General features: G+C 35.1%; 4 protein-coding genes across 21 annotated transcripts; 2 read left to right on the top strand and 2 right to left on the bottom strand.

Annotated features, from left to right (window-relative positions):
* Positions 1-27422: 27422 nt before the first annotated feature.
* Positions 27423-69253, bottom strand: ZC3H11D (zinc finger CCCH-type containing 11D). Of its 11 annotated transcripts, none has more exons than XM_060656835.3 (15): positions 69138-69253; positions 68549-68671; positions 66322-66405; positions 63486-63605; positions 63025-63145; positions 40310-40468; positions 39783-39860; positions 39591-39701; positions 37580-37690; positions 36267-36374; positions 34785-34901; positions 33163-33267; positions 32705-32908; positions 30746-30838; positions 27423-27660 (listed from the first exon to the last, which is right to left on the bottom strand). In XM_060656835.3, the coding sequence occupies exons 4-15, from the start codon at positions 63495-63497 to the stop codon at positions 27635-27637; spliced, it is 1245 nt and encodes a 414-aa protein (XP_060512818.1). In that variant the 5' UTR covers positions 63498-63605; positions 66322-66405; positions 68549-68671; positions 69138-69253; the 3' UTR covers positions 27423-27634. The 11 variants fall into 11 exon arrangements, with proteins under 11 accessions (XP_060512818.1, XP_060512814.1, XP_060512816.1 ...); XM_060656831.3 differs by having other exon boundaries at positions 66322-66430; XM_060656833.3 differs by having other exon boundaries at positions 66322-66430; positions 69078-69249.
* On the top strand, positions 67432-82880 carry RLIG1 (RNA 5'-phosphate and 3'-OH ligase 1). Of its 4 annotated transcripts, none has more exons than XM_078449633.2 (7): positions 67432-67533; positions 72443-72560; positions 75537-75632; positions 76406-76522; positions 77951-78148; positions 79403-79572; positions 80868-82880. In XM_078449633.2, the coding sequence occupies exons 1-7, from the start codon at positions 67480-67482 to the stop codon at positions 81054-81056; spliced, it is 942 nt and encodes a 313-aa protein (XP_078305759.2). In that variant the 5' UTR covers positions 67432-67479; the 3' UTR covers positions 81057-82880. The 4 variants fall into 4 exon arrangements, with proteins under 4 accessions (XP_078305759.2, XP_060512823.3, XP_060512821.3 ...); XM_060656838.3 differs by lacking the exon at positions 67432-67533 and adding an exon at positions 69263-69532; XM_060656839.3 differs by lacking the exon at positions 67432-67533 and adding an exon at positions 69266-69463.
* CEP290 (centrosomal protein 290) lies at positions 81861-172835 on the bottom strand. 3 transcript variants are annotated; one of them, XM_078449630.2, is made up of 54 exons: positions 172573-172833; positions 171881-172010; positions 171647-171724; positions 170608-170677; positions 170298-170344; positions 167712-167855; positions 163134-163187; positions 162524-162544; positions 162242-162394; positions 161638-161820; positions 160868-160957; positions 158007-158129; positions 156817-156940; positions 152801-152973; positions 151955-152117; positions 150396-150496; positions 150237-150324; positions 148888-149000; positions 147257-147341; positions 146566-146705; positions 142353-142517; positions 141839-141988; positions 139680-139795; positions 138326-138428; positions 138005-138235; positions 133735-133908; positions 129043-129154; positions 126989-127194; positions 125932-126083; positions 122862-122973; positions 121781-122236; positions 120843-121007; positions 119422-119529; positions 119080-119214; positions 117630-117896; positions 116886-116993; positions 115625-115824; positions 113233-113446; positions 111948-112085; positions 109706-109927; positions 109260-109382; positions 105317-105462; positions 104797-104952; positions 102044-102167; positions 97674-97808; positions 95962-96048; positions 94132-94296; positions 92993-93115; positions 91360-91532; positions 88854-88995; positions 87616-87689; positions 86769-86863; positions 83110-83189; positions 81861-82091 (listed from the first exon to the last, which is right to left on the bottom strand). In XM_078449630.2, the coding sequence occupies exons 2-54, from the start codon at positions 171980-171982 to the stop codon at positions 81861-81863; spliced, it is 7440 nt and encodes a 2479-aa protein (XP_078305756.2). In that variant the 5' UTR covers positions 171983-172010; positions 172573-172833. The 3 variants fall into 3 exon arrangements, 1 of the variants encoding a protein (XP_078305756.2); XR_013556694.2 differs by lacking the exons at positions 81861-82091; positions 83110-83189 and having other exon boundaries at positions 86824-86863; positions 88850-88995; positions 172573-172835; XR_013556695.2 differs by lacking the exons at positions 81861-82091; positions 83110-83189; positions 162524-162544 and having other exon boundaries at positions 86824-86863; positions 88850-88995; positions 172573-172835.
* Positions 172836-172983: 148 nt separating this feature from the next.
* On the top strand, positions 172984-235316 carry TMTC3 (transmembrane O-mannosyltransferase targeting cadherins 3). Of its 3 annotated transcripts, XR_013556696.2 has the most exons (15): positions 172984-173164; positions 182622-182838; positions 194291-194509; positions 196417-196516; positions 200208-200323; positions 200771-200943; positions 206800-207052; positions 212099-212247; positions 214040-214160; positions 216628-216739; positions 220874-220977; positions 222958-223127; positions 224795-225021; positions 226720-227702; positions 232439-235316. XR_013556696.2 is itself a non-coding variant. In XM_078449631.2 (14 exons), the coding sequence occupies exons 2-14, from the start codon at positions 182650-182652 to the stop codon at positions 227532-227534; spliced, it is 2748 nt and encodes a 915-aa protein (XP_078305757.2). In that variant the 5' UTR covers positions 172984-173164; positions 182622-182649; the 3' UTR covers positions 227535-230901. The 3 variants fall into 3 exon arrangements, 2 of the variants coding, with proteins under 2 accessions (XP_078305757.2, XP_078305758.2); XM_078449631.2 differs by lacking the exon at positions 232439-235316 and having other exon boundaries at positions 226720-230901; XM_078449632.2 differs by lacking the exons at positions 172984-173164; positions 232439-235316 and adding an exon at positions 173195-173416 and having other exon boundaries at positions 226720-230901.
* The last annotated feature ends 53042 nt before the right edge of the window (positions 235317-288358 follow it).

A 288358-nucleotide genomic window follows, 5' to 3' on the forward strand; every position in this document is an offset into this window, starting at 1 on the left:
TCCTCCTCTAGTCCCTGATGGAAGGAAGATTACCACCCCTGACTCAAGCACGCATGACCTACTGGCCTCAACAGCTACCACTGATTTAAGTAGGGCCTAGCCGCAATGTCACCTTTCTTAGGAGGAACATATACCAAAGCTGCAGCCTGGCCCTTGAGAGGAATACCAAATTTGAACTGGGGATACCTGAGCTGCTCTCTTCTCTACCCTAATGCAATTCATCACTGCCAGCATGATTTCAGCAAGGGCATCCAGAAAAAAATATGTCCCAGTGTCCCCTTCTCCCTCTGTTTTCATGCTTATATTTTCAAATACTATAGAAGCCCCCAAGCTACATTACAGTTTTCTGGATCCTTATAAACTGAAATATTCTGTTTTCTTTATATAAAATACCTTTGATGAAAAGGTTATGCATTGTTTATTTTCATTTCTGAAGACATCTACTGCTAGCATCATTGAGTTAGAAATAAAAGTGCCCCAGTGAAATGTCTTACTGTGACTGCTTCCTGGATTCATCTTCTATTTCTGTGATACTGCTGACCTCTGGCGTTCAGAACATTGATATTTTCTTTAACTTCATTTGTAGTAGCTATTTTTTCAAGCTTTCTTCTGAGGTTTGGCTCTTCTATTAATGAAATCTGAAAAAATTCCCAATTCAATAATAAATAATTGCCTTTTAATAAGAGAATGGAATCTGAGAATTAAGGTTTCAGGACTTCTTAAAATACGAATTTTTAGAAAAAAGATAGAAACATTTTCAATTGTCATCAGAGACATTCCCTTTGAAGCATCTCAAACTGAACACAGTCCAAAACCAAACTTCCCATTTCTCTTATAGCCTCCAGCCTTCCATTTTCTCATACTAAAATCCTTGGAGTTAGCCTGACTTCTCTGTTTCTCCCCCATTAAAAATCCATGAAAAATCTTGTGGCTTTCACTGCTGAGCACATTAAAATTCAGCTACTTGTCACACACTTGCCACCACCACTTTGTCCCAAACTACATGCTCTCCCACTGGGATTATGGTGATAGCCTTCTAACTGGTGTCCAGGAGGCTATAGATCCCCTCCTATATGGACTTTGTTCTCTTTAGCAGCCACCATGGTCCTTTAGAAATAGAAAGTAGATTGTGGTATTCTTGTGCTCAAAACCCTCAAATGGCTTCCAGGGCTCTCAGAGAAAAGGCTGAGGTCTGGAAATACCAACATATCCCTATCTAACCTGTCTCCATAGCCCCCCTTCCTAACTTCATTTTTATGCATCAGCCCCTGCCCCCCCCCACACACACCCACACCATCTAGACACACTGACTTCTTTGGCTATTCCCTTTTTTTTTCTTTCTAAAGTGTAGCTATTAGAAAATTTTATTAATTAATGAATTTATGTATTTATTTTTGTTTCAGGTTTTAATTTAAATTATTGTTACTTAACATGTAGTGTAATATTGGTTTTAGGAGTAGAATGTAGTGATTCATCACTTACCTATAACACCCAGGGCTCATCACTACAATTTCCCTCCTTAATACCCATTGCCGATTTAGCCTATCCCCCCACCCACCTCTTCTCCAGCAACCATCAGTTTGTTCTCTATAGTTAAGTGTCTCTTATGGTTTGACTGTCTCTCTTTTTTCTCTTCCCCTATGTTCATCTATTTTGTTTCTCATATTCCACATACGAGTGAAATCATATGGTATTTGTCTTTCTCTGACTGACTTGTTTCATTTAGTGTAATACTCTTGAGTTCCATCCACATCATTGCAAATGGCAAAATTTCATTCTTTTTGATGGCTGAGTAATATTCCATTATATATCTGTATCAATATTGATATTGATATCAATATCGATATAGATAGATAGATATAGATTCCACATCTTCTTTATCCATTCATCAGTCAATGGACATTTAGGATCTCTCCATAATTTGGCTGTAAACATCAGGGTGCATGTGTCCCTTCAATCAGTATTTTTGTATCCTTTGGGTAAATACCTAGTAGTACAATTGCTGGATGGTAGGGTAGTTATATTTTTAACTTTTTGAGGAACCTCCATACTGTTTTCCAGAGTGGCTGCAGTTTTCATTCCTACCAACAGTGTAAGAGGGTTCCCCTTTCTCCCCATCCTCGCCAAAATTTGTTGTTTCCTGAGTGGTTAGTTTAGCCATTCTGACAGGTGTGAGGTGATATCTCATTGTAGTTTTGATTTGTATTTCACTGATGATGAGTGATGTTGAGCATCTTTTCATGTGTCTGTTAGCCCTCTGGATGTCTTCTTTGGAAAAATGTCTATTCTTATCTTCAAAGCCATCTCTTTGAAAATCAACCATCAAGAAAGATAGTGCCCCATCTCCCAGTCTCCCTCTCCCAGGGAGGATAAGAGACTAACTTCCATGTTCTACATTGGAACACCACTTCCTGTCCATGAAGATATGAAAAAGCTTGCTTTCCTTTGGATAAAGCCAATTAATGGACACCGATTGGATATGATCTCAACAACTCAGCTCTTAAAAATCTCCAGTCCTATGTGGAGTTCAATCTCTCTTCCCCTTTACAATAGTCTTAAATAAAATATTCTTTGCCTACTTAACTTTGTAGGGTACAAGTTTTCTTTAATAACACCAAGCACACTAATAACTTAGGCTCTTGGTATTTATTATTCCCTCTGTCTGGCATATGTTGATGGTTATATGTCTGCACGACTTGTGTGCTCACTTCCTTCAGACCTTTGTTCAAAATGTTGCCCTGTGAGCTCCCCTACCCTACATAAAATGGTAAATTCTACCCTTCAAATATTCTACACACTTTAATTTGTTTTATCTTTCCCCATAGAATTTATTTTTATATTAACTTATAATTTATTCATTGTCTGTCTGTCTCTCCCCAATACTATAAAAGCTCCATGAAGGCAGGAATTTTTTTCTCTTTTTTCTGGTTTGTTTACTGCTGCTGTATCACTGACATTTTGATAAAGGTATTGAGGAAGTGCTCAAGTAAATATTTGTTGCACGAAAAAGCAAAAATGAACTGAGAAATCAATGGCTATCAGTGCCTTTTTGTGTCTTTAGAGGCAAAACCTAAGTTCGAACTTTAATAATTCAGTTATCCAAATCTTGGTTAATTTGTAACATAAACAGGCTGAGCACCTTCATTGGTATAGTTTGTGAAATAAATATGTGAATGCATTTCAAATGGAATTTCACCTAGGACACAGACGGATATGAAGTAAAATAAGAAAAGGTGATAATTAAAAATCAGATTCCATTAGAAAAAACACACACTTCGTAGGCTTATCACTTCTCCTTTGCTTTCTCTGAATTTCTGATTCAACAACTATTGAAGAATCTATAAAATGGAATTTTAGAAGACATAGCATTGAATAAAATATAGTTCCTATTCTAAAAACTTATGTGCCTGGGTAGCTCAGTCAGTTAAGCATCTGACTTCAGCTCAGGTCACAATTTCATAGTTGTGAGTTTGAGCCCTGCCTGAGGCTCTGTGCTGACAGCTCAGAGCCTGGAGCCTGCTTTGGACTCTATGTCTCCCCCTCTCTCTGCCTTTCCCCCACTTGTGCTCTCTCTCTCTCTCAAAAATAAACATTAAAAAATGTGAATAAATAAATATGTTCTAATAGGAAATAAAGCAACTTTGCAATGGAAAATACGAAGAAAGTTAAATAATGATAATTGAACACCTAAAGCAAAGTGGGAATATATTTGAAAAAAAAATTTCTGAACTGCCAATTAACTGGAATATTTGATAGAATATATAACAAGAGTAAAGATCTTTACTGTGCCCCAACCAGCACTGCACTCATCACCCATCCCTAGGTCCTATAAAATAACACTATACTTCAGAGCAGAGAATAGTGGTCAGCAATCTGTCACCTAATTTGTGAAATGAAAGTCATTCTCCCTTAGCTTAGATCTCTCCAGTATAATTCAAAATAACAATAATAAGAGCTAATACGCAGCAATTGCATACCATTTACCAGGTACTATTTAAAATACTTTAGGGGCACCTGGGCAGCTCTGTCTGTTAAGCATTCAGGCTTAGGTCATGATCTCCCGTTTTGTGAGTTCAAGCCCCACATGGGGCTCTGTGCTAAAAGCTCGGAGCCTGCTTGGGATTCTCCCTCTCTCTCTGCCCTTCCCCCAGTTGTACTCTCTGTCTGTCTCTCTCTCTCTCTCTCAAAAATAAACATTAAAAAATTTTTTTAAATACTTTACTTGGGTCATCTTATTGACTCCTCTCAACTCTAAGGTTGTATTATTAATGTCTTCATTTACATGCCAAGAGTCATATACCAGTAAGTGACAGGATCAGGACAATTACAAAAATCAGGTGAAGACAGTGGATAAATTATCATATAAAAATTGTATAGCTACTAGATAAGAGAATAAATAGTAGTTAGTATACAAAATGCATAATTACCCTGTTTTCCACCAAAGGCCCTAAAATACCTATCTAAAGGGAAATGGATCATTAATATCCATTCACAGCTTGCCAGTGGATTCCCAAGACCCTTAAGAAGATTATTTATGACTCTCTCCTTTTGTAACCTATAATGAACTCATTCAAATCCTGTGGCCAATTTGAAACATTTTGTAGAGACCCTATTGCCAATGGTAGAGCATCTTTTATTTTAAAAAAATAATCCTAACTGCTGGTCTGCAGCTGCAGATTGCAAAACATAAAAATTAAAATATGAATGCTCCAAGACCATTTTGAAACAACAAAGAGGGAAAGTTGCATTAACCTGAATAGAAGGTAAGAACATAGCATCTAGAATCAAAAAGTCTTAGGTTTAAAATGGAACCTGACACTTAGTGGATGTTGACTTGAGCAACTTACTGAACTATTTGGAACTGAGGTTTTCTCATAAAGTAAGAAGGTAAAATTGGTGCATATCTGAAAGAATATTATGAGAATTAAATTCAATAAGACATGTAATTCACTGAGCATATGCCTATCATGGAATGAGTACCCTGTAAGTTACTGTTATTCCTGGCATTATTGCTGCTATTTTTTGCACAATCAACATACAGCACTTCAATAAAATATAATTTTTAGGAGAGATATAAATTATTATTATTTTTGTTAATGTTTATTTATCTTAGAGAGTGCAAGAGGGGGAAGGCAGAGAGAGAAGGGGACAAAGAATCTGAAGCAGGCTCCAGGCTCTGAGGTGTCAGCACAGAGCTGCATGGGGGACTTGAACTCACTGACCACGAGATCATGACCTGAGCCGAAGTAAGATGCTTAACTGACTGAGCCACCCAGGCGCCCCTATAAATTATTATTAACTATAGTATTATAGAATTTATTAGAAGTTAATTTTCAACTTTAGAAAAATATTAAAACTTATTATAATATGCTCTTATTTGGTTTTATTCTTTTTTTGTTTCCTTTTCTGATAGAATGTAATCTCATTGAAGACAGAGATTGAGTCTCCTTCATTTGATTCAACAAATCTTTATTTATTGCCTGCTGTTTGTCAGCCATCATTCTAGGCTCAGAGAAATCAATAATTAACTAAAAAGAAAAATTTCTTACCTTCATAAGCCTATTTTAGGGTAAAAACTGACAATAAACAAATAAGCGTACTGTATATAATATATAGTTAAAGGGATGTTCCCAATATCTAAATAGGAACTGGTTCATATAGACACTCAATCTGAATTAAATTCAATTTTATTATTTTAAATAATGTCTTCAGAACATGGAAAATATGTAGAGGGATACTGGAGTGAGCTCTTTCCAGCTAGGAGAGCCCATTGTAAACATTTCTTCCGAATTCTGCGTTCAATGACTTAACTTTTGCAGGTTTAAATTAGTCTATTAGGTGTTTTTATGCTACAAATCCCACCAATGCAACAAATTGCAGATAATTTTCCTGAGAACAAGTTGTTAAACATTTATCAGCAGACCACCTGAACAAGGGTGACCAAGTGTGGAATCTGAACTTTATGTACTTCTGAAAATAAGGAACCCTTAGTATATCACATTAATATGTTAATGTATTTCAGATAATAAAATTTACAAATTAGGTAACAATGTTACTCTGAAGATGATTCAAAAAATATATGCTATATATAAATAGAATTATTTTTTCCCAAAAATAGGACCCATGGAAGAAGCAGGTCATGGATAACCCATAAAATCAACAAACTAACAAATGCTTCCTATTTAATTTTAAATATATCTTTCTGATAAATAATTTGTGTTTTCAATAAGAATTTACTTAGTGTGATGTTAAACATTTTATGTACTTAAAAATATAATAACCTGCTATTTATAAAGGGAATAGAGAAGTTCTGGGTGTCAGAAATCAGCATATTTGAAATTATTTTCCTGTGTAAAAATCATTTAGTAAACTTTATGAAGATCTGTGATGTCCTAGCCCAGGGCTAGAAATTTCCCAGGACCATATGCCTGGGGAGCATAAATTATTAAATCATAATTTTAAAAAGAAAAATGAAAGCACTTTAAATTCTTCTACAATCTGTGACTTATTTTTTTTTAATTTTTTAAACATTTATTTATTTTTGGGAGGTAGAGAGAGACAGCATGAACCAGGGAGGGGCAGAGAGAGGGAGACACAGAATCCGAAGCAGGCTCTAGGCTCCAAGCTGTCACTACAGAGCCCAATGCGGGGCCAGAACTCACAGACCGTGAGATCATTACCTGAGCTGAAGTCAGACACTCAACTGACTGAGCCACCCAGGCACCCCAAATCTGTGATTTATTTTTTAAATTTTAGTGGTATAACTTATAAAATGTATCTTGTTTTTATGTTTTAGATATATATTCCTATTAAATATTTGATATAGATTTGTTTCTGAATCAAACATTTAAAAAAGGAAAACATTTGTGTATCCTTAGCCACCAGGAGATCTCATAGAAGAGGAATAAGTGAGTCTGAGAATTATCAATCTGTTCTCAAAAACAACTTCAAACTGTATTTCTAGCCTATGCCCCAGCTGAAACATCCAGACCTTATTATATTTAGCTCAATAGTAATAAGCAGTTACCATTTATGAAAAAACACCCCTATCCCAGGAAAAACTCTTGGCACTTCATATATTATCTCTAATGTGCATAACAATCTGTCAGGAAACCCTAATATTACAAATGAGGAAATTTGTATGCAGAGATTAAGTATTTTCTCTTAGGTCAAACAACTAGCAAATGATAAACCCAGGAGCCTAAAAAATGCCCTTTTGGCTCCAAACCTTATGTGAGTTTATTGAACTTATTGGTAATTACCTACTTTTCCTGCTTAATCACTCTTAATTTGTTCTATGGCAGTCTTTTCTCCTGGGGGTTGGAGGTGGAGAGAAAATAAACATCAATTTGGCAATGGGGCAATTATCTCCATAAACACTACCATCCAAAACCAACTCAAACAGATTGAATTGGAACCAAAAGTTCTCCCAGCTTTACTGTGGATGATCTGTTTTGATTAGCTTACAAATGGTACAAATTGTCCTTTTGAGTTTATGCCAGGAGCAAAGTAGAAGTTGTGGCTTTTTTTATTTTTTATTTTTTATTTTTTATTTTTTATTTTTTATTTTTTATTTTTTATTTTTTATTTATTTATTTTTCTGGCCAAGCAGTTTATACTCCAATTTGTGACAAAATAGTTTTAAGTAAAGAGAAACTCTCTAGCTAGGACTTTCACTTCCAGGTCAAATGACAGCCTCTAGTAAAAGCAGCCAAAAATCATTTTCAAAGGAAAGACTGCCTACAGTAAACTTTTCTTAGAGGTAGCATACATATACCCTAAGATTAGAGTTGAAAACAAGTTATTTGGGTCCCTCAAGTCAACCTAAGAAAAAATAATTTAGGTAAAAATACTCATACTGAGATAAGTTATATGCAATCCAGGAATAATGAATTAAAAAGAGAGATACTATGAAACACACAGCCCCATAAATCATAAATATCAGAGGACTAGTGCCTAATTTCTTATAAATCCAAGCGAGTTAACATATAGTGTAATAATGGTTTCAGGGGTAGAATTTAATGATTCATCACTTACATATAACACCCAGTGCTCATCCCAATGTCTGCCCTCCTTAATGCCCATCACCCATTTAGCCCATCCCCCCACCTAATACCCTGCCAGCAACCCTGAGTTTGTTTTTTGTATTTAAGAGCTTATGGTTTGCCTCCATTTGTGTTTTTATTTCATTTTTCTTCCCTTTCCCCTATGATCATCTGTTTGGCTTCTTAAATTCCATATGAATGAAGTCAATATGATATTTATCTTTCTCTGACTTATTTTGTTTTGCATAATACATTCTAATTCCATTCATGTTGTTGCAAATGGCAAGATAACATTCTTTTAGGTCACCAAGTAATATTTCATTGTATGTGCATATACCACATCTTTATTCATCTGTCAATGGACATTTGGGCTCTTTCAATAATTGGGCTATTGTTAATAATGCATGTGCCCCATATAATCAGCATTATTTTATTCTATGAATAAATACCTAGTAGTGCAATTGCAGAGTCGTAGGGAAGCTCTATTTTTATTTTTGGGGGGATTTCCATGCTGTTTTCCAGAGTGGCTTTACCAGTTTGCATTCAAACCAGCAGTGCAAAAGTATTCCCCTTTCTTTGCATCCTCACCAGCATCTGTTATTTTCCTCCATCGTTAATTTTAGCAGTTCTAACAGGTATAAGTTGATATCTCATTGTGGTTTCAATTTGTAATTCCCTGATGATGAGTGATTTTGAGCATCTTTTCATGTCTATTAGCCATCTGAATGTCTTTTTTTCAAAACTGTCTGTCCATGTCTTTTGCCCATTATTCATTGGATTATTTGGGTTTTGGGGGTATTGAGTTTGATAAGTTCCTTATAGATTTTGGACACTAACCATTTATCTGACATGTCATTTGAAAATATCTTCTCCCATTTCGTTGGCTGTCTTTTCATTTTGTGGATTTGTTTCCCTCATTGTGTAGAAGGTTTTTATCTTGATGAGGTCCCAATAGTTTGTTTTTGCTTTTGTTTCCCGTGACTGAGAGACAGTCTGGTAAGAAGTTGCTGCAGCTGAAGTCAAAGAGGTTGTTGCCTGTTTTCTCCTCTAGGATTTTGATGGCTTCCTGTCTCACATTTAGGTATTTCACCCAATTTGAGTTTACTTTTGTGTGTGGTGTAAGAAAGTGGTCCAGGGTCATTCTTGTGCATGTCACTGTCCAGTTTTCCCAACAGCATTTGCTGAAGAGGCTGTCTTTTTTCCACTGGGTATTCTTTCCTGCTTTGTTGAAGATTAGTTGGCCATATGTTTGTAGGTATGTTTCTGGGTTCTGTATTCTGTTCCACTGATCTAAGTGTGTGTTTTTGTGCTAGTACCATACTGTCTTATGATTACAGCTTTATAATATAGATTGATGTCCAGAATTGTAATGTCTCCAGGTTTTTCTTTTTCAACATTATTTTGGCTATTCTGGATCTTTTCTGGTTCCATACAAATTTTAGAATTGTTTGTTCTAGCTCTGTGAAGAATGCTGGTGTCATTTAATAGGGATTGCATTGAATGTGTGGATTGTTTTGGGTAGTGTAGACATTTTAACAGTTGTTCTTCCAATTCATGCGCATGGAAGGTTTTTTCATTTCTTTGTGACCTCTTCAGTTATTTCCATAAGTTTTCTATAGTTTTCAGCAAACAAATCTTTCACTTCTTTGGTTAAGTTTATTTCTAGGTATTTTATGGTATTTGGTACAATTGTAAATGGTATCAATTCTTTTATTTCTCTTTCTCCTGCTTCATTATTGGTGTATAAAAATGTTACTGACTTCTGTATGTTGCTTTGGTATCCTGTGACTTTGCTGAATTCATGTATCAGTTCTAGAAGTTTTTTGGTGGGGTCTTTCAGGTTTTCCATGTACAGTATCATGTTATCTGTGAAGACTGAAAGTTTGACTGTTTCCTTGCCAATTTGGATTGCTTTTATTTCATTTTGTTGTCTGATTGCTGAGGCTAGGACTTCCGACACTATGTTGAACAACAGTGGGGAGAGTGGACATCCTTATCGTGTTCCTGACCTTAGGGGGAAAGCTCTCAGTTTTTCCCCATTGAAGATGGTATTAGCTGAGGATCTTTCATATATGGCCTTTATGATGTTGAGATATGTTCATTCTACCCTACATTCTTAAGGGTTTGATGCTGTATTTTGTCAAATGCTTTTTCTATTGAAAGGATCATGTGATTCTTATCCTTTCTTTTATTAATGTGATGTATCACATTGATTGATTTGTGGATATTGAACCACCCCTACAGCCCAGTAATAAATCCCTCTTGATCATGGTGAATAATTCTTTTAATGTGTTGTTGGATTGGGTTTCCTAGTATCTTGTTGAGAATTTTTGAAACCATGTTCATCAGGGAAATTGGTCTATAGTTCTCCTTTTTGGTGGGGTCTTTGTCCAGTTTTGGAATCCAGGTGATGCTGGCCTCATGGAATGAGTTTGAAAGTTTTCCTTCCATTTCTATTTTTTGGAACAGCTTCAAAAGAATCTTCTTGGTAGATAGACTCCTTAATTATGATATAATGCCCTTCTTCATCTCTTATTACAGTCTTTGTTTTAAAATATAGTTTGTCTGATATAAATATGGCTTCTCTGGCTTTTTTTGACATTCATTAGCATGATAGATGGTTCTCCATGCTCTTACTTTGAATCTTCAGGTGTCTTTAAGTCTAAAATGAGTCTCTTGTAGGTAGCATATAGATGAGTATTATTTTTTTATCCATTCTGATACCCTATGTCTTTTGATTAGAACATTTAGTCCATTTACATTTAGAGTGAAAGATATGAGTTTAGTGCCATTGTGTTGCCTATGGAGTTGGTGTTTCTGGTGATGTTCTTTGGTCCTTTCTAATCTTTGTTGCTCTTGGTCTTTTTTGTTTTGTTTTGTTTTGTTTCTCCATTCAAAGAGTCCCCCTTAAAATTACTCGCAGGGCTGGTTTAGCAGTCATGAACTCGTTACATTTTATTTGTCTGGGAAACTCTTTATCTCTCCTATTTTGAATGACAGCTTTGGTGGATAAATAATTCTTGGCTGCATATTTTTCTTATTCATCATGTTGAATATATCCTGTCATTCCTTTCTGGCCTGCCAAGTTTCTGTGGTCATATCTACTGCAAATCTGATCTGTCTTCCCTTGTAAAAGTCCTTGTATGTTTCCTTCTTCCCTTGTAAAAGTCCTTGTTAAGGACTTTTTTCTCTTGCTGCTTTCATGATTCTCTCCTTCTCTGTATATTTTGTGAGTTTGACTATGATATTTCTTGGTGATGGTCGTTTTTTGTTGAATGTAATGGGTGTTCTCTGTGCTTCTTGGATTTTGATGTCTGTTCTTTCCTCAGATTAGGAAATTTTTCATCTATAGTTTGCTCACATAAACGGTCTGTCCTTTTTTTCTCTCTCTTCATCTTCTGGGACTCCTATGATTCAAATGCTATTCTTTTTTATTAAGTCACTGAGTTATTAAAGTCTTGTATCATAATCTTTTGCCTTTGTTCCCCTTTTTTTTCTGCTTCATTATTTTCCATAATTTTATCTTCTATATCACTGATTCACTGCTCTGCTTCATCCATCCTTGCCATCATGGCATCCATTGGAGATTGCACCTCAGTTATACCATTTTTACTTTCACCCTGACTAGATTTAATTCTTTTGTCTCCCCCAGAAAGGGATTCTCTGTGGTCATCTGTGCTTTTTTCAACCCCAGCTAGTATTCTCATAGCTATGGTTTTAAATTCTAGGTCATACATCTTACTTATATCTGTGTTGATTAAATCCCTGACCATCATTTTTTCCTGTTCTTTCTTTCCAGGTGTGAGAAAGCTTTTTATTTTGATGTAGTCCCAATACTTTATTTTTGCTTTTGTTTCCCTTGCCCCTGGAGATATGTCTAGAAAAACATCACCACAACTGATGTGTTCTCTTGTAGAATTTTTATGATTTCATGTCTTACATTTAGATCGTTAATCCATTTTGAGTTTATTTTTGTTTATGGTGTAATAAAGTGATCTAGTTTCATTCTTTTGCATGAAGATGTTCAATTTTCCCAACACCATTTACTGAAGAGACTTTTCGTCATGTTCTTGCATCATTTGCCAAAGATTCGTTGATTATGTAAGTGTGCATTTATTTCTGGGGTGTCTATTCTGTTCCATTGATCTATGTGTCTGTTTTTGTGCCAGTACCATGCTGTTTTGATTACTATAGCTTTGTAGTATATCATGAAATCTAGGATTGTGATACTTCCAGTTTTGTTCTTCTTTTACAAGATTGCTTTGGCTACTTATGGTCTTTTGTGGTTCCATACAAATTTTATTTTATTTTATTTTATTTTATTTTATTTTATTTTATTTTATTTTATTTTATGTTATTTATTTTTTTAATGTTTATTTCTTTTAGAGAGAGAGAGAGAGAGAGAGAGAGAGAGAGAGAGAGAGAGAAACAGAGCACAGGCAGAGTAGGGGTAGATAGAGAAGGAGACATAGAATCCAAAGCAGGCTCCAGGCTCCTAGCTGGCAGTATGGAGACAACACGAGGCTAGAACTCACAAACTGCAAGATCTTGACCTGAGCTGAAGTTGATGCTCAACCGACTAAGCCATCCAGGAGCCTCATTCCCTAAAAACTTTTAAATTATTTGTTCTAATTCTGTAAAAAATACTGTTGGCATTTTGATAGGGATTTCATTAGGTTTTTATATTTCTTTGGGTCTTATGGGCATTTTAACAATATTTGTTCTTCCAATCTATGAGCGTGGAATATCTTTTCTATTTCTTTGTGTCATCTTCAATTTCTGTCATCAATATTTTATAGTTTTTCAGAGTACAGGCCTTTAACTTCTTTCGTTAAGTTATTTCTAGGTATTATATTATTTTTGGTGTAATTATAAATGGGATTGTCTTCTCAATTTCTCTTTCTGCTACATAATTATTATATATAGAAATGCAATGGATTTCTGTATATTGATTTTGTATCCTGTGACTTTACTGAATTCATTAATCAGTTTTAGTAGTTTTTTGGTGGTGTCTTTAGGGTTTTCTATATATAGCATCATGTCATCTGATAATAGTGAAAGTTTCACTTATTCCTTACCAATTTAGATGTCTTTTATTTACTTTTCTAGTCTGATTGCTCTAGCTAAGACTTCTAATACTATGTTGAATAAGAATGGTGAGAATGGACATTCTTGTCTTGCTTCTGATCTTTGGGGGAAATCTCTCAATTTTTCACATTGATATAATGTTAGTTGGAGGTTTTTCACATATTCCCTTTATTATGTTGATGTATGTATCCTCTAAACGTACTTTGTTAAGGGTTTTTATCATGAGTGGATATTGTATTTTATCAAATGTTTTTTCTGCATCTATTGAAATGATCATATGGTTTTTCTTTATCTTGTATATGTAATCTATCACATTGATTGATTTGTGAATATTGAACCACAGTTGTATTCCGAGAATAAATCCTATTTGATTGTGGTGAATGATTTTTTTAGTGTATTGTTGGATTCAATCTGTTAATATTTTGTTGAAGATTTTTGCATCTATATTTGTTAGAGATATTGTCCTGTAGTTGTCCTTTTTTTTTTTTTTTTTTTTTTTTGTAGTGTCTTTATCAGAGTAATGCTGGCCTTATAGAATGAATTTGGAACTGTCCCTTCCTCTTTTATTTTTTTAAAATAGTTTGAGAATAGGTATTAACTCTTCTTTAAATGGTAGAGTTTAACTGTGAAGTCATCTGATCTTGGAGTTTTGTTTCTTGGGAGTTTTTTGATTACCAATTCAGTTTCATTGTTGGTAATTGGTTTGTTTAAAATTTTTATTTGTTTCTGATTCAGTTTGGGGAGGTTATATGTTTCTAGAAATTTACCCATTTCTTCTAGGTTGTCCAATTTGTTGGCATATAATTTTTCATAATATTCTGTTATAATTCTTTGTAATTCTGTAGTGTTAATTATTTCTCCTCTTTCATTTCTAACTTTATTTGAGTTCTCTCTCTCTCTCTCTCTCTCTCTCTCCCCTTTGGTGGGTCTCACTAAAGACTTTTTTTTCTTTTCAAAGAACCAGCTCCTGGTTTTATTGATCTGTTATTATTATTATTATTATTATTATTATTATTACTAGTTTCTATTTCATTTATTTCAATTCTAATCTTTATTATGTTCTTCCTTGTACTAGTTTAGGGTTTTGTTTGTTCTTTTTTTCTAGTTCCTTTACTATAAGTTTAGGTTGTTTATTTGATATTTTTCTTACTTCTTGAGGTAGGTCTATATTGCTATAAAACTTATTTTTAGAACAGCTTTTGCTGCATCCCAAAGATTTTGGACTGTTGTGTTTTCATTTTCATTTGTCTCCATTAACTTTTTAATTTTATCTTTAATTTTTCATTATTTTTGTTCTTAGTGTTTATTTATTATTGAGAGACAGAGACAGATTTTGAGCATGGGAGGGGAAGAGAGAGAGGGAGACACAGACTCTGAAGCAGGCTCCAGGCTCCAAGCTGCCAGCACAGAGCCTGACACAGGGCTCGAACCCACCAACTGTGAAATCATGACCTGAGCTGAAGTCTGACACCTATCCGACTGAGCCACCCAGGCGGCCTTATTTTCTCTTCAATTTTTTCGGTTGATTCATTCATTGTTTAGTAACATGTTATTTAGTCTCCATGTATTTGTGTTTTTTCCAGATTTCTTCTTATAGTAAATTTCTAGTTTCATAGCTTTGTGGTCAGAAAAGATGCATGGGATGACTTCAATCTTTTTGAATTTGTTGAGAATTGTTTTGTGGCCTAATATGTGATCTATTCTGAAGAATGTTCCATGTGCACTTGAAAAGAAAGTGTATTCTGCTGGTTTAGGATGAAATGTTCCGAACTTATGTGAGATCCATCTGCTACAATGTGTCATTCAAAGCTTCTGTTTCCTTGTTGATTTTCTGTTTGGATGATTTATCCATTGAAGTAAGTGGGGTGCTAAAATCCCCTGTTATTATTGCATTCCCATTGGTTACTTCCTTTGTGCTCGTTACTAGCTGCTTTGTGTATTTGGGTGCCTCCATGTTGAGTGCATAAATATTTATGAATTTTATATGTTCTTGTCAGATTGTCCCCCTTATTATTAGTGTCCTTCTTTGCCTCTTGTTACAGTCTTTGTTTTAAAGTCTATTTGCTTATATAAGTATTGCTACCCTGACTTTCTTTTCACTTCCATTTGCATGAAAAATGCTTCTCCATCCCTTTCCTTTCAAGCTGCATGTGTCTTTAGGTCTGACATGAGTCCCTTGTAGGCAGCAGATAGATTGGTCTTGCTATTTTATCCATTCTGTCACCCTGTGTCTTTTGATTGGAGCATTTAGTCCATTTGCATTCAAAGTAATTATTGATAGTTATGTACTTGTCATCATTTTGTTACTTACTTTATTATTGTTTTGTACTCTGTTCCTTCTTTCACAGTTTGCTGGCTTACTTTGGTGATACACTTTGATTACTTTCTGTTTTAATTTTTGCGTATCTATTACTCATTTTTGATTTGTGGTTACCATTTTATTTGTATACAGTATATTATGCATATAGCAATCTATATTAAGTTGATTGTCACTTAAGTTTGAAACCGTCCTTTTTTAAAAATTATTTTTAATGTTTTATTTATTTTTGAGAGAGTGAGAGCAAGCGAGCGAGTGAGAGAGAGAGAGAGAGAGAAAGAGAGAATGGGAGCAGGGAAGGGGCAGAAAGATGAGGAGACACAGAATCTGAAGAAGGCTCCAGGCTCCAAGCTTTCAGTACAGAGCCCAACACAGGGTTCGAACCCATGAATTATGAAATCATGACTTGAGCCAAAGTTGGACGCTCAACCGACTGAGCTACCCAGGTGCCCCAGTTTGGACCCATTCTTTACTCCTCCCTGCATCATGTTTTAGGTTTATTATGTCATACTTTACATCCTTTTATTTTGTGAATTTCTTGGCTGATTTTTACAGATATACTTATTTTTGTACCTTTTGTGCTTTGTACTTTTTCTTTCTGCTACTTATATTCTTTCCTTTCCACTCTAAGAGTCATATTTAATATTTTCTGTAGGGATGGCTTAGTGGTCATGAATTCCTTTAACTTTTGTTTGTCTGGGAAACTCTTTGTCTCTCCTTCTTTTCTGAATGGTAATGTTGATGGATAGGGTATTCTTGGCTGCAGGATTTTTTCTTTACCATTTTGAATATATTATGCCATACCTTCTGGCCTGCAAAGTTTCTTCTGAAAAATCTGCTCATAGTTTTATTGTGGTTTCCTTATATGTAACTGTTACCTTTTCTCTTTCTGCTTTTAAAGTTCTCTGTTACTACTTTTTGCCATTTTAGTTACCATTTGTCTTGGTATTTACCTCTTTGTCTTGATTTTGTTGGGGTCTCTCTGTGCCTCTTGGATCTGGATGTCTGTTTCCTTGCCCAGATTTGGTAAGTCTTCAGTTGTTATTTCTTCAAGTAAACTCTCTGCCCCCTTTTCTCTCTCTTATCTTCTGGAATCCCTATAATGTGAATGTTATTATGCTTCATGGTGTAACCGAATTCCCTAAGTCTATTTTTATTTTTTTTCCTCTCTCCTGTTCAGCTTGATTCTGTTCCATTACTCCATCCTCCAGGTCTTTGATCCATTCTTTTGCTTCCTCTAGTCTATTATTTATTCTATTTAGTGTATTTTTAGTTTAACTTATTGAGTTCTTCACCTCTGATTATTTCTTATTTATGTCTTCTGTCCTTTTGTCAGTGGTCTCACTGAGGTTCTCCACTCTTTCAAGTCCAATGAGTATCTTTATGATCATTACTTCAAATTCTCTATCAGTCATATTACTTACCTCTGTTTCATTTAGCTCTCTGGTGATTTTGTCCTGTAATTTCACCTGGGACATATTCCTCTGTTTTCTCATTTAGTCTAACTCTCTGTGTCTGTTTCTGTGTGTTAGGAAATTCAGCTATGTATCCTGCTTTTGAAAGTAGTGACCTTATGAAGAAGAGGTCCTTGTAGTGCCATGCTGCAATGTCCCATGTTCATCAGAAAGTGGCTGAGCCACTTTTGCCTTCAGTCTAATCATCTGCAATGGTTCTCTTTGCCTATTGTAGCCTGGATTTGGTCCCTGTGTTTTTACTGGTCCAGTCTGGGGATGCCTTGGGCTTGAATTGATTCAGACCATCTGTTTGCCAGAAATGTAACAGCACTGAACAGTAGGGCACTTTCCCTGTGTTGTGCAATGAGAAGCTTTCATTGTTAGTTAGGGCCTGCAGTCAGACCAGATGTCTGCCCTCAGACCACTGCAAGGGCCACAGTGAGACTGGTGTATGTAATTATCTTTCTCTCACTCCTGGGCAGGAGTCAGTTGAGAGTGGTGGTCTCCCTGTTGGGGCTGCTTGCACATTGCCATGCTTCTGGCTCCACTTTGGATGGGCTCTGGCCAAGGGCATATTGGAGGGGGCAGGTCCACAACATAATAAGAGGTAAGGGCACACTGTTAGCAAGGTATATGTGGGTCTGCTGTGGGAGAGGACCTGAAGCCACTTTAAGAAACTCCTGCCTTGAATGGTTGGAGGGGGTGGATCTTCAGTAGAATATAGAAGTGGGGCTCACTTTTAGCAACTTAGGTGGAGAATGTTTGCCCCATGCTGGTTCCACAGGTGTCAGTGTGCCTAGGCTTGGAGTAGGGGAGGGGGAGGGAAATAGCACCAGTTCTTTGTTCCTGAAAAACTCTCCCAAAAGATTCCTGCCCCTCCAGCACTTTCTGAGATTAGTAAATAAATCTTCCCATATACGACTGGCATTTTTCAAACTGCTGCTTCCATGCTGTATCTTCACTGAGCTGTTTGTTGTGCTATTTCTCTGAGGGTGGGGATTCAGTTTCCTGTCATCCTCCTGGTTCTCTCAAAGTTGAGGCTACTGATTTTTAAAGTTCCAGGTGTTAAGCCCTGCTGATTGTAAAAACTCATGAAATTATGCCCCTGTGGTTTTCAAAGCCAAATGTTATGAGAATTTATCTTCTCTCTGTAGGTTCCTCGTGCCTGGGATACCTGGTGTGGTGTCCGTTTCTTTCTGTTCTTCATGCCTGTGGTTTCCCTCACTTCCATGGATAGTCCTGGAGATCTGATTAGCTCTGGACTATGTTTCCACCCTTTCTACCTTCTTCCAATGTGGTCTCTTCTCTACATTTAGCTGTAGAGAGTCTGTTCTGCCAGTCTTCAGGTCATTTTCAGGGTTATTTACATTGATGTGGGTGTTTTCTAGTTGTATCTATGGAATGAGGTCAGCTTAGGATCCTCCTACCCTGTCATCTTACCCTTTGTGTTCTGAAGTTTTAAGTGGATATGTTTGAAATATTATACAGCTGGATAATATTTACAGCTTATAAAAATACTAATCAATTAGAATTCTCTGCATTTACATTGTGATTGCTGATATGTTTGAATTTATTTTTGCTGATTTATTTTGTGCTTTTTGTAGAACTTCTCTCTCACGTGCGTGCTTTTCACTTAAAAAAATTTTTCTTATTCCCTTTAATTCTCTCCACCAATTAGTCAATAATATGGTTTCTCTTTTCTTGCAGTTATTCTACAAATTTTTAGCATGCATAGTGTCTAAGATTATACCATTTCTTACTCTTTTATACAAGTACAGTATATTTGTACTTGGATTATGATTTGCATGGTGCCTCCTTCAACGTATAAAGTATATTCCACACAATCTTATATGTTCAACTCAGTTGAACATATAAGATTATGTTCTTATATATAAGTTATATGTTCTTATATGTTCAACTCAGTTTCCCTTAAATCTGGTTATAATCTATTCTTATAACCCATTCTTATAACCTATGTATACTTATTGTCTAAGATTTTAGTTCTATCATGATTTTTTTGAACTTACAAATTAGAAAACTTTGTTATTGCCTATACAGTCATCATTTTATTAAATTAAGCCATAAATTAATGTTCTTTGTTAACAATTCTTTTTGGTCGTCAAGATTATTTTGTAAATCACTTTCCTTCATGAAGAATTTCCTTCAGATGTAAATTTAGTAATTTGGCAAAGATTTCAGTTTTGATTTGTCTAAAAGAGTTTTATTTCTTTCATATTCTTGAAAAGTGGCAGCACATTCTTGTCTAGATTATTATCTTTCAATGCATTGATTTTTTCATTATTGTATGGATCTGCTGATATGTAGAATTCTAATATGGACATAGTATTTCTTTTTTTTGTTGGCAAATTGTCTTTTCTTTCAATTTGATTTAAGATGTTATTTTTGATATACTACAGTCCCAGGCAGAGGGTACAGATATGAGATTCTTTTTGTTCATTCTCTTTTGACCCAGTGGGCTTACTGTATCTAAGGGTGGTGTTTTTTAGCCATTCTGAAAAATCCAACCATTATCTTGTCTTTCTATAATTTTCTGTATTGTCTTCTCTGAACTCCAATTATGCTTTATCTCTTTACCTTTCGTTTTTCTCTGTTTACCTTTCTTTTATATTTTACATTTTTTAGTCTCTCTGTGATCTATTATGAATAACTTACCTCAAATATATCCTTCAGTTTATACTTTTTTCAGCAATTTCTAATCTCTATCCTTTATTTTTTCCACCTTCTTTTCAATATTTCTGGCCAATATTGATAGCTTTTTGTCATTCTTCATATTTTCAATGCATTATTTTATTTTTTAATTATTAAAAACACTTCTCATATTTTTGGCAGGTCTGATTTAATATATTGTTGCTACAGTTGACCAATGGTTGTTTCTATGTGTTTAATTTTTTAATTAAAAATTTGCATTACTTGGGACTTTTTCTTTGGCAATTCCTCAGTATCTGAATTTAGAGACCAGAAACCAGAAATGATTTACTTTTACTTCATCCAAGTGCCTGGGGCACTTACCAATTTGACAACACTTTGTACTATATTTTGCACTTCAAGTGTATTGGGACATTTTGATAATGTTGATTCAAATCCAATATTCACCTGAAAAAAAAGTTAGGTCTTTAGAAATTTTAAGAGAAGAGGTTATGTATTCACACTGTCTCTGTCTACAAGGTAATTGTTCTTTTTCTAGTTTCCTCTCTGAACATTATCATCTTTAATGCGTCCTGGATTTTTGTGAAGTTTTTCATCCTGTCCCCAACTCTGTTCATGCCTTAGACATTGTTTTTCATTCTCCAGTTGTGGACCATTAAAGTTCAAACTCTGTGGCACCAAGATTCTGCAGATACCCCAAGGCAAACACCAGTTCTCATGCTTCCTTATTCTTCTGGACTCCCCTCTTGTCATTCTGGTTTCTGAGGACATTTTTTTCTTTCCTTACTGCAGACATGCACTGAAAGAGATGTTTTTGTTTTACAGTGTGTTATTTCTAAATGTGGCATATTTTGGTATGTTCTTCCAAAAAGGGATGTTATTCTTTGAATAAATATTTTACCATACTGCTAGAAACTGAGTATTCATGTTTCATTGTTTACAATTAATTATGTTTTCATAGAAGTTACAATTTACTGGGTAGTTACTATGTTGCAGGCACTATACTAAGTTCAATTTATTACCTTATTATTACAATTAATAATGTAATACTAGAGCAAAATAGCATGGAAATACTTGAGAAAATATGACCACTTAAGACATTCTAGTACTGTCTTTAATTATGAAGCTATTCTAAATCTTGGGCTTACTTTGCTTTAGATTCTTAATATTAAAGATTAGAAGAAGGACTAAACAAGATCAAATGACTTTCCCTAATCACTCTTTGGTTAATAGCAAAGAACAATGGTATGCATTACTTTTCACAGAATAGTTTACAGAACTTCTGGTTTTGCCTGAGGCTTTCTTAATATCCACAACAGCTCCACACAACAATAAGCCTCTGAATTACCTAGGCAGTGTAGAATCAAGGAATTAGAAACTATTTAGGAATCACATACTTGTCCAATACATTCCCCATCTGAAATATATTTAAAAAATGTAATTAACACTGACCCTTCTGCTCAGCCTAGCTCCTTCACTGTGAGGACAAATCTCTGGAAAAATCTAGATTCCTGTTACAGTTAATACAGACTTTCTCGTTCTGTCCACAGTTTGCATAAAAGAAACAATTAGTGTTCAGATCCCACCTACTACATAATTAATAGGAAAATATGAAAAATAGAAACTGTTTCTCTTTGGCATGTGGGTGCTAAGACTATCCCTAATATTTGCTGAGCCTAGAGGAAGAGTAGACATGAAGATTCACATACCATATATTTAAATATTTAAAAATTATAAATCAAGCTGACAAATAACCCTGCACAGTAACTAGAAGACTTGGGTTTGTATTTAGAATTCTGGGAAAATTCAGAGTTCTGCACTAGAAACTAGAAGCATGAAGAACCTCAATCTCCTGGAACAAGGTGAACCTTCTTTTCTTCCTATTCCCTGCTGTGTTCCATATACACCTTGTATATGTGTATCTGTATGTGTATATGTATATGTATGTGTGTGTGTGTGTGTGTGTGTGTGTGTATATACACACATATACATATGTATATGTATAGACATGACAACCCACACTTTCCACCTCTGTTAACACCTTGAAAATAGGTTTGCTTCTCCAACTCTTTAATAGGTTCATCCTTTGGAGGAATGTCTTAAGGGAGAGACTCATGCAGTCCAAGAAATGGGCTCAAGATGATTTGAACAGTGAAATCTGACTTCTGTGATACTAGAGCATACTCTAGAGGGAGGAGCATGTCTCCATATAGATATGTTTCCATGGCCTGTGGAGTCCTTGCCTAGGATAAGTCTCTCAAAACACAAAAATCTTGGCAATGGTGTTACATTCCTTTGTTAAAATTTGTACTGGTTGAGGCAGGAAAAAGGATTCTCAGAGGTAGGCATTAGAGCATTCATCAAATATTAAGTGACTATTATATTCCAGATGGAAGGGATATAAAGAAGGAAAGAGACTGTTCTTTCCTTACAAACGCTCATTACCTAATAGAAGAAATAAGCTAATCACTATACATAATATAACTGCATAACAGAAAGTAGGTGTGTCCAAGAAAAAAGTTCTCTGTAAAACCTGTATTCTCACCAACACCTCTCTGGAGAGCACAAAGAATGTCTCTCCAACCTAAAGTAGAAGGTAACTGCTCCTGCAAAGTTAACAGTTCATCTTTTATCCCATAGTGGTGTCAGAATGGGGTGCAGGCCAATACCTCATGCCATGCTATAAATTGGCACTCCTGCTCATAAAAAGAAATGCTAGCAGCAAGGAAATTTTTGAGAGATCCTGTGACCAGTCAATGCCAAGCTAGATTTTCACTTGAAATATCTGTGAAGCATGCCTTTTCCATATTCCCATAGTACCTATTCTATACCTCTACTTTGGCACACATATTATATAAATCACTCTTTGCATGACACATTAGAAACATTTAGAGGGAAAGACTTGGCTTATTTTTGTATCCATAGCATCTAGCAGATGGCTTAACCTCAGAGGGTGTTCTTTCAACATTTATTGAATGAATTGCTGCTATAGACAGAATATTTGTGTCCCCCCACTTCTTATGTTGAGATCCTAACCCCACCCCCCATGTAGTGCCTTTGGGAACCAAAAAGGTCATGAGGGTGGAGCCTTCGTAAATGGAATTAGTATCCTTGAAACAGAGACCTCAGAATGTTCCCTCTTCCCTTCCACCATAAGAGGCCATAGCAAGAAGTCATTTATGACTCAGGAAGTGGACCCGCACCAGACACCAAATCTCCAGTACCTGGATCTTGGACTTCCCAGCCTACAAAATTATGATAAATATTTGTTGTTTAATACCACCTAGTCTATGGTATTTTGTTATAGCACCCCAAATGAACTAATACAGTTACAGTATGCTCGCATAAAATGAATTGCATTTAGAATATAGTACTGTGAAAAAATAATTTGAGGGGGCACTAGTATTGTTTTATGATATAGCTGTGTTTTCTTCTTGACTTGATTTTCAGAAAACTCAAATGTAATACAATATACAATATACATGTTCTGATATTTGCTTTTTCCTTATTTTATGAGGAAAAGACATGGTTATGAACAACATATCGACACCACTATTAAGGGAGGACAAAAGGGAAGTAATAGGGAAGAAACCTTGACTATGAGTTTTACTGTCATGACTCCAAAGTTTTTATCACTGGCCCAGAGTGGTCCAGTATGGCTTTAGAGTAAATTGGGCCCTGAGGAAAGGAAGTATAATCAGATATGCAACAGGTCTAGTGGAGTGTAGAGAATAGGCTAGAGTCACAGGCACTCATGGTACCATCCTGCTTCTGCCAATTACAAATGAGCTAACTACTCAGTGTCTAATTTTCTCATTAATGGGGGCAATAATAATCCCTAGCTCATAGTTTATTTTTATGGGATGGAGTACTAATGTTTAAATGAGTTATTTCATGTAGTATAGTGCCTGTGATGTAGTAACAACTATTAGTTTTATTGTGCATAAGAAAGGTAGTTGTGGTAGGCAGAAAAGCTCCCCAAAGATGCCCACACCTGGATCCCTAGAACCTGTGAATATGTTAGAGTATATGGCAAAGGGGAATTAAGGTTGTTAATCATCTGACCTTAAAATAGTGGGATCATCTGGGTTATCCTGGTAGATTGATTTTATGTGTCACTTTGGATAGGCCACATTACCCAGGTATTTAGTCATACATTATTCTAGATGTTTCTGCAAGGATATTTTTAGATGAGATTTACATTTAAATTGGTGGACTTTGAGTATAATAGATTGCTCTCCATAATATGGATGGGCCTCATCCTGAATAGCACAAAAGGCTGACCTTCTCAAGTAAGAAGGAATTCTCTATCAGACTGTCTTTAAACTCCAGTAAGTCTCCAGTCTGCTGGCCTCCCCCATCAGATTTTAGACTTGCAAAGTCTCAAAAATTGTGTAATTCAAGTCTTTAAAATTATTCTCTCTATATAAATTGTAGATTATAAATTATATATAGATCTCCTCTCTTGATTCTGTTTCTCTGGAGAGCCCTAATGCAGATTTTGGTGCTGAGAGTGCCTCTACAGGAACATAATATTAGAGGTGAGTTTTCTGAGTTGGTTCTGGGAATTCTGAAATTGACTCTCTAATATGATTAGATTTAAAGACACTAATGACTCTAATTTTAGTAGTAAAGAGAGCACTGATCATGCACGGTGTGATATGGCAATAGAAATACAGAAAATATCACCATTGTATACTCACAGCCAAACACGTATGAGAAGCAAGGATCTTGAATTCCTAGCTCACACATCACATAAACAATCTGAAAGCTGCCCTGATAGAAAGACCCCTTTCTCTCATAGACACAGGGCTGGGATTTCTGAAAAACAAATCTATAATCTTATCCTGTGAGTGGCTGAATTGAAATGCAAATTAAACTCCCAAACTCACAGGTTATTTACTGTTACAGTGAGGGTATTGATTGGGAAAGAGCATTGTCCTGAAAGTTGGAATGGAGACATGTTGGAAGACCCTCATGAAGCTGAGGACACATTAGCCTCTAAACTCTGATGAGTCTTTGCCAGTAGAATTAGCCTCTGCATTCCTAACAGAAGCAGCCACACCACCCACATCTGAGATTAACTGAGGCAGTTGCCATGTAAACTAATGCTGATTCCCCTCAGGACTGACCCTGACCACTACTCTTTGCTAGTAGACCTATAATTAGACTAAAGTCCCACCAGGCCTCACCAACTATGAGGTAAAAAGTGTGACCCATGGAGACGTTTAATACATTCCAAAAAAACTATTTGAGTTTGCTAATTTATACAAAGAAAAATCCTGGGACTATGTGTGGGAATGGATATTAAAGATGTGGAATAATAGTGAAAGTAGCATGAAGTTGAATTCCAATGAATTTGTTGGTATGGCACACTAAACAGTGGTTCTACTTTTAATGTCACAACTTGGGGAATTATAAAGGGTTCCAACAGTTTGGTTGGTTGGTTGGCTTAAGTATGGGCTAAAAAGGGCCCAGAGTGAGTGAGCTAGAAATGCCATATCTGCCTTGGTTTACTTGTAAAGGAAGGAATTCAAAGGCTTAGAGAGATGGAAATGTTAGAGTTGATTTGTCATTTAAGACCTACCTCCCCATGCTGGGAAGATCCAGGAGACATTGTTATGTGCCCCCCCACAAATTAATATGCTGAAGTGCTTACCACCAGTACCTCAGAAGTTGACCTTCTATGGAAATTGGATCCTTACAGAGGTAATCAAGTTAACATGAGGTCATTAGAGTGGTTTCTAATATGATTCATGTCTTTATAAAAGAGAAAATTTGAATAAATACACACACACACACACACACACACACACACACACGGGAGAGTGGTATGAAGAGACACAAGGAGAAGATAGAATCTACAATGCCAATGAGATGGGCCAGGAACAGATTCTCCCTTACACCCGTCAGAAGGAATCAATGCTGCCAACACCTTGATTTATAGCCCCAGAACTACGAGACAATAAATTTCTATTGTTTGAGCCACCACCCGGTTTATGGTGCTGTGTTGTGACAGCCCTAGAAAACTAATATACTAAACATTGAATAAATGTTATTTTATTATTTTTATTACTGATGCATTTTGAAAAGAATAGAATCATAGTACATCCATCAAATTCATTGAAAGCTATTGTATGTGCCAGAAAAGCAACTGCCTTCTGCTGGCTCCATAAACGTAGGCTTAAATGCATTGCTTTTATGTGTAGGAGTCAGCAGGCATAACTTCTCACTGGCTTAGTACATTTCTGGATGGTCCACTTATCTTTGTTATCCTCTATCCTTATTTGGGGGGCTTGCTGTCTTCTTTCTTGGCTAATAGTTTACTGCATTAAAGTCATGCCTTTTCCCTAAATCACAAATATAAAAACAGGGTTGGTTTATGTCACTATCCACTTGGTCCTCTTAGACAAAGTTTATCGTAACAAAAATGTCCACTTGTTTGGGAATAATGCACATACACATTCAAGAGAATGACATTCAAGTCTTCTTTCAGATTTTTCTCTTTCCTCATCCAGTCTTCAGCATTTTGCATGTAATAAAGGTACACACTGAGAATCTGTATGTTGAGAAAGAACACTTGAACTTCCTTCTTAGAATGCTTCCTTCTTTAGCACTAGATGAAGTTTTAGAAGGACATGAGGATCTGTTAAGTGGAATTATGGATGTTTCCTATCAGCCTCCGTCTAGACAGGCTTTCAACTCTGCTCTCTTGCATCCTGTCTCTCACCAAGATATTTTGCTGGCACAGTTTTCATTTCTGTCCACACTATTTGTGAAAACAAAATGACTATACCCCCATGTTTTTGAAAGTGGGTAGACAGAACACCATTAGAAGCTAGAAACTAGGACTTATTACTCCACATGCTGGAATTGTATCTTATAGAATGTTTTAAAATATTTCGAAGCTTAAACTCTGATGACCTCCACAATAAATATTGAACAAGAGTCTACTAATATCCACAAGATGCATGAAAATATCAATACAGGGTGTCCCAAAGTCTTAGAGAAGTTCTGAGCTTTAATAAAACTCAGAAGTATAAATGCTACAAACTTACAAAAACACCCTTTGAAAGGTTAATTACGTATATTGCTCTCATCCTGATCTTTAAATTTGAAGAATAAATTCTTAATTTTAAGTTCTGGTTTTAGTTACTTTGCAGATGAATTTTTTAAGTTAATTAATAATTTATTCTTCTAAACAAGTGCAAAAGAAATGGAAATAAGTTTTCAAGTGATGTCTTTCATTTGTAAGCATTTATATTTCCAGAGTTATTTAAAGCCTTAAAATCTCACTAATACTTTTGAGACATCGCTTCATTAATTCACTTTTTTTTCCTTTAACAAGTCCTTGTCTTTAATATGATTGTATGATTTTTGTTTTCTCAGTAGAAAAATGTTTATTTTTCATTTCTGAATCTAGCCCATCTTGGCAGATAGATTTTGTAGTTGCCAATTAAAAGACATTGTTCAGCACTGCCCTGCCTAAAAAAACAATCTTCTTTTTTCCTTTCTACAACACATCAAAGTGCATTTCTATTGGAATTCCTCTAACATACTCATCACCAAACTGTAACCCTGGGACTTCACTGAATTTGTTTACATTTTATCTGTTACTGTCACTGAGGGCCCAGCTTAAAATCTAAGTAAAGAAAGAAAATGTGAGGTTTCTTCTGTAAAGAATATTGCAAAACAGAGATCAAAGGCACAATTTCACTTCTCAATGTGTGCAATCTAACTTAGTTTATTTACAATTAAAGAATGATTTTAATTGTCAAACTTTTAAATTTTATTAAATGTTTGTGGCAATACATAGAATGAATTCCAGACCTATATAAATACACAGGCAGCTGTTTGTAATTTGCATTTTTATCAGTTTTGAAAGAGCACAATGTACTTCCTGCATCTTATTTTCAGAATTTGCATTTTATCATCTTTGGCTACCCAGTATATAGTATGGAGTACTTGAATATCTCATTCTTTGAATTTTCACTTTTGATTGTAAATCAGATGATATCTGGCACTTTTCTCTTCTCATTTTTCTCTTCTCTCAACCTCCAGATTTACTTGCTCCCATTTCTTCTTGGCTCTAATAATAAAACACAGAAAATCCTTCAATTATTTTCTTGTTCAGCATTCTTCAGGGCACCATCATTCTGCATTTCTTTGGCTAATTACTTACCATAAATCTTAAGGCAAAACAAAAACTAAGCTCATTGTCTTAATTCATAAATTTTCAAAACACCATACAAACTAATTCCATTTCTTTCCAAAGCTTTTGCATTTGGATGGAGGGATGAAAAGGAATGGAAACAATACTACATATAAGGTTGTACCTTGGTACACCCAGAATGAACAGAATGGATGTTCTATCCTACAGAGACAGGCACCTCCAGTCACACCAGCTCTATCCTGATCAGAAAGGACATGCAGCCTCAAGGGAGGGCTGACATCTCTAATCGCCTTTTGCTCCTCTCCTTGGTTCCCACACATTTTTCTCTCCTACTGCATTATCCTCATAGCATCAGACAGCATTTTCCCAAAAGGCTCCTCTCGCCCATTTACACTTCTGTAGCCTTGGCTCTGAGATATTCCTTAGTGGAATAGACTAGTGGCAGCTTGTGCTTTCTGCCTTCTCTCTCCAGCAGCCCATCTGTCCACTGGGAAATGCTGAAATCGCTCCTCTGTGCCCTAGCAGGAAGTGCAGGGGAAGAAACACAAGCTAGTCTTTCTCTAGTCTGAGAATCACAACAACAATTGGAAAGGATAGGAGTTTAGGGGTTACAAATTTCCCAATCAAAAGCTCAGGTAAATAAGAAAACTTTATTTTTATAATTCTATTTAATTTCTTGACTCTATGTCCCCATTCTGCCCGATGTAGAAAACTTATCTAGTCCTTTTCACATAAACTTAGTCAATTTCAGTGATTTCTTAGTTATTTCACATTTACATTTCAACCACATTTGATTTGAAATTCTTTCTCAGGATTTTTTTCCCTCCCTCCCTCACCTTTCTGCTGCTTATCCTCATTTTTAGGGTTGGAACAGGGGAGAATGTTTGCTTCATTATGACAGCTTGGAAGAGAATATTATTTCAGCAATCTTGGGTCTCCACAAGGCCTGGGTCCTGTGCTGGTGAATGGTGGTCCAGACAACATAGCCTATGGTTTCTCAAACTTTAATGTGCCTCTTAATCACCTGGGGAACTTGTTAATATGCAGATTCTAATCCAGGATGTCTGATATGGAGATACTACATTTCTAACGAATTCCCAGGTGGTATCATTGCTGGTTGCCCTCAGACAATATTTCAATCGCAAGTAACAAGTGGATAATTTGGTTTATAATCCACTCCCTGGCAGAACAATCTTTTGAGATTCTCGTAATAATTTGAGATTGGAGTCCACTCCTCTAATAGGGCCCGACCACAAAGTCATCTTTGATGCTATGCTTCCAGTCCCAGCCAGGAGACTTTGTGTAGCCCTCTGGCCCTCTCCTGGGGAACTCACTTTCACTTGAAACTCACAAGAATACATGATGCCCTCCCAAGCAAACTTGGAGCTTGGGAATCTCTAGAGGCTGTCTCCGGCCCTATCTCATGTTAGACACTCCCACCACCAGATGGCATTGATAAATTCTCTCCAAAGCTTTTCTCCCTGGGTTGCATCTGGGACGTACAATGCAGATCCTGTTTATGTTCAGATTCTTATAAACTTCAAAGGGAAATCCATCACTGACTTTCTGCCCCGGAGCCCTGGCATAGCTGGAGGTGACAGGAGAAGAGCAGAAGGGGACTAGTATGTAATAAGTGGCCCCCCACTGTACCTGGTTCCTTGCTGCCTCTCCATACCCTCCTCCTTGCTCTACAGATTGAATGGGAAAAAGTTTCATAAGCTTACATCCCCTGCACATCCCTTTTCCTGTGCCATACACGGATGGTACATGTTTCTTGCTCTGATGTGATCCCTCCACCCCCCCCAAATCCTTCTGTAATTCATGTTTAACTACCTAGGATGGGAGAGGAGAAGGCTGCCGGGAAACAAGAGCAGTCACTGGGATAGGGACAGGGGATGAGGAGCATGCCCTTTAATACTCCAAATAATATCGCACTCACAAGGAAACCACAGGAGAAAAAGATGTGGCTCAACAATGTGTAGTTTTATCCAGGATTTTTACCAGCTTTTCACGTCCTTTCCCCCAAAAGTAAATGCAATTACATGTGAAAACGCACAGAAATCTAAGAGAAAATATAGCCAATTAAATAGTGCCACAGCAGAGTTCTCTTGGAGTATAATATGATTTGAAAGATCTGGGCCAAAAAAGAAAAACAATTGACTGCACAGTTGAAGTCAAGAGTTCTGAGAGATACTACTTAAGATCTCAGCTGTTTTTTTGTTTTTTTTTTTGGTTTTTTTTTTTTGGAACGTGGACAGTTTCTAACCTGGATATGTTCAGTTTTCATTCTGGGAAGCTCTTGTAAAAGAGTTTATGGATTTCAGATGATTCTGAAAGTTCTAGGCTAATGATTTAGGTAGAAACTCTCTATTTTTTTCTGAAAGATTCAAATTTCTGGAAAGTAACTGCAACTGTTTTATCCTGTGTGGTTTTCCAAATCTGCTGTGCCAGTCCCAGATCAGCTCGGAGAAGCCACTAAGCTTTTTAGAAAAACAATCACCTGAGGTTGGGTCTGCCTCAAACTTCATCCTGGGGAGGTTCCTAGGATCCCCACACTCTTCCAGAGAGCAGAACACAAGGGGGACACCACAGTCACTCAGAGCATCCTGCCCTGGAAACTTCATCTTAGGTGCCCTGTCAGACTGCATCAGCTAATATTTGTGTATGGTGGATAATAGTAGGGCTTTGATATTTTGTGTTAAGATATGGTTTTATATATTCACTTTGCAGTTCAACAAAGAATACATTTTAACACATAACTGCTGCAACTGCTAAGCTTGTATCTAAGGAGAGAGGTTTTTCAGAAGATTTCTGATAACACAAAGGAGAACACAATAAAAAAAGGAAATTAAATTGCTACTACTACATGTGTTTATTTCTACTAAACTCCAATATCATGGAAATTTTCTAAATTTTTCTAAAATATGTTTCCTGACCTTAGAAACTTGTCATTCATTTTTTAGAATTGTATGATACATTAAAATCACTAGTAAATATTTACCTGTATATATCTTTTCAGTTTTTGAATATGTTTTTGAAAAAGGAATCCTTTTTCGCCAGGCTGAACCATTATATGATGTTGACATATATTTATCTGAGAAAAAAAGAAGACCAGAATTAAATATTTTCTTACTTTAAAATCATATTCCAAAAGTGTCTCAAAGTTATAAACATCTCAGAGGTGAAGCTATTCTCTGAGTAATTTATTTTAGCATTTCAAAGCTAAGGCATTAGGAACCCAAGTGAGTTTATTAAGACCATATATGTTATCAATGAACATGGTTATGTCCCTATAATTTGGCTGCCCAATTCTTCAAATGAAGCTCTCCCCATGAGGCTAAGCTAAAGGGGACTGTGATATCTGGATGTGATAAAAATATTTCATTGCCTTGCTTTACCATGATTTTATATACAATTCTGCTAATACTTGTAGAAGAAAGAAAAGATCTAGAAGGCACCGCCAATTCCCTTTACCTTCCATAAAGTGACTCCCATGATGGCAGTGATTTTGCTCTACCGTACTACCAACTCACTGTCCCCAGGAAACCAAAGCCTTTATATACTGACTCGGTCTAGAAATACCTCATTTCCTCTGGCAACTTTATACCTGAATGATTATCTAACAATGTTCTATTTGTGTTTTTAAGTATTACTATGCAGCTATGATTCTAAAAGCATGGTTCATAATAATACCAGGAATTTCTTTGCTTTTTTTCCTGTGTTGACATTTGCACCAATAGCCCAAAAGCAATAGTGAACATAACTGTGACCACCTTAACACAGATCTAGACAGCCATCCACTCACAGTAAAATAATAAATTTAATAATAAAACAATAGTAATAAATAAAATTAAGACTGTTTCACCTAAGAATATTCTTATTTTACATATAAACCCATATATCATTTATTTCTAAGACAAATAGAAGGAAAACAATTTAATAAAGCTAACTTTATTTTAAATTATAAAAGTAAGGACCTAAGAGAGACACTGAATTTTTACTTATGTTTCAGAAAGTACACAACATCCAGAACGCCACTAACTAGACTGTGAACACAGGAAAATACAAACACAAAATTAGAGGGAATTAAGTGGCCTTTTGTTAAGTTGAGAAAGCTGAAACCCATCTTCAAAAGAGCAAAATTCATCTGAGACAGGAAGAAAAGATATGGTTCCTTCCTCCCTTGTGGCCTTGTACTTACTGACATATACTATGACTTTGCCTATTACATGATGAAATGATTTAGAAGCAATCTGTGCATGGTGGGAGAGATGAGAGGTTGTCAAAAATATTGCAGTTAACCCCCAAACTAACCCTTTCAGAAAGCAATCATGAAGGCTTAAAGAAAAGCCAAGGCACTACCTGAAAGTGGTGACTGAACAATGCGGTTAGTGGAACAAGAAAATGTCAACCATTTGAAAACAATCCTCAAGAGTGAAATAAAGCTTATCCAGGGGGAACAAAGTGTGATGGTGTGAGACAAAACACTAGAGAGGTTCAATGTCTAGTCATCTGCACCCAACACATTTTTTAACATATCCTTCTTTTTAATTTTTTTAATGTTTATTTTTGAGAGAGAGAGGGAGAGAGAAACAGAGTGTGAGTGGGGGAGGGGCCGAAAGAGATGGAGACAGAATCTGAAGCAGGCTCCAGACTCCAAGCTCTCAGCAGAGTCTGACATGGGGCTCAAACCCATGAGACATGGGATCATGACCTGAGCTGAAGTTGGAAGCTTAACTGACTGAGACACCCGGGTGCTCCCTAACATATCCTTTAAACCGTGTGCACTCCTGCTTGTGGAAGAAATCTTCCCACTAGTTCTCTAAGACATCATGGTGGTAGTGATGGCCTGGAAACAGAATACCAGTTGGATAGGGATGAAGATTACTTGGACCATCAGGTGATTCCATGGGATTGCAAACCACGTGCATGAGTAAATCATGTAAGGAAAGAGCCTCACCTGGACAAAGGTTGAGTTTGGGTTCCTTGTTAACATCGACTTTATTGTAGGACCTATTTGTGGGCCTGCTGCGGGGAGGTGCACTCAGTGAGACAGTCCTGATAGCATCTCTCTGAACATGGATATAGGATGCATTCTCAGCACTTCTGTTTTTATTATTGCGATGGTAACTCATTTTATTTTTGGGATTTGGGGCCTGTACTGCTGTAAAAGAAAGCAGGAGGGGAGTGAGGGATAAAACAAGCTGGTTTCATACCCATAAATAACATACTGCATGGTAAATGTTTGCACTATGGAAGACAATGTGTGCTAAGAGAATTAAATCTATAGGATGTGGGTTGACATGTAAAATAACGTGTTGCACAACAGTAATTTGTTTTTCAGGTAGAAATTATTATTTTATATTTAATTTTGTTTCAAATTATAATTTAGAAATATCAAATACAAAGATCCTTTACCTCTCTGCATTCCTTGGCCAGGAAAATTCTTTGGTTCATCATAAATCCATTTTCTTTTCTTCACACCTTTAAAGTGAGGCTTCCTCACTGGCTGGACATCATTCACTTGAAGAAGATACAAATTTTTACAGGTTTTTAAGAGATGCTTTCATCTGAAAATTACTATAGGTGATAATTACATATCTGTGCATACACATGTCAAGCAAGAGAAAAAAAAATAAATGCACTACACTAATATTTTACTTTCTAGAACAAAGTGTGACTTATTTTTTAAAGCACCCCACCCTCAAGAGAAAGGCTATCCTGAAAATTGATTGATGAGAAAACTTTTGATACGTAGCATTCCTCAGAGGAAATGTTTCCTCCCAAAAAGAATTTGTGGATTGTTTAAAAGAATACAAAATTATATTCCAAATATAATTATATATCTTATTATAATGTTATTTTTAAGTAGTTTTAGAATTGTTATTTTGAACATAAATCTACTTCTTAAGAAGGTGGATTAATGTAAAATACTTTTAGTGAATATTACTTTATTCTTTTAAGCTTTAAGAATTTGAGTATAAGGTTAGTTTGGTGAAACAAGACTAAGTAGTCAGAATTGTAAGTGCTAATAGTACTAAATTATTCACTTTTTACTGGCATATTTTTACACTGAAAAATTTATATACAAGCTCAATCTTCTAGGAATTTCTAAGGTACATTTCTCCAGAGACTCTTAAAACAATTTAGTATACAGGCCATTCTTTGTTATTTCTCTGTGTGGAGGTCCTAAACATTCACTATTGAACACAGAAAATGAACATCAAGTTCACTATGTAGATTACATTAGCTCTCTGTAGTGGACTACTAAATCTGTCTTTGCCCTAGCTCTCAAATTCAGCTTAAGCATTAAGTTTGAATTCTGATTCACCACCTCCTCTCCAAATATCATGCTCCACCCTTACCCTCAAGCTCCCATTCCTAAGATTTGAAAACCATATTTTTAACAAATGTCACTAAACTGAGCTTCTTAGGAGTAAACCATCATGTTTCTCAAGCTCCCACTCCTAGGATTTGGAAACCATATTTTTAACAAATGTTACTAAGCTTCTTAGGAGTAAAACCATCATGGTTCCCTTCAATGCCTGGCTGGGATCCAAGAACATTATAGTTTCAGTAAATGAAATAAATGAAAGAAGGAAGGAAGGAAGGAAGGAAGGAAGGAAACAGAAAGGAAGATTCATGAGTCTTAATTGTATCAAGAGAAGTAGCTCAGAATACAGAATGGCATGGTAAAGCCAAATCATGAAAAATAATCCAACACATAATAAAAATTTGTCAATGTATCCCACTATGGGTTAAATTTAAAGGGTGTACTAATGAATCTTCCAAGAAGGTAGTATATCATTAATTTTAATACCTAAATTAAACTAGTGGGTATGTATATAATTTACTAGGACCTACATCACAATTCATTGTCCAAGTTAGTAGAAGAATATTGTTTTTAATTCTTAATCCTGAATAATTTTCAAAACATCCTTTTTTCTTTCATTTTAAAAATTCTATTTCAAATAAGCAAAACAAATCCATGATAAGACAAATATATCTAAGGCCAAAAAGTGATAGAGCTAATGTCTCACTTGAAGAGGGGTCCTCTCTGCACTTCATACTGATATTCTCAGTAGCATTTAATACATGCGTTGTAGGTACTAGTCGGGTAGTTAGGGAACGCTTTGGATGAGGGCTGTCCTTGTTATCTTTTAAAGCAAATTAAAAAAATAAAATATCAATATTAGTAAAAGAAGGTTTCAGTTGGTATTTTACTTTTCAAACATTATATGATGGGTATACCTCTTTAAAATATATATATTAATTTTTACAACACTGAAATTCCCTAACCACTACATTGAGTCCCCAAAATTTGTCACTAACAAAACATTAAATATCTGATATACAGACATTATCTTCAATATATAAATAATATATTTGTGGCAATATTTTTAATAATTTCATAAGAAACAATCAGAAGGTTATCAATTTTAAATCAAATGTGCTGATTTAAAAATAGGTTCCAGAAATAATTTAAGTGGAACAACTTTCGTGTGTTCTATGCTTTGGAGCAGGACTGTCTAACAGAGCCTTATACAACGATGGAAATTTTCTCAGTCTGTACTGTACAAAATGATAGCCACTAGTCATATGTAGATACTGAGCACTTGGAATATGGCTAATGCAACTGAAGAGCTGAATTTTTAAAAATTTCATTTTAGTTTAAATTTAAACAGCCACATGTGAAGAGTGGCAACGGTTATTACTGTAGTTAGAATTTTTTTGTTTTTTGTTTTTTTGATCGATTCAGCAAAAGGTTTCCATCTTTGAGTGAGAAGAAAAGATTTACATATCATTTCCCATAAGAATTATTCGATCACAAGTGCCTTAACCTATTCGTGAAAATGTTTATTTAAGGGTGGGCAAAACAGTAGACGAAATTGTTTAACATTTGGATGCAGAATATGTAAAGCCCTCTAATTACAGGACAGCTAAACTTTTAGTCTGTGACTAAGAGAGCTGCCCAGCAGAGAGGTACTAGCTGGGGGCTTCTAACCATGGTAAAGGGAGTAAAAAACTATGAGGTACAAACTATGATTTTATTATATCTCTTGATTATTCACAGACTATAGTTGGTAATAATTACAAAATGAGGAAGTCATAGAAGTCATCATGAAATTAATACTCTTCACAGTGTTCACAAACAAAGCTTTTTAAGAAAATTCAATCACACGGAGTATTTGAAGTTGGAAAAAGAAACTAAAAAGGACTTGGTTTTACCATTTAAAAGAACCAATAACTGTAGATCTAGCAACACTCCTAGAAATTATGTAGTCCAACAGGCCAATATTTCAGATAAGGAGACTGAAGCTAAAAGAGATGAAGTCTCGTGGTCAAACACTTAGGGACAGACCAGGACTGAAACCTTAGGGCTCTTGACTCCGAATCACTGGATTTAGTGTATATTTTAATTTATGACCTTGCCTCTTATATTCGTTTCAAGTGTCAAGCTTTATATTTACATTTCTCAATCCAAATTATGAACGGATTAAAACTATAGGATGGTTCATTACCTTTAGTATTTGAACATTTCGACACGGTAATTTCTTTCTCTTCAGTTACAGCTTCCTTTTCATCTACTCCAAGGAATATGATCCTCTGTGGAACATAACAGTCACCTCCTATGACAATACCTTACTGTCAGTGGCTATGATGGCAGAAAGTTGTAAAACACTATCTTCCAATACAGGATTATCCTCTACAATATACCTTTGCCAGTTTTGTTTAAACACTTCTTAGTGATACGACCCACATCTCTATATATATCATACATGTTTAAATTAATATATGTGCATATATATGTATATGAATATACAGTATATACACTTACATACAGATAATTGTAAAAAAAATTCATATAGTCAACAAAATTAATTTTCCTTTAACATATGGAAATCTTTATTTCTACCCTGTACCACCCTTTAGAGGTACTCAGAATAAATATAATTTATCTTCAATATAACATCTTCAGATATACGAAAGCAATTTTTATGTTCCTTAAAGTTCTTCCATTTTCCAAGATAAACATCCATAATTGTTTTAAATGTTATATACTTAATTTCCAGATTCTTCACCATACAAGTTACACTTTTGTAACATAAAATATTTGTTTCAAGTAGCCTTTTTTAAAAATGACACACAAATGTGGACTACCCTGTACAGAAATCAGTGGAACTGGTATAAATAATAATTGACATTTATGCAGCATTCTTCTATGTATCTGACACTCCACTGGGTACTTTAAATGACTTATCACATTTAATGATCTTCCTATACTACTCCTAATAATTCAATGTGAGTTTACCTGAGCTATTTGGTAGCAATCACCAATTACTGAATAATTTTTAAACCTTGTGGACAACAAAAAACAGTTATTTTTTTCTTCACAATCTGTATCATGTCGAGTCTTTCCCGACTTGAAGAAAATCTACCATTAATGTCTTGAACTTAAATGCAAGACTATGTTTATCACAGCTTGACTTTACCTTGTTTAAACTTGGCTCATTGATCCAGCATATTAACTTCCAGACATCTGTCAATTTTATAAACATGTCTCATTCATCTAGCCATTCAATTGTTTAAACATAAAATCGTTTATTCTACAAATATTCACAGAGTGCACCTCATGTGTCAGACATTCTACTAATAAGGATTCATATATAGCAATTAATTATATACATTTCCAGGCCTCAAGTGTCTTACCCAAAGCCAACAATAGAAATGTCAAAAATATTTTGAAAAAACAAAATTAGCTATGAGAGAGGAAATTTGACTCATTTATTATATGGTGATATATTCAGAATCAACCAGTTATAAATTAACTCACCTCCATTTTCAAAAGCAGCAATGTCAGTCCTTGGTTTCCTATCCGATGATGCTTTTATCTCACCTTGCCTTTCAGATAGGCTAAATTTTGTTGGAACTGTAAGACCATCCCCTAAAAAATTAAGAAAAAATAAGAAAAAAAAAAGAAAAAAAATAGAAAATCACCCCAGGAGCCATTAGGTACTTACATAAAATTCATGATGATAGTAAAAAGCCTAAAAGTTAGTGCAATTATTGTTTGCATAGTGATATGATGAACAATAAATTTATAAATATATGAATTTTAAGCATATTTTATAATTATCAAGAAAATAGCAAGCAAGTTTGTTTTCCTATATGTATTATTTATTAAATGGCAATTTAAAAATTTAAACAATCTAACATTACTATGTATGTATAATATATTTAACTTATTTGCTATGTTCTTCATATAATGAATTTTATAATATTTCTTTTGATTATACCTATTCATCATGAACAAATTGAGTAAAAAGCATTAGAGTCTACCACTGACAAATGGTAATTATACTGTGATAATTAAATAATTCTTAGAATTTTTCTTATACATCTCTAGATAATTTTTTACTAAAATAAGCTATTAAAAGCAGAATAAAGAGAGACATGATAATCTAATGCACCTTGTGATTCTGGATTGGATTCTAAACCAGAAAAAAAAAAAAGTTCATTTTACCATAAAGGACATGGATGGCACAGCGGGTTAAATTTGTTTAAAATTCTGTAAATAATATCAGATCAGTGGTAATATCCTGATTTTGATGGTTATACTAAAGTTATGTAAGAGTTATGCAGGAGCATCATATCTGCAACCTACTCTTACACTAACAGTTTAGAAAAAATAACAATGTATATATTTAGAGAAAGGAAGAGTGAAAATCAAATGTGTAAAACACTGATATTTGGGAAAATCTGGTGAAGGTTATTCATGAATTAACTGAAATTATTTAAATATAAAAGGCTTTTAAAACCATAATTTAAGGCGAAAGTACATGTAATTATCTTTAATCCCTAATGGTAATATACTGTTTTATATTCATTGCTGACTTGTATTATTGGTTTTGCTTTCTTGTCCAGGTAATGCGGGCAATGTGCCCTTCTCTAGATGTGGTTCTCGCCTATCAGTTAAGTCTTTCCTATCATTTTAACATCTAACATCTAATAGTATGTTGCTGCCACCTACTGCCATATGTTTAAATAGTTTACCACATATGTACTTGACTGGCAGGCATTTTACTCTTTATCCTCTACTTGATCCTGGAGATTTTCCCAATTATCATTTTTTACTTTTAGTGAGAGGAGAGGATTCAAATCTCCTACTTCAGCAAAACTTGCCTTTCATCTCATCCTCATGGCAGGAAAACCATATAAACTCGTAACACCCATGGATTTTCTCTGCGTTTCTGGTTTTACATCCAGAAAATAATGTTCTTCTTATCTTGCCTTTGAGGGCAAATTGTTTACCAACACTGAAATCAGATTCACCAAAGCATAAGATCCATGAAAGGTCCAGCCTTGGAATAATCCAGCTGCATTGCCTCTGAAATTGCCTGGTACACATAAGGCACTCATTCAATGCACAAATGTATCCTTGTTCTGCCACTAACGTCATCCTGTGATCTCCCTTTTGTCCTTTTAGGGCTAGGTTGTCCTTTCTATTCACAGAGAAAAATAGCCCCTACTTCACAGGGAGAGTGATTTGCAAAGAAAAAAAAGATGGTAAAAGCAAGATATTTATAGAATTACTGCATCGAGGGTGTAATGCCCCCATGTGTTTATGTAGTCTTTTCATTCTGCACCTCCTCTGGGAAAGCATAATTAATAGCAGCTTTTCATATTAAATTTAGGTCATCTGATAAAAGCATTTCCTTCTCTCTCTCAATTCTGATGTATTATTTATCATTAGCTCTAGTGTACATCTTACTAAATAATTCACAGCCTATCACACCAAGTATCTCTTATACATCACCTTGAAACGCTGCCTTTTCATGCCTTACCTTCTTGCAATTCACTGCCATTTTCCAAAGGCTTTTCTAACTCTTTGTCTGCTGTAGAGGCTATGCTTTTTGATGATGAAATATCTGGAGTATGAAATCTGTAGTATTCACCTAATCTCCCATGAGAAAGCTAGTGGTTAGTATATTTGTCACATCAAACATTAGAAAATCCACAAATGTTTGATTTCTTACCGGATTTATAACACATCTCCTTTATTGCTCTTTTTTCTTCAATTTCTTCAGGAGTCTTTGTCCATAAACTAGATGCATCTATAGGATATATGTACATCTTTTTTAATTAAATTGTCCCAAAGCCAAATGGTATGAAAATATACAAATCAGAATTAAGAATCCCAAATATTGTTCTCACAGGTGGGATTTTTTGGAATTTTTAAAATCAGTAATTTGCATACTAGTAAATGTCTCAAACTGCCGTATTTCACATATTAGAAAAATCAGTGTAAGCAACTGTCCCTATTTAAATGAGGTCTATCTCCCAGACATCATACGACAAAAACTCTCCAATCCAAATGATCATATATAGACGTAGAACAAATTAGAACATAATGAATTTAATATACTTAATAAAATTGAAGCTATTTTCTTACCAAATTCTGCCCTATTTATTACATTATAAACCTCTAACAGTTAAAAAATAAATTAAAAAACATGATAGGGTTTTGAATGTTCATTGTAAATCTGAGAAAAGCCTTACTAACCATTTTGTTCATCTCCTTCCTCCTCTTCTTCCTCAAAGTTAGTTTTTAAAACTAAAGGATGATGAATGGGTCGTGATATATTCTCCTGAGGTTTCAGGGGTTCCTGACTCTGGGTCAGGGGTAGAATTCCTTCCTGAGTTTCTTTCTGTGGTGTGATATCTACAGAGAAAATACAAAATTTCTGTCCTTTTAAGATCTATATTATATACATGTCTAATGATCAACAGTTAACTCCTGATTTATTATGCATTTTGTTAAGAGGTATCTCGTCTTATTTCTGGAAAGGTTATCAAACTAAAAAAGATCAACATTTTGCCTGTAAAGTGCAGAAAATATGCCAATTCATAGATTTTAGATAGGAATTATAACCATGATTTGGTATATCACACTTTTGGTATAAATGCATAGTAATCATAAGTATCACTGTATTCTTACACTATATATGTGAATAAGAATAACTTAACTAATTACAACAAATTAATGAAGGCAGATTCAAATATGGCATAGCTTATAATGGCAGAGTATATACAGCAAAACAAGAATAATCCAATTGTTCTAGTTTTCGGTGGCTGCCTGATTACTTGGAAGTGAGAAAGCGTGAAACTTTCACATTCCTCTATTGGCTACACATTGGCCAGACTGTCCAAAGTTCTAGGTCATATTTAAATGTTCTATAACCTTCAAAACTAACAAGCAATTACTAGAAAAAGCTAGTGAACATATGAATCTTCTTTCATCATCAATTCAACCCCCTTTGTTTTCTAAATGAGTAGTTATCAAATTTGGCTAATTACCAGAATCAACTAAAGAAATTATTCAAAACATCTTTTAAGTCTCTGCTTTCTGAACTTCTGATTTAGCAGGTCTAGATTAAAGCCTGGAAATCTAATTTTATTTTTTAAAAGTCTCAGGTAATTATGAAATCAGCCAAATTTGGAAACCACTGCCCCAAATGAATGATCATCTAACTAGGGTTCTAAATTATAGAAAGTCTTTAAGTGAGTATGCCATATCCCAATTATTTGAAAGCAAGGAATACAATTCCAGATCCTCAACTTCCATATTTGTCTTTCCCCTAAAGTCGGTTTGCCTAAGAACAGGCTTAAGTTTACAATATCCTTTCCTCCACTGTACAAGATAAAGGCCTACCCTTCACTCATGCCAGAATTTACTATAGCACATGCTCAAAAGAGAAATCCTCCGTTAGTGATAAACCAAACTACCGTAAACCCATAGGGCTTTCTCCATTACCTTAATTTATATACATTTCTACTAGGAGAAAATCATGATGTGGTAGGCAAAATAATACCCCCCCCCCAAGATGTCCATGTCCTAATCCCTAGACCTTGTGTATGTATTAAGTTATATGAGAAAGAGGTATTGAGGCTGCAGGTAGAATTAAGACATAATCAGGTGACCTTAAAATTGGCAGATTTTTTGCCCTGAATTATCCAGGTGGGCTCAAAGTAATCAAAAGGATCTTTACAAATGGAAGAGAGATGCAGAGAAAGAGAGCCAGGAAAAGAGATGTGACAATGGAAACTATGTCAAGTGATGCAGTGTCAGAAGGACTTGACTTTCATCGAAGATGGAAGAAGGAGGACATGAACCATGGAATACGGGAGGCCTATAGAAACTGGAAAAGGCAAGGAAAGAGGTTCTCTCCCAGAGTCTTTAGAAGAAATGCTTCCCTGGAGACAGCTTAATTTTAATCAGAAAGTCTTCGTGGAATTTCTAGAGTATAGATCTACAAGATATCAAATGGGTTGTTAAAGCCACTTGGTTGATGGTAATTTGTTACAGCAGTAACAGAAAATGAATACACAAAGTATTAGAAAAAGTGCTACTAGTGTCCGTTTTGGAACATTCTAAATTCAAATGCATGGTAGAGTATGGCAGCAGTTAAGAATTTTTGTTGAAAAATTCTGCCTCTCCCATTTCTGGACTAATGTTATATAATATATAACTCTTGAGGGGAAAGTCTCTTGACATCAATGGAAGGAAAGCACTGGTAAAAACTCTGAAGGAAAAACATGGCTTTAAATAAAGCTTTTTAGCTATTCTCAATATATATTCCCAAGACTTGTCATTAGCTGCATTAGCTGCAAAAGCTTCACTGAACATTCTAAACAGTAAATTTTAGAGCCACATTTTTAGAAGCTTCGTTGAGATGTAATTCATATACCATACAAGTCACCAATATAAATATACAGTTCAATAGTTTTTAGTATATTTACAGAGTTGTGCAACCATTGCCCTAATTTTAGGACATCACTCCAAAGAAGAAACCTATTCCCATTAGCAGTTACTCTTCATGTCTTTCAAACACCCATACCTCTACACAAGCACTGACATACCTTGTTTCTATGAATTTGCCTATTCTACATATTTCATGTGAGTGGAATCATACAATATGTGGTCTTTTGTATATGACGTCTTCCACTTACCATAGTGTTTTCAAGGTTTAGTCATGCTGTCACCTGTAATAATACTGTATTCCCTTTTTATACAAATAATATTCCACTGTAGACATATACCACAATTTATCCATTCATCTGAAGGTGGATACGTGGGTTATTTCCACTGCTTTGACTGTTATAATGTAGGTATGAACATTTGTGTACAAGTTTTCATGTGGACATATGTTTTCAACATCTCTTGGATATATACCTAGAAGTGGAATCACTGGGAAACATGCTGACTCTGTTTAATATTTTGAGGAGCTGCCAGAATGTTTTCCAAAACAATTGTACCATTTTACATGCCTTCCTGCAATGTATGAAGATTCCAAATTCTTCACATCCTTGTTAACACTTACTATATGTTTTTGATTAAACCATCTTGATGGGTATGAAGTGGTAGCTCATTGTGGTTTCAATTTACATTTATCTAATGGTTGATGATACATGATGAACATCTTCATGAATTTATTGGCCATTTGTAAATCTCTGAGAAATGTCTTCAGATTCCTTGCCCATATTTTTCATAGGATTATGTTTATATTATTGGGTTACAAGAATTCTTTATATATTCTGGATACAAGCCCTTTGTCAGATATAGGATTTGCAGATATTTCTCCCATGCTGTGGGTTGTCTGATCATTTTCTTCATGGTATTCTTTGAAACACAAAAGTTTCTAATTTTGATAAAATCTAATCCATTTCTCATTTGGTTTCTTGCCCTTCTGGTGTCTCTCAGAAGGCTTTGCATAACCTAAGGTTCCTTATAAGAGTTTTATAACATTAGCTCTTTAGGTTTTTTATCTATTTTGAGTTAATTTTTTTGTGTAAGGTGTGAGGAAGAAGTACAAAATAACTTTATGTGGCTATCCAGTTGCCCTAACACCCTTTGTTGAAAATACTCTTTCTCCCCATTGAATGATCTATGTATCCTTGTCAAAAACCAATTGACCTTAGGTTGATTGATATAAAGGTTTATTTCTGGTCTCTCAGTTCTATCCCATTGATCTATATCTATATACCTATTTTTATGCCGGTATCAGGTGGTTTTGATTACTATAGCTTTGTAATAATGTCTAGATTTTGAAATTATTAACACTGAGCTCTATAGCTTTGTTCTTCATTTTCAAGATTGTTTTTGCTATCTTGGTCCTTTGAATTTCCATATACATTTTAGAATCAGCTTGTCAATTCTTCAAAGTCATTTGGGATTTTGACAAGGGTGACATTGAAACTATAGATCAATTTGAGGAGAATTACTATGATAACAATATAGCCAATGTATGAACATGAGCTATTCTTTCTATTTTTTTAAAGTTTCTTTAATTTCTTGCAACAATATTTTATAGTTTTGAGTGTAATATTTGTACTTCTTGTGCTAAATTAATTCCTAAATATTTTATTCTTTGTGATGCTATTATGTGTAATTGCTTTTTTCCTTTAATTTTTTCCTTTAATTTTCCTTTTTCATTTAATTATGTGTTCCTTGCTAATAAATAGAAACCTAACCAATTATCATATATTAGTCTTTTACCCTGTAACCTTGGTGAATTTATTAGTTCTAATAGTTTTTTAATGATTTCTAGAATTTTTAAAATAAAAGATAATGCCATATGTATAGAGATAAGTTCATTTCTTTTTTTCCCAAGCTAATTGCCTTTTATTTGTTATCATTGCCCAATTCCTCTGGCTTGAATACAAGTGACAAGGATGAACATCCTTGGCTTAAATGTAAATGCCAAGAATGAACGTGATTGTTCTTGATCTTAGGGGAAATGCTTTCAGTCTTTCACCATTAAGTATCATGTTAGTTGGAGATTTTTCATATATCCTTTAGCAGGTTGAGTAAGTACCCTTCTATTCCTAGTTTGGCTAGTGTTTTATTTCTTTATTTTTTAGTCACAAAAGAGTTTTGGGTTTTGTTAAATGCACTTTCTTCATTATGATCATGTTTTTTCCTCTTTATTCTATCAATGTGGTGTATTACAGTAATTGATTTTTAAAAGTTAAACCAACCTTGAACTTCTGGGATGAATCTCATTTGGTCATGGAATATAATCCTTTTTTAAATGTTGGTGGATTTCATTTTCTATAATTTTATTAAATATTTTTGTGTCTCTATTCACCAAGAATATTGGTCTGTAATTTACCTGTGATGTCTTAGTCTGGTTTTAAAATAAGAGTAAATACCAGCCTCATAAAATGAGTTGGAAAATAGTCCCCCATCTTCTATATTTTTGGAAGAGTGTGAAGAGTTGGTTATTAATTTTTCTTCAAATTTTTGGTATAATTCAATAGTAAAGCCATATGAACCTGAGTTTTTATTTGTAGGAAGATTTTTAAGTGCTTATTCTATCTCCTTATTATAGGTCTGTTCAGATTTTCAATTTTTATTTTCTGGAGTCAGTTTTGGTAGTTTGTATCTTCCTAGAAAGTTGTCCATTTCATTAGTTGTAAAATAATATTTGTTCATAGTATTCCCTTCTAATCTTTATTATTTCTGTAAGATTGGTAGTATGTCCCCTCTTTCATTTCAGTCTTTAGTCATTTCAGTCTTACTTCTTTTTTTCTCGGTTAGTCTAGCTAGAGTTTCAATTTCCTTGATCTTATCACTGCTTTCATTGATGTTCTCTGTCAGTTTTTTACTCTCTATTTCATTATTTCTGCTTTACTCTGTATTATTTTCTTCCTTCTGTTTGCTTTAGGTTTACTTTGCTCCTTTTTCCAGAGTCTTAAAATGTAAAATCAAGTTATTAATTTGAGATCATATTTTCATTTTTTTACTAAAATTTTTATATTTATTTTTGAGAAAGAGAGAGTGCACACACAAGTAGGGGAGTGGCAGAGAGAGAATAGAATGTGAAGCAGGCTCAGGCTCTGCATTATCAGCGCAGGGCCTCGCGCAGGACTCAAACTCACTAACCATGAGATCATGTTCTGAACCAAATAATGTTGGACACTCAACCAACTGAGCCACCCAGGCACCCCTGAGATCATATTGTTAAATGTAGGCATTACAACTGTAACATTTCTTCTACGTACTGCTTTAGGTGCATCTCGTGAGTTTTAGTATGCTGTTTCTTCATTTTCATTCATTTCAAAGCATTGGCTAATTTTCCTTGTAATTCTCTTATAATTTTCCATGTAATTTCTTGGTTGTTTGCAGGTGTGTTGTTTAATTTCTACATATTTGTGAATTTACCATTATTTTTTTCTCCTATTAATTTCTAATTCCATTGTTTGGAGAACAGACATTGTATGATTTCTACAATCTCAAATTTATTGAGCTTTGTTTTATGGCCTAATATATACTTTATCCTGGAGATTGTTCCATTTGCACTTGAGAAATATATGTATTCTGCTATTGTTGCAAAGAATGTTCTACAGATATATTCAGTTGTGTTGTTTTATAGTTGTTCAAGTCTTCTATTTCCTTGTTGTTTATAATTGTTTGCATAGTACATCTTTTTCATCCTCTCACTTTCAACTTGAGTTTTTGAACCTAAAATGTGTCTCCTGTAGATAACATATAGTTGAATATTTATTTTTAATCTGGCAGTGTCTGCTGTTTTTATGTATTTTTAACCAATCATATTCAATGCTATTAATGATATATTGGATATTTATCTGTCATTTTACTTCCTGTTTGCTTTTTTATTCCTCTCTTCCTCCACTGCTTTCTTTTGCAGTGAGTGAATATTTTTTAGTGCAATATTTTGATTATTTTTATGATTTTTCCCTATTTTTAAAGGTATCTTCTTGGGAGTTGCTCTAGAGCTTACCATATACTTCCTAACTTACCATAATCACCTGTGTATAAATCACAGATTTATATTATTTAATTTCAGCTAAAACTAATAAGGTTATTCCTATATAGCTCTATTCCTTTTTCCCCTTCCCAATTTGTGCTATTGTTGTTATATTACATCTATATGTGTTACAAACCCAAAAATACATTGTTATAATTATTTACTTTGCTTAAATGTGTATCTTTTAAAAGGTTTTTTATTATTTATTTTTGAGGAATACAGAGAGTGCAATCAGGAGAGGGACAGAGGGAGAGGGAGAATCCCAGGCTAACAGCACAGAGCCTGATGTCGGGCTTGAACTCATGAAACTGGTGAGATCATGACCTGAGCCAAAATCAAGAATCAGATGCTCAACTGACTGAGCTACCCAGGGACCCCTAACTTGGTATCTTTTAAAGGAGCTTCAAGGAAAAGGAAGAGAAAATATATATCTATAGGGTTTGTCATATTAACTTTTTTATTTCTCATTTCTTTTTTATATAATTTTTTTAATGTTTATTTTTTTGAGGGAGAGTGTGTGCAAGCAGGGGAGGGGCAGAGAGAGGGGGAGAAATACAGAATCCCAAACAGGCTCCATGCTGTCAGCACACAGCCTGATGCAGGGCTCAAACTCATGAATCATGAGCTTAAGAGTTGAACGTTTAACCAATTCAGCCACCCAGGTGCCCCTTATTTATAATTTCTGATTCTCTTCATTTATTTCTATGTATTTGAGTTACCACCTGGTATCATTTCCATACTATTAAATAGATTTTCTCCCACCTGCCTCTGTTATGCTCTTATTGACAAATATATTACATTTCTAAATGTTATGGGCTCAAAAATACATTATATACATATGCATATATATTTTTTCTTCTTTTAGTACTTTGTGTGCTTCTACTGCCTTATGGACTACAGTGTGTCTGAATCTTACTGAGGTTATTTTATATGTGACAAATTATGTTTACTTTGTTGTTTTCAAAAATTTGTTTTTGTTTTTGACATTTAACATTTTAACTGCAATGTGTCTGGATGCAGATATCTTTGGGCTTATTCTACTTAGAATTTGTTGAGCTTCTTGAATATGTAGATTAATATTTCTCATTAAATTTGAGGAGTTTTCAACCATTATTTCTGTTCTCTCTCTCTTTTTCAGACTGTATAATCTCTTTAAGTTTCCTGATTGTTCTGTCAGCTAAAATATGTTGAGCCCTTCTAATATTTTTTTTTCATTTCAATTGTTATACTATGCAACTCTAGAATTTCAATTTCATTTCTATTCATAGTTTGCATCTATTTATTGATATTCTCTATTGAGACATTATCATTATACCTACCTTAATATCTTTAAGCACAATATCTATTTTCTGTAGAATTTTGAAAATATTATAACTGCTTAAATTATATCTACTAACTCTAACATCTTAGCCCTCTCAAGGCATTTTGTTGCCTACATTTTTTTCCTATGTGTGAGTTACACTTTCTTGCATCTTTCCATGTCTTATACATTTTTTATAGTTTTCTTAAAACTGGACAGTTTGGACAATATATTATAGCAACTCTGGATCTTGATTTCTCAACCCTAGCCCAAGGGTTTGTTGTTGTTTGATTTTTAATATTTTAGTGATTTGGTCAAACTATTTTAGCAAAACCTATTTTCTCCCACTCTATATATAGCCCCTGATGTCACTCCTCAGAGGATGTAGCCTTGACATATCCACAGTGATCCGGGAATGACAATGGTTTTATCAGGACTCTCTTTGTCTCTTTCCTTGGTTTCTCTGTTAAGCTATCTACCTCTGTTGGTATCTCTGACAGCTGTCAGACTCCATTCCTTGCTGGTTGATTGCTCTATTATTTTCACTAGTGCACTCAGGCATAATCTGCTTCACCATTCGATTCACTTAAGTTCTGATCCCTTTGCAGAGGTAGTTTTTGAGTCCAGTCTTTCAAGTTTGTTCCAATCCCAGGAGAGCTCTTCTTAACTCTTTCCTTGGTTGTCTTTGGTCAAATCTGGTTTACAGTTTAGCTTGTTGCTCTCATAGAGCTACCAGTCTCTTCATCATTTCTTACCCCCAAACTCGCCATTGTTTTCCAGAGTGTCATAATTATAAACTTTCCCATGCTCTGTTCTGTTCCAGATAAATTCAGATCTCTTTTGGAGAGCCTCAGAGCTCTCTGCTCTTACAGCCTACCTGTCCTGCCTAAGCAAAACCTTAGTGCCACTATTGGGAACAGGGACAGGCACTCACTTCTCTTGGAATGACACCCCTGCTTTATAAGCAGGCACTAGGTAGGGGGATAGCCTCTGATATTTTTGGTTTGTCCCTTCTTGCAATTGGGTAATTTGGGGCTTCTTATTCTAAGCCTGCTACCTCTGTAATAGAACTGCTCCATGAGTGGGGCTGGATAGGAGAAGACCCAGAACTCTCAGCCTGAAAAATAGAGCTCTTTCAACATGAAGCTGTGAGGGAGGGAGTATGAGAAATGGTAGCAGCCTGCTCCTCCTAGGAAGATACCATAGTCCTCAGCAGGGAGCTGGAGGCAGAGTACCCCCTGTGTTCTTGGTTGAATCACCTGGTGTAGAACTTCTGCCACAGTGAACTGAGGAATGGAAAGAGGAGTGGGTGGTGATTTGTTCTTACTGATATTTAACAGATTTCTTGAATAAATAAACTCGCTATATGTCCTTAGGACAATTTCCAGACACTTTACTTTTTGTTTAATATAATTTTCATCAACTATTGTTGCCTTACTAGGGAGTAGATCCATGGAACCCTTTACGATGCATTTTTGAAAGTTACCTTAGAATCACAATTTTTTTTAATTCAGGTGTAATTATTTACAGGGTTGCCAAATTACTCATGATATCTTAGATAAAACCAATGGGTAAGAAATATTTTGAAATGACTTTCTTCTAACTGAGTGTTGTTCCATGAGGTAGTTAAGACCCATTTTATCAAATAATATTATGAATTGTTCTTATTAAAATCAGTCCTCACTTTATTTCAGCTTATAAAATATTAACTATCTCCTAACTCTCTTGGTAGAATTAGAATAACATGCTAGTGCTGGATATTGGCTTTTAGCTATATGCCTTTTTATTTCATAAACAGATGAGAATAATTTTGATCATTATCTCATTAATAGATAATTTTCCAATAAAAGTCTATTTTTATGTGCAAGAATAATTTATCAAAGTGTGCAATGTAATTATGCTGTTTACAAATTATGTATTAATAATAATTGTAATAATAACAACCCTAAAGAAATTTATTTTAAAAATGTGTTAATGATTATGAGGATCCATAGTGTAGAAACTTGCTGTCATAGAAAATAAAACAAAAATTTAGATTTCAATTTATATATACATTTTTATTATACTTAAATTTCATAGGTGCTCAATAAAACTCAAGCATAAAAATATTAGATTTGGATAAAAATGTGAAGGAAGAAAATGAAAATAATAGTTTTAGGAGAAGGAAAGATTTTTTTTTTTAATTTTTGAAGAAATTTTTGAAGTATTTATCACCTTTTGAAAACTGTCAAATATAACACATATCCAGAACAGTGCACAAATCATAAAATGTGTAATGTAACAAACATCACAAAGCCAATGCTTAAGTCAAGAAATAACAGCTCCCTCTGTGTCCTCTCCAGTTCATATCACTTTCCTTCTCCATTACCCACACGAGGTATGTTCATCGTGATTTATAATAATCACTTTGTGATTTTTCTTATAGTTTCACTACTAAGTATGTATTTCTAAAAATAAAGTTTAATTTTATAAATGTTCCATTTTATCAATGGAATTCAAGAGTATGCACTCTTTTTTCTGTCTTCCACCACTCAACATTATAACTGTGAGATGTATCCTTGCTTGCATATTTCTTTTATTAATTTTCATTACTGTATGGTATCCATTGAATGAATGTACCACAATCTCTTTATATATCCCACTATTATTGAACATTTATGTTATTTCTAGCCTTCAGGCATTACAAAAAATACTGCTGTGAACATTCTTTTACATATATCTGGATACACATGGGAATTAATATTTTCAGGATATATGCTCCGAAAGTGGAGTTACTTGGACTAAGTTATGTATAACTTTTCCTCGAGATCATTCTAGACTGTTTCCAAAGTGCTTGTTTCAGTTTATACTGACTACAGTGCCCAAGAATTCCCAGTGCTCTTTGTTTTACCAACAGTTGGTAGATTTAAAATTTTTTGCCAGTACAATGAGTGTAATTTGATATCTCAAAGTGATTTCCTTTTTCATTTCCTTGATTACTAATAAATTGATCACATTTTCATTTGTTGGTTGACATTTGGATTTCCTATTTTTTTCAAAATCTTGTTTATGCTTTCTGCTAATTCTTCTACCACAGTGGTTCTCGGCTGGGGATGATTTTATTCCTTCCCCTAGGGAACATTTGGCAATGGCTGAGTGTACTTTCTGTTGGCATCTCATGGGTATGAGCCAAAAATGCTGCTAATCCCATAATGCATAGCATAGTCCCTACCCCTACACCCCCAACCTCACCTCACCCCCACCACACCAAAGAACCATCTAGGCCAGAATGTCAATAATGCCTACAGAGAAATCTGTTCCATCAGGTTCTCTGTCTTGATTTTTCTTCAAACAATTGAGTTAAAGTCTTTTATTGAAGTCTTGTAACAACATATGCTGCACATATTTTCTCCCATTCTACGGCTTATCTTTTCATTCTTTTACGGTGTTTTTGGTGAATACAGATTTTAATTTTAATGCATCCAAATTTATTCATCATTTCTTTAATAGCTAATACTTTCTGTGTGTTTATTACCTTCTGAAACCTTTAAAGATTGGCCTTTTACATTTTGGTCTATAATTTACCTAGAATTAATTTTTATGTATGGTGTCAGAGTAGTCCACCCTTAACTCATTAACTGAAAAGATCATCCTTTACCCATTGATCAGCCATGCCACCTGTTACAAATCAAGTATCCATCTCTGCAGGGATCTCCAGCTTCTTATTGTATCCCATTTGTCAGTTTGGTTAGCCCTTGGCTAATACAACACTATTCTAATCTGTATCACTTTATAGGCCTTGAAATATGGTTGAACAAGTGCTATCATTTTGTTGTTCTTCAAGCAGTCCTCACTGTTCTTGGTCTCTTTGCAGTTCTACATAAATTTTAGGACTCGTTTGAATTTTGATTGAGATTACTGTTCTTATATTTTTAAAGTATATGATGAGTATCAAATCATACGGCAATTCAAATGTCATCTGATGTATTTACAAGAGTATATCGATTTTCATTTTTAAATGTCAGTGTTGATAAAATGTTGGAACTTTTGCAACTATTTAAATTTATGATGAGTTTAATAAAAATGTTTTAAGGAATAGTTCATCAAAAATAAAGACCAATGTTCATGATAACCTTGCCATTGAGTGTATTAAAATATACATCAGAAGGAGAAAGTTACAATATAGGAAAAACAGCAATTTTGGTGACAAGAAACTACCCAGTTAAATTATGGAATAAAATAATTCAGGCGAATTAGTTGGTAATCAAGTAATGCAAAAACAAAAAAATTCCATTTAGACAGTTAAATTTTCCCTCTTTATAGTGGTTAAAACAATGGTGTACTAACAGTTTTGATACATATTAGTATATCTTTGTTGTTTTACAGTAACTTTCCCATGGGATTTGCATTTTAAAGAAGTACTGTAATGTACTTTCCATGAATTTACACAAATAGATCATTTTCATCACCTTGATTTTTCTACCTATAGCATGGTTTCATACCACTAAAATCAATTTTGGTGTGATCAGATCGATTTCATCTAACTCTTTGGAAAAAGACATACTTTTTTTATATCATGTAGTAACATCACTGTTTTTGTAGTCACTCCTTCCCTCATTTTAGGCAAAAGACATTAGTTTTCCTTCAGGGAATCACCTTTTCCCCATCTTCAATTCCTTTAATTTGAATGACAATGACATCCTAGACCCAAGGATTAGCTATTCCCTTGGCCTGAACAATTACCAGGGATGAATATGTTTCCCACATCATTAGATGAGGCTCAATGTTAAGGCTTTAACTTGAAAAAGATTTCTTCCTTCAGAGTTTACTTTGGAATGACAATGGTAATGATGACAATAATGAGTGTTGCCAGAGATTCTTCTGAACTATTAGGTATTAATTCATTAAATATCTAAACCAACCCCATGATATAGGTATTATTACTATCTCTACTATACAGATGAAGAAACTAGGCCACAGAGATATTAAGCTGCCCAAGGTTATGGTGGGAAGTATGTGGCAAAATGAGATTTTAATCCAGTCTGACTCAGGGTTCTCCATCTTTGGGCTTCTGGGGGCAACTCTAGTATGCGGAGAATGGCAACAAGCCCAGAGCCAAGGGTTGGCAAAGGAAGCCCTAGATACATCTGGGTCTAAGTTCAGCTCTGTCCTTAATCTCTTCAGGTACATGAGCCAATAATTTCCAGTTTTCCCTCAAATCTGATGAAGGTGGGTTTGTCTTTTTAAAATCAGTGGTGTACTGGAGTAGACTCAGATCAGCAAATGAGAACTGATTGTTATTTTGCAAGCTGATAGATGTTACACTGGTAACTTGAAATCATCGATGGTAAGAATATTTGCTCTATGGAAATAAGCAAATTCTGCATTTTGTTTTGTTTTTGTTTTTATTTTTGGCAGAGTGGGGACAGGGAGGAGAATAAGTTTTTAAACATTTAACAGGACATCAGTGCTTTTCAACCAAGAGAATCTCGTTTAGTATATATGATAGACCACTGTGTCATGGCCAGACATTTCAAAAATGAACAACTACTTTCTGTGCTTAATCTATTTTCAAAACAAATTCAATTCCTTTCACTCATATGTCATGCAGGCTGTCATCATAATGCAATATTCCCTGCTATAAATTCCTTCCATAACTAGAACAAAGGCAATACAAAGGCAAAACAGGTAGATTATAAGAATCTTTTGCTTGAATGATTCAGTTATTTTTAGACAAATAAGTTGTTTTTATTCATATTCTTTGGGAATTGGGTACTATCCTTCCCTTTGGTTGAAAGAGTTAAAAAGATGATTATTTTTTTTGTATAACCCCCAGAGTAGAGGCTTTTCAATTTTTTTCTTTACTTTTCATAATTCTTTAGGAAAAACCTCATGGAATGATTTGATTAGGGCATTAGAAATATCTGTATAGTTTTTAAAATATATTGATTCATCTTCTTTGCAGTATTCTTGCCAAAAATGTTTAATCTAAATCTAAGTAGGATAAAACAAACAAACAAATTCCCATTTAAAATATATTCTGGGGGTGTCTGGGTGTCTCAGTCGGTTAAACGTCCGACTTCGGCTCAGGTCATGATCTCATGGTTGGTTCGTGAGTTCAAGCCCCACATGGGACTCTCTGCTCTCAGCACAGAGTCTGCTTTGGATCCTCTGTCTCCCTCTCTCTCTGCCCCTCCTTTGCTCACACTCTCTCTCTCTCTCAAAAAGAAATAAACATTTAAAATTTTTTAAACAAAAATAAATAAATAAAGGATATTCTGCAAAGCAACCAGCCTGAATTCTTTAAAATGTCAAATGAAAGAAAAAAAATCATGTAGATATTAAAAAGACATGACAACTAATTGCAATAAATGGTGCCTAATTGGATCCTGGATTGAAAAAAACAAAAACAACTATAAGGCTACACTATTCAACACATTGTCCTGGGAACCTGACAGCTTGTTAGAAATGCTGACCCAGGTCCCAGCCTAGACACACCGAATCAAACTGCAATTTCATTAGATCTCCAAGTAATTGAATAGTTCTTAAAAAGGGGGATAAATAATTATAGGTACACTATATGCATATAGGTAAATATTATACTTACATATATGTAAGTACAATAGAGGGAAAAGAGTAATTTGACAAAATGTTTATTTGTGTATCTGTTGAAGAGTACATGGATGGCTGTTCATTGAACTATTTTTGCAGCTTCTCTGTTGAAAATGTTTGAAGTGAAATGTTGGAGGAAAAACACACAGTGAAGGCTGGACTCAACACTTATCAGTTTAATTGGTGGTCTAGGCGGTGACTAGGAAATTTTTTGTTGTCATTGTTGGTTATTATTTTTTTAAGCTCCTCCAGTAATTCTAAATTTTTTAAGTGTTTTATTTATTTTTGAGAGAGAGGGAGACACAGAGTGTGAGTGGCGGAGGAGCAGAGAAAGAGGGAGACACAGAATCTGAAGCAGACTCCAGGCTCTGAGCTGTCAGCACAGAGCCCAATGCAGGGTTTGAACCCAGGAACTGTGAGATCATGACCTGAGCTGAAGTCGGACACTTAACCAACTGAGCCACCCAGGCGCCCCTAAACTCCCCCAGTAATTCTAATTGGGAGCTAGAGTTGAGGACCTCTGGATTAGGTGAACACCAGATGGGGTACCTTCACTTCTGGGCTTCAGATGATTTAAAGGGAAGAAATTTCACTGATGTGTTGCCACAAATAAATGGAAAAAATAAACTTAGAGAAAGAGGAAACCTTATTTAATGGAAATATACGTAACTCAGAAATGCTAGATGTAGTTCACTGTTTACTGTAAATTAAAAGAAAAAAAGGGAGTTTTCTATTAAAGTAAAGGATCTTAATAGCTTTAAAAGGAACGCTACGGGGTAGGGAAGTGTAGAGTAGAATTAGCCTCTCAAAAGGATGAAGCCGGATTAGGAAGTCTTGTGGGTGAGTCCACTCAAATGACCAAAAGAACTGGAGCATTCTTGAAATGCCATCTCTGGTTTTCTTGTTGTTGTTTTGTTTTTGTAAGACAGTCTTAGAGTCTAACAGAACCAGGTATCCTGCCTAAGATGTTTAGCTTTCCTAGGCCTCAGTTTCCTCATCTATAATGGGGATGTTGATAGTATCTATTTAGCAGGTTTTTGTGAAGAGGCATGCAAAGTGCCCAACATAGTGCTGCCACAAGAAAATACTTAATTTTAGAAATTATGTGAAAGCACTGAATATGAGATTTTTCTTGTTTCTTGTCACCTGACTTCATTTTTTTTTAAATCATAATTAAAGTTTCAGTTTACATAATCCTAAAGAACAAATCGGTGGAGGTCTCAAATGCAAAGGTAACTAACAAATGTTAGGCCTAGAGAACTCCTATTTGAGTACATGCCTTTATTTTGTTGCACTTTTACAAGGCACTTTGGACCAAAGATGAGAACATAAACAGTGTCCAGTCAGGATGAAGAGTCCCCCATCCAACCACAAATTGTTCCAGGCATCACCACTGTGTGGGTTAGGGCATTTACACTACCCATCCCCCTCTTCCCAAAAGAGGAAAGAATGGAGTTCAACACGTTTCTTTTCTTCTTATAACTATTAACAACTGTTCCTCCCCCCAACCCACACACAAAATTAGTCTGTTTTGCCAAGTCAAATATTCAAGTCAAAGTGTTTATTAAACTATTTAAGAACCATATAAATTACAATCTTTTGCCAATGCTTAGAATAAAAAGGTCATGTACACATATAGAATAGGCTAGACTTTCTAATTTATTTTTACATTTATTCATTTTTGAGAGACAGAGAGAGACAGAGCACAAGTGGGGGAGAGGCAGAGAGAGAGGGAGACACAGAATCCGAAGCAGGCTCCAGGCTCTGAATTGTCAGCACAGAGCCTGACGCTGGGCTTGAACTCACAAATTGCAAGATCATGACCCAAACCAAAGTCAGACGCTTAACCAACTGAGCCACCAGGTGCCCCTAAGCTAGACTTTCTAAAGTGAGCTGATCTAAAGTTCATTTCAACTGGTCAGATAGTCAGCTGTCCAAGGCACCTCTAAGACACTGACTTAGAAAAAATAAGAATCAAATTATTCTATTCAATTATCTATCGTAGAATAATGTAGCAATTAGCCAAGGAGGTGAGCAGGTGCTTCAGTGTTTGAGCCACTGTGTTTTGAGCAAATTATCCCTTAACTAAACTTAGAGATTTTCTTAAGAGGAAGGGTTTGTCTGAATACGCTCACCTCTGATGTATACCATGGAAGAAAGAGCACATACGTACCATGCTTGCAAAGAAAATATAATATGTACTCAGAAATGCCTAGAAAATTCTTATAATTATAGCAAATATCAACTGAATTATGTTTTCTTAGCATTATGATTTAGTTTATTAGCTATTTGCTTTTAAATTTGAGGATGGTAACCAGAGGGATTAGACCTCTTTTTTAAATGTCTGGTTTAGCAACATTTAAATGAAGTCTCTTTCAAAAGAGTCCAAAACCTTTTTTAATTTGCTAGCAGGTTAAATTTTAAATTGCAAAAAGACTAACTGGCAGTTTTATATTCTCAGACAAAATATGTAGAACTTTTGATAATTGCACTTAGTGCTTAAAGATATACAATGGCAAATCACATATTGAAAAATTGCTTTTGGCAAGCAGCTCATTCTGGAAGAGCACAGCTGGTGACTTAGATAGCATGGCTGTGGCTCCAACCCATGATGGGGTCTCAATTTCTCAAGCAGAAGCCCTAGAAAGTTTTACAGGTTGCACATTTAAATATCTAAATTTGGGGGCACCAGGGTGGCTCAGTCGGTTAAGTGCCCAACTCTTGATTTTGGCTCAGGTCATGACCTCACAGTTCCTGAGATCAAGTGCCATGTGTGCTGGGCAAGGAGCCTGCTTAAGATTCTTTCTCTCCCTCCTCTCCCTCTGCCCCTCCCCTGCTTGCGCTAGCTTTCTCTCTCTCTCTCGCTCCTAAAAATAAATATCTAAATTTTCCCTTATTTTAACCTAAGAGACAACACTATACATAAACTCCACAGTGCTATGTGTGAGCCGGTACTTACATTTTACTATAAAAAGTTGTCATAATCCCACCCTGAATTTATTAATCATATGCCCTTACTGAAACATAAAAAGGTGGATTGTAATAAAGGTATAACCTTGTAAATTTGTGTAAGGTGAGAAGATTTATGGTCCTAGTTTGGGTTAATGTGAACCTTGGTAGATCAGTGTTCCTGGAAATACTGTAGGAAAGATTAGGTTTACAGAAAATCAAATTATTCTTATTGAGGAGTTGAAATATTTTTTAAATGAACAGATGATATGGTAGTTCAATACATAACTCAAACAAGTATGTTAATTCCTTAAGTTTGTTAATTCAGTTCTGGAAATTAAATCTTCTTTCCTATAGAACAGAAATGTGTCTGGGCAGAGGGAAAATAGTTGCCTGCTTAACACAAATCCATACTGCTCAGGACATCCTAGGGTGGAATTGGCAACTGTGTGAAGGGTAATATTATGTTCCTTCTTTAAGTGCTTGGGATTCATCCGTGAACAAAATAAAGATTCCTGCTGTTATGGAACTTTCACTCTATAGGGCAGAGTCAGACAAGAAACAATAGATGTAGTAAACAAGGAACTTCTACTGTATCTGAAATGTGTGTGTGTCTGTGTGTGTGTGTGTGTATCTCAAAAAGAATGGAGAGCAAGGCCAGGAATATTGGAAATGTGTAGGGAGGAAGTGATAAGGCTGACTACATTCCAAGAAGAGTGTTTAGATTAGACCTCATTAATAGGTCATTTTTGTGGAAAGCCTTGAAGAGGTAAAGGAATTAGCTATAAAGATATTAACAGAAGAGCATTTCATGCAAAGCCCCTAAAGCAGGGAAAAGCAAGGGAACTAGTGTGGTTGGAGAGAGTGAGCAAGTAAAAGAGTTATGTAAGATAAATTCAGAGTCAACAGGGCATCAAATCAAGTAGGGTCATGTAAGCCTCTGTTAAGGACTCTGCTTTTACTCTGAATTAAATGAAAAGCCACTGGAAGTATGACATCTGAGCGTATCACTCTGGCAACTGTGCTTAGAACAGACATAGAAGGACAAGAGTTGAAGAGTTAAGAGGCTGTTGCGATAATTCAGGCATCAGATGATGGTAGTGGCATGGCCCAGGGTGGGAGTAGCAGGAATGATGAGAAAAGGCAGACTCTGGATATATTAAGAAAGTAATCAGGATTTTTGTATGGATTGGATGTGAGATATGAGATTACCAAGGGAGTAGACAGAAAAGAGAACTAAGGACTATCTCCTAGAACATTCCACATGTAAGAAGTTGAGGAAAAATCAACAAGGGAGAGTGAAAATAGAGCACTATGTACACAAGCGTTAGAAAAAAATTTTTTTAAGTATAGCATCGCATCAAATATTGCTAATGGTTCAAATTATGTAAAGACTGAGAATTGACCACTGGATTTAACAATTTGTGTAACACTGGTGAAAGGGGCTGAAAAGCCTTTTTTTTACACAGGATTAAGAGACAATGGGAGAGGAAGATCTGATAACAGCAGGAATAGACAACCGTTTTGAGGAGAACTGCTACAAAGGGAAAGAAAAATATGGGGTTGTAGCTTGTGAGAGAATGAATCAAGAGAGTGGAGTATTTTTTCTAATAATTAGAGAAATAAATATATACTTGTATGCTGATAGGAATGATCCAATAAAAATGAAAAAAAATGATATAGAAGACAGAGGAAAGACTTGTTACATCAGTGTTCTTGAGTAGACCAGAGTGGATAAGATGTAGTTAATAAATGGAAAGATAGCCTTTGGCTAGGCGCTCATCTTTGGTAAGAGTAGGGAAAAGGCAAGTACACATTCTAATAGATGAGTATAGATGGAAATTTGTGGAGGCTATCCTCATTACTTAAAGTTTCTCAGTTCAGTCAGATGTAAGGTCATCACCTAAGGTGGGTGGGGGGATAGGAAGTTTAAGGAAGGAGGAAGGTATGAAACGAAGGTGTAGGAGAATATAGAAGAACTGGGGAAGTATTGTGTGGTATGATTGGCAGTCAGCATTAAGGTCTCATTTGAGGTCTGTGGTCATGAATTTAATTCAATAAGCACACCTACATATTTTACCAAAGCTATGTTCAGCTGTGATAGATTCAGGAACTGAATAGGTGGCAAGTTGTGTTTATGGTTGCTAAGCAAGTACAGTGAAGGCAGAAAGTAGCAAGAGAGTAGAAGTTGTATGCAAGGGACAGATTACTAGATTGAGGTTCGAGAAGATATCCGGGGGGTAAGGGATTATGAAAAGATGGTACAAACAATGAATTGAAGGTCCCAGTGGACTTGAAGCATTGTTTACCTCAAGATTCTGGAAGGACTGAAATAGAAAACAAGTCATAGGGTGAAATGCATGTAATCGAGATCATGGGGTACGTGGTGGTAATTAGCATTTGGTTATGACTAAGAGAGAGTGACTGAGATGGGGAAGAAAAGATCAGTGGAGGAATTGAGTTCGAGGAACTGAGAGGCTAGGGTGATGTGCATATCATATTTTTATATATTGAAATCACCAAGAATTGACACAGGAGTACAATGTGAGGACAATGAGCCAGGAGTTCAGACTTCTGAAAAACAAGGAGAGACCTGGATGGATGTAAACAGAGGCAAAAAAACAACAACACAAACCAGCAACACTGTTGGCTGTTAATAATCTGTTGGCATGAAATACAAGCTGGATGGCTTTAGGGAGAAGGGACAGAGAGCAGTTTGAAGTTGGCAGTAAGGACCAAGGAAACCTTCTACCTCACCTCCAGGTCAAATGCTACTTGAGAGCTGGGAGAAAAAAAAACAGCCACCATTTGGCAAAGTGCTGCAGGAGAAGTAGGGTCTGGAGAAGAAAATTATGCTTACGTTAGATATGAAGATGAAGGGAAAGTTCAGAGAGGAAGTTGAGGAAGAATCCTGCTGATAATGGAAAGTTGGGGAGGCATGGATGCAAGGGACCAAATAAGGATAGACATGAGTCAATTGAGAGATGGGCTTTCTGGTATTCACTGATATTAAATAATAGAAAACATATATATTGGTCTCTATCACCAGTTCCTGGAACAGAGCTCCTAAAATCCTTGTAATTTCATAAATAACAACAGTATGGGGGAGCATCTTTTGTTCTAATATTTGGCTTTTGACACTGCTTCCTGACATAGAACTCAAATCTCAGAAATTTCCTGGGTGATAGGAGAGTCCTTTGCTCTAAAGAGATGACTTTGGGTGGGCTCCTAATACCTTCAGGAAGGGGAGTTGTCACCAGAAAGATCAAGCCATAATTAGAGGCTTAGAACTTTCAGCCCTCTCCTCCCCATCCTCTAGGAAGGGGAGAGGGGCTGGATATTGAGTTAATAATCATGTCTGCACAATAAAAGCCTCCACAAAAATTCCAAAAATATGGGATTAGAAGAGCTTCCAAATTGGTGAACACATCTGCATATGGACAGCACACCCCAATTCCACAATAGAAGTTCCTGTGCTCTGGATCCTTCCAGACCTCACTCTATGTACTTCTTCATCTGACTGTTCATCTGTATCCTTTATGATTTCCTACAGTATAAAATAAACTGGTCAACACAAGTAATTAGCTCCCTGAGTTCTGTGAACTATTCTAGCAGATGATGGAAGCTGAGGAGGGAGATCATGGAAACCTCCAATTTGTAGCCCAGTTAGGAGTTTGAGTAGCCTGGGGATCTACTACTTTTGATTGACATCTGAAGTAGTTTTTTGGGTGGGGGAGTCTTTTGGGAGCCCTCAACCCATGGGCTCTGTGTTAACTCCTAGTAGTGTTAGAACTGAATTGTAGGACACCAGATGGTGGTGTAGAGTGTTGCTTGGAAAAAAATCATTGATGTGGGAAAAATCCACAACATCTAAAGTGTTGTATGGTAGTGGTATGAGAGCAAATAATAAACACACAGGAGTGTTTTTATTGTTCAAAAATAAACTCAGATAAATGGAAATAAAGGGCAGAATGAAATTGGTCCTGGTGAATTCAAAACAGATAAGGGTTGTGTGTTGAGGGTGTGTGGGAGGGTGTTATGGGTGTATGGGGCTCCCTCTTGTGCCTATAGAGGAAGGAGGTATGAGAAAGCAGGGTATTAGCAGCCTACGAAACTCACTTATCCCTCTTACAATGAAGGTATAATGCCTAGGCTTTGGTCCCAGTGCATGGATCTGGTCTTGATTCTATTGAGAGAGAGGAAAGCTTACTCTAAGAGTCAGACTCAGTCTTGATACCTGTTGAAGAAATTAAGACTTCCAGAAAAGCCAGAAGTTACCTTTAGCCACCAGATTCTATGTCTAAAAATTAGAGTAAAAAACATGTAATCCCTACAGAATTTAGCTCAGGGCATTTCTAACAATGAGGAGCCCAATAATTGTCAGTTGTACCCTTCTTTTGTACAGAGACACAGTCTGTTTTCCTCTAGTTCTGAAAGAACTGGTTTGAAAAATAGTAATTTTATCATAGACCACTAAGAAGCAGAGTATTAACTATGTAGAAGGAATTTAGTACAACATTCCTGGTGAAATAAAATCATACTCTGTGTAAACCAATGAAGCGAAGTTGATCGGTTAGTAGGTACAATAACTTTCACTACAGTAGGTACCCAGTAGTTTCCAGTCATTTGTCCATCCCCCATCCATCTATCTGTACATCCAATTTTACTGAATATCTGTGCTCCAGACACTGCAGAGAGCACTGGTGAGGAAACTAGTTATGATCTCCATCCTTATGATGTTTGCAGTCTAGTGAGGAAGAGAATTGTTGATCAAGGTATTGTATATATGATGACTGCCATGAGGTCAGAGTTTTCAAAAAGAAGGTAGAGGACCTAATTTTTACCATTTGCCAAGGATTATCTGAAGCCAATTTTTCAAATCCTAAAGGACTGATAACCTATAAGCTCATTTCTAAAATGATTCCATTGGCCATAGCAGGAGACTGGTGTAGAGCTATAGCACTAGGGAAACTGACTATCCCAACTCCTTAAGCAAGCTTCTTGCCACTAACTGTTTTGGGGTGTCATGTCCTCTGTATCCCCTTCCCAGAACTTATGTTGACATTCACCACAAAGCAGTCTCAGGATCATCTATGTAGATTGAGTTGTGCCACAGCTTTTGCAGCAATGGGATTGCGTTTTCTCCACAACTGAAGCTTAAGAAGAACCACATGTACAGCTGTTCTTTTAGAAGCTGAAGTGTGCAGCCCAGAGCATGCCACCTTATAAGATAGGTTTCTGTACACTCACAGGGAGCAACAGTGAGGCATGATAGCCAAGCTTGGCTCCAGTTGAAAGATGCTTTGCTGAGACACAATTTCCTTCTGCCTAGTGAGGTCAGTAGTCATTTCACTTTCAGGTGAATCCAGTCCACTTTAGCCGTGCACCGAGAAAGTTTAACTTGCTCTTTGTTCACTTCATCTTGGCAGTTACTTGATGGCTCATTCTAAGCCTTATCTCACGATTCTAGAGTCATCCCAAATTATCCATTGGCTATTAAATCACATTCATTTTGGCATACTTAATTTAATCTGTCATTCTGCACTGCTAATCCAAAACCAGATTATAATATGGTATATGTCCATGTTATTAAAAAAATATACTCACTGCTACTTGGTGGCAAAAATAATCCATTGATATTTCGAGGTTTGCTGTGATAAAAGATACAACTGATCTTCACACAACCAAGAGGTTGAGTTTCCCAGAAGCATGAAATGCTGCAGTTTTGCTAGACAAAGGAGGTGGGGGAAATGTAATGATCAGGTGCCATACTCAAAATAAATACAACGTGCTACATGTGACAAAACTATCACGATTACTGATTTAGGATCATGTGTGTTTTCTGGCTTTCAGTGTTTCTAAACTCTGCTATTTAAAAGAGCAATGGATATTTCTAAAATATAGTCCTCCATTTTTATAAGAATTTAAATTGAGCAACATGCAAAGTGCCTAAAATTAAGTAGTGGAAGAAAGAATCATTTTTTCTCTATTGTGTTGTAAGAGTGTACATTTCAATATTACTGAAGGGAGATTCTTTTAATAAACATGATGATGGTGCGTAATTCTACCTGCATTTCCATGTGTCTAAATCTGCAAAGTGGATCTAAACATTTTCCCTCTCTCCATAATGAGCACACAGTGTCACTGCCAAGGGCCTCTTCACAGTGTCGGAATCGGCACTGGGAACCCTAAAAGAAACAAGTAAACAGTATAGCAAACTCAACATACTGGCGTTAGTGTTCAACAACAGTAGGTTGCTAATTAATTAAAGAAAATATGACTAGATCAAATTAGAATCACAAAAAATACTACAAAACAAAGTCATAGGTCTAAATTTTAGCAAATGTGTTTAATTTTAGTGAGAGACTGATAATATAATGATTAAATAGTACAACATGCCACAAGTCACTGATAAATTGCTACTTTTGTTATCTGTTAGTCCATATGATTCACTAAGAATAGATATATGAGAGCAGTGATAGTTTTAATCACAATCCAATGACAGAACAATTTAATTTCTCTTTCTGGAAAAAGCCAGCTCTTTGTCTTGTTTTTAAGAAACACTAGTCATATTCTAATTGTGAAGATGATCTCCATTAATCAATCCCTTTATTAGATAATGTTTTCTCAGTCTATGGAGATACTGTTAAGTGTGTTTCTACAGGGGAAGTGAATGGAGCTTAAACTTTATATTATTGTGGAATTTTAGGGAATTACCACATTATGCTACAGTAAATCTCTGTGCTTTATGCCCTTGGTCTACAGAGATAAACAATTGTGCCAATACATATATAAACATCTTTATATACCAACAAAAGCAAATGTGGATCATTTTAATGGGATGCTATTGCTTTTTTTTTTTTTTTTTTTTGTCTGCATCTTTTACACATAGGTCCACAGTTGGAAAAACTGCAGGCCATTATCTTCTTGACAGAGAGGTATGTCACATACAACAAAAATATTCCATTGAATTCTCTTTTGGCACATGTTCCATGTTTTTTTCTTATCTTTTATTACCCTCTTACTCCTGTCTTCACTATTTCCCCTTTTTAAAAGTGGATTTGTGGATCTCGTAGTATAGGATAGTGGACAGGGGCTAGATAAACCAGTATTTGAACTCTTGGTTCCATTACTTGTCCATAGTTACAAAGTTAATACATTACTCACCCTTTCTGTGCCTCAGTTTCCTTATCTGTATGAAAGGAATAAAATGCCCTCTTCACAGATTGTAAAAATTATGTGAGGAAGGTATTGTGGTTGCTATTATTATTGTTATTTAATAATTTAATTATTTAGTAAGAATTTACCACCCATAAATTACTGTGCTAAGTACTTGAGGATACAGCAATAAAACAGACAAAACTCTGCACATATGGAATAGAAATTCTATTATTATTTATCATCTCTATGTTTAATTATAAGGGGACAGGCAATTGAAATGGATTTAATTCTTATGGTCAAAGAGGTTGAACCCATTCAGTTTTCCTAGCAGAGATGAAACACTTTAAATCACATTCATTGTGTCTTTCATTTTGGCATGAACATGAAGCTCCAAGTTTCTACATTTATTTGGTTTCAGTGAGATCCATTAATTCTAATCTCTTAAATATTTTTCCCCTTTAGCCTTAAAAACTTGAATTCATATTTAGCTAATTTGTTTATATTACTTCTTTTCCTTTTTCCACGTTATCATATATTTGCTGTTAAATGTCAACAGGGAAAAATTCAGTAATTGGGTTAATAAATTTCAAATAGGAAATCAATTAGATTTATTAAACAAAGTTTGATAGTAAGGTGAATTTAACTTTTTGAATTTATATGATTGGAATCACACTAACCATAACAATATGATGTATCATACAATGTTTCAATATGTTTCAGTATTAAAAATCTGATGTCTCAATGAGCCATTATATAGGCAAAAGTGAGACATGAAGACAAAAAATCCATAGGCATTTAACAATTGTAAATAAATAATAATTTTAATTTCCTTAGAGAAATTCAATATGTCAAAAATACATGATAAGCTTTTACTTCAGATTGAAAATATGTATAATATTTTGCAGGAAAATAATAAATTTTGACTCAGCAATACAAATTATTGCCTTATCTTCCTTCATTCTACTAAAAAGCTTAAGCATGTGAAGTACCATAAATTGTACAATATTTACCTTTATGCATGTTGAATTAAAAAAGAAATAGCAGTCATTCCCAACTTCTGCCATTTTCAACTCTCTTGCTGCTAATCCAATGTTTTTTAATATAAGAATTGCAGGAATGCAAATATGAGAACTATCAGTGTGTAAGGGGGGAAAATTTCTTTTCCACAGTCTTTCAGGCTATCAGTAGTATTCCTTTAAAACTGACCTCCTGTTGACAGTATATTACACCATAGATAATTCTTAAAGAAATTTAAATTAGAAGATACCTTCTCTAGCTTTGCAGAAATGTTGAATGTGGTTGCTAGTAAGCACACAAACTCAAACTTCCAGAATTTTCCTCATTGTTACCTAATCCATTGTTTGCTCATCATAACTGACCTCACACGTAACTGCAGGCCAGCCTATCTTAGTGAATTCTGTATGGTCTTTCTTTCTCAATTCTAGTATATTAACCAAATAGGCTAGTAAAAATAAAATATTTTATCTTTTAATGTTCTGATTGAATATGGGACTTAAACTAGTTCCTAATTTCATAGTCAAAAATATTAAGTATTTCACAAGTAAATAGCTGTTTTCTGAATTCTCATTTCTATATATGGTTTAGAAAAAAAACCACATTTTTAAAATATGTAAATATACTATCTATACTCCAAGATAATAAATACAATTATTTAAATATATACTTACTGCTATCCAATGAATTGGGAAAAAATCATTCAGATTGTGTTATTTTAATAGGTACCTGGAAATAAGCTGGACTATTTATTCATCTTGTAGCTATATTCACTCATTTTTCATCCATCATAAAAGGAGGAATAACTTCTTCCTATAGCAGAAAGGTTCCAGAGTGTCTGTAAATTTTGAGAATTGTTGAAGACAAGGTGAAGTACTCTGATTCCCAGAATGAGACATTTCAATCAGCAGTTAGAGGTCTTTCTTCATCTTAGTTTTTTTACTAAAAGAACTAAAATGTAGCAAAATTTAATAAAATTATTCATAGTAGGTGATGTAGAAGATGCCATAGAGATGACAGTTTAGTAGATCAAAATGTATTTTTAAAATGTAAGGTACTTTGAATTGGAAATTAATAAGATAAAGATATATGGATTCCCATTTTCGTTAAGTAAAACAGACTAATTGGTATGAACTCTCTGAATCTATACTTTAAGGTAAAATCTAAGAAATAAAATAAACTAAAATTTAGAAAAGAGTTGTGTGCCTATAACTATAAATAAGAGAAAAAGTAAAAATAAATGGGTAGTATTTAAGTGAAGAAGTAGAGAATAAAGACTTGGCTAAACCCTTGAAAATATTAGCAAAGATATATGTTTTAAAAAAAAACCTTAGTATCTTGCTTTCTGTTTTGCTCTATTTTCTAACTCTAGAACAACAAAGTATTCATTTTAAGCACCTAAATTACTGAGAGCAGCATCTCTAAGAAATATCTTTCAGTGGTCTTTTCCTCCAGATAAATTCTCTCTCTGCCTATGGGCTTTTAGCTGCATGGATTAATTCCAAATACTGTTACCAAACACCATTATTGCATGATTACATGCAACATCATGGTTAACATAGGGGAAAGGATAAAAAAAAAAAAAGGTTTTTACCTTTTAGGGTTTGTTGGGGACAATTACATTTCCATTAGACACAGCAAAAACAGGTCAAACCATGATGGGAATTTTTGTTTTGTTATTGCAAAGAACAGTAAATAGATCTGTATATTTTGGTAGTCTTTAGCATGGAGCTTTAATTTCTTCTTTTTTTTTTTTTTAACAAAACTCTCTTTTTTTTTTCTTTTTTTTTTTTTTTACCCCTTATTCACTTCTTTCCTGATGTGAAATTCACTCTAGTCTTTCAGGAAAAGCTGTGACCATACTCAAGAGGATTTTTACTCCCTATAATGAAGAGTGATGGGAAATTTGTCTCCACCACTGGGAGTAGGCCTGAAAATTCTGTAAGTATTTTGTGTTGGCCAAGGTAGACTCACATTGAGTGTCTTTCATCTTTGGTGCTTGCTAGAACACTAACACATCAGTCAGAGAAGAAAGTCTTTCTTTCAGTTTGTGATCCAATAAATACCACTCTAAGTACAGGGGCTGGTAGTAACTCCTTGCTGGCTCTTCAGGTTTATGAGAATCAGGCAAAGCTGTTGGCTGCTACGCATTAGAATAGGAGCCCCATTTGTAACTGTGAATTGGAACTGTGTCTCTCCCCTAACCTGGGCTCCTCTGTCTCAGCCAAAGGCTTTGCTCCAAGCACTGATAAAATCAAAGCAGTGGAAATAGAGTGTTTCCTGAGGAATGGTTAGCCTTGCTGCCACTATTCAAACAGCAAGTAGAATGTTTTAGAAGATGATCCCTCTCAGAAATGACATAATGTTGGATCTAGAAGATTCTGTGGCAGTTTGGGAAATGGCAGTTGATAGTTGTGAGGGTTATTTAATTGTTGTTCCCTTGAGACCCATGAAACAAGCTACTTGTTAGGATTCCTCTGGAAGAACAGAAAATCACTGGTGCTTAACTAAGTGTCTGGTCCCAATAGCTCACAGCCAGCATCAGGTGTTCTATTCGCCCCTGTCCCTTATATATATTTGGCCATTTTGTGTTTTCCTAGGAGAAAAAGATAGAAGAGGAAGTAAATACTTTGAAATGGCAAATCTCTTTTCTCTTCCTCTGTGAATCCAGTAATAAAAAAATAGCGCTTTTTTTGGGGGGGGGGTGGATATTTTATTCTTTGGAAACCCTCTTTTATATATAGATATTTTTTCCAAGGGCTAAGTCAGGAAAATGCTGGACTCTACGGTTCTTGCCGATAACACAATTATAGAAATGAGACGTGGGTCTTGTCCAAGCACATAAAAATGGCAGTAGTCAAAACTTCACTGGTAAAGAATACTAGCCTCAACAAGACAGAAAGGCTACTATTACTAAATACTTAATATTTTATTCAATCATTAATTTATCACTTACCCTCCAATATTCTTTTAAGCACTAAGTCAAATAAAGCTGTTTTTAGCTCTGCAGCTGACTGACTCCCAACAACTCAAGCCATTTGGATTCTTTTGGAGCTCATACTGAAGATAAATGAGATTCCTATGAAAAAAATTGAGAATGAAATCGGGTTTTGGATTAGTCTAATGCTAAACTTTGCATTCAGGAAAGAACATCAGAACCAATTTCAACCATACTATGCTGCACAATGAGGCGTAATCCAAACTGTATTACTATGAGGGGTGGGTTCCCAGGTGTTTTAATTGTAGCGTTTTCTAGCACTCCTCTTGGGAAATCTGTTTCCATTAGGACTTGAAATGTCTCTGGATATCTCTAAACTTCTATAATGCTTCAATGAGGAACTTATTAAAGAAAACAAGCATTAGCTTTCACCAGAATGGTGTTAAATCGCCATCTGAAATGATTCTTTACTTATAACTTGATATCATTTAATTTTCATAAATATCATCAGTTATATCAGTTATCATCAGTGTGGTTAAGTACACACAACACAGAAAACGGATCTCGTTCATGGTAACACCGGACCAAGGCTCGCGGGAGTGCATACGGAGGTACTTTGGATTCCGCACTACAAGTCCCAGAAGGCGCCGCGGTCAGGTGGCCGCTTCTACGCGTGCGTCTCCGCCCCACGCTTGGTGTTGGGGGACGTGGGGGCGTTGCCGCCGTGCTTGGGCGCGCAGTGTGCGTGGCTTGAGCACGGCGGCTGTTCGCAGGGGACGCTTTCCTGGCCGGGGTGCTGTTTTGGAAACGAGCTCAGCATTCGCACTGTCTTTTGGGCCTACCATGAGGCGCCTAGGTTCGGTGCAGCGGAAAATGCCATGTGTGTTTGTGACGGAGGTGAAAGAGGAGCCCTCCACCAAAAGGGAGCATCAGGTACCGAGGTGTGCGGCCCCGTGGAGCGGCCGCTCAGGGGCTGCCGGGCGCTATAGAGCCGCCCTGCAGGTCGGGAGCTTTTTTGCAATTTTCGCTGGGGAGGTCTGGGATACGGGTCTCTACTCCCCGAGCTCCAGGTTCTCGTACCTTGTTAGTTGCAAAGGAGGGAATCTACGAGAGAAGTTTTATGATGAGGCGATTCAAACTTGCCGTCTCATGGAAATTGAAATCCCACATCTTAAATAGTGTTCCTTTTCTCAGGTTACCACCTTTTTGGGGAAGACCCTTTAAGATTCGCATAATCACCGCAGTCCAAAGTTTCTACTTTCAAGAATGTGGTGACAAAGTGGAGATTGTAGAAGACTTGCTTTGCCAGTTCTAACCTAGGAACGATGGTGGTGTTGACAACTAGCCTAATTAGGTCACTAAAGATCAGATCTCACGTATTGTTACCAGTAATTACCTGCTTGATTCTAACTAGTGTTCCCAACTCTGGGTGTTTCTCTCAGCACTGGGTTTTACACATCGAGGGACCTTAGTAAGTACTGGTGAATGATTAGTAGCCAGTATCAGGGTAATTCTTTAATATGTAGGAAAGTCCTTGATGGCAGAATCCCCAGATATTGAGTACTTTGAACTCATCATACAAAATTCATCATGTGCGTTTGGCATAGGCTCCCACCCCCCTTTACATCGTTTGCACGTGTTCTTGTTTTGAGACTGCCTTGTTTCTAGTCCCAATTTTTAGGACCTGACGTGTAGTAGGCACTGGGTGAATATTTGTTGAATTAAAGAATGAACCTTGGAACCTTTTTGTGCCAATTTTCCATTCACCTTGACACTTTTTGCCTAATAACATCCTTTTTAGTGCCATTGCTGTTATAGTTCTTAATAGTTTATGCACAGTTTATGGCACTGCCTAATCGTTCTTTATTGCCACCCGGAATGATCATTGTTAGGGTCTTCCCTAGTCAGAACCCTGCAGTTAACTACTAAATGTCTGTAGCAGTAGTTGCCAAACTTGTGTTTTTTTAGTCATAACAAACCAAGTAGTGATTCACTCTAGCTGTGATTCTCAACTTTGTACGTTGGGGGTGGAGGCGTGTAGTTTGTAAAAGGACCCTACACCCGGAAAAATAAGCCCCTGTTCATGTCCCTCTGTAGTTAAGATTAGCTTACGCTATTATTTATAGCATAGTATCCAAATCCTTAACTGTAATTCAAGGCTTCCCATTAATCAGGTCCATTCTACTCTTTTTTTTTTTTTTTTTTTTTTTTTTTAATTTTTTTTTTTTTTAACATTTATTTATTTTTGAGACAGAGAGAGACAGAGCATGAACAGGGGAGGGGCAGAGAGAGAGGGAGACACAGAATCTGAAACAGGCTCCAGGCTCTGAGCTGTCAGCACAGAGCCCGATGCGGGGCTCGAACTCACAGACCGTGAGATCATGACCTGAGCCGAAGTCGGGCGCTTAACCGACCAAGCCACCCAGGCGCCCCAGGTCCATTCTACTCTTGAAGTGCCTGTTGGACCTACCATGAGGTGCCTGGGCTCAGTGCAGCAGAAAATGCCATGTGTGTTTGTGACAGACTTGCCTCCTTAAAGGGAAGTCTCTATTTGAGTAAAGTCTCTTTCATCCTGTGAACACTCCGGGCACAGTCTTGTCTATTTTTGCTCAGGCTGTGCACTTTGCCTGGATTACTTCCGGGATTTTCGAATCAGACCTTCTCTGAAATCTTTGATCATCTTAGTTATCCCAGTGAGTTCTTCCACCCAGAAGTTGTAGAGGATCACTCAGTTGACATTTACTATTACTTTTCAAACATACATGCCTTGTTTTTTCCAGTCACAGTTTAAAGACTTCAATGAGACGGGGAACTTTGTGTACCCTTTGGTATCTTATATTGTCTTTTGGACATGGTGCTAGCAAAGAGTGGTTGAAAATTGATTCTTATGGAAGGAATATTTGGGGACTCATCAAGAGCTCCATCAGAGTAATCTCCTCCGTAGGATCCTTGGTAAATTTGAATACACACAAACACTGCTGTTGGGCCAAACCTCCTCTCTTCTGCTACCACAGGTTAAATTGATATCGTCTGCTACTAATTGCAGAAGTTAGTGATAAATCCCCGATCATTGTTTTATCTTGAAAGTACTGAGTCAGGAACAGAATGGTGCTAATTTCCTAAGTCTACGTGCCTCTGAAATAGTACTTCCACATACTAGTTTTAAACCTGTACACACCAGTATTGTGCAGTATTTTTCACATGAAAGTTGAATGTTAATTTATACTGTAAAATGGTGGCTTAAGTCTTTCTCAGAAATAAAAATAAGTTACAGATAAAAAGTTGGTAGGAATCGCAGAAACTGTCTTTTCCTCCATTCTTGTTGGTCTTGGTGGCTCTTCCTGACAGTAGGAAAACCGTAAGTTTTGCAATTTACTACTGCTAAAGCTGAAAGAGTCCCATTTGTTTTTCTTCTTAGCATCAATTATAAATTATACCTGACATTGTATTACACATTCTGTTACTATTTTCCCACTCATTCAAATGAAAGTTCTACCAAAGGCAGGTATTCTTTTTTTATTAACCTTTATATTTCCTAGTGTGGAGGACAATGCTTACTTGACCCATAGAAGGCATTTAGCAAATAATTGTCAAGTTCTCAAGTGGATGATGGAACAGTCTGTGCTAGGGATACAGTGCTGCATAGGACACGGTTCCTGGTGTCAGCTCATTATGGTGGATAAAGAAACATGAATAATTGCAAATCTGTGTGGGAAAACAGGTATTGCTGTGATAGAAAGGAAGGGGTGATTCATGAGAATTTCACGGGACAAATGTTTTTAAATTGTCTTGCAAGGTAAGCAGGAGATTATACTTCAGAAATAGTGAAATTAAGAACATTTCAGGTGGGAGTATGTGTGAAGGTGTAGAGACTGTTGATCTTAAACCAGTTTTCTTTCTCTCTTTTTTAAGCCATTTAAAGTTTTGGCAACTGAAACTATAAGTCACAAGGCATTAGATGCAGATATATACAGTGCAATTCCAACAGAAAAAGTGGATGGAACATGTTGTTATATTACTAACTATAAAGGTAAAATAAAACTACTACAAATATTATTATTATTATTATTATTATTATTATTATTATTATTGATGTTTGTTTTTGAGAGAGACAGACAGTGCGAGTTGGGGAGGGGCAAAGAGAGAGGGAGACACAGAATCCGAAGCAGGTTCCAGGCTCTAAGCCCGATGAGGGGCTCAAACCCACGAAACGTGAGATTGTGACCTGAGCCAAAGTTGGACGCTTAACTGACCACGCCACCTACGCACCCCTACAAATATCTTTAATCACTTTACAAACTATATATATCTGAAATGGGGCATTTATCCTTCATAAACCCTTCGCACTCTAACTATAATAGCACAATAATAAAGTCACAAATGTTACACTTATCTTTCTCTTGAGGGAGGAAAAGGTAATTAACATTTAATACTCATTAAAGGCAGACAATGTGATAAATGCTTTATACATGTTATCTCTAATTTGCACAGTAGCCTCTCCATTTCACAGATATGGAAACCGATCTTCAGAGAACTTAAATAATTTGTCCAAGACCATATAATTAATGAATGACTGAATAGGTGATGGAACCTATGTTTAATCCTAAAGCTTGTTCTTACGCCACTGATTCTGCTGCCAACTCCTTAGTTTTTATTACTATTGGCAGTATCTAATTTATTTCAATTTAATGCCTTTTGAGAGCTAGAAACTAAAATAGAAATTGTCAGTTAAGGACAAAAAATGCATTGAAAGGAGAAATGATCTTTGTGATTTCCTGCGGATAGTGAAATGACCTCTTAATTCCAGCAAGACAAACAGAGCAGTTAAATGTAAACTAGACACATTCCTGTTATCAGGAAATCTTTTCTGAAATGCATATTTTTCCATTTTTAATTGTGATTAAAATACACAACACAATTTACTATCTTAACCATTTTAAGTGTACAGTTCATCGTTACGCTACTGTCACCACCATCTATCTGCAGAACTCTTCATCTTGCAAAATTGAAACTCAGTACCCATTAAATAATTCACTGTTCCTCCTCATCTAGTCCTTGACAGCCACCATTCTACTTTGTCTCTATGGTTTTGACTGTTCTAGATAACTCATACATCTGGAATCATACAGTATTTGTCTTTTTTTGACAAGCTGATTTCAGTGTTCATCCGCGGTGTAATTCCTGTCAGAATTCCCTTCATTGTTAAGGCTGAGTAACATTTCACTGTGTGTATATACTACATTATGTTTGTATATACCACATAATTTTATGTGTGTGCCACATAGTTTTATGTATATGGCATTCACCCCTCATTGTACACTTGGGCTGCTTTCACATTTTGGCTTTTATAAACAATGCTGCTGTGAACATGGTGGGCAAATGTCTCCTTGAGACCTGCTTTCAATTCTTTTGGGTATATATTCAAAAAAGTGGAATTGCTAGCTCATATAGTAATTCTGTTTTTAATTTTTTGAGGAACTGCCGTACTGTTTTCCATAGTAGCTGCACGATTTATGTTCCTACCCACAGTGCACAAGGGTTGCAGTTTCTCCACATCCTCACCAACACAAATGTTTGTTTGGTAGTAGTAGCCATCTTAATGGGTATGAGTGAAATGAGTTTTTTATATTTAGTAGTAAAAAGAACAAAAGGTCCGTTCAACCAGAAATGACAATATAATTTTAATCTGGTTCTTTATCTTATTTACTGGGATAGTTAATAGGTAATACGTAATGTCTGAAACAAACTATAATCAATAATTTCAAAGTATATTTGAAGAAACTAAAAGATTTTTCAGGCTTTCATATTTACATTAAAAAACTTAAATATGCATCATTATGTATGATGTATAATAGTGGCAGTTAAGCATGAATGGATTATTAAAGAAAACTTACAGGGCAGGACCCCAAATGACAGTGATTGCAAATCCTCAGTTTATTGCAGGTAAAGGGTACACAGCATTATCAAGGGCATGAAAAGTAAGGATGTACATCACAGCAAAGGGTTTGGGAAGACCAGGTGAAAGCACCTATTGGTACCCTCCCCACCGACCCCCCTTTCCATTGCTCCCAGCCCCCAAGGTCCTAATGGGACACACTTTCTCAAATCAGGAACCACTGATGTATGAAGAGAACACACTTCGGTAATGGAATCCAAAATGGAGTCTCAGCTGGGGATTTTTATTGTTTTTAACTTATTTATTTTGAGAGAGAAGGGAGAGAATCCTAAGCAGGCTCCACACTGTCAGTGCAGAGCCTGAAGTGGGGCTTAAACTGAGATCATGACCTGAGCTGAAGTCAAGAGTTGTACGGTTGGTTAACTGACTGAGCCACTCAGGCACCCCTCAGCTGAGGAATTTTATATTCTGCTGGTCACAGAGGCATCTTCCTGCTAAGTAACCAGCCTCAACCGCAGAGCCCTCCAGGAGTCTTACTAAAACCAGGTAGAAGACTCATTCGTCTCACTGCTGTAAGTAAAGAATGCAGGCACACTGCCTGAAACTTCTTAGGTCCATGATTACAAATCACTAATAATCACTATTTCATGCCTTGAACCAGGGATCAGAGCCATGCAAAACAGCTCAGCCTAATTACAGATTTTTGGGAACTAACCCTTACAGCACACAGTTACGTTTCAGGAAAAGTGTGAATATGATAATCTGGATATGTTTCCATTTAGTATAGAGGTAGCTTTCTCACAAATTCTAGTTGCTAATAAAATATGGCAGTGGAATGTCCTTATGACAGGGTTACATATTTACTTTTATCTCAGGTTTACCATTCTTCAACCAAAGACTTCAGTCTTACTACATCAGGTACTGCTGGTAAGAATACATCACATACGGTGTCTGTTAGAATACATATTTACCTTTGTTTTCTAGGATTGCTGCTTTTAGGGAAGGTCACCCTACTGTTTATTGAAAAACTTTATACTGAAATGTCTTCCAAGATAAGTTTTATTGTTTGCCTCTTATACTTTTCCCTTTTATTATTAATATTTTTTTTAGGTCAGCCATACCTTTGGGCTCGACTAGATAGAAAACCTAACAAATTAGCTGAGAAAAGATTTAAAAATTTTCTACATTCAAAACAAAACTCAAAAGGTTAGTGAGCCTTTTTCTTTTCTTTTTTTTTTTTTTTCATTTTTTTCTGACTTAAATCTATAGTTTTGGCTTATTTCTTGCTGTGGTATTCTACACATTATATCCTTCTTAAAATTTAAGCACTTAGGGAAAAGAAGAAAATTGTAATTGAGTATCTTTATATGTAAAAGATTGTTATTGAAAAATATTTTAAATTGTTTTCCTAACATTTTTATGACTCTTCATTAGAGTATGTTGATGTTATTAAAACATACATACATATATATATATATATATATATATATATATATATATATATATATTATAAAGAGTAACACATTTTGGTTTTGTTATCTAAGAGAGAAGTCCATAATTTTATAAATCAGACACAAATCTCAAAGGATTATCAGTATTTTTAATTATTACGTTAAAATGCCTCTAAGTATTTTATAAGTAGATACATACATTAATCATTATATATCCACTCTTTCATGTATATATTTATATATACATACTTATAGTGTATTAAAAATTTATCATAAATCTACACATACTGGAACACTGGCTACTTTAGAGTTTTATGCACTATTTACTTATGGTGGTGGGTTCAAAATTGAAAATTTAAAGTGCTAGTATACTCTAACCCTGAGAAGTGCAGTCACATGGTGTTGATGATGGAGAATAATTATCATACCTGAATGGGGTTTACTACCTGTTCCCACGTTGAATTTATTCAGTCTTTTTAATTTTTTTTTTAAAGCATCACCACATATAAAATTATTGAACTATTTTAGAATTTTTTTGGAATGTTGAGGAGGACTTCAAACCTGTTCCAGAGTGCTGGATACCAGCGAAGGAAATAGAACAATTAAATGGGAATCCGATGCCTGATGAAAATGGACACATTCCTGGTATCATGAAAACTTTTCTAAAATGTGCTTTTGTTTTTATTCGTAAAAAGAACAAAAGATCCAGAAATTGCAGAATTTAATTTTAATCTGGTTCTTTATAGTATTTATCTGTATAACACAAAATTTCTGAATCTAATTTATATTAATAATCTATAAAGATGTTTTATATTAAAAATGTCCTCACAGGTTTAGAATCTTCTCTGAGTTAGTTTGCTACCTATAGTTTCTGGGGATGTGAAAATTTTTGCAAAAGTGTGCTGAATGGAAAGATACCCCAGATAAAGGTTTAGTTCAGCAGCTATGTCTTGAGTACCTATAATGTGCAGAGTACTCAGGTTCTAGTAATACAGAAATGAAGATCAGAACCTTGATCTTTTAGACACCAGAGGAAATGCAATATTGGTCTGATTTAAGAACTAAAAGGAAAGCATCCACAGGGTATAGTCAGAGAAAACAGGAAGAACTCTAGATGAGCCTGTGGTGTTTAGAGGAGGCTTCTAAGGGGAGAGGACATCTGTACTGAAGCTTAGGAACCAGGAAGTTAGCTGGCAGGAAAGAAAGGTCAGCTTAGGCAAACTCCCATGAAGAGCAGAGATTTGGAGTCTTGGAAGTTTTATGTAATGCTTCTCTGTGGCTGGAATGTTTAGGGTGTATGACCCTGGAGGACATTATAAAAGTTGAGGCTGGAGATGTGGAATGGGCTCAGATCTTAAAGGGGTTTATATTTCATTTAAAGGAGTCTGAAGTTCATCCTGACGTTGATTGTTAAGCAGGGGTGCAGCAGAACTAAATTTAAATTTTTAAAGCAGGATTATGATAAAAGTAGGTTGGGTTTCCCTGGAGACAAATGGACCAGTAAAGATTATTATAGTCACCTGAATGACTACTGAAGGCCAAAGATATGACGGTCACAATGGCATATGTAGCCTAGTGATTGTTTGATAAAGAATTGTCCACAATGAAGGATCCTATTCTGGTAACAGGAGTTAGGAATAGCAATAACGTTCAATACATGTGGAATCAATACATTATTCAGTTTATATTGGAACAGTGCAGTGAATTGTGGAACACTTAATACATGGTCTGTTGTCCTTGAAAATGGAGATAAAGTGGAGAGAAAACTTAAAAAAATAAATAAATAAGGTTCAGTTCTTGAAAAGGTAAATTTTCTGGTAAAGGAATGCTGAGTGCTCTGTACTGAATCACCAAACAGGTTAATTCCTCAACAGAATAAAAAAATAACCTTATTATTAAAAAATGATTGTGATTGAGTAGTAAAACTGCTAACATTATCACTGATTAAAAAATGATAATCTGTGTGTGATAAACATCCAAAAAACATTGAGAATGTACAACAAAAGTAAAAATTACCTCACGTCTAAATCCAAAGAACAGCAATGTAGTAATAGTGTTTTCTTTGCCTGATAGGTTGGGTACCAGTGGAGAAAAACAACAAACAGTATTGCTGGCATTCCTCTGTAGTTAATTATGAATTTGAAGTTGCCCTGGTACTGAAGCATCATCCTGATGATCCTGGTCTTTTGGAAATTAGTGCGGTGCCGCTATCAGATCTCCTTGAACAAACACTAGAGCTTATCGGAACAAATATTAATGGAAACCCATATGGTGAGTGAAGCCTTTTCCTATTCAGTTACAGTAACTGTCACTTATAAAGAGAACTTCCTGGGTTCAACTTAAAACACACACACTAAAATGACTAATTAGAGTTAAATAGCTTTTAGAATTATAGCCATTTCTATTTATGTCCACGGAGAAATTTATTCATGACTCTAACCATTAATCCAAAAGGTTGAATTAACTTCTCATTCTTTCCTATGATAACATTATAGAGCTATTTATGAAAGGTAATTATTCAAGTGTAACTTTTTTTTTTTTTTTAATTTATGTGAACTGTGTTGAATGAAAATTATGTGTTTTTCATGGCTAGGTAATTAGTTTAGTATTAATAGCTAAGAATAAATTAAAGAATTGACACTGAATAGCATAATGAGCATTAGAATTGTACTATGACGAATGGAGTCTAAGTCCAGAGGGCACTGGGGAGTACATTGTTGATAGGCAGATGAAGCTGGATTCAAGGACATTAAAGCTGGAATAGGAAAATCCTGTATAGAGATCAGAAGCTGACTGATTGGCAGGTATAAAGAAGTTACGATAGTCTGGGGCGCCTGGGTGGCTCAGTCGGTTAAGCGTCTGACTTCAGCTCAGGTCACAATCTCATGGTCCGTGAGTTCGAGCCCCGCGTCGGGCTCTGGGCTGATGGCTCAGAGCCTGGAGCCTGCTTCTGATTCTGTGTCTCCCTCTCTCTCTCTGCCCCTCCCCCGTTCATGCTCTGTCTCTCTCTGTCTCAAAAAAAAAAAAAAAGTTAAAAAAAAAAGTTACGATAGTAATTATACAAGTTATCAGAGATCCAGTGTGGCTGTTTGGCAGACATTGATAAGTGAACTTGGCTAATGGTATAGAGAAGGGTTTGGCAGACGTCTGTAAAAGTACAGATAATAAATACTTAGGTTCTGTAGGCTATACCTCTGAAACAAGGCCATAAACAGTACTTAAAAGAATGGGTATAACTGTGTTCCACTGAAACTACGAAAACAGGTGTTCGGTTGGATTTGGCCCACAGGTCATAGCTTGCTGACCCCTAGTGTAGAGTATATGAAGGTGAAATTTAGATTTAATGAGGTAAGGTGACACTTGTGAATGAGATCACTTGTGGTATATCTCTCTTCCAGGAAACCAACTAAACTTTTTGGTAAATTTATTCCTAAATGCTTTAAAAGGCTTTTTTATTTGGAGAAGTAAATGTTCTCATTTCTTTTTGAAACCTTTATGTGCCTAATGGAAATTTTTACCATTTAGGGTTAGGAAGCAAGAAGCATCCATTACATCTTCTTATACCACATGGGGCATTTCAAATAAGAAATCTACCAACCTTGAAGCACAATGATCTATTATCCTGGTTTGAAGGTTGCAGAGAGGGTAAAATTGAAGGAATAGTATGGCATTGCAATGATGGCTGTTTAATCAAGGTAATGGCAAAAAATAGCTTGTGGGATTATTTTGTCTTATGTTCCTAAAACAAAGTAGAAGTGGCACGAGAATACTCTGTACAAATTGCAGTTAATTCTAATGTGTTGTAAAGAAATTTAATTTCCTCATCTCACATGCCACCATTCTTTATATGATAAAATAATGTTTCCCAATATGGATTCATTTTCTGGGGCTTTGGTTGTCCTACATGGCCTTCAGAATTTAGCTGATGAAAATGTCTGGAAAAACTGCACATTACATATTCCCTTCTTGTGGATGTTGCACATGAATGCTCTCTGAGATAATCAGCATAGTTTAACTCCGCATTTCCCAAACTTGATTATAGAATTTGAGTTAAAAGTGCCAGGGTGACAGTTAATATTTACAGAATCAATTAGTTTATACTTTGTGCCCTTTCTGTCTCTTGGATTTGTCTACTCGATTTCGGACAGGTTCCTGAAATTAGTAATGTTCAAAACTGGACCTTCGTCATACCAACCCCAACTCCCAGCAATTCAAAACATTAGATAGCATTTTTAACCCCTCTCTCCATTATTTCATACATAAAATTATTTCTTAAAGATTCTGATCTATTGAATATATACTTCTCCCCAACCAGTTGGCATTTAATTTTAAGTTAAGCCAAAATTCATGCTTGATTTACTATATCACCTTCCTAAATGTTATCTTTCAGTCTTCTCCCTTTTCTGTCCATTCTTCACAGTAAGTGAAAATGTTACTTTGCTACATAAAACTGCTTAGTGGCATAAAGATTATTCATGACAGGACCCTGGCTTCACTTTCTGGAACTGCTGTACACCCCCAGCTGCCAAACATACCCATACTGTATATGTCCTAACCATACTTAAGTAACTGCAATCAGAGCAAAAAGCACCATTCTACCCCATGATATTTAGAATGCCTCTCCACCCATATTTTTCAATTGGCTAGCTTCTGCACTCAGCAACAGACTCCATTACATTTTTATGGAGCCCCTGATTATGTTCCTGGCATGTTTCCAGGTGCTGGAAATACAGAGTCAACAAAACAATGTCTGTGCCTTCATGAAGCTCACAGTCTAATGGGGAAGATAGACAGTAACACGTAAATATATAATATGTCAGGAGAAGAACAGCTATGAAAAAAAAAAGGGTAAGAAAGTGGAGCCTTAAATAGTGCCTGGCAGATGGTGGGCACTCAAATATTTGTAAGTGAATGAAGCTAATAAAATCTAAAATCTAAATACCCTTTCTTTCTCTTTTTAGGTTCTAAATACCCTTTTTTCTCTTTTTAGGTTCATCGCCATCATCTTGGTTTATGCTGGCCAATTCCAGATACTTACATGAATTCAAAACCTGTTATTATCAACATGAACCTGAACAAGTATGACCATGCCTTTGATACTAAGAGTTTGTTTAATCTTCTTTCAAAAATAGATAATCAGAAATTTGGCAGACTCAGAGATATCATACTTGATGTATAAACTAGAAATGCAATTAAAAAACAGCTTTATTATATTTAAACCTTGAATATTCTGCCATGTGGAGAAGGTAAAAAATCTCAAGGTTCAGTGTCTAATATAGCAATACATCTTCTAGCATTTCAGGAAATGAATTTCCCAGTTGCAAATGTCTATTCAAGATTTTATTTAGAAGCAGCAAGTGAATTTCAACCACTAAACTTAAAAAAATGTAATAGTAATCTCCCCACCTTGTACAAAGGTTGGATTCTGTCTACCATTACTGGGTAGTAATTTAAAAACATCAGTTAAACAATTCTGGATCATTAATTTTGAGAATTAAAGAATTTAAAAAACAATTTAATCTTACTAGACACTTAACAAAACATATAGCTGTAACCTCATAACGTGTTTATATACATGTACATATATATAAAATTAGTCTTATATAAGTATGTAAGTATATGTAAAAGTCCAATTTTAAATGTTAAAATTATTAAAGTTCACCCTCATACTCTTTAAAAAACTTAAATATTATGAATGTACAGAAATTCATCATAGCTCATTTGATAGACATAATTTAAAAATCTAAAAAAATATACTTTTCTAATGTTTAAAATTTCATATTTTAAATTACTAAATTTAAAATTCACTACATTTTAGTAAATTTCCAATTTAATTTTAAATTGGATATCTAGTAAATTTTACTAAACCTTCCAAGGTACAGGATATGGAGATGGAAATCATGTAGGTCAGAGACTTGATTTCCTGATGGAGTTTTAACTTACAAAGTTAATAAATAAATAAAACTACAGTTATAGGTGGTCCTTAATAAATGGGGAAATTAGCAGGACTTTCCTCTTCATCTTCAGACTGTTCAGAAGCAGCAACGGGACTGCTTAATTCAACTCCAAATTGTTCAGAAAGTTTTTTTAACTTCTCTTCTAAGAGAATATTCTTTTTCACTTCTTCTTTATAATTATACTTCAGATCTTCAATTTCTTCAAAAAATGAAGGATCAAAGTTTTCCAGTTCTTTTTTCAGCTTTTTTATTTCCTCCTAATAGAAACATGATAACTTTAAAAGGTATAGGTAGGAATAAAATACATTTAGGTTTGAACTAAAGAGATGTAATTACAAACATAAAATCCAAAGTAACTTGAATAATCAAATAGAAACTATATAGGCATAAGTATTTTCTTAGGATTCTGTTAATAAGGTATCACTGTACAAGGTTTTAAGTAACAAACTTGTTAACTGGCAAATCAAACTGTTCTGTAAATTATGTCCTAGTCTTTGGAATTTATCAGTTCTTAAATTGTGTGTGTAGGGGGTGGATATTTAATCTTTATCCAAAAGCATATCAGATACTCTCACTGAGATAATCAAAGACTTGGCTATTCACTACACAAGTTATGTTAAGATTCTTTGGTTTAGGCTTCATGTATATTTTTACAAATACCTATTTTTTTTAATAGTCAACTTCATATATATGTGTGTGTGTGTGTGTGTGTATATATATATATATATATTTAGGATTAGGGAAACTCTAGAACTTCTACCTGGATAAGAGGCCTCTGGTAAAGGGACCATTTGAACTTTAGTGACCATTTAGAATAGCCAGTGATTACTAGTTAATTCTCCAATTCATGCTCTCTTGTTCTGTTTATAGATTCTTTAAGAGATAAAGCATAGCAAGTATCTTTCTTTAAAGGAGCTATTCTTGAAAAGAATTTCAAAAGGAAATAAAAGGCACTGTTCCCAGTGTGACCCAAAACTTAAGAAAATATATTAAAATAATGAGCTATATTTGTGAAAATTAAAAAATAAATTTACTCTTTAATACTATTTGTTTTGTCTTTTTTTTTTTTTTTTTTTTTTGTAGCTCTTCAGTATTTTTAACATCGATAAATATAATGAACTCTGAAATGTTAAGGTCAAAATATTAAGTATATTATGTAACCCCAGGAGTTTTTAGGATGCATACTTAAACTCATAGATAGTGTTCATAAAATTTGTTTTTAACAGCTATTTTCACAAAACATTTATAATATTATAATTTGATAAAATTAATTACCTTCAAATACTGCTTTTCTATATCTGAGGTTTTGAGCTGTGTCTCTAAATCTTTGACCTTTTCCGTTAGTTGATCAAGATCTGCCAAAAAAATTATAAAAATTAGACTCCACTTTTCCCCACTCTGACAAAGGATTTATTTTAGAGAACGTAAGTAGAAAACTTATGAAACCAGAACCTGGAAAAATATGGCATTTTATGACTGGAACACTTTTCAGGATGTGAATACTGTAATGCTACCTCTCAGGTAATTCTGTAGCAGACCAAGAGAAAAGGAATATGCTAGGTATTAAATGTGTAGAATCAGCTTAATTTTTATATGGGAGAAATTATTTTCCAGAGAAAAAATATAGAGCCAGGAAAAATTGTTAGGTACTCAAAGTACAGCAAAAGAGTAAGTAGACTGTTTGTTAGGGAAGGGGCTCCAACCCAAGTTGGGTATTGGCCAAGGCTCCCGATACCCAACAGTACTGGCTGTTCTGTATCGGTCAATACACATTTACTGTGTAATTACTACGTGAAAAACTTGGTAGGCAGTGTGGATAATACACCCTAAATACCGTGGTTGGAAAACATTAAGTACACAAATAGAGCACAAAGGCTTTAATTTATTAGATTCTTACCACCCCCCTCACCTGGAGTTAACATATCTCTAATTTTATAATGAGAATCAGTGGACATGTAGGATTTATTTAATTGCCCTCTTTGCTAGAACCATTTTCTTTAAACACTACATAGGTTATATTTTGCAGCCATTGAAGGGTAAAATTTTAAAAGTAATGCTCAAGTTTGAAAATATAATGGGCAGTTGACATTTTCATGAATGAGATAGGAAGCATATTTCTATTAAGGATCATTTGGAATGGTCCCCTAATTATAAGTTGAAGACAGGAAATATTTTCCTCATCCTTTCCGTTGGGAATAGAGTTAGCAGAACCCATATTAATTTGGAAAGCAGAGAAAAATATTTTTCAAAATTTCACTCACCTTTGTAGAAAGTGCTAATGATTTTTTATAGAGTTGGTTCTTAATCACTGGGATGCTATATGTTACAAAGATTAGTAATGAAATAGTGCAGCAAAAATGATTATTATGTATAGCACTTCCTGAAAGTTAGTTTAATGATATTTGATAGCTTGATAGAAATGGTGAATTCTGTTCTAAAGCATTATACCAATTAATAACAATACTTGACTATTTCATACAACTTTTTCAATATTCTCCCATATATTCTTGTTGCTACTTTGTATTTAAATAGTGCTTTAGGATTGCCAAGACAGTTTTGGTTTGATTTTGAACCTTAACAGTCTTTGAAATATAATAGGTATCCTTATCTATCTTCTTTAAATTTTTTTTTTTTTTCAACGTTTTTTATTTATTTTTGGGACAGAGAGAGACAGAGCATGAACGGGGGAGGGGCAGAGAGAGAGGGAGACACAGAATCGGAAACAGGCCCCAGGCTCCGAGCCATCAGCCCAGAGCCTGACGCGGGGCTCGAACTCACAGACCGCGAGATCGTGACCTGGCTGAAGTCGGACGCCCAACCGACTGCGCCACCCAGGCGCCCCTTTTCTTTAAAAAGATGAAGAATATAGGGTTCAGAAATTTCCTCTCAGGAAAGTGAGGTTTAGAGAGAACTAGCCTAACGTCAACAGTATTAACAAGTCTTTGGTACTGTGCTAGTCTAGTACACTAAGCTGGCTGCGATAAGAGATCCTGTTGTGGGGCACCTGGGTGGCTTGTCGGGTAAATGTCCAGCTTCGGCTCAGGTCACGATCCTACAGCTTGTGGGTCTGAGCCCCACACTGGGCTCTGTGCTGACCGCTCAGCCTAGAGCCTGCTTCAGATTCTGTGTCTCCTCTCTCAGCCCTTCTTCCTGCTCATGCTCTTTCTCAAAAATAAATAAACATTAAAAAAAAAATTTAAGAGATCCTGGAGACTGACTTGACTATTTTTAGTTGCTTCTTGGCAGTAATACAGTTTCTGTCATCAATAGCTGAGAACAGTGAGGGGCTTTGGAGTTTCAGATTTAGGTTTCATCCTACTTCTCTCACTTTCTAGCTGTTGTGACCGTGTTAGCCTCTTTAAGGTAAAGATCACAGGTGAAATGAAGACAATGGTACCCACCACACAGGGTTATCAAAGTTATAAAATCCTTGTTAAAGCACTTAGCATAGTGTCTGGTACAACTCCTACATGATAGCTCATACACAGTAGTAACAAGAATATGTGGTGGAATACTGAAAAAGCTGTATGAAATAATCCAAGATTGTTCAGATACAAATTGGTATAATTCTTTGGAACAGAATTTGCCATTTCCATCAGGCTATCAAATATACGTAATGAACAAATGACTCTTGTTTACAGTGATGTTCTAAAAAGTCAACATGAACAATGAATTAGTGAATATTAAACCGTTACTCATAGGGAAAACGTACATACATATACATACTCAGATCTCACATAGATTAAAATTTTAAATCCTGGAAACAACTCATTCTGGTCAATTTTTTTTTTTTAATGTTTATTTTTGAGAGAGAGAGACAGAGTGCTAGTGGGGGAGATGCAGAGAGAGAGGGAGACAAAGAATCCAAAGCAGACACCAGGCTCTTAGCTGTCAAGCACAGAGCCTGATGCGGGGCTCAAACTCACGGACCGCAAGATCATGACCTGAGCTGAAGTCGGATGCTCAACTGAGCCACCCAGTGGCTGACTGAGCGCCCCTGGTCAATTCTGTTGTGTTTTAAAAAAAATTGTTCAGAAAAAATTCAGAAGTATCAAGTGATTCTTCTGAGGCTGCCCCACTAGTAAGTGTCAGAATTGGGATTTAAACCCTGTCCAGCTGGCTCCAGAACCAGTTTATCACCCTATGCTGTACTGTCTCATACTGTCTCCATAACCTCGTACCGTCTCTCATCTATATGAGAGCTGAAATAAGAATGCAGAGCTTCATTTTGTTGCATCTCATCTGAAAAACACGGGTCAAAAGTTAAATTTTTCAGTGCTGTGTATCTGCAAAAGCACCAGGAGTACTGGTTTTGGGGGTTACAAGTAAATTTTAGTGAGTGGCTGAATTCACAAATACAGAATCTGAAAATAATGAGGATCAACCATTAATTGTGTGTGTATGTATACATAATGCACATATGCATATATGCATATATGCATTATGTATACATATGCACACAGCAGTAGAATGATCACTTCTGAACAGAAGCATGTAGAAGGCTAGACTTTGTTTTACTTTGTAAAAGGAGAAAAAATATAGGCAATGTTTACTATATGTAGTTAATTTTAAGTTAATAAGATGACAACATTTAGAAGATAACGTTCAGAGGGTTTAAAAGGGCCTGTACTTAGAAAATGGAATCAAGAGACCTAGTATTCATTGCTTAGCATTGTATCATGATTAAATGTTAACACCATATGGAACACAAAGAGAAAAACACTTGAGCACCTGCTACTCAATATTATAAACAACTTAAAGGACTCAATAGGAACATTATTGTTGGAAGAAGCAAAGAGCTCTAAAAACCTGTTCCAGCGATTTGACTTTATACGAATACAGTCATCAAAAATCTGAATAAATAAAAAAGGCAAACCCTAATTAAAACACTTGGGTTAGCTCACATGCTATAAGTATGTTATAAAATACTTTACCAGATATGGTGCTTTCAGCTCCACTTTGGTCTTTGTTAACTTCTAACTGATGGATTAATTCTGCCTTTTCTTTTTCCAGCTGTCTATTAGCTAATCTAGAACACAATGATTATGTATTACAATAACAAAAACCAGACATTGCTTCATAAAATACAAGTATTATAAACTGTGTGATGTTCATTGCTTATAACTTGCTGATAGTTATAAAGGTAAACATTTATTCATTTACTCTCACTACTGTAATGCTACCATTCTCAAACTGAGGTCAAAATGAAAATTCTTTGTTTTGTAAAGTCTGATCTGATACCATTTTTTTTTTTAATTTTTTTTTTTTTTTTAACGTTTATTTATTTTTGAGACAGAGACAGAGCATGAACGGGGGAGGGTCAGAGAGAGGGAGACACAGAATCTGAAACAGGCTCCAGGCTCTGAGCTGTCAGCACAGAGCCCAACGCGGGGCTCGAACTCACAAACCGCGAGATCATGACCTGAGCTGAGGTCGGCCGCCTAACCCACTGAGCCACCCAGGCACCCCTGATCTGATATCATTTTTAAGAGTTTTCCTGTTGGAGGAACCTCATGGGAGTATTCCACACAGAATCCGGAAAGTAAATAATTTTTTTCATTAATTAATATTTGCCTCTGGGCAAATTAGGATCTGGTTGACCCTGTTTTGTTTTTTTCAGCATCTATTATATAAAAGAGTAATTGGCATTAGAAGGATGAAATAAGACTGATAAGCCTGTTAGGCATCAAGTTTGAAAAATCCTAATCTCTAGATATAGCAAACCTGGTTACATCAAAAGATTTTTTTCTTAAATGGTAGTCATATGAACAGATAATGTACCTTAGAACTTGAAGCGCCTGTTGAAGGCTCTGCTCTGTCTCAGCACCTTCAGGAACATGTTTGAGAATCTCAATCTTTGGGCACAATAAAAAGAGAGCAAAGTTTGATATGGAACTAGAGTTTTAGAACGATACATATTTTCAGTAAAGCATCTTGAATGTGGGGTTTTCCAAAAGCACATATGAGCACTTATCTATGGTGTTCCATTCACTAATCATTCGATAATTACTGAGTACTGCTTGCCCAGGCACTGAGGATATAGTAATGTGCCAGAGGAAGGAAGGACTATCAAGAAGAATAACTCAGGGTAAGAGGATGGAGAGCCATGGAAGGTAGATGAAGGGCTAAGGAAGGTCTGAGGAGCCTCTGTTTTATCAGAGATCTAGGGGGCTATGAAAATATTTCGGTACAGAGGCAAACAAGTGCAAGATCCTAAAGCTTGAGTTTGGCCAATTCAAAGGACTCGAAGGTCAGTGTGAATGAGGGAAAGCAAAGATGAGGCTAGAAAGGAAACCAGATGCCGGACCACATAGGTCCTTATAGGCTATGCAGAGTACTTTAGAATTTTATTCTGGGGTAATGGGGAACCACCAGAAGACTCTGAGGACAGGGTGCTAGGATTTTCTTTATACTTAAACGGCTGACTCTTCAGCCATGTGGAGAAGAGATCAGGAATAGGGACAAAGTGAAACAAGGCAAGAGTGGAAGCAGGGAGGCCAGTTAGGAAATTGTAACAGTTCACATGTGAGAGAATAGCTTAGACTGACAGTGTTGGAGGTGTGGAGACGTCAAATTTGAGATCTATTTTGAAAATAAGAGCTGATGTTATTTAATGAAAAAGATGGGGTGCGAAAGAAGGAATTGATAATCTAAGGTTTTTGGCTTAAACAAATCGTTGAATGGTGGTGCCATTCACTTAAGAGGGGCCTTCTAGGGGAGGAATTGAGTTCCATTAAAAAAAATTTTTTTTAAATGCTTATTTTTGAGAGAGCTTGAGCAGGCGAGGGGCAGGGAGAAGGGGGAACAGAGGATCTGAAGCCGGGCTCTGCGCCGACAGCAGAAGCTCCATGCAGGGCTTGAATTCACGAACTGCAAGACCATGACCTGAGGTGAAGTCAGGCACTTAACCAACTGAGCCACCCAGTTGCCCCAAGAGTTCATTTTTATATACATAAGATAATGCCAAGAAGTGGCTTGAGATGAAATGCATTATTTTCTCGGAAAGAAAAATTACTTGCTTGTTGCTCGAGGTCTTCAGTGTATTTCTTAGCTTTTTGTTCCCTCTCTGTTGCTTGTTTTACAAGCTGTTTAAGATCAGTAAGGTTTTGCGTTTTTTTGGCAATGTCAGTTTCCAGTTCTTTCAGCTTGGTTTCATACATTCTAAAAGTAAAGAAAAAATAGTGTAGACATGGAAATAATTCATTGATTTAAAAGCCAGTTCAAGTCATTGCACTAAAAATAATAGAGTATCTTACACTGCTTCTTCTATTCAAATCTTTTACTGCTGCATATTTACTTAGCATTAGGTGACAACAAGGGATAAGTACCCCTAATTAACAAGCCAATTAAAATAGAGGATTTAGGTGTTTCCCAAGGTTATAAACAAGGATGGAGCCTGTTTGATCACTAGCAAAAAGATTACAATTAGTTTTTTTTTTTTTCAGTGACAAACCAAAAATTAGTGCAATTCATCACATTATCAAATTCGGTATTACAGGGTAGTCTCAGAAATAAAAATCACAAACTAAGCAGTTCATACATACATTATGTATACCTGCATAGAAGCATACAAAAAAAGGTACTCAGGTAGAGCAAAACCAAAAGGACACTATTGGGAGAGGAAAAATATGCAAAAGCATGGGTGAGAAAATGGTATATGACAATCTGAATAGATCTGTAACCTTTAAAGAAATGACCAATAATTTAAAAAAAATCTAGACTCCAAAAGGAAATTTTAAAACATTGAGCCAAAATGATTTAAAAAACATATCATACCACCTTAAAGGGAGACAATGCTTATAACATTCAAAGTTTCCCACAGAAAAGAAAAAGAATGCTTTGGCAACAAAATCAGGTAAGGACATTACAAGGAACAGAAATTATTATTTCAATACATTCAAATGGTTTTGTTTTTGTTTTTTACATTTATTTATTTTTGAGAGACAGAGCACAAGTTGGGAGGGGCAGAGAGAATGAGACACAGAATCCGAAGTAAGCTCCAGGCTCCGAGCTGTCAGCACAGAGCCCGACGCGGGGCTTGAACTCACTAACTGTGAGATCATGACCTGAGCCAAAGTCAGACGCTTAACCGACTGAGCCACCCAGGCGCCCCTCAAATAGTTTTTGATAAATCTGAGAAACCATGATCAGAAAGGAGTGTTCTTAACCTGACAGACTCCACCGAAGGGATGAAATACCAGAAGCTTACTCCTTCACTTCATTCGATTCTCTGCTCAAGTGCCACCCAATCTTCTCTGATCACCCCATACATAATAGCTGCGGCATCACCCGGCCTGTCTTAGCAGTCAGTATAAGGACTGATGACAACAGATGTCATTGGTCTGTTGAGTAAATAGAACATCTATGAAGATTGCAGCATGGGAGAGATCTAATGTGTCAAGGGTCCCAGAAGAGATCTCTAAACACTTCACTGAGGTGGGTGTATAATCCCAGCTGCAGATCTTAACAAGTTTTTTTTTTTTTCTTTTGAATTTAGGGAGGTTCTTGAGGTCAAAGATCAGACAGGATTAGCCTTCACTCTGTCAAGTGGATTCTACATAATTTACATAACTTTTTCAGGAGTTTACTGAAGGCCTTACCCAGTGCTCAGTTACCTGTACAGTGCACAGATTAAAAACACACAAATTATGTATAAGGCAAAGTCCTCTTCAATTATGGTTAAATATCACCCCTTTCAAATGCTTATAAACCCTTTTCACATTAATAATCTTTTCTGTAGCTTCACAGAGCCCTTTTCAGAAAAGGAAAGACAGACGACCATCTCTATAGATCAAAAAAACAACAACAAAACTTGAACTCACAGAAGAGTTGTAATTTATTTAAGGCCACAGTGAGAATTAGGTATTCCAAAGTCATGGAAACCACCTGGTTCCACAGGAACCAGACAAAGTCGGCCTTTTAGAGATACATCTAACGTGAAGCAGAGTGTGTGGCATGTAGTATGTACTGAGTATATTATCTGCTTAAAAAATCTCAAAGTAACTCAAAATCCCTTCTGAGTCTACGTGTGATTGTAGAAGGAAATAAAGGACCAACCAAGAAGTCTACTGGATAGAGTCGGTGGTTGAGCACCTCAGCTGGGGTCCAAGCAGACAAAAGAGACCCCTTTTCCCTGATACCTATCACACATTATTTCCTTTTACCCCCTCGCACTAGCCTTCTCACAGAGTTAAGAGAGAACTGGGAAGCAGGGGAGTGGATTCTGAGCGCTCTCAGTACTGTGTTAGGAACCAAGGACCCAGCTCCAACACCCTCAGCCCAGCCCCAGCCCCGGTGTGTCCATATCCTGCCACCCACGTTCATTAAATGTTTGAAGGAAGAAAAAAACACTTTTTTTTTTTTTCTGTCCTAGCACTGCCAAAAGTATCCTATTAAAGCAAACAACCAAATAGTTCATCAGGAAAGAACTAAATTAATCAGAGTAGTGTCCTATTCTTTTGAAACAATAAAGGCAGCATTGGAACTGATTAAACTTTGTGCAAATGATAAATTATTTGTTCCTACCTTGTAACAACAATTGATTTCCAGCTCTTGCTGTCAGCACCTTCAAGCTGTGGACCTCTACTTTCTGCCAACTGTAATCTCTTGCCAGTCTCTTCTAGTTGAACTGTCATCTTCTCATTTAATATCTCTAAGTTATTCTTAGCTATCCGCAATTTCTCTGCAGCTTCAGTCTCCTATCATTAAAGGCTAATTAGTACATGATGACAAAACAATACTGCTCTCATAGATGCAATATATTCAAAATTACCACCACAAATTAGAAAACAAAAGTAACCTGGAGCTCTAAACGCTGATTAAAATTCTAATAAAAATCCAATGTTTCCTTTACTCTAAAACAGCAGTATGATCATAATAATTAGAACAACAGATGATGTAAACCAGGTTAGAAAAATACATTTGTGGGCACATGGGGTAGCTCAGTCACTTAAGCGTCCAACTCTTGATTTTGGCTCAGGTCACGAGCTCACGATTTGTTAAGATCGAGCCCCACTTTCAGTGCAAAGCCTGCTTGTGATTCTCTCTCCCTCTCTCTCTCTGCCTCTCCTGCACTCATGCACCCGTACTCTTTCTCACAATAAATAAATAAACATTAAAAAAATACATTTGCAAGTATTTTACTCTAGCGGTTGCTTTAAGTTTGTCATTTTTGGTGTGTCTGTGTGGCTCAGTCAGTTAAGCATTGACTTTGGCTCAGGTCATGATCTCGTGTTTTGTGAGTTCAGCCCCAAATCAGGCTCTGGGCTGATGGCTCAGAGCCTGGACCTGCTTCAGATTCTGTGTCTCCCTCGCTCTTGGCTCCTCCCCCACTCGTGCTCTCTCTCTCTCTCTCTCAAAATAAAACAAAAAACATTAAAAAAATTAAAAACAATAAATTTGTCGTTTTGTTTGGTTACATTTGTCATAGTATTTATAGAATAATGGGATAATGTCTTAACACACTTAAAAGAGGTTTTGTTTTGACGAATATTTGAGAGACCTAGCTATGAGCACAAACTATGTGTAAGTACCATAAATTATTTCCACTAGTAAACATCCATGCAAAGCACACTACCACTATGGCCTCACAATATATTCAGATACTATTGTAACCAGTTTAAAAATCTCAATTTCAGTTTATTCACTGAATCATCCATATAAATAATAACACCTAGTTGTCTGGGGCAAGGAATATATTTCACGACTTAAATAGAAATAGAAAGGGATCTTACTATTTAACATAACCGTTTCATATATTCCTTACTCTATACCAATCATTGTTCTAGGCCATGTACACAAATATTAACTCACTTAAGTCCCACAGGAGTTCTGTGAAAGAGATATTTATGATTCCCAACTTCATAGACGAGGAAATTGAGCATTAGAGGGGGGCTGGTAGCTTGTCCTTGTTTCCACAGCCAGTTAGTAATAGAGCTAGGATTTGACTCCCAGACATGTGGCTTCTACATTATACTGCTTCTTAATTTTTGTATTTTCAATGTTCCTCATAGTGAAAGGATGGCAGCCAAAAAGATACAATTCCTAAGTCTCTGAATATCTACTTTGAATAGACATTCTCATCAAATTTTTCATTCACTTTTTCAAAGATATATTACTTAAGATAAAAAAGTAATATAATCAGTAAAGAAAGTCATACTTTTTTAAGTTCTTTACGAAGTCTTTCATTTTCCGCAACAATTTTCTCTGTGCCTTTGGTCTTGGATTCATAGTGCATGCTCAACTGACGTCCAAGATGAACTTTAAGTTTTTCTAATTCTGCCTAGTAAAAGATAAATTATACATTATCGGAACAAGGAAATAAAAGACGATCCTATAAACTCGTAAAACTTAATCCATAACAGTTTTAGAGATTATTTTTGATAGAATTAAAGTTTTCCCTTTCATACTGGTCATCTAGAGCAGAGGTTCCCAACCTTGGCTACACATTAGAACGAGCTGATGACTTAAAATCACAATACCTATGGTAGGACCCACCCCAAAAGAATCTAATCAATGTCAGGCTTGGGGGCTTAGGCACCTGCATATTTGAAAATAGACACTAGTGAGTGAGAATGCCAGAGTGAGAACCATTGGTCTTGAAATAATAAAATGCCCAAGTGGAGCTACTCTAATTTCTCTTGGCCTTGTCTCCGACAGGTTTTTCTGTATATGTAAAACAGTTACTGCATCTCTTAAAACCGTTTTAAATAGCAGGAATATATTTAAAAATTTTCTTTAAAACATGGAAATTATGTTGGGGTGCCTGAGTGGCTCAGTCAGCTGGGCGTCTGACTTCGGCTCAGGTCATGATCTCGGGGTCTGTGAATTCAAGCCCCGCGTCGGGCTCTGTGCTGACAGCTCAGAGCCTGGAGCCTGCTTTGGATTCTGGGTCTTCCTCCCTCTCAGCCCCTCTCCTGCTCTCTCTCCCCCACCCCACCCCCCCGAAGAATGAATAAACATTTAAAAAATTTAAAAGAAAATGGAAATTATAATGGTGAAAACATTCCATGCAAATTATCACATTGAGAAACTTAACAGAAGACCATGGTGGAAGGGAAGTAAAAAAATAGTTACAGAGAGGGAGGGAGGCAAACCATAAGAGACTCTTAAATACAGAGAACAAACGGTTGATGGGAGGGGGAAGAGGGAGAGAGGGGAAAATGGGTGATGAGCACTGAGGAAGGCACTTGTGGGGATAAGCACTGGGTGTTGTGTAAGCGATGAATCATGGGAATCTACCACAAAACAAGAGCACACTGTATACGCTGTATTTTAGCCAACTTGACAATATATTACCTTCAACTTTTCATTTTCCAGCTCAATATTAGCCATTTTTTCACTGGTCAGTACTCCTGATGCTTTTTTCAACTGTTCATTTTCCCTTTGGACTTTTTCAACTACTTTTTTCATTAAACCAATGGTTTTTTCTAGTTCTGGAATTGTCTTTCCACTTCTACCAGCCTACAAAAGAATAAATTAACTTTTTATTCAATCAAATATCTGAAAGAGTATGATATCAAACACCAACAACATAACACACTCATTATTACATTCATTTCTGATTCCTAACATTTGAAGCCAAAACTTGTATTCAATTTATCATTACAATAACTCTATGCAATAGGAATTATAATTCTTACTTTACATACAAGCAAATCAAGACTCAGAGAATATGATATTCCTAGTCATGTAGCTAATGAGTAACAGCTTAAATACTCTAAATTTGATGTCTGTTCCAAATGAATAAAGCTAAGAACCTAAATACTCGATTTAGCTAATGTTCTTTCCAGTATACCAGAATTCTTTTGACATGGGAAAAAAAAAAAAAAACCCACAAAAGAAGAGTTGTGTCATTAAAGAGCTCATGAGTTACCAAATTTGAATTGCAGAAGAGAGGTGATTTTCTAACAATGGCCATGATTAAGAAATTCAGTTTCTGTCCAGTATAAATACAAGAGACATCTGCAATTAAAAAAACCTAGTGTAGAGTTATCAACAGAGATAGGTCACCAATTAGGAAGTTCAACTGCTTATGCTTTAAAATAAAATAGTTTAAGAGTTGAGTAAAATAATCTGCTTATTGTTTTTGCATTTTAGTCAGTATTCACACTATATAATGAATAACCTTATAATACATAATTTTAATACATACTATCATAATTAGAAATCAAATTAACCCATTTAAAAAAATTATTAATGTTTGTTTACTTTTGGGAAGAGAGAGAGAGAGAGAGAGAGAGAGAGAGCGAGCGCATGAGCAGGGGAGGGGCAGATAGAGGGAGACACAGAATCTGAAGCAGGCTCCAGGCTCTGGGCTGTCAGCACAGAGCCCGACAGGGGGCTCAAACTCATAAATTGTGAGATCATGGCCTGAGTGGAAGTCGGATTCTTAACCAACTGAGCCACCCAGGTACCCCCAGGTTTTTATTTATGAAATGAATGTTGCTGTCAAGCTAGATATTTGTTCTGAATACTTTTTTCTAATAACAACTCAGTATTTTCACCAAATCTGTCACATATTTAATGTTATTACTTGAATAAGTTTTTAAATTGATTGCTTCTATCTGTGCCCCTTGCTAACATGAAAACAACAGGGGTTTAAATCTTTGGCCTGGGCCTCAAAAACAGCATTTATTCATTGTAAAAAATGAATACAAAATAACATTAGAAGAAAAACATATGAATAAAAAACCTAGGAAACATTTACAGAGCATTATACTAAGAAGTTGCCATGGAAATCATAGAATAGTCACAAAATGTTAGAATTGGACCAAGGAGCAGTGAGTAGTTACCTTAATGAACAGAAGGAAGATTCCTAGAAGTTAAAGGTTTTCAAGGTGTGAAGGGAAATGCAATGAAAAAAGATGATGTGGTGTCCAGTTGAAATAAAATGCTTGTTATATGTGACATGTTACAGCTTGTTAATGTTAAAATACATTAATTTGAAACACAAAGAAAAGCTTAATGATGTTTTACATTGTAGATCTGCAGAATAAAAACCAAGACTACAGGTAAGTAAAGGTATATCACTACTGTTTTGATGAATCCAAACTTTTTTTGTTTTTCATTTCCAGCTTATCACTGCTGAAATCAACACAAATATATGGCATATTCTCACACACTCACCCCTCTAACATGGCCAAGTTTCCGCTCAACTTCTGCTTTTTCTTTCTTAAGAAATTCACACATTTCCTTCAAATCTCTTACTTGATTCTGAAAGATTAAAGCAAACACATAACAGTTTAACATAGCTATAGCCACTGAAAAGGAAAGGAAAACAATTCATTTGAACTATCAATTTCTTCAACTATATAGCCTAATTGAACAAGGTCTCTACAGCAATAAGGACTTTGAACTAAGACATATATTTAAGGGCAGTGATACAAGAATATTTTATACGTAAATTTCAAGAAATATTTTCCACATTACTGCCTTTATATAAATGTAGTTTATTTTTTGTAAATGTTTATTTATTCTGAGAGAGAGTGTATGTGCATGTGCATGCAAGTGGAGGAGAGGCAGAGAGAAAGGGAGAGAAAGAATCCCAAGCAGGCTCCCCGTGGTCAGTGCAGAACCCACGTGGGGCTCAAACTCACAAACCGTGAGATCATGACCTGAGCCAAAATCAAGAGTAGGACACTTAACTGAGCCACCCAGGCACCCTTCCAGTTTTAGAACTCTGATTTTAACCACCCCATAAATGACATACATAGATCCTTATCCAGATGGTAGAGAGAAACAGCTGATCTAATAGTATGGGTTCTAATAATGTAAAAATAAGTGTTCTAGAAGCAGGACATAACTTAATTATATCATTACCAGTGGAATTAACAGACTGCTAATATTCCAGGTTAGAAAACAGAACTGAAACAATTAGCCAGCAAAAAGAAAAAGAGATTCCCATAAATAGGATGAGATTTGGAAAACCAGATAAACTTCTTATAAACATCAAAATTCCTAAAAGAGATAATTATCCTAATTTTTTAAGATTAAAGACTTACTTAATTTTTTTAAAGAAATATCCTAATTAAGAGTGATAATTGTTTTTGAAATATACCAACCATCCACTTGGCCTCAGGACTTTGAACTTGCTATTTCTGTTGTCTGGAACTCTCTTTCCAGTATTTGTATGACCCACTTCCTAACCTCCTGCCCTAGCTCTCTGATAAAATATTTTATTAGGAAAGCCTTCTCCTTGGGGCGCCTGGGTGGCGCAGTCGGTTAAGCGTCCGACTTCAGCCAGGTCACGATCTCGCGGTCCGTGAGTTCGAGCCCCGCGTCAGGCTCTGGGCTGATGGCTCGGAGCCTGGAGCCTGTTTCCGATTCTGTGTCTCCCTCTCTCTCTGACCCTCCCCTGTTCATGCTCTGTCTCTCTCTGTCCCAAAAAATAAATAAAAAACGTTGAAAAAAAAAATTTATAAAAAAAAAAGAAAGCCTTCTCCTATTACCCTAATTTAAATAGCAATTCCATACAGTCCCAACCAACCCTCCCCCCACCACACACACCTTTCACACCAACCATGCTTTTCTCCTTACCACTTAACATCAACTTAACATCAGCGGACATACTGCATATTACTTATTATCAGCCTTTCCCACTAGAATATAAATTCTATGTGTGCAAGAAATATTTTGATTGCTGTTTCCCAGCACCTAGAAGAGTACCTGACAACAAAGTAGGCTTTCAATAAATAATTGTTACATGAACAAATGTAGAAAACATACCACTACCATAATATTTTATGAATATGAGTTTCTGGCATCTTCATAAACTAATACAAAGAGGGAGAAAAGGTTTTCAGGTATTAGATTTCTTAACTAAAGAACATTAAATTTACCTTTAATCTTGGCAAATCTTTATTTGCTTGTTCAAGCTGAAATTTTAGTTCAATATTTTCAGATGACAGCTTTAAGTTTTCCCTCTGAAGCTCTTGTTCTCTTTGACAGTGTTCATCTGACTCTATTCCTGAAGTCTTCAGGAAAATAAAGTTAGGAATATTTTTAAATTTTAGTAATAAAAGTTATATAGGACATATTGGATAAGAAAACCTAAAATGGTACACTTTCCCTCAAAAAATATGAAAAATTAGAGAACTCTAAAAAAAAATGACCCTAAAGAAGTCAGAATATAAAAATTGCAGGAGAAAAGGTAATACAGTTTAATATAGAAAGCACAGTGAAGTATGTCTTAAAAACATCCACATGTATAATGTCTACATGTATATGCTCTTCTAAGACTAATTTGTGCTAATTTTTCCTGTCCAAAAGTAAAATATGACTATTATTTGTTATGGTTTATATTATGCCCTAAATCCTACCCCACCCCAAAATTCATACGTTGAAGTCCTAATCCCAGTACCTCAGAATGTGACCTTGTTTGGATATAGGGCTTTTCCAGAGGTACTCAAGTTAGGGTCATTAGGGTTGGCCCTAACCCGGTATGAGTAGTGTTCTTATGAAAAAGGGAAATTTTGATACAGAGATATGCATAGAAAGAAGATAATGTAAAGAGGGCACAACTGGCCATCTACAAGCCAAGGAGAATGGCCTGGAATAGATTCTTCCCTCACAGGTTAAAGGAGTCATCAACCCTGCCAATACCTTGATTTTGGACTCATGGCTTCCAGAACTGTGAGAATAAATTTGTCAGGTCACCAAATCTGTGGTGCTTTGTTACAATAGCCCTAGCAAACTAACACACGAGCCTCCAAAAAGAAGTGCCTTAATTCTTTCCTCTTTCGGAAAGCTCTTCTTCGTTCCTTAAGTGCAAGTAATAACTTCCTCCTCTGATATCCAGTAACACTATATTGCATTTCTTTTGGCACGAATCTACCTTGGGCTATTATTTATGTTCATTCTTCCTTCTCATTCTAAACTACAGGTCATTTGAAAGAGAAATATGTGCTTGATTTCCTTTTTTCTATAAAGGGGGTAGAAAACCACCCACCTCCTATGATTGTTATGAGCATCATATGAAACATTTTGTGCAAGTACTCAGCATAGCTTTAGTTTTTCCTCCCCCATCCCATTCTCTCTCTGTGGTTTGATGGGCTATCAAGTCAATAACTCCAAAGACATTATAGTTTAAAAAATGCAATGTTATACAAATATATCCATGGCTCTATAATAGCTTTTAAATTAGCAGTAGGTTAAATACTTCATATTCCGATATATTTACCCTTGGGTAATAAAAGCAAAAGAAATTAAAGACATTAAAACATAGAATATAGAAAAGTAAAGAAATTCTAGGCTATTTGATTCTGACCTGAGGGCGCAGAACCCTGGCAGAAACACTGCCTGTGTCCAACCTGACTTGTCTTTGTTCAAAGGAATGTGTGTGCATCTCTTTGTGTGCAAAAGACAGAAATATTTGTTAATGTCTGTACCACAGGAATATGTCCTTGCTTATGCTCATTCTCTGTCAAATAACCCAAGTATCCATTCTGATTCTGCTACTATTAGGCTAACACTAGGCAAAGCATGCCACCTGCAAGGTCCTCAGTTTCTGCATCTTACAAATGAAGGCACAAGATGGGGTAATTTTTAAGGCCTCTTCAGACATGGAAATCTGTAATGAATGCCCTGTCCCTGAGCTCTTCTGTCACCCTCACTTCATCTCTTCTGTCTGTGGTAGCGATTTAACAAGTGATAAACACTTATGGGTACCACTGATTGACAGACATAATATTTGCTAATTATCAACCACAGAAGAGAGTAATTCTATCTGATGATCTCACATGAGGATTTTTTTTTAACACATTCTCCTAAAACATGGACGCAATTATGTAAGTACATACAGATCGTTTTTTCCCCACAATTCTCAAAAAACAAAAAGTATTAGTTGAAATCGTCCAATTTCTGGAAAACAAATTCTAATGAAACTCTGTATTGTGTAAAAGTAATATAAGTAAAATTCTTGCATAATGAATTTTATGAGATTTCCAATTCTTTTATGGAAGAGGAATCCTGTTGAAAGGAATACAGTGCTAGAAACCAAATTCTTAGTGGATGGGAGTTAAGAAACACACAGTGGGAGCCTCAATTTTACAGTTACTTATTATCAAGGGAAAAAAGAGAAGCATTATGAACTTGGATAAAGGTATGAAATAAGAAGTCACTTTCATCCATGTTTTCCTAACCTTTATTTTTATTTTTTTAAATGTTTATTTATTTTGAGAGAGTGGGGGAGGGGCAGAGAGAGAGGGAGAGAGAGAATCCCAAACAGGCTCCACACTATTAGTGTGGAGCCTGATGCAGGGCTCGATCCCATGAAACATGAGATCATGACCTAAGCAGAAATCAAGAGTCAGATGCTTAACCAACTGAGCCACCCAGGCACCCCCCCTCCCCATTTTCTCTTAAGGTTTAAATGTTTGTTTTTATTGATGTGTTTAGGACTTAGGTGACTGGCATATCTAGGTGGAAAGGATAAGGGGAAAAAAAAAAGATATATTCTATTTGATTTCAAGTGGAGACAAACATGTCTTAGTCTGTACTGCATTGTAAACTGACCAAAAGTAGTGTGTACATGGAGAGATCCTCAACTGTGAAGTTAGACCTGTGTTTAGATCCTGGTTCTGCATCACTAGAGATGATACTCATGCTCCACGCTTCCCATGTAAAACAGAAACAATACTCTGCAAATATGTGAAAATTATACCTCAGCATCGAGCCTAATACAACATAGACAGCAACACATGCAAACTCCCTTTATTCATTATACAAAAGTATGTTATAAAATATGTGGCAAAAAGATGACCAAGTAATGTCACACAGTATCCTAACACATTTTTACTGATATTATTCACTGTAATAAAAGTTTGTGATGAGATTTCAGAGCACCTTGAGTTAGAAATTTCTAAGGCAAAATGCATACCTCTAAAGAGCCTGGTTTTTGTTATCCTGTTACCTAACACTTTTTAAGTGAGTACCAGTGGTAAAACAGTGAGTACTAAAATCAATAAGAAATGCATAACCATTAATTTTTATAGGAACTCGTCAATTAGAGCTTAATACACACTTCATGAATAGTTAATATTTTTTTACAAATCCTACGCAATTGATTTCCGTTTGCACCACATACTGTATACCACTTGCTATAAGAAACAAACACAGGACTGCCATGGACTCAAACCTGGGACACTTCATTTCTTGGCTGGACTGGTACATCGGTTTCAGAATTTGCCTGTGCTTCCTCCTCAGCACTCTCAGTCAGTGCAGCAGCAACTGTGGCACAATCACGGTCTTCTCCGGCAGATCCTTCTGGATCCAGGTGGTGGTCGTGACTCACATCTTCAGCTGTGTGTCCCTTTCCTTTCACATTCTTGCCTAGCTCATTCTCTTCCTTGTTTTCATGTTCCTGTTTATTATTTTCATGATAGTCTTGATTAATTTTCTCAATTTCAGGATCTGGTTCATTTTCAAAATTGGACTTAACATCTGCCATGGTACCATTAGTTGACCTAAACGGACTTGATTTATTTTTTGGTCTTGCCTCAGATTTATTTAACTCCGCAGAATCTACAGTATCTTCTGTTGTGTGTCTTTCTTCATTACTGTAATGCCGTAGAATACTTTTAGGTACCTGATGATGTAAGTTGTTACTGGCATCTATTCCCTTCCCATTTTTAATTCTGAACACCATTATGGGTTTTTTTTTGTTCTTGTGGAAAGTGCTCTTTTTGTGATAAATATTATGCCTATATTTATTAACACTGGTAGCAAGGGTAGAAAGCGTAGTTGTGTCACATAACAGATTCTGCTTGAAGCAGAAGAAAGAGAAGAAACATGAAAAGAAGAAAAAAATAACAAAAATATACACACTATTGCTTTAAGGTAATATACAACAAACAATTTTACATTAATGATTTTTTTATAAAGGAAAACTAGAAATGTATCACACGTTTGAATGGAAACAATGCTGTATTTTTCTAATTTACTTAATTGTATGTTCTTGCCACAGCAAAACTCAAAATAATTAACTTCTTTAAAATCTCTGGAATACAGTTTTATGCAAAGTCTAAGAATCTTAGGTCTACTTATGTAAGAAGGATTAAACAAGTTAATATACATCAGTACCTGGCAAAAATAAAAGTTGGATTTAGTACATTAATATTAATAAGAAGAAGCTTAAGGTTTTGGGCCAGATAAAGGTAAAAGTTTATATCACTTTTACTAAAAACAGAAAAATAAAAAGATGTACACTTACTGAAGGTCTAGAATATGCATCCTTTGAAAACTGTTTTTCTAAAACATGTAGTTTTTCTTGGAGGTATCTATTTTGTAAATGTAAATCTTCTATGACAGAATCTCGAGGAAGAGCTTGACGGGTCCTATGATAAAAAACAAGAGACTCTTTACTATTCAAACACCAACTTTCCACAGCTTTATTGTATTAAAATACAGAAAACAAAATATATAATGTATTTGTTAACATTGTATTTATTTTAATTTCTATAAAACTTATAAATTTTATAAAAATTAGGACATGACTATTTAGATTATAGTCTATATATATATTACATATATATATTATAGAGGATTCACTGTAGGGCTCTTTTGAATTATGAGTTAACAAGTGTATTTAGATTTATAGAAATACATTAACATCTTTAAAGAACATGCATCTATTTATATGGAATTGTGTAAGATGAATCAAAATACTATTTTTAAAACACTATATAATAATATCATGACATACTTCTCAAAAAGCTCAACAATATAAAAAAGGCTCTTAGTGGTGCCAGATAACAATCTGTTAGTCCAAGTCTCACATGTGTCGCCTAAGGCCCTTCATAATCTGGCCCCACTATACCTATTCAACCTAATTGTCCAGGAGTCCACCTTTAGTAAGGCAAAAAAATCTGCCCTTACCCAACATGAAAGTTTCACCCCTGCCACCATGTCTCTGCTAGGGTTCTGCTTTCTTGGAATGTCCTTCCTCCCTTTAATATCTAGATTTGATTCATAAAATTTAGAAATTCACAGTTGAACTGAGACAGAAGGCCAGTTCAATCTCTTCTATCAAATCTTCTCCAATTATTTCAGCCCATACAGGTTCACATTATTAGAAAAAACAAATTAAACCTCTAAAAGTATTAGGTTTCAAAACGAAAATATTTGATCCTGTGAAAACTGCAAAGGAGAAAAAAAGGGTTTAACATTGTTTTGAACACATGTTTAGATCAAGAAAAACAAAGAAGAGAAGGAGCCACTACTGGGATCAGACAGTAACTACAAAATAGATGTTGCAAGAAAGAATTCTTAATCACTTTTTTCTTCTCCATCAAGGAAAATTCTGAAGGATTTAAGAAACAATGACTTAGAAAAAAAGGGAATCGAATGTAGGCTAGAAACTCATGGGTACTTCTTTAAAGAAGTTCATATTACATTAATACAGACATGATCACAGGCATTAATAAAGAAACACTAATGGTAATTTTTGAAGATCAATGGAGAGGAAAAACATATGATAAATTTAAGAACATAGAAACCAATGTGACAAATTTCATATTAAAAAAAAATTAAGAACAGTAAGTATCCCCATGTCCAAATATAACAGGCAGGTACCACACTTAGAAAATAATCATTAATATGATTCTGGGCTGCTTGTAAGTACTTAGAAGAAGAAGTAACAAATTTTGTAAAACTAATCTAAGTTCATCTAAGAAGAAATGAATAAAGCAGAAAATTACAGTTTTGGGTGTTAAGACATGATTTTATCAGAAGACATAGCTTGGAAAGAGATGATGAAACCAATTTCAAAAGCTTTGCTAAAGAAATGACACTGGGGGCAGGGAGGGGGTCTGGTTCTAGGTAGAGTGGAGTAAACACACCCAATCTTGTCTCTCCCAAATGCATGGAACAGCTATTTGAGAACTCTGAAAAGTAAATATTTTACAGAGTGGGACAGTATACCAGAATCTGAAGTCGCAGCAAACAGCAGCAATTTACCTTTCCGTTGCTTCTAGTGTGTCTTGGGCTGAACACAACACTGCTTGAAACCTGAAGGTGAGTGTTAGCACTGAGGGAGGAAGCTCCAGGGAAGCCTTAGAGTTCTAGCTCCAGCAAGGAGAGAGGGCACTTATGATACTCTCCAAGACAAAATCTCACCCCCCCAATATTTTTTTGTTCTCTCTGTTCTCTCGTACTCCAACCCTCAAGCAATCCCATGCTACTGGTGGCATAGGCTGCATGGGAACCCACAGGAGTCAAAATATTTAGGAAATTGGTAGAGTTGTGATTACTAAAGGGGTAGACGGGAAGTAGCCCCCTCCCTCCCCATTCCCCTTTCTGCCCTCCTATTGCTTGGCTCCAGACATACACAAAATTGCTAAAGTAAACAGTAGAACAGGGTAACCAGAGCCCCAGATTTCATCTGAAATACGAAAAGGGGGAGCCCTGGGGAAACAGACAGTGTCAGGGAGATGGCAGAAAGGGAGGAACTCAAGAAAGGGATCCTATAATGTCGTTCATGAACTTCTGGCCTCAACGTTGAGCTGTGTGTGTATGAATCTGATCTTACAGTAGCAACGACTCACAGAACTGAACTAATGGATGGAAGGCAGCCCGTATACCAGACTTCCAACAGGGAGGTGCACAGGCAGGACGGAACCAAAGAGACTATAAAGGCTTTGAAAACAAAACTGATATTAGAACCACAGCCCATAGAAAGCAGGTGGGAACTCGGGGCCTGAACCTATCCAAGACTGCCTGCCTGTGAAAACAAAAATACTACATTTTCCATAGAATTTAACCAAGATCCAAAGTTTCACAACATGATATTCAGAAGTTCAAGAATACAATCCAAATTACGTGGCATACAAAGAACCTATCTTAATTCCCACGGGAAAAGAGAACAGAACCCAAGCCTAAATAATACACATTCATTACATCAGTTTTTTTGGGTCAGCCAGTATTTCTTCATTGTAATAGGTCCCACATTTTCACATAACAGCTTACCTCATATATGATATGTCATTTTCTAAGTCAAGATTTCTCTTTTTCAATTCTTCCAACTCTTTTTCTGACTCCAAAGCTCGCACTCCCATAACCTGATCAACAGTAATGCCAGTTGTTTTTAGTTTCCTCTGCAAAGTAAGTTTCTCTTTGTCAGCCCTGTGGGATTCAATATAGCATCATGAAAATATAAAATTCACTGTTTTACTTGTTCAATTTATTAAACTGAAGCTTACTACTAATTAAACAACATCATAAAAAAAACCCAAAAACTAGATCTTGCTGTATTTGCTATGAGCTAACATTTCAAAATTGTAGGAAACTCCGTTTACAAATTGTTAAAATAATTTTAAACACATTTTAAAGAAAATAAAGTGAATCACAGATAATAAATCATAATTAAAACTATGAAATTTCTCAAATATAACATCAAATATGTACTATCAAATACAATAAAACTATGTAACTTCCAGATCAATTAAAGACTTCACAAATAATTAACTAGGGTTAAATTTACACTCACTTGGCAAAAAGATCCTTCAAAGTATTCAACTGCTTTGTTAGAATATACACTTCCCCCTCTTTCTCTTTTAACTTGTTTCTAATTCCTTCTATTTTGGTTTGCCATTTTTTACCTTCTTCCCACCTAATTAATTCTTCTTTGGCACTCTGTAAACAATAACGAGGGAGAAAATTACCAATATTTTAATTTCAAGATTAATTACAATTTACTGGAACAATGGTAAACCAATACCTCCTAGGGAATATGTGAATACATTCATTTTGCTATATAATGTCTAGAATCTTTAGACATGCCAAGCTACTAACAAAAATGCCCTTCAGTTTAAAGGTTCTGTATTCTATTATTGATGGGTAAAATTCTAGGGAACAGTTTGGACTAATGTCAACAGACTTAAAAGTCTTTAAGTAAAGATTCTAATAAAGATGATCATGACCAATGTAAGCTTCTAACAAAAATATGTATGTACAAATGACCAACCCAATTTTGACCAAAATAGCAATCTCCTAGCATCACAGCCTCTTCAAATCTTATCCAACAGATGGTTATATACTGCTAATCATCTGCCATACCACTCTCGGCATTAAGTGTAGAAGCACTCTCTGATCAGAGAAAAATCAGAGAAAAAGCATTATAGTCTAATTTATGTTGGTTGGGTAGATCAGGGAAGGGGAGCAAAATACAGAAAAAAAGCAAGAAAAAAAATATTTTGTAGTATGTTAGCTGCTGGTAAGTGCTGAGCACGGAAGAGAAATAGTTAATGGCATTAGTAATGCCACTGAATACATTTCCATCAGTTTGCACTTGTAGCTCTGAATTCACCTTAATGCTATAAGTCTATTTCCTTATGTTTTCTAGTGTAGTATGCCAGAGCATCTTCATGTTGAAACATGACAGATGTAGAAACATATTATTTTTGTGAATTATTTTGTTTCTCCTTTATATTTCAATTAGGGCATTTATAATAATATTTAAAGAAAATTTTTTTTGTGCGTTTATTCATTTTTGAAAGACAGAGAGAGACAGAGCACAAGCAGGGGTGGGGCAGAGAGAGAGGGGGACACAGACTCTGAAGCAGCTCCAAGCTCCGAGCTGTCAGCACAGAGCCCGACACAGGGCTCGAACTCACGAACCATGAGATCATGACCTGAGCCGAAGTCAGACGCTTACCCGACTGAGCCACCCAGGCGCCCCTATAATGATATTTTTGAAATTACACATGTAGGTAATTTCTATTAACCATAAATTTCATGTGGATATTATAAAACACTGTTTATTACAAAAGGCAATGTCAGGGCTGAAAGAGTTAAAAGCCATAGTTTAAAGTCAAATGCCCATCTAAGATACATTGCCCTATCAAAACTATCTTCTTTGATACTGGCCAATTTTTTACCTTATTTATTTAATTCAGTTAGCAACTATCCTTTAAAAAAACATAAAAACTTCGGTAAATGTTTAATAATTATTTTTTTTCTGAAATATATACAAGAAATTTTGTGTACTTCCAGGAATGTAAATATTAGCTTGGGCATAATGGTATATAAATAAATAATTCTGCAGCATGGAATTGGGCATTCACCCTCTGATACCAGCCTCTGAAGTAAGACTGAGGGAAACAAGGCTGGAATTATTTAAAAATGAACCACAAGAAAAAAATAACAAAGGCAAACATCACCACAGATCTGTTCTTGACTAGGGGAGAAGAGAAGATGCAGGGAGAAGTTCTTTTGTCATGGTTTGTGTACCAAGAGCCACTTAGGATGGATTTCAGAATAATGTGACTGCATTTAAAATTTTTCATTCATTTAACAAATACTGAGTATCTAATACATGCTAGGGACTAGGGACTGTTGTAGGTGGTGGTTATACAACAATAACCAAATAATGGTAGAATTCTTGCCATTAAAGCTTATAGTCCAAAAGATAAACACATAGGTAAATCTCTAGTATGTCAGATAATAATAAATGCTATGGAGAAAAGTGTAACAGCATAAAAAACACAGGAATGTAAGGCATGGGGGTGTGTTGACAGAGAAAAATGTACAGAAATTTCAGCATGAAATCATTGAGTATAAAAACATCCATAAATTAGAAACGCCCAATACTGTGGAATTTGAAATAATACTCTTGCTAGATTCCTGGATAGAAAATTTAATATTAGTGTTGCTCTATGTGTTGTCCTCTTTTTCTAATTAGTAATAATATAATATCATACAGTGGTATGGACTTGATGGCTTACAAAAGACTTGCATATATTGTCTCATATGACTGCCAAAATAATCTTGGGAAATTGGCAATGCAAATAGTATCATTTCTATTTTAAGGAGAAATAAACTGAAACAGAGATTAGGAGTCTAGGCAAAGTCACAAGGCTTTCTGACAGGAATCAGGTTAGGAACTGGTATCTGAGGATCAGACCTTCGTCCAAGTGGGGAGGCAGCAAAGAAAGCAAACTGTAAGAATAAGGACATTTTTATCTTGCAATTTTTACCAGAAAAGCTTCAGACAGCAAGTATTGTGGTTCAATGTATATAAATGAAAATATTTTAATAAAAATTATACTAACACTGGTGAATTTTCATAGGACAAAAATTTTTTGGAATATACTCTATTAAGACATTTTATTTTTTTTTTTAACGTTTATTTATTTTTTGAGACAGAGAGAGACAGAGCATGAATGGGGGAGGGTCAGAGAGAGGGAGACACAGAATCTGAAACAGGCTCCGGGCTCTGAGCTGTCAGCACAGGGGCCCGATGCGGGGCTCGAACTCACGGACCGCGAGATCGTGACCTGAGCCGAAGTCGGCGCTCAACCGACTGAGCCACCCAGGCGCCCCTCTATTAAGACATTTTAATCCCATTACTATTTTCTATTCAGTGGCATTAAAATTCCTTAATTTTCTTTTTTATGTCCATGTTATTGAAATTATTTTATAGATATTGAATATTGTCTGCACAAATTTTACAATAAAAATTTTTCCTAACCTTAGCTTCTCCAGGCTACTACTAACACCAATATTTCTCAGGTCTCTATTGATATATTTTCAGTGCTACTAAGTCTTCATTTTATTATTTGTAACAAATTTAATTATATACACTTTAGCCAATTGAAGGGATTTGGAGGATTGATAATTTCTATCAGTAATATTTATTACAAAATAGTCGACTAGTTAACCTGTTAGAAAATTTTAAGCAACTTTTCTCACATTACAGAATCAATTTATGAGTGGTTTCGTTATTGATTACTACCAATACTGAATTCCAAATCACTTTGTTTACCCTGAACTAACAGTCTATTCTACTGGATGATAAAAAGGACACATTTGGGTCAAGGTAGTAGACTAAAAACGCCCAACTTTCTTTCCCAAAGGTCAAAAGCACCTACCTGCATAAACAACTATATTGGGGAAAAGCTGGATATGTAAGGTGTGAGGGGATTTTAGAGGTACTTTGTCAGGAAGAGGACATAATGATGTTGTAGTCACTTCTGAGCAGGAATTACATTATAGGGGCACCATCGTGGCTCAGTTGGTTAGTGTCTGAATCTTGATTTTGGTTCAGGTCATGATCTAGGGTCACTAAATTTCTAAAGGACAGAAACTCATCTTAGACTTCTCTATATTATTTATATTACGTGTTAGGTCCTCAAATTAATACAGTATTTTTGAGAGAGAGAGAGAGAGAGAGAGCGTGCGCACGCACAAGCTGGGGAGAGGGGCTGGCGGAGAGACAGAATCTGAAGCAGGCTCCATGCGCATGGAGCCAAATTAGGGCTCAATCCCATGACCCTGGGATCATGACCTGAGCCAAAATCAAGAGTTAGACTCTCAACCAAATGAGCAGCCCAGAAGCCTCTAGCATATATTACCTATTCATAAATTATATAATTTAAGTTAGGCTCTCATTACGTTAAACATATTAATCAGTATGTTTTTTCTTCACATACCTTTTCTTTCATAGGCTTTATTTCTGCCTCATCCACCTTTCTTTCCAGTTGGCTTTCTAGCTTTTTAATTTTCTTTTGGAGTTCTTCAATTAAACTTTGTTTATTATCTAACAGAGATTTTCCCTAAAATATAAGATGTATTTTTACATTTTAGAAGTAAAAAAGTACCAAACAAAATACACAATAAATAGTCCAATTATAGAAACTTTTGAGGCTATAGCTAACCACATTTTCTAAATGCACTACTGACGCACTATGGATGCTTCTGCATTTTAAAGATAGGCTACTCTAAAACAACAAATACAACAGAGGTCACTGAAGGAATTAGCCACATTAATCAAAGTGATCTGAAAGTTGTTTCAGCAAATAGGTGAAATTAAAAAGTGGGAATAAACTACCTACATATTTTAAATAAAAGACATTATCACAATTAAACATAAAATTACCTGTAATCCACTGGTCAGTCTTTTAATTTGCCTTTTCAGTTCATCATTCTCTTGATCAATTCCATCTTTCTCTCTAAGCATTTTATTATAAGCTTTTTGTTTTTTTTGCAGTTCATTGGTTAAGTCATTCAAATTATCAGTTAATGAGTTTTCTCTGTTTTTACTTGTTTTAAGAGCTTCTTTCAACTTTAAAAGATTTTCACTTAAGTCTTCAATTTGTGACTAAAACAAAGAGAGGTTTAATTCATGAATCTTCATCAAGTATCAACAATAAAATAAATACATCTATTACTTATTAAAAAGAAAGTGGATCTAAATTTTTATTGAAACAAATTATTTTTAATAATACTTATTAAAAAAGGTTTAGTTAATGCTTATAAAATTAAAACTTACTAAAAGTAAAGTTTCAATCTGAATTTTTAAGGTCGCAGGGAAAAAAACCCCACTAACTACATATATTTTTCTGTCTTCGTTTCAAATGAACCAAGTCTCTTTTGAGAAAAACAAAACATGAAGAAACAGTCTAAGGCAATTCAGCTTCAGCAAACACCCAGAAACAAAATTTTATCAAATAAGCAAAGGTTTTATTATGGTGGAACTGATTTAAAGGAACAAGGACATATGAATGTACATGGCATTTAAAATGCCAGTATAAAACAAAATCTCTAACTTGTAGTACTAACCCACTTTGTAAAGACAGGACATAAAAGGGTAACTTGCAGTGCTTGACAGTATGTTGAAGCCACCCACTATACAGGAGTTCCCAGCTGTCCCATACAGTAACAGCGATAAAAATACTGGTACTTAGTAGGTTTTGTTGGATAAACTACTACAGGTCAAAATTATTACCAATAACACTAACAAGAAATTTAGCACTATTATAATACAGTTAGAAGAAACATACACTGTCCAGGAGAAGTCAGAAAAGGCTTCAAGAAAAAGGACTTTAAGACTGTTAAGGATTCAGAGAAGATGACATTTCAGGCAAAGAGGTATTGAGGAAGAAATCAACAAAGGGGTATTCCTGTTTATATATTTATTTACTTAATGGGTTTTTACTGTCAACTATACTGATAATCTTGATAGGTACAATGAGAGATTCATTGTACCTGTATGTACCTATATGTACTCATTGTACATATAGGTACAATGAGAGAGAAGGACGCCTGTCTGGCTCAGTCAGAAGAGCATGTGACTCTTGATGGTGATCTTGGTCCTGAGGTTTTTTTAAAAAATTTTTACTGTTTACTTATTTTTGAGAGAGAGCGAATGCAAGCAGGGGAGGGCAGAGAGGGAGGGAGACACAGAATCTGAAGTAGGCTCCAGGCTCTGAGATGTTGCACCGAGCCTGACCTGGGACCTGAACTCATGAACTGTGAGATCGTGACCTGAGCCAAAGTCAGACACTTAACTGACTGAGCCACCCAGGTGCCCCTCAGGGTTGTGAGTTTGAGCCCCATGATAGGTAGAGAGATTACTAAAGAAATAAACTTAAAAACAAAGCAAAACAAAAACACCTAAGTAAAATCCAGTCCCTACACAATTTAATGGTGGTGAAGAGCACACACAAGTAAGTCGAGAGTAAATCAAAATTACAAACAAAATAAAACACAATTTTTATATTTTTCACGTTATGCAGAATATACTCTATGAAACTTTATGTAAAGAAATTTAAAAACCATTATGAAATACATGTGTTTTGTAAAAATAATCTTAAATCACCAAATCTAATGCTCTATCATGTTTGAAAACAATAAAATACATAGCCAAAAAAATACATATTTAACTTCAAAAAAGCCTTCAGAGTTACACAGCTCTATGGATTAAATGTCAAGGACTATATAATCTCCATAAACTATTTCAGGGAGAAAAAAAGGAAAGCTAATTAACTCATATTATGAACTAGTAAAAAATTAGAAAAATTTGATGAAGCAAAAGAAATAAAACAAGGAAATCTACATACATATCTCATCAACACAGAAACAAAAATTCTAAGTAAAATCTTCGTTAATTCTATTAGGAAGAAGTAGCTAATAATGGTCTATTTTTGCTAATTTCCAAGATGACCATCAGTGTGAGAACAATGAAGATTCTTATTACTCAAAAATGTATGTTTATCTATCAGTAATTCATTAGAATAAATTCTCTATTCATTATCAAAATTGCTATATATCAAAGTGGATCCTCTTCTAATAGTAATTATAAGGAATTTTGTTATATTAATGAATGTGTTGACATTCACCTTTAGCTCTTTAGTATGTCGATCAACCATTTGTTGAACATTGAGGTTTGCCTCTTTCTGAGAAGTTGCAGAAATAATACGTTCTTCAGCTGCTGCTGTCATTTCTGTCCGGAGTTCCAAAAGTGCTCGACTAAGTGCCTGAATATTATAACATACACATTTTTTTAGAATATTTTATATGAACAACGCATAATACAAAAAAATTAACATGCATCACTTTTAACTATTTTCCTAAAATGCCATGTCTTTACGCAAACATAATTCACAAAGAGTCCAACTTTTTCAAATGAAATTTCTATAATAATTGCACTCAATTCTTTTCAAACTGCATGTGAGTTCAAAATCTTGACACTAATTTTGAGAACCAATATTAAATCAAGCTATTTGTGCTATAAAAGCCGTATGTTTTGTTTTCAGTATACAAGTTTGGTTGTTTATTTATTTATTTTTTAGTGTTTGTTTATTTTTAAGAGCGAGAGAGACAGAGCAGGAGTTGGGGAAAGGCAGAAAGAGAGGGAGACACAGATTCTGAAGCAAGCTCCAGGCTCTGAGCTATTAGCACAAAGCCCAACATGGGGCTTGAACCCACAAACCATGAGATCATGACCTGAGCTGAAGTTGGATGTTTAACTGACTGAGCCACCCAGGTGCCCCCCTTCAATATCCAAGTTTAGATATTTATCTGAATTACTTAGTACAAGTGAAATTAATGGAATTTATATAGACAAGTAAAATGATAGGATTAGAAGAGACTTGAAATTTGCCAATAAATTTCACAAGCTAGCACAGAAATACAGTGGCACCTTCTAAAACAATTGAGTATCTCAAACCTGAGATAAATTTGAAAAATACCTCAGACAATCCGCTGACCAACTGCTTCTCAAAAATCTATTTCTGTGACTTCCTTCTTTAAACTTTCCTCCTCACTGTCATTATCTCCCTCATACTCCCCAAAATTGTTCAATCATTCAAAATATTATTCAAAATAGCCTCAGTAGCATAAAATCCCAGTTAGAAAAGGAGAGAAAATAATGGGATTAAGACTTCCCCTTATTTCCTACAGATAACCCACAAATCAAACTGATGACAACATACAAAGAAACTGGGCTATATCTGTACTTTAAAACCCCACCAAAAGGCGAATATCCTACTTAATAGCATAAGACAAAGCTCATATTTTTTAGTACAACAGATTTATATATATAATCTTTTACAAGTCTTTTCTAAAAGCAATCTATTACCACATATATTCCCTAAATATTGACAATACTCTGTTGTTACTTACTTTTTGTTGTTTCTCTTTCAAGGCTAACTGGCTCTTTAGCCGTTCTACTAGATTTCTCATTGTAGTTGTTGGAGCTCTTGAATTTGCTTCTTTTTGAGCCTGAAGTTCAGATTTTAAACTCTGTGACTCCTTTTGTGACTGGGCCAGAAGACACCTTAAATCCTCTACTTCTGCTTTCACTTTTTTCACTTCATATGCATGGTTTTCTTGGAGCCTAATATAAGCAAACATATGTATTTAATGGTGAGGTTGCTGCAATTAACACTCTGATGGATAGGAATTTTGTAAAGAGCAAATATTGGGTCCTAAGTATCCCTACAACCTAAGTCTTAATTCAAATCAAAACAAGAACAATTCTTTGTTCCACTTAACCCTTAAACTTAACATAAAATAGACTTTTCCTTGTAGTTATTTACTATTTTTGGCAACAACTGCATCAAGTAATTTTGTACCTCTAGACAATATAAGGAACAAAATAGCACTTTAAATACTATGTCTCCTGCAAGATGTAACAAAAACTGAAGTTACTACAAATAATTATCAAATTATGAAAATATGAGGTCTTACTAAAGTAAACACACAGGTCTATAATTTCTTAAGACACATTAAAATACACATATCCATGTGCACACAGAATAAAAGTACAGTTTTAGTTTAAAATGACAATGGTAAAGTACAAAACAACCACTGAAGGATTTCATGTGGCAAAAATTTATATATATACAAGGTATTTCAAAAGATGATTATTTTCTACACTCAGGAATTAGATTCAAAAGCACAAGCAATTTTATACTCCAAAACATGACAGAAACTTACCAAAAATAACATCTCATGTAGAAAATTTAATACAATGGGGGAAATGAGATTGAAAAGATACCAAATACTATTGCTGGTTCTCTTTTTCTTTCAGAGAGTAATTTCTTAAAAGTGGTAGCTTCTTAATAAAGCAAAAGTAGTGTTAATATTGTCAGAGACATCTTGGATAAGTAGGTTAAGAATATAAAATTGTAAGACTTTCAGAGCTGGAATGGAATTATAAAGTCAAGTAGTTCAACTTTCTCATTTTTTTCAGATGAGAAATTGAGGTCCACAGAGACAGCTGTTAGGTAGAGGCTAGACAAGAGCAGTGCTTAAGGAACACCCTGAGGCAGAGTCCCAAGTCCTTGAAAGGGAATGACAGAGGCCTGAAGTGGAGGCAAGGACCACAATTAAAAGAAAAAAAAAAAAAAAAAAAAAAAAAAAGAACACATTATAAGCCAGAGTTCAACATGGGGGCTTTGTGGCTTCAAGACCCTGGGCCTGATAGATCAAGAGCCACAGGTGCAGAGAACATGCACTCTCCTCTTCCACCTCTGCCCCAGGGTAACCCTTAGACTCACTATAATGCATAGATACCCCTACCTGCCTCTACTCCTCCTCGACCCACCTGCCACATGAAGGTTCTGGTGCAAACGTTACAGGGTCAGACTCCCCCTCCCAAACTGTGGGAGGAGTTTCCCAAATGATGGGGCTTCTCCCAGCCCAGAGAAACCCAATACTATCTAATTCCAAAACAACCTAGGGGCTTATTCCACCTCAGGGAACCTACCCACTCTCCTTTCCCACCTTGGAGTGTACTTTTACTTTAATAAACTGCTTTGTGCTTGCTACTTTCCTTCTGGACGTTTTTATTCTGAGCACTGATCCCCACGTAAATCTTCTCACGGGCAATCCAAGGACCTAGGCTGCCATTCGCACAATGCAGACACTCTCTCATTCCTAACATTCTACAATGATTACAAAATACACTATAAACCTATTTTAGATCTAAAATCTATATTCTGATAAACTGGTTGAACGTTTAAAATCTCTAATAGAGCAAATGAATGCTGTCACTATGATTAATTAAAAAAAATAATTTTTCATTCAACAAATATTGAACCTCTGTTATGTGCTAGAAACTGTTACAGGTGTGTAAACAAAAGTTCCATATTTATATGTTACTTTACAATTTTCAAATTACTTTCACATATAGTATCATTTGGCCTTCATATAGAAGGAGACAAGGTCATTTCTATTTTATAGATGATTAAATGGATGCTTTAATTAAAGAAGTTAAAAATGAGAGTATAGAACAAGAATCATGAGTTGGCTCTTGGGCCAGATTAACTAGATTCAAATCGTGGCTTATCTATCTCCTCCTAAGGCATGTTACTGAGCATTCCTGTGGCCTTGTTCCCTATATGAAAAATGGAGAGAATAATCTATGTCATAATAGTCCTGAGAATAAAATGAGATGAGATAATACACATAAAGGTTTTAGACCATGCATGACACAGCAAATGCTTACATTTATCCTCATTCTATCATTATTACCATTTGCCTGTTTTTATAATACATTCCTAAAACTTACCGCAATTTGGTATTTTCAAATTCTTTGATTTTTAATTCAGTGATTTCTTTTTGTCTCTCTAAATCTTGAGATACTTCTTTTAGTTTGGCTAAAAGTGAGGAGAGAGAATCATCTTGTTCTGCTACTGTCTGTTCCATCTCAGCCAGACGAATAAAATGCTTGTTGGTAGGAACTGGAGTAGGGGACTGTTTTATTAAATCCTAGGAAATATGAATAAATTAGCCATGAGCATGTACAACCCAATGCCATACCTATTCCATAATTTTAATTTGGTTCCTCAAATGATTAAAATATGATTTCTAATTTAAATTTAATGATTTACTAGCCTATGAAGACAAGAAATACAGATCTTATTCTTTGTGGTCCCAATATTGAGCAAAGCATCCACATGTAGTGGACGATCAATAAATGTTGACTGAATTCATTAGCTAAGGCTTAAGAATGCTAAGATATGTTCAGCTCAGGTCGTGACTTCACACGTGTGAGTTTGAGCCCCGCATCAGACACACACTGACAGTGCAGAGCCTGCCTGGGATTTGCTGTCTCTCCCTCTTCACCCCTCCCCTACTCATGTTTGTTTTCTCTCGTTCTCTCTCTCTCTCTCTCTCTCTCTCTCTCTCAAAATAAGTAAACTTAAAAAAAAAAAAAAAAAAAAGAATGGTAGATTTCCATGTTAGGAGATGAAAGTTAGGTCAGTTCACATATATAGAAGACAAAGATCAAAGGAAGCAAGTATTAATTGAATTCAGAACATGAAAAGCAGTTACATATTGGTAAACTTATGGTGAACAGAATTGAAAAGAAAGACTGAAGTCAGATCATGCAAGGCTTTGAGCACATGGCTAATAAATATAAACATGATTTTGTAGGCAGTGGTGAGCTACTAAAGACGTGGATATAGGGGGAAAAATGATCAGAGCTGTGATTATTCCAACACACGTAGGATGGCTTCTACTCAAAAAAAAAAAAAAAAAAAAATCATGAGAGCTAAATTTTCAATTATATGGTCTCAAAAATCAACAAAGAATAGAACAGGGGTGCCTGGGTGGCTCAGTCTGTTAAGCATCTGACTCTTGATTTCAGCTCCAGTCATGATCTCGTGGTTCGTGGGATCAACCCTACATCAGGCTCTGTGCTGACAGTGTGAAGCCTACTTGGGATTCTCTCTCTCCCTCTCTGCCCCTCCGCCTCCACCAAAATAAGTAAAAATTAAAAAAAAGAAAAAAAAAAAAAGGATAGAACAAAGTTCCCAGAATCTTACCCAAGCTGTTTGTTTGAATTTATTGAGTGAACTATCAGCCTGTAGTTCTAATTTACGATGAAGAATATGAAGGTCTTCTTCATGTTTCTTAACAATTTCTCTTTGCTCCTGTTTATAGCAAATCAAAATTGTGTCATAAACTATTAAATAAATTCACATTCTAAAGATCTTAAATATCTTATTACCTTTAATCTTCCAAAATCCCTATGAGATAGGGAAGGAACATTACCTGTATGGCGTACATATAAATATATTTACACCAGTATTTATTCCCCTGGTACATATTCATATTGGCAAATCCAGCCTTAAATCATAATTTATTCTTAATATTAGAATAATATGTATCCATCATCTTTTAACTTGTTTCTAGAAAATTTTTTAAATGTTATAGATTTTCCTATCAACATTCTAGCAAATCAGATTTCCACTGACTGCTAACTAGTGTGATAGATTTCATTCTAACTTATTGCCTCAATCTTTACCTATAAACTCCATTGATATTTTTCAAAATCGTAACGGTTTCACCATGACAGCTAGTCCTGGTTTAGTCAGTCATAAGAGAAAAATACACATTTACAAACTGCCAGGTTTACTGACAGAGCTTTAATCCAATCATGTGAAAGCAAAAATTCCTAAATAGAATCACTTGAAAACAAGAAACTACCACTTCAGGGAAGAATAGTATTTGGCATTTGACTAAAAAACATAATAAAGAAAAGAGCAAAGCATAATGTAATAACATACCTCTCTTGCTTTTTCCAGAAGATGCTGGTACTTCTTTAACACTTCTTCCTTTTGGTTTAACCTTGCCTGCATATTTGCAATGGTCTGCTGAGCAATTTTCAGTGTGTGATGTGATTTTGGTTCTACCTCTTTTCTGCCTAGTTCGGCTATAAGCTTTTCACGTTCTGCAGTGGCAGGCAATCGAAGCCTTAGTTCAGTGATGACTTTGTCCCTTGACAGAATATTTTGCTCTGCTAACCGTAAAGCAGATTCTTTTTCTTTTAGCTTCTGCAATGATCAAATCATAATAAAATTATTAAAGTATATATTTTCATTTTAGAATGCTTCATCTGAATTTTGGTCAGATTAATTATAAGCAAAAAAAAAGGAGTTTCACTTTATTTTTCACATCATACTTATATTAGTGATATACTGATATTAATAAGGTTATATTTCTTATATTTCCATGTGGCAGCACACTTGTCTGCATGCACATTTATTTATAAGATTATAATGTGTTATAAACTTCACTGTTCACTTTATTTAGCTCTTGTAATTTTAGAATGAGAAATGTGTGTGGTGGTAGTAGATTTAGAACGGAAATGTAATAAATCATTTCTTTTAGTTTGGCCCAATAACTATCAGAGCCCCAGAAAAGTAAGCCATAAAAGTCAGCTGAGTATAAAAAAATTGGAACTTTAGTGGCCTAGGTCAATGAATCACCATTATAAAATCTGTAGCTTATTAAAATAAAATAGGAAAAATGTTTACTCTTCTGTAGGATTAAGGCAGATATTTTAAATCAAATAACTCAGTGGCAATTCACATAAGTGACAAATCCTACAATTACTGAAAAAAACTGTTTCAATTGATTAAAAATGTACTATTTACAATTTTTTTTACCATTTACAAAATTTTTAAATGTATTTACCATTACTATGTTTAGATGCAAACCAAAATGAAAATCATCTTCAGTTTATATTTTCTGTATGATGTAATAAAGAGATTTGATCACATATTAATCAAATTTAAGACCCAGATTAAAGAAATAATTTCTAGCTCTCTTGCAAACCTTTTAACCACCCATAAAAGGAATGAACTGAAACTGATTCAGAGCATACAGCATGCACTTCAAAATAAAACATAAAAATAAACAAGTATGAAAACAATTCTTGATCATATAGAGAAAAGGTAATATATTGCTCATAAAACTACAAGATGCTTTTTGTTTCCTTTCATGTTTACTACTACTCATCAGTGAGTGACAAGTAGTGATGAAATGATTCACATTAACCCTATCTGGTGTTCCTTATAATAATGCTCTTTATTAAGAACATTATACTAGAGTAGAAAAGAAGATTAGAGTTAGCAACAGATTCATGATTCTATGCTTCAGCCCTGTTAAAAAATATTTAGAAAATTCTAGAAACATACCCAATAATACACTAATAAAAATGCAAATTCTTATTACCTCTTCTAGTGATTTACAAGTTGCCCGTGTTTCTAGGATTATTCGAACATTTTCCTTAATTTTTCTTAGAGCAATCTCAAGTTGATTTGGAAGGGGCAAACTAGGGTCTGGCAATGATCCTGTCGCCTCTTCAAACTATTAAGAAATAGCATTTTTGAGAAAAAGCAGTTACATCACTAAGAATAATACTGTTACAACTATAGGACAAAACATGGTTAAACCTCACTTATATTTGAAATAAAAGAAGGCAATATCAATAAAATTTGATTGGACTTTAAAACCACTTCTGTGGGTTACTATAGGCCATGCTATAGAGTAGCAAACAGAGTTAATCATTCATACCTTTTGTGCTGCTTTTAGTATTTCATTTTGCTGATGGTCAAACATGTCTAGTTGACGTTCTAGCTCAACTTCTCTTTGATCCCAGGCCATCTGCCTTTCTTCATGAAACTATCAGATACACAGACATTGACCAAGCATATGACAAAAAAGTTTACATACATGTTCTTATTTAATCCTTACAACAACCCTTTGGGGTCACTGTATTCTCATTTTATGGAAAAAGGATGCAAACTCAGAGAGATTAAGTAACTTGCCTTAGATCACAGAGATAGAAAATGTGACGTCAGGATTTCAATCTCTCCATGCATGCATCCATCCATCACATTTAATGACATGAACTATGTGCTAAGCGCTATTCTAGGCAATAAATAAATACGCATGTAACATGTTACAGGATGATGAGTGCTGGAGAAAAATGAACTTAGATAATCCCTAGTTAGGGAATCTTGATGGCAGAATTTACTGTTGTATACTGGGTGGCTAATAAAGGCCTCACTGATGAGGTAAGACACTGGAGCTAAGACCCAGAAGCAATGAAAGCATAAACAATACAAGGATCTGGGCTAAGAACACTTTAAGTGGAGGGAACAACAAATTTTGAGGCAAGCAAGCATGAGCTTAGGGAATTTTGTCTGCCTCTAAAGTATATGTGCTTTATTCTACACCAAGCTGCCTTCTCCTACTCCATCAATGAGAGCCACTAGAGACTCGTAACTGTGAAGAGTCACATAACTAATGTCAAAATAAAAATTAATTACCAAATAAATTTATGTATTATTTCTTTTAAGTTTAAAACTACTATTACAACATAAGTAAATAAATACAAATTTTTGAATGCCTTAGAAAATAAGAAACAGGGGCACCTGGCTGGCTAAGTGGGTTAAGCGTCCAACTCTTGATTTCCATTCAGGTCATGACCTCATGTGAGATCAAACTCTGCGCCAGGCTCTGCGCTGACAGCCCCCTGGAGTCTGCTTGGGATTCTCTCTCTCCCTCTCTCTGCCCCTCCCCCACTCATGCTTGCTCACTTGCTCTCTCAAAATAAATAAATAAGTATTAACAAAAATAAGACAACGAATATGTTATAACAATAATAATGAGAGCTACAATCAATTAAGAGTATAATGCACGGGTGCCTGGGTGGTTCTGTCGGTTAAGCATCTGACCCTTGGTTTCGGCTCAGGTCATGATCTCATGGTTCACAAAATGGAGCCCCATATCAGGCTCTGGGTTAATAGCCCGGAGTCTGCTTGGGATTCTCTCTCTCTCTCCCCTTCCCCAGCTTGCACACATGCATACCGCACACATTCTCTCTCATAATAAATAAACTTAAAAAAAAAGAGAATAATGGAATCACTCATACAATATTCTTATGTTTAGTATCTTAGCAACAAGACCACAAAATAAATATAAAATGAAACCTTGTTTTGCTGCACAATTTCTTCCTCCAGACTGCTGATTGTATGCTCATATTCAGAAATTATATTATTCAAATATTTTATTTCTTCTTTATCCTTGACTAATTCTCTATTTAGTTTAAGCTCTTGAAGACGTAGTTCTTCTATTTTCATATGCCAACTGATTACCTAAACGTTTATAAATTACATGTACAAATGTAAACACTGTCCATATAATTATTTCTCCATTGATCCTAATAATTTTCATTGAAATTAATACATATTCTTTGAGATAAAAATTATTCTTGGTTCAGCCACACAGCAAAGTTTACTTAGAATTTTCATAGACTTTTATAAAAATATGTGCCATCTTAACATAAAACATTCTTCAAATTATGTGAGAATGGATAATACTAACACTTTCATTTATTATTTTCATATATGTCATTGAAACATTGGTTTTACTTTCAAAAATGGAAATCCTAAATACTTCTAACCTAGAGATTAAAATTAAGTAGCAAGGTAATTACTTTTCATTTAATGCATACCAAATGAAGGTAAAAACAAAATTATATTAAAAAGTAAATGTGGGCCTACTACCTGTAAATAATTTTAAACAGATAATAATTATGAAGGGTAGAATTCAACTGATAACCACTATAATGTTTATGAATAACTAAAATTAGTATTTAGCTAATATATATAAACTTTTCTAGAATGTTTAAAGTTCTTTGATAGTATACAATCTAAGCATTTCTACCAAAATCACAGTTTAGAAGAGTCTCATTTTATTTTTACAATTAGACATTCAAATAGCCAAGCCTTAACTTACAAAACCTAAATGAATAACGTAATTGGAATTTTTGTCTTATACAAAACATTTTTCAGATAGCTATTTATTAAAAACTTAAAATTACTTTGTAACTCTTTTGGAAATACTGAACCAAAAACCAATGTTTTACCTTTTGGGCTCCCCTGGCATCCTTTAAAGTGCTTATTAACTCTTCCAGCCCCTTTAACTTTAATTCCATTTCCATTGCTTTGTTCTCCATATTTCTATGCTCTTGTTGAGAAGTTTTCATTTCTTGCATTATCTTAAGTTTGTCGTTTTGTAATTGAATCATCGTTTTAGAGAACTTTTCCTGCTGTGCTAAGGGTAAAGCTCCACTAAACTGTCGTCGGAGAGACTGAATTGTTTGGCGCAGATGTTTTGCTCTGTTTCTCCCCTCCAGACGGGCATAATAGAGAGCCTGTTCCTTTTCATCAAGTTTCTGCTCTAAGCGCAAATTACAGGCCTCCATTTTCTGCAGTTTAGATGTAACTGATTCCAACTTGCCAAGCGCAGTAGCCTCACTGATTTGAAGAGAGACGACGTGTTGATGCAACTTGGCAATTAGTGCCTTTTCATCAGACTGTGCCTGATATAAAGAGTATATATTTATAAGTTTCAAGTTTTTCTAATGACACTTTTCATGGATTTAAAACCATGACCTACTACATAAAATTTAAAAAAGTATGCTATATGAGATCCTATAAAAATCTAGCCTGGCTTTAGATTACCAAAAACTTGTCAAAGAAAAAACCCCAGAATCAAACATACTTAAAATCTAAATCTAGTATCCAACTAAGTAACAGTTGGCATATTACTGTTTTGTTGTTTTTTTTTTTTAAACTTCCATATGTAAATATCAATGCCGGGACAACACTAATGTTGACAATTTTTTTAATCTTAAAAAATTTATAATGGGAGAATATGTAAAAAGCTACATATTAATACAAGAGAAAATACAGTTCTGAAAGACTTTCTCCTCAAACCTTAACTTTAATTAGCGACCAGCACAATGTACCTGTAGATATGTAAATGTTTTTCTGTATCATGAAAGATATTTCAAATTAAAGAGTTTTCTAATCAGGTTACAATGAACAAGTACAGGAGCTTCCATTTGATACAGCCTCTGATTAAAACCATAAAATTATCCAATATCTAATGTGAATTTAGGAAAAAGAAAAAAATCCACTTACAAGAGCCAATACTGTACTTACCTGATAGTCTAACAGTTGCATTCTGACAGATTCTACTTCTTTTTCCCTGGACTGTTGTTGTATATTTAAAATTTCAACTTGTCTTTTGGCAATATCAGAAATCTCTCTCAGTCTAGGAAATGAAAAAATACTTCAGGAACAATTAGGTCCATTTTCTAAGTAAATACTAGTATTTCAGATTTCTAGATTCTTGGAAAAGCCACTAATTTCCAGCATCTCTTCTTGGTGTGACATACTAAAGCAAAATTTCCTAAACCATTTAATGAAATAATTCCATGAGAGTTCTGTCAAAAAAACTCCATTCCCAACATCCCTCCCCGTTGAAAATTCGTAATACATAGTATTGTATGAAATGTTGAAAAGTTCCAAAGTAAAAAATTATCTATCTATACAGCATTTTCCAAATGTATATGGCCATAGGACTAGTCTCCCACACTTTTTTCATAAGATACTTATTACCCTAGTTTCAAAGAGCTAGAATAAGGTTTAAGGTAGGTTTACTTGACATAATTGTACAGTTAAGGATACAGAAATTTAAGATTCCTAGGTTCCCTAGGTGGATTAATATATGCTTTAAATTTACAAACTGTCAGAAATGAAAAAAAGAAAGATTATATGCTTACTACAATTACAAAAAATGGGAGAAGCTTGATGGTAAATTATTAAATTTTCTCCAAGACTACTATTATACGATCACACAGGTAAAGCAAAAATTCATTTTACTTTGGGCTAGAATAATTTTAGTGCACTGTGACATATAAATAAGGTTCCCTTATATTGATTATAAATGCTCATTACCAGTTACATAAGTTTTAAAAATTAAAATAAAATGCATAATTGTAAATTAAATTATCTCAAAAGGTGAGGTCTATGAGGTAAGAGGAAGAATACAAAATGGAGTCCTTCATAGTGAAATGGGCTGAAAATGATGGACATTCTCAAAGGACTATCAATACTCCAAAAAAATGGGTATTACTTTATAATACGCTAATCATAAAACCCTTTTTACAAATTATTTTGTGGTTGACAGATCAACTTATGTTACGGCTCCTATTACGTTTCTACTGAAGTAACACAAAATCACCCATGAGAATGAGTACATAGCATCTATCTCACACACAATATTTACTCCTTAGATATATTTTGTGTTCCAAGTGAATAAACTATTTCCACATGTAAAATAAAAATCACAATGTTACTTTAAGGTTATTAAGTGTAATTATACGAGTTAATATATGTTTAATACTTAGCACAGTATATAGTACTCAAAAAATGTAAACTGAATCAAAATCTGAATTTTTCATTTTATAGCAATCTTATGAAACAAGAAGAGATACTAGTGCTCCCTTAAAAAGGAGAAAAAAACAAGTTTATTTCATTATTTTTTTTAAGTTTATTTATTTTCAGAGAGTGAGAGAGAAATGGGAGGAAGGGGTGAGGGGCAGAGAGAGAGAATCCCAAGCAGGTTCCATGAGGTCAGCACCGAGCTGGATGCAGGGCTCAAACTCATGAACCATGAGATCATGACCTGAGCTGAAACCAAGAGCCAGATGCTTACTGGAATGAGCCACCCAGGCACCCCTTTATTTTTTTTTTTAATTAAAAATTATCTTATTGCTAAAAAATGCTAACCATCATCTATCTGAGCTTTCAGCTATCCATAATCTTTTTGCTGGTGGAGGGTCTTCCCTAATGACACTGACTGATCAGGGTAGTGGTTGCTTAAATTTGGGGTGGCTATAGCAATTTCTTAATATATTTATTTCATTTACATTTATGTTATGTTGTTTTATTTCAGTATAGTTAAAATACAGTGTTATACTAGTTTCAGGTGTACAATATAGTGATTCAACAATTCCATATGTCACCCAGGGCTCTTCCTGACAAATTCGTTCCTTAATCCCCATCACCTAATTAACCCATCCCCCTACCCACCTCTCCTCTGATAACCATCAATTTGTTCCCTATAGTTAAGAGTCTGTTTCTTGGTTTGTGTCTCTTCCTCTTTTTTTTCCCTTTGCTTTGTTTCTTAAATTTCACATATGAGTGAAGTCATATGGTATTTGTCTTTTTCTGACTGATTTATTTCACTTAGCATTGTATTCTCTAGCTCCATCCACGTCGTTGTAAATGGCAAAATTTCATTCTTTTTATGGCAGAATAATATTCCTTTATATATATACATATACCTACATATACACACCACTTCTTTATCCATTCATCTATCATGGACACTTGGGCTGCTTCCATAATTCGGCTATTGTAAATAATGCTGCTACAAACATGGAGGTGCATGTATCCTTTGAATTAGTGTTTTTGTTTTGGGGGGTAAATACCTAGTAGTATTTAGGGTAGTTCTATTTTTAACTTTTTGAGGAACAACCATACTTTTTTCCAGTGGTTGCACCATTTGCATTCCCAACAAACATTTGCAAGAGGGTTCTTTTTTCTCTACATCCTTGCCAATACTTGTTTTTTATGGTTTGATTTTAGTATTCTGACAGGTGTGAGGTGTTTTTTCATTGCAGTTTTGATTTGCATTTCCCTTGATGCTGAGAGGATCTTTTCATGTGTCCATTGGCCATCTAGATATCTTCTTTAGAGAAATGTCTGTTCATTTCTTCTACCCATTTTTAATCAGATTGGTTTTTTTTTGGGTTGAGTTGTATAATTTCTTTATATATTCTGGATACTATCTTTTTATCAGATATAAGAAACTTAAGTTTAAATAAGTTGAATGACCACCCCACTTCCCTCCAAAAAAATATTAGTATGTGGAAGAACTCGACTGCATAGGGTCTTGATTCCAAATTCAGTGCTTTCTGCAATACTATTCCTGGACTCTGAAAAACATGAATCTTGAAAAGTTATTTCCTCTTCAGTATTATTATTCATGCCTGTTAAAAACTAATCTTGTTAGTACTTCACCTTATTCTTACAAAAAAAACAAAAATAAAAACAACCAGTATCAATTCCACTAAGAATATTACCCCGAACCACTGTAATTAGGTTTCTTAAAAATCAACTAGAGTAGATGCACCTAATGACTAAAAAGTTTGCATGCACTTACTTTGACACTTCAACTTTTAGTTCCATTTCGTTCTTCTCTAATTCTAGAATCCGTTGCCTATCAGCATCACTTACTGTCTTGCTCACACTATCAGCTAGTTCATCTCTTAACATCTGTTCCACTTTCTGTGCTTCCAAATTGATTTTGGTAAGCTAAGAAAAGCAACAAAAATGTTCAGATATATTAGTTTTTGGTGAGATTTTCTTCTCAACTTAGATATTACCACAGTTCTCTTTACTTAGCATTAGTCTGGATAATGAATTGAGTGTGAAATATTAAGAATAGATTGAAGAGGGTAAAGAGAGTCAGGAACAGATTATAAGAACTCAGGTTATATGTCAACCCACCAAAAGTCATTTATATTAGACAACTCATAGTCTAATATTTGAATCTGATTTTTTAACATTTGTTTGAAACGTAGTTATACTCATTATGCTTGACTTCAATTATATCATCTATAAATAAACATAAATGAGTTAATAAAATCTTAACATATACTTAGTGACTCAGTTAAAATAAACAAAATGACAAATATGTTTGGAAAAGTATACTAATTCTCAAGGTAAACATTATAAACGTGCTGCTTCATCATTAATTGTTGAATGTTTGCAAACTGTTTTAATTGCCAACCAATTTAATATTTCTGAGCATATCAAAAAGGTCTAAAACTTACTATTAAAATGTAAAGTCCCAAGAGCAGAGATTACTGCCTATTTTATTTCCTGTGATAAAACTAGCCCCCATACAGTGTCTGGCATGTAACAGGCATCAATAAATATTTGTTAAATGAATGGATGGTAGTGGAAGGCAATTATCATAACTAAGCAAATAATATCTTTTTACATTAAATCTAATAATGTAATGCTGATGAAAAATAAGAACTCATTCACAGAAATACCTGTCTTCTTTTTAAATGTTTCAGATTTAAAACACATCTTTTATGAAACACAGCACTATATTAACATTACTTCAGAAATACAAACAAATCTCTTACAATATAAAATGTCTAACATGACTAATCCTTTATGCCAATTACATGATAAAAATTATATCAAACCTCAGCAAATTTGGTTTCCAATTCAAAATTACGTTCTTCCATTTGCTTTAATGAAGTCCTTGCATGTTCATACATTTTTTGAGAATGTTCAGCCCGCTGCCTTTCATTTAATTCTTTCATCTCCAGCATAGTAATTTTTTTTGAAATAGAAACAATTTCACTGTTGGTTATTGATTTCTTTGCCTTATCCATGCTTGATTCATTTCCTATATGCAGCAATACTAAGTCAATCACAAGCTGTTATCAAAATTAGATGCCAAATATTTTAGAAACTTTTTTTTTTTTTTTTTTAACGTTTATTTATTTTTGACAGAGAGGGAGAGAGAGAAACGGAGTGCAAGCAGGGGAGGGGCAGGGAGAGAGGGAGACACAGAATCCAAAGCAGGCTCCGGGTTCTGAGCTGTCAGCACAGAGACTGATGCAGGGCTCAAACTCACAAACTATGAGATTATAACCTGAGCGGAAGTCAGACGCTTAACTGACTGAGCTACCCAGGCACCCCTGGACACTGTATACAAGGATGCAATAATATGGTTCCACAGAAAACACACGAGCCTTATGAATTATGATAGACCTAGATTCCAGTCTTAGCTCTGTTACTTACTGTTTGGAAACTGCCTATCCCATTTAATCTCTCGGGAACTTATATTCTTCATCAGTCAAATGATAATAAAAGTTAGTCCTTATAGAAATTTAGGAATTTCTACAGGGAATCCAGCACTTATTTAAGAGAGACAGAGTAAAATGAACAGAGAACTTACTACAATTGTATGTAATACTCTTTTTTTTATATTTTAGCTTAAATGATACCTTCTTTCAGGTAGCAGTTACATGGAAATCAATTCACTTTTAATTTCTTAAAGAATTAAAAATCACATTTCTAAAAATAGCTTATTTTAGATAATATTAGGCCCAATGTTAGGCTTCAGTAAACTACTACATGTCCCAGTTACCAATTTAATAAAACAGCTCTATTTTGTAACAGAAACCTTGAATAACATTAGAGCTCTAAGATCTAGAAAACAAACATACAAAAACACTTTATCCAAAGGAGCAAATTTATTTGAAAATTATAAAGCACAATGCTAGTAAGATAAAATTATTTAAACATCATAAACTAAGATAATCATTTAAAAATGAATATGGAAAACCATTTGAAAAATGAATAAGGAAAATCCTAGCAGGACCCACAAAGATTTTAATATCTGTCATAATATCTGTTAGATATACATGAAGATGTTCATTGAGCACCATAAACAACAGCAAAAATAAGAAGGCCTCGTGATTTAATCACTCAAACAGTAAGATATTACATGGATATTTGTATGTGTAAGAATGATGAATAAAGCAAATATATTAATATCTACTAAATGAATACAGTATATAATGTTCATTATAATTTAAAGTATATGTATGTTTACTATTAGAGTCATTTACATTTTATTTATTTTATTAAGTTTTTATTTAAATTCCAGTTAGTTAACATACAGTGTAATATTAGTTTTGGGTGTACAGTATAGTGATTCTACACTTTTATACAACACCCAGTACTCATGTAAACATGTATAAGGGAATACAAAAAAATAATAATAGTAAAGCTATAGGCAATATAAACTCTTTTCAAAATTATTTTGATGTTTTATGGTGACCTTTTAATTTAAATGTATTAAATGGTACATTCCTAATATAACTTTACACATATTACATGCAGTGGAAAACTTCTAAATACTACCACTAAAATATAGGTATTTAAGATTATCACCAGTCTTTATGGTTAAATGGTTCAAAATAGTTAATGCTCTGTCATAATTTTTTAACATATATGAACTAATCTCATCTACTAACTAAACTCATCTACTAACTAAAAACCAAATTTTGGTAGAGATTAGCATAAGATACTATTCATCAACTGTCTGCTAAATTAAACTGTTAGGCAGAGTTCATTTTTATCAAAATACTTCCTTTTCATCTGATATAGAAAAGGAACTATAAATGAATAACGTATTCACTATTAGATTTTCATCATTTTACATTATCAGAGTCATCATACTTACCTAATTTAGTTTCTTGTTCCCAGGCTTGTTCAACAGTGTAAAGTTTTTCCTTGGTAATCTCCAGTTCTTTATTTATAGAGTCCACTTGTTCTTTCAGGGATGCATTTTCACACTCAATAAAACAGAAACATCACTGAGAAACTACATTATAATTCAGACTAATATGATATAAGTGATATTGACTTAACTTTATATAATATCTCCTAAAACTCACAATCCGGTTTTTTTAAACAAAATTAGGAGCTTCCCTACACGGAATATATACACACATACATATATAAACACACGTATACACACACACATATATAAAGAAAGTATGTTAAAATAATCAAAATATATCCAATATGTGACTTCCGAATATTAGCTTCTGCTATGTTCACTTTGGCCAAGCTGGAATGCTTAGAGTTTCTCACACAGTTACCGAGCATCACTAGCACACCATCATGTCAGGTGCTGTACTTCATGTCCACGGTGGAAAGAAACAGACAAAATACTGGCCTTCACAGGCCTCACCATTTAGCATCTGTGGGTATCTGTGTGTAGCAGGAGTTGGGGAGGGTATGGAAGGCAGAAGACAGTGAACAGGTAAGCAAACCAAAAACTCTAAGAATGTAAAGATCTAGAAAGAAACAGAGTATGGATCCAGAGCAAAATAAAAGGAACCATATCAAGATAGAAAGGTTAAAGAAGGCTCAAACCCATGTACTGTGAGATCATGACCTGAGCCAAAATCAAGAGCTAGACACTTACCCACCTGAGCCACCCAAGGGCTCAAGGAGCCAGTGTTGACAAGAAGCCAGCCAGAGAGAAGAGCTATGTGTTGATAAACCCTGATGCTCTGATGGAGGACTGAGTTTGGGGCATTAGAGGACTTAAGCACAGACAGCAAAAATAACAGTGATGAGTGGTATAAGATAAACTTAGAGTGATAATAGGGGGTCATACCAGGCAGGGCATGGTATGTCAAGATAAGGAACTAGAATTTAACTTAATATATAATAGGAAATCATTTAAACATCTTAAGGAGGAAGTATTTTTGTTGTTTTTTTTTTTTAATTTAATGTTTATTTATTTTTGAGAAAGAGACTGAGCATGAGGAAGGGAGGGGCAGAGAGGGGGAGAGACAGAATCCAAAGCAGGCTCCAGACTCAGCTGTCAGCAGAGCCCAAAGCAGGGCTTGAACTTTCGAACTGCGAGATAATGACCTGAGCTGAAGTCGGATGCTTAGCTGACTGAGCCACCCAGGAGCTTCTTTAAGGAGGACGTTTTAAACAACCATTCTGAATGCAATGTGGAGAATAAATAAAGGGGTAAGCAGAGAAATCAAAATTAAGAAAATACAAAATCCTGATGAGTAGGGTCACAGCAGTGAAGATGGAGAAAAGAGGACACACATATGAATGAATTACATTTGGGAAATAAAAATGACAGGGGAAAGGAATGACAGAAAGTAACTCTAAGGTATCTGCCTTCATGGAGTAGGTAACAGCAGCACCTATTGAAACGGAAACAACTATGACAGAAACAGACATTCTGGATATGTTAAATTTGAGATCCTCTTGAAACAGGATTTGTAAAATAGATAATCCCATTACAGTACCGAAAAGGCAGACTGGACACAAAAATGTAGGAGTTGGCACATAAATTTAATATGCTCATTTACTCTTTGTTTTAACAAACAGAATACTAACTATATGCCAGGTATTTTAAGCCCTTGAATCATATAAAGAAATTCTGTCCTAGAACTTGTGTTGGGCAGGGGGTAGTTGGAAAAGAAGCCAATACATAATACAATGTTACATAATACATATTACGAAGAATAACAGGATAATGAGGTTTTATTTAGTTTTATTTATTTTTTTTAAGAGGACGTTATGATAAAAAAGAAAGCAAGATAAGGGAATACAATGTGACTTTCTGGTAATGTGCACAATTATAACCCTGTTCTAGATACTGAAAATACATAGGGGGGAAAAAAAGAGGGCTTAGAGGTTTTAACATCTTTCTACCTTTTTTTCCCTCTTACTTCCAGACTTTCAAGAACTCTGGTCTTGCTCCAGATGCCATTCTTATTCCCCTGCCCTCGGTGGGGTGCCCTGCACCCACACTTTTACCACCCACCTCTAGAATCTTCAATTGACCTCTCCCTATTTGCTCTAAATTTTCTTTCCCTCTACCCTCAAACTTCATTGGCCTGTTTAAAAAAAAGAAAAAAAAAAAACAGTTGATAAAATAAATCCTTCTCTTGATCCTACTTCAACCTGTATCTAATTTCTTTTTACTTCTATCATCAGATTTCTAGTTTTTCTGTTGCCTTATCACCCCCACCCATTCAGTTTTTGCATTTTCTTATCATCCACTCTCTTTATATTCTGAAAATTGATTTTTACCACTTTTACTCTCAATAAAGTCTACCCTTGGGGCTCCTGGTTGGCTCAGTCAGTTAAGTGGCCAACTCTTGATTTCAGCTCAGGTCATATCTGACAATTGTGAGACTGAACTCTGCATTGGGCTCTTCGCTGAGCATGAAGTCTGGTTGGGCTTCTCTCTCTCTTGCTCTCTCTCAGCCCCTCCCCTGCTCTCGCTCTCTCAAAATAAATAAATTAAAAAAAAAGAAAAAAGGAACTTTACTCTTGAAAGGCATCAACAATTTCCTAATCACCACATCTGATGACCTTTGCACCATGGCTCTACACCATTAATAACTCTCTCGAGGTCAACATTTATTAGTTCTGTGTGCCAAAGAGGAAGTACTAAACACATAAAAGTGAATTAAATAGAATTCCTGATATCAAGAATATATTCCAGTAGGGGATGGAGACATACAAACACTCTTATTATGATGTGATATAAATAGCAGAAACAGGTACAAGATAGAGAATATAGACAGAGAGACTTTGTTCTATAAAGAAAGATGCTTCAGAAAAAAAGACAGTGTCTGAACAAAGGTTTTTCTTTTTTTAATGTTTATTATTGAGTTTATTATTTTAATGTTTATTATTTATTATTTATTTAATGTTTATTTGTTATATATAACATTTTTAATGTTTATTTATATTATTTATTATGGGAGAGGCAGAGAGAGGAAGAGACACAGAATCCAAAGCAGGCTCCAGGCTCCGAGCTATCAGCACAGAGCCCAATGTGGGGCTCAAACTCACGAACTGAGATATCATGACCTGAGCCGAAGTCAGATGCTTAACTGACTGAGCCACCCAGGTGCCCCTGAACAAAGTTTTAAACATGAATAGAAATTCACTGAGCACATAAGTGGAGAGCCCTGGGAGGGCTTTCGAGACAAGGAAACAGCAGGTACATAAGAATATATATATGAGAAAAAACACTGTGTCCCAGCAAACTGGTAGTTCAATTTCAAAAACAAATTGTAAAAGTACTTAGAGCACCATAGGAGATGACATGAGGTAAGTGGGGGCTAATCACAAAAGGAATTTGGCTTTTATTCTTTAAGTGGCTGACAGTGATTGATAGGTGTGAAGCAAAGGCGTTGTCCCATGGTCAGATTCATGTTTAGAATGACCATAGTGGTGGAAGTAAGGAGGAGGTAACACAGGAGATAGGGATAGAGTAAGGGCTACCACAATACACATAATAAAGAATAAAACTGACACACTGTCAATAGGGATAAAAATATACTCAGAATTATAATCGAGATGCGGGAAAGAATATAACACAAACGCATTTTTTTTTTTTAAATTTTAAGGAAAGATGAAAAATATTCTTTGGAAAAATAGATAAATAAGTTAAAAATTACTCATTGCTGTTATCTACATAATATATTTCTTACATGGATTTTCTTGGTTTTTTTTTTCTTACATGGATTCTAAAATCATACAGAGGAAGCGTGCAAAGGACATGAAAAATGGGGAAAAATAAATTATTACCACACCTAAATATTCAAAATTTTCTACAGAAATTAACATAATCATCTCCCTTTGGCAAAACAGTAAAAAGTAAACTGATCATGATTATTGCTAGTTAGTATTAATAAATCACTCAGATATTTTTATAGGAGTCATTCAAAGCTATTCAAAATAACATTTGGGTGTTTTATTGAATGTGTCCCTCTAAGCAAGTAAAATCTATGAAGCTAACAAAATCAGACCTCATTCCACTCCTAGGAGAAGATCACAAAAGAGAAGATGTCAAAAGACACAAGCCCCTATTTCTGAAGAGGAAGATGAACAAATCAGGAGCTGGTTTTGCTTGCGTTAAAGGTATGGAGGTCAAGTGGCTAGAAGAGGACGACAAGGGTTCTGGGCCATATCCACAGACTGTTTGAATATGTGATACTTCATCCTATTTTCCTTATCTGTACAGTTAGAAAGGATGGGGATTTCCACAGCTCATCCAGGGTCAGGAAGAGCCATTCTCGGCTATATCCATCCCAAGAAACATAAACCAAGGGGTACAAGAAAATAAGTTGCACTGGGATCAGGGAGAAGAGAGAAGGATGGGTACTTAATGATGCCTCCTCTTTCGGTTACAATCATCTGTAACCTGTCTGGTTCATGCTTCTGTTTCTTTTTTAAGTGCCTGGTGTTAAGCGTCTTGATTCAATAAAATTCTGCAAGTGGACTAAGGAGGATGAAAGGATGAAGTCATTCCGCACCTACAGATAGCACCCAAGAGGAACAGCTAATATTACAAGGTTCAAGGACTATATACACTTACCTCTAAGTGTTCCAAGTTATTTGTTCTTTGAACAAGCATATTATCTTTTTGCAAGATGTCCCTGTATTTCGCAGTCAGTTCATTGTACTGTTTATTGGCCAATTCTAGCTCAGACAAAGAAACACTATTATCTATAACTTTTTGCAGAGCTGCAATCTTGAAAATGGCCATTTCCTATGTAAACAAAGACACACTGAATCAAGTTGGTATATTTTTTCCTAGTGAAGTACTAGCCACTTTTCAGAAGGATAAGATAATATAGCTGAAAGCAAAACAGATTTTAGAATCACTAAAGAAAAGATTTCTTATGTATTAAAAATATTACAATAATTATTCATTTCTTTAGTAGAAGAAATAGTACTATTTAGAAATTTTAAATCATAATAAAAATGAAAAAAAAAGGAAATCCTTTCATAACTATCATAGTAAAATGAAATTCAATTTCAGAAAAGCATAATACACAGCAGCAAGAAAATATGTATCACCCAGAATAATACTACTTGGCAATGAGAAAAAATGAAATCCTGCCAGTTGCAGCATCGTGGATGGAACTGGAGGGTATTATGCTAAGTAAAATAAGTCAGGCAGAGAAAGACAGATACCATATGTTTTCACTCATATGTGGAACTTGAAAAACTTAACAGAAGACCATGGGGGAAGGGAAGGGGAAAAAATGGTTACAAACAGAGGGAGGGAGGCAAACTGTAAGAGACTCTTAAATACAGAGAACAAACTAAGGGTTGATGGGGGTGGGGGAGAGGGGAAAATGGGTGATGGGCATTGAGGAAGGCACTTGTTGGGATGAGCACTGGGTGTTGCATGTAAGCGATGAATCAGAGGAATCTACCCTCAAAACCAAGAGCACACTATATACACTGTATGTTAGCCAGTTTGACAATAAATTGTATTAAAAAAAAAAAAAAAAAGAATGTACCTCTGGATGGCTTTTCTAAATTTCATAAGCTTAAAAATAACTTGCCTTTAGTTAGCTGAATGGCAAAATTAGATTTACCACATTACAATTTACCTATTTCTGCTTATTATAGTTACACAGACTAGTTTTGTAATAAAAGAGAAAACCTTTTATTCACATGAAAGAAACAATACTTAGTGAGAAAAATTTTCTCTCAATTAGCTGTCTCTAATAATACCAATGACTTTAGTTACTTGTTTTACATTCTACTCATCAGCTATACAATTATAAAAATTCACTACTTGAAGACTCTGTATTAACACTACGAAGAAACATCTGAACTTTTCTCTCTAAAGTTGACGAAGTAGTGCAAGGAATAACCAAATTTATAAAGTGAGGAAGATAAAGAACTACAGTTATCATTTCTTGTGAAGGATAGCAATGAGGGAGAAATATTTGTGGTAGTGCTTCATATCTCATTTTGATAGCTTCTTTTCATTTAAGTAAGTACACATAATTCTACCTTACTCTTAGAATCTGATTTCACACATTCTTTGTGTGGGGAGGGGTTTCCTATTTCCCATCTCCTAAAAATATCCAATTTTCAGCTTTCCAATTGTTGTGTACTATCTCCCCAAATCCAGGTCGAATAGTCAGGTTGAACAGAAGAACATTCTAGTTCTTTTTTCCCCTTCTATCTCACACACTCACTATATTTGCAATACTTCAGGAAAGCACAAAAGTAAAAAACAAGTACATTTCTTAAGACTCAAAATGTCCTGGAGCACCTGGGTGGCTCAGTTGGTTCAGCGTCTGACTTCTGCTCAGGTTATCATCTCACAGTTCGTGAGTTCGAGCCCTGCATTGGGCTCTGTGCTGACAGCTCAGAACCTGGAGCCTGCTTCGGATTCTGTGTCTCCCCCTCTCTTTGCCCCCCCCCCCCACTCGCGCACGCACTCTCTCTTTCTCCCTCTCTCAAAATAAACACTAAAAAAATTTTTTAAAAAGACTCAAAATGTCCTTATCACATGTCCAAATAAAAACAGCTTTAATTATTCAACAAGTTCCTTTTTGCCTCAGGATTCAGCTTTAAGATCATATTGAAAGTAAGTTTGTTAGCATGACAATTTCACTTATTACTATCCTTAAAAGGAACTCAACTTCATTTTAATTTTACTTTGAACGCTTATGCGTTTATATGATCCTATGTAAATTTGGATATGTAAACTGAACATGTACATGCTTAAAATAAGCTATATAAGACAAGATGTAAAGCAAGGTGTAGAAGAGTACACACAGCATGCAACTTCTTATGTCTGTTAATATCTTCGAAAAGAAACATTAAAAAGATGATCAGTTACCTGTAGCAGTTAGGGCAGAATGGAGTCAAAGGTACAGGGACAGAAGTAAGATTTCTCTGACTACATGTTTAAAAGATGCAAATGTTTCATATATTCAAATCAATTTTAAAAAAGAAACTAAAAGTAACTATGAGTTTGAAGACAAATGCAAAACAAATGAGCCTAATTATACATCAAATTTATAGTATAACCTCAAAAGGAGGAGAATTATTTCAAGTTACTGTAGAATATATTACCTTGACTATACATCCTATTGAAAGATATTCTAAGGAAAATAAGAAGTATAAGGAAATTAAAATTTTTTTTAGGTTTATTTATTTATTTTGAGAAAGAGACAGAGTGAGCAGGGGAGGGGCTGAGAGAGAGGGAGGGAAAGAATCCCAAGCAGGCTCCTCACTGTCAGCACAGAGCCTGATGTGGGGCCTGCACTCACAAAATCGTGAGATCATGCCCTGAGCCAAAACCAAGAGTTGGATGCTTAACAGACTGAGCCACCCAGGCACCCCAAGAACTATAAAGATATTTTAAACTAAATCTGGTAGCACTGCTGTTGTCACTGCTAATACCAATGCAAGATTATCTTCAAATTAATGTGTAAATATTACAGAATAATTATTTTAATATTAATAACAGATTTCCATGTAAGAAAAAAGTAAGGGCTCCCATTGGCGCCTGGGTGGCTCAGTCGGTTGAGCATCCGACTTCGGCTCAGGTCATGATCTCAGTTTGTGGGTTCAAGCCCCGCATCAGGCTCTGTGCTGACTGCTTGCTCAGAGCCTGGAGCCTGCTTCAGATTCTGTCTCCTTCTCTCTCTGCCCCTCCCCCGCTCATGCTTTGTCTCACTCTGTTTCTCAAAAATAAATAAAATGTAAAAAAAAAAAAAATTTAAAGGGCTCCCATTGGCCAAAATGAAGACAAATAATGACTAAGTGTGTTAGTCTGTAATGATACTGAAAGAAGAGAAAGATGGGGAAGTCGGGCAAACAGGTAGAAGAAGCAGAGTCTATCAACTCTGATTTCTGAAGACTAGTCATTAAAAGGAAAGGAGGAAGCTTTTGTCTTGCCTTTCTAGTAGGAACTATACTTCAAAATAACCGAATAGGCTGGGCTAATGAAGAAAAGCTCTATATTTTATAAAAGAATATCTGCTAATAAGTGTAGAAAGTATAATATAACTAGAAAAATAATGTTTGCAACTCTAATGAAATAACTGAGTCAGGTAACAACAATCATCAGTGGATGCTAAACCCATTATGAGCACTAACAAAGAATTGGTTATTTGCATGGACCAAAATATCACCAGTTAACTAAATCACTTTATAATAGAGATATATGGCTGTCTCCCCCTTAAGATAATAATCACTCACTAAACACGGGACTACCAGACATTCCATCTCTTGAAGTGATGCAATATAAATAATTACTTCTAAAGTACAAAGCATTACTGATGGAGTATTCTTGTCAAAAAACGTTTAATCTGACATAAACAAGGCTTCAAAGCTTTTAGTAAATAACAAACAGAGGAACAAACAAAATTACAAAAGAAAATAATCACGAATCTTCAACATTTTTCACAAAGAGAAAAAAAAACAGGGGAGATTCTATGAATATTGAAGACATGAAAAAAAATAAAGGCTTATGAATGTAATACCCAAATACAACACAGGGTCCTTAACTGGATCCTGGGATAACGGAGGAAATGTGAATATGGTCGGGACATTAGATAATGTGAGGCAATTATTGCCAATTTTGTTAGATGTGATAAAGTTTGTGGTTATGTAAACAAAAAAAGGCTTTTTTAGAAATGCACACTAAAATATTTAGGGAAGAAATGTCTACAATTTATTCCTACAAAAAACAGATGAAACAATTATGGCAGAATGTTAATAGATGTTAACTATTAATCCAGGAGATGGCTGTTCATTGTATGATCCTCTCTTCCTCATAACTGAAAGTTTTCATAGAGTAAAAAAAAAAAAAAAAAAATCAGATGTACCTTAAATCGTTGCAAACGTCCAATTTTTTCACCAACTTCAGCTTCCATTGATATCAATTCATTCTTCTGTTTCCCGTTTTCTTTCCTAAGCTGTCGCTCCAATTCTACTAAAGTAGTATATTGTCTTATGAGTGACTTTTCATTCACTTGTAAGACTGTAATTTTTCTACTATATTCTGAAAGTGTTTTTTTCATTTCATCCGAATCCATCTGAAGAGCACTAAGCAAATTCTGCACAAAGACACGTTTACATTACTTAGTGAACGTAGCTATCTTAATTTGTACAATAGTATATATTGATTTTGAAGGGTTTTTACTCACATTATATTCTTTTACTTTTATAGCACCTTGTTGGATTTGATCCTCAAGTTTTTTCTTTTCCTCTTTCATTGTTTCAGATTCTGTTTTCCACGTCTCCTTTTCACTTAAAATAAAAAATGACAATATAATACACCTAATACTTACAGAAAAAGATAACTTTAAATTATGGAAATTTAAAGTTTTCATGAAATAACAGACATCATAGCTACTGGTATCCGATAACAGAATAACTCAAAATTCCATTCCAAAAGGATTTAGCCTGTAAGTTATATTTTTATTAAATAAATGCAGTGTAAAGAAATTATCAAGCTACTTTCATTATTCCATGAATCACAACTCTACAACTGTTACAATATAACAAATGATGATGGATCTTATAAACAATTTATTGAAAACAGAAAATAGGAAAATAATCAACACTCCAAAGTAATTCTGGAAATCAGGTCTCAATTTTCAGACCCTAGTCTTAAGCTTCAGTGTTAATTTAAATACTTGCAAAATATAGAATACAGACATTATTAGAAATCATTTGACTTAAAAGGTAAGATACTGCTGCCCACCCAAGAGACATTCCAGTCACCAGAAATCCAGTCAGCATAAACAAATTACAGTGACATCGTTCATTCTCTGCCACTGAATAGTTTGGACTTGAACATAGGACTCGGACAGCTCATTGGCCCAACTCTGGCTAAAGTGATCTGAGTCAAAATCTGCTCTGCTAGAAGACTTTGGAAAAAATGTTTTATCTAAAAATGAAAAGTCATGTGGAAAAAAAATTGCCTCTTCTTCAGCGGGCATGACTCCATCTTTCTTGAACTCCTGCATCTGTTTTATAAACTATAATAGGAGATAATAACAACCCCTAAACATGACCTACCCTATAATTAGCTTTGGGTTTCTTGTTAGGTCACATAATAATTACCCTTCATGTTTAAATCACCTTTGCTCAGGTATTCTAATGACTAATAAGAAAATTTTTCTGTTGATACAGATGAAATAGCGGAGATACGGAGAAATGTAATAGTCTCAATGGATATATATCAATAATGCTGACAGTGATGATGAAGAATGATGCTAACAGCTGACATTTACAAAATATTCATGTGCCAGGACATTTACCAAATGCTCATATCTGAGCATTTCTATGTAACAATTTAATTAAATTTTATAACAACCCTATGAAAAAGGCATTACTATCTCAGAAATTTATAGATAAGGAAACTAAGACATAAAGTAGGAGGAAAGAGGTATGAGGGAAGGGTAAAACAAAATATCTAAGTATTCCCTTACATTAGTTTCATCATTAATAAGAACATACTGCAACCAAATTATAAAGTTTTGTTAACATTTATACCTTAGATATTCTTTATATAATAAACTCTGTTGATGACGAATTACTGCAAATTTTCTGTTATAGTCCTCAAGAGAATCTTCTAAATTTTTTAATTTATTTTCTTTATATTCTAGTTCCTAAAAATTGGTTTAGAAATAAGGATTAAAAAAGAATAAGAATATATTTTATATTTGAAAGTATAAATTCATAATCTGACAAGATTACAGAAAAATATATAGAAGAGAATAGTTACCAAATCCATTAGCAGCTCAGATAATTTCTATACTATTTTGAATATCTTAGTTTAAGGCATATGGAATGAGGCAATATGTTTAAAAAGAAGTACTATAAAATTGGTAACATTATTTTTATCATATTTGTTAGTTTCCGTAACCATATAAATTATCAGATACAATGGCTACAAACTTACCTCCAGTCCACTCAGCCTCACAGACCCTTTTGTGAACTTAACTGTTCATGCCTCTATTCAAATGTCCTTTCCAATTATTTCATTTTATAAATGAAGAAAGAGACTTGGAAAGATTAGCTTAACATTAAGAAACTCATCACCACTACACTTGGTAATCATTTCTAAGCATATATAATATGGCAAACTTGGTGTCAGATGCTATATTTACATGCAGATCGAACACCTGAAATCAGGTCATGACTCTAAAGGCTTTGGCTATGTCCATCACTCCTAGGTATGGGAGTCCAAGTACCTGTTTTGCCACTATGAACAGGTTTTCAGAGTCCCAATACGTGCTCCCTAATCTACCACAATACCTCTCATATGTTTTTTTTTCTATAAAGATAAAAAAAAAAATGAATTTCATCTCAAGCAACATGACAATACTGTCATTACTTGTTGACAGTGTCCTATACTGCAGGAGAATAAGTTATAAAGTGCTAAGGGGTGCCTGGGTGGCTCAGTTGGTTAAGCATCTGACTCTTGATTTCAGCTCAGATCATGATCTCACAGTTCATGAGTTCCAGCCCCCTGTCGGGCTCCTCACTGACAGCATGGAGCCTGCTTGGGATTCTCTCTCTCCTGCTCTCTCTGCCCCTTCTCTACTCCCCGTCTCTCTCAAAATAAATAAACTTAAAAAAATTTGCTAAAGTTATAAACTTAGAAGTAGTAATATAACATGCACTATAAAGTAATGTTCTAATAAGTGGTAAGGTTGTCCCTCCCTGACTTAGATAACACACAAATTCTAATTTTCAAAAAAAAGATTAATTTCCAAATACAGAAACAAGTATTTGATAATCAGAACTCAAGTACAGTTACAAATGGATCATCTAGGAGATGGAAACAGTAGTGCTTATAATCAAAAATGTATTTTCATTCATTTCAAATACATTTTTGTAATTATATTTCCTTAAAAATTTTTTAACATTTATTTATTTTTGAGAGACAGAGAGTGCAAGTGTGAGCAGGGGAGGGGCAAAGAGGGAGACAGAGGATCTGAAGCAGGCTCTGTGCTGTGTGCATACAGCCTGATGCAGGGCTTGAACTCAAAAACCATGAGATCATGACCTGAGCTGAAACCAAGAGTTGGACGGTCAATCCAGGCACCCCTATAATTATATTTTTAATGAACATAATGTTATGGGTATTTACACTTCAAATGAAATAATGAAAAGCACCTCTCATTAGGCCATTCACAATGACCACAATATAGACAGCAAAAATGACAAACAGGGCAAGCACTTCCCTTCCTAATTCACTAATGGATTAACTAACACTTTACAAGATAAAGGGAAGAAAAACATTAAAGACAATTGGGTTTAAAACCTTTTTCTTGTAGTTAACACAAAAAAGGAACAATTCTAATCATTTCACCAAAAAGCTCTGTCAAGACTTTATTCACTTGAATTGCTTATCCAACCAACACTAAATAAAAGGTCTCCCCTTAATTATACACTACTACTTTGGCTGCTGCATGTTATTCTACTATCATATATTTCATATGACCTGTATGTGCACAAGATATGTCAACATGCTTCTCATGCAGATGAAGAATAAATTTCTTTTATTTACAAATTCCATTTAATATCAAAATCTATAAAAATATACCTCAATGCTAATATTCTAAGAACTCAAAAGAATGTATGAAGACTAAATTAAAAACATATTATCAATTACTTTTGTTATTCACATGCAAAATTTTTACTACCTGTAAGATACGTATTAAATATTCATTTTGAGAATTAATAATATTGGCACTAGATGGTGCTATCTCATCAGGTAAGTCTACTCCTTTAAAAACAACATTTGATCCTTCTGATTGCCTTAAAAGAATGGCTTCTTTTTCGAGATGATCTATCTGGAAAGACAGAGTTCAGAAATGAGAAACACATCTCTTACACCCAAAGACAAATTTAAAAGCAGTAACTTATACTTCGTACAGAATTATTTTTAAAAAGGAACTGTATGAATGCCCTACCAGGCATTAATTAAATTATACTTTCAAATTCTATTTAGAAACCCAGGCAGAGACTTAGAATTTTTGTATTCTTTTTTATTATAAAAGTAGTTATTTCCCACTTAATTAAGAAAACTCCAAAAAGTTTTCTTATTGTTGAATTAATTTAAGAGGCATTTTCTCAGTGATTTTAAAAAAATTAAGTTTCATATTAAGCCTATGTTCATAATGCTTAGCATTTTCTATTATTTAAGAAAAGTTTTACCTTTAAATTTGCTTTTGCCAACTGCTGAGAATAATTTATAGCCTCCTTCCGAGATTCCCTGAGCTCCTGTCTTAATTCTTCATTCCTTCCAGTAAGTTGATCAACTTGGGCTTTCAAATGCAGATTTGCATCAAAGATTCCTTCTGCATTCTTTGATTCTATAGCCTAACATATTTAGATTATATTGAAGAAATGTGAAGCAAAATACTGAAATCATCATTTAAAAAATTACCCGTAAATAAAATTCACATTTAAGCATTTTACTGTTCCCACTGCCAGGTATAACAAAATATGCTAAATCCATTTATTTAGGAATCTAAATTTACAAAACTCTAGATTAACTTACATAAGCTTTACCAAGCATAGTAATTACCTCATTAAAACAATTAACAAACATTTACCTAATTTTAGTAGAGTGGTAGACTGGAAAAACTGGAAGGGAATAAGAGGACTAGGGTTCAAATCCTAACCAATCTCTTACTAGCTCAGCAGTGAATTAAATTCTTTATACCTTACTTTCCTTATCTCTAAAGAGGTAATGTTAGATCTGTCTGCTTCACAAAGTTTTTATACAGTCAAGATGAGATAACTTATATGCAAATACTTTGAAACTATGCAGCACCCGTAAAGAACGAGCAAAAGAATAAAATAGTTACTACATTTAATTAAATGACTTTTTATTGCTTCCTCTCCACACAGTTGAAGCACAGATGATAAAAATGCAAAGTATGGTAACAGAGTATTATCTAAGAGTGTTGGATAAACAAAAATAACATGTCAAATAGTAAAATATTTTCCAAGAGGCTGCACTGGTCCTAATTCTCCAACAATGGCACACATAAATATACATATACCCCATACACATCTATACAGTACATACATATAAATATATTTGCATTTTAAAGAAACTAGGGGCGCCTGGGTGGCTGAGTTGGTTAAGCATCTGACTCTTGATTTCGGCTCAGGTCATGATCTCACGATTCAGGATAAATTTGAGATAAATAAACTTAAAAAAATAAAAATAAAAAAATAAACTATACATAACAAAACTGCTAATTGCAAAGTAAAGCTTCACAAAGGAAGGCAGAAGACAAGGAAGGTTAAGATGAGTAAAACCAAGTGCAATCTCCTGCTCAGGAGGGTGATTCAGAGTTTAACTTGCGGCAGTAGTTTTAAAAAAGCAAGCCTTTATCCCAAGGAGATCAGAGAAGGCCTTACAGAAATAAGTTAATACTAATTCAAAAGTTATACTAGGAAGACAGAAGTAGGTGCAAGGAGGTATTGTGACAGATGACAAGGTAGTCTAGTTAACTGTCTTGCTGACAAATAGCACCATGTTGTACATGGCCTCTTAGTAAAATGAGGCCAAAATAGATGATAATTAGAGGCACTGAAGAATATCCTGTGGCTATAGAAAGTGACATAAAGTACATAATGCAGAGATATCTAACATATCACTGATTCTGAAGATTTCTTACAGCAGGTAAGGTCATGTGAATTGCACAGAGGGCATACCAATCAGAAAAAAGAATGACAACCCAGGATAGAAGCAGATGAAATCTCTGGAAGTAGGGGTCCTGAGAAGACCAGAAGCTGCGAACTGAAATAGACGAAATTAGGATTTCCTGGGCTATTTGTTCTGTTTGTATTTGGTTACTAAGTAGAGCTTCCCTCAGAAAACAGTTTGATCTTAGGGGCGCCTGGGTGGCTCACTCAGTTGAGCGTCCAACTCTTGATTTCAGCTCAGGTCACGATCTGGGGGTTTGTGAATTCAAGGTCTGAAATGGACTCTACACTGGCAGAGGAATTCTGTCCTAATCCCTCTCTCTCTGCCCCTCCCCTGCTCCAACACTTTCATTCTCTCTAAAAATAAGTAAATAAACATTAAAAAGATCATGACCTAAGCTGAAATTAAGAGTTGGACACTTAATCAAATGAAACACCCAGACGCCCCTTAAATATTAAGAATTTAAAATGTGTATTTTATTCAAGTTTATGTAACACTCATTAATACCGTAGAATTCTCCAATCTCTACATAGTAAATATAAATAGTTTATTATTTGATAGCTAACATTCCTGTAGCAATGTGTAAGCACTGGAATATTTAAAATATTCTTACTACATTCTATTATACTTCTAAGTTTGTGGTATAAGGTCCTAAAAGACCCATGCTTAACAAGTTAATACAAAAAACAACTATTTAAAGGTTCTGGAGATAAAACTTGGAAGACAGAACCAATGAAAAGTGAATATTCCTTTTGTGGGGGGGAAGGGGATGGTGTGGGGTGGGCAGGCTTCGTTGTAGTGACCTGTGATCTTTCTGGCTGAGAAAACCAGAGATGGAGCCCAAAGTCATAGGAAAGTGAGATGGGAATTCCAGAAAGAAAATAACCAGCCAAAGGGAACTCCAAATTCTGTTTAAAAAGTCTCACAAGTCTCAGGCTGATGTTTGAAACAAAAATGGAGATGATAGAGGAAAATATCAGTGACCTGTGACCTTGGCCACAGCAACTTCTTACTCAACAGGTCTCTGGAGGCAAGGGAAGCAAAAGCAAAAATGAACTATTGGGCCTCATCAAGGTAAAAAGCTTCTACACAGCGAAGGAAACAATCAGCAAAACTAAACAGCAACCAACGGAATGGGAGAAGATATTTGCAAATGACATGTCATATAAAAGGTTAGTATCCAAAATCCAAAGAGTTAGTTACCAAACTCAACACTCAAAAACAAATTCTTCACCCCAGTAAAGAAATGCGCAAAAGACATAAAGAGACACTTTTCCAAAGAAGACATCCAGATGGCTAACAGACACATGAAAAAATGTTCAATATCACTCATTAGGGAAATACATATTAAAATCACAATGAGATACCACCTCACACCAGTCAGAATGGCTAAAATTAACAACTCAGGCAATAATAGACGCTGGTGAGGATGCGGAGAAAGAGGATCTCTTTGCACTGCTGGTGGGAATGCAAACAGGTGCAGCCACTCTGCACAACAGTATGCAGGTTCCTCAAAAAATTAAAAATAGAACTACCCTACAGCCCAGCACTACTAGATATATATCCAAGGGATACAGGTGTGCTGTTTTGAAGGGGCACATGCACCCCAATGTTTATAGCAGCACTACTGACAATAGCCAAAGTATGGAAAGAGCCCAAATGTCCATCGATGGATGAATGGATAAAGAAGATGTGGTGTGTATATATATGTGTGTACGTATGTATATATATATATATATACATACGCACACACATATATACGTATATATACATACATACGTATACACACAATGGAGTATTACTCAGCAATCAAAAAGAATGGAATCTTGCCATTTGCAAACAATGTAGATGGAACTAAAGGGTATTATGCTAAGTGAAATAAGTCAGAAAAACAAATACCGTATGACTTCACTAGTGCAATTAAAGATATAAAACAGATGAACATAAGGGAAGGAGGACAAAAATAATATAAAAACAGGGAGAGGGACAAAATATATAAGAGACTCTTAAATACAAAGAACAAACTGAGGGTTGCTGAAGGGGCTGCGGGAGAGGGGGATGGGCTAAATGGGTAAGGGGCATTAAAGAAGACACCCGCTGGAATGAGTACTGGGTGTTATACATAGGGAATGAATCACTGGAATCTACTCCTGAAATCATTTTTGCACTATATGCTAATTAACTGGGATGTAAATTAAAAGTAAATAAGTAAATAAATTTTTAAAAAAAGATACGTAGCAATCACTCAATCAGGAGAAGATACATAATTAGAAGAAAAAATGAACAAAGCCTCAAAAACCTATGAGACAATATCAAAAGGTCTAATGTGTCACTGGAGTCCCAGAGACAATGGGGCAGAAAAAATATTGTAGAAATAAAGTGGAAAACTTTCCAATTGTGACAAATGGCATAAGTAAACAGATTCAAGAAGCTCAGCAAACCCCAAACATACACATACATACATAGATGTATGTGCACACTCACATACCTACCCACATACCAAGGCACATTATAGTAAAACTAGTGAAAACCAAATAAAAGAGGAAATTTTCAAAGCAACCTGAGAAAAACCACATGTAACAAACAGGAGAATAATGACTCTAATGACCATAAATATCTCATCATAAACCATGAAGACCGGAGAACAGTGGAACAACATCTTAAAAATACGAAACAACAAAACAAAACTAACATGAAAAAACTTACGTTAACTAGTCTTTCAAGACTAGGAATAATTAGAGATGTTTCCCCTTTAACATCAGGATCTTTCTGCATTTCTTTAATAGCTTGCAATATTTCTTTCATACCTTCTTCCAGTTGCTTATTTTCTTCAACTAATTCTTTTACTAAAAGGACATATTTTTCTCATTCAGTGACTACCTTCTTCACAATTTATGCTATTCTATACAAATAACAAATATTTCATATACAGAAAAAATACCCATTTGGAAATACAAATGTAAATAAATGTAAAAACTTTTTTAACTAAAATCCAATGTGTGAATAGTTGAGTTAAATGATATACCTTATTAAATTACATGCACATATATATATATACATATTTATATTTCATAGTTGAAAGAAAGAAGTCATGAACATACTTTGCCTTCACTTTATTAAAAATCTTTTAAATTTGTTTTTCTCACTTAACTTTTATTGGACAACAAAAAAACTGACTTATTTGTCATTACAAAAAATCCAGATTAATAACTTTCTCTGACAACGAATAGAGCAAGGCAAACCAAACAGATGAATGAGACAGAAGTCTATGTATTATGGAGACAATAAAGGTTAAAAACAGACTAGAAAACAGAGAATGTATTAAAATCCTTTTAGATCCATGGTTTTCAGTATAGAATAAATAAGTACCGAAAAATAAGAGATAATAGTAACTCACGTTTATTCTGAAATTTGGTTATTACTGTTCTACCTCTTTCTAAATCTCTTTCCTTTTCAATTAGTTCTCTTGAAAGAAATTCATTCTGTAAAGAACATAAAGAATAAAATTTATTTATTTATTTTTTTTACAAACTATCCCAATAGTTTATAGTTTCCAAGTTAAGAAAATTTGATCAGCTGAGGTGTAACACACAAGAAACAAGCTATAGAAACCTAGCAGCAGTAATAAAAATAAAATCTGAAAGGTAAAACAGATGGTGATCCCCGCCCCTACAACAAAAGGGAGAAAAATATAATGGAAGTTTTTGTCTTTAGTACCACAATCTACTCTTTTAATGGTCTGTCTTTATACTACCTGTTCTGTCTGGCTTCTATGACGTTCAAGCTCTATTTCTGCATTTCTATTCTGTGCTTCCTTGATCAATAAATCCTGTGCTAGCACTTCATTCTAAAGAAATAATAAATTAGGCAAGTCAATGATTTCATATCAAATTTACTGCATTTTTAGATTTTTTAAAAACGAATGTGTGTGTATAAATTAGTGTTACATGCAAACAAAAAATTCTTATTATAATTATTATTTTATAGAACTTTGTTAGAGAAGCCATTAAAAAGGCATTAATAAAAAAATGATCCCAGGAATGTAATTTGGAGGAAAGCTCACCTGAGATCTAAGAAATACTAGTTCTCTCTGTAGCTGTTCTATAAGATTTTCAAGTGGATCTATCTGAGGTGATTTTGATTGTGCAGTAATAGGCACAGGATCTGGAAGATTAACTTCAAGTTCACTTTTCAAAACCTCTGTCTGTAAAGGTACTTCACTCTTTCTTATACCTTCTTTCAAACTGGTATCAGCATATTTTATCTGGGTATGAACCTGTTCATCTTCTGCTGTTGCTACTTGTGATTTTTCCATGTCAGCCCTATTATCATGAATTTGTTCACAAACTATCACAGATTTTTGCCTAAGTGATAACTTCTCCATCAAGTCGGAAGCTGTTGATAGGGCTTGTAAAGATGAACCGTTTTGTGTGAAACTAGTTTTCTCAAGAACCTGATGGCTTCTAGACACATTCTTCATGGAGTTGTCAGAAAGAGTATAAGTAGTCATCTATTTCTTCATGGCTCTTCCTACTAAAGGTAATGACTAATGATTCTAGATTTCTTAAAGATTGTAGACATGGTGCTTTAAAAATCTCCTTTATTATAATCATTTCTGGAGGTGAATTATTATCTTTTACTTGTACGGATGAAGAATGTTTAAAGAGACCAAAGGATCCACTTCACTTTCTACACTATGTTGAATTTCAGATAACATTCTTGATAATGATCCTATGGTGACATTCTCTTCTGGCCCATTCTGATATAACTGTGGAATACTGAATGAAGGTCTCCTATGCAGCAGCTCTATTTCATCTGAACTCATAATCTATATTCAGAGTAAATAAGGTCTCATTAATCTTTGGATTAACAGGTTATTTAAATTTTAAAAAGTTTCATTTTATTTTTTATTTAACAACTACAAAAAGATGCAATGTCCAAAATAAAATATGGGAGGCAGAAATGAAAGCACTGATAATAACATTTTTCTTCGTTCTCTTTGCCATAACAACACTTTATACTGTTTACCTTTAATTGTGTTTCACTTATATTTTTGAGGCTTGCAAAATCAAATTTCCTTTCTCCTACTCTATTTTCTTGAGAAAAGTTTTCAGTTAGGTTTAGGTCCTCAATGGTTAATCCTACACATAAAAGAATTAACAAATTAGAAACATAAAAGAGTTCTCCATTATTCCAATCCTTTAATTCTTAAAAAGTAAAATCAAGTTCTAACTCAAACAAAAGAATTATTTCCAAAATCCTTGATCCACATGTAGCCTATACCACTTTCTAATCTAGCTTATTTCTTTTAATTCTTCTTTTTAAGTTTATTTATTTTGTGAGAGAGTGTGTGCCAGTGGGGAAGGGGCAGAGAGAGAGGCAGAGAGAATCCCAAGCAGTCCCTAAGCTGTCAGTGCAGAGCTCAAGAACTGTGGGACTCTATCTCAAGAACTGTGTGATCATGACCTGAGCCAAGATCAAGAGTCAGACCCTTAACCAACTCCGCCACCCAGGCACCCCACAGCTCACTTTTAATATTAATAATATGAGAAACTAATATGACTTTTAGCTTCTCTATCATTCTTTACCTATTCTATATTAAAGTGTTTGTTAATAACTACTAAAATAGTTTAATGACATATAAAATAGCTAAGAACCATGAATGAGTAAGCTAGTTAATATGTTAATAAATTATGGAGTTTTTCCTTTTAGAAATTTTTTGATATAGAGACCATGATGCTAAAAAAATTGAAACAAACCAAAACCAAACCAAACCAACCAATGAAAAAACCCTCTGTTATTCAGACACTTGTGGACTTGGGTGAAGTTAAAAAAAAATTCCTTCTCTATGGTCTGAAAAAAAGGCAATGCAATGGCTATTAGAAAACTAAACCAATTATTCTCCTGATACCAAGTAAGATAAAAAAGTTAATTTTTATTCAATAAAACATTACTTAAAAGAATAATCTGCAAAAAGTTTTCACTGCATTGCTCTTAAGGAAAGGAAAAAATATTAACAGCCACATATATTAATGTAGAAATTACTAAATTCTATCATTATTGATCACAATGTATTGGAATTGCCTAGAAATTAACAGACCAACTGTGAAGTTTTCAAAAGTTGATGATTCTAAAGTTTTCTTTTCACTTATTTTTGTTTATTTATTTTTCTGTTTTTACCTGTTTCAGATTTAGGATAGAAACCAATGATACTCAAATACTTCTCATCAGGCCATTATTTCATTTCATTTATTAAACTTGTAGAAGACCCATGTTAATATTTCTAAAATACAGAAGATTTCAGCTCCTGACAATTCATTTTCCAATGATTCTTTTAAAGATTTGGAATATATCTGCAAATATAGATTTGGATATACCTGAAGTTGCAGCTCTTTTTCCTCTTTCTTGAGCCATTTGGCGAATTTTTTTTTTCAGATCAAGTCGTTCTTCCTCTAGACTTTCAATCTACAAAGTACAAATTATTAGTATTTCTTTTTAGTTCAACCAGAAAATAACTAACTGACCATCACACTTGCCTCTTTCAAAAGAATCTGGTTTTCAGCTCTGTACTGCTGTTGCTTTAAGCTTTTGCTATTTCTAAATTCAGTTAAATCAATCATTGTCTTCGGTTCAAGGCCTAAAATAGAAAGCAATACAATTAAAACCTTATCAACAATCAAATGAACTATAAAAACTTCATATAGCAATTGGTTATCATCAAGCAAATGATTATCACTTATTTAGCCAGTATCACTAGAGAATGGGGTACTTTTTGTGCAAGAATTTCCAGATATTTGAACTATAACCTTACAAGTCAATATTTTATCACAATTATTAATGGAAATCCTGACAATATATTTCAGGATCAGTCTTCTTCTCCACGTTAGGTTATCATGAAAGTCCTAGAATGTGTTAATTCAGAACAAAAGCTTTGGAATAAAACAGAGTTGCACTCAATTCTCACTGTCAATTATTAATTAAGTTGTAGGAATAATACTGTATTTATTTTTTCGGATTGTTGTCAAGGGTATAAAAAATTAACCCATATAACATACTTAGTCCAATGCCTGGCACACAGTAGTCATTATTAATATCAATATAAATTACATTATCATTACTAGTCTGATGTCCCCAGCGTGCCTAACTTTCTATTACTGAGTAGACATGAAGATCATCTCAAGCAGTATAAACCAAGATTTGGAGGCTTTCAAATACAGACAATCTGGTGTTTGTGACAGCTGTCCAATTGGCTCAGTCATCTTTAGCGACCTCTAGTTTAAAGTTGGCTGTGATCTGAAGCTGATCAGAAGGCTAACCTGGGGTACTGGCATGATTCTGGGTCGTACTTACATACATTTTACAAATAAATCATCTTTATAAATATTTACTTTTCCTTCCTCTAGAGAATAGTTTTCGCAGATGATCATTTTAACTCTAAGAAAGCATTAACTGGGATTTACCAAGTATAATGAAATCAATATTTCGGTTTTTATTTTCATTTCAAAGTAGCAATTTAGATTGCACTGTCATAATTTAACATTCAAATGAAAAATACTCATTAATGAACTATTTACTGAAATCAATAAACTTCCAAGCCAAATTTACCAATTACTTCTTAGAATCAATAGTAACCTTAAAATACTAGACCAAAGTAAAAATTAAGCAGTATAAATATAAAAGTCAAGTACTTAACCAGTACTTCTAAATGTCCTCATGAATTTACCTGAACAAGAGCACTTTGCAAACTAACATGGGTCATACAGATGGGGGGTGGTTAACTTCTAACGTGTGGTATTAACTTAGTAGACTTTCAGTTTTTAAACAAGCAATTATTAATGAAGAGATCCAGAATGAATAAAACCCTGCTCCAGGTCTGACCACCCACCATCCCAACCCCATTTAATCCTCAACCCCACTTCAATCAGAGCAGCTCCACTTTTGTATTAAATATTTTTAGAGGATTGATTTGGGAAAAGAAAAAAAAAAAAAAAAACACTCACCTATTTTAAAGTAATACTGAATAAACAAGAAGGAAAACAAAAAAATGACTTGACAATTAGGGTTGATCAAACTATGGACTTAAAAGATGACTCACCCACGCGCTCCCTAAGTGCCTCATTTTCATCGAGGAAATCATTGATCTTCAACTCAAGTTTATTGATTTCCTTCGTCAATACTTCAATCTCTCGATCTCTTATTTTAATCTGGTTTTTACAATTCTTTATTTCAATAACAGCATCTTCTAAACCATATATTCCCTGAAAAATATCCAATCTAATTTAAGTATAACATGGTTTATTTGAATAAATTATCAAATTCATGAATTTATTTTCTTATTAAGTCTAAGCGGAAGTACACATATATGTAAGATTTGTGTCATTAAATGCTTTTTATTGTTCTTTCAAAAACCAAATCCAGCAATAATGATGGAAAATGGAACAGCTGAAACTTCCCAGTATAGCATCCTAATAACAAAGTGACTCAGAAAATGACATATAAAACACATAACAAAATGTAGGAAAGGAATAACAAATCAGTGATACTATTAGAATACGTAAGCCATTAGATGCCTGTTTTAGTGGTAATTAGATTTAAAAATACCAAAAGTACAGAGTAAGAACTGTGTGTCGGCACAGTAGGCAGCAAAACTGTCCCTGAAATAACTTTTATCAAATAAACCAATGGTGTCACATCTAGACAAGAAAACTAAACTTGCTGCCTCACCAAAGTTGCTTATCAGGGCAAAATGTTTTGATCAAATGATGAGAAAACAGTTCTCTTGCTGAAAAGTAAATGCTACTCAAAAGTTTGAGTAAGAGAACCTTGAACACAAAGCACTTCTGAAGGCTTTTAAAGGAACACAGTATACAGCATAGAACAGTCTCACTGTAAGTGGCAAGAATATTGTAAGCTCCTTGATGGACAAGATAAAAATACATACCGATTCATAATCTTTTAATCGCTTTAGAGTCTCAACTAGTTCTTTATCCTTTTCCCTAGCATCAGCCTCAGCCAGTTCAGCTGTTCTCTCAGCCTCTTTAGTTTTCTCTTCTAACATTTGAACCTTTGACTGAATTTTCATATAATGAGTCTGTTGGGAAAGAGTTGAAGCACCTACAGGAGGAAAAAAAAATTCATGAATTAATAGAATTGAATTGACTACTTCTTCCTTTAAATCCTTGATTCCAATACGGGAAGCAGGAAAAGAGTTGTGTCACTAAAGAAAATCCCTTTAATATTAATTTATAATTTTATATCTTTAAAATAAAATTTGTTTTTATTTTCATGATAAAACAAGTTAAAAAGTTCAATAAAATCTTAGCTGAAAGGTTATGGATCGTAAAAGACTGTAAAACACTGTTTTCAAAGAATGATCACTGTGGCAAAAACCATGAGCTATCTGTTCCTACTGTTGAACCTTTGTCCACTGCCTTAGAGCTTTGCAATTTTAGTTAGACACACAGCCATTTGAAATACAGACTAAATTTCCCCTTATACCCCAACAGCTAGATGTGGTTGTGTGACTAACGGGATACAAGTAAACAAGCCATATGTGTATTTCAGGAACTGTTTTTAAAGGAGACAACTGAATGCCTCTTTCTTCCTTCCTGCTATCTGGAATATGGTATTAAGTCTGGAACTCAAACACTCAGAACATGAAATGGATACTACACGTTAAGATAGGCAGAACAACAAGTAACACGGCACCTGATACCCAATATTTGAACAGGTATCATACCAACCCCAAACTAGTTGCTTCAACTTTGTTTACATCATGGAAGAATATATTTCTGTCCTGTTTAAAACACTATTACATTTGATTTTTTTCTGCCACTTGCAGCTAAACTTCATAGCTACAAAATCTCCACCTAGATTTCCTTACCAAACTGTTGCTTGAGGTTGCTTGAGGTAAATATCGTATTCCTATGATCAACACAAATCATTCTTATCCATGAGCACCCACTGATTTGGAGCACATACTTAAAAGTAGGTGGTAATGGATTCGTGTGGGAGATCACGTATGTTTATAAGAAACGAGCCCTCCTCTCTGGAGTAAAAAGCCTAGATGGAGAATGTAACAGAGCCTGACTCCTCCCAGTATCTATTCTTCCTTCTTCCACATGGCTCTCCACAACATATTTACCTGACTAACCTTCAGTGTGTGTCATATGCCTCCTGCCCTGCCTCCTCTACCTTGCAGTTTGGGATATGGATAGGAGGGGAAAGGTCCATCTTGGATGAAACAGATGAGGGCAATACCCTGGACTGCCTAATTCTACATCATTACACAAGGAGAAAAATAAACTTCTGTCTTGATTTTGCTACCATTTACCAAATCTCTATTTCTAATAACTAAACCTAATGCTGGCCAATGAAAACCTCGGTCAATTTACAAATTCACTTCAGGTATACAGTATACATTAGTAGACACACCTTCTGTGACTTTAGGGGTCATATGACTGTGGACTGACTGAAATGTCATTAGATAAGACCTGTTTCTTATTTGATAGCAGAGATCAACTGCCTCTTTTTCTCCTGGTGGCTGGAATATGCAAAACCCATGGTATCAATCACCCTTTTAAAGCAGTTTAAACTACTGTCAAAGTATAATTCTGATAAATACATAATACACACACACATAGAAATAAGTGTAACAAATGGGCTTTGTTGTTGGCTCAACAATCATATTACATTTCCCTAGTCTGTTCACTCTTCCAGATAGCCATTATATACCTTCTCTTTTCTTCTCTCCTCAAACTGCTAACACATCTTCCCCAATCCTAACTTGCTTGAGAAAAGAGAAGCAATCAATACAGTTCCACCTGTTCCCACCATCAGGTCATCTACACAGTTACCTGCTTCTGTATCTACACACTCCACCTTCCTTCCTGTTATTATGGATGAGTTCTCTGTGATCCTAAGACCAACTACCCCCACTGGAACGCTAGCTCCCATCCCAATGCCTTCGCAAGGATATTGCTCCAGAAGTTCTCTCTCTGTCCTGCTTCATCAATGCATCAATTTTTTTTTCTTTAGTGGATCTTTCCTTTAACCTAGAAGCATGATTGTTTCTTCCATTTTAAGAAGAAAAAACACTTTTCCTCATGCAAGTTACTACTCCATTTTTCTCCTTCCCTTCATACAAAGTCTTCAAAAGAGTTTCCATACTGTTTTATTTCATCTCTACCTACTTTCTCTTAAACCAAAAATGACCACTGCTAAATCCACTAGTCAATTTTCAGTGCTCCTCATGACTTATCCGCAGCATTGGATATAGCTCTAAACACGGTTGCTTACTCTCTTCCTTGCTGACTTTCCTCATGTGGTTTTCAGGACTCCACACATTCCTGATTTTCCCCTATCTCTAAGCCTCCTTCGGTTGCTCCCTTTCATCTCCCTAGCCTCTAAGTAAAAGCATCCTCGGGCTCAATCTTTGTTATTTTTCTTAACATTTGTTCCTTTGATGATTTCAGCCAGCTTCCTGACTCCAACTACCATTTTTACACATATGGTTCCCAAATTTATATGTTGAGCCTGAGACTGTTGTCCTCCATCTCGACTTCTATAAATACAAGTGCCTATTTAATACTTTCAGTCGGATGTCTGATAAGCATCTCAAACTTAACATGTCCTATTTAACTAAGTACCTGATCATTTCTGAACCTGCTGGAAACCCAGCCCTAAACAGGTTTGCCTACTTCTGTCCTTAACACCCCTATGGTCTATTGCAGATACAGCATGGATCAAATTATATCATTCCCATCTTCAGAAACTTTCTTTGGTGCTTCTTCTCACTTAAAATAAAAGCCAAAGTCCTTATAGTGAACTGTAAGTCCCCATATGACATGGTCCCTGGTTACCTCTGATTTCATCACCTATTACCCCACTTGCCCACTGGTCCAGCCACAAAGGCTTCTTTGTTGTTCTTCAACATGCTAGGTACACTCCTGCTTCAGTGCCTTTACACTCATTCCCATTGTTTAGGGATATCTGCCTGGATTACTACCTCACTTGGTGTGTTTGTTCAAGTATCTCCTCAATGAGGCTTTTGCCTCACTTTCTAAATTACAACATACAGGGGCACCTGGGTGGATCAGTGTGTTGAGCCTCCAACTCCCAGGGTCATGGGATCGAGCCCCATGTAGTTCTTCACACTGAGACCTCTCCCTCTGTCCCTCTCCCCCACTCACACACTCTCTCTCCCAAAAAAAAACAAAAAACAAAAACAAAAAAACAAAAAAAACATGTAAAAAAAATTACAACCACAACTCCAACCACCACCACCACCACCATTATTTCACTTACACACATACACACTCCCTAGCTATTTCCCTTTGTGTTTTATTTTTTTATCTTCAGCAACTATGTTAAATCCGTCATGAATTTATCATGAATAGTTTGCATTAATGTGCCCTGGTATAACTATGGCATGTAGTGCTGTGGCAACAGAAGACCATTGATGTTGCATGTGCTTCTACTTAGATGTATTAGGCAAAGCAGTATGACCCAGGGTAGGGAGAATAAGATGAGACATTAAATTGGGTAAGGTTAATTCAAATGTTGATGAGTCAAAGAACTTCTGAAAACTATCTACAATGCTGCTACATGCATCACAATTTTATTCTCTTCTATTCTTTGTTAATTATAAAAAAAGGGGATAAATAAGTATAATTAATTATATCACCATTTTTCATTTCTTCATGTAACTAATCTGGTAATAAATGTTAATGTAATTTTCATCAGGGAAAAATTACTGAAAATATCTCCATCACTTAAAAATTTAAACACTAGCAATATATGTAAAGTAGTAATAACATACTGTATAATTTTTTGAAATTATGATAAAATTCAAAAAGAAAAATCAATAATACATATAATGACAAGACATAATAAAAATACTTGTAAAATTGGATGGTACATAAAATAACTTTATATACTTATTCAACATTGAATTACCTTTGTTTCTTTGAAGCTCATTTTTCAAATCTTCAATAATGAAAGTATTTTTTTCCATTTCTTTTGTATATTGTTCCACTTGCTCAGTGAGCATCTTAATTTGACTATCTCGTTCTTGTATACCCTATAAAATATTTTTCAATAATGAATGTTATTTCTTCATGAACGTTAACCTACATTTTAAAAGTAAGGAAAAAAGTAGGTCTTGTGTTTTTTTCAACAAGACTATAGAATATATTTTTTATGGATCAAAATTATGTCTTCTACTACTTTGTAGACCCTCAACTGCACTACACAGTGTTAGGTACACTGCTGTCACTCTAACACAGATGGATATAATGGCTAACATCCCGGCAAAGGGAGTTCCAGAACTTTCTAACATTAATGGCTTCATAGGACTTTCAGGCTACCATTCCTCATGACCCATCCATTACCATCTTTCACCTTACAGTGCTTCATTCAAAATACTGTCCCTTGCAATTGTTCTTATCCTCCAAATACTACCCAAATTTCCCTCTTTTGGATTATGACCACAGAGCCCAGATGATGAAAGTATAACTGCTACATGAATATATTTGTACCAAAAGAAAAATCTTTTTATTTTTTATTTTATGTATTTTAAAATGTTTATTTATTTTGAGAGAGAAGAGACAGAGAGAGAAAGAGAGATAACATAAGTGGGGGAGGGGCAGAGAGAGAGGGAGACAGAGTGCCAAGCAGGATCTGCACAGTAAGTGCAGAGCCGGACATGGGGCTTGATCCCATGAACCGTGAGATCATGACCTGAGCCGAAATCAAGAGTCAGATGCTCAACCAACCGAGCCACCCAGCTGTCCCAAAAGTAAAATATGTAGCACAAATTACAACCACACTTTTAGCTTTTTTAACATTATACAGGACATTTCAGCACTAACATACGATATGATAAATGTTAATAGAGTATGAAGCTATTTTTAAGTTTATAAAAGTTTTTAAGTTTCTTATTAAATAACTCTCAATCAAAACAATATGGGTATTATCTGCATCAACACAGAAAAACACACAAAATAATTCTATTCCTAACTCTAAACTTAATTCTAATTGTTTCTTGGGACTGGACTTTAAAAGACTTTATTATATACCCAATAGTGCAAGCCACTAAGTTAGACACGTTGACTACTTTAATAAACCAAATTTTGAAAAGGTTTTACCTGTTGTAGAGCCATCACACTACTTTTATCAGCATCAAGCTGGGCATTTTTCAATTTCTCTCTCAGGTTATGTAACATTTGCTGATATTCAATAATTTCATCATCTTTAGAAGACAAAATTAACTAGATATAAACAACATAGGATCTGTTACATAAGAGGAAAATTGACAAATCATTTTTCACTTATGATAAATACTCTTAATATATACCATTAGCATATTTCAAGAAAATACAGGAAATAAAATTCACTTTGAAGTAACAAAGTATCAGCAACTATTTGCATATCATTGTTCCTTTTGTGTGTATAATCTTAAGTTCAAGTAAGAAATGATTCAAAAATATACATTAAGTTGCTGTTTTAACATTTTAAAAAATTTTTGTTGCTTTAGAAATTCAATCTTTCAACAATCAAAAGCTTCCAAAACCTATCCATGTTATAAATACCTTCATACAACTACAAAAAAGTTTTGCACAATTAATCTTTATGGAGAAAACTTTAAAATGCCACCAAGAGGCATAAAATATTTTGAATTAAGGATGTCTTGTGTTCTTTGCTAGAAGAACCAAATACCAAAATCAACTTATAAATTAGCTTATAAATTTATCACATATCCAATAAAATAAGATTTCTTCTTTTTCTTTTCTTTTCTTTCTTTCTTTTTTTTTTTTTTTTTAAAGAGAGAGAGAAAGAGATAGAGGGCAGGGAAGGGGGAGAGGGAGAGAGAGAATCCCAAGCAGGTCCCATGCCCAGCCCAGAACCCAACACAGGGCTTGATCTCAGGACTGTGAGATCATGACCTGGGCCGAAATCAAAAGTTGGACACTTAACCAACTGAACCAACCTGACGTCTCTAAAATGCAATTTTTAAGAACTATTTCTAAAATTTATATTAAAAAAAATAAGTTCATAGGAAAGCATGTAAAAGCTGAAAAATGAACAGCTTTTACAAATATTTATACATAACAATAACTAAAACAAAGATACATGGTTAGAAAACATATCAATCAATATAAAGGAGAGAGTCCAAAAATAAATTCAAATTCAACAGAAGTTTCGTATATATTAAAAATAAAACTATTTCAGTAGGGGAAAGATAAAATGTTCAATATATAATGTTTGGATGACTGAGTAGGTCTACTGCATCCATACCTCATTCTTCATGCCAAAATTAATTATACATGCTTCAAAGACTTAAATGTAAAAGATGAAATTAGGAGCCACTAGAAGAAAGTACGAGAAAACAATTTTATACTCAGAACCCTTTCTAATTATGATAAAAAGGCACAAAAAAAATAAACTATATAATATAAAAAGAAATACTTCATAGCAAAAAATACAATAAAGCCTAAAGACAAGTGTCAAACTCGAGGTATATATTTGGATATGTATCACAACTTGTAGCAATTTAACCTGCATATTTGCAAAATAACAAATACATAAAGAATTAATTATAACACTGTTTCTTTTTTTTTAATTTATTTATCTTGAGGGAGGGAGAGACACACACACAACATGAATGGGGGAGGGGCAGAGAGAGAAGGAGAGAAAGAATCCCAAGCAGGCTCCTCACTGTCAGTGCAGAGCCTGATGTGGGGCTGGAACTCATGAAACCGTGAGATCATGACCTGAGCTGAAACCAACAGTTGGATTTAACCAACAAAGCCACCCTTGCACCCCTGAAACATTGCTTCTAATATCAAAAACCAGAATCTTGCTAAGTGTCACACAATAGGGAATCAATTAAATAAATAACTTATCTATAAAGAAAAATTACAAAGCAATTAAAAAGAATAAACCAGTACTCTATTTATCATTCTTAAAAGGCATTAAGTGAAAACAAAGTAAACTGCAGTAGAATACTATACTACCATCTCTCCCTCCCAAATTAAAATAATGTAAAAACTTTTTATCCAGGAATGAAAAAACAGAATCAAAGGCCAAATTTGGCCTGCTGCCTGTTTTTATAAAGATTTATTAGGAAACAACCTTGCTCATTCATCTATCTATCTATTGTCTGTGGCTGGTTTCATGTTATAATAGCAGAGTTTAGTTATACCAGAGACCAGATGGTCTAAAATATTTATTCTCTGGACTTTTACAGAAAGTTTACTAATCTCCAATTGACTCTTTGGGCCTCATTTCCACTCCTACTGCTTGTGTTTAAAATATAGGTTATCTGAGCTTCCCAGATAACCAATTCCAAATAGCCAACAAGATTTATATGAACTGTTAAAAACCAATAACTATGGAAATGACAGCTTTTAAAATTAGAATTACTCATTCAGAATAGCTTCAGACTTTTTTCAAAATATATAGTCATCATAACCCTTAGCTTCTGATATGGTAAGGCCAGGGGATCTGGTTGGGGTTGGAGAGTGGGGAGGAGCCTGAAAGGTGTTCTTTGGAAAAAAACTCAGATGATTCTAAAAGATCCCTTTCCTTTCTCCCATTTCCACTGAAAACCAATAGTTTGATTTGACGTGAGAATTAAAAAAACTAAAATTAAACCTGGAACTATAATACATATGCAGAGTAACTATGAGTTATGTTGAAAATTTTTTAATTTTACTTAGAATTATCTATTTTAGAGGACAAATATGTTATGATTTAGACTTAGACTTCTATCAAAAAGTTCAGCTTAAAGTTTAACTCACTGATGGGGAAGAACTCATTTACTAACAAATAAGCTAGAGGATTCCACAAGAGAGAGCACTTAGTGCTCCTGTAACTAGGACATTTGATGTACTTTAAATATTGCCTAATAAAAATGTCATTAACTACCAAAGGCCTTTAAAGAAAACTAAGAAATTGAAATCAAAAATACAAATGCAAAACCCATTATGTCAACTGAAAAAAACACCTTCCATTCTTCTACTTTTGCATTGACAGCAGCCATGACTGGATCATCTTCTTCATTTTTTGCTTTCAGAAGGTCTGTAAGCTCCTGCACCTAAAAGGTAACAATTATTTCAAGAATTGTTGCAAAATAGCACAATATATACATATTTGTTATATATGCATATTTATACATACATTACATATATACATTATACATCCTCATACGTGTATACACGTATACATTACCAATGCACATTCATTATTGGAGCAGTTCTGTAGTTAGAGGCAATATTTAATGGTTTCTGTCTCATTACAAAGGTATAATTATTTGTCATTACTAGAGAACTATATGTTTCAGCATTATTCTATGTTTTACACTAGTTTAATCCATGTAAAAAATGAGCAATGTATTGTTTTTCTAGGATATTTATATTTATTTTAAGGTGTAAAATTTAACTTCATGGCCCACAGGGCTTCTAAGAATCTTTAGTAGAAAATCCCCACATTTATTAGCTTCCCGGATTGCTGTCTACACATTCATTCAGGTATCAACTATATATCCTAAATGGCAAGAATAATGAGGTATACATAAAGGATACCTTGTGTCCCATTAGAGAAACACATATGGACAAATAAATCAGCATGGCAACATATTACAGTATAAGAAAATACATTACAGCATAAGACAAAAATACACATCCTAGAAAGTTAAAGTACTTTTCAGCTTCACACAAATAGTAATGATACAACATGAAGTCTGCACAAATGAGTTAATCTAAGAGCAATTCTTACTTGAAGCCGATAATGATCATTTTCCTTTTTTAATTGGTCCATTATATTATCTGTCTGATGTACAATAGCTTTCATCCTGTTATACTCATCAGTCATCTTTTCCATCTCCTGTACAGACTCTTCTAGATTTTTTCTCATTTCTTGATTCTGAACTTCAATTTTTTCATTAGCTTCTGTTAAAGTCTAATAAAGTTAAAAACGTAATAGTTAACTTAAGAAACTGAAATTTAAACTAAATTAAAGTTAAACAGAGTCTTAACTGTCTGCTGGAGAGCAGAGAATTCTTTCCACTTGATCTACTAGATCCAGAGAATTCTTTCTACTAGGTCTGTAATACCAATTGTTTTTGACCAATTAAATTAAATATAAAGCAAATTCCACCTAAAAAAGTTTAGTTCTTCTTAAGCAATGCCCAAAATAGGCATATAAAATGAATGAATTTGCAACATTTGTAACTTCAAAGATATAATTTATTTCACGTTTACAAATGCATAGTTGAAGATTTCTACTAAAGGATTTAAATGTAGGACCAAACACTAGATTTACATTATAACAAGATTAAAATTTTACAAGAATCATTGCCTTGAAATGACTTCTATTTTACCTGAATTTCATCCAGATATTGGACAAGTTCATAGTTTTTTTTAGACAACTGTGATCGGTAGTCACTGTCTTCTCCTCTTCTTGACAAAAGTGTTTCTTTTTGAGAATCTATTTGTTTCTGATAGTCAACAATATCCTGACGAAGTTGCTCATTCTGGAAGAAGACCAAATACAGTATTTTCTATTAAGAAACTATCCAGAGAAACAAAAATTTCACCCTCTAAATAGGGATCTCAAAACAGATCTTGAAATTCCCAAGGTATCACCACCCTTGAAGTCTCACCTTTTTCTTTAGACGTTTGTTCTCCAGAAAAGAACAGGAAAAATGTAATTAGAAACGAGAAAGGAAATATATAATTAAAAAACAAGCATTAGAAATTAAAACCAAAATGAGAAATTATAGGAGAATGAGATATTATTTTGGATGATCAAAAAAAGCAAGAATACTCATAATCAACCAAAACAAAGAATATTTTGATTATGTTAAAAAGATAAGAACTCCTATAAGGGTAAACAATGCATAAATATTATTTGGCTCAAAAGAGCCAAATAATAAAGAACTTTTAAGATTTCATGAAAAAACAAAACATTTAAAAGAACAGTAGGTAAAAGAAGAGCGGTAAGACAGAAATCCAGTTGTACAGTCAGTTAGCAAACAAAGAATGGCTTATAAAACAAAGCAAAATTTACCCACGTAAAGTAAGAGATGAATACAGTACTTGACGGCTTCAACTCTCATTTTCTATTTCCCTGAGACAAATTCATATCATAAAATCAGCCAGCTTGAAAACATTATTAGAAGAATCCAGTTCTAGTTAGAGTATAAATTTACGAAAACTTTTTTAACAAGTATCTTTGTTGAACTGCCACAACTACTAAAATTTTTTACCAACCTCTCTTCTTAATTTGCTGTTTTCATTCTCTGCCTCCTCATTTCGAAGAGCCAACTAAAATAGCAAAAAAAAAAAAAAAAAGAAGATTAATAATAATAAAATTCAGCAGTGATTCAATATAAAACCAGGCTTTCAGCCGATCAATTTAAATTTGAAATCCTCTCTAATGAAGTAGAGAATGATTAACTGTTAAGGATTTCACGTTGATCCAAGACATGAACAATAATCCAAAATTTGGGAAATCTAAGGACTGGGAAAAGTAAAACAGGTTAAGTTTAAAAGCTTCAATAATCAAACTAAAACCAAAACTCTAACCAAAGTTTTGTAGACAGATTATCCACCCCCACTCCTGCCAAAATCTAATAAACAGTAATTTTCTGTCCAAAATCTTTAGCATTTTGCAGTTCTTCTATGTCAGGTCTAGAATATTCTGTGTTCTGTTGAGCATTAAATTACTTAGAAATATAAGGCAGTACAACATAATGGTTAAAAAGAAGCAATCTGAAATCAGACTGGCCCAAGTTTATATTCTTCGTCCACCAATTTCTAGTACAATATGAACAAATCATTTACCATCTCTTAAATTCAATTTTTCCGTTTCATATGTTGATGTAAAAATTAAGTATATTGTATATAAAGTCATCAGCACAATGCTCAGTGCATGAAATAACAAAAAAAATTATGGAGTGTTCCTTCTCCTTATATAGATGATTTCAGTTATGACTCTTTTTGTTTCCCAAAACAAATATTATAACCATTATCATAGATTTTTTTCATCCGTTGTCCAAACCCCAGCCCTCTTATGACCTTTCACTTTTCTGCTTTTGCCTCTTATTCAAGGAAAAAATAAAATATCAGTGGTTTGCAATTATAATACATTTAAAAGTCTATAATAAATAACCAAATCAGTATGTGAACCTTGATGGAACCTTGGATATTGGGTGGAGGACTGTGAAGGGCATTATTAGGCCAATAGAAAAAAATATGTTTATAGACTAGATAGTAGAGTATTGAATAAATATTAAATTTCCTGCATATGGTAATTATATAGTGGTTATTTTGGGGAATACACTTTTTAGGAGAGACATGCTGAAATATTTCAGTGTGAAGTATCATCTTATCTGCAGTCAACTCTTAACTGACGCAGCAAAGAGAAAGAGAGGGAGATATGTGTTTACAAAGATACTGACAGAAGGGCACCTAGGTGGCTCAGTCCATTGGGAGTCTGACTTTGGCTCAGGTCATGATCTCACAGTTTGTGGGTTTGAGCCCCACATCAGGCTCTGTGTTGAGAGCTCAGAGCCTGGAGCCTGCTTTGGATTCTGTGTCTCCCTCTCTCTCCTCCTCCCCTGCTTGTGTTCTGTCTCTGTCTCTCAAAAATAAACGTTCAAAAAAGATTTTTTCTTAAAACAAAGAAACTGACAGGTAAAATAAATGTGGTAAAATTTTGATAATTGGGGAATCTATATGAAGAGTATATGCATGTTTATTTGATAGTTTTCAAAATAAAAAGGTTAGAGAAAGTTTATAACAAAATGCAAAATGTTACACAAATTTGAGGAGTTTACCTACTACTACTACTACTATCATCATCACCATCATCATCATCCTTATCATCATCATCAGCTAGGAGGTAAGAAACAGTCCCATCGTTTATGAATTGGAAAATTTTAACAAGGACAGAGATGTAAAGAACACTGAAGCATTTAACACTACTCATGCTCCTTTCTCTTAGTTTGTCAAACATCACATTTTTTATTTTTGTCCTTTCTAAAGTGTTGTTCCTTGAAGCACCTCTTCCTATTCATTAGACATTTCTCAGAGATCGCCTTACAGTCATTTCTATGGTTTCAATATCTATGTCGATAACTCACAAATCATCATCCACACTTTCTTTCATGAATTCCAAATCCATAGATCTCTTTTGTGAATATGCCCACTGGGACCTTGGACTCAACATGTATAAAAGTGAAAACTAATTGCACACCTTCTAAACCCCTCCTGCATCCCTCCTTAGTGGGGCCCCTCTCCTTTCCTCCCTCTTGTCTGACAATCAATCATTCACTACATCCAATTACACCTACCTCTCTAAACTAAGTGTCTCCAGCCCTTAATCCCTTGAGTTATGACTTTAATTAGTCCATCATTGGCACCTGCCTGAATTACCACACCTGTCTCCTTACTATTCCTAATCCCCTTCAATCCACTCTCTCTAAAGCTGAATAAATTTCAAAAATACAGATCTCATCATGATATTCTTGGATTCAAAATTCTTCATTGGTTCCTTTTAGGAAAAGGAGCAAATTCCTTAGAAACTGACCTGTGCTGATCTCTCCAGAGGATCACAAATGTTTGAACTAGGAAGGCAGGATAGTATAGTGGTTTAGAACACAGACTCACTGAGTAAGTTTGGATTTAAATCCTGGTCTTACAACTTATTATTTCTGTAATCATGGACAATTACTTAATCTTTCTGTGCCTCAGTTTCCTCATCTATAGCATGGGGAAATGTTACCTATCTTATATGATAAGTCTGAAATGAATAACAAATGAGTGCATATAAGGTAACTGGCAATTAGTAAGGATTCTATACTAGCTATTTTACTTATATTTCAGCCAGAATGAGTAACTGTAGTTCCCTGAATTCACCATGCCATCTCTTCCCTCTAGATCTTAGCAAATGCTGTATCTTCAGCCCAGAATGCCATTTCTTTAACCACCAAGGCCATCCCATTCCCTTGCCAGACTAACTCCTACTTCAGTCTTAGTTTACAAATCACTTCCTGAACCTCAAGATTGATTTAGATATCCCACCCCAGAGTATCATCCATGTTACATTTGTTATTGACAATGAATATCAAGAAGCATAATATTATTGCCCTAACTGTCTCTGGCAAGCTGTGAATACTCAATAATAACTGAATGACTGGTTAAGGGCAAAGAAGAAATTGCCAACAACTCATACTCATATTCCATCTCAAAGAATCTAGCAACTAGAATGGTATACAGCCTATGTATTCAAGCTCTCTGTGTATGTACCTATGAATAAAGATAGTAGTCTAAGAAGAATGGACAAGGTAGTTGTGATTCACTAAGGGTATGTGGTATGAATGGCAAAAAAGTTGACTAATACATGGGCTAGACAGAAGAACAATGGTCTAGAAAACGACAAACATCCCAACAAGCAATTCCATTACTGTAGATCATAGGTTAAATCCCTTATGATTATTTTTTTTAACACTTATTTTTGAGACACAAAGACAGAGACAAAGCATGAGTGGGGGAGGGGCAGAGAGAGAATGGGGAGACACAGAATCTGAAGCAGGCTCCAGGTTCTGAGCTGTCAGCACAGAGCTGGATGCGCGGCTCAAACCCACGAACTGTGAGATCATGACCTGAGCCAAAGTTGGATGCTTAACCGACTGAGTCACCCAGGTGCCCCCAAATCCTTTATGATTATTAAGAAAGCCATAGGTCTATTACGTTTTACTGAGTCAACTAAACAGACAATCCTCTAAGAACTTATTTCTAATCTTTAGGCGCCATTAATCCATACTTTTTCCACTACAACAAGTGTATAAATAGCTCACTCTTATATGAATCTTCTAAATTATATAAGAAAATGGATACAGCAAGAATAGGGATGTTTTTCCTTACAAATAAATTTATAACAGATTCTTTTAAATAGCAACATCACCTTATAATCATTGTTGTTTATTTAAAATTTACCACCTTCGGGGCGCCTGGGTGGCTCAGTCGGTTGAGCGGCCGACTTCGGCTCAGGTCATGATCTCGTGGTCCGTGAGTTCGAGCCCCGTGTCGGGCTCTGTGCTGACAGCTCAGAGCCTGGAGCCTGTTTCAGATTCTGTGTCTCCCTCTCTCTGACCCTCCCCTGTTCATGCTCTGTCTCTCCCTCTCTCAAAAATAAATAAAAAACGTTAAAAAAATTTTTTTTTAATTTACCACCTTCTATTTCTAAGAGAACAATGGACAAAATAAGATTCTCAGGATGTAATACACCATTCACTTAAAGGACACAAAGGTAGAGAAAGCTTCTGAGAATCTGGGATGGGACAGTTACCACACTTGGGCAGCAGATTTTGTATAAGTTGACTGACAGGTGAGGCAAATTAGGAAACATGTTGTTTTCCGACAGGAATTTACAAATTCATCTGCCAAAAATTTTGCCCTCAAACTAAATTTAAGTGTACACTGCATGAATTATCTTATAAATAACAAGGAATAACCTAAAAGGTAATGACTATATTTGTATAAATGATGAAATATTATGATTTAAAATATGCATTGATTTACAAAATGTTGGCATTAACACAACTTAAGAACCTTTACTTTTTTATGGATAGCTATTTATTGCATAAAGTTGAGGTACTCTTGAAGACAAGGAATTTGATTTAAAGATGTGATGACAACATGAACAGTGATGTAAAACCGTAGAGATAAGTATACAGTACATCAATTCTCACATAAAACATACTGATACTTACCACTATAAAATGCATAATCAGGTGTTTTTACGTAACTTAAATGGTTAAGATTCATTGAAAAAATGTTCCTTACTTGTTCATTAACTTTCTTCTCTTTCTCCAACTCCTTTTCCATGTCCTCCAATTCTCTATCTTTTTGTTCCAATTGCTTTTCAAGTTGGCGAATTTCATCACGTAAAAACCGAGTGTCACGACCACCTGCAGATTGCTGAGCCATCTTAAATTAAACCAAAACTATAAATCAATCTCATTATAATTGGAGAATCAACAACAAACTGACTTTAAATTTGTATTATAATCAGCACCAGATGTTTAAAATCATGTTAGCTTAAGAACCTGTTTTTAAAACTGTTAATTTGAGCTTTAGTTTGCAGACTGGCAAGCCCTTAAACTTTTTCTGAGCCACCCACAGCTACAAATGGACTGTCAATCATTCAGGCTCTATTATAACCACTGAGCCACAGACCCCAGACTAAACCACACAGGCAGAGAACACAGGCAATGAGCTATGAAGGCTTCTCCTGAGCATCAGAACTCTGAAACCAGGCTACAACTCACCAGGGCCTCCACCCAGTCGCTGACCTCTGTTGCTCTTAACCTGCCCTTTCCCTAAGACTCTCTTTAGACCATTGCTGTCTAACAGGACTTTCTAGGATAATGGAAATGTTCTCTGCACAGTAGAGTACTACAGCCACTACCTACATGTGGCTTTGAGCACTTGAAATGTGGCTACTGCAACTACAGAACTGAATTTTTAATTTTAATTGTAATGAATTTAAGTTTAAATAGCCATTTGCAAATAACCACAAGTGATTAGTGTTACTGTACTAGATTGGCCTAGACTAAGGTCATCTTTAAAATCTTGTGCCAGATTGGGCACCTGGCTGGCTTAGTAAGTAGGGCATTCAACTCTTGATCTCATGGTCATGAGTTTGAGCCTCACATTAGGGGTAGTTTACTTTAAAAAAAAAAAAAAAATCTTATGGCAAATTAAATCCATTTCACTTCATGTTCCTGTTATTTGGACTCATAGTCCAAAACATCCTTTTGTCATCTACCTGTCTCACATTCATCTCTTTACAATACAGTTGTCTTAATCCTATATAATACTTTTCTCACTTTTTTCCTCCTTCAGAAAACCTTCCATTGTGCTCTCAAAAATCAAGATAAATTTTTTATACCCCCAGCCCTTTTACTGAATCATACTCTCCATCTCCCTGCCTTAGGTCCAATTTGGTTCCTTTAATATACTAATTCCTTTGGAAGTCTTTTAATTGGGAGATGCTCATTCTTTCACATCCCATAGACCTTAGGGTCAAGACATGGTGTTGATTTACCTCAACCTGCAACTTCCAAGCTATCCTTCCTCCACCATTTTGTGAAAATTCCAGCTGCTTTGAATTCCACATGATATCCAGTTATCTAATCCCTACCTACTCAGGGTAGTAGCAAACTACTAACTTCCCAACTGTTCCCTCTCAAAATTCATTGAGAATTTTTGGCACATGGCTCCTAGTCTTCCACAAAAAGCCCCACTAAGCAGTTTCCACATCCATATAACTCTCATTCTGGTCTCTCTCTCACTCTTTTTTTTTTTTTTTTTTACATGCTTCTTGAATTCACTATAGCCTCCCACTTTCATGCCCACACCAGAACATTGTGCCAGCAGAAACATTCTCTCATGATTCCTAGTATGCCTGCCCTCTGACCTCACAGGACCCTCTAATCCCTGGACTCCTCTCTAACCTCTCCCACCAATCAAATCTTGATTTCTTTACCCATCAGCTGAGATTTCATAATCATCACATCAACCACTTTCTTACTAGTATCTCCCACTCCCACAGCCCTATCCTTCCATTCCACAGCAGGTACCTGGCTAAACACCAACAGAATGAATCCAACTTCAGAATTAATTTAGTAAGTATTAACTGAGAGTGGCTGATATTCTTCTAGGAGATGGATATACAGTAGGGGATAAAAAATAACTCCTCCCAGTTCACAGTTAATAAGTAAAAGAATCAGGATTTGAACTCAAATCATCTGACTCTATATCTCCTAATCTCCACTTCATTCTCCATTATTTTTGAAGCTTAATCTTCCTTAAAATTTGACCATATATCTTCCCCTCTTATTTTTAGCAATCCCTCCAATCTCTCCACTTCCAGGTACTAAACCTACAAACATAAAAGCTTCTATACACATCCATTCTTCCTATTAAAAAGGTCTTTTCTCCCTTTTAAAGGCTAATTTTTGTAGCACATTCCTTCCCACATTCTCAGGAATTTCAATGTCTTGGTTCCTTAACACTACATTCATATTTTGGCTCTTAGCTTTCTCAAAAGCTACTTCTTCTGCCATATCCTTCTGTCACTATTCCTCAAATTCCCATATGCCTCCATGCCAGCTCAGTTATTAGTAATCTTCTGTATAACCCTCTAGTCTGTAAACTTCAGGTTATTTAATGTTTTTATTTTGTTCACAACTGAATGCTCAATTCTTAGAATTTAAGGTATGTAATAAATATATAATATATGTTGAACAATTAATTATGAACACAATATCACTCTTGTGATTTTCCAGACAACAGAAAATTGTAAAAGTATTAATTCAAAGTAATGAAATTAACAATTACACCCTAGGGAAATACAAAAGGACATACCTCCAGTTCATTTTCCAGTTTCATTACTTTAGTTTTTAATTGATTTTCTATTAAAAAAAAAGTTTCAATTGGTCAGATTTATCTCAAAACAAACTTTTACATAAATTTCAATAAAGTAATAAAATTATTTTTAAAGACTCCATCATGATTGTAATAAGGTACATAAGAGAAAGTAACTTCTATACCTCATCCATAAAACAGGAGTTCTACACATGTCTTTCAAAGTAAGTTGGGAATACACACATTTTATAGAATATGTTAAATGGAGTCCCCTATTGGACACTATGATAAACTTCTTCCAGGGCATTACCGAATTTTGCTTGTTCTTCTCCAGCTTTTTCAACTTCCTCCAAAGCTAGTTCTACTTCTTGAGCTTTCATCTAAACATTTAAAAAGAAAAGTTATTTCAATATGCCTTTACAAAAGCACTGAAAACAAGGACTTTGTTTCATTTGCTTTCCTAGTATTTAATGCCTTCAGTACCTGGGATATGGAGATTTTCAGTAAATGTCTGTTGAATAGATGACTTTCTTATTTAAGGATATGACAGCTTCAAAATATCTTTGATTCCTCTTTTTCTCCTCAATCTCATACGTGGTAATGTAACTTTTCTAATGTTCTAATTTTTCCGTAATGTTTTCTACTATCTTTTCCTATTCCAATTGTCATTATTCTAGTCCAGAATCTTATGTTTAACCTCCTTCACAACGTTCTGTCTAAACAACTTCAACTCCCTTCATTCTGTCCTTTTAACATACCTAGTTTAGCCTTCCTAAGGAATACTTTTGAATCAATCAATTGTGGCTCAAAAATCCTAACAGCTCCTCATAGGCAATAGCATAAAATACACTTAGACTACTGTAAACTATACCCAACATTTATTTTCGCTACAATTTACTATTAACTTTCTGCACCTGTCTCCTCAAATGTAAAGAATAAGCACATTTTCTAGTCCCAGTTTTTATTTAGGGTGATTTCTACCTGCAGTATACTCATCGGTCTTTGCCCTTTATGAGGCCTCTCACACCAAAATCTCTCCCCCTCCTAACAAATCCCTACAGAAGTCATTCATAGTTTTCATTCTGACTTCAGAATTATGTTAACATAATTAACAAAGGACCTCCGTATGTTATTTTTAAACACCCCCATCCTGTTTCCCTTATACATTCTTCTAGGAACTTTAGAGCAGAAACTAGCAATGTTTTTCACACTAAAATCCTCAATCCACATTTGAAGCAATCTCATTTTCAGTGATCTTGGTGCTTTCATAAAGATTAACTTATTTAAGAACAGTTCCTTAAACGTCCTCTAATAGTCAAAACCATTGTTAAAACCCACAGCATACAAACCTTCATTAGTGATTGAGTAATTCTGAAAAGGTGTATCACATTTTCTTGACTTGCATGTTTTAGCTCACTTATTTCCACCTAAGTAAAGAGAAAGCAACTATTTTATATTTTATAACCCTTAGGCAAAATATGAGAACTCTTCCATTTGTGACATTCATTGATTTCGTGGACAACTTAATCATAGTTGTGCGTGTATGTACACACACAACTATGTATTGTTTATCAGTTAAGCACCTTGGATAAGGAAACCAGTAAATTATCTGCCAATTCTTCTTGACGAGGCAGGTCATCTGGGTCAACTTTTATTATTTCTTTCCAGTTTATATTAGGTGGCATCGTGAAATCTTTCACTGCGCTTTACCTTCTGTAACAAAACAGGTGGGTATTAGCATTTTCAATGTAAACAACATTACTGTTTTTGTAGATTACATCATTATAACTCTAAGATGTTAGCAAAGAGCAATGGCTCCTTAATTGTATGACGGATATACATATATACAGATATATATAGCCTTGATCAAAATTACAGCTGGCACAAACCAGCAGATGCTGCACCAGCTGAATAAACTACAAGTTCCCTTCCTAAGACTCATCTAGATAAGAACTAAGGTTCTGCGTCTCCTCCTCTACGCCCCCCCTTACCACTAGAGGCGCTCGAATATCTAATGGTGCCAAGCGCGGGGCTGCCTGGAAGGCTGAAAATGAATCCTGATCCGGAGAAGCAGGAACTGGGGGTAAAAAGGGTGCGGAAACGGCTGAAATGGGCGCAGGTAGGCCGAGGAAACCAGGGCCGAAGCTAGAAGACAAATGGGTCGCCAACCAAAGACTACGGAGCAGGGAAGCTAGGCTGTTACATACGGGCCCTGAGGCTTAAAGAACCTGCTTGGAAAGAAACTGGCTGCTCCCTCTCACCAAAATCCACCCACCTAACCAAGGATGGCAACCAGCAGCGTCCCCTCATCTGCCGCACGGACCAAGCTTGGTCCCGCCGCTACGCCCGACCGCTCCACAGCGCGCTTCCACCGGGTCTCTGGATCCCGCCAACTGGTCCAGTGCAATCAAGAGCGGCAGCGGCTGCTAGGCGACACCATTCCCCACCCAGCTAAAGACGGAACAAGGCCCCGGATGCGAGGGGAGCCTACATTTCACGACCTTGGGTGATGCTTTGCGTTTAGATTCTCCTGCAAGGTCCCTTGTACTCTCTGTTAAAGACTGGGAGAAGGTGAGGGATGAGGACTCCAAATCCCAGAGTGCAGTTCTGCGTGCAATATTTGTGCATGCTGGGAAATGAAGTCTCTGAGATGTGGAGGTAGGCCGTTCCCGGCGTGCAATGCGGGAGGCTGCGACGGTGCTGGGGTGGTGGGGGAACGACCCGGAGGCGGGAGGCGCAGTGGCTGAGGCGCGTGTGCGCCGGTGACCAGAATTAGATAGACCATGACTGTGCCTTCGGTGGCGTCACTCGCTGGGCCGCTTTTCCTGAGATTTCCCTAAGCCGTCTCCTGGTGGAACTGCTCCCAGGTGAGGTCGGGCTACGGGTCAGCGGCGGGGGAGGAGTTGAGGGGAGCGGTCCCGGCTTAACGAAGCTCGTGCTTTGGGGCGGAAGGACTCGCTCCAGGTCTGAAGAGGTGGGAAGCACCCTTCTCCTTAGGGGTTTGCAAACGTTCCCCGGGTGGTGCCCTCTGTAAGAAGAAAAAGTTTTAGTTTTCTTTGCTCTCAGAATCCATTCAGTATAGTGGAGTGGGGCCGCGCCGCCAAGATCGTGATTTCGGGGTGAGTAAAGAATCGAGAAAAGGACACATTCTTTTCTGTCCGCCTTACCTGTAGCACCGTAGCCTTCGTGGATCGGAGGACCTGAAGGTTGAGGTACTGGCATAGAGTGAAGGCTCCAGAGAGGGGAGTTCAGAATTTGTCCAGGCTACTGCTGGGGTGGAGAGAGAAGGGCCTCAGTATTCACCAGCCCGGAAACTGTCACTTGCTTGGTTACCGAAGATGCCCTTATATGAAAGTGTTCTCAGGTGTTTACAGTTCTTTTGGACAAAGTTTCCCCATCCTGCTGCGCTCAGCCATTCTGAAATATACTAGTAGGTAACTTTCTGAAAAAGCCTTAAACTTGAAATGACATTTTCAACTGTTTGGACCATTGCCTCTTACAGTTATCTTCTTTTTAGGACTTTTTCTTAATTGTAATTGATATATTTTCCTTCTGAAAATATACAGATTTTTTTCCAAACCACGTGTTTGGGTAAAATAGCTCAGTAAAAAATAAAAACATACCGATTTCGTAAGATACAAATCTGATGAATGTCTTTAAAATGTAGGAATGATGATTTTGTTGTATCCTTTACGGAGATTATATGCCACATAAAGTTCATTATCTTTTTCACATGCTTACATTACATCCCCAGAACCTGCGTACCTTGTAACTCTAAGTTTTACCTTTTGACTAGTCTGTTCTTTGTTTCAATGAGTTCGTTTTTGTTTTTTGGTTGTTTTGGTTTTTGTTGTTGTTGTTGTTGCTGTTGTTTTAGATTGCACATGTTAGATCATACGGTATTTGTCTTTTTCCGTCTGACTTATTTCACTTAGCATAATGCTCCCAGGGTCCTTCCATGTTGTCCCAAATTGCAAGATTTCATTCTTTTCATGGCTGAGTAATGTTTCATTGTATGTATATACCACATTTTCTTGATTCATCTGCCAGTGGTCACTTAAGGTATTTCCACGTCTTGGCTATTGTAAATAATTCTGCAATGGATATGGAGGGTATCTGCAATGGATATCTCATCTAGATAGTGGTTTCATTTGCTTCGGATGTATATCCAGAAGTGTAATTGCTTGATAATATGGTAGTTCTGTTTTAAATCGTGAGTGACCTCCTGGCTGTTTTCCATAGAGGCTGCACTGGTTTACATTCCCACCAACAGTGTGCGAGGGTTCTCTCTTCTCCACATCCTTGACCACAGTTGTTATCTTTTGTCTTCATGATGACAGTAAACTGACAGGTGTGCGGTGGTGTCTCAGGGTTTTGATTTGCATTTTCCTGCTGTAGTGATATTGAGCACCTTTTCATGTACCTGTTGGCCATTTGTAAGTCTTTGGAAGAAGTTCTTTTGTTTTTTCGTTTGTTTAAATGTTTATTTTTGATAGAAAGAATGGGAGAGGGGCAAAGAGAAGAAGACAGAGAATCCCAAGCAGGCTCTGCCCTGACAAAAAAAAAAAAAAGAAAAAAAAAAGAAACTCTGGGCTCAAACTCACGCACCTGTGAGGTCAAGACCTGAGCTGGAATCAAGAGTTGGACTCTTAACTGACTGAGCCACCCAGGTGCCTATGCCTGTTTTTAAATCAGATTCTTTTGTTTTTTTTGCTGTTGAGCTGTTTAAGTTCCTTACATATTTCAGATACTAATCCTTTATCAGATGTATGATTTGCAGGTATTTTCTCCCATTCCATAAGTTGCCTTTTCATTTTGTTAATAGTTTGGTGTGCAGAAGCTTTTTAGTTTAATGTTGTCCCACTTGTTTATTTTTCCTTTTTGCTTTTGGTTTCAAATCCAAAAAAAAAAAAAAATCATTGTCAAGGTCAGTGTCGAGGAGCTTACCTTTATGTTTACTTCTAGGAGTTTTATAGTTTCGGGTCTTACATTCAAGTCTTTAATCCATTTTGTATTGATTTTTGTGAGTACTGTAAGATTATGCACTTTCATTCTTTCACATGTGGCTCTCCAGTTTTCCCAACACCAGTTATTAGACTCTTTCTTCCTTACGTATTTTTGGTCCTTTGTTCATTTCTGGGCTGTCTTGTTCCATTAATCTATATATTTTATGGAAATGCCATAACTATACAAATGCCAACACTATAACTTTGTCACACTATCTCACTTACTCTTCATCACAGTCCAGTGGAGTAGGTGCCTATATTGTCCTCATTTTCCAACTAAGTTAAAAAACTTAAGCTTGGAGAAGTTAAGTACTGTGCTTAAATAGTGTGATATTGGGCATGGATCTTTCTGGCTGGAGAACATTCTCTTGACTGCCATACTACCTCCTCAGGCATGCTGGGACCAGTATCTGTGGAGTGCTTCTTCTTCAGTCTTGCTGTCTGTAGTAAATATCACATTCTAATGATGTAACTTTGTTTACTCAAGAATTTGAATTACGTTTTTCATGTTCAGTTTTTAATTCATAATTTAGCAAGGAAGAGATGAGATCTAATCATGTGCTTAAAACTGCATATTTATTTTCGTGGAATCTGATTTTTCTGTAGCACCTTGTTTTTTTTCTTGTTTTTCATTCATTATCACTATTCTGTATATTCATTTACTAGTTTCGTTTGTCTGTTTTCATCTTTACTACCCTTAGTTCCCCTCATCCTCTTGTTCACATTTATATTGCCAGCATCTCAAGGTACCTGGTCTAATGGTAAATTTTATTTTCACTTTTCAGAAGTGAAAATAAATTCAGAGAACCTAAGTAATTTCCTAATAGTTAATGAATCCAAGACTGTTACCCAGATCTCAATTACAGTCCTGACAAAATGCAAAATCTTGCTTAAATTTCATTTTTTTTTACTCTAACAGTATTTTTGAGCTTGTACACTGTCCTAGCATTGACTTATAACCTCCTTAGGAGCTTTCCAGGTGTAATCCGAAACTGGCTTCTGAACATGGAGGGCAGAGAGACAAAGGGGAAGGCCATTCCAGGTTGGAAGGTGGCAGCTTCACTAAGTAAAGGGTACTTACCTATGAGGCTTGTCTTGCATAGTGGAAAGACTAATGAACCCCTGCACTCACCCAATCTGAAAAGTTTATATAGAGAGGCCTTAATTGGGTTCAGTCAAGTATATTGTGCAGGTGTTCTCAACACCATATCATTATCTCAAGGCTATGTCCTTGCAGTAGCCTTTGGGATAGCAAAGCTTGCATGAAAAGCAAACAACCCACATTCCAACTGGAGGGGACAGATCACTTGGGCCCAATTTATAGATCAGCTGGCAGTCACATTTGTTTTTTGTTTTTTTTAAGTTTATTTTGGCGTGCAGGTGGGGAAAAGGCAGAGGGGGAGAAAAAGAGAATCCCGAGCTGACTCTGTGCTGTCAGCACAGAGCCCTATGCGGGGCTCAATCCCACAAACATGACCTGAGCCAAAATCAAAAATCGGAGGTTTAACCAACTGGCCCACTCAGGCCCCCCTGTCAGTCACATCTTTTCAATGACCTTCCCCAACAGCTAGACAAGGGCGATACAACAGGAAACAAGTTTGCTATGGTCTAGGTCCTTATGCATTATAGTATGTACGTAGCTGTGAATCAAATTTAACTCAAGTTCTACTTCAGTCACTCTAATTTTGAGGAAAATCACTAAAACTGTTATTTTTTTTATCATATTTTCTGCATCAGTCAGTTTTTACCAAGAGAAGAGTGATACCAAGAGATGTGATAATTTTATAAATGTCCCTGCTACAGGAATACTTGCCTGGACCTGCCTTCTGTCTTCTCTCTGGTTTTATGAGCAGTTTTATTTAATCAAAATCATTTCACAAAAAAGACTTTCCCTTTTGTAATTGCTACCTCTGTTCCCTGTATCAGTCAACTAATTTTGTTCAGATGTTATTTCCATTCCCTTTTTTGCTGCTTTATCAAGAAAACGAATGGTAGGGGCGCCTGGGTGGCGCAGTCGGTTAAGCGTCCGACTTCAGCCAGGTCACGATCTCACGGTCCGTGAGTTCGAGCCCCGCGTCAGGCTCGGGCTGATGGCTCAGAGCCTGGAGCCTGTTTCCGATTCTGTGTCTCCCTCTCTCTCTGTCCCTCCCCCGTTCATGCTCTGTCTCTCTCTGTCCCAAAAATAAATAAACGTTGAAAAAAAAAAAAAAAAAAATTTAAAAAAAAAAAAAAAAAAAAAAGAAAACGAATGGTAGGTTATTTTCCAGCATCTATAATAAAGCATAACCATGAGAACTTTAGTATCCACTGTGTATAAAATATTTCATTTAGTCTGTTCTAGTAGAGAAGACTCAGTGTGCAGCAAGCTGACGCTTGTCTCTTGACATGAGACTGGAAAGATTAGGAAGAGTCAGAGTAAATACTTCATAAACTTTGCAGGCCAAAGTTTTATACACTTTAAAATAGTCATAAAATATAGATTATTCTTATTGAAGAAGATCATGAAATTATTGAACTGAGAGAACTCTACTTTCCAGGTTAAATAGTCACAAATTCATATAAAATTTTCCTGTAGGTTTATTTTTTCCACAGTTGTACTACTGGATTTTTAGAAAAAGGGGTACATGGTAACAAACACCTATGAGAATCTCATCTTTGATATAATGGTCAAGTAAGCATTTTTGCTTTCCTTTCTTTATGTTTAACAAGCATGTAAGGTACTATTATCTCTAGGTAAAGAAAGAGAAGCATTGAACCCCCTCTCCATGTCACAAGGCTTCTCATTTGCAGTGAGCTTGAGCTTGGAGCAGAAGACAATCCCTAAAGTTAAATCAAGTTGAGGGTTTTGATTATTATGTTGGCATTGAGCACGTCAATTACTGAATGGAACTGTTTGCAACTTAATGTGATTGTATAACTCTTAATTACCTAACTATATTTAGAAATCCTGGGAACTGTCCAAGTTTTTAAAAGTAACATTTTATAACCTTATGTTTTGTAAACCTTTAAATTCAACCTAAAAGTCTTATTATGTTTGTAAACTTACACGCCCCCCCCACCCCCTTTTTTATATAACTCAAATTGAAAGGACTAAATGCATAAGCTACATTTAAAACTTGGTTAAATTGCCTTAATTTAAAATTGCATTTATAATTTTAATGTATTTTTATTATTTTTTTAATGTTTATTTTTGAGAGAGAGCATGAGCATGGGAGGGGCAGAGAGAGAGGGGGAGACAGAATTTGAAGCAGGCTCTGTGCTGAGAGCAGAGAGCCAGATAGGAGGCTCAAACTCAGGAACCCGTGAGATCATGACCTGAGCCAAAGTCGGATGCTTAACCAACTGAGCCTAATTTTTATTCAAGGACTCAAGACACCTGACTTAAAAAGCAAAATTTTCTCAATACTTAAAACAATTTGTATACACCTAATAAATTAAACTTAAAACTATAGCAACTCCCAAGTCCTTACAAAAATTCCAATATATTTGCAAACTTGGCTAAATTAGTATACTTTTCAGCTAAAAAGCCTAAATCCACAAACTGCATGGCCAATAATTTAATATTATGTATATTTTACATATCATTGTGTCATATAAAATTGCATTTTAAATTCTTTTTGAAGCTAATATATCAAGAGTCTACAGTGTATAAGATTCTTCTGAACAATATAAGTACTCTAATAATCAAATACATGTTAATTCCCAAATATAACTGTGAAGTAGTAAAACCACAGGTTTAATTTACTCCTATTTCCTCTATTTATTTTAATTTTTCCTGTGGTGAGAATGTTTAACCAAATAGTTTAACAGCAGTTTGGGGTAAGAACTCCAAGTGTCACCAGGTCAGGAACCTGACATTATTTATGGGAGAGAGGTTTCTGACTGATACACAAGACCTGATTTTCATCTATCCCATGGTGGATGTTCTGAGTTGTTTTGTTTTCCTAAATTTCAATTACACACACACACACACACACACACACACACACACACACTGTAAGAGTAACATGGTTCTCACCCATTCGGTGCTCTGTTTATATCTTCTTGGGAGTGTTGTTCAAGAACTTTCTGACCTATTCTAGTATGAAGTGGTTAGTTGACTTGCTTGCATGGTTGTCATTCTGGGTATTTCTTTTTTTGCTTTGTTTTGTTTAGTTTTTGTTTTCTTCTGGGTATTTCTTTTGTTGCTATCTTGCATTGGATCCCGTCTCCTGATTTCCCTCTCTCTGTTTCTTAGTATACTCCCTAATTTTACTGGTATACATCTTCTATTAGTTTCCTGAAAAGAGGAGACAGAGGTAATGTTTTTAAGACCTTGAATGTCTTAAAATATTTTTATTCTAGTTTCTTAGTTGGGTAATTTGTGTTTATTAACATAGAATTTTAGGTTGGAAATTATTATCCCTCAGAAACTTGAAGCATTACTCCCTTTTTCTTCTGCATCTAGCTTCCAGTATTAGTGAAAGAAAAAAAAAAAGATTTGTTTGGATTCATAATCTTTGGTATGGAACCTGTTTTCTTTGTGGAAACTTTTAGAGTCCTTTTTGTTTGTTTCCAGAGTTGTAATATTTTATAAGATTCTATACCAGTTTGTAAAAAAGAGCTGGAGTGTCTCAAAATGTATATAGACAGACTTCTGGTTAACCCTCATTTTCAGTTTGCTGCCTTTCTTCTGACTTGTGTCTTCTGTGTCAGACACCTTGTATTTCACCTATTTCGGAGAGGAAGTCTCTGATCTTCTCCTCTGCTATAGAAGAGGTCACTTGCCTGTACCCAATGGGAAAGGGGTCTAAATTCTAACAAATCCATATGTTCCAACCTATTTCTTGAGATCTTGTCACCAGTTTTGAGATTGATGCTGGCAGGGATGCAAAAAACTTTTTAAGTTTTCCACCTTAAGCTTTAGATTCACTTTCCTGAGCTCTGTTAGGTCACTTGCTAAATTTTGTTTTTCCAGCTTCCAAAACTTGCTATGATTGCCCCTCCAGTGGTGTTTATCCTTGGGAATTTATACCCCCCTTTCTTTTCTCTTTTAATACTTTGTCATTTTAGTGTGTAGTTGAGAATGAGTGAGGCAAATAATGCCTGGTCAGTCTCCAATCTTTAAACAAGTGCTATCAGCTTTTTCTATGATAATAAGGTATAAGGTCTTACTCTTTAGAGATGATAAATCACTTGTGGACTCAAGATAAACCCTTAGATAATTTTTCTTTTAGTTAAAACTATCCTTCAAAAGGTACAGCTAATTTCTTTTGGTGATTGGTAGCATTGGATTTTGCATTTCTTTAAGTGTAACATATTCTAAGGTTTTCCTATCCAATTCTAAAGGCACTTTAATAGGCTTGTGTGTGTATCTTTATATAAACTTACGTCTGATTTTAAATCTCTCTCTGCCCTCCCTACTGTATTCTTCCTCTCTACATCTAGGCCAGATGTATATCAGGCCTTAGATCTTCCGGCTCTGTGAGTGATGTATTTTTTCTTCTTGCTGCTATAACAAATTATCACAAACATGCTGGCTTAAAGTAACAAAAATTCTATTTATTTATTTTTTTACTGTTTATTTATTCTTGAGAAGAGAGAGCATGAGCAGGGGAGGGTCAGAAAGTGGGAGACACTGAATCCCAAGCAGGCTCCAAGCTGTCAGCACAGAGTACGATGCACTACTCAAACTCATAAACCGGGAGATTATGACCTAAGCTGAAGTCAGACGCATAATGGACTGAGCCACACAGGCGCCCCAACAAATTTATTTTATAACTATGGACATGCAAAATGGGTTTCACTAGACTAAAATTGAAATGTCAATAGGGCTGTGGTCCCTTTAGAATCTAATGAAGAAAGTGGTTTTTTTGCCTTTCCACCTTCTAGAGGCTGCCATCATTCCTTGCCTTATGGCCCTAGCCTGCTGTCACATCACTCTCATCTCTGCTTTTCTTACTCTTCTGCCTGCCTTTTGTAAGGTTTCGTGTCATTGAATTGGCCCACCAGATAATTAAGGATATAATCTCTTCATCGCAAAACCCTCCATGTAATCACAACTTGTAAAGTCTCTTTTGCCATGTAAGGTAACATATTCACAGGATCAGGGGATTTGGATGTGGACAGTTTGGGAGGGGGGCATAGTTCTATCTTCCACAAGTGATGAGCCTAAAATGATCCTAATGATACTACTCAAGCTAAAAAAGTAGATCATCAGCTTGTTTTTCAAGAGTACCCTTATTTTAATTATAGGGCTGATTCTTCAGTATCATCCAGTTATTATAGTGCCTTTTACTCTAAACCATTCTCTCACTGAATCCTTTATTTAAAAAAAAAAAAAAAAATTATTTTGAGAGAGCACCAATGAGAAGGGGCAGAGGGGGTGGGAGAGAATTGCAAGCAAGCTCTGTGCTGTCAGTGCAGAGCCAGACACGGGGCTCCATCCTTTGCATCCATGAGATACGTGACTTGAGCTGAAATCAAGAGCTGGATGCTTAACCGACTGAGCCACCCAGGTACCCCTCACTGAATCCTCTCTAAAACAATGACTTAATTATGAATTTTCATGTGTGAAGCCCATTCCCTATATTAAAACCATTTGTGGTAAAAAGAAAAAGAAACACTATTTAGAACTGGGTTTTAAGCTTATATGGGCCAGATAACATAAATCAATCAAACAAGTCAGGGTTAAAGACAAGACGATACTTAAATGGCTAGTATACAGCTAGCTTAGGCTTAGAATTCCTATAGAGACATTTAAGACAGATATGTTTAAAAGGTTTTAACCAAACCAAGGCTGTGGGCTGCAAGTTTGGACACCTGATTTAGGTAATAGTTGATCTTCTAGTATATTAAGTACTAAAATAGAAGTTTCAAGATACATTTCAGAAAATCCATGTTCAATGTTTTTTCAAATATTTGTTTTCCCACAAAAATTTACTGTTCTTCCCACTAAGATTTATTTACTACTCCTTGAGTAGACCATACTAGTTTTTTTTTTAAGTTTTTTGTATGTATATCTGTTTCCCTGAGTAATCTGACCTGTGACGACTTATAAGGAATTCACTATCTAGTTAGCTAGAGATATAAATCCAGAGATTAAGTAAGTGGTGTGATTGTAGTAGAGGTTTGAAATTCATGAAGCAGCAATTAATTTTAAGTTAGAAATTTGAAGAGTGAGCAGCTAATGCTTTTTAGAGGTGGATGATATTTGAGCTGAGCTTTGAAATATTCTCAAGGAGAATTAGCATTCGCTATTTTACTTATCCTTCTACTAAAATTTTACTTACTTGAAAAAAATGATGCTTATTTTATTTTCATGATTTTTCCCTCCTAGATTTTATCCACAAGTGCTTGTGGAAAAGATGGCTGATATTAACCTCAAAGAAGTAACCTTAATAGTAGGTGTGGTTACTGCCTGCTATTGGAACAGCCTCTTTTGTGGTTTTGTTTTTGATGATGTTTCAGCAATACTGGATAATAAAGACCTGCATCCATCTACACCTTTAAAAACTTTATTTCAGAATGACTTCTGGGGAACCCCTATGTCTGAGGTAAGTAGTTATTTATTGCTTATATGTATCTCAGATTTTAAATAATTCTAGTAGTTTATTACTCGTAATTCTCTATCAACATTGGCATCATAGCATTTATGAATTTGTTTCCCAAAAATTTGTATGTTAGATAGGAAGTTGAAGATGTGGTTATCGTCTTTAAAGCAGTATATGGTTCTTTCCTTAGTTGTATACCTTGGTTTAATCTTTTTAAAAATAATATATGTGTGTGAAAACCAAACATATTAGGATACGAGTAAGTGTAAACAAATCTATTTCTTGCTAATTTTCTCTTTTTCCATGATTCAGGCCAAAGAGGTGACCACTTTGGATATATTTAACCATCTGAAAATATGTGACTTCAGTATAAATAGATTAGACTTTTTTTTTGAGAGTGATAGTGCATGTGTGCACTCACGTGATCATGAGTTTAGGAAGGACAGAGAGAGAGAATCCCAAGCAGGCTTTAAATATGGAAGTCTCTCAAGGGTGGGGGTGAAGTCTGTCATTCCTTTAGTGACAGCACATAAGTATTTTTTTCTTGTTAAAAAGCAGACTTTATTTTCTTAAACCTTCCTGTTCTCACCTAATTCTAGCCTTTAAAAAAAATACATATTTGATAATGAGTAAAAAATAATGGTTCTATAATAAGATACATTATTTTCTAGTCAGTTTATTTCCTTCTACCTTTTATCCCCAGAGACCCTTAGAACTACGTGTCCATTCCTACAACTTAAGCTAGTATCTGTTGTGATATTAATCATGGCATTGAGATTTTAAACTGAAAGGTTAGCTGGCTAGATTAAAGGTCTCATGAAAGTTATCATACCTTCGTGTCAATATGATTTCCTCAGCTTTACAAATACAATATTTGATTTTGTTCAAAGCACCTATAAGTGGGCACACTAAGAAAATACTCATAATAATAAACTCAGACAAAATGAATGAACAAATTAGAATAACAATATATGGTGGAGATTGTTGCTTCCTCCTGTTTTCAGATGGGCATCTTCTTTTCCTGTTGGGAAACATGCCACTAGGGAAAAATTGTTCTGAATAGTATTTAGGTATTATATGTTTTCTTGACAAGCCTGGAATTAGCACAAAGATCTAATGGTTGATGTCATTAAGTACTGATAGGCTAGAGGCCTGTGTGCAGATCACCAAACCTTTATATAAGGATTTTTGTGCCAGTATAGAGCTTAAAGACACATTTTGGGCTTAGAACATTCTCGTGAACTCTATGAATACTGGCACATTAGGGATCTTTAGACTCCTTTTGGCTTCTCAGTGTTTAGATCATCTCTTTTATAAACCCATTCTTTAGATAGTAATACTCTGTTTTTGAATGGTTCGGTGGATTATAAATCCGGCTGCATATTACAGTTGCCTGGGGCACTTAAAATGTTACCAAGGCTCTACTCAAACTTGTTAGTTACAGTTAGCTCAGAATGGGATGTAACCATCAATATTTTTGTCTTGTTCTTTTTGTGTGTGTTCGCTTTTTTATTGTAGGATTTTGGGGGGATAGAGGATTGGGTGTTTCTTAAGTTATCCAAGTGATTCTCTGGTGCAGCCATGGTTGAAAACCACTGAGCTGTAATGAGCCACTCTTGTCTGGCATTTGGCCTACAATATATCTATCTTAAGGTAATGTTTGCAAATAATCCCATTGCACTAGATATTGCCTCAACTATATGGAGATTCACATTAGCAGGGAACTGTCAGCTAATTCACTCATTATATTCATGCCTATGTTTCTATTGCCACCTAATAATATGAGTAATTAAATTTTCTTTTAATATACCTGAATTTAATAATGATCTATATTATTTTGTTTGTAATATAGCTGTTTTACTGTACTTTCGAAGAGTAAACCTGTTATCTACTATGCTAATGATTATTTGTCATAGCAGAGTCTCAGATTACTAATGAATTGTGTAAATACAGTAAAATACTGGTTTGTGAGCATAATTTGTTCTGGAAACATGCTTGTAATCCAAAGCACTTATATGTCAAAGCAAATTTCCCCATAAGAAATAATGGAAACTCAGATGATTTGTTCCACAACCCAAAAATATTCATATAAAAATGATTACAATACTGTAATGTCGTAGACTCTGGGCCTAGAGTTCTTTCTTGTCTAGCAAGAAAGCGAGATGCAGGATTAAAATGCAAAAGATGGCTAATGTCCGGGAGAAGACAAGAGCCCCTGATTAAGGGTCCTTGCTCCTTTCTTATTAGGATCAGAAGGCTTACAAACATGGTGATGAACGTGCAGAAAGAGAGAATGAAACTGTAAACATTAACTCATGGACTCATGGGAAAGGGGATCTTGAAGATATGCAGGGTTAGGGGTTTGGGTTAATACAAAACAAAAAATCCTGGTGCCCAGAGGGAGGTTGTTTACAGCAGACCTCAGGCACCACCTGTTTACCTAAACTTGTCTGGGGACAAGAAAGGTGGAACATGTAACCTCAGAGTCAACTAGGAACCTTTCTTTTGTTAATTAGCTCTGCTCTGGGCAGCTTTGCCCTGCAGTGGTCTATAGCCCTATTTACCTGTTTACCTAATTTGGTCCTTCTGCAAAAGCAGCTTTCTGCTATAATACTAAGTTGGGGAGTTGGGGGGGTGGGGGAGGGGGCGGGTGGTATCTTCCCTGAATACCAACCTTATTTACCTCATATACTTTTATATTGGGGCATTGGCCCACCCTCTCTATACTTACTTACCTAATCTTGTTTACCCAAATTTGGGTGTGAGTATCCTATGGCTTTTTAATTCTTTATGCCTTGTTAACCCATCAGTGCAGGCTCAGGGAATTCCTAAGCTTATTCCATTACCACACTGCGATATAATATAAAATTAAGAAAATACAAAATATAAAGAAAAATTAATCTGCACTTACCTTTGAAAACTTTAGTGGCTGGTGTGAGGGAGACGAGAGAAGAGTGTTATTGTGTAGGACAACTTTCACCATCACTAACGGAATCACTGCTATCTATAGACTCCATGGAATCTTCCTCTTTTTGTGCAACTTAAACAAAGAACCTATCCACTGGCACTTGCTTTTGCCTCCTTTTGAGGATTTTGTGGAAATGTGACATTGCATTGCCATTAAATAGATTCATCACTCACACTGCCACAGCCTTATTTGGGTGGTACATTTCTATAAAATTTTGCACCGTTTCCACATTTTACACTTCTCCCTAATCTCATTTGAAGTGAGGAATTCCTCTACCTTTTTCTCCTCCTCTCCAGATGAGATGCAGATGTAGACTTCCATAAAATCTTGCAATTTCGGCCACTTGCATGCCTTGTTTGTACTGCTCAATGATTTCCTTCTTAACATCCACCATGATCATCTCCTCCTCACTGCCTTTCTTTTCAACCTTTTTCTGCATGGGGGCCATCATATACGCTTGCAGAGATACTACAATACAGTATTGATAAATTCTTGTCATATTTAATGAAACTGGCAGTAAGACAGCAGAGGAAAGAGTCTATATCTGAAGGCAGTCTGACGTAAAATGAAACAAAGCATTCCTTAGCTTACTCTTGTATGGAAAAGTGAAGTACGTACATAGGTAGTTTGAAGTGACAAACAAGACACTAGTGCCAGTTGTGGGCACCCTCCAGAGTTCTGAAACCACCGATTTCTGCCACAGCCTGAGATCAAGCATGTGACCATGGGAGATGGTCACCCACAATTCCACAGCCATAGAGAGAGAGAGAGAGCGCGCGCCATTGTCTCAGTTGTGATCATGTGACTTTGTTTCACATACTACTATTGTAAGATATTACTCATTTATCAAGTTAAAATTTATTAGAAATATTTCCTTGTTTTGTGGAACACTTAGAACGAGTTACTTTTGCAATCCAAGATTTACTATAATTAGTTATGTTAATAATTAATTTTTTAATTGGCCATTACCTATGGCTCTCTAATAGACCTAACAAAAAAAATCATGTATATTGCAATTAAAAATAACCTATTCCCCTTGCATTTTCAGACTTTATCCATTCAGCTGGCAAACATGTCCCATTGGAACTATGGTAACATTTTAGGCTCTCAAAAGGTTTCTAGAACCTTTTTTTTGCTATTGGATACAAATCATGTCAGTTCAGTATAGTGCCTTAAAAATAATTTTGTCTGCCTGAGCTAAAGCCAATGATATACAGAAATTAAGCAGCAAAGAACATTCTAAGTAGACAACACTCATGGTGTGTGTAGTCAGTATAGAGATATTAAAATGTTCCTATTTTCAAAGGAGAAATATTTGTTCCTTGTGGTTCCTAACATTCCCTAGTAGGGATGAAAAGCTTACAAGTATAATACCAGGGTCCCAGCAAGATATGGTAAGAGGTAAGAGAGCAAAGAAGCTGAATTTGAATACCCTTACATACAATTTTTATTTATTTATTTTTTTTCAATAGATGAAATTTATTATCAAATTGGTTTTTATTGTCAAATTGGATTCCGTACAACACTCAGTGCTCATCCCAAAAGGTGCCCTCCTCAATACCCATTACCCACCCTCCCCCCCCCCACCCCCCATCAACCCTGTTTGTTCTCAGATTTTTTTTTTTTTTTAAGGTTTTATTTATTTTTGAGACAGAGAGAGACAGAGCATGAACGGGGGAGGGGCAGAGAGAGAGGGAGACACAGAATCGGAAGCAGGCTCCAGGTTCTGAGCCATCAGCCCAGAGCCCGACGCGGGGCTCGAACTCACGGACCGCGAGATCATGACCTGAGCTGAAGTCGGACGCTTAACTGACTGAGCCACCCAGGCGCCCCAGTTTGTTCTCAGATTTTAGGAGTCTCTTATGCTTTGGCTCTCTCCCACTCTAACCACTTGTTTTTTTTTTTTTTTTCCTTCCCGTCCCCCATGGGTTTCTGTAAAGTTTCTCAGGATCCACATAAGAGTGAAACCATATGGTATCTGTCTTTCTCTGTATGGCTTACTTCACTTAGCATCACACTCTCCAGTTCCATCCACGTTGCTACAAAGGGCCATATTTCGTTCTTTCTCATTGCCACGTAGTACTCCATTGTGTATATAAACCACAATTTCTTTATCCATTCATCAGTTGATGGACATTGAGGCTCTTTCCATAATTTGGCTATTGTTGAGAGTGCTGCTATAAACATTGGGGTACAAGTGCCCCTATGCATCAGTACTCTTGTATCCCTTGGGTAAATTTCTAGCAGTGCTACTGCTGGGCCATAGGGTAGGTCTATTTTTAATTTTTTGAGGAACCTCCACACTGTTTTCCAGAGTGGCTGCACCAATTTGCATTCCCACCAACAGTGCAAGAGGGTTCCCGTTTCTCCACATCCTCTCCAGCATCTATGGTCTCCTGATTTGTTCATTTTGGCCACTCTGACTGGCGTGAGGTGATATCTGAGTGTGGTTTGGATTTGTATTTCCCTAATAAGGAGCGACGTTGAGCATCTTTTCATGTGCCTGTTGGCCATCTGGATGTCTTCTTTAGAGAAGTGTCTATTCATGTTTTCTGCCCATTTCTTCACTGGGTTATTTGTTTTTCAGGTGTGGAGTTTGGTGAGCTCTTTATAGATTTTGGATACTAGCCCTTTGTCTGATATGTCATTTGCAAATATCTTTTCCCATTCTGTTGGTTGCCTTTTAGTTTTGTTGGTTGTTTCCTTTGCTGTGCAGAAGCTTTTTATCTTCATGAGGTCCCAGTAGTTCATTTTTGCTTTTAATTCCCTTGCCTTTGGGGATGTGTCAAGTAAGAAATTGCTACGACTGAGGTCGGAGAGGTCTTTTCCTGCTTTCTCCTCTATGGTTTTGATGGTTTTCTGTCTCACATTCAGGTCCTTTATCCATTTTGAGTTTATTTTTGTGAATGGTGTGAGAAAGTGGTCTAGTTTCAACCTTCTGCATGTTGCTGTCCAGTTCTCCCAGCACCATTTGTTAAAGAGACTGTCTTTTTTCCATTGGGTGTACTTTCCTGCTTTGTCAAAGATGAGTTGGCCATACATTTGTGGGTCTAGTACTGGGGTTTCTATTCTATTCCATTGGTCTATGTGTCTGTTTTTGTGCCAATACCATGCTGTCTTGATGATTACAGCTTTGTAGTAGAGGCTAAAGTCTGGGATTGTGATGCCTCCTCCTTTGGTCTTCTTCAAAATTACTTTGGCTATTCGGGGCCTTTTGTGGTTCCACATGAATTTTAGGATTGCTTGTTCTAGCTTTGAGAAGAATGCTGGTGCAATTTTGATTGGGATTGCATTGAATGTGTAGATAGCTTTGGGTAGTATTGACATTTTGACAATATTTATTCTTCCAATCCATGAGCACGGAATGTTTTTCCATTTCTTTATATTTTCTTCAGTTTCCTTCATAAGCTTTCTATAGTTTTCAGCATACAGATTATGTACATCTTTGGTTAGATTAATTCCTAGGTATTTTATGCTTCTTGGTGCAATTGTGAATGGGATCAGTTGCTTTATTTGTCTTTCTGTTGCTTCATTATTAATGTATAAGAATGCAACTGATTTCTGTACCTTGATTTTGTGTCCTGCAACTTTGCTAAATTCATGTATCAGTTCTAGCAGACTTTTGGTGGAGTCTATCGATCTTCCATGTATAATATCCTGTCATCTGCAAAAAGTGAAAGTTTGACTTCATCTTTGCCAATTTTGATGCCTTTGATTTCCTTTTGTTGTCTGATTGCTGATGCTAGAACTTCCAACACTATGTTAAACAACAGCGGTGAGAGTGGGCATCCCTGTCGTGTTCCTGATCTCAGGGAAAAAGCTCTCAGTTTTTCCCTGTTGAGGATGATGTTAGCTGTGGGCTTTTCATAAATGTCTTTTATGATGTTTAAGTATGTTCCTTCTATCCCGACTTTCTCAAGGGTTTTTATTAAGAAAGTTTGCTGAATTTTGTCAAATGCCTTTTCTGCATCGATTGACAGGATCATATGGTTCTTATCTTTTCTTTTACTAATGTGATGTATCACATTGATTGATTTGCGAATGTTGAACCAGCCCTGCATCCCAGGAATGAATCCCACTTGATCATGGTGAATAATTCTTTTTATATGTTGTTGAATTCGATTTGCTAGTATCTTATTGAGAATTTTTGCATCCATATTCATCAGGGATATTGGCCTGTAGTCTCTTTTTTTACTGGGTCTCTGTCTGGTTTAGGAATCAAAGTAATACTAGCTTCATAGAATGAGTCTGGAAGTTTTCCTTCCCTTTCTATTTTTTAGAATAGCTTGAGAAGGATAGGTATTATCTCTGCTTTAAATGTATGGTAGAACTCCCCTGGGAAGCCATCTGGTCCTGGACTCTTATTGGTTGGGAGATTTTTGATAACCGATTGAATTTCTTCGCTGCTTTCTATTTCCTCCTGATTGAGTTTTGGAAGTGTGTGTGTGTTTAGGAATTTGTCCATTTCTTCCAGGTTGTCCAGTTTGTTGGCATATAATTTTTCATAGTATTCCCTGATAATTGTTTGTATCTCTGAGGGATTGGTTGTAATAATTCCATTTTCATTCATGATTTTATCTATTTGGGCCATCTCCCTTTTCTTTTTGAGAAGCCTGGCTAGAGGTTTATCAATTTTGTTTATTTTTCTAAAAAACCAACTCCTGGTTTCATTGATCTGCTCTACAGCTTTTTTAGGTTCTATATTGTGTATTTCTGCTCTGATCTTTATTAGTTCTCTTCTTCTGCTGGGTTTGGGGTGTCTTTGCTGTTCTGCTTCTATTTCCTTTAGGTGTGCTGTTAGATTTTGTATCTGGGATTTTTCTTCTTTCTTGAGATAGGCCTGGATTGCAATGTATTTTCCTCTCAGGACTGCCTTCCCTGCATCCCAAAACGTTTGGATTGTTGTATTTTCATTTTTGTTTCCATATATTTTTTAATTTCTTCTCTAATTGCTTGGTTGACCCATTCATTCTTTAGTAGGGTGTTCTTTAATCTCCATGCTTTTGGAGGTTTTCCAGACTCTTTCCTGTGGTTGATTTCAAGCTTCATAGCATTGTGGTCTGAAAGTATGAATGGTATGATCTCATTTCTTGTATACTTATGAAGGGCTGTTTTGTGACCCAGTATGTGATCTATCTTGGAGAATGTTCCATGTGCACTCGAGAAGAAAGTATATTCTGTTGCTTTGGGATGCAGAGTTCTAAATATATCTGTCAAGTCCATCTGATCCAATGTATCATTCAGGGCCCTTGTTTCTTTATTGATCGTGTGTCTAGATGATCTATTCATTTCTGTAAGTGGAGTGTTAAAGTCCCCTGCAATTACCACATTCTATCAATAAGGTTGTTTATGTTTGTGAGTAATTGTTTTATATATTTGGGGGCTCCTGTATTCGGTGCATAGACATTTATAATTGTTAGCTCTCCCTGAGGGATAGATCCTGTAATTATTATATAATACCCTCCTTCATCTCTTGTAACAGCCTTTAATTTAAAGTCTAGTTTGTCTAATACAAGTATGGCTACTCCAGCTTTCTTTTGACTTCCAGTAGCATGATTAATAGTTCTCCATCCCCTCTCATATATCTATGTAGAAATAAGATTGGTCTTGTTTTTTTATCCATTCTGATACCCTATGTCTTTTGGTTGGCACATTTAGTCCATTTACATTCAGTGTTATTATAGAAAGATATGGGTTTAGAGTCATTGTGATGTCCGTAGGTTTCATGCTTGTAGCGATGTCTCTGGTACTTTGTCTCACAGGATCCCCCTTAGGATCTCTTGTAGGGCTGGTTTACTGGTTTTGAATTCCTTCAGTTTTTGTTTGTTTGGGAAGACCTTTATCTCTCCTTCTATTCTAAATGACAGACTTGCTGGATAAAGGATTCTCGGCTGCATATTTTTTCTGTTCATCACATCGAAGATCTCCTGCCATTCCTTTCTGGCCTGCCAAGTTTCACTAGAGAGATCTGTCACGAGTCTTATCGGTCTCCCTTTATATGTTAGAGCACGTTTATCCCTCGCTGCTTTCAGAATTTTCTCTTTATCCTTGTATTTTGCCAGTTTCACTGTGATGTGTCGTGCAGAAGATCGATTCAAGTTACGTCTGAAGGGAGTTCTCTGTGCCTCTTGGATTTCAGTGCCTTTTTCCTTCCCCAGATCAGGGAAGTTCTCAGCTATGATTTCTTCAAGTACACCTTCAGTACCTTTCCCTCTTTCTTCCTTCTCTGGAATACCAATTATGCATAGATTATTTCTCTTTAGTGCATCACTTAGTTCTCTAATTTTCCCCTCATACTCCTGGATTTTTTTATCTCTCTGTTTCTCAGCTTCCTCTTTTTCCATAATTTTATCTTCTAGTTCACCTATTCTCTCCTCTGCCTCTTCAGTCCGAGCCGTGGTCATCTCCATTTTATTTTGCAGTTCATTAATAGCATTTTTTAGCTCCTCCTGACTGTTCCTTAGTCCCTTGATCTCTGTAGCAATAGATTCTCTGCTGTCCTGTATACTGTTTTCAAGCCCAGCGATTAATTTTATGACTGTTATTCTAAATTCACTTTCTGTTATATTGTTTAAATCCTTTTTGATCAGTTCATTAGCAGTCGTTATTTCCTGGAGGTTCTTTTGAGGGGAATTCTTCCATTTCGTCATTTTGGATAGTCCCTGGAGTGGTGCGGGACTGCAGGGCACTTCCCCTGTGCTGTTTTATGAATAACTTGTGTTGGTGGGCAGGGCCACAGTCAGACCTGATGTCTGCCCCCAGCCCACTGCTGGGGCCACAGTCAGACTGGTGTGTACCTTCTCTTCCCCTTTCCTAGGGGTGGGATTCACTGTGGGGTGGTGTGGTCCATCTGGGCTACTTGCATACTGTGAGGCTTGTGGTGCTGAGGATCTGGCATATTAGCTGGGGTGAATAGGTTAGGTGCACAGGGGCAGGAGGGGCAGTCTCAGCTCGCTTCTCCTTAGGTGATCCACTTCAGGAGGGGCCCTGTGGCAGGGGGAGGGAGTCAGACCCGCTGCCGGAGGGATGGATCTGCAGAAGCACAGCATTGGGTGTTTCACAGTGCAAGCAAGTTACCTGGCGGGAACTGGTTCCCTTTGGGATTTTGGCTGGGGGATGGGCGAGGGAGATGGCGCTGGCGAGCGCTTTTGTTCCCTGCCAAGCTGAGCTTTGTCGCCAGGGGCTCAACAACTCTCCTTCCTGTTTTCCTCCAGCCTTCCCGCTTTCCAAGCAGAGCTGTTAACTTATAACCTTCCAGATGTCAAGTCCCTCTTGCTGTCAGAACACACTCCGTCTGGCTCCTCCGCTTTTGCCAGCCAGACTTGGGGCCTCTGCTTGGCCGGCGGGCTGCCCCTCTGCCCCAGCTGCCCCCCCGCCAGTCCGTGTAGCACGCACTGCCTCGCCGCCCTTCCTACCCTCTTCCGTGGGCCTCTCGTCTGTGCTTGGCTCCAGAGAATCCGTTCTGCTAGTGTTCTGGCGGTTTTCTGGGTTATTTAGGCAGGTATAGGTGGAATCTATCTAAGTGATCAGCAGGACACGGTGAGCCCAGCGTCCTCCTACACCTCCATCTTCCCAAGCTAAAATTTTTAAAAATAGCTAGGGTAATATTTTATGTGGTTTTGACCTGTGTTTTATTCTTAAATTGGCTTTAATTTTGTCTTACAGTAAAACTTTTCTGGTTAAGTGAACCTTACAGTTTGTAAAGAAATTCAGCAAAAACTAAGAAAGTTTTTGCTTTTGTATTATCCTCTGTGTAGTATTTAGTGAGTTTTTGGCTTAATATATTCAGGTGTATACATTACAAAGGTATTTTTCATAAAACAACTAGACAGTATCATTTTGAGACTTCACCATTTAAACTGTGCTGGTAAACATTTAATTCTTGTATTTACTTTTGAAGAGCTATCCAGCAGTTATATAAATGCTGGTATTGGTATAGATGGGGATATAGGCTTTGGAAGGAATCTTTTGGTCTAATTTGATCAGTGCTATTATTATATTTTTATTTTATTTTATATTTTTATTTTTAGAGAGCACACAAGAGTGGGGGGAGGGACAGAGTGGGGCAGAGAAAGAGAACCTTAGGCGGGCTCCACCCCTCTATGCAGAGCCTGATGCAGGACTTGATCCCACAACTCTGGTATCATGACCTGAGCTGAAATCAGGAGTTGGACACTCAACCAACTGAGCCACCCAGGTGCCCCTATTTTTCTCTTTTTTTAATTTGTGTGTTAAAGAGGAGTTAAAAGTCAAATGTTCTTCCTCTGCTGTTGATTCTTCATTATATTTAGGAGAGGAAATTGCCTTGTTTTGGGACTAAGGAAATAGGAAAACACAGCTTATAAAGCTGTATTTTATGTTTGTGTTATCCTTGGAGCATTCACTTCATTATTTTATTGCTAGTTTCAACAGTAAATGCAGCAATTAGTTTGTGTGCCCTGAAGGACCATGGTACTTTAATGATGATGATTGTTTTTTTCCTTTCAGGAGAGAAGCCACAAGTCTTACCGTCCCTTAACAGTATTGACATTTCGCTTAAATTATCTGTTTAGTGAGCTGAAACCAATGTCATATCATCTCCTAAATATGATTTTTCATGCTGTGGTTAGTGTGATATTTCTTAAAGTCTGCAAACTTTTTCTGGACAACAGGAGTAGTGTCATTGCTTCTTTACTTTTTGCAGTGCACCCAATACACACAGAAGCAGTAAGTAAAACTGTGAATCAATTTTTTTCTTTTTTTTTTTTGTTTAGCAGAGCCTACATAATGATTATAATGGTATATGTTTTTAAGAAAAAAATTAACTGTGGCTTTAAATCAAATATTTGAAGATTTTTAAATTAGTGTAAGTCTTAACTTTCCAGGCTACATAAAATTTTTAAATTTAAAACAAGTTTTGAAACAAGCATTTATTATTTAAGGGTATAAGGTATACTTGCTCAAGATTAGTAATGTAAAATATAAATGAATATAGGTCTTTTTTGCTAATTTTTTTATGAATATAGATTTAAAATATTTGTCAACTTGGCATTGTGTTTCAAAGGATAGGAAATATTTAGGAAGGCAAATTTAAGTAAAGGATGAAAATATATCAAAATGTATGTAAACATAAACACATCCTAACAAATGATGATACCCAGTACTTTCATGTTGTCTCTTGCCATGTGTTTCAAAATTGTTAGCTGTCTCTGCTGTTGCCAATGTGTCTGTCAGCCAGTACCTCCTAAGACATAAACTATAACTTTATTTTTCTTGAAAACCGTGAAACCCCAAAACTGTGCACAACAGAGCAAAGAGGACTCTGTTCAATTGCTTTGTTATGAGCTTTTGGTTGTAAGCAAAAATGTGTATGTTTAAACTCCAAGTGTTTGAATGTGTGTGTGTGTATTAGAAGGGGTGTGTGTCTCTCACTGTCTTGAACCTTTTTATGTCTAATTGAACAGATATTTTTCCATATGTTTATAAAAATGATAGGTTGTTTTAAATTCTACAGTGAATTCAGAGTACTTTTTTTTTCTTTTTTTAATTTTTTATTTATTTAAAAAAATTTTTTTAAGTGTTTGTTTATTTTTGAGACAGAGCATGAGCCAGGGAGGGGCAGAGAGAGAGGGAGACACAGCATCCGAAGCAGGCTCCAGGCTTGGAGCTGTCAGCGCAGAGCCCGATGCGGGTCTTGAACTCATAGACCATGAGATCATGACCTGAGCCAAAGTTGACGCTTAACCAACTGAACCACCCAGGTGTCACAAGAGTACTTTGTTTTTAAGTTTATTTATTTTGAGAGAGAGTATGAGTGGGACAAAGGCAGAGAGAGAATCCCAAGCAGGCTGCACACTGTCAGCAGAGATCATGACCTGAGCCGAAATCAGGGGTCGATGCTTAACTGACTGAGCCCCCTAGGCGCCCCCAAACTTTTTATGTACTGGCCTCTTTTTTTTCTTTTTTTTAAGTTTATTTGTTTTGAGAGGGAGAGAGAGAATCCCACACACGCTCTATGCTGACAGCAGAGATCATGACCTGAGCTGAAATCAGGAGTTAACGCTTAACTGATTCAGGCACTCAGGCATACTTCAGAGGAAGAGGTTTGAGGGTTTTATATTTAATTTTGTAGAATTTAAAAGGACTTTTTAAAGTTCATTGTCTTTAGTTTATAAGTTTATTTTGAGATAGACCTTACTGAATTTATGATGTTTTTATATTTTAAGAACACTTGTATTTTAAGAAAATATGTAAGGTCTTAGGTTTTTTGTCTTTTTTAATTAAGACCTACTCTAGATATTGTACTAATATTATATAAGATGTTACTGTTGATGGAAGCTGGGTAAACCGTACACAGGACTTCTCTGTATCTATTTTTGCAACTCCCTGTGGGTCTGCAATTATTTCAAAATAGTGATGATAACAGAACTATTGTAGAGTCACTGGAAAATTTATTTTTATGGAAGATACACAGATTCACCACACGAGGGCACTCAAAGCATGTCTAAGAAACTGAAATATGCTTGAAAAATTATGGCAATTTAATTTCTAAAGTGCTGTTCCTATTATATATGGTAGTTAAATTTTCAAGAGGCTCTTCATTAATACGAACTCCTCTCCCTTTCCCTTTTTAGGTAACCGGTGTTGTAGGAAGAGCAGAACTTTTGTCATCTATCTTTTTTCTAGCTGCATTTTTGTCATATACCAAATCAAAAGGACCAGATAATTCCATAGGTAAGTGTCTAACATTTAATTTTTTTTCTATAGATATAAAACTTGCTAAGTAATTTTTATTTACTCTATTTATTATAAAATATATGTCACACTTGGGTTTATCTTTATATATTATACTATTTCAGCACGTATGGACATACGAACATGATATGCAACATTGTCAATAGTAAAAATTATTTTTGTATGCAGTTTATATTTTATCATGACTAACAGATTCTGTATTTAATTTAACTTAAAAAATTTACCCTAGAGTATAGGAGTTTTAGAGTCATTCCTAGTTCCATCTGTTGTTACCTATCAAAGATACAAGTACTAATACTTCAGTTGTCTTTCTATAATAACACCTGTGAAGGCCATGCATTGTATTGTTTAGATAAAGTTGAAAGCCTATTAGAATATAACTTTTATTAGGTGTTGATCATAGTTCAGCTATTTATGGAGTCCCTACCATGTGGCCCACCCTGGAAAATGCTTTGTACACATTAGCTCATTAATCCTAGTTATGCCAGGTATTATCAGAAAACAAGTTCCAGGCAATAAAAATGATTTTTTAGTTGTGTGAACAGTAGACCTGAAAGAGGTTTTACATAATAGTAACCTGTATTTGGTTGATCTAAACTTTAATTTTTTTTTCCCTACATCATTGGAGAATTTTCTCACTATAAACCCAAAGTACTGATGATAAGGGGCCTAATTTTACATTAACGGAAACTAAGTTTCAACAAATAAGTGATTTAGCCAAACACCTTTAGTGTTGTCTTAGATTTGCAATATAGGTAGGTTTCTGTCTCCATTTCCTGGAATGGAGTTCCTGGTATACAGTAGGTGTTCAGTATATACTTGTTGAGCAAATGACCAAGTCAGTGATTAAATTATAATTAAAAAAAGTGCTGAACCTGCTTTGGACCTCTCTCTGTCCTCTTAACTCCCATAGTCCTATTCCACATTACATAATTTTATACTTGAGACCATAAACAGATTTGTCATCATCTTTTGTATTCACTATTTAACGTATGTGTCCTTGCAAAGGTTTCCAATTTGTAATTATTTGATCACTTTAAATTCTAGGTTATTCATGACCCACACCCATTTTGAAAGCATGATCCACCTCAGGGCCTTTGCTTCTTTCTGTTACTTTGGGTTTCTGCTCAGATGCCATTAGCAGCACCACTCATCTTCCCATTCCTTTCTATTTCCCTTCACCTTCTGTTTTTCTTTATTAACACTTAGATCATCAGTTAACAAATCTTGTTTATATGACTATTATCTTTCTCCTCCACAAAATGTAGTAGATACTTAAAATAACTATTTGAATATGTGATTGCTAAAGGTTTGTATCTTTATACATGTAAAATTCAGTTTAGAAACCTATATTTTGAAATTGGAATGAATTTTAATGATTGAAATGGATTCTGTATTTATACATGTATATTTTTAAGTGTTGTTAGTGTATCTAGCAGGGGGACTTGTTTTGGACAAAATTACACGTGGTTAACTTTAACCCCAGAGATCTATTTATAAAATCAAAGTATGTGTTCATACAGTAATGTAATCACCAAAAGTTGAAGAACTGAAGCGACTGGTTTCAATAAACCTTTTGCCTTTATTAGAGCTGTTAGTTGCTGAGATTGAATCCAGCATTACAGAATGCAGCTGTTTGCTTTCTGTCTTGGAGTGGAATTACAAACTAGGGAGAAGCTCTGAATTTAATGTCAGAAGAACCAAGTTAAAGTCCTGATTTCTTTATTGTGCATGACTGTTTTTTGGACCTCTAAAATTCTTTCTTCTTAAAAATGCACATGATTACATCTTCCCTTATATCACAGTAGAGTGATTTTGAGACTCAAATAATATATGCTAAACTGGTTATACAAGCCATTTGATATATTGTTTTAAATATCTTTTCAAGGCCGTTATTTCCCACTAATTTTTATTATATTCATACCCTTCCATTCATACTATTCTCTGTATCATTCATTTGCTAAGCTTATTCCCTCCTCCTCTCTATGCATGCATACCTCTTCCCCAGTTTTTCTATGTATATATCTTCAAGGTTCAACTTTAGGTTCAGCTTGTTTTGTAAATAATCATCTATTGATTTCTTTCCTGTATGAATTTCTTACAGAATTTAGCATTATGTTTCATTCCTTGGTATAATGTACTTTTGTATTGATGGTTTTGATCTGACTGGAATATGAGGTTTGTTTTTTTTTTGTTTTTTTTTTTTAGGAAAGGAATACTGTTTTACTGGGTATCTCCAATAGTGTTTGAAGGTTTTTTGAGTTGTTTTTCTTACAGTAATTTTAATCAGTAGAGTATTTTAAAGTTGAAAACAATTTCAAAAATAAATGAATTTCTGTAGTAAGCCCAACAACAAAAGAAGATATATCAAACTCATGAATTATTTTTCTATTTATACTTGGATTTAAGTCAATTATTTGAGATTTTGCTCTGATTAATGTTCTTAATAAATAAACCTGAGGTCACACAATTATACTGCAATATGCTTTTTTAACTTGAAAAGAATCAGAGGTCATATTTTACGGAAATTTTAAGGAAAACTTAAGCTCAGAAAACTTGTTCAAAGTCATAAAGCAAATTAGTAGATATGGAATTATTCTCAAAATTCATTCTTCTTGAATCAAATTATTACTAAACTAGTTGATATTGCTTAAAGTTGATGAAGTAGGTTTTCTGTTTAAGTAGAACTTATGAATATTCTATTGATAGTATTTTTAAGTATATATATATATGTACATATATATGTGTGTGTATATATATCCTGAGAGAGAGTGCAAGAAGGGGAGGGGCAGAGAGAGAGAGGAACACTACCAGCACAGCCCAATGCAGGGCTCGAACCCACAAAGCCGTGAGATCATGACCTGAGCTGAAACCAAGAGTTTGACACTTAACTGACTGAGCCACCCAGGTGCCCTCTAATGCAGATTTTTTAAAAGAATAGTATTAATTTAAATTCTATTTATCTGTTTCAGTTTTTATACTCTTTAAAATAAGAATGTTATTCTACTTTGCTTAGTAGTTTTCAGTTTGAAGTTTTTAATAAATGACAGATATAATAAAACATATAGATGTCTGTGTAATAATTTAAAGAATTTGCCTTCATTTCACATACATGGTTCATTAATCACAACACTCCAGCCTTTAAGCTTCCCTTCTCCAATTTGGCCACCCTACCTTTGTTTTAAAAATTAGTATTTCAGGGCACCTGGGTGGCTAAGTCGGTTAAGTATTTGACTCTTGATTTCAGCTCAGGTCATGATCTCAGGGTTCCTGAGATTGAGCCCAGCTTTGGGCTCTGTGCTGACAGCAGGGAGCCTGCTTGGGATTCTCTACCCGCCCCTCCCTGTGTGCGTGCATGCATGCGTGCATGCTGTCTCTCTCTCTCAAACTAAATAAACTTTTTAAAAACATTTCATTAGATAATTTTCCTCTCTACAAAAATTTTTTAGTTTAAGTTATACATTTCAATGTTTTGTTTTGGGTATATAAAATCACAACATTTAAATACATTTTGAAATATGAAGTATAGGTTAATGGGAAATAGCACAAATGTGAATATAGAATCATGAGTTTTTTAGTAATGTCCAACAGTTGTATAACTTAAAATATTCATTTATGATACTATAAAATTGTTTTGTGTAGTTTATATTTTTCTGTTCTTAAATTGCAGTATGGACTCCAATTGCTTTGACAGTGGTTTTAGTTGCTGTTGCAACATTGTGTAAAGAACAAGGAATAACAGTTGTGGGAATTTGCTGTGTGTATGAAGTATTTATTGCCCAGGGGGTAAGGAGAAATACAATTTTTATTGTTATCTTTTATCCTATTTGAATTTGATGATAATAAACTTGGTTTCTAAATGTGTCATTATAAATTATTCTCTTTACCAATAATGTTACCAAAAATTTGCAAGAAACTGGCATATTTTGTCCTCGTATCCACTGAAAATTACTTAACATTTTATAACTCCTTCAGTTTTTTAAGACTGTTGTTTCAGTTTCAATAATGGAATCATTAGGTAATTTGGAAATGTACACAGTAATACCGTCCAATATGATTCATTATCGGGTAAGATTATTGGATTCAGTTTTATTCCTTATCAGTTCCACACATTGCTCCATACTGATTTTATAATTACAGTCAATTTATATCTAATCTTGCATTTTGAATGTATTGCATTGTTGAAAACGTTGTAGTATATTGTTATTTAAAACTTTTTTTTTCCTATTGCAGTATACTTTGCCATTATTATGTACTACTGCCGGACAGTTTTTCCGTGGGAAGAGTAATATTCCATTTTCTATGCTGCAGACACTAATAAAACTCATTGTTTTGATGTTCAGTACCCTATTACTTGTTGTGATTAGAGTCCAGGTCATTCAGTCCCAACTTCCAGTATTCACCAGGTATGGAAATTCTGATTCTTTTTTTTGTTTTTGTTTTGTTTTGTTTTGTTTTCATTCTTTCTTTAACTCTTGATGTTCAGTGATTATAATAGAAGTGTTTGATTTACATTGAGTTTTTTTTTTTCTTTTTTCATGTTTATTTATTTATTTTGAGAGAGAGTAAAAACAGAGCACAAGCAAGGGAGGAGCAGAGAGAGAGGGTGAGAGAATTCCAAGCAGGCTCCACGCTGTCAGCACAGAGCCCGATGCGGGACTCGATCTCATGAATCGTGAGATCACGACCTGAGCTGAAATTAAGAGTTGGCTGCTAAATGACTAAGCCACCCAGGTGCCCCCCCTACATTGAAGTTTTTTTAAACAGCTTTTTGTATAATTAATATTTTTTTAAAACCTGCATATATTTATAATGTACAAATTAGTAAATTTTGACATATTGAGTATACTCATGAAACCAACGAATGAAAATAATGATTTTAACCTAATGAAACTTTAACCTATTTTAACTTAATTGGTTATTAAGTGATGTCTTATATAGTTTAAGTGATTTTTGTCTACTTGTTCTATTATTAAGTAGAGGATGTTGAAATCTTTGACTATAATTGTAGATTGGTCTATTTCTTGTAGTTTTTACTTCATGTGTTTTAAAGCTCTATTTTCAAGTGGTTAACATCTAGGATTATAATGTCTTGATGAATTAATCCCTTTACCTTTATTAATGAGTTTCTTTATCCTTAGTAATAATCTTTACTCAGAAATTCACTTTATATATCTTTTGTTAGAGTTACATGGTTTATCTTTTTCCATCTTTTTACTTTTTATCAATATCTTTTTTTTTTTTATTTTGAGAGAGCAGGGAGAGAGAGAGAGGGAGAAAGAAAATTCCAAGCAAGCTTTGAACTGTCAGCACAGAGCCCAGGGCAGGTCTCAATCCCACAAACCATGAGATCATGACCTGAGCTGAAATCAAGAGTCGAACACTTAACCAACTGAGCCATCCAGGCACTACTATCAGTATCTTTGAAGTTGGTATCTTACAGGCTGCATATAATTGGGTCTTCCTTTTTTGTTTGATCAGATAATCTGTTTTTTAAATGAGGTGTTTCAGCTATTTACATTTAATGTGATTTTCGTATTGTACCATTTTTGTTTGTGACTAAAGGACTTTATCATTTCTTGACCTGTAGGTCTGTTGATGCCAAATTGTTTTAGCTTTTGTATATAAAAATATCTTTATTTTACCTTTGTTTTTGAAAAATATTTTCCCTGAGTTTAGAATTCCACACTGACTGTTTTGCATTCAGCACTCTAAAAATGTTGCTCTACTATTTTCTAGCTTGCATTGTTTTTACTGGGAGAACCTCTGTCATCTTTATTTTTGTGCTTCTGCATATAGTGTGTCTTTTTCTCTATGCCTGCTTTTATTATTTTCTCCTCACCATTGTTTCTCTTTTTATTTTATTTTTTAAATTGAGACATAACTGATATATAACACTATGAATTTTAGGTATACAGTGTCATGATTTAGTATATGCGTATTGAGAAATTATCACAATAAATTTACTTAACATCCATCACCATACATAATTACAGAAAATGTTTTTCTTGTGATGAAAACTTTTACAATCTACTTTCTTTGCAGCTTTCAAATATGTAATATGGTATTATTAACTGTAGTCCCCATGCTGCATATTACTACTGTAGGACATACTTATCATATAACAAAATTTGGGTGAAGGTGGTCAAATGATACAAACTTCTGGTTACGCTTACTTTTATTTTCATGTGTACTGTGCTTAGGTTAACTGAGTTTAGAATCTATATGTTTTAGTATGTAAATTTTGGAAATGTTTTAGCCATTACTCATTGAAATTTGTTTCTATTCTTCTAGGACCCCAATTACATGTAAATTAGGCCTTTTGAAGTTGTCACACTAATGCTCTGTTTATTCCCCTCCCAGAACTATTTTCTCCGTTTTCATTTTGGTAGTTTCTTCTGCTTTGCATTCAAGTCCACTGGTCTTTTTTATGCAATGTCGAGTCTCCCTTTAATTTTTTCTAGTTCTTTTTCATTTCAGACATTGTTTTCATCTCTAGAAATTCTGTTTAAGCCTTTTTTCTATGTTTCATGTCTTTACATGTTCTAGTACTTTAATGTCTTCATCTACTAATTTTCTTGTGTGTGTCATTTCTTAGTTTAGATTGAATAATTTTTCTCCTCATAGATTATATGTTTCTACTTTTTCACATGCCCAGTAATTTTTTAGTAGATGCCATATGTGAGTTTTACTTTAATATATTCCTATAAATATTTTAGAGCTTTATTTTGGGATGCATTTAAGTTATTTGAGAGATGTTTCATCTTCTAGTCTTGCTCTTAAGCTTTGTTATATGAGACCACAGCAGCATTTATGATAGAGGTAATTTTCTTCCACTACTGATTCTGTCTGATAGACTGCGACTTATGAGGGCTTTTATTCTGGCTGCTGAGGAACTATTCCTAGCTCTGTATGGCATTTGAGAATTTTTATCTAATTCGTTTGAGAGGTAGTTTCCTATTTCTATTATTTTTCCTGCTGCTGTAACAAATTAGCAGAAACTGGGTAGCTTAAAGCAGCAGAAATTTATTCTCTTACAGTGATGGAGGCCACAGTCCAAACTGTGTCAGGCATAGTTGGTTCCTTCTGAAGACTCTCAGGAAGAAGTCTGTTCCATGCCTCTTTCCTAGTAGCTTCTAGTGGTTGCTAGCAGTCTTTGGCATTCCTTGGTGTGTTGCTGTATCACTGCAGTGATTATACATTTGGTTTAAGGCTCACCCTAATCCAGTGTGACCTCATCCTAACTTGACTAATTACATTGGCAAAGAACCTATTTCCAAATAAGGAAAAAAATCTGAGGTTCTGGATAGACATGAATGTTTGAGAGACATGGTTCAACCCACTACACTGACCTTGAGTATTTCCATATATATATGCGGATCGGTTCTGATCAGTACTACAAACTGGAAGGAGACCCTCTACAGATCTGAGTTCTCTTTCTCAGCAGCTTTCTTCTCTCTGGTATTCTCCCCCACTGACTCTATTGACCTGGGCTCCTAGGGATCCCAGTTCCATCTTCACAACTCAGGGATACTCCTAGGCTCCACTGGGTTCTCCCTCAATGCTCCACAGACTAAGAACTGTATCCAAGTATTGAACTTTCCAGGTAGGGTTTCCCTCATTTGTTTTCCTTCTCTTGGGTATCATTGTCTTTCTTTGCCTGATACCCAACTGTGTTATGTCTTGTCCAGTTCTTCTCTCCTTTAAGACTAGAAGCAAAAAGGGGCGCCTGGGCGGCGCAGTCAGTTGGGTGTCTGACTTCAGCTCAGGTCATGATCTCACTGTCCGTGAGTTCGAGCCCCACATCAGGCTTTCTGCTGATAGCTCAGAGCCTGCAGCCTGCTTTGGATTCTGTGTCTTGTTCTCTCCCTGCCCCTCCCCCCACTAGCACTCTGTGTCTCTCTCAAAAATAAAATAAAAACATAAAAAAAAATTAAAAAAAAAAAAGACTAGAAGCAAAAGTTATACTGAATTTAACAGTCTACATATCTTGTTTTCCTGCTCTAACATTTAGCATTTTCCCATTTCACCTTTTTCAGGGTAAAATTTATAATGAAATTTATAGGGGCACCTGGGTGACTCTGTCGGTTAAGCATCTAATTCTCAATTTCAACTCAGGTCATGATCTCATGGTTTGTGAGATTGAATCCTGCATTGGGGCTCTGCCCTAACATTGCAGAACCTGCTTGGGATATTCTCTCTCTCTCTCTCTCTCTCTCTCTCTGCCCCTCCCCAACTCACACTCTCTCTCAAAAAAATAAAAAAGTTAAAAAAAAATAAAATGAAATTTATACTAGTTTCTTATCCAGTTTTATTTAAGTGACTAACGTTACATGCAAGATCTTTTTTAACAGATGGGCCAAAATGTTGTTCAGGTGCTATCCATGATAATGCATTGCTGGCCCAGGCTAGAATAAAATTTTATTCAGATAATTCTCTTACATTAAACACTTTCTTTTTAACATTTCCATGCAATATTCCTTTCAGTAGCATTTTTTTCTTTGAAGAATAATTACTTTCTAATTTCATGAATTTTTACTTCTGAGTCTAGCTGTGCTAAACTGAACCAACTTATTTAAATAGTAAAATATGGAAAAGAGATTAAACTGTAAATAGTATTTTATATTTCCTTCTTTACCCTCATATTCAGTGTTACTATTTTTATTCCTTTTAGAGAATTTGCATCAACTGTTTTTATCTCCATTTCTGTAGTATGATAATGTGGTCTATATGTATTAATGTATTTTGTGTATGTGTGGATTGTTATATGGATTATATTACATATAAATATATATTTTCCAAATATAAGCATTTAAAAGTATGTGTATATATAAATTTCTTGTATTAAATTATCAGCGAAGTTGACTATAATATGGTTTCACATGCTTTGCCACATGTTCTTTTTCTATAGTACAGTTATTAAATCAGCTATTCTAAATAAACTATTAATTATAAAACTGAACTTCGAATAGTGGATTATAGGAAAAAAGACAGCCTTGTGTTCAGTTCTGTTCGTTATTTGATAATTCAAGCCTTGACTCAGGATTTGTTATTTTTCATATATGTAGACATTCAAATATGAAAGTTTTTAAAATGATGTTATTTGTTTAAATAGTATTTACTGTTTCCCAGCCATTTGAATTTTTAAGAAGACCAAGTCAAATAAATGGTAGAGGTTGATTTTTTGTATTAACTCATTCATTATAAAATGAGAAATTGGGTTTTTAAAGACTAATATTAACAAAACCAATAAAATTTTGAATGTAGCCTAAAGAAATGAGTATCTGAAGCCATTCATTTGAAATATACTTAAAAAATGATTTGACTATGGTTTGACTTAGTTTGCAAGAAGCAGACTGAATTAATGAAACATACATGTAATATATCATGGCCTGGACAAATATAAAATAGGATATAAGCAAACTGTAAGAGACTCTTAACTATAGAGAACAAACTGAAGGTTGATGGAGGGAGGTGGGTGGGGGATGGGCTAAATGGGTGATGGGCATTAAGGAGGGCACTTGGGATAGCACTTACATATATAAGTTATATATGTTATATATAAGTTATATATAAGTGATGAATCACTAAATTCTACACAGAAACCACATATGTTTTACCATGTATGTTAACTAGAATTTAAATAAAAACTTGGAAAAAAAAGTATAAGCTTATGTTAGTATATAGTAGGAGAAAAAGTAGAACACAAATAAAATGTTACATAGGGAAATACAGCTACTATTCTATACTGGAAATTTGGTTTCAGCTTCCTAAAAGTCTAAGCAAAGAGGAAAAGCTCATAGGTGATACAGTTTTTTCTGTCCATGACAAAAGAAAACCTTTCTTTCTAGGAAGCATAATTTTTATTAGCATTTAGTGCTGAAAGAAGCATCTCATGCAGAAGAAAATATTGGTTAGTGTTCTCAGAAGCACTCATACAGCACCTACAACGAGTCTATTAAAATGTTCTTTTTACTTTTAATGAGGTTATAATTTAATGAAAGCACTTCTGCAGGGTACACATGTCTGATCTAGTTGCCCTTCCAACCATTCTTCATAGATTCTCAACTAGATATTTCATAAGGGTTGGACATTTTGAACTCCAGTGAGGACTGAGGTATTCATAAAAAATACTTTGTCATTTTAAGTGAGATTACATATGAAATACTGCTTTTTTGGTATTTTATTTATATGTTACATGTTAATTTTGTGTTTGAAACGTGTTTTAGGTTAAAATAACTTTTTTTTTAATCTTTTTACAGATTTGATAACCCAGCTGCTGTAAGCCCAACTCCTACAAGGCAGCTAACTTTTAACTACCTCCTTCCCTTGAATGCTTGGCTTCTATTAAATCCTTCGGAACTGTGCTGTGATTGGACCATGGGAACAATACCACTTATAGAATCATTTCTAGATATTCGAAATCTTGCCACATTTATTTTCTTTTGCTTTTTGGGGGCTTTGGGGGTATTCAGTCTCAGATACCCTGGTGATTCCTCCAAGACTGTTTTAATGGTAAGAAAACTTTCTTAATTTTTCAATTGATACAACATTCAGTTGATTTAAAGACCACCTTTAATTTGTCAAAGCATCTTCTTAGAAACAGTATTTTTGTTTATTCAACATCACCCTAATTTATTAATTTATTTTAGGTTATATATATATATATGTGTGTGTGTGTGTGTGTATATATATATATATATCAGAATTTCATATGCAGGCATATATATTCAGCATGTAAAATAAAAACTGGTTATAAATTTCCCTATTTGGTAGGAACTCTGAAATCATGAAGCATCCCTTTTGGCATCGTTATCTTCCACTTCTTTATCCAAGTAGATTATACACTTTTTTTGAGGAAATGGATCATATTATATACTTTGTTTTCTTGACACAGAGAAGAATGTCATGTAAGGTAGACAACTAGAAACATATTAGCTCTTTAGTTCTCATTAGTAAGACTTCATTATTCTATGAGTTATTTTTTACTATGTTCAGAGGACTCTGATTATGTACAAAGTCTTGTTATTCAGGGATGTATTTCTTTGTAATTTTCTTACTTTGCTGTCACTTCTAACAGTTTTGTTTTCCTTTAAATTATTGAAGACAATAATCTTTAACATTTTCTTGAGCATTTGCTACATGCCAGAAAGTGTTTTTAATACTTTACAAATACATCATACCTGGCTGCAGTCACTAGATTAATTTAGTCATTCACTAAAAGTTTTTTGTTGTGATCTGTGTACCAGGCAGCATTTTAGGCACTGAGGATATGATAAATACAAGGCCCCGATTACCAGGGAATTGGCATTTTGGAAAAATTTGAAGCTAATCTCTGATATATAGAGACAATTGAAAGAATATAGGGTTTGGGAGAAAGATCATATTTACTATTATTTTTTGATCTGTTGAGTTTGATCCTAGTGGGGAATTTGAATAGCACCTGGTGCCTGGAGTTCAGAGGAGACGCCTAAGCTACACATAAAAAATTGATTGCAGTATTGGCATAGAGATAGTAATTGAAACCAGGATATGATTAAGAAAGTCTATGGCGATTTTAGAGGTTTCTCACCTGGGGTTTTGTCACTGTTCTCAAAGATAGTAATCAGCTATTACCATTGTAGATGCATGGAATAGAAGATAATTCATACACATAATTAATGCCTTGGAGTATTTGGTCTTAATTCTTCCTCAGTAGATAGTTGAAGGGGCTAGATAGAGTGAAAAGAAAAGAAACTTACAAGTAGGTCTTTAAAAAACTTCTATATTTGGGGGTGCCTAGGTGCCTTAGTTGGTTAAGCATCTGACTCTGGATCTCAATACAGATTTTGTTCTCAGGATCCTGAGTTCAAGCCCCACGCTGTGCTCCACACTGAGTGCAGAGCCTGCTTAAAATAAGTCAGTCAGAGAAATATCTCCTATGATTTCACTTATATGTAGAATTTGAGGACCTTAACAGATGAACATAGGAGAAGGGAAGGAAAAATAAGATAAAAACAGAGAGGGTGGCAAACCATAAGAGACTCTTAAATACAGAGAACAAACTGAAGGTTGGTGAGGAGTGTGTTAAATGGGTGACAGGCATTAAGGAGGGCACTTTTCGAGATGAGCACAGGGTGTCAGATGTAAGAGATGAATCACCAGGTTCTACTCCTGAAGCCATGACCACACTGTATATTAACTTGAGAAAATAATAAAAATAAAATAAATTAAATTAAAAAAAAGACCTTCTGTATTTAGATACTGTGTAGAAGAGAATGAACCTAAGTAGGAGCTAGACCAAGTGGACAGAAGGTAAGTAAATGTTTTAAGGAAGATAGAATGGTTATCACTAACAGATGCTGTGAAGCAGAAAAGTGAGATCAGTCATATTTTACGTCTTTTGGTGTATTAGTTACTTAAATGAAATTTATTTCTGTGGAAAAATTTGATTAGGAGATGAGGACGTGAAGATTGCTAGTGTAGATAACCAACCCATAGGGTAACTCAACTTTGAATATTTCAAAGGATGAGCAAACTTGAATTTATTACTAGCTAAGTGAGAGAATACTATGCTGACTTCAAGTATCACAGACTGATCTCATGTAGAGCTTGGAGGAAGCATGAAGATCTAGATTTGGTGTACCTTCAGAAGTAGGAGAATCACTTTCATTGGAGTACTCAGTTGGCTGACTTTTAGAAGCAGGGGATGTCAATAATGGGTTGATTTGCAAAAACATACTCATTGATTTGAACTGTTGATTAAGTGGGGTTAAAACGAGCTACTTCATACCCCCACTATAAAAGTGCTTTCATAAGAGTGTGGGAACTTGATTTACACCTGAAGTACATAATGAATGGTAACATAAATATATGTTGTCAAAGGACATGTTTAAGATTGGGGAGACAAGGGCATATTTAAATATGGATAGGAACGATACAGTTGATTAGAAAGTGGCTGAGTAAATGAAGGGATGGCTAATTGTGAGATTTGTGCGGAGCAAGGGCCATGTAGATACAGCTCAGGTTTGGCCTGAGACAGATGGAGATGCCTCTTATATCTCAGAATGGATGGAAATACATGTGAATGTGGATGTTGGTTGGTATAGGAGCAGGGAATTGAAGGAATTCTTGTTTTATGAGTGTAGTTTTCTCTGTATGTTTGGAAGTATAGTCACCTGCTGAAAATGTCATGGATCAGAAGTTTGAGTAAAGTAATCAAGATTTAAAATCTAGGAGAGTGGGAATGAGCCTACCAAAGAAACCTAGAAATTCTGAGCAGTCTTAAGAATCATTTTGAAGTTGACCATGAATTTTTGATGATACTAATCTGTTCTGCTTTGGGACTGTCTCTAGTAGTGCTTTGTTGCTCAGGTAAATACAAAGCAGATATATGGTAGAACACATCCAAAGCTGAGGTTCTGCTAAAAGAAAGGAAAAATAAGGAAGGTTGGGTGAATTTAAAATTCAGGCAAATAAAGTAATGATTTATGTAATGTAAGCTGAATAAAAAATAAAAAGAGGATCGTGCCAGTGAAGTAAGCATAGATTTACATAAATTTTATTTTATGTGTACAAAAGAACAATTGTGACCTTAAGTACTGCCTTAAGAGAGTACTAAACAGGTTATTTTTTATGGTGATATTTTCTGAAGATCTATGGAAGGGACTGAGTAGATCAAAGGAGTACCTGCCAAGTACCAGATAACATGATAAGCACTTACTAAATAAAATGCCATATGTATCAACAATATAAGCAGTTATTAATCCCTTTTTATGAAGAAACACTGATTGGCAAGATGATTGAGTGGTTTACCTTATTATGTTACATAAGAAATAAGAAGTGAAAGAGATTTGTCCAAACTCTGTGAGCTTTCCACTACCGCCTTTTCTTTTTTGTTGTTGTTGTTTTTTTAATGTTATTTTTGACAGAGTGCAAGTGGGGGAGGGGCAGAGAGAGAGACACAGAATCAAAAGCAGACTCCAGGCTCTGGGCTGTCAGCACAGAGCCCGACATGGGGCTCGAACCAACAAACCATGAAATCATCACCTGAGCTGAAGTCAGATACTTAACCATCTGAGCCAGCAAGGCACTCCTAACACCTGTTGTTTTAAAGAGAGTTTTATATTACTGAAGAAGGAACTTATGGTAGCCATAGTTACCTAGGTTAGCATATACCAATAGAGAACATATTAGAACTTTTCATTAAGTTAATTAGAGGCATTCCTTATCTAGGAACCGGTAGGTTTTTTGTGAGATTGTTTTTTGTGTATGCAGCTTATGCATCATAACCAATGCATCTTTGAATGAATTTAACACTTTTAATTCTTTTAAATAAAATTGCTATAAGGAAGCCATGAATTATTAAAAAAAAAATGTTTGCTTGTTTGTTTTTAGAAAAGGACTACATATTTTGGAATGTCTCTTTTGCAGCTAGCTGGTTATTTTTATCAACCACTCTTGGGAAATGGAAAGTGAATTATGTACTCTGAATGTTTTACCTTTTTGATCAAAAAGAAAACACTAAAATTTTAGATCTATAAATTAGCATGATACTGAGCAATTTGGTAGTGCTTTAGAGTTATTTCCTCATTACAAGTCATTAATTTGTGATGGAGAAATACACATTTCTGTATCTATATTTTACTAATAAAATATAATAAAGGAAAAACAATCTTTCCTCTCAAACTGTTAGAAGACTCAAACTTCTGAAGCTGAAGGAACAATTTGCAGTTATTCAGTTAGATACTATAAAACAAATTAGGGTAACAAATTGTGGAAGCAGATATCCATAGAAACAGGTGTCTTAATAACAACCAACTTCTTTTCACAAGTTATTTGTGTGCTAGCTGTTTGTATCCTATCTTTTTAATGGCTTTATAATCTAGCAACCTTATGTTAACTCATTTTCAAAATGGCAAAAACAAATTAAGCATTTTTATGATGTTTTATGTCAATGTACAGTGTTAGAATTTTAGAAATTCTTGTAGAATAAAGGACTACTATTTAATGGGGCAGTTTTATTTTTGTGTATATACTAAGCCACTGTTAAATGTATATGATCCATCAGAATGTTATGCAAGTAATGCTGGGGTACAGAAGTAGTAGTCTACTGTCTTGTCTGAAGTATACCTTATGTCATTTCCTCAATTTCCAATATTTGAATAGTTACAGTAGTAAAATTGTAAAAACTTGTATGATTGGTTTTCTTTTGTTAAAACCTGTTAACATCTTTATCAGTTTATTTTTACCACACGTACTTTAGTTGGATGTATAAAAATTGTCTTATTTATATATATTCCCCCCAAATTTTTTTTATTTAATTGGATGATCTCTGGTTATAAGTTCTAGCTTGATCTCACTTTGGTGACATAATCCTGATGTCTGTTATTACTATCCCTAAATTGCCTTTCTTATGTTTAAACTAGTATTGTTTAGAGTATTATTAAAAATGGTCCACCAGTACAGTGAACCATTCAAATTAATGGTCATTTATCATTCAAGTTAAATGATAAAATATTTGGATTTTGCTATTGAATGTCCACATATTTTTTAAATAAAATGTCTTATTTTTCTTTGTAGGCACTTTGTCTAATGGCATTACCATTTATTCCTGCATCAAACCTTTTCTTCCCAGTGGGATTTGTTGTTGCTGAGCGAGTATTATATGTTCCTAGCATGGGGTTCTGTATTTTGGTAGCCCATGGATGGCAGAAAATATCAAACAAAAGGTGAATTAAAATGTTAGCTCATTTAATGCTTACAAACTATAGAATTAAGTGTGATACATTTAAGTATTTAAAGTGTTTAGTTTTATAAGTCATATTTTTATACCTTTTTATTTTCCATCTTGATCGTTTCCTCATATTTCTGTAATTGAAGTTAAGAAAGCTCCATGGCACCCACCTCACCCTATGTTCTTTCTCTTATTTATATAATTTTGTTGTAAGCCTGAAACCTAACACACTTTGAGTTAGACCCAAATGAAAACAAGGATATTATTGAGACTAAAGTTACAAATTACCATTGCCACTTCCACATGCAGTGAACTAAGATATAGGCTTCTTATTTAAGTGAGTCATGTTGATTTAATATATGTAAAATGCATATAGTAAGCAGTCTGTAATTTGATATCACTATCTTCATCATAACTACCATGTCCTAGAGGCCTCAAACTAACAATTAAGGAACAGAATATTCACATTGTATATATGCAAGAAATGGTCACCGACTCTGCTTTCTCACTTTCTAGTCATCCTTCAACACACAGAATTCTGACTTCTCTCTATTATCATTGCGTTCTAGTAACTAAATCCAGTCAGTGCTTGTGTTTAAAATTTATTTCCTGGGCATCTGTAAAAAGTGTCTCTCCTAATTCTCTTCCATGTCTCTTCATCTCTGTTCAGACTCTTCTCAGATTCTTATTGCTGTAACTGCTCTTTAAATATTTATTTCTCAGAGTTTTATTCACAGCCATTTTTGTCACAATGCATATTCTCTTTGGATGATCTCATCCATGTCTACAATTTTTGCTAACATCTACCAAGCCTTTTCTCTTAACTTCTACCCATTTATCCAGTTATAATTACTACCAGTTTTTGAGTGCTTCCCAGGTGCCAGGAGCCATGATAGACCTTTTAGATTTGTTTTCTCATTTAATCTAACTTTCCTTAACTCTGGTGTGCACATTTGAAAATTGAAGCTCATACAGGTTACTGAACCAGATTACCTCAAGATCACACAGCTAGTAAATAGTAGACTCTTGATTCACATTTACATCTCACTGCCTTCAGTGTCCGTTTTCTTTCTGATCCATGCACTCTTATCCTGATTAAGTGGATCTGTCAAAATGAAAGAAGTTGAACTGTGTTACTGAGACAAAAAAATAGACTCAGAGAACATTAGTAATGAATGTGATCATAGGGATTATTGAAGTGTAACCTTTTTATACATGAGGAATTGTTTCCCAAATAATTAGCCTAAAGCTATATAAGCTATATTGTATCTATTATATAAAGAGTTAGTTTTACTATGACTTGTCATAAATAACTCTAGCTTTAGAATGTAAAAATATTCAAAGAATGTCATGATAATCTGTGGTATAGATGCAGTCTGGGTAAGCCAAAATTTTTTAAAATACAGCCAATGATAAAATTGACCCTTGATAAACACAATTAAGAATGTTCAAGTTGTAAGTAAAAGCCCCAAAAAGAAAGTCATACTTAAAAATTGGTTTATCGGGTTTTTTGTCATTAAACTTAAGCAGACTTTTTGAAATAGAGACCAATAGTGGAATATTTAATATAATTTAAGACTGAAGTAGAAGGCAGTGTGCATAATATTTAATTTTTTGGTGTTGCCTTTGAAGTTGGATGATTGTTAGAAGAATCCTCATTCCTTAAAATAAACTCAAACATGATATTTGGGGATATTTAACATATTTCTTACCTCTATTGTAAAAGGTAAAATGCTTCTGGTGATATAGATAATGTTGTTTTTGTTCTGCTTTTTTCTTTTAAACAGTGTATTAAAAAAGTTATCCTGGGTTTGTCTGTCTATGGTGATATTCACTCATGCCTTAAAAACACTCCACAGAAATTGGGATTGGGAGTCTGAATATACATTGTTTATGTCAGCCTTGAAGGTAAAGTATTACCCAGAATGACAGGAAAGTATGTCATTAATGATTTCTTATAGTCATGTTTAAGATGTTTTTACATTTCATTAGACATTTAACTGTCAATTTTAAGTACTTCACCAAAAGATTAATAAAAATTTGTTCTTTATATAATATATACCATAACCAGGGCTCTGAATAGTACTTAGTTGTATGTCTACAGCATATATGAATAATTTTCTAAATACTATATAGTTGTTAGAAGCTCAAATGATAATAGAATGTTTAAAAATACTGTAGGGGAGCCTGGGTGGCTCAGTTGGTTAAGCATTGGACTTCGGCTCTGGTCATGATCTCACAGCTTATGAGTTCGAGCCCTGCATCAGGCTCTGTGCTGATAGCTCAAAGCCTGGAGCCTGCTTCGGATTCTGTGTCTCCGTCTTTACCTCTCCCCTGCTCAGGCTCTGTCTCTCTTTCTCAAATATAAATAAACATTAAAAAAAAAAAATTTAAGAATACTATATATAGTTCACTAGTTCTAAAGGTGCACTTTTTCTTTTTTCTTTTTTTTTATTTTTACCTTTTAACATCTCTAAAATCAGAATAAATCTTAGAGTGAGAGGCATCTTAACAATTAGTGGCTTATTTTTTTCTTTTTTCTTTTTTTTTTTTTTAATTTTTTTTTTTAAACGTTTATTTATTTTTGAGAGAGACAGAGCAGGAGCAGGGGAGGGGCAGGAAGAGAGGGAGACACAGAATCCAAAGCAGGCTCCAGGCTCTGAGCTGTCAGCACAGAGCCTGACGCAGGGCTTGAACTCACCAGCCGTGAGATCATTACCTGAGCCAAAGTCGGATGCTTAACCCACCGAGCCACCCAGGCACCCTTAGTGGCTTATTTTTTTCTAAATGGTGAGTCTTAGAAATGATGGCATCTTAGATTCAATGAAATAAAATACATAACAAAAATGGCACCTTACTATGTGGAAGATAACCGGTGGTTACAGTACGGTAGTTAAGATACGCACTGGCAGGAAGGAGTGATAAAGCATTTCTGTAGAATGGACAATATCTAGGAATAAGGTCTTTTTAAAAATCATAAAATTTGGTTTCTGTAAAAGTTAAAACCAATGATTTTGTTTTTCAGGTGCTTCTCTTCAAATCTGTAAATTCTTAAATTCTTTTTGGCTATTTCTGTACTCCCCATTGCCTGGCTTTACTAGAATACTGCTTCATTCCAGTAGTCAATGTCATTTCTTGATTTGACATCAGTTTAAGATCACATGACTATCATTTAGTCTCAGTAGCTCCACTCTTTCCTCTAGCTCAGAAGTTTATAAATAGAAGAGACCTCATTACCATTCCTCTTAATCTGCACTCCTAAAATACCAGTGGAGCCCCATAATTTTCAAGATTTTGCTTATCCTTACTCCTAGGACAATCTCAAAACCACAGTCCTAGTCACTGAAGCTAGTTCCTTGGCCAGCTACCATCCTCTTCCTGCAGGAACACCATGCCCATCAGTGAACTCTGAAAGCACAGATAAACTTAGAACTTTAATCCCAGGGCTCCCATTACCATAATAGACCACATAAACAGCTTTATACTAAGCCTAAAAAATAAATAGTGAAGTGTTAAATATATTCTCATGTTCAAATACCTTCTCTTCCAAAAGAATATAAATAGAGCAGCTTTCAAACAACATTGTAGCTTGTTTTTTGGTTTTCTTTTTAGTAAGGTCTGTGTCCAATGTGGGACTTGAATTCACGGCCCTGAGATTAAGAGTCACATTCTCTACTGACTGAGTCAGCCAGCACTCCAAGCTGCTTTGATCAAATAAAAGTTTTAGTAAAATTCTAATATATAAAACAGATGAAATCAGACTGCTATGGTTTTAGTATGTTGATGTTAAAAGGAAGGAGAGTAAATTTGGTGAAGCCGTGTTCATTTTGCTTATTTCTCCTCTCCAGGGACACCTCTGTCAAACACTCCATTTCTAATAATATACCAAACAAATATCTGTGTTGATTGGAGATATATATATTTATATATAGATATAGATATAGATCCACAAGTTTTTCTTTTTTGGGAGAAAGTCTCAATTACTTTTCAAGTTTTATTGAGGTATAATTGACATATAACTTTGTATTAGTTTAAGGTGTACAATGTAATTTATGGATATATTACAAAATACTGCAACAAGTTAACATCTGTCACATATTTACAGTTTTTCTCTTTTGATGAGAATTTTGAAGGTCTACTCTCAGAAACTTTCAAATATACAACATTGTTAACTATAATCACCATGCTATACCTTGCATCCATAGAACTTATTTATCTTGTAACTGAAAGTTTGTATCTTTGACCACCTTCACCCATTCGTGGATATCTCTGTAGAATACTCCATTCCTAATGGTATACCAGATAAATATCTGTGTTAATTGGAGTTGTATTTTCTTAATTGTAACTAATTTCTATCTATGCTTATGTATTTAAGGTAAATAAAAATAATGCCAAATTATGGAATAATGTGGGTCATGCTCTGGAAAATGAAAAGAACTTTGAGAGAGCTTTGAAATACTTCTTACAGGCTACTCATGTTCAGCCAGGTAAGCATTATTAATTAATAAAACTATTTGGATAGCTTGTTTTTAAAACTTGAATTATATTTGGGAAAATAAAAGTAAAAGGTTTGTTCATTCCAGGTGACTTGAAAACTATAGTGCTCGATGCTGTCTTATTTTGAGTTGGATTATATGTTAGAGCTACTTAGACATTTAAGGAATTTATTTTGATATAGTAGAGTTGTTGGGTGGTACTGATAATCAATTTGGTGAAGTATAGCTTTGCCAGGTACAAGTACTCGGTGTTAAAATAATTTTTCCCTTCATTGTCAGTTGTCACTCTTTGCCTTTCTTGAGATAATTGCTGATACTTCCATTAGTATGACTTCTCTACAATATTCTCAAAATTGCTGTTTCTAATTAGCCATGGGCTAAGAAAATAGGTAAACCAGTTTATTTGGGATTCTTTCTCTTCCTCTCTTTGCCCCTCCCCTCTATGTACGTAAAGTACTTGAAAAAGTACATAAAGTTAGAAACATTGAATTTGGTATTTAGAGGCATCCTAGCTTTTTCTTTGTTTTTTAGTTGTGTTCTTCATAGATTTGATAGATGAAATGGCATATATGGAGGGATATCAAGAGTCCTTTTTTGTCAGTGTTACACATACACAGATAGATTCATAAGACTGGAGATAAGGGATATTGGGACTAGAGGTAAAAATTTGGGGTAACAAGTATCTAGATATTTAAAACCTTGGAACAGTTGAGCACATAAATAGGGATTCATAACATTTTTAAATTACTTTAAAAAAATAAATAAAACATTGAGTCTGAAGGCTTTTCTTGCTTAACCAGAGTAAGATTATAAATTATGCAGTGGTCTGAGAAGGTGACACACATGTTGTGTTAAACGAAGAATTGTGGTTTTTTTGTTTTGATGGTTACCAGTGTTTAAAAAAAAAAAATTTCAATTCACAAAGATAAAATTTTTACAAATGGAATTGCAGTTTCCATAAACATCTTTACAAGACAAGGATAGATTTTTGTCAAGGAACACCAGAATTCTGTAAGGTTTGTTTTGATTTCATTTTTATCTAAGTACAAATCTTTGAAATTATTCATGCGAGAAAAAAATCATGGACCTGTAGTTCAACTTTGATGTTGTCAATATGGAAATGTTTAAAGAGTATTTATGAGTTTTCAGGTGTTTTTAAGTTTATCTCTTTAGATGAATTGACAGATAATTTTGTAGATAGGAAATACTGGAAAGCAACATAGATGCCAGGGCCACCACTGTGAGATTGCTTAGCTTCATTGTTGGTGGAAAAGGAATTATTAGGTACAAAGTTGCTTAGTACTTGTCAGTTCTCATTTACATTGAATTAAAGATAGACTGCTAGATTCATGCTATTGTTGGTTTGGATAGCATACTCATAATAGCAAGACTGTTGAAATCCTATAGCTTTTTAAAAGTCATTTAAATGTCATTGCTTTTTATATCTTGTCTTCTTTTCCAACCCTTTTTGTTTTCAAATTTAAATTTACCTTACTCTAGTAATGGTTATTTCCTTCTCTGAAATCTTAAAACTCTGTTAACTTATAAGAAACTGCTTAGAAATTTTGTCTTTCATTTTATTAGCTTTGTTGTAGGATATCTAATTGCTACCTTAGTTCTTTGAGAAAGTAGGGCTGCCTTACTCTAGTGTCTGAAGTCTGCATTGATGACAATATCTCCTTGCCATAATTTTAAGAACCTGATTTCTGTGGGTATTAATTTGCCTTGTCTTTCATCCAAGTAGGTAACCTCTTTCTTTTCTTTTATTAAAAAAAATTTTTTTTTAATGTTTATTTTTGATACAGAAGGTAGAGTGTGAAAGGGGTAAGTGCAGAGAGAGAGAGGGAGACCACAGAATCTGAAGCAGACTCCAGGCTCTGAGCTGTCAGTACAGAACCCAATGTGGGGTTTGAATCCATGAGCCATGAGATTATGACTTGAGCCAAAGTCAGACGCTTAACCGACTGAGCCACCCAGGCGCCCCAACATATTTTCTTTCTACGATTGGAGCTGATGTCAATAACATTGTAAATACTTCACTGAATTTTGTTTATCTAAACTACCAGTTTCTTTGTTCTTTCCTTAAATTCTCACTTTATAATTAATTTTTTTCAGGTTCTTAGTAACTTAGTTTTTCTAAGTAACTTTCCGATCTCTATAATAAATGGTATAGATTTGAGGAGCCTGAGTGGCCCAGTCAGTTAAGCATCCGACTTCGGCTCAGGTCATGATCTCATGGTCCATTAGTTCCAGCCCTGCTTCGGGCTCTGTGCTGATAGCTCAGAGCCTGGGGCCTGCTTTGGATTCTGCGTCTCCCTCTTTCTCTGCCCCTCCCCTGCTCAGGCTCTTTCTCTCTCTCTCTCTCTCAAAAATAAATATTAAAAAAAAAAAAGAATTAAAAAAATAAAAACTTTAAAAAATTAAAAATACATAAAAATAAATGATATAGATTTATTTGAAATTAAAAAAAAATGAGCTATATAAGAGCAAATACTACCTACTCTATTTTTATATGCTCTTGGTAATGCAGTGAATTTCAACCTTGGTTCTACATCAGAACCTCCTTTGAAACCTTATAAAAACATTTTCCCAGATCATGTTTCTATAGATTCTATTTTGATAGAGTGAGGTGGTGCTGAGGTTATGTGACTTTTTGAAAGTACATAGGTATCCTAATTTGCAGCCAGGACTGGGAATGGTTTGCCTAAGCAATTTTTTTTCTTTTTTTTTTATTTCCCTCTTGACCTCTCTCCTGAAACCCCTTAAGACTCATTGGGGCGCCTGGGTGGCTCAGTCAGTTGAGCGCCCGACTTCAGCTCAGGTCATGATCTCACTGTTTGAGAGTTCAAGCCCTGCGTCGGGCTCTGTGCTGACAGCTCAGAGCCCGGAGCCTGCTTGGGATTCTGTGTCTCCCTCTCTCTCTGACCCTCCCCTGTTCATGCTCTGTCTCTCTCTGTCTCAAAAATAAATAAACGTTAAATTTTTTTTTTTTTTTAAAGACTCAGCAGTACATCAAAAAACAAAAAATCAGCCCTTTCCTCCCAATCTTGTCCCTTACTTCTTTAACCAAACCTGTGCTGCATGTGACATTTTCTGTGCAGTGTGCACAATTACCAGCCTGAAACATAATGTACCAAGATTTTAGGACTGTTTACTATCTTCCTAAGAGAATGACTAAGATATATATGCTTGGCCCCTATGTGTCCTAGGAGGTGCAGGCAGAAAACTGTCCAACAGGCAAAATCATTGGTGTCATAGGCAAGTAGAAATCATAATGTGAAACCTTGTCATGTCTGCGAGAGATTCATTCAATAACATTTGTCTGATTTAAGATCTTCTCTCTTCTATCTTTATTCCAAACCTTTGAAATATTTACTGGGAAATGTGTCCTAAAAGTAGTATGCAGTGGGCCCTAATATCTTTCTTATTTAAATAACATATTTTTTGTTTCCCTGAAAAAATTTGCTGTGGGTTTGATTCTCCATACCAGAAAATCAGATAAAAGTTTCTGACATACTGATAGTAACACAGCCTTTTAAAAAGTTATAAATATGTTATGTAGGATGGGCTGCTGCATCTTAAGTGGTACTGGAGAATCCTAATATTTTATTATACTTGCATTCTGACCACATTCAGAAAAATTTTAAAAAACAAAATTGCAGAGTTTTTTCACAGTCTCATTGCCCCATCCCACCATGCATGTATATTTGTTAGTTATAACACTCGAAATAATTCTAGGAATCATGATCTTTTTCACTTGTAGATCTTTTTACTTTTAGAGTTGAGCCATACATTTTGAGTGAATTCCAGAGCTATGCATCAAGGAAATGGAAACAAGCCTTAGTATAGTATAGTAAAATCTGAAGAGAAATGATACAGATTTCTTTATTACCTCTATATCTCCCCTTTCATGTCATATATGCAGTTTCTGTCCTTAGAGTACTTTATGACATAATTTTCTAGTATAGCATCGATCACTCTGTTAGAAGAACTTTAAGGAGGATGCAGGACCTGTTGCTTGCTTTTGTATTTTTTTGCCTAGTGTTTTGTTGCTAGAAACTTTGGGTTTACATTGAATACTATTTAGTATATTTGCCAACAAATGATTTTTTTTTTTAATTTTAGATGATATTGGTGCTCACATGAATGTAGGAAGAACTTATAAAAATTTAAATAGAACCAAAGAAGCTGAAGAATCTTACATGATGGCTAAGTCCCTGATGCCCCAAGTAAGTTGTCATAATTTATTTCTATTGTGTCATATCTACTAGATGTCCATATTGAATAGAATTACCTAGATTATCTTTTCTTCAATTTGTTGATACAAATGTAAAGTGTCCAATAAACCATTTATTACTACAAGTTTTTATTTAAAGTCTAATTAACATATAGTGTGTTAATAGTTTCAGGTGTACAATATAGTGATTCAACACTTTCATACAAGTGCACTCTTTAATCCCCATTCCCTGTTTCACCCATCTCCCCGCCAATCTTCCCTCTGGTAACCATCAGTTCTCTATATTTAGGAGTTTGTTTCTTGTTCTACCTCTCTTTCTCCTTTGCTTGCTTGTTTCTTAAATTCCACATGAGTGAAATCATATAGTATTTGTCTTTCTCTGACTTAACTTATTTTGCTGAGCACAGTACTACAAGTTTTATAAAGGATTATATTTACTTTTCTAGCTCACTTAATTAAAAAAAAATTTCTAGGAGAGCTTGGGTGGCTCAGTTGGTTAAGCATCCAACTCTTGAGTTCGGCTCAGGTCGTGATCTCACAGTTGGTGAGTTCGAGCCCCGCATTGGACTCTGTGCCTGATAGTGTAGAACCTGCTTTCCGCCCCTTCCACATGCTCGTGTGCATACACTTGCTCTCAAAAATAAATAAATAAATTTTAAAAAGGCAAAGATTAAACTTATGTTTGTAAAAAATTTTATAAAGTTATGAATTTTAGATATTCTTGATTACAAGTTATCAATGAGTTAAGTAACTTTAAGTGAAGAGATTTTTATATAGTACATTAAGCACTAAATGCAACGTTATTCCTATCAAAAGATAAATGAATAAGAAACTAATAAAATGAGGGGATATACCTCTGTTGCTGTATTGTGTTCAGTTGTAACAATGACACATGCAGAAAATTCACTGGATATTATAATATAGCATGAAAGTTGGAAAGTCAGATCCTGTCTTTCATCAGAAAAGATGGTTTGCAGGGCACCTGGGTGGCTCAGTTGGTTAAGTGTCGGACTTTGGCTCAGGTCATGATCTTGCGGTTTATGAGTGAGTTCAAGCCCCATGTCAGGCTCTATGCTGACAGTTCAGAGCCTAGAGCCTGCTATGGATGCTGTGTCTCCCTCCGTCACTGCCCTTCCCCCACTGGTGCATGCTCTCTCTCTTTCTGTCTTTCTCTTTCTCTCTCTCTCAAAAATAAACATTACAAAAAAACTGCACTACAGTCTTCTCAATGGTAGTATATATTAATATTACATTAATAATTATAATATTAAAATAACTAGATATAGTTTGATAAATGTTTCAAAAACAGTTGGACCACATGATCTTAAGCATTGTTTCAGTCCTAAGATTCTAAAGTTATATTGTGTTCAATATAGACTTTTTTCAGATATAATTTTTTACTTTCATTGAAAATTTGGGTCTATATATCTTTTATAATCTTTACTTAACCTGAAAAATCAGTTAACAAGGGAATTTTATTTCCTAATTCTACCAAATGAGGCTTTAGTATAACTCTTAACAAATTAACCACCCTGTCACAACCAGGAAGTACTTTGCTGACAACATGGAAGCTGACATGCTGTAACAAATACACTAGACTGAGAGGAAAGAGACCTGAGTTCTTTCTATTCCTTGTCTGATACAAATATGCTAACAGACCTTAGTCTCAAAAGTTTAGATTTAGTTAGGATTTTATAAAATGATGCATGTGAATAAAAAGCTAACAATATTCCATTGAGCTGGCATGAGTGAAAAAATATTATCTCCTTTAATACCACAAAATATTAATTATTTTATTAACATTTTATAAATACTGTAGGTACTTTCACGTTTTTATGACTTATTTCAGTATAGCAATACAAACTGGTACCATAACCTTTTTATGTCATACATATTTGAAGTAAGCTACTAAGAATACTTATTTTTTATTTTTATGTGGTACTGAAACATCCAGTTATGTTTTTCTGAACAGATTATTCCTGGTAAAAAATATGCAGCCAGAATTGCCCCTAACCACCTAAACGTTTATATTAATCTGGCCAATCTGATCAGAACAAATGAGTCCCGGCTGGAAGAAGCAGATCAGCTGTACCGACAAGCAATAAGCATGAGACCCGACTTCAAGCAGGCTTATATTAGCAGGTATTTGTAGTTCACTTTTAAGTTGTATTACAGAGAATTGAAGCTGTATCTGCATGTACATTTTGACTGTCTGAACTAAATTGCCTTTTTTTTTCTTTTAGTAATCTTATTTGTGACTGAGAACATAGAAACATACCCTAGTTTAGACTTACAATCAAATTTAATTGATTTGATTTGAAATTGACTGTCACTTGTAGTAGCAAACTAAGGTTTTATACGGAAGAAAGAGTAGAAGCTTCTTGTTAGTTTCATTTACTTCTTATTGTCACATTCTTTTTTACTTAAAGCACTTGAAACTTGTATTTTCTAATAATTACTTCTAATATCCAACTCTCAAGAGCTTTCTTAAATACTGACAACTGATTGGTTATTATGCCTTTTATTTATCACAAAGAAACTTTTTAGTTGTCAGTACAAAAACTTTTGGCCGCACATGTTAGAGAGAACTTAATATATTTTACCATGTAAGGATTATCATTTGTATTATACTTGAGTAAAATTGTGTATTAAACTCTGCTTCATCCGCTGGCCCAGAAACCTAATCATAATTTTTAACATTGTTCTTATGGGGAAAATGCATTCAGAATTTCATTAGTTTTTGAGATAAAAATCTGTTCATAAGTTGGGAAGCTGTCTTTGTTCAGTTTTATCCAGTAGTTGTTGAAATTAGCTAAGTTTAGTGGGGTTGCATATATAAATAAAATCTGTCATGTGTTAATCTATGAAGAATTATTCAACAATCTGCATTGAAAAATAACATCTTGGACAGATGCTCTTTCCAGAAGTTGCTTTAATTGAGAATATTAGTCATTCATTTGATTTCATTCCTATGCTTATACTGAAAGGACATAATGGTATCATAATAAAAGTATTCTCATATTACTGCCTAAATTTATTTGCACATATGTGCTTAAACAAAATGACTTTTTAAAGCTCTAACAGATAATAGATCCGTATTAGAAGGATTTGTAAAATGGTTTTCAAACTGTGATCTTCTGTTCCACATGTGTTCCTCAAAGGTACCTGCAGGTGGCACTAGTGCCCTCCTACCCTGACTACTAGTCAGCTTTTTTAAAAACTCTTTTTGTTGTTTTGGGGAGTTTTTTCTTTCGTTTTAATGAATGGCCATTTTATAAGAATACATTGTAGAATACTAAATTAATATAAGAAGGGGCAAAATTTTCATTCTGCTCTTTATAAACGAGACTTCTAACATAGATTTGAATACTGGAATTTCCCCATCACTCCCATATTTATTTTCCTTCTTCAAATGCTATTACTTGGTCCCCTGAAAACTTAATCTCCCATTCTTGTCGCTGCCAATTTTATGATGTAGTCTGGTCTGCCTTCTTTCAAGATACAATTAAAGAATATATTTTCTCTGTTCCCCTTTCTTGGATACCTCCCCGCATCTTACCCTTTAAAGTCAGGTATGCTGTTTCTTTCTTTAATTATACTTGAAAACCTAACAAACCAAATTTGCTAAACTAATGAGTTCAGGTTTGAGGACATTTTCAGATATTTTTGGTAGAAAACTTTAAAAGCCTGGGTTAAAAGGAAAAAGGAAAGCTGTGAATACGTGGAAAAAGTTGAAACTTACAAAAAATAGTATCTACACATTGACATGGTAATGTTGTAAGTAAAGCTTGTGTTTGATTTTTCCACAGAGGAGAATTGCTTTTAAAAATGAATAAACCTCTTAAGGCAAAAGAAGCATATCTTAAAGCACTAGAGCTGGACAGAAATAATGCAGATCTTTGGTACAACTTGGCGATTGTTCATATTGAACTTAAAGAACCAAATGAAGCCCTAAAAAATTTTAATCGTGCTTTAGAATTAAATCCAAAGCATAAGCTAGCATTATTCAATTCTGCTATATTAATGCAAGAATCAGGTATGTTTTCTTAAAATAGTTCTATATTTAAACACATTATAGTTTGAAGTATAATGAAATCTGAACTTAAATTACATTATGAGTAGCAGACGTTTTATGAATAGTTTATATCAAAACTGCAGATAAATATAAGAATATTTAAAATACTTAAAGTTTTCAAGTAATATGCCTTAACACAATTATTAGTTCTTTGGGTATGTGTTAAGACTTAATATTCAAGCAGTCTATTAAGCAGTGCCTTTTTAATCTATTTTGTCAATTTTATTCACAGAAATATATAATTTCTTACTCCTAAATATACCATCCAAATAATCAGAACTTGCAAAAATTCTTATATAATTATTTCTAGGGAGACGAGCATTATATTTCTATTTATTTTAGAAAAAAACCAGAACAATGTATTTTACCTTGATTTGTAAGAGCAAGTACTTTTGGTATCATTTTATATCTAGTTTTATTTTGTGATGTATTATTGTAATTTACAATTTTTTGTAATTTAACAAAACTAAATCATTTGTGACAGTAAATTAGGATCTTTGATACATGGGTATTTTAGTACTACAACAAAAGGCAGTATTTATAATTTATAATCTTAATTTTTAATTTGGAAAAAATTTGTACATTTAGATTTTTGTAGTTAAATCTTACTTTTTAAAAACTTTTACAAAAAATGAAAGAATCATAAAATCATAGTATTTGAGTTAAAGAGGGTATTTGAATTTACTTTTGCCATTGTTCTATTTAGTATATTAGAGTAAGGACCAAATAGATCTAATAACTACCCCAAATGTCATATGGCTAGTTTAGTAAAACTAGTTCAAGATAAGAACTTAAGCTGACTGATTTATTTTACAATGTTTTTTATTCATCTTACTGTCAAATAAAAGTATAGAGGGAGATATTTATGCCTGGTATTCAAAACATAAATTTAGAGAAAAGCTAATGTTTTTGTAAAGTTAGCTAACCTTGGCAATCATGAAAAATGCCCAGTATTCAACACAAGATTGCACCCTAAGATTTGTAGTTGTGGAACTTGAAGTTTTTCTATTTATTTGCAATAGAAATTATCTCAAATATTTGCATCCTAATTTATATTTAAATTTATAAGCTTTAGATTTAATGGTATATTTTTACCTTTGAAAATCTTTAAAAAATTGAAGTAATTAAAAATCTGATTTTGTAAGACTGAAACATTCTGTTTATCCAGTAGTAGTTACTATTTGCTGAGCTGTTTTACATATATCCCATGTAATGCCTAGAAAATTCAGCAGGCTAACCCAGAGAAGTTATTTGTTTAATGTATAAAGTCATAGTGTTAATAGAGTCAAGATTAGAATACATGTCATTTTTGGCAAATCCCAGGCCTCTTCCCCCTAATTGCGTTTTCTTCCTCTGCTACTACCAGTTAGATTGTTAACTAAGGAGATATGTCATCCCTTCTGATTTTTGAGGCACTCTTTCTGCTTTAAAGGAAAAGAAGTGGGCTATCATTTCAGTGTTTCAAACACAACTGTCTTTCCTGGGAAAACTTTGGGTTTTTTTCATTCCACTTTTTGATGTAGGTACAGAAATTAGTTGTTTTGATGCTGTCTTTTTGTAATCTTAACTAGATAAATACTGAAAGTGTCTTTTGTTCCTCAGGCTTATTAATTCATTTGTTAACAATATGTATTTTTTCTTTAAAAAAATTATTCTTAGGTGAGGTTAAACTTAGACCTGAAGCTAGAAAACGCCTTCTTAGCTACATAAATGAAGAGCCACAAGATGCTAATGGTTATTTCAATTTGGGAATGCTTGCCATGGATGACAAAAAGGACAGTGAAGCAGAGATGTGGATGAAGAAAGCCATAAAATTACAAGCCGATTTTAGAAGTGCTTTGTTTAATCTGGCTCTCCTGTATTCTCAGACTGCAAAGGAATTAATGGCTTTGCCAATTTTGGAAGAGTTACTCAGATACTATCCTGACCATATCAAGGGTCTCATTTTAAAGGGAGACATTCTGATGAATCAAAAGAAAGATATACTTGGAGCAAAAAAATGTTTTGAAAAAATTTTGGAGATGGATCCAAACAATGTGCAAGGAAAACACAATCTTTGTGTTGTTTATTTTGAAGAGAAGGACTTACTAAAAGCTGAAAGATGCCTGGTTGAAACATTGGCATTAGCACCACATGAAGAATATATTCAACGCCATTTGAATATAGTCAGGGATAAAATATCCTCATCTAGTTTTGCAGAACAGCCAGTATCCCCAGCTGGTAAGACTTCAGGTGTAGAAGGAGACAAAATTCCAACTGAAAATGTAAAAGAAGTAAGAGGTGAACCCAGACCTACACAGATCATAAAACCAAGTGATAATAAAAGTCAGTCTAAGTCCAACAAACTATTGGGAAAAAGTGCAGACAAAGAGACCCCCCATAAAACAACAAAAGAAATCAAAGAAATTGAGAAAAAAAGAGTTGCTGCTTTAAAAAGACTAGAAGAGATTGAACGTATTTTAAATGGTGAATAGCATTATTTATCATGTGACAATGTCTTCAAAGAACTTCAGTCTATCTTATGTGATTGTTTATACTGGGAGCTTTGAAAAAACAACAAGTGTACATGTGACAGTCTATCATGAGCTGCCTCTACATAGGATCAAAATACGATTTTCATTAAATACCTGTGTTACCCCAGGGTATGTATTGTATAAGATATGACAGTAGTTCTGAGTTTTGGCAAATATAGCAGAAATACTAAATTACAGTTGGCAAATTTGTATCTTTTATGTAGAAGAATCTACCTGCAGAGTAATCTTGACTACTCTCAAAAATAATCTAAAGCCTGAATGATAAACCCTTGGGGGCAGATTCAACATATGCTAGTTTATTCTATGAATTTGCATTTATTAGTTGACTTCATTACCTTCTGTTACCTTTGGAATCTGACTATGGATTGAAAACACTTAATGAACACATTCTTTTTTCTTTGGTAACTTCTGTTTAACAAAGGAACTTGGCACCACAAAAGAATACTGGCTTCTTTTAGGTTATGTTCTTTGGTTGATTTTTAGAAGGACTGCCAGGTAAAACTTTTTAAAATAAGTCCTATGACATGTTAGTTTAAGAATGTATTTTTCATAATTGTGTGCTTGTCCTTAACTTTACTCTGAAATGCAATTTTTAATCAGGTAAAGTTTTAAATACGCACACACATTTCTAATGGTGCTCATATATACTGTATTTTTATTTTTTTACATACTGAGAGTTTCACAGCATGAACCCCACATAAATCATAGCTGTCTTTGATTTTTTACTCCCCAAACTGTTCGGGTTTATTAGAGTCTAGTCAGATTGAAAAAGTTCCAATAATTATAACTTCATTTAAACTTTTGAGTTAAAACATAGTAAGATTCTCTTTCATCTTAGTGTTCTCTCTCTAGTGTTATTTGAATTTTAATTGTTCCAAAAACATAATCATTCTTAGATACTTTAAACAACTAAATTGAGTTCTTTATTTAACTGAAGGCAAAACAATGTGACAAAGTTTTATTTTTAAACACTAAGTTCTTGATATCTTCCTATGGTGTATATTTTTATTAAATATTTATTTTGACTACTGAGCTTTCATAAAAAATTTAAAGCTGTTTTAATTCCATCAACTATGGAAAACAAATTGCTGTTGCATTTTCCTATAAATGCATATATTACAGTTTAAACAAAATTTCATCGTCTTTGGCATACTTTCCAGCTATAAAAGGTAGTTAGCCTCATATAGGATTAATAGTTAATTTTAGCAAATTTAAACCTGAAAACTGTTAGGTTGAAGAGTAGATATAAATCAAATTTATTAATTTATATCTGATTTTTTGAGTTAAAATACATTTCAAATGAGTTTTACAGTATCGAGTAAAGTTGGTTTTAATTTAAAATGTTAAAGCTCAAGCTATCATCCTGAGATAGTAACTGATTTCTAATTATGTAGAATTTAAAAAACTGTATTTCTGTTCCTCTGAGATAACTAAATTGTTTCAAAAATCATTACTGTAAGTTTTTATAAAGAAATATTTTCTAAATAGGTCACAAGAAACATAGTCTACATTAAAGACCCACTCTTACTAGCTTCCCTGAGGTTGTGTCATAGATTATTTTTTAGGCAATTTAAATCAAGCACTGACACCAATCATAGTTCATTTTTTGATTTAGGAGATTCTATTCAGGATTTAAAGCAATACCCAGTTTCAGTTTTTAAATTATGGATTTGTGACTCCAGGTATAAGATGGAGAATACCTCATATACTATGACTTGAAAAACAAAATCTATGTTAATCTTATGTTCTCTCCACGTATCTTGAGAAAAAGTTTCTGAGTTTGATCTCTTCTGTTATAGTATCAAACAAAGATAATTCAGAAAAGTAAAGAGAATCTTTCATGACAGCAGATTATAATAAGAGCTTTGAGTAATATTTTAATAAAATTGTATAACTATTGAAAAGATAAAAAATATATTGTTATCCAATGATTTTTATAGAAAAAAAGAATTTCCTCCTTATTTGCACTTAGAACAATGCCTATCATGTAGGAAGTGCTCATGTATTTGAGTTTTAAATAATTTATTTAAGTCAAATCCACCCTGAGTAATTAATGATTTTTCCAAATTAATGTTTCAACCCTCACTTCATATTAGAATCATTTGGAGGGCTCTTAAATATGAATCCCACCCCACAACAATTTAATCTGAATTTCTTAGGGGGCCATGCTTCTATTTTTCTTAAAGTTCTCAGGTTCTAATTTGTAGTCAGGGTTAATGACCACTGCTCAAAATTAGTTCAGGAAATTCTAAATTAGTTCAAGAAAATCCTCTTTATCTCTTCTGTGTTAACTTTTTAATTTAGTAACATAACCCGGTTAAGTTTTGATGTTTTAATAATTATGTTCTTCTGATAACTAGTATTTATTTCATCTTAAGTACCGTCAAGCTTGCTTATGTGTAAGGTGATTATTCTCTTTAAACTCATAGTAGAAATTTTATTGAAGCTGTTCAAGTGAAAAAAGGTAATAGATTTTTTCCCACCTCTTTGGAACTGCCTTTATAGGGATATGGATGGTTAGGGGCATTTTAGTCCAGGTCACTAACCTATGGTTCATAGTTGTAGGCATCTGTATGTTTGGAAAAGAAAGCTTATCATAGGTCTGTGTGCTGGTAAAGCGATGTAGTTTTAGTTCTCACTGTTTTACAAAAGAATATATTCCCCCAGGAGTTCTAGGAAAGCTTTGACAATCCCGAAGGGGCAGTTAGGTTACTTTTTCACTGCTTCTCAGAAGAAAGAATTGCATTTTTCTCCTATTGCTCCTATGGTATTTCCTTGTTAACATTCAGAATTGGGAGGTTTATCTTGTAACTATACCAGTAAGTGATTTCATGAAGCTCATGACTTGGAGGATAAAACAAATATGTTTGCAATTTTGTGTTTACGTTTATGTAAATATTTAGTATGTGAATTACACAATTCTAATAAAACCTCATGCGTTTTCATTGCATCTAATTTGAGCTCTCAACTTCATGTTGCAGAATACTTCTTTGAAGATGCTTTAATGAGAACTATTATGAAAATATATAGATTTGTATGTCAGTTTCTACTTCAGAAATCCATATATTTGTCATATTTATTTTTTTAAAAACTTCCTAATTGTTTGCATGACTAAATGATATTTAAAATGAACCCCCCAAAATATCTGGTACCTTTGTCCAAAATTTTGTCTCTTGGAAGCTATCAGCCATCCATGTTAAGGGTTTATAAGAAAATAGTTTAATATTATATGCATTTTATATTATAGTGGTGTCTGTGTGTACCATATTTCTAAATATTCAGTATAAAATGCTTTTTAAAACCTTCACCTGAATTGCCTTTTAGTGTTCAAATGAGAAGTACAGTAGTGTATCAACAGATTTCTGCCCCACAAAGACAGAAGAGCTGGTGGGTAGTTTTTATTAGCAGTGATATGAGAAAGATGTGTTAAATTGCTTCAAGAACAGTGATACATTTTCAACCCTTAGTGACAGAAACTAAAGAAAATGAGACAAATTCAAATATGGATTTTTATACACATAAGTAGAAGTCAGTGTGGTGAAATAATTAGGAGTCTGAGTTATGGATCTGCCTGGATTCAAATCTTGGTACCACCCTTACTAATATAACTTAAAGGAATGTTTAACCTATATGTCCTTGGTTTACATTTATATAGGTTTAATATGTATATATCCTATTGTATAAACTGGCAGGTATTTTTGTAACTATAAATAATGCATGCTCAGCCATGCACATTGTAAATAGTCTTTACCAAACATGTTTGATAAGGACCATAATTAACATCACGTAGTAAATTGTGTTAAAGAAAAGCCATGATTTATTTGATGTAATTGGCTTAATTTTTTTTCACGTAGTATCAACATGAATCTGTTTACAGCTGTAACCAACCAGTAGTACTGATCTATCCATCCAGTGTTGTCTTTATTTTATTTGATTGTGGCTTGATAATATTTTATTAGATTGGGAAAACTAAAGAAACAATGGTTTTAGTTTTGCTAAAGACTGGCCTTATTAATGAACAGCTTTCCTAACAAGTGATTATTGACTTTTAGCGGGTGTTAACATCTGTTTCATAACATGGCAGTATGTTTATATGTCAGAAGTTTTATGACATTTCTAAGTTGATTTGTTGAAATAAATTCAGCAAGTGGAAAAATCTATATATTTATATTAAAAATATTAATATATTTAAATTGTTTAGGATAGTTCGTGGTATAGTAAATGATAGATGTTAATCATTAATGTAATCATAAGGCTTAGGTATGTAGTAAATAATAGATGTTAATCATTAATGTAATCACAGGCTTAGGCTTGCATTTGATACATATGATTTGCTTTATGTGTTAGCAGAGATAATGTTAATGATGGTTGTGTAGCAAACAGATTATTAGATATTTAATGCTGGTTCCTTAGCTAGCTAAGGAACTTGTTCTTTGCTGTTCACTGCTTTTAGGAAGGTAGCATAAGATAAAATCTTTCCTAAAAGTCTCTGAAGACTTAATCTCAGGCAAATTCATGTTCTTTGGAACCCACTTTATTCAAAGTAACATTTCTGTGACTCTGCCAATGGATAGCATAATTCCCGTCAAGTCGTGTTTTTATTGTATAGGAACCTGATGCCTTCAGTTTTTACCTTAAGCAAAATACTTCTCACCAAACCATTCTAGTTTTCCCTTTCTTAAAGACTTTAGTGGTTAAACTCCATTGTCCTTATTCCTTCCTTCCCCCATGGATTTAGTTTCTGATATTAGGAAAGTCATCTGATTAATCCATGTTAAACTACAAATGATAGGTCTTGTTAGTCATCTTAACAGTAAATCAAATGAACTTCTTTCTTTATAAAGTTGCAGGCAATACAGTGGGAGTTATTTGAGGGATATGGAGTTTCTCCACCATTCCGCCTATCTAAGCAAGGAATTGCGAAAGACCACAGAAAATCTTTGTAACTGCAAGAAGGCCACTTATGACCAGAATCCTGTTTTTGATGGGCACTGGCAGGCCAGGTAACTGCCTTTTGGGAGTGGAATCAGAGTAATCAAACTATCAGCAGAATTGGACTTATGCTCAATAGTGACATCTGTAAAACTAATTCCTGAGTAGTGAATATACAGATCTTACTTGATTTATGATGGGGTTACATACCAATAAACCCGTTGAAGTTGAAAATATTGTAAGTTGAAAATGTTCTTAATACATCTAACTTAGTGAACATCATAGCTTAGCCTATGTTAAATGTTCTCAGAACAATTACATTAGCCTACAATTGGGCAAAATCATTAGACACAAAGCCTGTTTTATAATAAAGTGTTGAATGTCTCATGAAACTATTGAATACTGTACTGAAAGTGAAAAACAATGGTTGTATGGGTATAGAACAGTTGTCAGTGTATTGATTATCTCATGGCTGGCTGATCCTGCCCACCACCATACTAGAGAGTATCATACTGGGTATCACTAGCCCAGGACAGGATCAAAATTCAAACTGAAATACAGTTTCTACTGAATGTATATCTCTTACACCATCATAAAGGCAAAAAATCATAAGTCAAACCATTGTAAATTGGGAACCTTTTGTAGTGTGTACATTTTTAATACATGATCTCTTTATATGACACCGCAATTTCCCTTGGTGATGGATCTGCAGTGTCATTTGCAAGCTTTTTAATTTATTCCTGTACCTTAAGTACCAATGTTCTCTCTTCTACCCTTTTTATTTCCCTGTTTCCTTTGAGCAGTGGTTTCAGCTTTATAGGATTCCAAACCTCCAGCCTAGTTTCTCTAAACTTCAGGACCATGAACCCAGTGATCTATTAAACATCACATCCAGAGGTGTTCATTCCTCCCATCCTCTCTTCCAAACCCCATGCCTATTGGATAAGTTTAAGAAAGAGAAACTAAAAGAAAAAGTATATCCAGTTTAAAGCAGGGAAGGAGGAGGTAGGGGAGAAACCAAAAGAACATGAGAGCTTACTAATGGTTTATTTACTCAAAAACAGTGGCAAAGTTTAAGACATCATTAAACATGATTATGGGGCTTAGGTTAAAAACAAATACTACAAATATACGAACAATTTGTAACTTTTAATCCATCAGAAGAAAACTCACCGTAGCCCAATGGAATTTAGTAATGGGGCCAGGGCAAATGAAAGTGCAGTACAAAAAAAGATGCTAAGATATAAAGGACTAATGTAGCAGTAATTCAAATGAATGTAAAATAAGTTAAACCTAACAAAAAATAAGCTGTTAGAGCTCTCTTTTGTTTTCATTATATTCAACTAAGTTTTATATAATTACATTGAGTTATAGATACAAGGTCCAACAACATGTTGTCCCTGAAAGGCTTTTATATAGAAGCAAAAGTATGAGAAAAAGCCTACCAGTAAATATGAATCAAAGCAAGCCAGGGTAACAATTTTAATACATGACAAAACAAAATTCAAGGCCAGAAGAGAAGATGAATGATGCATACTAGTAAAAGGAACAATGTAACAAGACATGTCCATCATAAACACATACATCAACAATATAATCTAAAAATAACAGCGAGTAATAGTACAGGGAAATAAATCAGAAATTGTAACTAGAGATTTTAAAGAGTAATAGTACAGGGAAATCAGAAATTGTAACTAGAGATTTTAACAAAATCCTCTGAGAAACTAAGGGGTCAAGCAGAGAAAAAAATAACTGGATAAAGATCTAAATAACCTTGACCTATTAAATTTATATAGAATTTCACTTGACACAATGCATTATTTCCTAGCACATAAGGAATCTTTACAAAACCACACTATGTATCAGACCATAAAGGAAACCTCAGTAAATTCCAAGACCGTGCTCTTTAATCATAATGCAAATGTTCACAGTAGCTTTATTCATGGTAACAAAACTGGAGACAGCCCAAATGCTCATCAGATAAATGGATAAACAAAGCGCAATCTATTCAAATGAAACACTCTTCAGCAATTAAAAAAAAAAAAAATTGTATCTCTGAGCAAAAAGAAGCCATATACAAGAGTACATCATATATGATTGCATTTATATGCAATTCCAGAGCGGACTATTTGTAAATTTCTAGTACTAAAGTATGGGTCAGGAGCGAAGGAAGCCAAAGGAATTTTTTAGGGTGATACAAATATTCATGACCCAGCAATTCTACTCTGAGGTGTACTGACAAAAATATACCTACACATGCTCTACAAGATACAAGAATAATCTTAGGATTAACTGTGCAAGCTCCAACCTTGAAATAACCAAAATACTCATGAAAACCAGACAAGATATTTATGATATAGTCATACGATGAAATGCTATGAATATATAATGAATATGCATGAATCACTGCTACATGAAGCAACATGGATGGGTCTCGCAAATATAATACTGGATAAAGCCAAACACAAAAGATACTACTATTACAATTCTATTAATATGAAACTCAAAACTGGCACGATGAATTTGTGCTGTTACAAGTCAGAATAGTGGTTCTGTTAGGAAGGGAAATAGAATGTTTATTGGAAAGGAATGTGAAGTGGGCATTGATGTTCTGGTCTGCTTCTTGGTCTGAGGGATATTTGCACAGATATGTTCAATTTTTGGCAATTCATGATATATGCTTTTTTCCAGATGTATAATAAACCTCAAAAAGAAGTGTAATATTAAAAGATGTGTTAAAAATATGGAAAAATACAATAAAAATTTAGGTGAACCATTTATAAAAGAATTCTACAATCAGTTTAGTAATATCAAATACAGAGAATGACTGGAAGAATGTACCATAGAATATTTTTAAAACAGTTTTGAGATAATTGACATACAGTGAACTGTTCATATCTAAAGTGTACAATTGGTTAAATTTGACACTTATATACACCTGTGAAACCATCACCATAATCATGATAGTGAACATATACACTTCTCAAAGTTTCTCATGCCCTGAGTAGTCCCTCCAGTCCCACTATTCCTTTCCAGCCCTGTCCCTAAAACAATTGATCTGCTTTATGCCTCTGTAGATTAGTTTACCTTTTCTACGGTTATATATAAGGGCATCATACATTATTTGTCTGGCTTTCCACTCTTGCAATGGACTGAATGTTTGTGCCCCACCTACAGATTCATATGTTGAAGTCTGAACCCCTAATATAATCAGAGATGGAGCACTTGGGAGGTAATTAGGTTTAGATAAGTTCATTACAGTGGGGATGGGATGGGATTAGTGTTTTTATAAGAAGAGGAAGAGAGATCAGAGTTCTGTCTTCCCACTTGATGAGAACACAGCAAGACGGCAGCCATCTGCATGGCAAGGAGAGAGTTTTCACTGGGTGTGAGTACCTGCTGGCTCTTTGTTGTCAGCCTCCAGAACTATCAGTAATAAATATCTGTTGTTTAAGCCACCAGGTCTGTGGCATTTTGTTATAGCAACCCAAGCTAAGACACACTCAAAAAAAATTTTAGACGCGTTCATCAATAGTTTATTACCAAGTAATATTCCATTATGTGGATATGCTATAGTCTTTATCCATTCATCAGTTGACTGGTCCAGTGGTTTTTATTTTCTCCTGTAGGCATTATATATTTTTCAAATACAAATTAAAAAAAAAAAGTTTTAATTCTGTTATTTACACATTTTCTGACTGTCGATATTCAATGTCCTCCACTTCTGCAAATGGCCATTTGGGGATTTAGTCCTTCCTCATAATGAGCCCATATGTTTTTGGAGGTGTAGAGGCCGGAGCATATGACTCAGACTTGTCATTAAGCACTTGGTATTAATCCATCTATTATGATTCATTTAGGAATGAGAATGTAACCAGATCAAAGCCAATGAAATGACCCTTGATTTTGCTAACACCAATGACTTGAGAGAAAATGAGAGTTTAAAATTGTGACAACCATCTCACCACATGGAGAGATCTTATGTGAGAATACAGCTAGGACAAAGTAGTTGATTATAGAGACAAAAAGTTAGGTCACAGTGGATATTGTTAGAAACCTGGTCTAACTACATTTGGAAAGGCAATAAAGTAAACCAAAGTGGAAGAATCTTGAGCCATATTTGGTTGTGCCAGCTTTTGAGCAGGAACTATACTGTGTATGTTGTCTGGCCAAGCTCATGAGGTCCCATGGTGGGCAGTGCAGGTCTCTCAATCCCAGACTTGAAAAGAATTTTAATTAAGCATAAGCAAAATAACTGGTTAAATTGTCCACTCTGTGTCTTGTGCTGAACAAGACTACAGGACAAGGGAACTTGTTTTGAAAAATTCAGCAAAATAGAGTCATTAGTAAGGTCAAACCAGAACGAGGAAGTTTTAAGCTGGATCTGTTCCATCTGAAAACAAATCAAAGAATATTGTTTTGTATGATGGTCCTTTACCTGCAGTCTGAAATCTGAGATAGCTGCAAGTATATTGACAGGGTTGGAAAAGCCAAGTTCTCTGCCCCAGGCTACTGTTGACTCAAGCAAAATCAGAGGTGGGACAATTTAGCAAGAATGGTAGTTGAGAAGAGATTCTAGTATCTCCGACTTCTCACACATATTTCCATTTAAGCAGTCATGGCCCAAGAAGGGGATAAATTACTCCCATTGGGAATATGCAGTCCAGGGGCACAGATACAAAACAAAACACATTCAGCCCAGGCCTAATGTCATTAGCAGTGCATTGTGGCTGTATTAGTTTCTTAGGGCTGCTATAACAGAGTACCAACTTGCACCAAAATACAAACTTGGATGGCTTAAAACAGAAATTTATTGTTTCACAGTTCTGGAGGCTAAAGTCTAAAATCAAGGTGTTAGCAGTGTTGGTTCCTTCTGGAGGCATTGAAGGAGAATCTGTTCCATGACTTCTTCATAGCTTCTGACTATTGTCAACAATTCTTACATTCTTTGGTTTGTAGATGTATCACTTGAATCTGCCTCCATTCACATGGCATTCTCTCTGTATCTATGTGTCTTCCTTTAAGGGCACCAGTAATACTGGATTTAGGGCCCACTCTAGTATGATCCCATCTTAACTAATTATATCTGCAATGACCCTGGTTGCAGATAAGGTCACATTCTGAGGTACCAAGAGTTAGGACTTCAACATATTTTTTAGGAGCACATAATTAAAGCCAAATAGTGGTCATAGTCAATTTCTAGAAGACAGGAAATTGAAGGGTGATTTTTCAGATTTAAACACTGATTCTTCATATCTCTGTTTACTACCCCATGCTATAGAGTGAATGAAAATAGATTAAAATTATATCAAGAGTTTAAATAAATTTTACTATTAGAGAAATCTCATTCTTTACAAACAATAGGCTAGGGTTGTCTCAAACCTGAAAATCATCCTCAGGCTCCAGAACTTGAGGTTAAACAAAGAACACTGATAAAGAATTACGTTACTCATCTCAGTTATGGTCATGGAAAACAATTGTGTTAACTCAATCTAGTGTTAACTCACTAGATTGAATTATCAAAACACACCCACTAAAATCATAGATCTCACTTTACATCAAACTTTATTAATATTTCAAAGGTTACAGACACCAGATACAGGCAAAATCTATAAATGTCAGGTTTTTCTACAGTAAGAAAAATAGATGGATCAGAAATATCCTATATTGTAGTTAGGGAATCCCTATGTGCAAGAAGATCTGGTGGACATAATTCTTTCCCCCCATTATCCCCACTAGTAAGTGGTTTATTAACCTGTCATTAATCATTTCCTTCTCAACAATGCAATAAAGATCCTTCTAGAGAGCACAGGACAACTAGATTTGTTGACCAAGGAACCACATTTCACTACTGAGTTGAAGTGTCTTTGCCTTCTCTATGTGCAAGATATGATGAGTTATGTAGCAGCAACTGCTGTATGTTGTATCTCTTCCCCAATGTCAGATTAGCAAGGAACGGTGTATTGGATGTTTTGGTATTCATTAAACATATTATATAGCATTAGTTCTGTGGGCTGACAGGAGTTAGAGATGGGTCTGAAAAGACTGTGCACTGAGAAGATATTTTGTACTTAACAGATATATGCAGTAAGTGAATGAGACTTGTTACTGCTTTGGGAAAGGTGAGGATATTGTGTTTTCTGTGGGACATAGCGTAAGTTTTTTTATGTAGATAGAGATATTTTAAAAGATGATTGGATGAAAAGATGGGGTAGACAAATAAGTGAACATTTATTTCCTCAGTTGTCTATTTGCTGTCAAACATCAAGTCACCCTATTTCTGGTACCACCATTTGGAGATTCATTCAGGGATGTTCTACTGGATAGGAATTGAGAGAAATAAACATATTCCATCCCCTTGGATATGGCCATTTGTAGCCAAGTTCAGGAGTTTGTATGTGACATAATAAAAATTAGTAACATGCTGGAACTTCCCAAAATCTCTCATTCTTTTTCCATTAGATTTGATTGAGGAACAATCCAAGTCTAGAGTTAGAACAGCTAGCTCAAACATAGGTGACACATAGTGTTACATTATTTTCAGGTGTACAACATAGTGATTCAACAACTCTCTACATTATCCTATGTCCACCACAAGTGTAGTTACCATGTGTCACACTATACAATATTAGTACAGTACCATTGACTACATTTCTTATGCTGTACCTGTACATTTATCCCTGTGACTTATTCTTTCCATAATTGGAAGCCTAAATTTCCCATTCCCCTTTACCCATCAAATAATTGATTTTTCAGATACATGAAGCAATTACTTTCCCTTTGTTCTTAAACGCTTCTTAATCCCTTTTAGATTGGGTTTCCTGTCACATGAAACTATAAAAAAATCTGATACATAATTTTTAAGCATTTAAATTTTCAATGCTTCATAATCCAAGAAAAAATTTTTTCAAAGCAACGTTTTTCTCTGGAGTCAGTCTGACATTAATGAAAGACAGATTGGAAATGATAAAATTGCACAACAGTGGGGACTATGAGGACTTTTTTTTCACATTTTCTGGATTTTGTATCCTTTTGAAAAATTTGCAAGAAATAAGTCTAATGTGCTTTTAAAACTCCTACATTATCCTTCTGGCTTAGCTCCTACCTCTCTCGTCCTCAACTGTTTCACTTGCTGTCAGCCAGTCTTCTTACTGAGCTCCCTCTTCAAGGCCCTTGTACTTCTCATTCTTTGTCTAGAACACTTCTTTCTTCTTTCTTCTTCTTTCTTCTTTCTCCTTTCTTCCTTCTTCTTTCTCCTCCTTCTACTCCTCCTCCTCCTTCTTCTTCTTCCTAGTTTATTTTTTTTTTAATTTGTTTAAATTCTAGTTAGTCGACGTACAGTGTAGTCTTGGCTTCAGGAGTAGAACCCAGTGATTCATTTCTTACATATGATACCCAGTTCTCATCCTGAAAAAGTGCCCTCCTTAATGCCCATCACCCATTTAACCCTAACTACCTCTCCTCCAACAACCCTCAGTTTGTTCTCTGTATTTAAGAGTCTCTTATGGTTTGCCTCCTTCTCTGTTTTTATCTTATTTTTCCATCCCTTCCCCTATCTATGTTTATCTGTTGAGTTTTTCAAATTTCCACATATGAATGAAATTGTATGATATCTTTCTCTGACTGACTTATGTCGCTTAGCATAATACTCTCCAGTTCCATCCACATTGTTGCAAATGGCAAGCTTTCATTCTGTTTGGTCACCAATATTCCATTGTATGTATGTATGTATGTATGTATGTACATATGTATATACATACATATATATATATATATATATATATATATATATATATATCTCACATCTTCTTTATTCATCAGTCAATGGACATTTGGGCTCTTTTCATAATTGGGCTATTGTTGATAGTGCTGCTATAAACATCGGGTGCATGTGCCCCTTTGAATCAGCATTTTTGTAGCTTTTGAATAAATTCCTAGTGCAATTGCTGGGTCATAGAACACTCCTCTTTCAGGTAGCCATATAGGTTCCTAAATCCTTTAGATTTCTTCTCAAAATTGAACACCAAATGCAATGAGAAAGAAAGCATAAGGGTAAAGAGCTGAGAAAAAGGTAACAATTGATTATAGCTCAGAACATTGATAATAAATAGAAAAACCAATCCTTGAAAGAGAATTATTAAAAATTTTAAAGAGCAACTGAAGTAATTACCATGGAGGTCTTGTCTTCAAGTCCACTGTTTAGGGCACAGCTTTCCTAGAATGGATGTACCTAATGTCAGCACATACAAGGGTAATTGAAGCAGGTTGTGCAGGTCTCAGGGAGTGGAGTAAAGGGTATGATTCTGTAAAATATGTTTTTTTTAAATAGTTGCCTGTGTTGTGTTTTCTTCTTTTTGATGTGTTTTCTTTTGATATTTATTTTTCCTTAGTTATCTCTCTTCATAGATGGCTCATATATGGGATCATATCTAGGAGCAACTTCTCAGAAGGTCTTTGAAAATCTCGAATAGTCAAGTATGGCCAAGGTGTAGCTCAGAGGATGGAGTCTGTGAGGTAGACATTTTACTCATGACCTTAATGAATGGTTGAAATTATGAGAAATTGAAATGTAGCCTGAATTTCCATGGAGGGGCAAGTGGGAAGGGAGCAGGTAGTCTCTATTCATGTCTTCAAACAGAAAAAGGCAAAGAAGCCCTTGATATTCACACAAAGTTCAGGAGTAAGACATGGGATGGGCAACTGAGAACACTGAACCTTACCAAGGAAGAGCAGATTCAAGTAACCCATTACATACTCATTCTTTCATATGTCTATTGGGTAGAATGACAGGTAGCATGGTATATATTTTTATATTATTTCTTTCTCTCATCAAGCATGCAATTTAATTCAAGTTGTTTCAATGTGACTAGTATGAAATTCCAGTGTACTGCAAACATGCAACAGTAAGTTGAATGTGTCCCCTCTGCACTGAAGACTCACTTTTCAGCACAATGCCACAGCACTCTTGTATGATGCAGTGGGGATTGCTCTTTATCCACTATGTCATTTAATCCTTAGAACATCCCTATTATGGAAGTAGGCCTTAATTCCATTTTATAGGTGAAAGACACAAAGTTTAGAGAACTGGCACTTTCCCAAATGTGCATCTATACAGTAAAAAAATTTTGTAAAAGTAGCAGGTTAGATATAATTAAAGAAGTTCATGAATCAGCTGAGAGTCTTTTCCAGTTAGTTATGAGTTCCCTGGTATAGTGATTGTGGTAAGCTGAATAATGGCCTTCAAAAGATGTCCATATCCTAATCTTGGGACTCTGTAAATATGTTACCTCAAATGGCAAAGTGCTCTTACAGATGTGATTAAATTAAGGATGTTTTGATAAAAATTTATTCTTAGATTATCTGGGCGGACCCAATGTAATCAGAAGGGTCCTTGGAGCACCTGGATGGCTCAGTCAGTTGGGCATCAGACTCCCGGTTTTGGCTTAGGTCATGATCTCACAGTCTGTGGGTTTGAGCCCCACATCAGTCTCTGCAAGGGCAGTGTGGAGCTTGCTTGGGATTCTCACTCTCTGCCCCTCTCTCACTCTCTCTCTCAAAAATAAATAAACTTTAATTTTTTTTTTTTTTAAAAAAGCAGCAGAAGGGAAATTAACAATGGAAGCAGAGGTTGTGATGTGCTTTGGAATTGGGGGGGGGGGGCGCTGGGGAGGGAAGAGCCATGGCCATCTCTGGGCAGATCAACCTCTGAAACACTTCAATAATGGGAATTTAAAAGTTGCAGGACTGTATAAACTTTCCCCTTTTGCCTTTTTATTTCTTGATTCTTGTCTCTTCTTGTAGGGTCTATGTTCTTGGATAACATCCTAAAATTATGTTTTTCCTCATAGGCAAGTTATGTATAAACTCTTGTTGATAAATTAAAACACCTTTAGCCATTAGCTACTTCAGCATAAATAAAAAGATTGGATTATGATGGTTCATTTTAATGAGTCAGTAGGTAAAATCACTTAAAGCAGCTCAGTTTGTTCTAGTGGCTGAATAAGCAATGTTTCTTGGCTATTGCTGTAGTTAGATTACCAGCTTGTACTAATGAGCAGTTTTAAGAATAAGAAATTTGAGAAGTTATTTGGCTGGGGTATGCAAAAACAAGATCATGCTAGGGCTTGTTAAAAGTCCCTCCGTGACAAACTCAAAGATACACAATATTATTAACTGTATCTTGGCAGCTCATTTTCTTCTTTTATAAACAGTCAAAAAAGCAGCTCTGGTTTATTTAATTTCAAGAAAAGAAGAATTGGAACCATTTAGCCTGCTTAATATCAAAACCCTCCTGACCCAGAGAAAAATCAGGAGTAATTTCACAGAATACTTTATTTTACTTAACATCGTCCCATATACAAACTCTGACTACAAATGAAATAGAATTTTTTTTACAACACTAATACAAATTTTATAAGATTCATTTCTTCTATTATTTCTCTCAATGCTCTTTCTCTGATATCCTTTTTTTCTACCACCCTATAGAGATTTCCAGGAATTAATCCCTTGTTCTTTGCTCTTTTCCCTTAAAATTCATCTTCTTCAGAAGGTACCCCATCCTCATGTTATGACTTGCCAATTTTGTATGGATTGATTGCTAAATGTGTAAGTTCCAAACTCCTGGTGATTGTATGTAGACCAATCATGCTCATAGCAAATGCTAACCTGTTATCTTTCTTTCCAGAAAATGATACCTTTTAAAAATATATTCATGCACCCATGCTCCATTATATCATTACCTATATATCTCTCATGTGGGTGTTTTACCAGGACCTCTAGACTTCATAAAAGTGGTCAAGCTCAGGTCATTTCTTGAACTACTCACCGTGTGTGTCTAAACTTTTCATCATTTCACTTCAGCTATTCTTTTAGGGCCCTGGAGAATCGAGCTACTGGACAGGTAAATTTTGAAAGCAATCAATACTATGAGAAAATAATGAGAATTACAATTTTAGAAGATTGCTCTGACAGTAGTGTAGACAATGGGTGTTTGGAACATGAACTAAAAGGTTAGTGTAATTCTTCAGTGAAGTGAGAAAGAGGGAGGAGAGGAAAATGTGGGTCATAATTACATGTTAGGATCTAATAATGATTTTCTATGTTATCTCTTCCACAGAACAATCATATTTAAAATGACCCAAAAATGAAGAAAAAAGGAGAAAGAAAGGAAAATACTTACATTGACATGCATGCAACTTGGTGTGTAGAATTCAATAAATATTTTCTGGATAGATGAATAGCTGACAGGTCAGATAAATGGCAAAAATTTAAGTCATCTTGAAGGACTGGTAGGGGACATATTTTTTCTCTGAAAGTGGCTTTCTCAGCACATCTCCATTTGCACTGTGCACCTGGCAACCCTATTTATTTCTGGATATGGATTCCTATCTATTCTCTTCCCTGACTAATCACATTTTATTCCTGTCATTCTTCTATGTCATTTTAATATTGTGTGCTCCTTGATAATTGTCATGTAGTAATTCCCTGTTGACTCGCAGGGAGTAAACTCTTTAATGTCAGGGACCAGATTTTCTGAAATATCTCACAGTACCTAACAGAATGTTCTGCACAGCAGAGATCTAAACATGCTTGGTGCCTTATTCTGAGTACTGATTACATACGTTAACAAATAGCATGTTATTATAGAAAATATCCAGATTATTCTCTGCTATAGGAATTTGATTTTGAGTATGTTAGGTTGTTTTGTCTTATCTATTCTGTTTTTATGTTAAATTCACCACATTTCTCACTTGAGAGGAAAATTGCCTTTACTTTCCAGGAAGCAAACATTCCCAAAAGATGAATCATTTATTCCTTTGTTTTCCATGACACCGTCTCTTCTTATGATGTAAATTTCCAGATGTTAGTGTATTTTCTTCAACTTGTGCTTGTGAATCTTGATATTTGGTTTTATTCATACACAAAAGACCTGGAATTGAAATATATTTAGAACATGTCACAAACAGCTTTATAAGTCACTTCTTCAAGCCTTGATAAGAATATTTGATCACTTGGGACATAGCTATGACTAGTATAGACTTTGAGACATAGTAAGAAATTAATTTGATAGCTCCTTTGTGACAAGAGATATTGTATATTATTTTTTAAATTTACATAAGATTTCTTCTTTGGTATTATGAAAGCACTTTCTTTTGCACTTTTAATATTTTCCAGTTTTATTTTTTTAATTTTTTAAAAATTTATTTATTTTTGAGAGAGACAAGAGACAGTGTGAGCAGGGGAAGAGCAGAAAGAGAGAGGGAAAGAGAAAATCCCAAGCAGGCTTTGCACTGTCAGCACAGAGCCTGATACAGGGCTTGATCTCACAAGCTGTGAGATCATGATCTGAGCTGAAACCAAGAGTCATAAGTTTAACTGACTGAGCCACCCAGATGCCCCTTAATATTTTCCAGTTTTATTGAGATTTAATTGAGATGTAGCATTGTATTAGTTTAAGGTGCACAATGTAACAATTTGATATAAATATATATTGTGAAAGATTACCACAATAAGTTTAGTTAACATCCATCATTTCATATCATTACAAAGCTTTTTTTTCTTCTGATAAGAACTTTTACGACCTACTCTTTTAGCAAGTTTCAAATGTGTAATACAGTATTAACTACAGTCCATATCCTGTACATTTCATCCCCAAAACTTGTCTTATAACTGGAAGTTTCTTTTGAATTTTAAAATTTACTTGTGATTAGGATAGCTGTTTGCATTCTTGTGAGTAAAAACTTCATGTACAAAGTTTATTAACTCCTAGACTTGTCATATGAAATATTGAAAAATTTTAATTACTTATTCTCTCTATTATAGAAAATATTTTATTAAGATAATTTCTATTTTAACACAGTTGAAACACTAAGGAAATGCTTAGATTATAAAATTTACTGAAGTTTGTGTGTTAGTTTTCTATGGCTGCCATAGCAAGTCACTACCAACTTAGGGATATAAAACAACAGAAATTTATTATCTTATAGTTCTGTGGGTCAGAAGTCAGATTCATAATCTCACTGGGCTATAAACAAGGTATTGGCCAGCTCTGAGTGCCTTCCTGGAAGTTCTAGGGAAGAATTCATTTCTCTGCCTTTTTCAGGTTTTAGAGGCCACCTGCATTCTTTGTCTTGTTCTCCCTGTCCTCTGTCTCCAAAGCCAGAAATAGACCAAGTCCTTCTCATGCTGATTCTCACTGATCCTTTTGTCTGTTGCATCTCTCTCTCTCCGATCACAGCCAGGAAGGGTTTTCCACTGTGATGGACTAGTGTGATTAGATTGGGCCCCAAACTCTATCAGACACCAGCATAATTTCCACATGTGAAAAATTTTAAATTATAACTTAGCGTACTAAAAAGTTCCTGCCTTCAGTCTGAATCAGGCATCAAGAAGATAGTAAATTCAGCCTGAAACCAGATCCCTTTTCTTGAAGTCCTTAAAGGCTCTCTTATCTGTAACTGCCTTTTAATCATTTTCTCCTTGAAAATAACTGAGAAGACAATGTATGTTATTAAAGATAATGAGGTAGAAAATTTGGAATAAATAAAAGAGTGTTTCTCTATGCCCAGAGGAAATGTTCAGGCTATAAATGTTGTTATTAGTTGAAGGTGTTAAAAGAATAAGAATGGGTAAATTAAACTTAAAATGTGTTTATATGTGCATGTAGTATTATTTATTTAGGTAGAGTTTTATGCATATGTGGAGCTTCTATCTTTTCCTTCCACTGAAATTTTCAATATAAATTATTTGACAAATTATTCCAAAATTGATTCTGTCTGTAGCCATGCTCAACTTAGAACAGAAAAAAAAAAAAAAAAAAGGGCTTTAAACAAGAGAATTACTTTAGTAACTCCATAATGGTATCAATGGAGAGACAGACAGAGAAGGAGGTAGATAGATACATATATAGATATGTTAGAGGCTGGGTTAAGGGAAATTTGCCTGGCTTGGAAAATGATTGAAAAGTGGTTTTAATATTTATAATTTTCCTTAAGCAGTTCAAATTTCAGATTTAGACCTTAATCTGAAGTTTGATTTTAATAAAGGACCAACACATGCATTTTTCCAGGTTTTCTTTGCAAGATTTGATATCCTTGGGTACTTCAAACAAATACCAAAACATGATACTGCACATTTGATCCCTGGTCAACAATTCTGGTGGAAGTTTGCCTGTGGTTGTGAAGATAGACTTATGCTAAAATCCCAAAGAAGACCACAGGGAAGCAGAGAATAGAGTCAGTGGAAGAAGCCAGGTGAAGTGTCTGTTCATAACCTTCAACCCTTTGTGACATTCAGAGGTTTAGCTCAGCTGTAAATTTTACTCCTTTTTCCTGGAATAGATCGAATCCTTTCAACATCCACAGGAGAGCTCAGTGGATAGCTTTGAGCAACCACCACTTGTAGAAATGTCTTTACAATGTGGAAGGCAGGTAGAGTAGAATGGGAATAGGTGGTTTCAAAGATGAAACTTTAGATTCTGGTTCTTCTTTATGTTTCTTTCTGCATCCCTCTTCTGCTGGTGCCTTTTCAACTTGCTCACTCATACTTTATACAATATAATATGCTCATACTCTATATGATGTATTTACTATATATACTATTTAAATCCTATATAAAAACAGTAAAAAATAATAGTGAAATAATAGTGAAATAATTATGAAATTAGAACTCTTCAGGAGTACAAAATATTATGATGGGTAGCCAAATTTATGTAATAACTATCAAAGAGCACCATGTTTGTGTGAGGTATTAGATTAAGCACTTAATATTACCTACTTTAATCCTCATGAAAACCTTATCATAGACATTAGCTGTCTTCACTTTACAAAGGAGGAAGCCAAAGCAACTTTTTCTAGGTGACAGCTAATAAATGGCAGGTCCCAAATTGAATCCAGGTTTACTTAACACTAAAGTCTTTTCTTTTACACATTAATGACTGTGGTACCATTTAATAATTAAACTCCCCATACCACACTATCCCAAGTTTCACTTCCAGGTCAATTAGAACACTTCCTAAGTTCTCATTTTTTTGTCACTATAGTCCTTCAATTTTACTCTTTGGTCTGAAAATTTTAGTTCAAAATCATTTGATGTGAGCAAACTTTTGTTTTGTCTTTTCCTGAGAAAAAGAGAGAGAAGAAAATTTTTAGTTAAATATTATAGAGGAACTCATGTTTGCCCTTTTTCTTTCAAAACTGTTGTAAATGAATAACAATGTATAAACTAGAAGGGGCAAAAGGGTGGGAGATGATGTTATATAACGGATGTCAACAAATTTTTGAAGTGGGAAAGCCAATGAACGAATTAGTAACTGATGTAAGCAAAGAAGAAAAAAATGGAAATCTAAGTTTTTATAGACAAAGATGTCAAATGACACAAGAGGATAAGCATCACAGAACCATAAACATTCATGAATCAGAAGCATTAGGTACCAAAGAGGGCAGAAAGATTGTTTGAAAGTCTGTTAGGCATCTTAATTCCATCCTTTTGCCAGTATCTACCTTCCTGCATGCTGGTAGTATAAAAGAAATTTGTTCTCTGGAGAAATTGAGTCAGCCTGGCACTAGCCTTAGAGACATATACTGAAGACTTGATTAATTGAAAGTATATGGGGCGCCTGGGTGGCGCAGTCGGTTAAGCGTCCGACTTCAGCCAGGTCACGATCTCGCGGTCCGTGAGTTCGAGCCCCGCGTCAGGCTCTGGGCTGATGGCTCGGAGCCTGGAGCCTGTTTCCGATTCTGTGTCTCCCTCTCTCTCTGCCCCTCCCCCGTTCATGCTCTGTCTCTCTCTGTCCCAAAAATAAATAAAAAACGTTGAAAAAAAAAAATTAAAAAAGAAAGTATATGGAGGGAACTAGGAGACCCTAGCCGTCCTCTCATATTCAGCTTTGAGAATACTGATAGCTAAGCCTATGCCATCCATCAAATGCATTCCTTAGTTAAAGATTGGAATAGTGCTTTCTGAAGAAACAAACCAGTCTAAAAGGAAAATCCTACAGCTTCTATAATTTGAGGGTTCTAAAGCAAGAATCTGTGTCCCCTTTCAGTCACCACACAGTCTCAACCCCCCAATCCACACATCTAACCTCTGAACATACACTGTCCAGTCAGCATTTTAGTGCCCCATTCTTAAATATGAATAAATAGCCAAGGAGGAAAACACATGGTTTTCTATGACCCTTAGTACATAAATATTATGTGTATATATTTAAAAATGTGGTCATGCATGGCATTTATTTTATCACAGTCTCAAAGAAAACAAAATTATAAAGCATACCTGCTTCAGATACCGAATGCCTGCCTAAAAGTTCATTATCTATCACATTTTCCACTCTTTCAAAGAATTGCTTCCTATACTTTCCTCCACTAACCACTACCCACTATCAAGTTGACTCTTCTCTTGATGAGTACAATAAATATTTATTATTAAATTTCACCTACAAACCATGTATATTTATTTTCAGATTATTATAGTTTAGTTATATAAGTAATTATTTGCTCAATTGATATATTTTTCTGTGAAAATCATTTGGGTATTATTTTGCGTTGGGAAAGAAATACAATATATTTTTCCCCTTAAAACTGATGGAATTATTCTTTTTTTAAACAACTTTTGAGTTAGCAATGGGTTCTCAGAAATAAACTAAAACTGTTAATTGAGGGATACGTGTAATATAATACTTATAATATTATAAAGACATTTTCAGGTACCTAAGATCATTCCTCTCCCCAAAAAACTCTTTCAGGAAACTGGTATGTTCCAGAAAATAATGAGGATGAAAACAAAGAAGTGTGTGCTTCAAGAAACAAGTGTTCCAACCTAGGAAGGGTGAAAGGGATTCCCAGATGAGGTTGGAAAGAAAGTCCTAGATTACTGTGGAGGAGCCCTGGTTAGCATCTGATTTCAATTAGATGCAGTCTCTACTGCTGGTCTGTAGGGAGTGTTACTCAGAAAATGATGCCTCTTGTCCTAACCAGATTTTGATGGCATTCCCTAGCTGACTTGATTCCTGGCTAGCTACAGACCCACAAGGTTCTTCCATGTCCTCCAACTCTCAAACCTTAATCTCTGCCAGAGATCATTGTGCTGCTCCCAGTAAGCCCCATAGCTGATCTCTCTATTCTCAACATTCATTCATATCATTTAAGTCTAGAAAGCAGCTTGGCAAAGTTAAGCCCTAAGGCCCCTCTCTCCTATCTCATAGAACATCAAGGAAGTATGGCCAAGCCACAAGAGCATCACATAAGGTGAGCTCTTTCTGCATCTTAAATAGGAAATTGGGGAACAGTCACTCTCCTCCCACGTTACCTTCACTTTTCTAAACCACATTTTCCTCTCTCTGAAAGTGAATTGGGATGGGGGGTGGAGGTTGTCATACACTCACTTCATGCTTCTTTTTCTTGCTTGTCCCTTCCCATTCTCTCCTGGGACCAGAAAATGGGCTTTTTGTTTGTTTTCCTTTCCCTTCATAGCATCTCCTTTCTGCCACAGAGGAGAAGCAAGCTTGGCTGCTTTTCTGTCATGGGTTAAGAAGTATCTCTGTGGGACAGGAGAGCTCTGTGAGCTAGGTCCTTCAAGCCCTTGATATTTTAATGGAGAAAATGAAGTAATCTGGAAAGTTTTCCCTCTTGCTCTCTTAACTGTAATCTTGTTTCTTGGTTACACAGAGCTCTAGTTTGCATATTAGTGGCTGAATCCGACCTCTTCACGTCTTGTATTTCTCTAGTAAGAAGTTCTTATCTCCTTCCTGTTAAACAGATATTTCAAGCTAACTTGGACAAAGAAAGGAAAAGAGAAAAACACATCAATAATTAAAAAGTTATTAGATTTGTATAAAATCTTTTTCTTCAAGATTCTATTGTAACACACACACATACACAGAGAAAACACATATTCTGAGAAACGGTTAAACTTTTCCCTGCTTATATGGTATGGATTTTTTTTAAGTCTTTAGGTTGTTTTTGCCAGCCAGCAACATAAACATTTTAAAGAATAAAATAAGGATAAGGTAAGGTTATATGAAAAAAGAATAAACATAAGAGATTTTGAAGTACTATTTTATTTTGTAGTTTGTTTATGTAACATATAAGGAGAAAAATATAATAGTTTGAGTAAAACAAATCCAATGTATATGTGAGAGGGTACTTGCCTGACTTAATCAGTTAGGAATGAAGCACTTTGGGACATCAGTTATGTAGTTTGCCTGTCCAAGTTATCCTGTGTTATACTGTGAGGTTAATAAGTGTTTAGATGACCAGATTTGATTATATATATATACTATTATTATAATAATAACAACAACAGCTACTATTAACTGAGTATTCTGTGCCAGACATTTTATATACATATATAATTAACTTCTTTAACATTTCTTTTTTTTTAAACATCTCTAGGTAAGTAGGTATTCTTATCTCCATTTTTAAATGAGGAACTTATGACTCAAAGACGTTATATTATAGCACAAATTTCCATTGTTAGTGCAGGTCCTGGTATTGAATTTAAGCCCTCTTTTCTTGGATAAACTCCAGAGACTGTGCTATTCCTTTTATATGCTAGAAAAACCCCTGTGGTATCCTGGGAATACTGCCTTTTCTTCCTCTACTAACACTCACACTCTCACCATCATTAATATGCCCATGTTTCTGAAAATACGTCAAAATTCTGAAGGTAACTTAATCAAATACACTAACTATAGTTTACCAGTATTGACTCAAGGATTGTAACTGAGAAAAAAATAGTTACCCAAAAAAGGTGAAATCCAGGTTAGGCAGCATAGTGTTGGGTCAAGGTTCCAGGGCAAGGCTGGAAGAGGAGTTTTAGAAATAAATTGATAAGCCTCGGTGTTACATGATGCTCATGATTCCACAGCTAGGAAGCAGATAATGCAATTGCTGCCATGGCAATGATGTGAATGTGGCCTCTCCTCTTTATTTCCTCCTCCCAGTCACCATATATTCAAGGCTGTGGCAGATGGAAAAACTTTTACTGGAGATTTGGGAATCACGGGAGAAAGGTCATCAACTAACACTTAAATTATGTAACATTAAGTAAAAGAAGCCCCTGTTTTAAAAAATCTTTGCTATTAAACTACCCTATAAGACTTCTTTAAAAAAAATTTTTTTTAACGTTTATTTATTTTTGAGAGACAGAGACAGAGCACAAGTGGGGGAGGAGCAGAGATAGAAAGAGACACAGAACCCTAAGCAAGCTCCAGGCTCCAGGCTCTGAGCTGTCAGCACAGAGCCCGATGCAGGGCTCTAACTCACAAACCGTGAGATCATGACCTGAGCCAAAGTCGGACGCTTAACCGACTGAGCCACCCAGGCACCCCAAAACTACTCTATAACACTTCTAAATGTGGTCTTCTTACAGGCAATAGCCTGGACTCTCCATTTTTTCCTTCTTTCTTTTTCCTCACCTTTTTTTCCTCATCCCTCCCACTAGGAGTGTAGAAATGTGCCATTCACTCCATCCTATTCCAATATCTTCTCATTCTATCATGTAGAGAAATCCACTCTTTTCAGACTCTTCTAAATCCAGCACTCTGCAGCCATATCCAGAGTTCACATGGATGCAGCTGGAAAAAGGGCACCAATGCTAGCAAATCTTCACACTCCTTTGATCACATATCACTCAGAGAAAAAATAATTTTGTATACAGTCCCAATATATAGCAATTCATTTATAAATTATATACACATACTACTGTCAATTCGTATTTTAAATCTGAATGTGTTTTATTTCTTTCTGTATGAATGCTACATAATAAATAGAGGTAAGTGAATATTTTCTTCCCATTCCCCAACGGATTGCTTTGCACAACTACTGGAATGGGTTCATCTCATTTTGCAGACTATTGTTCTACCATAATTTTAGCAACAGAGAGGACCAGGAGGGACCTATGATTACCTTTCTTTAAAAAAAAAAAAAAAAAAAAAAAAAAAAAGCCTTTTCACAAAAGGAATGTATTCCTTTTATCTAGAAAAAAAATACTTGTAGCAAATGGTAAATAATTGGTAGAAAAGAATATAAGAAAAGCTAGTTTTCTTTTGATACTTACTAGAATGATACTCTTAGCAAGAGGATTTATTTATTCTCTTGAAAATATTTAGGGGATTAATGCACTATGTTATTAAGGGGAAATATGATAGTCTTTTCATGAATGAGAAAATACTGATTTTTGCCTGTTTTGCTTAGCTTGATACTCAAATATATGTTCTGTTTCTCATTATTTATCCTTATATAAAAATAGTTGGCTGTGAAGGATATTTGCTCCAGCTATTCCCAAAAATAACTTGATATGGATACACAGTTTTATTTTGTTCTTCACAAAGATATCTAAACATGAGTCTGGGTCAGAGTCTATTTTAACCCGAATAAAGGCTTAATTCACTAAAAGTTATCTTTAAAATACTGATTCCAAAATTAAAATAACAGTAACACAAACCCCTGCAATTTGGAATATGGTATACATCTCTTTTCTATACATTACCAATAATTTAATTTTTAAATCTATAGATGATAGTTAGAAAGGTAGATAAATTCAAATAACCTGTCAATTCATTCAGTTAGTTTGCTTCAAAATTATCTTACCCTCATCAGTTGGTTGTTTTGAGTTCATTAAATCATCTTGTTAATTTTATGGACACACAATCAGAATCTTCAACAGATAATCTGAGACAAATGCTTATTTTGAAGCCACAGGACAAAATTCATAGAGATTGTTTTTAGCAAGAACATACCCTCAGACATATTGGAAATAATTTCTGAGCTATGTTAAAATACTGACATTAAATATTAAATGATAATTTTTAAACAAGTCACTATTTCCCACTATATTCAAAAACTATATTAAAATGTTGAAAACCTCTTATGGATGCTCAATAGAGAAATAATTTTTTTCAAGTAAAATCATTATTTGTCAAAAAGATAAAACTATAATATTTTTTAGAGCCTAAACACATTAGAGAAAAAAGAGTCTTTTGCAATCAATGTACATCTGTTCACCACATGTGTGCTTCAGTCAAATTATATTTGTAAAATATGTATTTTTTAATGTTTATTTATTTTTGAGAGAGAGAGAGAGTAAGCACAAACAGGGGAGGGACAGGGAAAGAGAGAGAGGGAGAGAGGTGGGGGATGGGGGGGAAGCGGGAATCCCAAGCAGGCTCCTCACTGTTAGCATAGAGCCCCAAAGTGATGTGGAGCATGATCCCATGAACTGTGAGATGATGACCAGTGCTGAAATCAAGAGCTGGATGCTTAACTGACTGAGTCACCCAGGCACCCCCTTGCAAAATATGTTTTTAAATAATGACTTTAAAAGAAAGAGTTTTTTAAATGTGCCACAATACAAGAAAAGATTTGGTTAATATCCTAGCCAACTTCATGTAAGTCAGTGTTTTCTCAACCTTGATCGTCAACTAGAATTATCTGGGGGGCTTTTTAAAAAAATACTGATGTCCAGAAGCCATCATAGAGCAATTAAATCATAATCTCTGAGGGTGGTTCCTGGACTTTGTTGTTTTGTTAATGATTCTCATGGACACTTAGAGTTAAGAATGTCTAATCTAAATGAGTAATTGTAGCTGTTATAATAATAACCACCCCCATCTGTGAAGTATTCCTCTCTGTGTCAAATATCAAGCTAGGTGTTTAACCTACATCATGCAGTTTAATTTCTAGAGTAAAAGCGCTTTTACTTTACATATAAGAAAACATACCAAACCCACCATAGTCAGTAGCAATGCCAAGACTCAGATCCCACACTCTCTCTCTGAAACACCATCTCTCTACACTTTGCTCCAAGACACCAAAACAAGGGTTAAACAGACAACACTTGGATCAGTCAGAAGTCAGACAAAGGAAAAATATTTACTTTGATTTTTATAGAAATTCTGGGCAAGAACCACAAAAGAAAGAAAAAATGGATTGGAATTCTTCTGAAATGTTTTCAAGGCAGCCCTCAGTTTCGGATGTGGCAGGCAGAATAATGGCACCCAAATATGTCCACATCCCAATCCCCAGAACCTGTGAAAATGCTACTTTACACAGTAAAAGGGATTTGCAGATGTGATAAAGTTAATGATTTTGAGATAAAGGATTATCCTGTATTATCCAAGTGGGCCCAAAATAATCACAAGGGTCCTTATAAGAGAAAGGCAGGAGGGTCAGAGTCAGAGAAGGTGATGAGACCATGGACAAAGTCAGAGTGATACAGGGACATGAGACAAGGAATTCAGATAGTCTTTAGAAACTAGAAAAGGGAAAGTAATCAATTCTCCCTGAGGGCCCCCAGAAGGAATGCAGACCTGCCAACACATTTTGAACTTCTTATGTCCAGAATTGTAAGACAATAAGTATATGTTATTTAAAGCCTCTAACGTGTGGCAATTGTTACAGCAGCAATGGGAAACTAATACAGAAGATATTGTATATGCTATGTAAAGTCACAGGATTATGTAAAACTCCATCCATTGTGACAGTTTAGAATAGTTCACAGAGTTATCTTAGTGTTGTTGAAAAAGAGAAGCCACAACTCACAGATTGCGTTAATTGGCCCAATATTTGCAAAGCAGAGGAAGGGAGAGAAATCACATGAAAATTCAGAGGTCTGCCACATCATTGAAATTTCAAGCCCAATGGTTTGGAACCAATGAACATATCCCCTCAAAGGTTGTTGTGCCTGTACCACCTAGCACTAAATGGGGCTCGATGCTACATAGCCATTATGGATTTGGGAGACAATGTGCACCTTATTTGAATGTCTTAGTTGAAACCATTTACTGAGTAACCCATGAGGGTCCTGATGTTGAGTAAGGACCAGAGCAAGAGAAGTCTGTGCAGCAAGTTAAGGCATCACATACAGGTTGCTCTGCTAATTGGGCCTCATGACTTAGCAGATCCAATGATACTCAGAGCGTCTATGGCAAATATTGATGTATTGTGGAGTTGCTTGCAAGCACCAATAGGAGAATGTCAGACCTCCAGAACTTTGGAGTAAACCTTTGCCTTTTTCTGCAGATTATTATTCCTCCTTTGAGAAATATATCCTAACTTCCTATTGGGTCCTGGTAGAGACTGAATGCCTAGCCATGGAACATCAAGTGACCATGTGACCTGAGCTTTCCATCTCAAACTGGGTGTTTCTGACCTGCCATTAAGTTGGACACGTACAACAGCACTCTGTCATCAAATGGAAATAGTATATATAGGCTCAGGCTCCTTTGACACTGACTCCAGCTGCTGCATTCTCTCATTGCTTTCAGTACACACCTGTGATCTTATGGAGAGCTCCTTATGACCAGTCAGTTGAGGAGGAAAAAAAAAGCCTGGTTTATAGATGGTTATACACAATTTGCTAGCACCAACCATAGCTGCACTGCTGTAACATGACAACCTCACTCAGGGGTGGTCTGGAGGAAGAGAGTGAATATAAATCACCCTAGTAGGCAGAACATTGAGTGGGACATTTTAGTGTCTACCTTGTCTAGAAAAAAAAGATGATCAGAAGAATGAATCTACATTGACTTATGGGAAATTGCTAGTGGTTTGGTTTTATGACCAGGGACTTAGGAAGAACAGGACTGAAAGTGTAGTGGCAAGGAGGTTTGGAAAAATGCATATGGATGAACTTCTCAAGCTTGACATCTAGTGTGAAAATAATTGTCTCGTGAGTCCTCACTAAATGGCATCTACTATAGAGAACTCTTTCAACAATTAAGTGTACCAAAGGACATGTTCTCCAAAATGTCAAATATCTCTTTCTCCATCTAGTACTTGTTCAGTGAACTCATAGGTAGACTGGCCATGGTGACAGGATAGAAGCTATACATGGGCTCAGCAATCTGAACTTCCTCTTACCAATGCTGATCTGGCTACAGTTTCTCATTAGTTTCTACCTATAAACAGCCAACAAAATAACCATGCTGTTGACATACCCATATCTATATGTATAGTAAAGGATATCAGTCCTTTAGTACATATAAGTTTAATAAATATTTTTTCATACTCTATTACTTGCCTATTGTCTTAATGGTGTCTTTTAATAAGTAAATTTTTATTTTAATGAATTCTATTATTTTTTGTTTTGTTATTTAATGTCTTCTCTTATCTGAGAAAACTTTGGCTACCCCCCCAGGTCACAATGGTTTTTCTATATTTCATTTAAAAATTTTCATGATGTTAATTTTGGATTACATCTGTGATCCATATCAAATTAGTTTTGTGTGTGGTATGTGTATGGCCAGAGTTTATTGTTTTCATGTGAACATTTATTTCAGCACCATTTGCCAAAAGGCTTTTGTTTCTCATTAGATTGTCTTGGAGCCTTTATCAAAAACCAAATAACTAAGTGTAAGTCCATTTCTGAGCTCCCTATTCTGTTCTATTGATCTATTTGTTGATCTGTATGCCAGACCCACACTGATTGGTTATTATAGTTTTATATCAAGTCTTGAAATCAGGTAATAATAAGTTCTCCAACCTTAGTCTTCTTTTTCATGACTATGTAGAATATTCTGGGTTCTAACATTTCCAGATACATTTTAAAATTAGCTTGTTAGTTTCTATATATTAAAAAAAAAAAGCCCTCTGGAATTGAGATTAGAACTGATGCTATCTTTGTTGTCTTGCTGGTGAATGAGGAGTGCCCTAGTTTTCCTAATAGGAGTGATTATTTAATTACTGAACATTACAGGATTTTGTTAAATTAGACTTCCATGCTAATTCAGTCATCCTTTCATGTGCTGAGGACATGACACTGGCACTGACAGTGTTGTCTTCTGTGTGATGCCTGGACTGAAAATATCAGTATAATCCAAAAAAAATTCTTGTCTTCTGTACCTAGCCAAAAATTTCATAGTTCAATCTAAATCAACACCAGTAAAAACACTACAAGGAGGATACACACAATGGTAAGTGTACTAGAAACAAATGGCTATAAACACAAAACAGGAAAGCCATGTACTGATCAGTCTAATGATTACCATGTGTTCATGACAATTGACATTTTCCTGTAAGTAAGCTAAGTTTTTGAAAGCAACTTCACTTGGGATACTTCAGAGTAAACCCACATCAGTAGAAGAATTCAGGACACCCTGTTGTCAGTCAGACACTAATCACATTATTTTATTCTTACAAGGGTTATAAAGATGAATTCCTTTAAAAATTCAATCAGAAGCCTTTTAAAACCTTTTATCAGGCACCCAGAAGAACTTGATCTATCACACAATGTTCTTCAGTAGCTGCTTAGAGTTTTTTGCTTCTTAATAGTTGAATTGTCTCTGGATGGATCATATAGACTTTATTTTATTTTATTTTTTTTAACGTTTTTATTTTTGAGACAGAAAGAGACAGAGCATGAACGGGGGAGGGGCAGAGAGAGAGGGAGACACAGAATCGGAAACAGGCTCCAGGCTCTGAGCCATCTGCCCAGAGCCCGACGCGGGGCTCGAACTCACGGACCGCGAGATCGTGACCTGAGCTGAAGTCAGACGCTTAACCGACTGAGCCACCCAGGCGCCCCATAGACTTTAAATAAAATGTAGTTTAAAAACGTGATCCAGACATATGATCTATCTGATAATACATTTCATAATATATGTCCATAGCTGTATAAAGGCATCAAATTCTGAGACTTGCTTAAAGAGTTCTTAACAGAAGGGAAGTCTAAGTCAGTAGGTCTTTTGTCTTTTGGCTGAACGTAATCCACAGAGAATTTTGAAAATGAAGATGCACACGGAATATACCAAACCCATATTTAATAAGTGACCACTCAGTTTTAGGCACTGTATTAAGCACTGGGGATGAACATACTAATAAAATGCTGTCCTTAGATAATTTCACAGCTAGTGGGAAAGGAATACGTAACAACAACCAACTCTAATAACAAATTATGACAGAGTTAAATACAAAGTGTTCTAGGAGCCTATATGGAGAACAGTGAGTCCTGCTGGAGAAAGTATCCCTATTTGCAGATAGAGGTCAAAGACAGCTTCACTAAAGAGATGGTATTTGAAATAGAACTTAAAGAAGTTAATAGTCATGGCTAGTAAATCTGAAATTGGAAGAAAACAAAACATGCCTTAAGTCTAGAATAAATTTTAAGATGCATTAAGTTCCCAGTTCCAATACTGAGTTAGTTAATATTTTATTAAAGAGGCTTTTTAAATCTATATTCTGAATCTGTATCTTTTAGGATTACATTAAGTGGTCATTTTTATTGCTACTTATTATTCCTTATAGTTTTGGTTAGGAAACCAAGAATGCTCTCATTGACAATGGAGGTACATAAACATTTCAGCTCACTGGCAGTAAAAATTGTCGTAAAGAGTTTACTCCTACCTGCCAACTAGTAGCAAGGTCTATAACATGGTTGATGCAGGAGCTCTTTGCACATCTCAGTGGGAATCAGTTATATAGTATAGAATATAGCACTATTCTCTCTCTGATGGCTGTGCTTCCTTAGCCATTCATGACTCTGAATATTAGCAATTATCTTGTATTTATTGGATTAGATCATTGTCTTTAATAAAAGCTTAAAGAGTTATTTTACTTGGGGCTTTACAAAGATAATGTAGGAATATATTGAAAATAACTAAATATATACTAAGACTTGACAAAATAATGCATTGCCATGCAATTACCTTAAGAATAACTATAAATACAGCCTGCTGTCAAGAATGCAGTTCTTAGGAAACTAAACTGAATTACCTGCTGAAACCCTTGGGATATGTGGCCAAGGAAAATCTCTAAAGATATTATACCAGTACTATTTGATTTTTTTCTTTTTATTTAATCGTTAAATTCATTTCTCCCTCTTTTAAGTCTGTGTCGATTCTCATCTGAATTGAAATGGCCACTTCCCTTGTATCAGGGAGGGGTATCAGGGCTTTAAAATCAATTGCCCAACTTGTACCCTAATGTTTATAGCAGCACTTTCAACAATAGCCAAATTATGGAAAGAGCCTCAATGTCCATCAACTGATGAATGGATAAAGACATTGTGGTTTATATACACAATGGAATACTACTTGGCAATGAGAAAGAATGAAATATGGCCTTTTGTAGCAACGTGGATAGAACTGGAGAGTGTGATGCTAAGTGAAATAAGTCATACAGAGAAAGACAGATACCATATGGTTTCACTCTTATGTGGATCCTGAGAAATTTAAGACCATGGGGAGGGGAAGGAAAAAAAGTTTAGAGAGGGAGGGAGCCAAACCTTAAGATACTATTAAAAACTGAGAATAAACTGAGGGTTGATGGGGGGTGGGAGGGAGGGGAGGGTGGGTGATGGGCATTGAGGAGGGCACCTGTTGGGATGAGCACTGGGTGTTGTATGGAAACCAATTTGAGGATAAATTTCATGAAAAAAATAAAATTAAAAAAAATTTAAAAAAAAACTTCATATTAAAATAATAAATAAATAAATAAATAAATAAATAAAATAAAAATAAAAGCTACCAATTGCAAAAAAAAATAAAAATAAAATTAATTGCCCAGTACTATCAATGTTCCCATGCAGAATTTTTCAGCATTTCATCATTTGTTGCTCAACATTATTTATCTCAGAGATAGGAATGAATATAGAATTTAAGACTGTCTCCTTTTTGTAAAATCTTTCTGTAAAAACAGCTTTTTATTGCCCAAGAATTTCTTTTGATTAGGTTATCTGTCTTTTTTTCCCTCTAGTTGGCTCAACATTGCCGTGACTAAAATTTTCTCAAATGCTACATTTCCCATAATCTTATTCTTTTCAGTAAAAATTATTTCCCACACTGTCATTACTCTAGCTTCAGAGTGGCTAATGATATGAAGTGGATGCTAATCTATACACAGTGAGATTTCCATACTGGATTGGGGCTTTTTATGGAAAGAAAGAAGAATCAGAATTCTCTTTATCCTTGTGATTTACCTTCCTAGCAGAATGTTATGATTGGATTGGCAATTTTTTCTTGGGAAAGACTTCTGTGATAGGGGACTAATATTTCTTATAGGATTACAAAACAATCTGGGGGCCCACATAGAATCAAGGGAAAAAGGATCAAGGGAGGGTAGATTAGCTGTGTATTAAACTTTAAGGAATAGATATAAAAGTGAGAAAGATTTTTGATGTTTATGACTTTTCCAGCCAAACTCATTATAGCAGAGATTTTTGGAAATAATGCTAGCAAGGAATAATGTACACACTTTTTGCTGAAGTGTAGCTAGTGTCATATAGCTCAGCCATCTTTAGTGGCAAGCCACCCAGTAGGGTATAGATGCAGTGCGGGAATAGAGCTTTAATATCTTGGAAACTTCACTAACAAAGGCAATTACTTCAATAGAGAAAGTGAAGTTGGCTGCTTAACTGACTAAGCCTCCCAGGTGCCCCTCGTTGTGATTTGCTGACAGCTTAGAGCCTGGAGCCTGCTTTGGTTTCTGTGTCTCCCTCTCTCTCTCTTCCCCTCCCTGCTCACGCTCTGTATCTCTCTCCTTCAAAAATAAATAAACATTAAAAAAATTTTTAAAAACCCACAATGAGCTATAACCTCATACTTGTCAGAATGGCTAAAATCAAATCCATAAGAAACAAGTGTTGGTGAGGCTGTGGAGAAAAAGGAACCTTTGTGCACTGTTGGGGGAAATGCAAACTGGTGCAGACACTATGGAAAATAGTACTGAAGTTCCTCAAAAAATTAAAACTTACCATATGATCCAGTAATTCCACTACTGGGTATTTACCTAAAGAATATGAAAAAACTAATTCAAAAAGATGTATGCAACCCTATATTTATATATTTAGGCATCATTTAAAATAGCCTAATTATGGAAGCAGCCCAAGTGTCCATCAGTAGATGAATGAATAAAGATGTGGTATAGGGGCTCCTGGGTTGCTCAGTGGATTAGGCATCCTACTTCGGCTCAGGTCATGATCTTGCTTCCGAATCTGTGTCTCCAACTCTCTCTGCTCCTCCCCTGCTCAGGCTCTGTCTATCTCTCTCTTAAAAAATAAACAAACATTAAAAAAAAAATAGAGAAAGTGAAATGTAACACAGGATCTGAAAGAAATGATCCCTTGTCAGCATGTCTGTACAAATCCTCTCTTCTTCCACCTCCACCCTCCCCCAATCACTTTTATAGACGATGAATACATTGTCTATATTCATTGAGAATACTCTCAATATAGGAAATACTTTTTAGGACAAGCTAAATGGCTCCTATCTCTATCTCTATTTTACTGGCACCCTTTTTTAAGGGCTTTGTAAATCTATTAGCACATTTCAGAGCTATCATCGTTAAGAAACAGACCAAGTTACTAACATCTTCTGAAGACACACTCCAGTATAAGTGAAGAAATTTTAAGATTCACAAACATAATGAGTATGTCTTCCATATTTTAGTAGTTAATACAATTTTTATTACTTAATTCAATGCCTGTTGAATATATGAGTGAATGAATGAAAAGAGCTTAGCGACTTGGACTTCATCCACATGAACAAAATGGCACAGCAGTGCTTTAAAAAAATGACATTTAAGCTTATATTTCCTAATCATTTTACTAAAAGACAGTTCTCTTGACTCCAGAGGTTCCTACCAGTTTGATTCTAATTTAGAAATGGAGTATTCTTAGTACATCTGGTTGGCTCAGGTTAAGCGTCCAACTTTGGCTCAGATCATGATGTCATGGCTTGTGAGTTAGAGCCTTTCATTGGGCTGTCTGCTGTCAGTGTGCTGCCTGCTTCAGATCCTCTGTCTCCCTCTCTCTCTGACATTCCCCTGCATGCTTTCTCTTCCTCTCTAAAAATAAATAAACATTAAAAAAAGAAATAAATGGAGAAATCTCTCTTTTTGATGCCACTAGCTGCCTTACCTGCAAGTTTGGAGGTAGTCTGACAAAAATCAGAAGAATGGAATCCAGTCTTCCACTGGAGATTTAAAATTACTGAATCCTGTTATTAGAATAATATTTTCTTTTCAATCAAGTGCTTAGTGAACTAGTTTATCACTTAGGTAAAAACTCCATTTAGCTTACTAACAGTCAACAAAGGATGTTGGGTTACATTGTGTGGAAGGTGTTGTGAGGGGTGTGTGCAGAGCTAAGAGCAAGGACTCAGGCCTCCCAGGAAAGCACAGTCACTGACACTCTCATCTATGGAGTAAAAATCATTTCAAAGTTGGAAAACATTTGAGGATGTAATTCCTTATTTTACAGATGAGGAAGCTGAAAGATAAAGCAGTTTAAGAGGTCCTATTTTGTCTAGCACAGAGGAAAAGAGAACATAGCCTTGTGGACCTTGTGGATTTTCAATGGCTAGACGAGGTAGAGATTGAAGTATTCCTGATTTAGGCTTTAGGTTAAATAATCAAAGTGAAATAAATAAGGGAAGTATTCTTTTAACTAATTCTGTTGGTGTTATTTTACCTTACTTTTCAGTTCTGAGGAAGGGAAGCATAAAAACCTTGACTTTTATTCATCTTGCTCAGTGGCAATGTTCAGAGAAATGTGGCTTTTTTTTTTTTTTTGCCATGATTCTGGTAAACTTGGTTATTTTTGTACGACCGTCTGCCCCTTAGTTAGATTATTAAGGATATTCTTAACTTTTATCTTTTCAATGGAAAAACAGAGAATAAAAAAAAAAAGAAGCACTGAAATGCTTTTCTGTGTGATAACTAAGTGGGTGGAAGGAGAAAGAGGAGGGGAGGGAACACAAAGGGACATGCCTTAAATATTACTGAATTATAAGATAAAAATTGGGGAGTTAACTTTTACAAAGTTTAATGCTACTTAAAGAACATAGTACTCCTAAACTTTTTCTGTCAAATCTTCTAAACTATGGATAGAATTCCTGTGATTTGCCTCTAATAATATTGTACTATTTATTTTTATTGATATATGTAATGCTAGTCTGATTTAGAAAAAAAAATACTTGTTTACTACTAATAATTACCTAGTGATATCCTACCACAAAAGCAATATATGTTCAAAAGAGAATGTAGACACTACAGACAAGAAGAGACAGAGAAAATAAAAATTACATGCAATTCCACCATCTAAAGATATTTCTCTCATAAGTTAGTGTAGATGATTGCTGTTAAAAATGATGTTCGAGAGGTCTGTGTAACAATTTCTCGATGAGTTTAAAAACATTTGAAAATGTTCATGAAATGTGAAGTGAAAATAATCAGAATTTAAAAACACAGTTCTGGATCAAGTAGGCAAGTAGGCATCCCAGTCAGCAAAAGCCCCAAGGGGAGCCTAGACCTCCACCCTTACCTGGGAGTATAACAAAGACTCTCAACTTCTTCACCAGAGTGTTATCAGAGAAGGTTGAGTAGGGAGCTAGGACTTTCACTCTTGCCTGGTGATAAGCAGGCCTTTTACCATATGGTTTCAGTAGAGGCCACATGAAGATTCTGGATTTTTATTGCCACCTACCCATATTAAACACCCTCCTTCTTTCCACTACTGTGAGAGGAAACAAAGCAAAAAGCCAGAACATTCATCATGATCTAGTGGTAAGAAGCCCTCCTCCAACTGCAGTGTCAGTGGAGGTCATGCAGGAAGCATAGGATTTTTTTTTTTTATCATATCCTGCACATTTTATGTATTATGTTCTGAGACTATGAACCTCATTGAAATACCTGTTTTAGCAGACCGCCTCTGACATATAGGGATGAAAGTCTTGGTGGTTTGTTCAACCTTCTTTGACATCCTAACAGGGAGGAAAACCTTGTTATAGCCAAAAGCAGAAGTGGTATTTCATGTTCTCCGTGAAGTATCTGATGACACCACACTGCCTGGAAGAGGAAAAAGCACCCCCCAAAGCAAAAACCAGGAAATCTCAACTTGTATGAGAAAAGATAATTAATAGATGATAACACTGAAATGACACCAATGTTGAGATTAACTGATAAAGATTTCAGAGCAGCCATCATAAAAATACTTCAGCACCATTTATGATCAAGTTTGAAACACGAAAAATTAGAAAATCTCAAAAAATAGAAGATATCAAATAGAAAATTTAAAACTGAAATGTAGTAACCAAAAAAAAAAAAAAAAACTCAATGAATTGGCTCAATAGCAGAAAGAAGTGGACAGAGGACAGAATAAGTGGACTAGAAGATACTACAGTAAAAATTACCCAGTCTGAGCAACAGAGAGAAAATAGACTGAAAAATAAAAACAAAAACCTAGAGACCTGAAGGACTATAATAAAAGATCTAGAATTGGAGTCCAAAAAAAATAAATAAATAAATAAAATTGGAGTCCAGAAGGAGAGTAGAAATAGTATGGGGCTGAAAAGTATTTAAAGAAGTAATGGCTGAAAATGTCTCAAATTCAGAAAAAAACATAACCTTCAAATTCAAGAAACTAAGTGAATCCTAAGCAGGCTAAACCCAAAGAAAGTTGCACAGATGTGTCTTAGCCTTAATTATAATAAACATTCTCCTTTTGTTGGTTGTTTTTAGCAGATTATTTTTAACTTTGACTAAGTTATGGTCCCTACACAAGTAGAAATTATGCAGCTATTCTTGTGGATTAAATATGGACCCAAATTTCTCATTCTCTCCATTGAGGGGTGGAGTTTATTTTACTTCCCCTTAATTAAAGTCCTGTGACTGCTTATCACATGAAATGCAATGGAGGCAACATTGTGCTAATTCCATGTCTAGCTGTTAAAAGGAATAGCAGTTTCTGTTTCCTGTCTCTTGGAATGCTCACTGTAGGGACATTCTCTCTCAGAACAAAGCCACCATGCTGTGAGAAACCCAAGACCCTTGGAGAGGCCAGAGCACCTGACAATCTGCATCAATTGTCAGCCATATGAGTGAGCTCCCTTGGACAAATTCCAACCCAAATGAGCCCCCAAATCACTGCAGCCCCAGCCAACATGATATAGTAAATCAGAACTGCCCAGCTGAGCCTGGTCAACCACAGAATAATGAGATATAATAAAGTAGTTTTTTTAAGCCATAAGCTTTGAGTTCCTTTGTTATGCAGTAGCAGATAACTGACAAAACTAATAAAAACTGCTAAAAATAAAAATAAATAAAAATAAAAACTTTTAGAAAGTAAAAACTATTAAAAAATAGACTGATGATGTAGGAAAATGTTGATTTTAACATTAAAACAGATGCAAAAAGAGACAAAGTGTGATCTATGTTGTTTAAAAACTTGTGGTATGGTACAAAAACAGACACATAGACCAATGGAATGGAATAGAAACCCCAGAACTAGACCCACAAACGTATGGTCAACTAATCTTTGGCAAAGCAGGAAAGAGCATCCAATGGAAAAAAGACAGTCTCTTTAACAAATGGTGCTGGGAGAACTGGACAGCAACATGCAGAAGGTTGAAACTAGACCACTTTCTCACACCATTCACAAAAATAAACTCAAAATGGATAAAGGACCTGAATGTGAGACAGGAAACCATCAAAAACCTAGAGGAGAAAGCAGGAAAAGACCTCTCTGACCTCAGCCGTAGCAATTTCTTATTCGACACATCCCCAAAGGCAAGGGAATTAAAAGCAAAAATGAATTACTGGGACCTTATGAAGATAAAAAGCTTCTGCACAGCAAGGGAAACAACCAACAAAACTAAAAGGCAACCAACGGAATGGGAAAAGATATTTGCAAATGACATATCAGACAAAGGGCTAGTATCCAAAATCTATAAAGAACTCACCAAACTCCTCACCCGAAAAACAAATAACCCAGTGAAGAAATGGGCAGAAAACATGAATAGACACTTCTCTAAAGAAGACATCCAGATGGCCAACAGGCACATGAAAAGATGCTCAACGTCACTCCTTATCAGGGAAATACAAATCAAAACCACACTCAGATATCACCTCACGCCAGTCAGAGTGGCCAAAATGAACAAATCAGGAGACCATAGATGCTGGAGAGGATGTGGAGAAACGGGAACCCTCTTGCACTGTTGGCGGGAATGCAAATTGGTGCAGCCACTCTGGAAAGCAGTGTGGAGGTTCCTCAGAAAATTAAAAATAGACCTACCCTATGACCCAGCAATAGCACTGCTAGGAATTTACCCAAGGGATACAGGAGCACTGATGCATAGGGGCACTTGTACCCCAATGTTTATAGCAGCACTCTCAACAATAGCCAAATTATGGAAAGAGCCTCAATGTCCATCAACTGATGAATGGATAAAAAACTTGTGGTTTATATACACAATGGAGTACTACGTGGCAATGAGAAAGAACGAAATATGGCCCTTTGTAGCAACGTGGATGGAACTGGAGAGTGTGATGCTAAGTGAAATAAGCCATACAGAGAAAGACAGATACCATATGTTTTCACTTTTATGTGGATCCTGAGAAACTTAACAGAAACCCATGGGGGAGGGGAAGGAAAAAAAAAAAAAGAGGTTAGAGTGGGAGAGAGCCAAAGCATAAGAGACTCTTAAAAACTGAGAACAAACTGAGGGTTGATGGGGGGTGGGAGCAAGGGGAGGGTGGGTGATGGGTATTGAGGAAGGCACCTTTTGGGATGAGCACTGGGTGTTGTACGGAAACAAATTTGACAATAAATGTCATATATTGAAAAAAAAAACAAAAAACTTGTGGTAAAAACAATTTCAGTTAGTACTTCATTTATATGATGATATATGATATGTGATCATGATTATGATATAATCACCTTGATCTTTTATAATTGTATGACTATAAGGAAATATGTATATGTACACATGTATAGATAAACATAAAAATCTATATAAATATATATTTATATGTTATATATTACATATATATTTTTACATATACATTCATATATAAATATATATTTATTATATAATCATCTTGGCCTTTCATAATTTTATGACTAGAAGGAAATACAATGTTACCAGTAGTTGAATAACTAATTTTCCTAAATCTCTATATTTTTTACAATTAGCAGGCAATCCTAGTTGTAAAAGAAAACACTCAGTATTTACTCTATCATTAACAACAGACAGAATAAATCTGGTGCACGGAAAACAAGGCAGTATATATACAATAATAATTACATCTCAGTTTGGAAGAGAAATTCAGAGTAGTAGATCATACTCTGTTATAATATAACTTAGACAAATAAAAATTATTGTAAGAGTTAACCCATTTGTAAGAAACATCAGTTCTAATTTAGCTTTGCTCTGATAACCAAGTAATTATTTAGAGTGTCAGTAGGTCAATAAGCATTGCCTCTTCGTAGCAGGTCATATTTGTGATTTTAATTTATGATCAAATGACTTCTGTTTTAAGGTTATTTTTAGAAGCAGTTGTTTTAAATAAAAGTATTTTGTAATGTATTATCGATCTGATATACCAATCAGAATTTCTAACAGATATATACATCATAGAAAGATATGAAAGAGAACTTTGTTAACCTCTATCTAGTTAACCTCTTAATTTAGAGAGAGACAAATGTAAGCTAAGGAACTGATCAGATCTATAATGCAAAAGTGTAAAGAGAGTAGCAGAGAGAGTAAATTTGGTAATCCAAGTTGGATCATGAGACATTATCCAGCCTTCCTGAGGTTTTGAAGTGGTGGTGGGGTGGGGGTGAGTAGGGACCAGATGCAGATAATCCCACCAAGGAGGAGTTTCAGTTACAGGCAAAGTTAAGCTCTGAGAAGTTGCAATATATGTAGTTTTGCTTATAGTAAATTATCATTTGGAAAACCAATTTGTATAAATTTGGAGGAGAATTTTGAATGTTATGTTATGTTATACAACATGCCCAAATTAAGTGAGTGACATTTTAGAAAGTGAGTACTCTAATTTTTTTTCACAAATCCCACATTAACTTCCTGAATTCTCCAAGGATTTTTATAGGATTAAAATAATATTTGTTAGTTCTCTACTATAAGGCAACCATATTAAAGCACATTATTCTGCTGGAGAGTGATATTCTGCCCCTCAAGAGCAATCTCTATTAGGGAACACAAACAATAATTCATTCATTTGTTCAAATAATTTTTATTGAGCACATTATTACTCCAGTCACTTAAATATGTTCTGAGATACACCAGTAAATAAAATAAAGTATCTGCTCTCATGGAAATTATTAAAGAGAGGAAAAATAATAAGCATACAAATAAATACATAATAAAATACATAATATTAGGTAGTGGAAGTGCTATAAACAAAAATAAGTTAAGGTAATGGGACTATTTTATTTTTAATTTTTTAAGTATATTTTTTTTATTTTGAGAGACACAAGGGAGGGCCATAGAGAAAGGGAGAGAGAATCCCAAGCAGAGAGAGAGAGAGAGACGGGGCTCAATCCCACAAACCATGAGATCATAACCTGAGTGGAAATCAAGAGCTGGATGCTTAACTGAATGAACCACCCAGGCACGCTGGAAATGGGACTATTTTAAATAGAATGATCTGGGAAAACCTTTCTGAGAAGATTATATCTGAACAAAAACCCAAATTAAGTGAGAAATATAAATACATAAATACAAATTTATTTTATAATATTGCAATACAAGGAAAGTGAAGGATATGCAAGTGACATCATCATTTATTTCACACATCAATATTTCCAAAAATTTATATTCTCTAGCCAACCTCAGTAACTTATTCTAGTGCCAATCCTTTCTCAATTAGAGAAAATCTTCCTTTAAGTAAGTTTTTCATGTAAGATGAACTTCTTTATATTTACTAATGAATGTATACCTTGCTTAATGAGATATTTATGTTATTCACTATTTAATTATAAATCAATATATTCTTAGTGATATAAAAATTAGGCAATAGAAATGCTGCCACTGGGGTGCCTGGGTAGCTCAGTCTGGTTAAGCATCTGACTTGATTTTGGCTCAGGTCATGATCTCATGGTTGTGAGATGGAGCCCTGCATCAGGCTCTGCACTGGGCATGGGGCCTGCTTAAGAGTCTCTCTCTTTGGGATTCCTCAGTGACTCAGGAATGTCCAGCTCTTGGTTTAGGCCCAGGTCATGATATCATGGTTCATGGGATCAAGCCCCCCATCAGGCACCATGCTGACAGCACAGAGCCTGCTTGGGATTCTCTCTCTCCGTCTCTCTCTGCCCCTCCCCTACTTGTGCTCTGTCTGTTAAAAAAAAAAAAAAGACAACAAAAAATGCTATTACTGATATTCAACTAATTCTATAAAATAAAGGCATAGCATAATTTATAAATGATACAAATAGAAACTGTGTATGATAAAAATTATTACTTTTTACTTTTTCATGTTTCTTTTTATTTAATTTTTGACTTTAAAAATAAAAATAGTAGTACTAGAATAATTAAAAATTTTCTAAGTAAAATTAACATTCCTAAACTGCTTTCCTAAAGGGTACTTCAAACATATAAGAAGAGGAAACATACAAGATTTTCATGTTTCTTTGAATATTTTCTAAGAAATTAGATACTCTTGTCCATACATCTTATTCTATACCCCAGTTAAGGGTATATTTAAAATCCCCAAGACAAAAACTGTGGTGTGTCATCCATTTTTTGTCTGTCACCTTTCAATCAGTGTTTAGTTTGCATTAAAAACATTTTTTTCTCTAAGTTTGTTTGAGACAACTCTCCACATTTTGTTGGTTTTCCTGGGCCATTTTTCCAACTGAATTCTTTTTCTTAATACATAATTAAAGTAAGTATTTTCAAGTGTTTTTGAAAGCAAATATACTTGCTGATATAATTTATTGAAACTCTGTGAATTAAAATGTTCTCCAAAACAATTGTTTCCTGTCAGAGTTTTAAACAAATTACTCCAAAAATCCCAGACAGTAGGCCAACAAAATGTCAAAACAAATTTTAACTTTGATCATATGGGTAAACTATTCAAATTCATGTGACTCAACCTAAGTGTGCCAAATAAAATAAAAATCATTGAAAAATGAAATTTTCTGATTTTCCTTTTTAAAAATAGTTTACAGAAGATGTTTCCAACTATACTTTTTCTATTACTTATGGAAGAAAATGAGATTCTTGCCACATCATTTTTTTCTTTTCTTTTTTATTGCTTTCTGGACATAATTGACCATCAATTTTCTATTTCATAAAAGAGATATGGTATACTTTAGCATTTGAGGGCTAATGATATATCAAAAGTGTGAGAAAATTCAGTGCAAGTGACTTCATCATGAAACTTTTTTAGTTAGAAAATGATATAAACTTGGAAAGAAGCTCTAGAAATCCTGTTTGATTTTTCCTACTGTCTTATACCAGGTGAACTTATATTGGACTGAGAAAATGAAGTAATCCATCGTCATCATCAACCTTTTGTTGAGGACTTACTTTGTTCCAGAACTTGATATCACAGCATCATTTTATTTCATCATTTACTCCCCTCAAGCAACCTTAAGGTAGGATGCTATTATTATTCCAGTCCCCTGGAGGCTCCAAGAGATTAAATTTCCAGTTCTTAAGGGGAAGAGCTAAGTGCATCTATTGACTACATAGGTTTGAAGTCAAGAGCTCTAATTAGAATAATTTATAACCAATATGTTTTTTTGTCCCTGTTATCCCACTGCTTATTGTCATTGAATTATATGTATTTTTTCTCCTTAAATCCAACATGATTGAATTTATCATGTCAACCAGACTTAGTTTTAGCTTTGGATTGTCTTGTTTTGTTTCCTTTCTGACTCCAAAATTTTCGGATTCAGCATTTAATTTTTTTGTGTGTTTGTTTAAGATAATTTTTATTTTTAGTTGAAAATGGACTCATCCAACAAACTCTTATCCAACACATTTATAATTTGGTCTTTAATATTCAGGCTGCTGAGGAGGACTAGTGAACCACTTCTAATTTTTTATCTTTCTTTCTTTTTCTCTCTTTCTTTCTTTCTTTCTTTCTTTCTTTCTTTCTTTCTCTTATTGGTCTCTGAAGTAGAACTCAGTGATTCATCACTTACATATAACACCCAGTGCTCATCACAACAAGTGCCCTCCTTAATGCCCATCACCCATTTAGTCCATCCCCCTCTCCCCTCCAGCAACCCTTGGTTAGTTCTATATAGTTAAAAATTTATGATTTGTCTCCCTCTCTGTTTTTATCTTATTTCCCCAGTATTCAACTATGTTGTTTCTTAAATTCCACATATGTGTGAAATCATGTGGTATTTGTCTTTCTCTGACAGATGTATTTCACTTAGCATAAAATACTCTAGTTCCATCCATGTAGTTGCAAATGGCAAGAGATCATTCTTTTTGATGGCTGAGTAATATTCCACAGTATTGTTTGTATGTATGTATGTATGTATGTATGTATATCACATCTTCTTTAACCATTCATCTATTGATGGGCATTTGGGCTCTTTCCATACTTTGGCTGTTGTTGATAACACTGCTATAAACAGTGGGTGCATGTGTCCCTTCAAAACAGCACCCCTGCATCCTTTGGATAAATACCTGGTAGTGCAATTGCTGGGTCGTAGGGTTCTATTTTTAACTTTTTGAGGAATATCCATACTGTTTTCCGGAGTGGTTGCATCAGTTTGCATTACCACCAACAGTGTAAAAGGATTCCTCTTTTTCCACATCCTCGCCAAAATCTGTTGTTTACTGAGTTGTTAATTTTAGCAATTCTGACAGGTGAGAGGTGTCTCCTCATGGTTTTGATTTGTTATTTCCATGATGATGAGTGATGTTGAGCATCTTATCATGTGTCTTGTATATCTTTGTATATCTTCTTTAGAGAAATGTTTGTCCATGTCTTCTGCCCATTTCTTAACTGGATTATTTATTCTTTGGGTTTTGAATTTGATAAGTTCCTCAGTGATTTTGGATACTAGCCCTTTATCTGATATGCCATTTATAAATATCTTCTCCCATTCTGTTGGTTGCCTTTTAGTTTTGTTGATTGTTTCCTTCACTGTGCAGAAGCTTTTTATCTTGATGAGTCCCAATAGTTCATTTTTGCTTTTGCTTGCCTTGTTTCTGGTGACGTGTCTAGTCAGAAGTTGCTACAGCTGAGGTCAAAGAGGTTGCTGTCTGTGTTCTCCTCTAGAATTTTGATGTTGTCTCATATATGTCTTTCATCCATTTTGAATTTATTTTTGTATATGGTGTAACAAAATGGTCGTTTCATTTTTATGAATGTTGCTGCCCAGTTTTCCCAAAACCATTTGTTGAAGAGACCGTCTTTTTTCCATTGGATATTCTTTCCTGTTTTGTCGAAGATGAGGTGAGCATACACTTGTGGGTTCATTTCTGGGTTTTCTATTCTGTTCTATTAATCTATGTGTGTGTTGTTGTGCCTGTAGAATACTGTGTTGATCACTATAGCTTTGGAATATAGCTTGAAGTTTGGAATGGTGATACCTCCCTCTTTGCTTTGCTTTTTCAAGATTTCTTTGGCTATTCAGGGTCTTTTGTGGTTCCATACAAATTTTAGGATTGTTTGTTCCAGCTCTGTAAAAAATGCTGGTATTATTTTGATGGGGATTGCATTGAATGTGTAGCTTGCTTTGGATAGTATAGATATTTTAACAATATTTCCTCTTCCAATCCATGAGCATGGAATGTTTTTCCATTTCTTTGTGTTATCTTCAACTTATTTCATAAGTATTCTATAGTTTTCAGAATGCATATCTTTTACCTCTTTAGTTAGGTTTATTCCTAGGTGTCTTATTATTTTTGGTGCCGTTGTAAATGGAATTGATTCCTTGATTCTCTTTCTGCTACATCATTATAGGTATATAGAAATGCAACAGATTTCGATACACTGATTTTGTATCCTGCATCTGTATTGAATTCATGTATCAACATGAGTTCTAGCATTTTTTTGATGGAGTCTTTCCGGTATTCTACATAGAGTATCTTGTCTTCTGCAAAGAGTGAAAATTTGATTTCTTCCTTGCTGATTTGGATGCCTTTTATTTCTTTTTGTTGTCTGATTGCTGAGGTTAGGACTTCTAGTACTATGTTCAGCAATAGTGGTAAGAGTAGATATCCCTGTTGTGTTCCTGACCTTAGGGGAAGAGCTGAGTTTTTCCTCATTGAGGTTTATGTTAGCTGTGGTTCTTTGTATGTGACCTTTATGATGTTAGGTGACGGTCTTTCATATATGATCTTTATTATATTGAGGTATGTTCCTTCTATCCCTACTTTCTTGAGGGTTTTCATCAAGAGAGGATGCTGTATTCTTTCAAACACATTTTTTTTTGCATTTATTGAGAGGATAATATGGTTCTTATCCTTTATTTTATTAATGTGGTATATCATGTTAATTGATTTGCAGATATTGAACCACACCTACAGACCAGGAATAAATCCCACTTGTGAATGATTATTTTAATGTACTTTTGGATTAAATTTGCTAGAATCTTTTTGAGAATTTTTGCATTGCTGTTCATCAGGGATACTGGTCAGTAATTCTCCTTTTTAATAGGGTCTTTATCTGGTTTTGGAATTCAGGTAATGTTGGCCTTGTAGAATGAATTTGGAAATTTTCCTTCCATCTCTCTTTTTTTGGAATAGTTGAGAATAACAAGTATTACTCTATATTTGGTAGAATTCCCCTGGGAAGCATCCAGACTTGCATTCATATTTGTTGGGAGATTTTTGATTACTGATTCAATTTCTTTGCTGGTTATGGGTCTGTTCAAGTTTTCTGTATCTTCCCGCTTCAGTTTTGATAGTTTATATGTTTCTAGGAATGTATACATTTCTTCCAGATTGTGCAATTTTTTGGCATATAATTGCTAATGGTAGTCTCTTATAATTATTTGTATTTCTATGGTGTTGGTTGTGATCTCTCCTCTTTCATTTGCGATTTTATTTATCTTGTTATTTTCTCTTTTCATTTTGATAACTCTGGCTAGAGGTTTATCAATATGTTTTTTTTAATTCTTTCAATGAACCATCTCCTAGTTTTGTTGATATGTTCTACTGTTTTTTTTCTATATCATATATTTCTGCTCTAATCTTTATTATTTTCCTTCTTCTGCTGGTTATAGGCTTTATTTCATTCTCTTTTCCACCTCCTTTGGATGTAAGGTTAGGTGGTACATTTGAGACTTTTCTTGCTTCTTGAAGAAAGCCTGAATTGCTATATACTCCCCTTTTACGACCACCTTTGCTGTGTCCCAAAGGTTTTGGACTGTCATGTTTTCATTTTAATCAACTTCCATGTATTTTTTATTTTTTATTTCTTCTTTAATTTCCTGGTTATCCCATTCATTCCTTAGTAGCATGTTATTTAGCCTCCATGTATTTGTGGTCTTTCCAAATTTTTTCTTGTGGTTGACTTTAGATTTCATAGTGTTGTGGTCTAAAAATATGCTTGCTATGATCTCAATCCTTTTGTACTGGTTGAAGCCTGATTTGTGACCCAGTGTGTGATATATTTTGGAGAATGTTCCATGTGCACACAAAAAGAATGTGTATTTGCTGCTTTAGGATGAAATGCTCTGAATATATCTGTTAAGTCCATCTGGTCCAATGTGTCATTCAAAACCATTTTTTTCCTTATTGATCTTCTGCTCAGATGATGTATCCATTGTTGTAAGTGGGGTGTTAAAGTCCCCTACCATTGTTGTTGTATTATCAATGAGTATATTTAAGCTTATTAAATGATTTATATACTTGGCTGCTCTCAATTTGGAGGCATAAATATTTATAATTGTTAGATCTTCTTGTTGGATAGGCCCCTTTTTGTTTTATTGCCCTCCTTCATCTCTTTTTATAGTCTTTCACATAAAATCTAGTTAGTCTGATATAAGTATGGTTACTATAGCTTTCTTTTAATGTCCTTAGCCTGATAAATGGTTTTTCATCCCATCACTTTCTATCTGGAGGTGTCTTGGGGTCTAAAATGAGTTATATAAGCAGCATATCAATGGTCGTGTGTGTGTGTGTGTGTGTGTGTGTGTGTGTGTGTGTTTACCCATTCTGATACCCTGTGTATTTTGATTGGAGCATTTAGTCCACTTACATTCAGAATAATTATTGACAGATATGAATTTAGTGCCATTGTATTACCTGTGAAGTCACTGTTCCTGTAGATAATCTCTGTTCCTTTCTTGTCTTTGTTGCTTTTGGTCTCTCTTTCCCACTCAAAGGGCCCCTTTAATAAATTTCTTGTACAGTTGGTTTAGTGTTCATGAGCTTCTTTAATTTTTGCTAGTCTTGGAAACTATCTCTCCTTCTATTCTGAACAGCAGCCTTGCTGGATAAAATATTGTTGGCTGCATATTTTTTCCATTTTTCTTGTTGAATATATCATGCCATTCTCTTCTGACTTGCGAAGTTTCTGTGGAAAGGTCTACTGCTAACCTTATGTGTATAGCCTTGTAGGTTAAGAACTTTTTGTCCCTAGCCGTTTTCAGAATTCTCTCTTTATTTTGTATTTTGCAAGTTTCACTATGATATGTTTTGGGGTTGACCTGTTTTTATTGATTTTGTGGGGAGTTCTCTGTGCCTCTTGGACTTGAATGTTTGCTTCCTCCCTCAGATTAGGGAAGTTCTCAGATATAATTTGTTCAAATAAACCTACTGCCCCTTCTTCCTGCTCTTCTTTTGGGACTCCTATGATATGGATATTATTGTGCTCTGTGGAATTACTGAGTGCCTTAAGTCCACATTTGTAATCTAATAATTTTCTTTCCCTCTCCTCTTAAGCTGCATTATTTTTCATAATTTTATCTTCTGTGTCATCTATTCATTCCTCTGCATCTTTCATCATCGTTGTGATTACATACAGTCAGTTTTGCATCTCATTTAGAGCACTTTATATTTCTGCCTGACTAATTTTTAGGTTTGTTGTCTCTGTAGCAAAAGTTTCTCTGGTGTCTTCTATGCTTCTTTCATGCCCAGGTAGTATTCTTATGACTGTTGTTCTAAATTCTTGTCCATATATATTGCTTATATCTGTTTTGAATAAATCCCTGATTGTGATTTCTTCTTGACCATTCTTTTGGGGCACATTCCTCCATCTTGTCATTTTGTCTAGGTTTCTGTCTTTTGTGTGTTATCAAAGCTTATTATGTTTTTCCTGCTCCTGAGAGTAATGCTATATCAAAATGGGTCATACACTCTCCAGGACATGGCACTTTAAGAAGTGTTTCTGGTGTATGCTGTGAACACGCTGCTGTTGTGTTTTGGCTGCTCTTTCCCACAGGTCAGTCATCTGCAGAGCCTCTCTGGCTTGAAATAGTAAGTTTTTGGACCTTTAACTTGTGTGTTTTGATCTGTTTGTTAAAATAAACCTGATTAAAATAAAAAAACACGCTGATCCAAAAACAAGAAAAGAATAAGGAACAAAAACAAACAAAGGAGGGGCGCCTGGGTGGCTCAGTTGGTTGAGCGACCCACTTCGGCTCAGGTCATGATCTCACAGTTTGTGAGTTTGAGGCCTGTGTCAGGCTCTGTGCTGACAGCTCTGAGCCTGGAGCCTGCTTTGGATTCTGTGTCTCCCTCTCCCTCTTCCCCTCCCCCACTCATGCTCTGTCTCTCTCTGTCTCAGAAATAAACATTAAAAAAAATTAAAAAAAAAAAAAGGAAAACAATAAGCCTGATTCCAATGAAAAAGAAAGAAAATAAAGAAGAAGAAGCTTAGTCCTATTTCAGCCATAACTGAAGCTGACATTTTGAAGCACTCTATGATCAGTAGACTTGGTACATGCAGTGGGGCCTGTGCTGGTCTTCTGGGTGAGAGGCCCACTGGGCTGATTCACAGTCATTCCTGCCATAGTAAAGATGCACCTGCAGGGCACAGGGGTGTGGGGTTTGGTGTAAGTGGCCCCAGGCTCCACTGGAGGCTCTGTGTTGCTCACTGAAATCTGACCATGCTGGTGAGTTGGAGGTGGGGGAGTTAGAGGTGGTAAATGGCGTCACCCCACTCTCTCCTCCCTGGAGAAGGGAGTTCAGCCTGCAGCTGTTCAGGGAGTCCTCAAAGAAAAGCAAACAATCTCCCTTCCTGTATCCCAGGCTTATGTCAGATTCCTGCCCTCATTCTGTCTGTGCCTGGGCATTTGGCATTCCTGGAACCACAGTTCTCCTGTATTTTATCTCTGGTGCGCGGCAGGGATTCAAAATTCCAACAAATCATAAAAGACCTGGCATGGTGTAGACCCCATCTCCTCTCCTCTGGAGGAGAGCCTCATAGCACTGTGCCTAATACTGTTCTATCCCAGAAAAGCAGCTGCACAGCTGCAGCTTAAGGTGACACACAGCAAAAAACCATGACCACTTTATCAGCCTTCAGTACATGCCTCTGTCCCCTGCTGTTACAGCCGCTCAAAGGTGCCCAACAGGTGTTTTGCCCTTTGACAGGCAATATACCTTCTTCCAAATGTACTCCAAGAAGGGGAACATTCTCTCCCAGTGCAACCCAGGGGATCTCTAACCATGCTGTCTGCTCCTAGTCCTCTGCTCCTTCTCCCCTGGAGCAGCATTGTCCCTGATTCCGGTGAATGCCACACATTTCTAAAACCTCAGAATTTGAGCTCCACTGTAGGTGAAAACTTGCAATAGTCGGTTCCTCTCGATTTCCCAGTCAGTGGTTTTGAGGAAGTGTTTTTCTTGCATGAACTTGACTCACAGTTTTCTCTCCCCCTCTCTCTTTCTCTCTCTTCTCTCCACAGAAAAGGCTCCCTTCCGTCTGTGGCACTTTGGTTTTTCTCTCCCCCAGTTTTTGTCTCTGCACCTGGTACCTGCCATGTTCTCTCTCTCTCATTATGCATGCAGATTATTCTCTTAATCCTCAGATTGATTTCCTAGGTGTTCATAATGATGTGATGTTGATTTAGCTGTGTTTGAGAGATGAGGTAAGTCCAGGTTCCTGCTTCTACTTCTCCATCTTGACTCCAAAAAGTAAATTTTTACATTTCTTAAACACTTTTTCTTTTATATGACTTCAGAAATTCTAGAGATTTTCTACTAATTGAATGTAATTTTATTTATCTTATATAACATTTAACTAAAATTTAGCTTAAGCACATTTAAGAATATTTACCAAAAAGAGTAATTTTGAGAATAAATGATACCAATTATTTTTAAAACACGTGAAAAACCAAGTTTTTCTAAACCTAAAGAGGAGCTTTAATGCAGCCTACCAACCCTGTACATCCCACAGGTCACATTTTTTTCTCTCCTAATTCTTTATCTCTTCTAACTCAAACTTTTAGAGAGAATACGCTATACCTACTCTTTTTACTATGCCTTTATTTTCTTTTGCTACTAACCAATTGCTATATACTTCAGTTTTGACACACTGAAACTTGTCATCACCAACAAACTTTAACAGCCAAATCTAGGGGGAACATTTTTGTTTTTCTGTTAATGTCTTACTTCTTCTTTTTTGATCTTTAACATTGTTAAACACCTAAATCCTTGAAAGACCCCATTTTCTTGCAGCCTGTGATATCATTCTTTCCTGGGCTTTCTTTTATGTAGATTGTTTGTCTCCTCATGGTCTTTTCATATTTTACTTATTAAATATGAGTGTTTCACATACCAGCATCCTGAGCTTTTATTATTTTCCCTTTTTATATACTCTCCTTCAGATAACTCACTCATATCCATGTATTTTATTAATGTGTATGAGGCAATAACTTCCAACTCTGTATCTTTAACTCAGATTTAATTAATGAGCTTCAAAGTATTAGTATAGACCTCTCACTTAGAAAAATTTCAAAACAGAATTTAGCTTTTCTTCCAGATCTTCTCTTCTTTTGAATCTGTTTTGATGAGATGTCTACATATATCTACTCTTCAACACAAATACCTGGGATTTTTCATAGTGCACTTATTCAACATATTCAAACAAGTTTCCATGTTTTGTTATTCATCTTTAATATCTTTCCCAATTGTTCCAAAGTCCTCCATTATTACTACTACTGCATAAACACTTTCTTAAACCAGTAGAAAAAGAATTGAAAGCCAAATGGCATATGGAAGCCTATATGTAACAGATTAAAAGCACATTTGTTCTGTTCAAGCAGAAGTGGAAGACTCAAAGTGCTATTCGTTTTATATCCATTTTACCTCCTGTTGGGACTTTTGCAATACTTCATTTGAGGTTTAGTAGAAGTGTGTTTAAAATACTGCCTTCATTTTGCTAAGTGAAGGAAGCTAGACCCCAAAAAGGTGTCAACTGTATGATTCCTTTATATGGCATTCTGGAAGAAGACAACTGTAGGAATGGGTAACAGATCATTAGTTGCTGAAGATTAGGAAAGAAAGGAGGAAATGGCTATATAGGAGCCATACAGTGGCATTTTTAGGGTGATGGAACTGTTCTGCATGGTATTGCTGTAGTGGATATGTTTTCTCACTGTCAAAAAAGGAATTTACAAATAAGCCAGTAGGGGGAAGACTAGAACGAATCTTGTGGTACTGGGTTGGAGTTGGAGATAATAGCATAAACTCGTATTTACTATATTATACATACAGATAGATACAGAGGTAAACATTTTTATGTGTGCATAGTCATTAGTATACACACACATATTTCCTAGTTATGTCTGCTGAAAAGGCCTATAAGCAATGATGTCTTTTTTGCAGTGAGTTTACCTAGTGCCCAGATCTTGGTTTGTCAATATAGTTATCCAATAAAAGGAATCTGGGCTCCTTAGAGAAATGGTTGATCCCCGGGCTGGTCATGGAAAATGTAAAAGTAGTGTAAAGCATTGTGTGCTACTAGAAAGTAAGGGAATGTTCAGAGAGAGAGAGATGCATAGATGGAGATATATCAAAAGAACAAAGGAGCCTACTTAAAAAAGTTTCCAACAACCAGTGCTATAACAATTTGAACAAAGTAATAATAATATTGAATTATACACTCCTCCAATATATAAATCTATACTGATATAAGTGAATGATTGAATGAATGAATGAATTGAGGAGAGGGAAGAGATGTGTCTTCCTTTTTGAAGATTTTCAGCTAACGGACATAGAAGAAATGAGGGAAATAGAAAATCACTATTAGAACATCACAGTAATACTTGCTGTAGACACGGTCTACTGATGAATGTTATACTTGGTGGGCAGACTTTAAGGAGAAACAGGATATTTGCATAGACTCAAATGATTAAGGGATATTACAAAAAATTTCAGTTGTCTGTGAATGGGTTTCTTAAGAATGTTTTCCATGAGCAAGTATAGAATTAGTGTTATTTGTACTTACATCTAGCTTTATACCTATAGTTCCTTGATTGTGACTTGTACTATATAGACCACAGGATATTAGGGTTTCTTATACAATAGTGAAAAATTAAAAAAACAACATAAATTAATAATAGAGTTTCATCGTGTTTTATTTATATATAAATGTACAAGCCATTAAAAAACACATTTTTTGACAAAACTAATGATACTGGGAATTATTATTATAAAATAAGTATGTAAAATCAAAACACAAAATGTATATGTACTATTAACACAATTTTATTTTTTAAAATATGTATATAAACAAATAGAAAAAAGATGAGGAAGAAATATATCAACAGGTTAATAGTGTTTATCTTGAGCAGTGGAGTTGCAGGTAATTTTTTTCTTCTTTTTTATACTTTCCTCCAACAAACATTTGTATTTCCAGAAAAAAATAAATAGCAATAAAACAAAAGTAACTTCCATGGTTGATGTCCAAATCCTTCCTCATGTGGATCCATATTAGGCTGTCCTGGGTGCCAACCATTCCTAGCACTGGGAGTGGGTACCAAAGGGCCAAAACAAAGGAGAGCCATCGTATCAGAAATAGCCTAGCATGGGAAGTGTCACAGCACAAGGTTGAGTACAAGTAAAAGAATTAGTAAGGATAATTAATAGCCAAAAGTGAGGGAAATTGAATGTAGACACCCAAATCCAAAAAGTAAAATATATAGTTTCAGTTTAGAGCCAGATAGAAAAAAAAAGGATGAGAATAGAAGTCAGTTAAGAAGGAATTGAAGAATTCCCAAAAAGGACCTGGGGCTCATTTTCATTTTCATTTCTGGCCTTCAAGAGGTCCAGCTGACTTGATTGCATAGTGTTAAAGTAGCAAGGAGAGAGAAAAATATTATTTAAAAATATCCCATTCCAAAATTTTAGGATGTTTAATGTGCTTTGAGAAACACCGTGTTTCTAGTCTTTTTCTTTCTGCCACATTATCATCTGTGCAACTCATGATGGTCTTGTTCAAGTTTGACTTTCTCTCTGAAATCTTTTTCAGTCCTCCAATCAGATGTGATTTATTTTTTCCTTTAAAGTCCTGCAGGTTTTATTTATATTGTTTGTAAAGAATACAAATTTGTAAGCACAGTGAAATAGCAAACGGGTCTTTCAGGTTTGAAAACTCACAGAAGCCTAGGTTGACATATATTATGACCCCTTATGTGACACATTGTATGTAACTTTTAGTGAACTAAATGATGAAGTGCTACAACCATACACATATTTATTAAGAGAAAAATGATAAGGAAATTTGTCACCCACTACAAATATACTCCTCTTGGAAGCTATATTTTATCTTAGTAGCTAATACTTACACATACCTGCTAGGTACTTTCCTGCTTGCTTTTGAGTCATAAATTATTCTTTAAAAGCTGGCATAGTTCCCAATGTCAGAGTTTACACATTAAATGATAATCTATAACATTTCTTTTACCTAGCCTGGTAAGATTTAAGTTAGGCCTCCAAGACACTGACATTTTCCAGTTAATCATGTTACATTAATGCTGTTAAGATTAAGACAGAAGAGGAAAAGAAAGAAATGGGAAAGCCTGTCATACTTTCATTTTAAAGAAATATAGATACCAACAATTTATTATCATTGCAAATACTTTTCACATTATACAAAATTTCAAATTAATGAAATTATTTCAATATTTCTGATTCCTAAACTTTTTTCTTCTGCAATATGATCGTCTTCTTATGAAGCTATTGTTATTTATGATTATGTTGTACTGCCTCTAATAATCTGCAAATTGACTTTCTTTTCTTATTGATTTATGATCAACTCATGACATACTCTGAAGTAAACTTTTGACATCTCACATAACAAGGCTGTAACTCTTCTTATAACTTCTTACTTGACTTCTCCATTAGGGACCCCCACAGATGCCTTAAGCTCAAAAACCAAAATCATTGTGTTCACCCATTCTCTCCCTTCTTTGGTAGAGATTTTCTTCTAGCATCTGGGGTCATCTGGTTCTCTATCCCTAACCTCCCACATCCAACCAAACACCAGTTCTTCTCAGAGCAAACAGACATAGAAATTACAAATAGGATACAAATTACTGGGATTTTAGGTGGTAAATACATAGTACCCCCTATTCTTTGGTCAGTGCAGAACCAATTGAGAAACAGTGTCAGAAAGCAGAAATTATAATATTGCCTAAAATTACTGCTAAATGCTTGAAGTCAGTCGTAGAGGAGTTAAATGACTAGAAAGTCATGGTAGCCCCTCTTTCCTCTCATACTTCCATCTGTGTCTTAAGAAAGTTCTGTAGGTAAATTTAGTGTTCAAAAATGAACTTAAGCTTTCTGTTCCCACCAGTCCAGTAGAAAGAGGAGAAAAGATATTGAAATCCTCAGAGATAGCAGATGATTGACATAAAATGTAAACCAATGACTTTCAGCCACAGCAGAACCTACTGTCTTCTGCATGTAGAGGAGCGTTTGAGGAGTGTAGCAAGAGGCCAGGAGTTTATGTTAGGGAGTCCCAACTGCTGGAAACAGGAGAAAAGGCAAATATGTATATTCCTCCACTAACATGAGGAAGAGAAGCGGAAGAGGGTTTGGAATCATGGAAATTAAGAGAGTGTTTCAAAAAGAAAACAGTTAAGGGGCTCCTGGGTGGCTCAGTTGGTTAAGCGACCAACTTTGGCTCAGGTCTTGATCTCACGGTTAGCGAGTTCAGGCCCCTCATCAGGTTCTGTGCTGACAGCTCAGAGCCTGGAGCCTGCTTCAGAGTCTGTTATCCCTCTTTTGCTGCCAGCCCCCCACTCACACTCTGTCTCTCTCTGTCTCTCCCTCAAAAATAAGTAAACATTTAAAAAATTAAAAGAAAATATTTTTAAAAAGAAGAAGAAAACACTTAAGTACAGTTCAAATGCCACCCTTGCACGTGATCCTCCCTGCCTGGAAACTTTTAAATTCATAGTCTGACAAGCTCATATTTCTCTTTCAAGGCTCAGGCAAGTGTGAGCTCTATGAGATCTTAGCTGGGTCCGTGGACAGAAAGCAGGTAGTTCTGTATTGCCTATACTTGCCCTGCAATTGATATTTGTCTTTTAGAATTTACCATATGCCAATAATTGTTTGTACCTCTTTTAATGAAAATGTAATTATTTATGCCTCTTTTTTCCCCATGAGAGTAGGAACTCTGAAAGCACAGACTGTTTGCTGCATGATAAATGACCAGTACATTTTTGCTTCAGGATGTTTATCACTACATGAATACAAAAAATAAACAAAACAAATATTTAGGTTGGAAACAATCTAATATCCGTTATACAAGCAGATCTGATGAATTGTATTACAACCACGATGGAATGCTACACACATTTAAAAGTCATGTTTTTAAAAGTATATTCAGTAATAATAATTTTAAAAAACACTGACATTGTAGGTGGGAAAAGTTAAATTTGCATAATAGTTTCTAAAAATTATATGTCAATATTTAAAATTTATCCACACACATCCATATGTAAAAACACATATTTTTTAATAGGAAACATACCAAAATGTTTATGATGTTTATTGTGGGTGATTTTATATTTTTTTATGCTTTTGGACTTTTTACAAATGATAAATATTAGAAAAAATATTATTGTAAAACAAAATAATGATGTGAACTATGGTTCATTGGCTTCCTACCTCTGGTGTAGAGTGTTCTTCATATTGTTGACATTCAATAAATCTTGGTGAACTGCTAGGAATATTAGGGCCACTGTTTTTTTTTTTTCATACCTTTTTAAAGCTTTCAATCACTGTGTTCTTAAATTGTCTGGTGAGTTAATCTGAAAATGTGTATTTAAGATTATTTCCCCAGCTTTTTAAATAGGGCACTAATGTATCATTATTGGCTTCACTTATCCATTCTTCATCTTGGAAAAAAAAAAAACATAAAAGAGAGCTTCCTGTTATCTGAGAAATAAAACCTTAGGGTGATTAGTAAGGTAGACCATCAGCCATTTCCTAAATAAAACATGCCATGTTGATTTTAACATAGCCAAATTGTGTGTTTTAAGTTGTTCTTCCAATGTCTGTTAAATTTCTTTTTCTATTTTTCTGTCTCAGCTATTCTACCCATCCCATATGGCATTAATTCTGTGTATCTGTATCTGTATTCATAGTTCATTAAGAAGATTAAAATATCTAAATTTATTGATTTTTATTTTTTGGTTAGGGAATTTGGTTATCCTCCTTATTTTTCATATGAGGAGGTATAATAAGCCTGCTTCCTATAGAGCTAAAGGAAGCCCACAGCTCTTGAATTGTTTTGCCTCAAAGTATTTTGCTTTTGTATTAACATAAGCAATTTAAATTATTGCATTTTTTTCTTTCTATGTGTCTCTCTTATGCTTTAACAAAGCACACTTTGTTAAAATTATTTAATTTTTTTTCATTTTTCTTACATTGACAAGGGTTTCCTTTATAAGCTGTCTAGAGCTTGCCAGTATCTTTGCCTAACTCTGTACTGATAACCACAAGTCATGATGGACAGATACCTATTGTAGAGGGTAACTAGGCATACACTTAAAATTTGTACAGAAATATGTGGCCTAGTAAATGTTCGATGTAAATGTTTGGTATAAAAGTCTTCATGTTCATCAGTGAACATCTGTCTTAGCAACTGAGCCATTTTTCCTCTTGGTTTATAGAACCGTAATCATAAATGCCCTTCGTTTTTAACCAAAGTCTCTTCTTAGTCTTAATGTTCCTTTATTGTGCTTTGCTGTGTGACTTTCTTCTACTTCCTAAATATCAAAATATACCTGTGGTTCCAATACTAAAATATCATAGATCTGGGTTTCCTTGGTGTTAAATGCAGACTATAAGAGAGCTCCCAATGATTCTTGCTTTCTGGGAGTTGAACCCTGAATAATTCTTTTGTCTTAAGTGTGGATTAGACCTAGCGATTCCTCTCTAGGGAGCAGAATGTAGCAAAGTTGATGGGATGTCACCTATAAGATTAGGGTACAAAAAAGACTGTGGCTTCTGTCTTGGAAGTCTCTCTCTAGCCATCAGCTAGTAAAGAACTTAGGTCATCAGTTCAACAGCCCACGAGGAACTAAATCCTATCAACAACCGTATTGAGGGAGCTTGGATGTAGATCCTCTCCCAGCTGAGCCTTCAAGTGAGATCACAGTCTTAGCCAACACCCCAAATGGGTGTTGTACCCCATGAAAGACCTTGAGCCAGAGACACCCAGGTAAGCTGCACTTAAATTCCTGACACACAGAGACAGTGAGATAAATGTTCCATTTTTTAACCTGCTAAATTTTGAAAGAATATGTTATAAGGCAATAGATAATTAAAATACTCAGCCATATGGTTTTCTGATATTCTTATATAAGGGAAGCTTTACAAGTATATTTTTATAATTATTTTACCTTAAAAAGGGTGGAAATCTGAGAATTGCAAGATGCTGGACTATGTTTAAGTTCAGAATATACAATTTTGGTTAAAAAAGCTAGGTACAATCTTGCATTTTCTAGCATATTATTACTGCGATATTGTCTACTTAGCATGATCAATGAGCCAACAAGATGCACTCCTCCCATGTCTAATGAGCTAAACACAGAGCTACATAAGTGCATGAGAAATCAGCTCTCACTTATAATGGAGCAATCTTGAGAAAGATGAACCAAAGAAAATAACGGCTACTGTCTATCAACAGAAGCTGGAGGAAAGGGAAGGAGAGAGAAACTTTGACATTAAATTCTAGTAGTAGGCCAGGGATATAGGATTTGGCATACTACATTCTGCTTATTTAAATCAATTTAAGATATATAACTCTACTTCTTGCTTTAGTCCTAGAGCAAACTCAATTGTGGTCAAGCCACATTCTGAGAGGACTCTTCATGCATCACCATCTATTTTTACCTCAAGAGAACATTGCTCTGATCATAAGGATAACCCATTACAGTGATACAAATTGGGACAATGTCTTTGTTTTCACTTCTTACCCTGTACCTTGTTGATGTCAACATCCTCTGCCCCCCAGACACTTACCTGGCTGATTTATCAAGGATCTAGATACCTTAATCTAAGTTAGGCTGCCGGAGTTCAGCCCCAGCTGGTCCAGGGGTTCCCGAAGGATGAATGGCATCGGCGAAAATAACAAATGGACACAGAAAACAGCAGTGTGTTAGACTGGCCGCTTTACTGTGGCAAGCGTGGCATTATATTTGTTAGCAATTTCCTTGTAGCGTGTGTCATCTATGTTTCTCGGCTTTACCTAATTCTAAAAATGTTCTTTTGTGTAATCACCCATTAAGGAACCTCATGGTTATTTCTTTGTAATGTTCCCTCCTGCCTTTTGCTTATTGATTAATTTCTTCATACTACTTTCATTATGTATCTATGTTTATTTATAGTTTATAAAGCGTTTGCTTCGCTATTTTCATGAAAGGTCATCTAGCTCTCAACACCTCAAGTAGAATATTTATAGGGACCTGACTTCTTAATTGTTTCTTTGAACCATTTGCAGTATAAAGAACAAAAGTATTCCCTTTGGTCTGGGGTTCCCGGAGGGAGCCAAGAGGGCCCTGGGAACCCACGCCTTATGTGCTCCCACAGAGGCAATGTATACCTAGGAACTAATGAACCGTTCTGTACCTTAACCCACCAGGTCCAGTTATCATCTGGAATGCCTCCTGGGGGCCAAGTGGGACTAGGGGTTGGAGTAAGTAACTTGTATCCATAGATACATTCCTTTGTTGCCAGAGTGGGGATTTTGAACCCATTTGTCCCTCTCTTGGCTGGGAAATATATGGGGCTATCCTTCCTTTAGGTAGAGAAGTCTTTATAGGGTGTCTCAAGGGCTGGATGTAGGGCCGCATAATTTCCCTGTGGAATCTTATTTCTTTCCCCAATGGCTCTTTTCCTGGGGAGCCTGTTGTGGGCAATTCCCCAACCGACAAATCCCCAGGTACTTTCATTGGTAGGGGGCTGCCCTGACCAACGCTAAGGCCAAATTACATAAAAGCAGGAGTACAAGAAGTTTCACTTTTGGTGGGCCGCCATTCAGTCCTGATCCGTCCACCGCCCGGGCCCTGCCATCAGACTGGTTGGATAACTTCACATCTGGCATTAGGCAAATCCAATTTTCTTTCTTGGAAACATGAAACTTGATCAGAGCCCCAGAGAGAATGAAAGTTATTAGCACAGGATATCTAATATGAACAGACAAGAGAAGGTTCAATAGTTTCTGATGTTAAAGACCCACAAACAGTCTTTGTCCTGAGACTGTCAAGGCAGGATGGTGGTTCAATGTTTTCCACTTCTGTGTGTTATCTTAATATTCTAATAAATTTAACTCTTTTGCTTGAGTTATCCAGAGTAATTTTCAGTTATTCAACAGTTATGTATTGACCTACTTATTTTATATACTACATCCCTATTAAGTAAACTTCTGCTTTAAGATTTATAGCTAAACTGGTTATGATTTTTTGAGTAAATAAGTATAAATTTATTATAGTTGTAGATTGATGAAAGCCAGAATATGTGGGATATACAGAAAAATAATTAAGGCATTTCTACTTAGTGTCTATTTGGTAAGTTTTTCTACAATTCCAGTTAACACTTTCCATTTATTTTTCTTATTTATTTTTATTTGACTTCTATAATTTTACATACATGTAATTACAGATATGGAGTGATATATACACATGGCTAGTGATTTTACTTACATGAGGTATCTAAAGTAGTC

Source organism: Panthera onca, chromosome B4, assembly GCF_046562875.1.
Source record: "Panthera onca isolate mPanOnc1 chromosome B4, mPanOnc1 haplotype 2, whole genome shotgun sequence".
NCBI classification, from domain to species: Eukaryota; Metazoa; Chordata; class Mammalia; order Carnivora; family Felidae; genus Panthera; species Panthera onca.

Excerpts from the sequence above, each read along its gene's own strand:
- ZC3H11D (XM_060656827.2), bottom strand. The coding sequence starts at position 65,642 with ATGGCAGAAGTTGGGAATGACTGCTATTTCTTTTTTAATTCAACATGC. Across the intron at positions 63,606-65,588 it reads TTAATTCAACATGCATAAAG|GGTTCCCAGTGCCGATTCCG; the intron begins GTAAATATTGTA and ends TGTTTCTTTTAG. Across the intron at positions 32,909-33,162 it reads TGGCCAAGGAATGCAGAGAG|CAGTACAGGCCCCAAATCCC; the intron begins GTAAAGGATCTT and ends TTTCTTTTACAG.
- RLIG1 (XM_060656838.3), top strand. The coding sequence starts at position 69,374 with ATGAGGCGCCTAGGTTCGGTGCAGCGGAAAATGCCATGTGTGTTTGTG. Across the intron at positions 69,533-72,442 it reads GCTATAGAGCCGCCCTGCAG|CCATTTAAAGTTTTGGCAAC; the intron begins GTCGGGAGCTTT and ends CTCTTTTTTAAG. Across the intron at positions 72,561-75,536 it reads TTATATTACTAACTATAAAG|GTCAGCCATACCTTTGGGCT; the intron begins GTAAAATAAAAC and ends TATTTTTTTTAG.
- CEP290 (XM_078449630.2), bottom strand. The coding sequence starts at position 171,982 with ATGCCACCTAATATAAACTGGAAAGAAATAATAAAAGTTGACCCAGAT. Across the intron at positions 142,518-146,565 it reads GTCTTGAAAGACTAGTTAAC|GCTATAGAATCAAAGAATGC; the intron begins GTAAGTTTTTTC and ends TAAATATGTTAG. Across the intron at positions 119,215-119,421 it reads TACTAAAAGCAGCACAAAAG|TTTGAAGAGGCGACAGGATC; the intron begins GTATGAATGATT and ends ATTTCTTAATAG.
- TMTC3 (XM_078449631.2), top strand. The coding sequence starts at position 182,650 with ATGGCTGATATTAACCTCAAAGAAGTAACCTTAATAGTAGGTGTGGTT. Across the intron at positions 212,248-214,039 it reads CAGAAAATATCAAACAAAAG|TGTATTAAAAAAGTTATCCT; the intron begins GTGAATTAAAAT and ends TCTTTTAAACAG. Across the intron at positions 223,128-224,794 it reads AAGCAGGCTTATATTAGCAG|AGGAGAATTGCTTTTAAAAA; the intron begins GTATTTGTAGTT and ends ATTTTTCCACAG.